The sequence below is a fragment of the Rhamphochromis longiceps genome, linkage group LG18 (genome assembly GCF_057381845.1).
Source record: "Rhamphochromis longiceps isolate RC_006_pf linkage group LG18, R_longiceps_female_GT1.1, whole genome shotgun sequence".
Taxonomy (NCBI): Eukaryota; Metazoa; Chordata; class Actinopteri; order Cichliformes; family Cichlidae; genus Rhamphochromis; species Rhamphochromis longiceps.
Window position 1 is genome coordinate 36,423,787 of NC_140574.1, and position 254,688 is coordinate 36,678,474.

Genomic DNA, 254,688 nt, shown 5'->3' on the forward strand with positions numbered 1-254,688 from the left:
ACCTTGTGTTTTATTTAATACGGTTGATGTTGTTCTAAACGTTCCTCTGAAGCATGTGGGAAAAATTTCTTTGTGGAAAAGGTGAATGATGCCAGGGCTCAGATGACACCACCTGCTCTTGACCCTTCAGTCCCTGTTCCTTGCTCTGCTACTTTCTACCAGTTTGAGTCTGTATTTTTCTCTTTATTGTACAAGTGTAATAGTGGATTAACAGATGTTATTCTAAGGAGGGAAACCCTCCAAAAAATGGACGGAGCAGTGGAGCAGCCAAGGGAATAGAACAGTATAAAAACTGTATCACTAAAATATAATTTATTACACAAAAACCGTTTAAAAGATTAAAAGCAATTAAAACAACCCTGGCCAGGGAGAACACACAATAAAAACCAATAAAACATAAACACACTAAAAGTCCAGTGGTGTCAGCCACGGAATTAAAATCCAGTCAATCGGAGCGGGGCAAGGAAAACCCGGCGGCGTCCTCGGCCGTCCTGTCAATCTCTCCGCTCCGAGGTGCTGTAAAGAGGAGGGGCAGCGACGGTCACCGCAGCGTCCTCTGGCCGCAAGCTATTCCAGAGCAGCACAGTTCTCACTGCCTCTCCACGTACTGGCCGTTGTATGTCCTCACCATGCACCAACAACGACGCCGCTGCCTGCCACCATCTACTCCGCCATCTCTGCTACTCCCCTTCTCCTTATATTGGGCCTCTGTGACCTCCCACGTGTGCCAAGTTAGAAATCAGGGAGGGGTGGAGTGTCTCCTGGACAAGTCTACAATAAATACAATAAAAGCATGCAGCATGCAATAAAACAAGAATAAAACACTATACTGTGGCAGACCACCAGGTGGCTCCACTCACACCCAAGTTGAAGGGAAGTGCTGGGGTGGAGATTTTGGTGCTTACTATATGTGAAGTTCTGAGAGTCAGTTAATAAAGTTGGAGTGAGACACAGAGACCTCTCCTGTCGTTATTACATACCTCCACATTGGTGACCCCTGTAGCGAACATGCTAAGGCTCGACGACGAAGCCAGCTCCGGCCTGGAAGCATCGGCTGCCGCCGGACTTTCACCTCCGCCGATGGCTGCGTTTGCTGTGGCGCTTAAATTGCCGGATTTTTGGCTTCACGATCCTCCTTCATGGTTCGTGCACGTAGAAGCTCAGTTTGCTCTTCGTGGAGTTTCAGCCGACGATACTAAATACCACCATGTGGTAGCCTCACTTGACCCCGCTGTCAACCCGCCGCGTGATGACTCTCCTCCGGGACCCCCCAGCCCGAGGCAAGTACGCTGCCCTCAAGGCGCTGCTGCTGCTGTGGCGTTACTCTCTCTCTGATGCTGAGCAGGCCGAGAAACTCCATTCCCTCGCGGGCCTGGGCGACGGCACCACTCTCGAGCTCATGGAGAGCATGCTATCCTTGCTGGGCGCGGATGACAGAGGATTTCTCTTCACCCACCTCTTTCTCCAACAGCTGCCGGCTCCAGTGCGCGCTGGCCTTGCCAACTCCCCGCTATTGGCCACGAAGGATGACCGCTCCCTTGCGGAAGAGGCGGATCGCATCCTCCTGGCTACCAGGAGTTTCGGCGTCCAGGCGATTGTTCAGGACTCACCAGCGTTTTCCCCCGCCCCCTCACCGATGCTCCAGGGGCCCTCCGACTCGTCCACGGTGGCTGGAATCGCTGCACGGCGGCACCGCGGCACCGCGGAAAAGGGCTTTGCTTTTATCACCAGCGTTTTGGAGCGAAGGCACGGCGCTGTCTCCCGCCTTGCAGTTTCCAGACCCAGGGAAACGGGCATGTCAGCGCTCTGTAGCAGCCGCGACCGCTGGCAACAAGGAAAGGCTGCTTTTCTTAGAAGACTCACGCTCGGGGAGGCGTTTCCTGGTGGACTCCGGCTCACAGAAGAGCCTTCTTCCCCCGGTTGGCTCGGACAGGCTAGCTGAGGGCTGCGGGCCATTGCTAACAGCGGCTAATGGCTCTCCCATCAAAACCTTCGGTGAAAGGTTGGTGACTGTTTGCTTTCATGACCGTGACTTTCAGTGGAACTTTGTTGTTGCTGCTAGCTCTGTGCCTATAATAGGCGCTGATTTTCTTTGTGCTCACGGACTGCTGGTTGATGTTGCTAACAGACGTTTAATTGATGCTGTGTCATTTTCCTCATTACCCTGTTTGACTCGGGATGCTCAGCCCGTGGTGCATGCTAACTCAGTAGATTCGGGTGACGTTTTTAAGTGTTTGCTTTCTGAGTTTCCCTCACTCACTGTCCCCACTTTCTCGAGCACGGTGACGAAGCATGGGGTAGAGCATTACATAACTACAGTAGGGCCCCCGGTGTTCGCGCGCGCGCGCCGCCTCGACCCTGCCAAACTGGCTGTCGCTCGGGAAGGATTTGCCACCATGGAGTGTCTGGGCATCGTGCAGCGTTCGAACAGTGCCTGGGCTTCACACATGGTGCCTAAATCTGATGGTCGGTGGCGACCTTGTGGGGATTTCCGCCGTCTTAATAATGTCACAGAGAACGATCGTTATCCCATTCCCCACATCTAAGATTTTTCTGCCCATCTTGCGGGGACCTCGGTTTTTTCGAAGATCGATTTGGTACGGGGATATCACCAGGTTCCCGTGCGCGCGGAGGATATCCCCAAAACCGCCGTAATTACACCTTTCGGCGTTTTTCACGTTTCTGCGCATGCCGTTTGGCCTGAAAGGTGCCGCCCAAACCTTCCAGCAGTTGATGGACTCGGTCTTGCGCGGGCTGCCCTTTGTTTTTGTATATCTTGATGATATACTGGTGGCCAGCAGCTCGAAGGAGCAGCACATGTTCCATCTGCATCAGGTTTTTCAGCATTTGGCGGAGCATGGACTGATTATTAATCCGTCTAAATGCCAGTTTGGGTTGCCCATTCTCGATTTTCTTGGGCACCGTATTTCCGCCGAGGGCGCGGTTCCGTTGCCTGTCAAAGTCTGAGCTGTTTCGGAATTTCCGCGTCCCACGAATGTTAAGGCACTGCAGGAATTTTTGGGGATGGTGAATTTTTACAACTGTTTTCTCCCCAGAGCGGCACATCTGCTGAAGCCCCTTTATGGGGAGTTAAAAGGTAAGAACGTTAATGACTCCGTTGACTGGTTTCCGGAAAGCATCCAAGCGTTTTCTGATGCTAAGTCAGCGTTAGCTAATGCTGCCCTTCTGGCCCACCCATCCCCCTCAGCGCCGATTGCATTGACCACCGATGCGTCGGACATAGCGGTGGGTGCGGTGCTGTAACAGCGAATCTCGGGTGTCTGGCAACCGCTCGCCTTTTTCAGCCGTACGCTGCGTGACAGCGAACGCAATTACAGCGTTTTTGACAGGGAGCTACTGGCACTCCACCTGACGACTCGTCATTTCCGTTTTTTTCTCGAGGGTCGTCACTTTATCGCATACGTGGACCACAAACCCTTGACGTTTGCCATGTCCAAGGTTTCTGATCCATGGAGTGCACGCCAGCAGCGCCAGTTGGCAGCCATTTCTGAGTTTACCACGGACATTCGGCACGTGGCTGGTAAATCCAATCATGTGGCTGACTGTTTGTCCCGTGCGCTGGTTTCTCCCATCTTTCTCGGCATAGACTACTCCGCCATGGCTGCCGATCAGAGCGGTGACCCGGACATCCACGCGCTTAAATCTACCCATGCATTCCCTGCCAGCGTGCGAAGGTTCATAAACACACCAAGGCGCCCCTGGAGCCATTCTTCATACCCGGCAAACGTTTCAATCATGTGCATGTCGATCTGGTGGGTCCTCTGCCGCAGTCACAAGGTTTTATGCACCTTTTGACTGTTGTTGACCGGACCACAGGTGGCCGGAGGCGGTCCCCCTGGCGTCCACTACCGCAGCAGTGGTGGCCAAGGCGTTTTTGTCAACCTGGGTCTCGCGTTTCGGCCCACCCACGGACATTACGTCAGACAGAGGCCCCCAGTTCATTTCCGAGCTTTGGTCGGCCATGGCTGATGGACTGGGGGCTAAAGTCCACCGCACAACCGCATACAACCCGCAAGCTAATGGGATGTGTGAACGGTTCCACCGGTCGCTGAAGGCTGCCTTTCGCGCCTCCTTAAAGGATGGCAATTGGGTTGACCGCCTCCCGTGGGTTTTGCTTGGGTTGCGCTCTGCGGTTAAGGAGGATCTCGGCGCTTCTCCAGCTGAGCTAGTGTTTGGTCAGCCCCTCCGCATGCCTGGAGAATTCTTGCCTGAAAATCCTCCTCCCTGCTTCGATCCATCGGTGCTATCTCTCAACCCGCTTTTGCACTCACTTCAGGTTCCTGGTCCGGTGCACCATTGCGTGCCTGACACTTTTGTTCCAAAGACTTTAGAGACTGCTAGTTTGTTTTTGTCAGGCACGATGCCCACAGGACACCGCTGCGGCCGCTGTATGACGGCCCATTCAGGGTTATCGAACCGGGCAAGAAACATTTTGTTTTGGATTTGGGGGGTCGAAGGGAGACTGTGTGTGTTGACAGACTTAAACCTGCACATGTTCTTCCGGACAGTAATGTAGTGCCGGCCCAGGCTCCTCGCCGTGGCCGCCCTCCTTCGATGGGGTTGACAGACTCTGGTTTTCCCCCCAGAACTACCCCCGGACCACCGGCGTTTGAGCCTCCTCCTGCCTTTGCTGCTCGCCTTCACCAGCCTCGTTCACAGGATGGACCTTCCTCTGCCTGTTCTCTCCCTCCCAGGTTCAGTCGTTCGGGTCGTTTGCTTAGGCCCAGGGTCCTGGACTGAATAGAGACCTGTGTGTTCGGGGGGGGGGGGGGGGGGGGGGGATGTGTGGCGGACCAGCAGGTGGCTCCACTCACACCCAAGTTGAAGGGAAGTGCTCGGGTGGAGATTTTGGCGCTTACTATATGTGAAGTTCTGAGAGTCAGTTAATAAAGTTGGAGTGAGACACTGAGACCTCTCCTGTCGTTATTACATACCTCCACAATACAATATTAAAATATTAACAATAATAAAACACAGCAACTCATGCGAGATAAAAACTTAGTTAACTTGTCCATTTCCACCCGGTGACACAAGGTTGTTTGTGATCTGAAGTACTCAGGATCCCCTAATGATGATGTTTTCACGGCTGCCGACGTGAGCCGTGTGGTGTTGGAGGGAGAAAGGACCCAAAATGCAGGCAGTAGACTGATGATACTAGTGACGTTTATTTACAAGGAGTGGAGTGACAGAACAGGCAGTGAGGTGTGATGAATGACTGAAAAAACCTAGACTGGGAAAACTAAATGACAAACCTGAGATCATAAGAAACGGGATGCGGGGCAGAGAGACGCTGACAGAGGAACATTATTTAGTTATATACTGTATTTAAGTGCAGCTTGGCTGTATCTTTACATTTATGATGCAATTTAGTTTCTAATAGGTTTGTTTTATTATCTTTTGTCTTCACACATGTACATGTAAGCACATTTTTCAGCTTTAAATATAAAGAATGACAACTTTATTTGTGAACTGTTTTCTGCTCTGACCCGACACTCTGGCGAGATTGCAGGCAGGTCAGATTTCATGAAACCTTGGAATCATTTGGAGCCGAATCTGAGCAACTGCTTTAGCCTTATATGTTCAGGATGGAAGCGAAAGACCCATACAAACAGTGTAACTGTCCACACTGATGTAGCTGCTGTCATACCTCCAGAACTGGTTGACTACCTTGCTAAGAACCACCTCCAACATGATGATCAGGTCAAACATTGCACTCATCCAAGATTATATAGGTATAAATATAAATATACATATAAATATAAAAGGACAAGTATGTGTGCAAATATAATGTGGTGTACAAAATTGACAGGGTCCATTTAGGTGTGATTAATTATGTTCCACATGTGTGGATCTGACCCAAGTGGATGAATTAAAAAGTAAAGCCAAAAAAGTACTGCCCATTCTGTGATATTGTGCAGCCTTACCTGAAACAGTGCAGTAACTTCAAACTCTTGTTGAATGAGAAGAACACAGAGTGGATCAAAGCCAATAAGAGGTGCTGGAGATGTACAGTACCTGTGATCATTAAGCCGCTAAGTGTAACCTTAAAGCCAAGTGTAAAACATGGACTACAATGCCTTGAAGTTCTTCGTGACGTTAATACCAGCCAAGATGCTACAGCTTCTGATTCCACGAGTGTGCTGCGGGAAAGCACCTGCTTAGTGAGCTCCATTCCTGAGACTCGCTATGTGGGCCAACCAATAGCAGTCAGGTGTTACTCAAGCTAAGTTATGTCATTATTAAGAGCACGACCAACATGATTGAGACCTATGCTATATCTGATGTGAAGCAGGTGATTGCTTGGAGCTTCATGGGACAGCCAAGGACCTTGCACTCCACACTGTCTGTCAAGACATCGGTACCATACATAGTACCGCTGTGCCATTCTCCATTTCTCCTGCCTCACAGCGTGACACGTCCTTCAAGATCCACTGAGCCTTCACTGCAAAGGAACTTGGCCTAGCATGCCATAGTTACCCAAGTGGAGTGTTGCAGGCGAGGTACCATCACCTTAATTAAGGACCTGCTGTCACGGACTGCCGGGGCAGACCATGTGGAGTGAGTTGAGGACCCAAGAGCAGACAAAAACTGGACTTAACAAAAAGCGAGCCTTTATTTAGGGCCGAAAACGCATGGAAGAAACAACAACAAAGTAACTGAGGGAAAACCTGAACATAGACTAGGAAACTATGACTCTTACTGAGAATTTAAGACTATGACTAAACAATATCCTGACTATGGCTGGGAAACTGTGACAAGGGGTAGGGGAGATAACACAGACGACGCGACACTGAACACAGCAAGGCTGAGGACTAAGTACACACGAGGTGATCAGGGGAAGTGGAGACACATGGGGACACAGCGGACTAGAATGAAACATAATGACAACACAGGGGAGAGTAAACTAAATGCAGTGAACAAAGAACAGACTCTTTCAAAATAAAACAGGAAACATGGAGACATAGGCATGAAACGAACTAGACAACAAGAGCCACACAGACATGACACATAACGGGTAGGCGCACGAACCAGGGAGACCGAGTACAGGGGAAGATGACAGAAGCGACAACATGAACTTGACAACATAAGACACACAAACATAAACACATGAAGGGTAAGGGAGACTTAACACAAGGGTAATGTAATAACAAATGAGCTAGAATAACTTAATGAACCTAAACAAACAAACAAACAATAAACATCAAAATAGACTAAAACTCAAAACACTGGGTCGCACGACCCAGGTCCATGACACCTGCCACTGCCACATGTAAGGAAGTATGCCCACTCAGCTAACTGGGTTAGATAACAGGAGAGGGAGGGAGAGAGAATGAGAGAAGAAGATGCAGCTTCACAATGTAAAGACACATCCGGCCTCCTTGCCTGTAATTGGTCCAGCCCAGAGTTGAACATGACCAATTGGCCAGTCCACCACTTTTTATTGTTTATACTGCCCCCCCCAAAAAAAAACAAACCAAAAAAAAAACATTGGCCCGTAAAAACAAAAAATCACCATCGACCCACCGGGCCTGATGGCCATTCAGGAACATTTTAATTATATCACTTAAAAAGATGATACAGGAAATTAGCCAAAATTAAGCAAAATAATCAGTAATGGAGAAGTATCATTATAAACTGTGGGATGCTCTAGATGCTCTAGATTCCACAACCAATCATGCTAATCCCATCACTGGTCCAGCCTGAATGTGGACAAATGTATGGATACCTGACTAATGAAAGCAAATCAGAAGCCCTGATTTTAGCGCGTGAACGTCTGACTGAATTGAAGGAAAAAAAATATTTCAGTAGGACTGGTAAATGATTCACATACCTGGGTATAATGGATACACCTATTATATCACATCTTTAGGACGCTAACTATAGAAAGCTAATAAGACACATAAAATCAGTGAAGACCTTCCCATATATTTTTTTATCAGGAAGAATAGAAACAGTGAGGATGAATGTACTGTTTATTTACAGTCATTGCCCATCCAATTCATTGTTGGGCATTGGATGAAAAAAATTACTGAAGTTCTTGTGGCAAAGCAAAATAACCCAGATTAATTTCAAAAAACTTCTATCCCCAAAATAAGAGGAAAGATTTGTTTTGCTCAATTTGGGAAACTATTACGGTAACACTTTATAATGCAACATGCGAATAAGGCGTAAATACCCTGTTATTATGGCAATAACGCAGGTTTTTGCAAGAAACAATGAAATAATTACACTATAAGGCACAAGTAGCCTGTATGTGCAAGTACCCTGTGTTACATATCATTATTAAAAATATTATTATAAAGATTTGTAATCCATCCATCCATCTTCATCCGCTTGGTCCGGGGCCGGGTCGCGGGGGCAGCAGCCTAAGCAAAGAGGCCCAGACCTCCCTCTCCCCAGCCACCTCCTCCAGCTTATTCGGGGGAATACCAAGGCGTTCCCAGGCCAGCTGAGAGATATAATCTCTCCAGCGTGTCCTGGGTCTGCCCCGGGGCCTCCTTCCGGTGGGACATGCCTGGAACACCTCACCCAGGAGGCGCCCAGGGGGCATCCTTGTCAGATGCCCGAACCACCTCAGCTGGCTCCTTTCGATGTGGAGCAGCAGCTGCTCTACTCTGAGCCCCTCCCGGATGGCCTAACTTCTCACCCTATCTCTAAGGGAGAGGCCAGCCACCCTTCGGAGGAAGCTCATTTCTGCCGCTTGTATCCGCGATCTCGTTCTTTCGGTCACTACCCACAGCTCGTGGCCATAGGTGAGGGTAGGGACGTAGATCGACCGGTAAATTGAGAGCTTCGCTTTTACACTCAGCTCCCTCTTCACCATGATGGACCGGTGCAGCGTCCGCATTACTGCAGCTGCAGCCCCAATCCGTCTGTCGATCTCCGGCTCCCTTCTCCCATCACTCGCGAACAAGACCCCGAGATACTTGAACTCCTCCACTTGGGGCAGGAACTCATCCCCGACCCGGAGTGGGCACTCCACCCTTTTCCGGCTGAGAACCATGGCCTCGGATTTGGAGGTGCTGATCCTCATTCCCGCTGCTTCACACTCGGCTGCGAACCGTTCCAGTGCGAGCTGGAGGCCCTCACCCGATGAAGCCAACAGAACCACATCATCTGCAAAAATCAGAGATGAGATTCTGAGGCCACCAAAGTGAAAGCCCTCCGCCACTTGGCTGCGCCTAGAAATCCTGTCCATAAAAATTATGAACAGAACCGGAGACAAAGGGCAGCCCTGGCGGAGCCCATCACCCACCAGGAACGAGTCCGACTTATTGCCGGCAATGCGAACCAAGCTCTTGCAACGGTTGTATAGGGATCGAATGGCCCGTAGCAATGGGCCAGACACCCCATATTCCCGCAACACCTCCCACAGGACACCCCGAGGGACACGGTCGAATGCCTTCTCCAAGTCCACAAAACACATGTAGACTGGCTGGGCAAACTCCCATGCACCCTCAAGTATCCTGGAGAGGATAAAGAGCTGGTCCAGTGTTCCGCGACCAGGACGAAAACTGCATTGTTCCTCCTGTATCCGAGGTTCGACTAACGGACGAACTCTCCTTTCCAGCACCCTGGCATAGACTTTCCCAGGGAGGCTGAGGAGTGTGATCCCCCTGTAGTTGGAACACACCCTCCGGTCCCCTTTCTTAAAGATGGGGACCACCACCCCGGTCTGCCAGTCCACAGGTACTGCCCCTGATTTCCACGCAACATTGCAGAGGCGTGTCAACCAGGACAGCCCTACAACGTCCAGAGCCTTCAGGAACTCGGGGCGGACCTCATCAACACCAGGGGCTCTGCCACCAAGGAGTTGTTTAACTGCCTCAGTGACCTCGCCCCCGGAAATTGGCGGGTCATTCCCCTCATCCCCAGACTCTGCTTCCTCCTCGGAAGACGTGTCAGTGGGATTAAGGAGGTCCTCGAAGTATTCCTTCCACCGCCTGACAATTTTCTCAGTCGACGTCAGCAGCGCTCCGCCAGCACTATACACAGTGCAGGTAGAGCACCGCTTTCCCCTCCTGAGACGTCTGACGGTTTGCCAGAATCTCTTCGAGGCAGTCCGAAAGTCTCTCCGAACTCCTCCCACACCCGAGTTTTTGCTTCAGCCACTGCCCGAGCCGCATTCCGCTTGGCCTGTCGATACCTGTCAGCTGCCTCCGGAGTCCCACAGGCTAACCAAGCCCAATAGGACTCCTTCTTCAGCCTGGTGGCTCCCTTCACCTCTGGTGTCCACCATTTGGTTCGGGGATTACCACCACGGCAGGCACCAACCACCTTGCGGCCGCAGCTCAATGCAGCAGCTTCGGCAATGGAGACGCTGAACATGGTCCATTCGGACTCAATGTCCCCAGTCTCCCTCGGAATGCTGTTGAAGCTCTGCCGGAGGTGTGCATTGAAGATCTCGCGGACTGGGGCCTCTGCTAGATGTTCCCAGCACACCCTCACTACGCGTTTAGGTGCACCAGGTCTGTCCAGCGTCCTCCCCCGCCACCTGATCCCACTCACCACCAGGTGGTGATCAGTTGACAGCTCAGCCCCTCTCTTTACCCGAGTGTCCAGAACATATGGTCGCAGATCTGCTGATACGATTACAAAATCGATCATCGACCTACGGCCTAGAGCGTCCTGGTGCCACGTGCACTTATGGACACTCTTATGTTCGAACAGGGTGTTCGTTATGGCCAAACTGTGATTAGCACAGAAGTCCAATAACAGAGCACCGCTCGGGTTCAGATCAGGGAGGCCGTTCCTCCCAATCACGCCCCTCCAGGTCTCGCTGTCGTTACCCACGTGAGCATTGAAGTCTCCCAGCAGGACAACAGAGTCTCCAGGTGGAGCACCCTCCAGCACCTCTCCCCCCAGGGACTCTAAGAAGGCTGGGTACTCTGAACTGCCACTCGGCGCATAAGCGCAGATGACAGTCAGGACCCGTTCCCCGACCCTAAGGCGCAGGGAACAAACCCTCTCGTCCACCGGGAAAAACCCCAACGTACCGGCAGCAAGCCGAGGGGATATTAGGATACCCAGCCCGCCGCCTCTCACCAGGGGCAACTCCAGACTGAGACAGAGTCCAGCCCCTCTCCAGGAGACTGGTTCCAGAGCCCAAGCCATGTGTAGAGGTGAGCCCGACTATATCTAGCCGGTACCTCTCAACCTCACGCACTAACTCAGGCTCCTTCCCCACCAGAGAGGTGACATTCCATGTCCCTATTGCCAGTCTTGGCAGCCGGGGGTCAGTCCTCCAGGGCCTCCGCTCCTGGCCGCCACCCGGCACACAATGCACCCGACCCCTATAGCGCCTCCTGCGGGTGGTGGGCCTGCGGGAGGATGGGCCCATGTCTCCTCTTCGGGCTGTACCCGGCCGGGCCCCATGGACTAAGGCCCGGCCACCAGACGCTCGCCCTCGGGCACCCTCCCCGGGCCTGGCTCCAGGGCGGGGCCCCGGTAACCCTATCCCGGGCAGGGTAAACTGTTCCCTCGGTGTCCTTTTCATAAGGGTCTTATGAATTGTAATGTTTTTATTAATAATAATAAACTGTAAATTTGGATTAACAATTTTAAAAAAGTGAACTAAAAATACTCCTTTAGCCTTAATGACCTGAAGCTCTATCTGTTATAGACAGTGTTGTTGTTAATGTATGTTTGGGGGCGTTGCGGAACCTTCAGAGGATTTTCAGGGTTCCCCCTGCCGGAATATTATGTGTGGGACAGTTTCCTGTATGTGTGCGACTAGCTGTGGTTGTTTCAAAAAGTGGTCAGTAAACGTCCTAAAACTGGCACTTGAGTTTCCGAGCATTTTTATCCTGAGGTTATAACACTAACGTTTAATTAAACCAAACACTTTGTATTGTGTTGTGATGTAGGGGTCAATGGAGTGGCTGTAGCTCAGGTAGAACAGGTCATGTACTAATCCGAATGTTGGTAGTTTGACCCCTGGCTGCTCCAGAATGGATGTCAAATATCCTCAATAACCCCAATTCAGTCTTTAATGCATCCACTGAAGTGTGAATGTTAAGCACAAATATGTTAAGCACAGTGGACATAGATGCTTCTTTCACTCCTCTTTCAAACCATCTGTCTTCTTTGTCCAAAATGTGAAGCTCCTTAGACTATGATGACCTGTATGACTGAGGACACTCAGAATAGAGGCACAAAAATAACAACATAAAATTGGCCATTTCTGACTATTTTTGATTTTACCTTCATATATCACCTTAAAAAACTGTTTGCCTGCCTGTGTTTGGTATCATTCTTACATGTCTTACTTTACAGGTATTTTTTCATTGATATACCGTATTACCACAATTGATCTAAAATCACACAAAAAACATAGACCCAAAATGAAGGCACTGGCATGGATGCAAGTGAGCTTTATTTACAGTGGGTGATAACAAAGAAAAGTGAGGGTGGCACGGACAGAACAGAGAAATAACTGGTAAACAAACCTGAAACCATAAAATTCAGGGAAAAAAACATGATGAGCGGAGGAACACAGACGGCCCGACAATGAACACAGGAGAACACACAATAAATATACACAGAGGGAAACAAGAAAACAGCACACAGGAGGGAGTCACGGCTGAACCTAATTAACGTAATGAGACAGGGATACACTGACGTCAGACAAGGACCTTCAAAGTAAAACAGGAAATACACTGACTGAACTCAGAGACACCATACTGACAGAGTACAGAGGGCACACGTGGGCAGGGATGACTAGACGCTAAACTAAACCTACACTAACATGATAATAATAATGATGATGATAATAACAATAATTAGAAAGCACAACTAAGAATCAGAACCAAAACCATAATATAACCATAACAGAAGATGCTGGGTCAAAAAGACCTAGGACCGTGACATACGGTTTAATGTTATTGATCAATAGCAGTAGGTATAGAAGAGTCCCTGTGTCTCTTGCTGTTCTGAAGTTATGAGAGAAAGATATAAGAAAAATTTCTGCATAATTTCTCAGTGCACATTTTGAGCACCTGCCACATATATTATCAGACCCTAGACTTGTATTAGTCTTAGTCAATTTAAAGAGATTTTCCACTCTTATTTCATCAAAGGACAAAGCTGGGGGAGTCCTGGTACCATCTTTTACCAAACTCAATTATCATCACACTGCACAGACGCTGTGTTCATGCTGTCATGAGTCTTTAAGGGGAACATACAGAAATGGCTGTAATAGGTAATAGTGTGTGTGTGTGTGTGTGTGTGTGTGTGTGTGTGTGTGTGTGTGTGTGTGTGTGTGTGTGTGTGTGTGTGTGTGTTTGAATCATTATTTCAACTTATTTTTGGTGACACAAACTCCATTGAGGCACATAACGCAGATGACATAGACAGGCACAGGCTCATGAAAACATTGCTGTGACCAATAAAAAAGTGAAATCAGTATCCTCAGGACACAAAAAGGAATGGGACAGAGGGTCAGAGGGAGTTAAAGCAGAATTCGGATGTCAATTTAAGGTGAATTAGAAATGGCACAGTGACGTGGTAGAGCAGAGGAGTATGAAAAAATCAGACTTGTCAGAGACTATCTAACAGATTGAACTGAGCCACATTACTAATACAAGGAAATAGGTCACATTCCCTAAGAACGAATCATTCACCCGAATATGTTCTCTATGATCTTACATCATCTATTTAGGTAATCCCTTAGCATATCAGTCATATGTGCAGTCATGCACACAGTTCTCAACTCTGACAAACTAACGTAACTAGGTGTGACAGTGACAAAATAACTGACCAACAATGCTACAGAGAATTATAGAACGTAGGAATGTCTGAGGTTCAATCTCATCTTCTCATCTTCCCTCAATCAATCAAGGCAGCTGACATGTGTGTGTGTGTGTGTGTGTGTGTGTGTGTGTGTGTGTGTTTGGATTGTGTACTTAGTGTGTAGTCAAAGGAGCTTGCAAAGAAAAGCGTCTGGACTTCCTGAAGTTACTTGAAGACGTTTCACCTCTCATCCGAGAAGCTTCTTCAGTTCTAAGGTCTAAGAACACCCTTCAACTGGTGCGGGAGTATGAAAGGGAATCAAGGAAAGGATCATCAGGGGGTCCTTTTGTCCCTCTGTGGGGGGACACTCCCACTAGGTTTATATCTGGGACTCTCCACCATTTGACCTTAGAACTGAAGAAGCTTCTTGGATGAGAGGTGAAACGTCTTCAATAACTTAAAGAAGTCCAGACGCTTTTCTTTGCAAGCTCCTTTGACTACGATGACCTGGATGACTGAGAACCTTCACAGACATACTTAGTGTGTAGTGTAGTCCTTTATTTTGTATATTGTCTGAAAACAATGACGACACAGTTGCTAGCCAAAAAGCCGCCATGTAGTTTTAAAAATTTACAATTTATATTTCCATTTCATGTTATGATCCTATATGATATGATTCGCTAAACGTATTTAGCGAATCAAACTATTTCCTACTGTGATTTTCTGATTTTAATACTATATTGTGTTAAAACAGTATGTCAAAGACCATTCTCATTCCAATCACGTAACATACTGATGATTTGTTACATGCCGAGGCGTCCCTCAGCAATGCGAAAGATAACCCGAGAGCCACACTGGGTTGTGGATGGAATCCAATAGCTTGACGCCCCCGGTGGTAACACACGTTCCAGCCGTGCATTCCAGCCCTAAACCTAACCCTAATTATAACCCTAACTATATTGTATTGGCGCTTACATACAGCCAATTTTGACTTTTGCAAATTAACCTTTTTGTGATATGTTCTCAACATGAGGAGAAAACAATCACCTCTTTCCTGGGGTGAAGAATTTGGCCACTGTGGTACAGGAATAAATCAATTTACACATATTCATATGAGTACGGTTTTATTAGCCCTCATAATGTACAGAAACTGTTATCTCCAGACGGTATTTCTCTTGTGTTCAGCTGTGAAAACTTCTGGATTTAGGGATTAACATAGTTGCCATGGTTTTCTCTCTTCTCTTATTTTTGTGTGTGACCAGGACAATTCTGGAGAAGAAAGTCACCCCCTTGCAGGCAAGAAAGAACTAGGATAACTTAAAGAAAAAATACAAAGTATGTATGTGTTATTAAAACGATAATTCTTAAGAACACAACTGAATAAATATACAATAACTAAGAGTTGTTGTGTTGTTTTTATTTGTCTACTGAGATTTCTGATTTCCTCTGCCTTTAGGATTGCATTTATCCAGAGTCAGTAGAGGGAGTCAGTGGGAAGCCCACTGCTGCTACTTGGCCCTGGTTTGCTCTCATGGATGAGGTGATAGGACAGAGGCCTTCCATTAGGCTTCCTGTCCTAATTTCCTCTCTCCCTGAGGACACTCCAGGGCAGTTTGTCTTTTCTGGTCGGCGAGTGGAGAATCACACGGAGTGGTCTAAAGAGAGCTTTTGGATGCTTCCTCCCACTGTCCACTGCATCGTCCATCCACAGGGTTTGCAGGGCTGGCTCAATCGATGGCTGTCACACCACTAAGATGTTTTCAGAAATATGCAAGCAGGAGATGGTGGATGCGATATTACTACTAGTATAATACTTGCAACTCTGTAGCAGACAACAGTTTGATAAAGTGCTGTGTAAAAGAAGAAACCAAAAGATTAGATTCTATGAGTTTCAAAGACATTTAGTTTATATATTTTATATAATACAGTAAATGTGTACAAATGACCGGCAATCATTCAGTCACTGAAATTATCCATGAAACTAGCTAAGTAATTCCTAAATTTATGTAGGTTAAAGGGAATTATTTTACCTAGATATGATTGTCTCTGATGAGCCTAAGGTACCAAACATGCCGGCGACGTTGATACAGGTTTTGTAGCTCCTCAAAATTAAAAGAGTACACAACACACGGAGCAACATTTCTTGGTCCATTTTTCAGTTTTTGCACTGTGGCGTTAGCGAGCGGAAAAACACGGAAGTAAGGGCAGACTTGAACGAAGGCTAGAAGGCTGTCCAATTTCACTTCCATTCTACCCGGCTGTTGGGATTGATATTTTTTATATTGCCATTTATGCTTAGAAACATATAATCATTTGTGCATGTGTGCAGCTCTGTGTGGACTCTGTGCACCATGCACCCTTGATGTTATAATGTTCCATTATAGATTTAGAAACCAGACTGTTCTATTAAAGTTCAAGACTTCAAACCTTTAAATGGTCATTTGAGATACGACCTATTGCAAGTTCCTGTTTTTATAGTTTAGCAAGACGCTTACTTCTGCTTTTCTGCATACCTCACACACACAGTTTAAGTTCACTGAAAGGTCGTATGTCTATGTATAGCATGGCTGGAAACACACACACACACACACACACACACACACACACACACACACACACACACACACAGAATACAGATGTTGGAGTCAAATTGTTAAATGTTGTCATTGTGTTACTTAAATCACTTAAATTTAAAGTCTTGGTTTAAGCTGTATGATCAAAGACATTCCTTTGTTTCTGACCACCTCTCCAGCCAGTCTGTTGGTGGGGGAGGCTGTAGTGTTTTATTATAGGCACATACTATGTGAAGATTTTTTCTTGTTTAGTAAGCTTCCTGCCTTTATGACCCTTTTGTGGTCAGAAGGTCACACAAACGCACCCCCAAACACACACACACACACACACTCTCGCACATGCATACACGTGCACACACATACACACATGGTACCTTATCCTTTAGAACCACAGGGGGATTTTACAATGTAACTGTTTTCAATAAAAGGCTGCAAGGAAGGCTGTTTTATTTGATGCTGGCTAGGAGGCGGGTGAGGAGCGTTCAGCTCCAAGAGCCTGGTTCCGACCAGCCTCCCTTGCTAGCAAGTAAAACCGGTTAAAGCTGTTCGTCTTGCTTCCTTGCTTTGTTAACGGAAATAAGTTTCTAAACCAGCGGGGCTGTTACCATCAGTTTTGGTCAAGTTACTTGAAAAAAGTCATTAGTAACTAATTACTGATTACTTCCCCAAAAAGTAATCCCGTTACTTTACTGATTACTTATTTTTAAAAGTAATTAATTACTTAGTTATTTAGTTACTTAGTTACTTTTTAAAAACACGATTTACAACCTGAAGAGGTGATAAAGCGATAGATCTTTCAGCCCAATTCTACTTTTTCTGCATAATCCATCATACAAAATGTAATCAAATGGAAAAGTCTCTTTTTAAAACTTGTTTTATTAGTTTTAATCTTTTAACTTTATGCATCAAGCAAAGATTTAATTATATGCAACATTCTCTGACTGGAAGAAATTAGTTTAACATTTAAACCTATTTTCTGCACATTCCAGCACATAAAATAAAATATTTTTTGTGTTTACACTCAATCTTTCAAATAGATGCAAGTAAAACACAGCAGAAAATAAATAAAGTCAAAGACTCAGCGGTCCTTTTGCTCTATTTTCACCTGTAAAGCCGGAGTTGGGCAGGCGGAGGGTTACCCTGGTGCAGGTGTGCCGCGGCGGTCAGTGGAAGAATCCGTGAGTTTCTCTGTGAGTTTCCCGTTACGTCGTAGCTACTCGGTGCTTGTTGGAAGTTTAGGGGTTTTTTCACTGTAAAAAGAAGTTTTCTTCCCACGCACAGCGGACACTAATGTTTTTGTCACTTTGTATGGAATCAAACTCAAAGTAAGGTCAGTACTTCCACGCTTTAGACGCTGCACGCTCATACTCTCTCCCGCACTCGATATATGATCCATTGTTGATCTGCACACAGCTGTTGTCACCAACGTCGCACTCGCTTACGTCACTGTTGTGAGACATTCTCGCAAAAAAATCATGGTTTTAGTAACGCAGCGGTCCTACGGGAAAGTAGCGGTAATCTAATTACTGTTTTTGCAATAGTAATCCCTTACTTTACTCGTTACTTGAAAAAAGTAATCGGATTAACGCGTTACTGCCCATCTCTGGTTACCATGCGGTTAACTTTAACACTGTAGTTAAATTGGTTGTGTTTGGAACTTCAAGTACTGCCCAACTCACCACTTAATTCCATAAATTTACACTTTGTGCTGAGGCCTGCAGCTTATGGCCATACCACCCTGAACAGGGCTGGTCTCGGAAGCTAAGAAGGATTGGGCTTGGTTAGTACTTGGATGGGAGACTGCCTGAGAATACCAGGTGCTGTAAGCTTTTCATGTCATTGAACTGCTTTTGATCCAGAGAAGGAGGGTGTTGAAAGACCCAAAGCAGCTACCCATTAATGAGGGCACTTAAACGACATTCCTTTTGGCTGTTTTCAGCAATGTCTTCTGCTGCCAGGTGAGGCCATCCGCACCTCACCGGGGCCTGTGCTGCTAACATAGGTCATCTAAATTATACCAGGGCGTGTGCATCTGGCTGAGAACCGGTGCTTCCGGCTGAGGCCATCTACAACACACCACGGCCTGTGGTACTGGCTGAAGCTGACTGCAACACACCAGGGCTTGCGCTTCTGGCTGAGGCCACCTCCACCAAACCAGGTCCTGTGCTGCTGGCTAAGGCCAACAACACCACACCAGGGCCTATGCTTCTGGCTGAGGCCATGTACACCACATCAGGACCTGTGGCTCTGGCTGAAGCCATATACCCCACAACAGGGCCTGTGTTGCTGGTTGAGGCCATTTTAATATATGTATGGGGTGGCTGTAGCTCAGGTGGCAGAGCAGGTCAGCCACTAATCAGAAGGTCGGTGGTTCGATCCCAGGCTACCTCCTGGCTGCATGCCAACTATCCCTGGGCAAGATACTAACCCCATGTTTGCCTACTGGTGGTGGTCAGAGGGCCCGGTGGCGCCAGTGTCCGGCAGCCTCGCCTCTGTCAGTGCGCCCCAGGGCAGCTGTGGCTACAATGTAGCTGCCATGATGTGTGTGTGAATGACTGGATGTAGTGTGAAGCGCTTAGAGTCCTTAGGGACTAGAAAAGCGCTATACAAATGCAGGCCATTTTACCATAATCACACCAGGGCCTGTGGCTCTGGCTGAGACCACCTACACCACACCAGGGCCTGTACTGCTGGTTAAAAGCTCAATTGAGTCCTTGGTTTAGGGTATTAGGCCACGACGCAGTTACCATTAACACTGTAGTTAAATTGGAGGGTTGTGTTTCGCAACTTCAAGTACTGCCCAACTCACCACTTGATTCCATAAATTGACACTTTGTGCTCAGGTCTGCAGGTTACGGCCATGCCACGCTGTGCACGCCCGATCTCGTCTGATCTTGGAAGCTAAGCAGGGTTGGGGTTGGTTAGTACTTGGATGGGAGACTGCCTGGGAATACCAGTTGATGTAAGCTTTTTATGTCATTGAACTGCTTTTGATCCAGAGAAGGAGGGTGTTGAAAGACCCAAAGCAGCTGCCCATTAATGAGGGCACATAAACGACATTCTTTTTGGCTGTTTTCAGCAATGTCTTCTGCTGCCGGGTGAGGCCATCCGCACCACACCGGGGCCTGTGCTTCTAACATAGGTCATCTAAATTACACGAGGGCGTGTGTCTCTAGCTGAGGACCTGTGCTTCCGGCTGAGGCCAACCACACCACACCAGGGCCTGAGTTGCAAGAAGAAGCCACCTCCACCTCACCAGGTCCTGTGCTGCTAGCTGAGGCCATCTACCACACACCACGGCCTGTGCTTCTGGCTGAGGCTGACTGATACACACCAGGACCTGTGCTGGCGGCTGAGGCCATCTACACCACACCAGGGCCTGTGGCTCTGGCTGAGGTCATATACACACCACACCAGGGCTTGCGCTGCTGAATGAGGCCATCTACATCACACGCGGGCTTGAGCTGCTGGTGGAGGCCATCTACACCACACCAGGGCCTGTGCTGCTGGTTAAATGCTAAATTGAGTCCTTGGGTTAGGGTATTAGGCAAGCATGCAGTTACCATTAACACTGTAATTTAATTGGAGGGATGTGTTCGTAACTTCAACTACTGCCCAACTCACCACTTGATTCCATAAATTGACTCTTTGTGGTAGGGCCTGCACCTTAGGGGCATACCACCCTGAGCTCGCCTGATCTCGTTTAATCTTGGAAGCTAAGCAGGGTTGGGGTTGGTTAGTACTTGGATGGGAGACTGCCTGGGAATACCAGTTGATGTAAGCTTTTTATGTCATTGAACTGCTTTTGATCCAGAGAAGGAGGGTGTTGAAAGACTCAAAGCAGCTGCCCATTAATGAGGGCACATAATCGACATTCTTTTTGGCTGTTTTCAGCAATGTCTTGTGCTGCCGGGTGAGGCCATCCGCACCTCACTGGGGCCTGTGCTGCTAACATAGGTCATCTAAATTACACCAGGGCGTGTGCATCTGGCTGAGGCCAACTACAATTCACCTGGGCCTGAGTTGTAGGATGAAGCCACCTCCACCTCACCAGGTCCTGTGCTGCAAGCTGAGACCATCTACAACACACCAGGTCTGTGCTCCTGGCTTTTGCCACCTACAGAACACCAGGTCATGTGCTGCTGGCTGAGGCTGAAAGCAACACACCAGGGCTTGCGCTTCTGGCTGAGGTCACCTCCACCACACCAGGGCCTGTGCTTCTGGCTTTGGCCACCTACACCTCACCAGGGCCTGTGGCTCTGGCTGAGGCCATCTACACCACATCAGGTCCTTTACTTCTGGCTTTGGCTACCTACACCTCACCAGGTCCTCTGCTGCTGGTTGAGGCCATCTACCCCACACCAGGGCCTGTGCTTCTGGCTGAGGCCATCTACCCCACACCAGGGCCTGTGGCTCTGGCTGAGGCCATCTACACCACACCAGGTCCTTTACTTCTGGCTTTGGCCACCTACCCCACACCAGGGCCTGTGCTGCTGGATGAGGCCATCTACATCACACGCGGGCTTGCGCTGCTGGGTGAGGCCAACTACCCCACACCAGGGCCTGTGCTTCTTGCTGAGGCCACCTACACCACACCAGGTCCTGTGCTGCTGGTTAAATGCTAAATTGAGTCCTTGAGTTAGGGTATTAGGCAAGCATGCAGTTACCGTTAAGACTGTAGTTAAATTGGAGGGTTGTGTTCGCAACTTCAAGTACTGCCCAACTCACCACTTGATTCCATAAATTGACACTTTGTGCTCAGGTCTGCAGGTTACGGCCATGCCACGCTGTGCACGCCCGATCTCGTCTGATCTCGGAAGCTAAGCAGGGTTGGACTTGGTTAGTAAATGGATGGGAGACTGCCTGGGGATACCAGGTGCTGTTAGCTTTTCATGTCATTGAACTGCTTTTGATCCAGAGAAGGAGGGTGTTGAAAGACCCAAAGCAGCTGCCCATTAATGAGGGCAAGCTTAAAACATTTGTAGAATATAAACAGAGCACTCTGCTTCTCTTTACAGCTCCTCACTCCACCAGGGCTGTTTGGCACTTTCTGATAGTGAGCAAATGTGATGTATGTACTGCAGCAGTCATACAGACAACTGGATGGTCCAAAAGTTGGCCGACCTATTACTGGCTGAGGTTTTAGTAGAGTTGTGGCTGAACCACATAAAAATATATCATTAATTTTAATCTCCCCAATCCATTATAATGTTATGTTGGAATGTTGTTAAAGAGGGTCAAAATGTTTCAACCCAGTTTGTTTCGCAGATTCTGTATAGCAGCTTTAATATAGAGAGAACACAACTTCCAGATTGTATGAATAAAATCAGTTTTTTTCTTTTTGTCAGTTTAACAGTTTCTGTTGTGCCTGCCACTGCTCCCTGTCTGTTTTCTTACCTGGTTCTTCCTGACCTTGTACTTTCTCCTTACGTTCTCCTCTTTCCTCTCTCCCTCTTTGGACTGACAATCATACACAAATAGAATTTATTCAATTAGATGAAAAATTACATTAATATGAAAAAAATACTATTAAGATCACTAACAAAAAGTCCTCTCTCAGTGTACTTTCAACCAAAAGGCAAATAACTAAACCACACGAACATCTAATAAAGGATATAAATATTGAAACACTGATCCAACATTATTCTTGATTTACAGATCATTTGATTTTACACTTTTACCTGAATGTGGCTCCTTTTTAAAAAAAAAAAACTTCCTTATATCCATTATGAACCTGGCTGTCTCTCTGTACACAAACACACACACAACAGGAGTAATGGGCATCCAGTCAGTTAGCTAGTAAGTATCCATTTCAAACAGGACAGTGGTAACAACAGCAGGCTACGAACAATTGTAAGTTTTAGCTTTTAAATAGGCTGTATACATTTCAATGGGAGCAACAGGACGGTCAAATGGCGCTGATTTTACTACAGAGTAGGACGGATTGTAGGGCAGCAAACATAATCGGAAAACACGTTTTCAACAATGCAGGTCACCTGGTGTAATGTTTTTCAGCTAAAAAGAAACATGCTCTGACTCCTACCTAACTATATAAAGAGTAACATGCAGCTGATATGTCCTGTCTTAAGCCAGGCACTCACACCTCCGCTCTGCTGCGTCTCAGCCACCATCGCTCTGGCACAAAGGGCACCAGAGCCAGAGCAGGGGAGAGCTGGAACAAACCATTTTGGGAGAGGGGATATCTATACTTTTGTTGTTAAAATATTACATCTCAACCAAGTACAGTACTGTATGCTTTTCATATTTTTAGTAGTGTGTCACACAAACAGCAAATATTGTCAAAAAAGTAATAAATCTTTGGGGGTGCTTTGCACAGCACGCCGAAGTTGTGTTTTTAAATCGTGCTCTATTTGGATTGGATTACACATTAAAAAAATGTGCAACCAAAAACTGTTTTTGTTCAGCTTTAGTACAATAAAAATAAAATATAACACAAACACAAAATGAAGGAGAGATGACAAAAACAACGGGAGAAAGAAAGGACAGGAAGGAGGAGAAAAAAGATTTCGGCACACTGGGCTAAACTATTCGTTTTAGGGAAACATTGCAATGAAAAATGTGAGTATTGATGAGACAATAGAGAATGTTATATTACACTGTATGAGGAAGAAGCAAGAAAACTGATTGAAAGCCTAAATGGATTTAATCTTAAACTAGATTTAATTGATTGACTTAGAAATAAATCAGGAAGCAAAAGTTATCAGGCCATATTTAATTATCTTGGACAAACGCATTTGTGTGACATGTGGATCCACACTCCATACCAGTTGGTGGCGGTATTTCACCAATTCGTTGTTTGTCAACAGCCAAGAAGAAGGAGCAGCAGGCGTCTCCTGCGCTGCTGGGAGCAGGAAGTTGAACAACGACAACAAAGGCTGTGTTAGTTGAAATAATAATATATTTAATACTGGTAGATATGGTTTTTGTCTCCCCTCTGGTTTTGCCTTAAGTGAGGTAAGTGTCCGGTTCTGAAGAACTAGCTTGTTGTATTGTCGCTGACACTGGGACGTTTTCGCCTGTTGTTAGCTTAGCATCCATTTACTACGTTGGATCATCTGTTTTCATTTCACCGTTAGTTGAATTGTGTACTTGATCCAGTCACGACTGTGTTCTGATGCGGTGTTATAGCTGTCAGTGCAAAAGCAACACTAGCTTTTGTTGTGTTGCATTAACGTTAGGCGGCGGCATTAGGACCACAGAAGCCATTTAACAGTGTCTGCCAATGAAGTACTGTCATTTGGAAATGGCTTTCTATCCCTGCGACAGAGCAGAGTTTAGTCCGCTTCTTGCTCTGTGACAGCTCCAGCGCCCCTTCGTCCGGATGGGATAACCGGAAGAAAATAATGGACGTGACATTCACGTGCATGTGATGTGTCAGGATTAGACTTTACCTTCAATAATTGCACAGCATTGTTGGTTTTATAAACAGGACCTTGAAATCTGTATGTGTCTTCACAAGTGGAATACCATCTTAGACCCGCAGCATACAGTCCCCAAAACCAGTGGCTAACTACCTTCCTTTTATCGCAAATTCTTGAAAAAGTAGTTGCTAAACAGCCAACTGATCATCTGCAGAGGAATCGCTTATTTGAAGCGTTTCAGTCAAGTTTCAGAGCTCATCACAGAAACAGAAACAGAGTTAGAGAAGGATACAGATGATCTTGTTATGGTCTACAGCGTTCAAAATGTTATTACAGTGATAAGAGCATCTGTAGATCAGATTGAATTAGGTTGAATTACTGGCACACGATGGTGCTAAACATGTTCAAAAAACTTACTTCTTAAATCCAGACAGTGTGAAAATTCCTGCCAGGTTTTAGATGCTTTATGGTGTAAATTAGCCTTTATACACGTAGTGTTTAATGTCCACAATAATCAAGGTATCTAAACCAGTCATGAGTGTTAAAGTTTGTAAAGCAAAGCATTGCTACATAAAGATCAGCCCTTTCGATATTTCTCTCTTTAAGCAGGTCCTCGTGTGGAAACCTTTGGACACACCTGACACCTTATTTGCTGAGCAGGACTATGGAGGAAACAAGCAGGGAGGCAGTTGCCACTGCAGTGCAGCGTGTGGCAGGGATGCTGCAGAGGTCAGATCAGCTGGATAAAGTGGAGCAATACAGAAGAAGAGAAGCCCGTAAAAAGGCGTCAGTGGAAGCGCGGCTCAAGGTGATGTTTCCTCTGTGTGTACTGTTGTTGTTATCTTAGCAATGTCTACTATTTAATTCAATAACAGCTAAGATAAAGGTATGCTTTTTTATAGAGAATGTATTCATTAGTAATCTACACAGTAGATGGATACACGTTAAACAAGAAAGCAAAGCATTTGTATATAGCACAAGGTTATTAAGTCCCAGTAATTCAACAATGATGCTGAACATGAATGTTTCCTGGTGGTCCTTGATGTTCTTCAGGCAGCCATTCAGTCCCAGTTGGATGGTGTTCGGACTGGACTGACCCAGCTGCACAGTGCTCTGCTAGATGTCAAAGATATCCAGAGTTCATTGGCTGATGTCAGTAAAGACTGGAGGCAGAGCATTAACACCATTGAAAACCTAAAAGATGTCAAGGATGCTGTAGTTCAGCACAGCCAGCTGGCTGCTGCTGTGGAAAACCTAAAAAATATCTTCTCTGGTAAGTTTAGCTGAACCTAAAAACTTCAATCTAAAAGATGCCAACAATATTCTGTTACTATAGAAACCTTATCTGCTCTTGGTTTTTACTGGCATGGGTGTCTTTTTCCTTTGCTTTGTGTCTAGTGCCAGAGATAGTGGGAGAGACACAGCAGCTGATAGAGCAGGCAGAGCTGCTGCAGGCCCACAGGAAGCTGATGGAGCTGGAGTGTTCACGTGATGACCTCATGTATGAGCAGTACCGTATGGACAGCAGGAACACCAGTGACATGCATCTCATTTCCATCTACTTTGAAGATGTAAGCGAACATAGCAAAGTCGATGCAGAGAGTTGGACCAGTGGCAGCCTTGCCCCTAAAAATATAGCTTGGAACAAAATCCATCACAAAATACAACAAACGTTACAAATAAGTTTGCTCAGACTACCTGTGTGGTTGCGCGCACGTGCCTGCTAGAATACATTTGGTGGTCAAACTCCATTACAGTGTGCTTAAAGTTCATGCAAATAATATGCATGTGGAATACATGCAAAGCCGAGTTCCAGTTGTCACTTGGAATTGTCCTCTTGGGTACAAGTTCGTGCATCCCGGTCAACTGGCAGTACCTGCCTTGTTTAAGAATTTGATTGGACAAGTCAGTGTCATTCACACACAGTGCGGGTGCTTTTGTCATTTGAAAACTCTGAATGTTGAAAGCATTGAAAAGGCATAAAAGAGCTACGTCTGAAAAAAGTGAATAAAAATCTCCGATAGTAAAAGTGTTTAAAAAAAATACAGTTTATGAGTAAAAAATCGTTTGACTGGCTTCATGAAGGGACACCAATGCCTTAAACTTGTGTTCATTCTTCTTTTTTTTTTAACCTTTATTTAACCAGACAAAAAAATCCTGTGATTAAAAATATGGCCTGGTTCAACACAGGTAGTTGTAGAGAAGCCGCTCAAAAAGCTTTCGCTCTCTCTGTTCTCTTCCAGGTTCAGGGACTGTCAGACGAGCTGGCTAAACAATTATGGATGGTACTGCAGCGGTCCATGGTAACAGTTCGTCGTGACCCCACCATGCTGGTGTCAGTAGTTCGTATCATTGAGCGGGAGGAGAAGATTGATCGGCGTATGGTTGACCGAAAAAAGCAGACTGGGTTCATCCCGCCTGGGCGGCCCAAAAAGTGGAAGGACAAGATGTTTGAGGTCAGAACAGGATAATACTTTGTAAATACTGAGAGAAAAAACAATTTCAAAGGGTCTGAAAACTCTCCACATCTTTTTAAGTACCTGCCAACTCTTCTTAAATCGTATCAGTCATTGTGTTTGTGAGTACTTATCCAAAACTTGTTTACATTTAATTTGCCTTTGCTAGGGCTGCTCAATTAATCGAATTTTAATCACGATTACGATCTGGGCTTTCAGCGATCATTAAAAATGACTGAGCCGATTATTAGCCCCTCCCTCATTTATCCGCGACACCTTAAAGGCCGTCTGTGAAAATATTGTCGGGCATAAACCGGTCCGTGGCGCAAAAAAGGGTGGAGACCGCTGATTAAGAGGACCCGAGGGAAGCTCGGAAAGCTAAGCAGAAGTTATTTGGAGAGTGACTGCCGTTGGTTGAAAAGAGAGTTTAAAAAAAAAAAACTTCAGTGGTGTTGCACACTATGTTATATTATTTTTTTAAAGTCATTGTTAACCCTTTAAAGCCGGTCAGAGCAGCACGCTCCGTTTTGCGTAACTATTGTTAAATCCCTGTAGAACCTGAACCGTGTAAGCTAGCGCAATAATTTGTTTTGCATATGAAACCAGAGGAGTTGTACTTACATCTGATGCCATCAGCTTGTCCTCGGTCACGGTTTCCTTCCACATATAGCTTTGCAAAAATTGCATAAAAAGCACTTGCAGGAACAAAAACATAATATTCCAGAAACACGCTTTGCCGTTCCTATCAGCTGTTCGTAACACTTCCCACAGTAAAATGATGCACCTGCTGTTTTCTTTGCAAATTTGCATCATAGGATTGTTTTTTGTTTTTCCTGCAGTATATAAAAATTGCTGTATCTCCAAAATAAAACTATGAAGACACTCAAAATAAATTTCCTGTTGTTGTAAACTATTTTTTGCAACTTTATTGTATTTAAAGTTTTGAGGGATAAACCTCTTAAATTTCTCCAAGTAGAAATATATGTAAACAAAACAAAAGCGATTTTCAATTTTTTTTGTAGTTTATTGCACTTTTTTGCAATTTATGTAATTACTATGGACTTAATGCATACATATTATTAAAATATGGGCTATAACAGTTGTATTGATGTATAGCAACTTGAAATGCTCCCACAAATGGCACTACAGCATGTAAAAAAAAAAAAATAATATAAGCTCTGGTGGACTTGGTTCTATGGTAGGTCTTAAAGGGTTAAATAAATATCGTCAAATAATCGTGATCTCAATTTCAGTGAAAATAATCGTGATTATCATTTTTGCCATAATCGAGCAGCCCTAGCCTTTGCTTTTATTTTCATTTTCTTCATAAAATATTTCAGTCTTTGTATTTCTGACCATGTCGTTAGTATTCTGTCAGCTGTAGGACTGGTGTATGTCTACAGTGATCTCCATCCACTTATGGAGACCCCTTTGACTCATTTAAACCTGTGTTTGCACTCATGGTTGACGCAGCCACAAAGCCAGTGAGCATTTATGAAGCCTTTGGTGGATTCTGTTGCAGGTGTTGGAGGGTACAGTCAGCACCCGCATTGAGGGCACACAAGCAGTCACAAGAGAGGCTGATAAAATGTGGCTGGTTCGTCTTCTAGAAATAACCAGGAAATATGTTCTGGATGATCTGATTGTTGTCAAAAATCTCATGGTGCAGTGTTTCCCTCCACACTACAACACATTCAACAGGTCAGACATATCATTTCTTGTAAGAGTGTGAAGTCGCAGTTATGTTAAATGTCTATAAATGTCTTTCAGTCCCAACAATCCTCAGCTTATTTGTACATCACTAAAAAACTGAAGATCTGCAGATCTATCAAACTGTTTCCATAGTGAGGTAAAGGGCTTTGTACATTTAGTAGCCCCCCGCCAGGACTACATGTGAAAATGAGTCTGGCTAAATCTGGTATATTTAAGTGCTCGTGTTCATTCGTATGCATTGTCCTTTTTAAATAAACACGAGTCAACGATATATTCTACATATATGCTTTTGTGTGTCGTATTCACAGACGTGCTCACCCACATGTGCACCCTGTATGCGTGTTTCAGGTTTTTCCGTCTTTACCATAATGCTGTGTCCATGCGTGTCAAAGAACTGGCCTCTGAGGACTTGGAGGCTAATGAGATTGTGTCTCTTCTGACGTGGGTCCTCAACACATATAAGAGGTACACACACAAAGCACACTTTGTGAGTCTTTGCTTGGAAGCATGTATGTAAACTGACCTAACCCTGGGGCATCTTACTACTGCTGAGCAAAACTCATGAGGAATCTGCAGGTGTGACAGATGTACTGTTATACAACGAGTGTGTGTGTTTGTCCCAGCGTGGAGATGATGGGCCATCCAGAGCTCTGTTCAGAGTGTGACATCCACCAGCTGGAGCCTTTGCTGCCGCGAGAGGTGGTGGACGACCTGCTCAGCAAATATGTGAAGACCTTTACAGTAAGTTGCTACCAGGAACTCTCTGGATTGTCTCATTCAAGTTATTGTGCCTGTAATTATTTATACAGTATATTGTGCAGTTTAAGTTCTCGTGCAATTAAAAACTGTGAGTGCTGCACTACAGTAGGCCGGCTCCTTGAACATCCAACTGCAAAAGAAACCAACTCCTCATGTCCTCATATCTGTAACTTGTAATGTCAGCATCTCATTAAAAATGACAAACAACAGAAATCAAGTCAATTCCTGTTTCTGTTTGACGTTCATGTCTTTAGTCTAATATAACAGGCTGGCTGCGCAAGGCCCTGGAAACGGATAAGAAAGACTGGCAAAAGGACACAGAGCCTGAGGCTGATCAAGACGGATACTATCAGACCACACTGCCGGCCATCGTCTTTCAGGTAACACGCAGCTCCCCCGTGAGGAGTGAGCCCGTACAGAGCTGTAAGATTTTCAGCCGTGTTGATAACACGCCTCGTGTGAATGTTCTCAGCCAGATGATGTCCGCACTGTTTTTTTTAACTTGGCGTCAACACTCATATTACAGACCACGCCTGTTTTTTCAATAGCATTACTAGCTACCTCTTTAAAATGTAACAAGCCAAGTAACTATTTTAATTAGTTTAACTACTAGAAACACACTGCACTTGATTATTTGTAAAAATGTTTCAACAGTAGCAGAGGATCCTTTACAGGTTCCACACGTTCTGTTAGGTTGGTGTCTTTTGATATTGCACCATTTTTATTCCTGTAAACATTTGTCTCTGCTTATTCACTGGCATGCTCACCCGCCTCAGCCTGGGTCACTGCTGCAGTAATGCACTTTGGTTGGCAGAGAAGAGGCAGAGCACAGAAAGGAGGAGATAGTTTTATACGACTGTAATTAAACTTGGTTATGTTTAACTAGTTACTCTCCAACACTGCTCATTGTTAAAAGCAGTTTATTTTCACTGCACTTGATGAAGAAAAAATGAGATCTAAAGCGTGGTGGGGGAAGTATCGGGGTCACACTGATCAGGTCATGGAGACTTTTCAGGCACAGTGTTAGACTGAAGCTGTCCCTCACTGACTGCAGTTTGAAGGATTTGCTGTGACATTCAGTGTACTGTGTGATGTCTGCTACGTTGTACTTGCTTCTTGAAAGTGCTCCTCTGATTCTGTCTCGACTCCTCAGATGTTTGAGCAGAACCTACAAGTTGCTGCACAGATTGATGGAGATTTCAAAGAAAAGGTTCTGAAGCTTTGCCTGAAACAAATGAACACTTTCCTCCTCAGGTATTTCTGTCATACGCTTTTTTAACTTTTCTTGTAACAGTTCAAGAAAAATGTCAGTGATTTTGAATTTTATGAAGGTGTCATTTAAACCACAGCTTTATGATAAGCTCCTCCTGGAGTAGTGAGTTGCAGGCCTTGATTTTCATGCTCAGACATATGCAAACCCTAGCGCTGTGCAAACAAACTTGTATTTTCCTGCAGCTATTTCCTTGTGTGCACCACTTTTTTCACGAGGACTTAATAGTTCCACTGAGGTGTACACTAAGGGACAACTCACTGCATGTAGTTACACTGACAAATACCTTTATTTCCATTCTGGTGCTGCAGGTAAAATCATTCACCAGCAACTTTAATGAACTGACGCTGCACAGCACTATATACTAATGGCCCTTTAGCACTCTTATTCCATCTGCTGTCTTTTTGCGCACCCTCACATCACAGTTTCACACAACATAACCATTGTTTAAAATGTGTGCGAGAATTATTAGTCTGCATTTCCTAGTGTTGACTTATTGTGAGACTGACAGATTGAAACAATTCACACAGTTCTCTGAAAAACTGTGGAGCAGTTAAAACCAGCGTGATGAGGCTTCGTCATTAATCATTGAATAGAAGCTGTTAAACATTTGAAAGAATCCGGATCATTGTGATGAATAAACCTGTTGTGATGTGAATCCGGTTCTAATTGTTTCTGTTCTCACTTCATTGGGAAGTGTGCTACAAGTGCATCTTGCAACATTGGGCCCAAAATGAACACCCTCAACGTGGTTCATAAAAGTCCCCGGTTCTCCAAATTAAAAGTAGCTAATAATCAATAGTAATTGCATCCATTTAGAGAGCAAGTAAGAGAACAAACTACGGGAACATCTTTACCAGTAACTATGTGTGTTTTGTTTGCAGGTACAGGGAGGAGGCGGTGAGCTACAAAGAAGAGCACCTGAGAGACAGGCAGCTGCCTCAGTGCTATGTGCAGTATATGATAGCCATCATTAACAACTGCCAGACATTTAAGTGAGTTGTAATTTCATTCATGAACTAGTGTTAACATATTATCCAAATAAGAGGTGGATTACTCTAATTCACCCCATCAGCCATAACAGACTGATGGGGTATTGTCATCAGCTCGCTGGGCGGGCAGGCGCTTGGCATGAACACCTAAGATTGTGACACCACAGGTGCATCTACGAATGATCTCAGACAAGTTCAAATCACACTGGCTGGCAGTGTGCTGGCAAAGATTGTTGAAGATTTCTGTTTTTACCTGTGCTTGATACAGTAAGAGCTCAGCGACACTGAGCTCAAGCTGTGCAAAGCTGTGATGTGCTGAGATCTTAATGAAGGCAAATCACTTTCATCAGCTGCTCCTGTTTGTTACACACATCCTGGTGCACAAGAGACAGCAGCGGCTAACAGAAGGGACAAAGTGTGTCAAGTTTTCAAAATAAAAGCCCTCAGTTTCCTAATAGAAGGAAAATGTGCTTCAGACACTTTTGGATTTTCAAAATATAAGCCCTTAGTGTTATACAGGAAGTTATTTTATTGACCACAGGTATGTGTTGATTTTCAAAATAAAAGCAATGGGACAGTCATTATAAGAATTTCACAGGATTGTCCCTTTTTCATAACAAAGGCCTCTGCTTATTGGTTGATGCTGTGAAATGTTCAGTATAAGCCACTGTCAGCAATGTGTGCTACTCAGTCCTTCGTAGAGTCCTCCGTCACTCTTTATGAACTGCAGTCAGCTGGAAGATGTTGCATCATGTTTTTTATTGTTGCACAGGTTTTACCCAAATTCATGCTTTACTGCTATTACATTTAGCAATGACTGTACTGTTTAAACAGTTATAAGGTTATATGTCCTTGTATTATTTATTATGTTTTAATTCGTTTTCAAAACTTTGATGCGAAAAAAAACAGCATGCACAAATTCAGAAGTGGTGTTCTGGAAGTTATGGTGAGAAAACATGCAAAAATATGCCAATATTAATATAAGCCACTAGGGTGTGATGTGTTCTGTAAACACAGGCTGGTGAAAGCGGCTCACCGCTGATGCTGTCTGTCAGTGAAACTGATTTATGGCTCAGTCATGTTATGAAGATTCATTTGTAAACAGTCCCATCTGTCACTCAGGGAGTCCATCAACAGTCTGAAGAGGAAGTACTCTCAGTCATCAGAGCCCACTGACAGTGATGCTGCCATAGAGAGGACGCTCAATGAGGTGGCAAAGGAGGGTTGTCAGTTCCTGTTAGATGAAGTTTTCCTTGATCTTGAGGTAAAAAAACAAAGTATATTTTTAATAATACTATAGTTACTACATGTTTATATCTTGTTTGTTGTATTTCTAGTTTCATTTTCTATTAAAAAAAACAAAACAAAACTCCGGTCTGATATTGTAATCAGATTTTTATTAAATATATTATAAAAGGATGCCAGTCGTGTTTATTGCACGGAGCCTGAAAGTAGTGTTTGACTGTTTGGGTGGTCCAGAAAACACGCCTGTCACGTTCAGTCCACGGCTTTCAGAGGAAGTACTTTCTCTAGTCTTGCAGCAAAGCATTTAGCTACTATTTTGGTGTCCACTTCAAAGGAATATAGGTGTTTATAATCACATTTAAATCCATTATATATTTCCTGTTGATCAATAAGAGACAAATGAATCTGCTGTATATTAGGTGTTGTTGCTTCGAGGGTCTTTGAGCGAGTAAATGAGCAGCCTGCTCTCCTTGCTCACACATTGTAACAATAACAACACAAAAACTTTACAGATTTATCAGCTGAAAGTGAGTCGAGGGTGCAGTTGAGTTCCTGTGAAACAGCTGGTGCAGCTGTTTCACAGGAACTTGTGAAACCTCTTAAACTGAGGATTTATTTTAGCATTACGAATGAATGATAAGAATTTCCTCTGATGTTTATATACTGATTACAAATTATTCTCTCATTGCATTTTCCAGAGTCACTTGAACGAACTGCTGACCAGGAAGTGGCTGACAGGCTCTCATGCTGTGGATACCATCTGTGTGACGGTGGAGGACTATTTCAATGACTTCAACAAGATTAAGAAACCTTTCAATCAGGTAGAAGTTTTGCAAACAGCCGTAGAGTCCAGTGAAATTGAATAACGATGTTTTCAGCATGTAGGTCTGAGCTGTTTGCGTAGCTTCCACAGCTGTAGTGTAACTCTACTCTGAGGACTAACCTGCTCTATGTGCTGTGTGCAGGAGATGACGAGTGAGGCCCTGCGCAGGGTGGTAGTCGAGTACATTAAAGCAGTGATGCAAAAGAGGATCACTTTTAAAAACCCTGACGAGAGAAAGGAGGGAGCTGAAAGGATGATGAAGGAAGCTGATCAGTTCAAGTTCCTCTTTAGAAAATTGGCTGCGGTAAGTTCACATGTGTGCAGTGCTCTTTGGTATGGAAATATGTGGACAGTGTGTGCTTCTTCTCTCATTTTGATAATTACGGCTTGTAGCTCATGAAAATCAAAAATCCAGGATCTCGAGTGACTACAATGTTTCAGATTAATCAAAACAATGAACTACAATAATGTCTGACTTCCTAAAATATATTTCAAATGTATATTAATTTAACATAATACCTCATTCATTTTTATATTGACCTAAATGAGCTCAGACTTGACTCTTTCAAGTTTTGTTTTCGTGTGGATTTTCTACCCTAACTCTAATTGATGTACTGTGAAGAGTTTAACAGCCAAGCAGATGATACACACGATCCTCACACAGCAGCACATGAAAATATTCTTGGTTCTCTTTTGTTTTTTAACCATGTAGGGTGAGGACACGGACTGGCTTTGTGGTGCCATCACTGCTATTGCAGAAGTGTTCAAGCTGACTGACCCCACATTGCTGTTCCTGGAGGTCTCCACGCTGGTGTCTAAATATCCTGATATCAGGTACACAGACACATGCTAACGCTGGCTAGCATTCCAGCTGTTGCCAGCATCATTCCCATATTTTCAGCATGGTACTTTAGACATACAGTGGGGCAAAAAAGTATTTAGTCAGCCACCGATTGTGCAAGTTCCCCCACTTAAAATGATGACAGAGGTCAGTAATTTGCACCAGAGGTACACTTCAACTGTGAGAGACAGAATGTGAAAAAAAAATCCATGAATCCACATGGTAGGATTTGTAAAGAATTTATTCGTAAATTAGGGTGGAAAATAAGTATTTGGTCACCTCAAACAAGGAAAATCTCTGGCTCTCACAGACCTGTAACGTCTCTGTAAGAAGCTTTTCTGTCCCCCACTCGTTACCTGTATGAATGGCACCTGTTTGAACTCATCATCTGTATAAAAGACACCTGTCCACAGCCTCAAACAGTCAGACTCCAAACTCCGCCATGGCCAAGACCAAAGAGCTTTCGAAGGACACCAGGAAAAGTATTGTAGACCTGCACCAGACTGGGAAGAGTGAATCTACAATAGGCAAGCAGCTTGGTGTGAAAAAATCAACTGTGGGAGCAATCATCAGAAAATGGAAGACATACAAGACCACTGATAATCTCCCTCCATCTGGGGCTCCACGCAAGATCTCATCCCGTGGGGTCAAAATGATCATGAGAACGGTGAGCAAAGATCCCAGAACCACACGGGGGGACCTGGTGAATGACCTGCAGAGAGCTGGGACCAAAGTAACAAAGGTCACCATCAGTAACACACTACAACGGCAGGGAATCAAATCCCGCAGTGCCAGACGTGTTCCGCTGCTGAAGCCAGTGCATGTCCAGGCCCGTCTGAAGTTTGCCAGAGAGCACATGGATGATACAGCAGAGGATTGGGAGAATGTCATGTGGTCAGATGAAACCAAAGTAGAACTTTTTGGTATAATCTCAACTCGTCGTGTTTGGAGGAAGAAGAATACTGAGTTGCATCCCAAGAACACCATACCTACTGTGAAGCATGGGGGTGGAAACATCATGCTATGGGGCTGTTTTTCTGCCAAGGGGACAGGACGACTGATCCGTGTTAAGGACAGAATGAATGGGGCCATGTATCGTGAGATTTTGAGCCAAAACCTCCTTCCATCAGTGAGAACTTTGAAGATGAAACGAGGCTGGGTCTTCCAACATGACAATGATCCAAAACACACCGCCCGGGCAACAAAGGAGTGGCTCCGTAAGAAGCATTTGAAAGTCCTGGAGTGGCCTAGCCAGTCTCCAGACCTCAACCCCATAGAAAATCTGTGGCGGGAGTTGAAAGTCCGTGTTGCTCGGCGACAGCCCCAAAACATCACTGCTCTCGAGAAGATCTGCATGGAGGAATGGGCCAAAATACCAGCTACTGTGTGTGCAAACCTGGTAAAGACCTATAGTAAACGTTTGACCTCTGTTATTGCCAACAAAGGTTATGTTACAAAGTATTGAGTTGTATTTTTGTTATTGACCAAATACTTATTTTCCACCCTGATTTACGAATAAATTCTTTACAAATCCTACCATGTGGATTCATGGATTTTTTTTTCACATTCTGTCTCTCACAGTTGAAGTGTACCTCTGGTGCAAATTACTGACCTCTGTCATCATTTTAAGTGGGGGAACTTGCACAATCGGTGGCTGACTAAATACTTTTTTTCCCCACTGTATACAAGAACTGAAATGATGGGATCGTTTTTTATATGGCACATTTACACTAAACATTTTTTTCTCTCACATTGCTGCTTTCATGGTCATTTGAGGAAATAGCATAAGCTTTAATTGCAGTAGTTACCCTGAAAAAACCTACACAAATAGTGTCACCAGTCAGATCTGAGTTTGAATAAAAGACATTAGGTTGCTTTTCCTTAAAATAAGGTTTTTACCCACCACAATACATTTCTACTGTAGCTGCACAGTGTCACATGACATTCGTGGCCAAGGAGTGGCTGACAATAATTAACAGTTAAAAAAAAAAAAGCTGTGAAGTCTGCTAGTAAAATGAAACGGGACAGTTTGCACAGAGAGTACTTCCTGCTCTCAGAGACTGATATAGATGTAACGCTGGATTTATCTGGAAGTATTGAACGTGTCATCAAAGTACTTATTGTTAGGTGTGTGTTTAGTGTAGGAGTAATGCAACATACTCACATTCATATAGTATTTATTCGTTTTTAAGCTTAACCAACACTTTATTCTATATATCTACCTCACATCCATGCATGCCTTTAGACTGAGGGAGGATGTAGTCAGAGGAAACCACACGCTCACAGGGAGAACATAGAAAGGCCCCAGCCAGGGTTCAAGACACTTTTGCTGCGACAGTGCAGCCATTAGACCACCACGAGTGATGACCCAAACACGGGCTGCAGGAAACAGACTTAAAAGAAAGACTCCGTGGCAGTTATAGGGAACCACAATGGAGATCCAGAACTGGTGCTGGGAACCAGGGCAAAGAAATCAAGCAGCTTCTAACAAACTTATAGTGGATTAAATATTCAAGTGTTTGCCTCTCGTGTGCAGGTATAGTTTTTTCATTTGATACATTTTAGTTATCAGTTTTATTGTTCCCAATGCTGTGTGTTTACTGATTTGGAGCTTTAAGTGCACATTAAGCACTAAGTGTATAAAGCTCATTTACTGAGCCCTGCTCTCCAAACCTGACAGAGCTGTAACAGTGTCTGTGTAGCTGGATTTAAGAAGTGCTTACATTTCTGAGTGTTTGGCGCCATCTTCTGTCAGTACACAAGGTTACATCACCAGGTTATAAACTTTTATTTATAAAAGTTTATAACCTTTATAAAATTTTATAAAGGTTATAAACTTTGTTTCTTAAACCCAGCTTCACAGACAGAATCACATCTTTGAGAGCAGAGCTCCATGGTGTAAGTTCGCCTTTGTACATGTAGTGCTTCATGTCCACTTTGAAATGCTTCTGGTTAAAGTGCTCTTTGGAAGGAAGACATACAAAGTTAAAACATGAACTGATTAATATTCCACTCTGACTCCAGGTGGGAACTTGCTCCTGACGTCGCAGCGTTAGAAACGAGAGTTTTTCATGCAATCTGTTTACACATCTTGATGAGGGCGTGCACGCTGAATCGTGTTGGTGTTCTTTCTGTTAAGCATGACCGTGCCATGAGAAAAAAGCTTTTCAGACTTAGTTTAAAAAGAGAGTGCCTCAACTAATGTTGAAGTGTGCCTGATCACCGAGTGAGCCGTGACAGTGCTACCAAGGCCATCAACACCACGCGGAATACAGCATGTGTCTATAATGAGTTTGCCTATACGTGGCTGAGGTTGTTTGTCCCTCCGGCTCTCTGTAGGGAGGAGCACATCCAGGCGCTGCTTGCTGTGCGTGGTGATGCCAGCAGGGAGATGCGGCAGATGATCATCGGAACGCTCAGCGAGAATAAAGTGTCACATTCTGGTGTCACACAGTCCATTTTTAAAGACGTCGCTGTGCCCACCATTGCCATGACGACCATGACTACAATGACCTCCATGGCAACCTCAAAGCTGCTAAAATAAAGCCTATTTCCATGTCCAGCTCCTTCGGTCACACTAGCATAACAAAGGATACTTTATTTTTCACTGGTTCTTGCAGCCTGTTTTCTGTATTCACTCATTTTGTTCCTTCTTTCCTGATCACATGCCTGCTTAAACAAATACAATTTGTATTGTATAAATGGACTGCATCACAAGACTTTATGTCCTCTCCTTTTACTGAACTTCCCTGTGTTACTCTGTTTCTTGTCAGTCATGTTTCTTTACCTTAGCTGTCCCCTGACTTGTGTACAGCATTCAGTTAACTTCGTTTCATTTTTAATAGCCGATACTTCACATTACCTGTATGGACTGAGCATGAAAAGAAATGGAACAAAAGCAGGATACCTTAAGAGAAAAATAACTCAAGAGGCCGTGGTATTCAAGTGTTTGTTTTTTAATATATTTCATAGAAAGTTCACATGAAAAACACCTGGATCAAAAAGTTCTGGTAATCACCAGAAGCTAGAACCAACCAGACAAAGGTTCCAGAGAATCAGCTGATGCTCTCCTAGTGTAATTCATTCACTGTCATATTTCGGCCGGACCCCATCCTAGATGTTGTGGGACAAGAGGTGGGGTTCACCATGGACAGGTCACCAATCTGTTGCTGAGAGACAACTGTGCACACCTACAGCCAATGAACCTAGCATGCATGTCTTTGTGGCATGCGTGTTCAAGAAGTTTCTGTATCCAGGTTCTGTACAGTGCTGGTGTTAGACACGGAACATGCTGTGAATACTGACAGTGGGTAAAAGTATACGACAGACGAATTCCCATACGTCTGTTTGGAAATGTTTAATGATTGTCCAAATCCTGGACACTTCAGCGAGTGGTCAGCAGCTATGCAGCCTGTGTCCGGTGGGCGGCGGTATAGAGACGCTAAGCTTGTTAAGCGTCGTAGCTAAAGAAGACGCGAGGCGGGGAAGAAGAAAGAAACAGGACGTTGTGTTAAATCTGAGAATGTGCAGATTGCTGAAGATGAATAAACCTCTTTAGTTTCTGTCACGTCCCAATTATCAGACCGTGTGTCTGCTCGACAAACCGACTGAGAGTGCAGGCTGCCGATCCTCCGCTGGGTAAGACTGATAGCCTTCACGATATGGCGACTTTTGTTTACTGCCGGCCAGAGCTAGCTTACTTTAGGTTCGCCAAGCAGCTACTGGTACGAGTAGTGTTTCAGTGAGGTCGCTTTCTGTTGAATATACTTATGTTTAGTCTTCTCGCTGTTACCATTAGCGGCTCTTTCAGCCCTTGTTAGCCGGGTAGCAGCAGCTACTCTGGGTTCCGCTCAGAGAAGTGAAGCCCAGTGAGTTTTCGTCCGGTTCAGATGGTAACTGAAAGGCATTCTTCCATTTTACGTTTAAATCTTCTCAGTCTGCCTGTTTTCAGACTATTTATGTAGCTGGCAGATAAAAGTCGAGACACAGCTGTTGGTCTTCATGTTCAGGCCACACGTCTGTGCACAGGAGGGGCTCACAGGGCTGAACTACATCTTTATGTTCAGAATACTGAAAGGTGGAGCTCGGAAGAGTCAAAGTCTTTCAGTTATTTTTAATTTGAAGAGTGGCGCTGCTTTCAAAAAGTTCTGTTTTTTGTTGTAATACCTGCACCGATTTTTCTGAATCACGGCATATGCCCTCCATACTTTAATAACGCTCATATATAAGACTAATACTAAGGTTGAAATTAAACTAAAGTAACTGAAACGAAACGTTTACAACCAATAAAACTGAAGCGAGCAAGCCCGCTCTCCAAATTAAACTGGATTAAAAAGTCCAAATGAAAACTAACTATAAAGTACAACATTATGACTGATCCACAGAATTATAACTCAAAATGATCAGAAGACCTCATAACCTGCCTACACTGAACCAGGGGGAGCCCTTTTCCACCTTATGACACAGCATCTGATTCAGTGTCCCACAGCCATCAACAGCATTCGCTCATGTTTGCTTTGTGATCCTCGCTGCCTCTCTAAAGGAAGAGTTCCACTTACTGGGCCAGTTTTAACCTGTTATTTTAACTAAATTCTCACCAGGTGGGACCTTAAAAATTACCACAAAGGTTCTTGTTGATAATGTCATTTTTATTTTTAATCCTTTTGTACCAGAGCAGGGATCGGGCTAAGGGCGGCAGTATAGCCTCTGTACTGCTCTATTGCTGCCCGTGGTTAAGGCGCAGGACGCCTCAGATAATACCACCACATGAGAGCTGATATTGGAAGAGAAGAAGTCGCAACTGGAAGCAAGGACTTTGCAAACTTTTTAAACTGTTCCCCTTTAACTCCTGAGCTGGAATATCATTAAAATGGTAATAAAAACCAACACGATCGTATCTTCAACCCGGCTGCAGTGGCCATGGCGCAACGTGCCAGGTTACAAAAGTCAAGAGGTCGAAGCACCAGCTGATGTCACGTCACGCTCTGTGTACAGTGAGCATAAAAACACCATATCACACAGTCCCACCCATTACCCCTGGAAACGCCCTGTGCCAGAGAAATGCATAAATGTTCATTTTAAAAAAGTTTTCAATTTCAGTTCAATTCTGTTTTATTTCTAAAACACCAAATCACAACAACAGCTTCGTGTTGTGGGTAAAGACCCAACAGTCACACAAAGGACGTAGTTGCCATCCTGGAAACCACGAGTGAGCCTGCAGCCTGAGAGCAAAGGGCTCTATCAGGCTCATACGGTACTGTCAGGTTTTCAAGTTGAGATCCGCTCTGATCATTCAAGACCTTGTATGTGAGGATCAGGATTTTAAATTCAGCACTGAATTTAACAGGAAGCCAGTATGAGAAGGGTGCGCTCCCTTTCTAGTCCCGGTCAGTACTCTTAGTACAGCTTTTTGGATCAGCTGAAGACTTTTCAGATAATAACAAATTACAGTACTCCACCCTGGAAGTAATTAAATCCTATGAGGCAGCATGGTGGTGCACTGTTGCCTCACAGAAGGAACATCCTGGGAACCAGCACCACCATTTCTGTGTGGAGTTTCACAGAATTCCTTTCAGCACCCAGCTGTTTATACTTCTGAAACCTGATTCATCTTGACTTTTATTAAAGCATTCGGTTTCTCTAGAAACTAATGCAACACGCGCTTCACGTTGGAAGTGCCTCTTTGCTGAATAAGGTAATGAAGGAGCCAGTGTAGTTTCGTATCTGTTGTTAAGAGAATCTGATCTAATCTTATTACAGCTGCCACGCAAACACATCTCAGGCACTCGGCTCGGTCTGGAACATTTCTTAACAAATTGATTGTTTGACTGCGATCCCACAAAAAGACTTCCTCAAATCCAAAGTCTTCCAGAGAGGCATGAATTCAACATTTCTGCAGACTTTCTCACTGCTAAGTCGATCAAGCTAATAAGCAGTGGCTGTCTTCACTGTTTCAGGTTCACCAGGCTCTCTGAAGTTTCTCCAGTCATCCACTCATCATGGTGGAGTACTACCAGGTTTTAGGAGTACGGAAGGATGCGTCTGCAGATGACATAAAGAAAGCGTGAGTTGAAGTTTTAAATGTGGTCCTAGCTGAGAACCTGCACAGAGATGCCATCGCCTGCAGTTTTCTCAGGCTGTGTCTGGTTATTTATTAATAAACTGCTGAAGGAGTTCAAGCTAACAGGTAAATGCTGCAGAGCTGCGTCACATCTGCACCACCTGGGAGCTGAATGAACTATCCTTTGTGAGAAGAGTCATAGTTTCCCCTCTGACATGTACATGAATAACGTGACGCGTAACATAGCGCTGTGCTGCGTGCTTCGAGGCTTCAGCTGGCACATGGCGGCACATTTCACTTTGAAATCTGGTCAGAAAATTCAGATCAGAAGTGCTCATGTTTTGCTCTTTTACGTCTGTACTTTTTCATTGATGGTAAAAGCCATGCTTTCATTGTTTTCACTGCAACAGCACCTTTTACTTCTGGTGTGCAGGTACAGAAAGCTGGCCCTGAGGTGGCACCCAGATAAAAACCCAGAGAACAAAGAGGAGGCTGAGAAGAAGTTCAAGGAGTTGTCGGAGGCTTATGAAGTCCTGTCTGATGGTTTGTATCACATCTGTGTGTGACGGTGTGTTTTCATTGAGGTCGACTCAGTGAAAACACACGACTGTCTCTTCGGTGATCCTTGTATTTCTGTATTGTATTTATTACTGTTCTCCCACAGTTTGTTTTCAGCTTTTGAAACTTGTCACTTTCCTGTTTTAGCAAACAAGAGGAGTATATATGATCGTTATGGCAAAGAGGGGCTGACAGGGAGCAACGGTGGAAGAGGTAAGCGTCTCTTTTTAAATGCACCTGTAACTTTGTTTGCTTGGTTTGAACACTGGCACGAGATCACATTTACAGCATTTTTACGATGTGATCGCGTTCACTTTAACATTTTCCATGGAGATTGTCAAATCGTGCACAGAGGGATGGAACTTCCAGTTCCCGTTATCAATTCCCTTCCACAGAATAATTCCATGCTGTGTTTCAAATGTTTGTGCATGTTGGAGGTGCTTCCCCTCTTTGTTGTGATCAGTGCTGGGCCCATCACTCAGTCATTACTGCACATATTACACACACTTTTCTTAAAAGTAATGCAGTACACTACTCATGCACTCTCATCCTTTTGTATAATAAAAATGAATGTCCACGCTGGAGACTGCGTCACTATTTCCCTCCAGCGACACACGAAATCAGCTGATCATAGTGAGAGTGCGAGACCTGATAAGCGGCATCGTTAGGCGGGCAGATTTAACGATTCCAAGGAATTGGAATTATTTTCCGGCTCCGGCCGGATGTACACTTTTAACATCACTTTTGACTGACTTGATGTTTCAGGGGCGCACTTCCACAATGGAGAGCATTTCCATGAACCTTTCACGTTCCGTAACCCAGAAGATGTTTTCAGGGAATTCTTTGGTGCCAGAGACCCGTTTGCAGACTTTTTTGGTAAGACCTCCGTTCAGCTGAACAAAGCTGCATCACTGAGTCTGTGACTGCGTCCAGCTTTGAGCTGCATGTTTGAAGACTTTGGGCCTCCTGCTGTGGTTCTCAGTTATTCTTGCGCTCTGACTCTTTCTCCTCTCAGGTGCAGATCCATTTAGTGATGACTCGTTTTTTGGTAGTGGCCGGCGGCACCAAAGCCGGGCAAGTCGTAGCCGGACAGGTGGCCCTTTTTTGGGGGGCTTTGGTTTCCCAGCCTTCGGTGCCGGCTTCTCCCCTTTTGACCCAGGTAAGCTGTTAGCCAGCGTAAAGCTCCCGCTGCTGCAGAGTGGCTCCAAAACTGTTGGCAACGTTGATCTTTTGCTTAAATGAATTAAACAGATCAACTTTTTACTTTTAGCCTTTGGTTCTTTTGGCTCCATGAGCGCCGTGGGTCATATCGGTCACATGGGTCACATGACAACAATGGGCAGTATGGGAGGAGGCGGCTTCACCTCTTTCTCATCAACCTCTTTTGGAGGAGGAGGTGGAGGAAGCATGGGCAACTTTCGATCTGTGTCTACCTCCACCAAGACCGTCAACGGCAGGAAGATCACTACTAAAAGGTACTGACCTGCCAGATAGCATGTGACAAAATCTTCACATAGCAGTGATGTGCATCGTACGGTTAACGTGTTCTTAGTTATCGTGCACAAATCTTTATTCCATCCTGTGGTGTCATCAGTGAGCTCAGCTTCCGTGTCGCCCAATTCTAAACCAAACAGTCGTGCGAACTTTAATGAGAGATGAACACAAATCACCGCGTCCTGGTGTAGCAACACAGTGAGGCCTTTCAATGCATCACTTGTCAGGGAAGCAGCTGTTTGAGCAGCTTTTCACAGGTTAAAAATGAAGCGAGAGCAGCTGGCCGACACCGATTCTCAGAGGAATTCTGAGGAATTTTAGGAACGTCCTCAGCTGGATGTACTGTATGAAAACTGAATGCTTTTTAATCACAGCTGAGATCAGTCAGATTAGGCTGAAGGTTTCCTGGTATCAGCTTTGCAGACGTTGGTTGAGGTTTAGTACAGCGGCGATCTTGTAGTAATAGTCTCATCACATGGCAGCCATCTTTGTAATGTCCATGTGTTCCTGGTCTGTGAGCGGGAAGAAGCCCACAATCTTTATACTTACAGTCACTTTGATGTAAACAAACCGTTCGCGTTCTGTAACCCAGAAGATTTCCAGTGTTTCCAGTGCATGTAACCTGTTGTGTGGATGTCCAACAACATAACTGGCTCTATGTTTTCTGAGTTCTGTTCTGGACCCCTTGAGTGGCACGTTTGTCACTGATAGTTGTGAACTGCTGTGGAAATCGTATCAATCAGAAAAAGGTCTAAGCTTTCTGCCACAGGTTTTTCCTGACTGCTATCAGCACCGTGTACGGATGTTTGCATCGCAAAAGCCAGATGATCGGAGATGATATGAATAAATGCTTCATGCTTTCTGCCAGTTTAAGGTCGCCTTATTACTTACCATTATTTAACATTTTTTGTTTCTTACCTTTCCACAGAGTCACAGTTTCATCAGACGTGGCTTATTGCATTTTGAATCCCTGATGTTTATAAAATGATCTAAACGTGGTCTGATAGATGATGGATAATGAATGTTTTTGGACAGTCTTACTGTGAATTTAAAATCGAGACTTGGACCAGTCCTGTACATTTGTGCCTTTAACTCTTCACGGTGTTCCTGTGTGCAGGTTACACTTTCCATACAGGTGCTCACATTCACACAGTTTCTTTTTTTATTGGTTTAAATCAATTCCAACTTCTGCCTGCAAACGACACATCAAATCAGTGCATAGGACAAATGGATGGTTTCATTTCAAACTGAACCAACATGAACATGGGGTGGCTGTAGCAGGCGGTAGAGCCGGTCATCCACATTCCTGGCAGTCTACATGCCAAATATCCTTGGGCAAGATACTAACCCCAAATGAATGTGTGTGAATGTTAGTTGTGTAAAGCGCTTTGAGTGCTCAGATGAGCAGAAAAGCGCTATATAAGAACCATTTACCATGAAACATTTGTCAAATTGCGACCTCGGAGTGGAAAAGATCCGTTGCTTGAATCGGTGTATAGAAGCAGCCAGAAGTGTTTCCGGTGTAATTTTCAGCACTTTGTTCAGTACAACAGCATCAAGAAGAAAGAGCCAAACACACTTTTGCCATTTAATTTGGAGGGAAGTTTCCAAAAAACCCAGTGTGCAAAAAAAACAGCTCTTTTTTTGAAGTGTAGGCAGGAGTTAAGGAGAGTAGGAAGGAAGTAGGAGGTGAGGCTTAGTTAGACTCATGTTTACACCGGCCTAATCATCATCTCAGCAACATCTCAGCAGACTAAACACTGCACCAGCAGACGAGCGGTACGAATGCTGCTCCCATTTACGTGTAAACGGATTTTCACGATTAAGATGGTGTAAATGCTCTCTGTTTCTGCAGAATTGTAGAGAACGGTCAGGAGAGAGTTGAGGTGGAAGAGGACGGCCGGCTACGCTCATTAACCATTAATGGCAAAGAGCAGCTGCTGCGACTGGAACACAAGTGAAGACACGCAAACATCCTCCACTGGAGACGTGTTACCTCAGTACCGAGATCCCAATAAAACTTGAGCTCACAGTGGAATAAACAAAGCAACAAAACAATGTAATAATAGCTGTGTTTCATTAGTTGGTTACTTACGTTGTGCTGTTCCATTCATGTCCTTCCCCTGCTGACTCTCATTTGTTAACCAACACTTTGACTCCAAGGGTTTTCTATGCATTTAGTTGTTGTCTATGAATCGAAGCCGTCCTTTATTTTTGCTCAGGGTGGTGTTATTTTAACGTTTGGGACCACAGTATTGTTTTGATGTTCTTCCCCATTTCAGTACTTTGAGCTTCGCGTCATCCACAACGAGGCGTGACTTTGCTCTTTCATCTGAATCGGAAAAAAAAAGATTCTCATTTCGAAACGTGGGTCAGAAGTTTCTATCCCAGCACCCCACGTTTATTGCGTGTCTAACCGATTCTTAATTTATTTATTTTTATTAAAAACACAATGCTGGTAGGATGTGTTTTGCAATTTTATATGTTCTAATACCTGTGTTTCTGTTTATTTAATGATGCATGTATACCTGTTGATGTCAAGTCTTAATGTCAAAGCTTTTGATGGAAGGCGTTCCATAAATGACAAATGAATATGGAAGGAATTTTGTGTACTTTGTAAACCAATAAATCTTGAGTTTCATCCTGTTTTCAGGATGTTGAAATATTCGCTGGCTCTGGCTTTAAGTTTTCAGGGATTTAGATGAACAGCTTCTGTTTCAGTGTCCATCGTGGTTAAAAACTCGTTGGTCTCTTTATTTATTCAGTCTGTGTTGAAATGAATAGTTTCTCAGGTGTATCGGTCAGCAGTATTATAACGATTGTACCACCATGAAATAGTTTACAGTAGTTTAATTCCTTGCTTGCAGATTTAGTGATTTACTCGTCGTTACACAGGCCTGGATTACATCACATCTTCGGCCTGAGAACCGAGGAAAAATGAATCTTCCCATTGAACTTTGTGGTTTCCTTCCTCTTTGGAGCTAAAACAGGCCACACATTTAGTCTTAAACCTTAAAGGGGTATTAGTGACCGCAGTGAAAACGTACATCAAGTATTTTAGTATATTCCTACCACATTCTCTCTCTGAGCTGCCTCAGAGTTGACTATTTATTTTATGTTAGAACAAAAATCAAAAACATGTTGGTTGTGCCAAATGACTCTAGTCCCCTAACGAAAGAAGCATACCTGTCTGCTGACGTGATCTGTTTGCACCAGCACCTTCAGGGGGATATCCTTTTCTTTTAACTGGCACAGCAGCAGCTGTCCAGAACTGTCTTCTTCATCGTGAACATCCTGTGCGACACTGAAAAACATTCAATGCGTTTGTCATTATGCATGCTCAATCCTCCAGGTAAGTAAATCCCAAGAGGTCGATTTTGTCCACCTGGACGTCTTCAGTGGGAGAAACATTTCGTCACTCATCCAGGTGGCTTCTTCGGTCTCAGCTGACTGCAGGTTTCCAACCTTATAACAGTACATTTGCACAACTGGTCCAGCCCACTGAATGAACAATGGGCTGTGAGGTCAGCTCCTGGATCATTAATATGCAATTTGTCATGACCACTGATCAAAGACGGTGAGTAGCATTCACACAGAGTTGGGGAATGGCTGCAATCACAGCATTGTAAGATGGTGACAGATGGACCCTCAGGTACATCTTCCTCGTTTCAGAGATGGTCTTTTCCTTTTCACGTAAATGGCCTCCTTGGTTCCTCACTCAAACCAGCGTTCCTCCCTGTCCAGGATTTGCATATTAATGATCAAGGAACTGACCTCACAGCCTCTTGTTCATTCAACATGCCACATTCACCCAAGCACTTTCTTCTATGGTTTTAAGTGTTTACTAACATTCGCAGACATTGATACTCTGTTGGATGTATCGCAGAGCAACTTACGGTCAGTATCTTCCCCAAGGATATTTGGCATGCAGACCAAGAGAGCCAGGGATGGAAACACCAACCCTCGGATCAGTAGATGAGCTGCTCTACCTCCTGAGCTACAGTTGTCACTGATGTCAGACAAGAAATTATTCTCTGGATCTGTGTCTTTTTCAAAGCCCAGTACGTTATGGTCTGTTTATCTAAATGATCCCATTTATCATATACAGAATTCCACTGAATGATATTGTTATTGTTGCCAGAGGTGGATGACGTTCTTTCAGACGGTGCCCTATGATTGTTGTGGTCACGTCAGTTCATCATTCCAGTATATGATGGACAACATTGTCCAGTTCCTCCATGCGGCTGATGGATCCATTGAGTTTAATGAATACTTTACAGTTTGTGGTTCAAGTGTGTTGAATTTTTCCCTGTGCTTCCCTGTTTCCTGTCCCCAAATTTTATTTTTATGTATTTGTAGCAAAAATGTACATAACTTTGTGTTTGTGGGTCTTTGTGTTCAGAGATCTGATTAGTATCGAGGAGTTTGTCAATATCAGCTGCATCACGTTGGCCGTGCTCTGCATTATTTACTGTTAGGACTAACTGGCTTAAGGGTAGATTGCAGAGAAGAGGGCAGCAGTGTGTCAGAGCTCAACCACAGATTGTTTGCTTTCCAGCTGCTCTCAGGTGAAAGAGAAACTCGCTACGCTTGCATCACACAACCAGTTCAACCACCAGTGCAGTGAGCTAACTAGGTAGCTCCTTGTGATCCTCCAGCTTCAGGAAATCACATCAACATCTTTTGAGGAAGAAGTTCATCTCTGTCTGCTGAGCTTCATCCTTTCTGTTACAAATGTGATGTTCAGTATGTTCAGTGCGTTCTGTGTGAGTATTGCAACATCATCCTACTGGTGGTGATCACATGTCACAGTCTTTTGCCATGAATGACCTGTTAATCCGAGTTACTGAAGGAAAGGCCACCACTGTGTAAGGGCACACACGCACACACACACGCACACACACGCGCGCACACACACGCACACACACACGCACACGCGCACACACACGCACACACACACACACAGTGCAGTCATAGAGAAGTTTTAGTTCTAGTTAATCTTTTGGAAATAAACAATAAAAGCGGAGTTTTTTAGTCCAAAGAAACTACAGGCCAGACTAAGATGCGACAGTGCTGACATTGCATAATTCATGACAGCTTAGACATGATTAGTTGTTGAATTAATGTTCTCGTGTTATGAGATATAGACGCACATGATTAACATTCATTCATTTACCATGACGTGTTTCTGTGATTTGTGTGTGTGTTGTGACTTGTGACGTATTTCGTGGACACGTTCCCTTCAGTTTGAGGTTCCTGTAGAAAAACTTGCACAGCCTTGTAAATGGTGCCGAATGAACGGACTGAACCAGGAGCTTCTCCGTAGCGTCTCCACGGGTCTGTCAAACACTGAGAGAAGAGCTCAGTGACGCTCCGAGCAGCAGTTCAGCTGCAAGCCGTTGATCTGGAGCTGTCCTTGGTGCTAAACACCTCAATCCAATTACCCCACCCCCAACCCCACCCCCCTCTGTTCCTCTATTTCTCCTCCTTCAGTCCGGCGAAGCTCCCAGACCCCGCCGCTTCGCGCTCGTATTTGATATTCCGTGAGCGCTCGGGTGTTCCCCTCCTGCTCTGACGGTGTGTTTTGGGGTAAAATGTGGCCACGGGCCGGTCTGCGTGTTCTCGACGGGATTCACGAATTAATGGCCGGCGGGGATATGAAGCAGCAGCTGGGGTAACTCACAGGGTACTATGGTGGGACCTCCTGGGAAGCCAAAAGTTGGACTTCTCCGCCATGTCAGCTTGCTCCACAGAGGTAAGCTCCACGAGCGTTTTTATGTGTCATCACTGACACGAGGAGAGCGCAGCAGTTGTGTCTTTCTTTCTGTACTTTGTAAACTTGGAGTGCATTCGCGCATAATCACGAGTTAAGCCTGAGTCTCTTGAATCGCTTGACAGAAAGGACCGTTCTCACTTTGGACTGCGGCTGGTGTCCGCAAGAAAAGGAAGAGAAGAAACACGCGGAAGCAGTTCAAAGTAGTTTACGTGATCATTAGTGAGCGCACAATCTCATAATTCTAATGAAGTCAGTGCTTGTTTGCAGACATCAGCTCTCCCGGACTCTGGGGGAAAAACGCGAAAGATGCTCTTCTAGTCGTGACGTAGCAGCTCTGTGTCCTATGAGTGTCCCAGGAGAAGATAGACGGTCTATAATTAACTAAGGTAGACTTGAGCCAGGGGAGACGAGGCCTTATGCCGCTACTGGGATTTGTGGAACTCCATTACACAATCAGATAAGAGTCAAAGGACTTCTAATGGCAGCATAAGCTCTAAGACTAACTGCATAATGGCTCCCTTTTCTAAAAAGCACTGTTTAGATTCCAGATATTCCCTGGAGGTGGATTCAAATTGCTCTTCCCTGTTTAGTGATTTCATCAGAGAACTCTTTGTAATTAAAATAGTAAAACTTCCTGGACTAGCAAATATTAGATTATGTGATGTGCTTTTCAAAATAACTATTCTGATATGACTTTAATTTGCTGTAAAACTCTGCGATCTATCTGCTTTAAAACAAAGCAAAATCATTTACTGGGAGCACATAAGCTGCAGTAAATTCTACAATCCCACATTACATATGTAACGCACATACGTGTGTTTTTAGCAATTTTAGATTCCAGCTGACCAGACATGAGATAAAAACAACAGCACGGGGAGCACAGGGAAGTGACAGCTCGGCAAAGTGTCCGAGAAACACCTTCAAACTTGGTGCTCCAATCGTTGAGTTCCTGAATGTATATGCACATAAAAAGCGTGTATTCAGTTTTATTTATACTGTGCCACTTCAGAATAATTCTGTATTTATTAATTTATTTAATCTATTCTCCTCGGTAGGAGATCTTCTATAGAATAACCTGGTCGTACTGGTGTAATGGCTCATGTCTCTTTTTCCAGCCATGGATCTTACCAGGACTTCTGCTGGCCTGAACACAGAGAGGTGGGCCTGGTGGGCCTGGGCAATCTTCCCCTGACCAGCCACCGCCATCATCTTATCGAGCTCCATACGCACATACGCACACACTGCAAAAGCCTGTGTTTGAGGTGACCCACCCCCACAGTAAGACAGCAGTCAAAGCAAACATGACAGACAAGGTGAGTTTTAGCACGCCCAAAGTCAACCCCCGACCCGCTGCAGCTCCTTTGCTCCCCCCTCAGCCAGTGGACATCATCCGCACTAAGGCCCGCTCACGGCGGGTCAGACTCAACGTCGGTGGGCTTACACATGAAGTGTTATGGAGAACACTTGACCGGTTGCCCCGAACTCGTCTGGGACAGCTAAGGGACTGCAACACCCACGAGTCACTGCTGGAGATCTGTGATGACTACACCCTCACTGAGAACGAATACTTCTTCGACCGGCACCCGGTGGCCTTCTCCTCCATCCTCAACTTCTACAGAACAGGAAAGCTTCACATGATGGAGGAGATGTGCGCTCTGTCTTTTGGACAGGAGCTGGACTATTGGGGCATTGATGAGATCTACTTGGAGTCCTGCTGCCAGGCACGCTACCATCAGAAGAAGGAGCAGATGAACGAGGAACTGAGGAGGGAGGCAGAGACACTGAGGGACAAGGAGGGAGAGGAGGAGGAGCAGGGCTGCTGTCCTGACAAGAGGCAGAAGCTGTGGGATCTGCTGGAGAAGCCCAGCTCCTCTATAGCTGCAAAGGTAACAAGAGCTAAACACAGCCGGCACACATGATTGATGCTAGAACGTGAATGAAACCTGTGATAATGTCTCAGGTCACATTCAGGTTTCCTAAAAGTGCACAAGATGATATGTGGGCAGATTAGGTCTGTTACAAAGAAGAGTTATTTGGATAATAGAGAGAAGACATAAGACAGAGGAAGCTGCACGCTACCCTTCAGTATCTACTGAATCTGTGATGACGCTAATGAGAAGCAAGCAGAAGCACAGTTATGAAAGAAATGCACATTTTCTTGATTTTGTTATGATTCTCAATACTTTCAACTGTCAGAGCTAATATCAAAGAGTTTTATTATAACCAGTAACCTCTGGATCTTATCTCTCCTTTACCACAGCTCTTTATTTCATTGGTGCATGAAAAGGTTGTGCGATATAATAAACCGTACTCCAGCTCGAGTTTTTTGTCATTTAGCTTCAAAGTTGCTGCACCATAGGTGTGCTTCATGTTTTGAGGGAAAGATTTATGTATAACCAGTGAGAGCAAAGTTTCTGCTTGTAATCGAGCAGATGTTTTTATTAATCTGATGAAAAGAGTCAATAATTTGTTTTCAGGAAGAAAGAAAGTGGATTTCCAGTGAGTGAGGTTCACAACTGTGTCTGCGCAGTTTCTGTTCAGTAATGTTCTTCACTGAGTTCGTGCCGGACACACTGCAGGTTTACCACAGCAGCCTTGCTGTGCCTATTTTATTGTCTGCAGCAGAGGAGACAGACAGCTCCTCCAAGCAGAGCATCAGTTCATTACTAACGATGTGACAGCAGTGTCTTCTGCTGAAAACTAGTCTCTTCTTCAGTTTAAGAAATACAACAAGAGTCCAACAGTTAGGTCCTTGTATATTAGGACACTGACACACGTTTCGTTTTTTAACCTGTTTACTGAAACATTTTCCAGTTATAGTTCTATAACAGACATGGACATGATGTGTAGACTCCCAGCTTTCATTTCGAGGGAATCCACGTTCAAATTGGATGAAGAGTTTAGACATTTCAGCTCCTTAACATGTGGTACCCTCTTTTTAAAAGGACCAAAAGCAATTGGACAGTTGGCTCAAAGGCTGTTTCAGGTAGGTGTGGGCAGTTCCTTCCTTATGTCCTTATCAAGTAAAAGACCTGGAGCTGATTTGAGGTGCGGTGCTTGCATTTGGAGATTTTGCTGTGAACAGACAACATGTGGTCAAAGGAGCTGTCCATGCAGGGGAAACAAGCCATCCTGAAGCTGCGAAAGCAGAAACAAACATCCATCGGAGAAATTGCTACAATAGTGGAGTAGGAAAATTTACAATTTGGTACATCCTGAGGAAGAAGGAAAGCTCCAAAACACAAAAGGACCTGGATGTCTGTGGAAGATAACAGTGCTGGAAGTAGAATAGAAGTAGAATATTCTTGAATGACCAAGTCAGTCACCTGATCTTAACCCAACTGAGCATTTCACATGTAGAAGACAGACGGCCCACAAACAAACAGCAACTGAAAGCTGCTGCGGTAAAGGCCTGGGAGAGTCAGGAGGAAACTCAGCATCTGCTGATGTTCAAGACTTCAGGCTGTCATTGTCAGCAAAGGGTTTTCATCCCAGTATTAGAAATGAACATTTTCTTTTCAGTTATTTAATTTGTCCAATTACTTTTGAGCCCCTGAAATGAAGGGTGATGTTAAATGAATGCTTTAGTTACTTATGTTTTCATACAGTCTGTTTGTTCAACCCGCTGAATGAAAGCTGAAAGTCTAAAGTTCGACTGCATCTGAGTTGTTTCATTTAAAATGTACTGTGGTAATGTGCAGAACCAAAATCAGGAAAAACATTGTCTCTGTCCTGATATCTATGGACCTAACTGTGTGTGAACCTGCGAGAAGAAGAGGCAAGAACACAACAGAAGAATTAAAAGAGATATTGTAATATAGCTCACAGTCACTGTAAGCTTAGGAAAACCCACTTAGTCCAAAATAAAGATATAAAGATAGTGACAGTGGTTCTGCAGCACAAATGAGCTGCTGTGGTAGGTAAGGTCCTTGGAGCAGGATCTCAGCTTGAACCCTTCTGGAAAGAGACTTCAGATGTTGTTCTGGAGCCACTCTTACAGCTCGGCCTCTATCAGTGAGTCCACGTCTCTCTGACTTCTGGTACACTTTAAAGTCATCCACACGGGAGGTGGCTGGTAGTTTGTCAAGACCTGTCTGAGGGTGTTAGGGTAGTGGGGAAAGGATGTTACCTTCACATATGGTGACATACCTCCAACTCTATATTATATATATATGATCTAACTGTAGGAAAATGTGAAGAACAAACGGCTATAAGTGAAGAGGAGCTCATACACAGAAGTCAGTGGGCAAGGGAGCCAAGAAATCGGGGGGTGGATTTTATTAGTGACTCCCAGTTTCTGTCTGACTGACCGAAGAGCTTTGCATGCCAAGAGTAAGCAAGCAGGACAAAGATAGACTTTTCGTAGATGCAGCTTCAACAAACTGGGCTTTATTTGCTTCCGTCAACATGAGCAAACCCAACGTGTAAGTGACAAATACAAGTATAGAGACAAGGCAGTGCTGGTTGGCATAGCTGATCAGAGTTCCCTGTGTTTAGATCGTGTCGAGCAGATGGAGGGAGATGGCTACTTCATAGTTAGACTCAGTGAGAACCTCTTTATCCTCCACAGCAGGAGGAGGTCATGATGGAGGCAGTGAGAAAGAAACAGCATCGTTATAATAGCTGTGAGCCGAGTCGCTGTGACACGTGCATTTTACCTGGGAAGACTTTTTTGTTTTGTTGTCATGTTTTTGTGCTCATTTTATAAACAGTCTTGTTACTTTTTAAACTGATTTCCATCAATCAGATAAAAGTAACACACTGTGGAAACCAGTTCGAGACATAGCGAGTTATAGCTGACATCACTGATGTGCTGATGCAGGACTGAGTAAAATTAGTTTCATTACATGGCGATCAAACAAACCAAGCTTTATGTCGCACATGTGTGTGCGGGTGCTAATGGCTGACTGTGCACAAAGCAGCAGCGTTAGTAGCAATCACACAGAGTATTTTAATCTGTGCTCCTCAGTGCTCTGGAAGCTCAAAGCACCGTCCTCTGTTATGTGGAACAAAAGTGCCTCTATATGACTGGGACTTGGAGCTGTAGCCTCCGTACTGCATGAACAAAGTTCAGCCTCAACAATTTGATGCTTAACCTTTAGGACTGGACCGAACTCTTGTTCTTTTTATTGCCTTCGGTGCAGATATTATATTCAGATCTCACTGCAACATCACAAACGTTTAGCTGATTCGTTTCTGAAGTATCAGACTTAGGAAGTATAAGGTTAGGAAACATTTATAGTGACCAAGATAATCTATGAACTGAATTCCAACAGTGACTGATTATTTATATTCAATTAAAAGAACAGAAACATTCAATTTAATATACTCGTATCATTTTCTACACAATATTTAAGGTGTCTTATATATGTCTATATAATCATTTCCTAATCACCTAACCAAGTTAGTGACAGCTAGTTCTTCCTTCTAAAAATATAACAGCACTGGCCTTTAGCAGAGCCATGTGACCCGGCTGGAACTGTAGTGTCAGCAGGAGGGAAGCCGCTTAGGCCACTCTGCAGTGACACCAGCCATGTGGCAGTGATGCAGCAGCACTTAACCAATAGGAGGGCCTCTTTCCGGTGATGTGAGCGGCTCAGTGCTGCTGCTTATTAGAAAAGAAGCATCACCTGGCTATTTGTAAACCACTGCGCACAGTTTGTCATGTCCAGATGGTCAGCTGTACATCCACCAGCAATAGTTGTACTTTTATTGGATAATATGAGTATTAAATCTTTCAATAATAGAGATTAGTTTCATAAACTTTACATAATCTGTATAATCTTCTTATTTTTGGCAGAGATGTTTTAGCATGTCCTCGTTGCATCCTTTGTTTGACGCACACTCAGGCTGTAGTGTTGGGCTGTTCGGGTTCACTTCTCATCTCTTCCACATGTATTTAAAGCTTTTTGTGCTCCATTGTTATATGATCACCTGTGCATGCACTTATCCTGCACACAGTTTTGTGATGTATTATTATCAGTCCTTTATTTATGCAGGTAAAATCTCATTGAGATTAAAAGACAGTTATGACAGCACACCTGTAATGCAACTGTCCATAGAGAACTATGAGTCTGACTTAGGAGTACGGCTTAATCTCCTTTGGAGCTTTTACCAGGACTGCTGCTGCTGCAAATAGACTAACTGTTGGCAGGTTGGATAGTCTGTCCTGTCCACTGTCTGACCTGCAGTGGGGAAGGTGGTGGGGTGGAGCTGGATAAAGTCACAGACTCAATCTGGCTGTGCAGTTTCAGCATTCGTCCATTTTCTTCTGCTTGTCCGTTCAGCATCACTGATGACGCTGAGCGGTACACGTTCGTTCAGACACGGGGAAGGCCTCAGCTAGCCCGTGGATTCAAATCCAAACCTCATCTGGTCTCCAGCCTGACTCAGAACTGGTTGGATGAAATCCAGTCTAGAAAAACTGATTGATAAGAAGAACGAGATCTTTTTTGGAGTGGAGAAAATGGTTTGCTCACTTTGTAGTCAGGACATTAGAGACACCGCATGCTGTTTAGGGTAGTATGTTAATGCTTTACATACTGGCTTCACCTGTTCACACAATACCTGTCTCTGATAAACCACGGGTCCACATCTCAGCACTTTTAAAATGTTACTGTACTTTATGACCTTTTGCATGCTTGCTGGACCACACAAGGGGAAAGTCTGTGATCTTAACAGTTTATGTTCAACAATGACTTCTCACAGTCAGAGGCCTACTGCAGGGAGCTTCAGTGGTCTCAGCTGTCCACTTTGACTTAAATGTGTTCTTTATTTAGCAAAAATGGGAATTTGTATTTCATGTAAAGCTAATAGGTTGCATGTTATATTTCAGCTTGAAGAGTTGCAGCGTTTCTGCTCAGGACTGATGTGCCTCACTAGCATATCAGCTGTGTATACGTTGTATTGTGTGCAGAGGAGGAAAACCCGTCGATGATATGACACAGAGGCTTTTTAAGCCGACGGGATCAGTCAGAGACAGAATTAAAAGACTGTCCATTAGATTTTTGACAGCTGCTTCCTGCCTCATCTTTGACATTGTACTTGCATTTTTCTATTTAAACCTTTAAACTGCGTTTGCTTACATTTAGGTCTCCATTAAGTAGATTATATAATAATACAAAATGATGGGATTAGTGTCTGATCCGCATGTCTCAAAGTGAGACGAAGGCTGTAAATCTGGTTCGCTAAAAAAGGATGCGTTCTGCTTTATGGGTTTGTTTGTGTCTTTTTGTGCACACAGTTTGTTAATGATGTGTGGACTCATGTAAAACACTGTGGAAGTGCAGGAATAATCCACAACAACCTGTGAGCTTAAAGAGAAACGAGTCATAACACACCCACAGCCACTTTACATGGAATACCTGTGTTCATGTAGCAGTTAGTAATCATTTCAACACTTGAATGAAATGTAATATTCCCAGTGAAATCCTGAGTGAAATGCAGGACAACACTGAGTCACTGCGTGTGTGTGTAAAGTGTCTGGTTCAGCTAAATAAGCTTGCCTGACAGCTATAAGCAGCTACTCAGAGGTCTATAGTTTACTGGCCTTGTGCCTTCACATAGGAGCGGTAGAGTGATTCACTAATGTACTGTAGCTTTCAGTTTGAAATGCTTCCATTCGGATGGGAATTTATGGCTGTGGCAGCACGAAGCCCAAAAGCCAAAGTGGTTTTTCTTCAGCCAAGTTCAGCCTGTCAGCTGTAAGTCTTTGGTTGGCGCACATCTCCACCGTGAGTGTGCAGAGCTAACGTGCTAGCAGCCTCTTTCTGCAACTGTAGTTTCATCAGTATACAAAAGCCACGAGGCATTACTAATCTTTCCTGCATCTCCTGTAGTAGTCAGATCTTTTATTTAGAAATATTTGGTTTCAAGTCAAAGTACTGCTTACAAAATGTTACTGCAGTACAGAAAAAATAAATCAAATTCACTCCTAAAAGTCAAAGTACTTCCAGAAGCTTGTTCTTCCACTTTATTCCACATAATTTATGGACTTTTTTAGATTCAGATTTCTTTGTATGTGTAGATTACTTGGGCCCATTAGACATCTTTATGTACAGTTTACTGAGAAAATGTTGATGTATTCAGTCCTTATGTTTCCTGCTGTAGAGTCGAGCAGTGAGTTCAGCCACAGCAGCCTGTTCTGAAACGTGGTTATTACCGTCTCTCATGATGGATATGATACGCTCCACCAGCTCAAAGTAAGATTTACAAATGTGTGCACCAAGGAGTACTTTACAAACCTCGAAACATACGCAGCTTATTAAGTTCACCTTCACACATCTGACCATTTTCTCTTTCAAAACACTTTCTGTGTGTACACGTCTAACACGACACATCCCTCTCAGTGCGTGACGCCAGAACTGGGCTAGGACTTTTTCAAAAAAATCATTATTTTATGTTAGCGTAGAACTTTTCATAATTCTGACCAAAATAGTGAAAATCAATAAATGAATCCTCTTACAGAAACATGTAGTTTCAAAATGTGGAAAAATGGGAGTTATTCCTCTTTCTTGTTACAAAGACAAAGCCGAGACATTTATTCAGCCTGAGCTTCATATCTGTGGTCTGGACTGGGCTACATTCACATCAGCATCACGGCCAGCCAATAAGTAATTATTCCAAAACAACTGAACTGACTTGAGTTCAGTTATGTTAAATGCATCGTGGGCAACAGTTGCTTTAAATGTAACTGGTTTGTGGCCCCAGATATTAGCCCACTGCACAGAGTTTCCCTAAGACGAAATGAAGCGTCACTTGTTTTACCGTTTGTTCACAAAATCACACGTGCAAATAGTTTTTATTTGTTTTTATGTCAGACTGAGAAGAATCAAACGAGGGCTGTGGAACATCTCGAGTAATGAATGTGGAAATAAGTGAAGCTCAGAATCAACTTCAGTGTAACAAGAGATAAAAACAATGTGACCCATGAAAGCAGCGTCTTCAAATAGAAACCATGTTGACCTCTGCAGAAACAGCCACTGTCCAACAGATCCTGCGCCTGTTGTTCCACAAATAACTCCACGTATTGATCACAGCTTGGATTTCTCTGCTCAATCGCTTTATCCAGTCTTTCATTGCAGCTCGTCTTCTTGTTCTATAAACTATCAGATTTCCATTTTGGTCACAATCTGAGAGACGTTTTTCCTCTCTTTGTCTCGCTCGTTTGTTGTCGACCCCGGCCGTGAACATTTTTCCCTCACACTCGGACAAGAATGAAGTAAAAAGCTATGCAGTATTATTGAACGTGTGTCAATGCTGCACCAGAATTTAGTGATGTCTTCTCATGAAACTGGTCTGGTAATTCTGTTAAAAAGACAATCAAACGGCAGTCAACACGGGCTCTCGCCTCGGTGACGAGTGGAGTCCATTTCTTTGTCAGCGACTCAAACTTTTATGTAAAAAAGTGTTGCTGAGCACCTGAATGTCAAACGTGGAGACTCACTATATGGCTTCTAAAGCAGCTTGTCTGTTCTTGGTACTGCTTAGAATCTTCCCTGAGTGTCAAGGTCACAGCATTTGGCAGCCACTAAGCCATTAAGACGCTGCAGGGTGGACACCGTTTGATATATCTGCCTTATACTCCCCTGTGCTTTGTCCCTCTTTGACTTTCTATTTATCTCCTCTTTCTTCTTTCTCAATGTTTCGTAGTTTATTCCCAGTTTTTACTTTTGTCTAAACTCTGTAATGATGTAATGCTCGGTGTCTTTTATCGTTACCGTGATTGGCCAGAAGCTCCCCCACTGAAAATAGCTCAGATAATCCATCACATGGTTTCACAGACACCAGGACAGTTGTGGTGGTGGAATAAGAACAAAACTACAGATACAGAGATTAATGATGTTCCTTTTTTAACTGATCATTTCCTGCTCATCAGTCACGCAGTGTTAGCTATCAGTAGAGCGCTCAGTCCATGTTCCAGTGTTTAAATAAATAACTCAGCACGTCTTTAATGTGGCCTACACACTTTTATAAAGTTTAAAACAACTGCACAAGCATAAAAACTGTTATATTTATTGGGGTTGGAGTGCTGCTGACCTCTTGTCATGCTTTGGGATTGTCAGGCCTTCCATAGAGGCTTCTCCAAGGTAGTTACAAAATGTGCCCTCGTCCAGGCCCCTGGCTGAATGAGGCTCGTCCTGACTCTGATAAAACTCTACATGTTGTAGCCTATTCTGGTTAACACACATCACACTGAAGTCGCAAACAGTGCAGGAGGATTAGGCTCTGCAGCCGTCCTGGGAATTCAAGCATCGTTGATAATCAGCATCATTTACACACACCGTCCAGCTGCAAGGCAAACAGTGCAAGAAGTTTTAAATGTTCCCAAGACAAAGTTTGGTCTTTGCAGAAGCTTGTCCACAAGGGCTGATCCTTTCAGCACTGTTGCAAGTGATGTTAAACACAAGCATGGATGACAAGCTTCTATTTAATGAATGTTGCTAATCTTGTTACCGAGCTCAGTCCACAGATTCAGTAACATTAGCAAGTGGTGGAGGCCAGCAGGTGCAGGTGGATGACGGAAAGGCAGGAGGAGCAGAGACCCGAGGCGGTGAACTGAAGAGGGGGTCAGATATAAACCAAGTTTAGGTGGAGTTTGTTTTCGTTGTGCTGACTTTTTACAGTCAGTTACAATAACTCGTACTGCTGCTAGCTAGCATGACGGAGTTTCTATACTGCTGGGCGGGTGCTTTTATCTTATTTTATTTGGAAGGTTAGTTAGTAGAGATGCCAACCGTCCCTTAAAATACGGAATCGTCCCGTATTTCGAAACAAAAGCACACGTCCCGTATTGAGCTAATAAGGGACGCACTTTGTCCCGTAATACAGTGAGAATCAAAAGTAGTCTATAAATGTTAATGGAATTAACACTTTGTTTGAAAACATAATTCCCAGCCCCTCTCCTGCTTTGTGACCAATGAGCTGACAGCACACTTATGACAATTCGAGTATGACAATTCAGATTACCACTCATCTCATTGGTCGAGGAAAGGTCGCTTACAGAGAAAATACCGGAAGACAACAGATGACCACAACAAGAAGCATGGCCAACAGGGAAACAAACGCCGACACTGCGGTGCAAGTCTCGGACGACAGTAAACCTAAAGCTGGGCAGACACTGTGCGATTTTTTCAGTCACGTTATTCAGCTCCTGCTCAAACTGCACGATTGACTCGCAGGGGTTAGAAGTTGGTAGGTCACGATGCAGGTCTCACACTATACCGCCCGATGCTCTGATGCGACCTGAGTGCTCACACTGTGCCTCCATAAAATGAAGGTTATAACAGAAAATCTGTCGCTCTCTCTGTCTCTCACTCACACAGACACACCACCACCATCAACTTTGCTAAATTGCTAATGAAAAACACTCATCAGGCAGCTGTGATTGAGCAGCAGTGTAAATCCAACTATTTTCACGGTTGTTGTGGTCGTGATAATTTTGTGATGCCACATCGAAAAGGCTCGGATGAGCTTTCCAAAGTTCTCCAAGTTGTGCCTCCATCGCTTGTGTCCAGATCACACGCTGCACAGCCGTGCTGCTCCATCTTTTTCACCGACGTTTGCGCGTGCGCAGTGTGAGCGCCTGTGGTGACACCCTCACGAGCGATTGATGATCGGGAGCTGCTCGAGGTGTTAATCGCTTCTCGTTACCCCACGTATACTACACGACGCACGATGAAGGCCAAAATCGGTCCGATCACCAAATCGGTCGCACAACTCAAAAATCGTCTCAAAATGGGCCAAAAATGGCACAGTGTAAGCCCAGCATTAGAGCAGCAATGTTTGTTGCTCAGAGAAAGAAAAAAAGGAGGAATGGGAAAAGGGAAACACCTGGCTGGAAAAGTGCACGATAACACCTTTAAAGCGCACTGCACTGTGTGCCGGCGCACTTTTTCCATAGGCATGCTTCTAATGGTGGGCACATGAAGAACATGAGGGGCGTGAAAGCTCGGGGAACCCTTAACCAATTTTTTGTCCACCAGGCCACGGCAGAAGCAGATATGGTATGTAAACACTGGTTTGTTGTTTTTAAACCCTCTGGTTAAGGTTAATATGGGCATGTGCAGTGAATATCAGCGCTATGTGGCCAGAAGTGTGATAATATAACTTATTTTGTGTAATAAACAACTGCAAGGATAGATGATTACAACAAATTGATGACTAATACATAAAAGTAATACATAGATGAATAATGATGATGAGTTAAGATGCGTAATCATGGGAACAAGCGGGTTTACAAACAGGAGCAGCTGATTAGCATTAGAAAAGCTGAAATAATACCTCAGCTGAAGCCAATTGTACTAAATGCACTAAATGTGCACAGTTACAAGAATGTTTTTGTTCTATTGTTTTCTATTAATTTATATAATTTTAAGTTAAGCAGGACAGAGTTCTTTTAAAGAAAGATTTACTTATATTCTCCAAAGTTAAGCATGACAGGCTTCTGTTTAAGAAAGAGACCTGTTTTACTGTGTTAATGTTGTCATTTTGAGCTAAAAATAAACGGCTAAATGATCATTTGTTTCCCATATGGTCATATCACAAAGAATAGAATATGCATCTACTTAAATCAAATTCAAGTCAAATGGTTAAAAAATAATTTCACACACAAAAAAAAAGAGCTACCACACTGGGAAGGGTGAAGACAACTGGGTCGCCCGGCCCTGGCCACGAGGTGTCCCTTATTTATTTTTCAGGGAGTTGGCAACCCTATGTTGAGCTGAAAAAGAACAGTTTGTCCCGGACTTCAGCTACAATGAAAAAGACACCAAGCTGGATTTATTCTGTCTTTATGCTGCACAGCTGCCTCTTCTTCTCTCATTCTCTCCCCTCTCTCTCCTGTTGCTACTTCAATCATGAAACTGATCAATGATCAGCTGATCGTCTCTCTTGTTTGTTTATCGTCCACTTTGCGCCAGAAAGAGGAAACCAGCGGATGTTGCGCTAAACAACAGCAGCACGTTTAAGCTTGATCAGCTGTTGTTAGAATGTATTTAATAATAATAATAATAATAATAATAATTTCTAGTATCAGCTGATGTTTGCTGGAGCCACAGCTGTAAAGCTGCTGGTCATGATATCGGTTTGGTTATCTGGTGAGAGGGAAACATGAAGATGAAACCAGGAGATGTCCTTACTGGATCATCAGAGCTGTGATGGAGAAACAGGTTTACCTTTTAGGTGACATGAATGAGTTGAAGTTATGAACTGTTTCTGAGAGACAAATAACACCAGGATCCTTTTTTAAGCAGCTGACAGCTGGTAACTGTGCAGGGGCGGGTCTAGCAAAGTGTTGCCAGGGGGCATGTAGGGCATTAACAGGGAAAGGTGGGGCACAAAGATATACTTTTCTTTCTTATTCTCATTTAAAATTTCTTGCTTTTAAAAAATAATTATGTGAATCTTACAACAAATGTTTTCATCTGATGTAAAATGTATAGAAATCATTATTGTACATAGTAATTTTTTTAGGGTCCCATCATAATTTCTTCAGAAGTAACTAAGTACTGTATATGGTGCCAGTATTTCCCACTTTTTCTAGATACTGCACCAGTACTGTGTGTAAAATGGCATCAAAAAGTCAGTTAAGTTTGATTCTTTCTCAGCTGTCTTTCTGTCTCCTTTCACTTTTTAAAGGTTGCCATGTTAGAAAAAATATTTTGCCCTGCCGTGCTGTTTATTGATGTGGCAAATGAATAGTTTATGAAAATATATCTAAATATGTCATCAGTAATGATCATGTCTCACCTCTAGCCTTCTCTGTCTTAATTTCAGGTTTTCACCATGTGTTGTAGATAGTTCAGGAGGTTAACTGACCAAGCAGTCTACTTTCGGGTACTGTTTAGAATACCAGAACAGGGAGGATGGTGTAGGTTTAAGTTTATTAGACTGATTTCCCGGGCGGCCACCTGAACTCACAACTCCTTGTCGCTTGGCCAGGGCCTGGGGGCGCCGACGGTCCGGGCTGATCCCCTCTCCTGCTCGCGGTGGGGGGAGTAGGTTCGGCCGGATGGCTCCCCAGCCTCAGTCGGGCGATGGGGGTATGTGGCGGGGCGTGGCCTGCGGTGCCGTGCAGGGAAGACGGACGCACCTGCACGGCATCTGCAATCACGCCCCGCCGAATATTGTAACGGGTGCTGTGTTTGAGGTTGTTGCGATAACGTTGAGCGGGCAGCGGGAGAGCTGCAGCTCTGTGAGCACTGTGAACAGCAACCGTGTGAGTCAATGAAGTATGCTGCAAAGCATGAACTCGCCCCCGGGTCTGCCGTGGCCATTTACAGTGGTCAACTCCACTTTTCTGTCACTGTTCTAACAGTTACCGTGTTTTATGCTGCATTTCTATTGTGTTCTGAGTTTGTATGGCTGCTATACTGGCAACACTGGTCTCCCTGTGAAAGAGATTTGGTCCCAGTAGAACTCCCTGGTTAAATAAAGGTCAGATAAATGCAGGGGGGGTGTGGGAGTTTGTCCAGTCGCTCTGTCTGATTTCATGGAGCAGTGCTTCAGGAGGATGGCTTCTTGGGCTTGTTATTACAGGCTGTTGGGTCCCAGTAAAGCCACAGTGAGGGCTGATTCTGATCTGGTTTTTTGGAAGACACAGTTTCCAGGTACAGTCGGAGGTATTGGGTTTGGTGGCTTTAGAATCACTTCCCAACTCTTCAAACACACTAACCCTGTCAGTAAATGGACTGGTTCTCATATAGCGCTTTTCTACTGGATCACTCAAAGTGCTTCATACAACATGGTTCATTCACTCGTTCATACAAGCACTTTTTTCTACACCTCAGTGCTTTCTGACAGTCACACACATTCGCACTCCAGTGGAGTATGAATTGGAGCACTCTTGGGTTTAGTGTCTTGCCTGTACTCAAACATGCTAGCTGCAGCAGCCATGGCTCTGCTGCTGACAAGCGTGGAATGAAATCTTTGTTTTGTTGTGTTTCATTTGGATAAGGATTCAAAGCTGATTTCACTTTTAGTCTTTTTAAGCAATTATGAAATGACAAAACATTCAGTTTGTAATCAGTTGCATCATAATGATCATTATAATTTTTCACCTGAAGAATGAACAATGATTTGCAATAATAACATGCAAATACTTTAAAAGTAATCAGTTTTTTCGTGTGACATTTGTACCTTTATCTACTCCACTGACACACAATACGTATTATGTGTTGAAGCCACTGAAATGTAAGCTAACAGGAAATTGAGTTGTCCCCAGAGAACAGTGCAGTGGTCTTTTGTCAGATATCACGTCAGATGTATTTAAAGACAAAAAAATAATCTTGCATCGTCTATTTCCGCCTGTTGCTTGATTCTTCCTGTTGGGGGAGGAAAGAATGAGTAACCAATTCTAACCTTCCTCTCTATCCTTTCTATGTATAGCAGCGCAATCCTATTACAATAAACCTGAAATGTCCTACCAAGGGCTACACTGAGAGGACTCAGAACACACATCCTTCAGCTTCGTTACTCTGCTTTCCCAGTTAGAGTTTTTAAATTGGCTATAAGTAATAGTTGAATCCCCTGGGCCCCTTTTTCCATTCAGTCATTCTCTGAGAAGAAGGTTTTATCTTTATTGAATTGAAAAGGCGACAAAAAGGACAAAATTGTTTCAAACCCTAGGAAACCAAGTGTGAAGCTAAACACGCAGGAGCAAAAACTAACTTTTGTTTCCATTTTCCTCCCCAAAAAAGAAAGAGACGAGTGTTTTTAGGTGTTACTCACTTTGTTTTGCACCGTGTATTGTAGTGCTTTGTCAGATTTTGGAATCATTTCCAGTTGCAGTTAATGTCAGAAGGTTTGTAGTCTTGTGTGTTTTTGTGTTCTCATTAAAATACAAATCTGACATCATGTGAGCACATCGCCGTGATTTTCTGAAGAGACACAGGAAACACTGTAAAATGTTTTTTTGCAGGTTGAATAAAAGCTGTTGTCTTATCACCGCTGCAGGTCTCCTCCTACATGACAAGTTCCACGTGAAAGTGTCCGTGCCAGAATTTTTCACAAAGCTGCTTAAAACATTAAAGTCAGCGTCTGTTTGCTGTAACCTGGCTTACAAAGACAAAAGCAGAAAATGCCCATATGTGGTGATGTGTGGATCGTAAGAGCTTTTCATTTCTGCTTGGACATAATGAACAGATGAAAGTTAAGGGCTGACTGTCACTGTGGATGCACAACTTCCAAAGCTAAATCTTCTTAAGGGCCTTAATCAAAAAGGCCTGACCTTTAGTAGCTTTTCAAATAGCACCACCTTCAGGACAAAGTTGGTACCACCATGAAGGGTAACAAAAAAGTCTCAAAAATGTCTCATGTAGTCTAAGAAACTTCTACTCTAGAATGTACACGTCAGTGATTAGTAGCAACAAACAGGGTTTGTCTTATTAAAGAACGTGTTACTGTTTACAGGCACAGAAACAGATGTAATAGAAGACATGTATGAAGCTAACACTATGCCCAGCTAATGTAATAACCTGCTTTTGTCTTGCAGATCCTGGCCATGATCTCCATCCTGTTCATCGTCATTTCCACAATTTCACTGTCCCTCAACACTCTGCCAGAGCTGCAGGTTGTAGATGAATTTGGCCAGTTCAGTGACAACCCCAGTTTAGCCCACGTTGAAGCCGTCTGTATTGCCTGGTTCACCATGGAATACATGTTACGGCTGCTCTCAGCACCCAATAAGTGGGTCTTCATGAAAGCACCACTGAACATTATTGATTTGCTGGCAATACTGCCTTACTATGTGACCCTCTGTCTAACTGAATCTAACAAGAGCGTGCTGCAGTTCCAGAATGTGCGGCGTGTGGTTCAAATCTTCCGTATTATGAGGATCTTGAGGATTCTGAAACTGGCCAGGCACTCGACAGGGCTCCAGTCTTTGGGCTTCACTTTACGAAGGAGCTACAACGAGTTGGGACTGCTGATCCTGTTTTTAGCCATGGGCATCATGATTTTCTCTAGCTTGGTATTCTTTGCTGAAAAGGATGAAGATGCTACAAAATTCACCAGCATCCCTGCTTCGTTTTGGTGGGCAACCATTACTATGACGACTGTCGGGTATGGTGACATTTACCCACAAACCCTGCTTGGTAAGATTGTAGGAGGGCTTTGCTGCATAGCAGGCGTGCTTGTCATTGCTCTTCCTATTCCAATCATTGTGAACAACTTCTCAGAGTTCTACCGAGAGCAGAAGAGGCAAGAGAAGGCCATCAAGAGGAGGGAAGCTCTAGAACGAGCAAAACGGAGTGGAAGCATTGTTTCTATTAACCTAAAGGATGCTTTTGCCCGCAGTATGGAATTAACAGATGTGTTGGTAGAAAAAAGAGAGGACAGTAAATGTCCCGTTGAAAATCACCTGTCACCCAGTCGCTGGAGCTACCACAAGCACTACCACAATGCAGAGGCAGGTAGCCCTGGCAGGTCTCAACAATACCAAGAAGTGGCCCGGCAGGGCTCCCCAGAGCGATTCAAGCCCACGTCGAATAAAACTACTCCTCAACACCTCAGTGCAAAGCGGCTAGAAGATACTTACAACAAGACAGCAGCCATTCAAGAGCAGCAGGAAAAAATTCGAGAAGAACAGATTGAGATGAAAGAGTTCTCATCCACTCTGGCCCAGCAAGCATCACCTAAAGTCAGTTGTTCCAGGGAATCTTCAACTGCAGCGGATAATTTTGCACTGGAAAGAGGGGAGCGAAGCTCACTGCTCCCCAGTGTTGAAGGAGGTCAAGCTGGTACTCAACATCAGTGTATTCCACCTCCCTTGGACCTAAGTCAGATCAGCAATATGGAGGTAAAGCAGGGCCCTGACAGCATTCAGCCAATGACATTCATCAAAGAGGGTTTGTATGAGTTCACATCTAACCCCAAAGGAAGGTTGACTGGGGATCTGAATTTGTTCTCACAGAGTGCAGAAAGCTCTGGGATGACCTATGATAGCACCGGCACAGCTTTGGAAGATCACGGCAGCCCTCAAAACACAAGAGCCCTGAAGCTTGACTTCATTGCATCGAAAGATGATGTCCTCGTGGCAGTGATGACACCTGTGGCGACACCCATCCCCACTGGCTCTGCAAAGTGTGCTCAACTACTTACTGACGAATTGGTTTCCAGGTTTTCTCCATCTCCCAGTTATACAACACAGGAAACTAAGTCTCCGCTGGCTATCCTGCAATCTCCATCCCTGGCTCAGCAATATATCAGTCCCAGCACCCCCAAGGGGGGAGGTGAAAGCTCAGCAGGCAGGAGCTTAGAAGGTGAAGGGCAGCTCACTGGCTTAAGCCACCTGGGCAGGAATAACATGGAGAGATCTACTGCTGCCTCGGGTGGTGGTGCTAGTCCATTGTCAAAAGCATGCTCACTCAACAGCACCCAAGACCTAGTAAGTAAGGAAGGAGTGGCCGATGGAGGATTAGAGGAAGCAGAACAGAGAGTAGAAAAACGAGAAAATCACATTGTTCTGGATGGAAGCCGAACGCCGCCCTGTGAAACGAGCATGTGAGCTTTAAAGAAAAATGCAGACAGGGCCAAGGCAAAGCAAAGGCTGATGGGATGCTTGACAGGAAGTACCAGGAATAACCTGTGACAGATGCTGTGTGTGTGAGCACTGGACTTTTTGACAAAGACATTAAACAAATCTATCATAAAAGCTGCAACTCTTCCGATCTCACGACACATTCGAACGGTCGTTCCTTTTTTGACCTTGGTTCTGCTGTCATGACTTTATTTCTGGAGGACATTCATAAGCACACGCATGCCTGACTGGGCACTGTTTGAACTTGAGTCTAAGTGACACCGTGTGGTGTCAGTGTTACTGACTGATTTTGTTTAAATGAGACATGAACAGTGGCAACCTGACCTGTGTTTTAGGCCTTGTCTGAATGATAATGTTCGGGACTATCCTGAAGAGTCAGATATTCAGTTTCCTAACACTTGCTCCCCAAGGCCGGATTTGAATGGACAGTTATACCAAGGAAAGACAGACCGTGAAAGGAAATTATATTTTTTATATTTACAAATTTTAAAAATCTATCTTTTGCAAGACTTGCAAGAAAAATCAATGATCAGTCATTATTCTGTGTTGTAGATCTTCCTTACTCATTATTACATTCTTGTAACGGGACAACCACAAGCACATGATACAAGACAAAAGTCCCACATAGTACTGCATTGTCCAAAAGAACATATGTATCTGCTGTTGAGCACTGTGATCTATGCTCTAACTTTAAGTATTTCTATATATTTCAGTTTTATGTTGTTGTTTTTGTTCTTGGTTACTTTTTGTTGTATTTTTCTTTTCATTTTTCTTGTTCCTAAATATGTGAAATGGAGATACAATCTCTACTATATTCACTGTTTGCACAAATTTCCATCCATCCATGTTCTACTGCTTGTCCCTTGTCGCGGGTGAGAGGTCGGGTATACCCTGGACAGGCCACCAGTCTGTCCCAGGGCTTCCACCAATGTCCAGCATGAAATATCCTAACAACGAACATTAGTCAAAAACAATACAAACCCATACTGAGACACACGATTTGAGACAGAAAGACAGAAAGGAAACCTCACACAGTTTCCATGATTACTCACTTGTGGTTCATCATACACTGCTTTAATTCCCAGTTCCCACACATACTGTGTGCGTGATAAAGGTTTGACGAACCTCAGATCTGACTTTGTTTTTGGATTCTTTATCAACACAGTGGCCAGGCGCATAGTGTATTCAGGAAAATGAGTTGTGGAAGTAGAGTTCATGAAAAGCAACCATTGTCTTCTTTCTTTATTTTTGTCTCTGTGAGACTAGTGTCTTATCATAACATCAGCCCTATCTAATCGTTTTAATCTTGCTAGTGTACTCACCAAGCTAAGAATGAGATCTGGTAACATGGAGACTTTCATAAAAAAATAAAAAGGCCAACCAGTCAGCCATCAGGAGTCATATTCAATTGCCCTTGTTTACTTAGCTAGTCTTAGCATGTTTCAAAGAATGTGTCTGATTTGAGTGCCGTACAGCAACAGGCTGTTTTTGGCCACGCTGTTAAAAATGTTCACTGAGACAGTAACAGCAAGCCGGAGTAAAAACGGCCAAAATGTGACTTAAAGTAAGAATTTAGAAAACTGGAAGCTGTTGGTTTACAGTGAGACGACTCAAATGGCTTGTCTGATAGAAAATACTGTGGCTATTAACCATTTGTCTTCCATGCTTTAAGCGTATAATAAATATGACACAAAAAAGTATGTTCCAATACATGGAACAGCATGTCAGAGATAACTAGATATCTTTCTGCAACAGGTCACATTTTGCAGCATGCAAGCTAGCATGCTATTTTGACCACACTTCTGAAAATCTCTTGCATCGATGTCAGCATGCTAGCAGAATTCAGCAGCTGTACTCGTCGTATCACAAGTTATACAACAGCTGCCAGAGTAAGACCATGTGGAAAGAGACAAACGAGGTCTTCTTAGTGAGAGGAGGTGCAGGCTCAAGCATCTGGACTTCAGTTATTGCAAAGACACATCGCTTTAAACCAAGAATAATTGTAATATGATGAGTGCAGAGAGATAAATAGAGGGAGTGTGTCTGTGTGACCTTTAGGTGCTGACTGTATTATAAAGGTAGAACAATAGTTCCCTTTGCAGGGAGTCACTTGAGTAAAAAGACCTGACGTCACTTTAAGCATTATCTTTGGGAACCTTTGACATTTTTCTTTTGTTTGTGTTTTTAAAGATCAGATTTGCATTCATGTGAATGAACCTGACGGATTCAAATGCACATTTAACTGTGTGAATAGAGCAGAGTGAGCAGGTGGTGATTAGGTCACATGCTAACAGGGGAATGGTACTGTCTTATCTGTGTTCCCTGATGAGCTTATCAGTTGTTTCACATTTTTGTTGTTGGTTAAAACTTTGAGCTGTGTGTTGTTCTTAACATCTCAGTACATGAAGTTTTTAAAAATATGTGCCTTTTCATAAATAGATAATTTATGAGAAGGTGAAAAAAACTGTTAGATGTGGCCCGACTTTTTCTTTGTCTTCTTTTCTCGTGCTGTCTCTTTGTCCTTGTGCAGTAGATGTAGTTAAATGAAAATCCTCACATTTTCTGGATTTGCGTACCTTTACAACTTTGTATTATTATCTCATCAATGTTATCGCACCCCATAGCTCATCGTTCCAACCTCACAGTGCCACACTGTCATTTGATTTCATCAGCTGAAAGCAGCACGTTCGGTGTGTGACTCGAGTGCAGCAGCAGATTACTGACAGCCAAACGGACATAACGTCTAAAAACACGGCTTTTTATGTCGTGCAACTGGACTCAGCTAGATTTATGTTATGATAAATTGCACAACATTAACTAAATGTTAATTCTTCCCAAGTATATATCCAGCCTAACGTAGATCAAGACAAACTCAGAGAAGTTTAAAAAGAGCACCGGTTCTAACAAACGTTGGTTTGTCGCTGCTGCAGGTCGGGAAGCATGAGAACAGTGTTATGGCTTTCACAACCTCATCTCCACTCATTTGTCGGAGAATTGTTATTTATATTTGTTCATTCAGATTGTGTACAGTAAACATACAACTGTAAAGCTTCTCGATCTGTCCTGCCAGCTCCACTTCTTTAATGCCCCACTCGTCCATCCTCATATACTTTATTGAATTGTAGCCTGTGCAATGATTAGTATGAGTTATTATATATAGCTCAGTGTAATGATAGTAAATGATAAAGAGTTTTGATTCAGTTATCAAAATGCAAGACAAATAAATGTGGTCATGTGACCTCATCTTGTTGTGTGTATTTTTGTGTCTGTATTTGTGCCACATCAGGTAGTTTTGCTAATATAACCACTACAAATTCTGCAAATCAAAACACTTCAACTTTATTTGCTCAAACATAGTACTTTACTTTTAGATTAATTAAATGTTTCTGCAGCATCACAGTAATTCTAACTCCTACGGTTTTCATGTGTTGGCTGAGTCTTTCTGAAACGATGAAATAATGTCCTCAAGTTTCTAATCTTTGAGTTTTTATTGTTTGGCAGAAACAGGCCAGCCTTCCACTCCCACTAATGTGATTGTTTTCATTACATAACAACAAGTAATTCAATATTCAAAAACAACAAACAAACAAAGGTCAGCGTTCATATATCCTGTACTTTCATTACATGTAAAATTGATGGTATTTATAATTTATTAAATACTACTAAACTAAAATGAATGTTTCAATAATTATATGAGATAATGATCATAATTAAGACAAAAAAGCGTGGAATAATATCAAATCAAAATTTATTTATATAGCACATATTAAAACAACAGTGTTGACCATAGTGCTTCACAGTCAATAAAAACATGAGACAGTTAAACAAACAATAAAAGAGGACAACAAACAATAGGTAACAACGCAACAAGCTAAAACAGCCAACTAGACAGAATCAAAAGCCAAAGTAAAAAAATAAGTTTTAAGACGTAATTTAAAAGACTGGATAGACTCGGCAGTGCGAATATGAACGGGGAGGTTATTCCAGAGTCTGGGTGCCACGGATGCAAAGGCCCGGTCGCCTCTCGACTTCATTCGAGTCCTAGGTTGTGCTAGGAGCCTGTGATTGGACGATCTAAGTGCTCTGTTGGGATTGTATGAATGGAGTAAATCAGAAAGATAACTGGGCGCTAAATTATTCAAAATATTAAAAGTGAACAAAAGAATTTTAAAATCTATGCGATATTTAACAGGGAGCCAATGTAATTTGGCTAAAATTGGACGGGGTGACCGTGGCTCAGGGGGTTGGGAAGCGTATCTGTAACCGGAAGGTCGCCGGTTCGATCCCTGGGCTCTCTGTCCTGGTCGTTGTGTCCTTGGGCAAGACACTTTACCCTACTGGTGTTGGCCAGAGGGGCCGATGGCGCGAAATGGCAGCCTCGCTTCTGTCAGTCTGTCCCAGGGCAGCTGTGGCTACAACCGTAGCTGCCTCCACCAGTGTATGAATGCTAGAGTGAATGAATAGTGGCATTGTAAAGCGCTTTGGGTGCCTTGAAAAGCGCTATATAAATCCAATCCATTATTATTATTATTATGTGTTCATGAATTCTCGTACCTGTTAAAAGACGCGCAGCTGCATTTTGAATTAACTGGAGCCGGCAAAGAGAGGAGTGTTGGAGGCCCGAGTAGAGGGAGTTACAGTCGTCCAATCTGGATGTAATAAATGCGTGGATAAGCGTTTCAAGGTCCTTTAAAGGAAGGAACGGCTTTGCTTTGGAAATCTGACGCAACTGGTAAAAGCTGTTTTTTACCACAGTGGACACCTGTTTCTCGAGTTTAAAAGAGCCATCCAGGAACACTCCGAGGTTTCTTACAGTGGACGAAAGATGGCTAGCGAGAGGGCCTAGGGCATCAGCTAACTGGTCTAGCGGAGTGTGACTACCAAAGACTATGATTTCAGTCTTATTCTCGTTCAATGTAAGAAAATTATGTGATAACCAAATTTTAACTTCATGCAAACAGTTGAACAGAGGTTGCAAAGAAGCAGTCACATCGGATTTCAAAGGTGAATAAATCTGGATATCATCGGCATAACAGTGAAAGGAGATGTTGTATTTACTAAAAATTAATCCCAAGGGCAACATGTACAAAGAGAAGAGAGCAGGACCGAGCACGGACCCTTGAGGCACACCACAATACATAGGGGCAGAAGCCGAGGAGTGTTGCCCCATAGCAACAGAGAACGACCTCTCTGAGAGATAGGATTTAAACCAAGATAAAACCTTTGAGACCAACAACATGTTCCAATCTTGACAGAAGAATGTTGTGGTTAACCGTGTCAAAAGCAGCAGACAAGTCAAGTAAAACTACGACCACAGAATATCCAGAATCTACAGTTAAAAGAAGATCATTAAAAACTCTAAGTAAGGCTGTCTCTGTGCTGGGGCGAGGTTTCAAACCAGACTGAAACTTGTCATTAATACCATTTGCATCTAAAAAGGCCTGAAGTTGTTTTAGAACTACCGTTTCCAATATTTTGGAAATAAAAGGGAGTTTGGAGATCGACCTGTAGTTGGTGAGACCAATTAGGTCAAGATTTTTCTTTTTCATAATAGGTTGCACAACAGCATGCTTAAAGACAGACGGTACACAACCTGATGACAATGATGCATTCAGCAGAGATAAGATACAAGGACCAATAATATGTAAAGCTTCCTTAAAGAAACGAGAAGGAAGAATATCATGCGGGGAACCAGAGATTTTTAGATGATCAATTATATGTTTTAAAGCAGAATAAGACACTGGCTCAAACTGTTGAAGGACAGTCAAGCATTCAGAAGCTGGAACTGGGTCTAAAACTGATGATGGATGAGATGGATGAGAAGCCCTTAGAGCTGAGATTTGTTCAGAGTAATACTTTAAGAATTTATCACAAAGAGCAGGGGAGGCATCCCTATAAGTGGTAGTGCAAGGGTTTATCACAGAATTAAAAGTATTAAAAAGTGCTCGGGGGTTGTGGCTATTAGTCATAATAATGCTAGACAAAAAGGCAGATTTGGCAGCTTTAACAGACTTTTGATACTTAGATAGTGAATATGTGGGACACTTTACCAAGAGGCCTGAAAAATGCATCATGACTCTTTTTCCATGTTGGACAAAAAACAAGAAGGAGCCTGAAGCTCTCTGTTTGAGGCCCATGCAGCATCAGAGCAAACAGAAGGAGCTGTTGGAGACAGGGCACTGGAATGATGGTGCTGTCATTTGGGAAAAACGGAAAGTTTAAAATAGATCCACTGCATTTTCCTGTTGAAAGGAGCCAGCTGAGGTGTTGGAGCACCTAAATGCCACCTAGAGATGCCAACCGTCCCTTAAAATACGGAATCGTCCCGTATTTCGAAACAAAAGTACACGTCCCGTATTGAGCTAATAAGGGACGCACTTTGTCCCGTAATACAGTGAGAATCAAAAGTAGTCTATAACTTTTAATGGAATTAACGCTTTGTTTGAAAACATAATTCCCAGCCCCTCTCCTGCTTTGTGACCAATGAGCTGACAGCACACTTATGACAATTCGAGTATGACAATTCAGATTACCGCTCATCTCATTGGTCGAGGAAAGGTCGCTTGCGGAGAAAATACCGGAAGACAACAGATGACCACAACAAGAAGCATGGCCAACAGGGGAACAAACGCCGACACTGCGGTGCAAGTCTCGGACGACAGTACACCTAAAGCTGGGCAGACACTGTGCGATTTTTTCAGTCACGTTATTCAGCTCCTGCTCAAACTGCACGATTGACTCGCAGGGGTTAGAAGTTGGTAGGTCACGATGCAGGTCTCACACTATACGGCCCGATGCTCTGATGCGACCTGAGAGCTCACACTGTGCCTCCATAACATGAAGGTTATAACAGAAAATCTGTCGCTCGCTCTCTCTGTCTCTCACTCACACAGACACACCACCACCATCAACTTTGCTAAATTGCTAATGAAAAACACTCATCAGGCAGCTGTGATTGAGCAGCAGTGTAAATCCAACTATTTTCACGGTTGTTGTGGTCGTGATAATTTTGTGATGCCACATCGAAAAGGCTCGGATGAGCTTTCCAAAGTTCTCCAAGTTGTGCCTCCATCGCTTGTGTCCAGATCACACGCTGCACAGCCGTGCTGCTCCATCTTTTTCACCGACGTTTGCGCGTGCGCAGTGTGAGCGCCTGTGGTGACACCCTCACGAGCGATTGATGATCGGGAGCTGCTCGAGGTGTTAATCGCGTCTCGTTACCCCACGTATACTACACGACGCACGATGAAGGCCAAAATCGGGCCGATCACCAAATCGGTCGCACAACTCAAAAATCGTCTCAAAATGGGCCAAAAATGGCACAGTGTAAGCCCAGCATTAGAGCAGCAATGTTTGTTGCTCAGAGAAAGAAAAAAAGGAGGAATGGGAAAAGGGAAACACCTGGCTGGAAAAGTGCACGATAACACCTTTAAAGCGCACTGCACTGTGTGCCGGCGCACTTTTTCCATAGGCATGCTTCTAATGGTGGGCACATGAAGAACATGAGGGGCGTGAAAGCTCGGGGAACCCTTAACCAATTTTTTGTCCACCAGGCCACGGCAGAAGCAGATATGGTATGTAAACACTGGTTTGTTTTTTAAACCCTCTGGTTAAGGTTAATATGGGCATGTGCAGTGAATATCAGCGCTATGTGGCCAGAAGTGTGATAATATAACTTATTTTGTGTAATAAACAACTGCAAGGATAGATGATTACAACAAATTGATGACTAATACATAAAAGTAATACATAGATGAATAATGATGATGAGTTATGATGCGTAATCATGGGAACAAGCGGGTTTACAAACAGGAGCAGCTGATTAGCATTAGAAAAGCTGAAATAATACCTCAGCTGAAGCCAATTGTACTAAATGCACTAAATGTGCACAGTTACAAGAATGTTTTTGTTCTATTGTTTTCTATTAATTTATATAAGTTTAAGTTAAGCAGGACAGAGTTCTTTTAAAGAAAGATTTACTTATATTCTCAAAAGTTAAGCATGACAGGCTTCTGTTTAAGAAAGAGACCTGTTTTACTGTGTTAATGTTGTCATTTTGAGCTAAAAATAAACGGCTAAATGATCATTTGTTTCCCATATGGTCATATCACAAAGAATAGAATATGCATCTACTTAAATCAAATTCAAGTCAAATGGTTAAAAAATAATTTCACACACAAAAAAAAGAGCTACCACACTGGGAAGGGTGAAGACAACTGGGTTGCCCGGCCCTGGCCACGAGGTGTCCCTTATTTATTTTTCAGGGAGTTGGCAACCCTAATGCCACCTGATACCTCCCTGAGGAAGTACTCCACGTGCATCCAACTGGGAGGAGTTGAAGAGACAGATGCACCTTCCTTCTGCTCTTTAGGAAGTGGCCAGTGTGAAAGAGAAAGACCAACTACTCAGAGAAAAAAGTAAATAAACGGAACACTGACCATCCATCGTCTCCGATTCCCATCAACAGGACTGAATATTTAATGCTACATTTTTGGCCTTCATGAAAACACTGTGCATGTTTACAGCCTGCTGCAACAAACACATTTGACTGTGCCTGACAGGATGGTCACTTAACATTTCCTTGTGCAATAATGCAATAACCTGGAGACATCAGGTGCAGCATCCTTAACGTGAATGTGAAAGCAGCTGGCGCTGCTGCGTTTGCGCCGCAGAGGGTCCACTGGTGACGTAATCTGCGCCGCTTCCACGTTTTGCCCGATGAGGGAGGGGGAGAGAGGGAGGCCCTGCCGCTGTGTCTCCAGTACAGCAGTTGCACACCGCGCTGTTGCGGGAGTGTTTTGCCGTTTCTGCGGGGCTTCCTTCGGCGGTACAAACAGACATTTGTGCCGTAACAGTGATTCCACCGCAGTGCAGCCGGACAGCAGCACAGGTAGGAGGCGGGCTCACCGTGCCGATCCTCGCTAATAACAGCTTTGCTGCTTTAATCATTAATAATGAATCGTTTACAGGACATTGTGCCGCTATGAGCTGATCATAGGCGCACCTGCTGCTTTGCACTGACTACTGGAAATAGCGCATCGTCCTTCTGCGTCTTTGTTTTGTAACCAGGAGGTCTGCAATCAGAGAACAAGCTCTTCGAGCAAAGTGCACTCAATTGTACTGCACGTGAAAACAGATTTAGCAGCTTTGCATGTTCAGCGACTTGTTCCAGCTCATCTCACGGATGGAGCCGGAGCTCAGGGATGCAGTGAACACCTGCAGACAGTCACCGGTCTGTGTTGTGGTCAAATACGTGTTAGCACCTGGAGTCTGATAACATCATGTGAAATATACTTTTATCATCAGGACTGTGTAAAACTCCCAATTTCTTTATATTTAATTGGGAAAATGTGGATACAGTGATTTACTGAAACATGTGCCAACACATAATGCAGCATATAAAGCAAAAAGTGAGTTTGTACAGTTTGAACCATATTAGCGGCTCATAGAAGTTTCTAGGCTTCTTAAACCATATTAACAGATGTGTCTGCCTTTTGTTCTGTTCTCTGTCGAGATGATCCCACATCGTTTCCACTGTGTGGGGTTTTTCAGTCCATGCATGCTATGAAAGCTGTTCCCAGTAAGAACCTTTCAAGAGGGCAGATTAAAAGTGGACAGTACGTTTCCTGCATTCATCATTCCATCACACATTTAGACCAGATCTCCAGCACAACTGGCTAAAATGCAGCGCCAAACCATGATGAAGCCTCCACCGTGTTTTACACTTGGCTCTTAGGCACTCACTGGTGTATTTGTATACTCGAGATGTGAACCAAACATTTGACATTTGGATTCATCATTCCAGTTTTTGTGTAAAAATTAATTCTCTTTCTCAAGAATGGTGTCTTGACAGCCACTCTTCCAGTTCAGAGGCTTTAAATAATACAAAAGTGAAAATGGTCAGGTACAAGGTTGGACTGCCATGACTGAAAAAGGCCAATGTCAAAGTCAAACTCTGAAAAAGGCCTGAAGAACTGTTGCTGAGCAAGTCTGTCTCTTTAGAAGTCAAATATAAAGAAGTCAGAGATGGTAGGAACAGCAACAGCACAGCAGAATGTTTGAATTGACATTTCAATGACAAATGTAACTTACTTGGAATAAAGAGTTTTTACTGCATTATCTAAACGACTAAATTGAAAAAGGACTTTTTAGGAACACTCGAGAAAATTACGTAATCTGATGTGGGCATGGCAGCACAACAGCATTTCAGTTACAGTCATTTGTGCCAACTTCCAGAGAAGAGCACTCCAAAAAAAGTTCACTTTAAACGAAACAAAAGTGCCAATTTGTGCAGTAATATGAGACCAAAGGAATTCATATTTCATGTTGAATACACTGATCTGAGATACTGTGCATGCATGTCGTCAGATTTATTTGTTGTTGTTTTAACTAAACGGCATGCATCAACCGTGTGTGTGTGCAGAATGGCGTCCCTCTCTGAGCAGCTGCAGGATGTGCGGAGTCAGGCTGAAGTGTGTCTGTATTCTGGGGGCAGAGTGGTGGATCTGCGGGCTGGGGTAGTGGCCATGGCTAATCTGCCCTTACCACCCTGCTCTAAATACCACCACATTGCTGCAGAAACGATGGTCATAGAGAACAGCTTTGGCAGAAACAGGAAGGAGGTGAGAAAGATCAACTGCATGTTTATTAGTCCCATCTGGAAATATGTCTAACCTCAATCCAGACTGAGACCAAGATTTTCAGGATTTGGCTACATCTCACACTCTGTTGTTTGGATCGTGACTTGATCCAAAGAATAGCAGGTAGACAACACAATGAATGAAAAAGAATGTAATCAAGATGTTGCAATGGCCCAGGCCTCAGCCTGATTGATATGCTGTGGTGGGAGCTTAATAAAAGTTTTGAAAACCTCAGCGAAGGTTGAGGGGGCCAGAGTTCCCCCGACATGCTGTGAGAGCCTGATAAAGGCATGCACTTCAAATGATTGCTTTCAAAGAGGTTTATACTAAATCATCAGGTTTACTTCTTCACAAGGCCAGAGTCCCAAAAATGAACGTGTCAAAGGTGTCCTGAGATTGTCTATGATTGTGTGATCCTGTTGGTTTAATGATGCTCCAGCTCAGGAGCTGAGAGACATACAGACAGCTGAGTTTATGACCTGAACACTCTGAACACTCGACAAAGGCTTCTGGTTTTGACTTCTACTACTCCTATAGCACTTATGTAGCAAAACTGTCCGAGTGACGACGCTCAGTAGTGGTGACGCTGAGTACTGCAACGGCTTCCTACGTGAGTATAAATGTGACTGCGGCGGGTACACCGCCCCCCACACACAGGCAGTTACAAATGTGATGTAAGGGTCGACAGGAAGATAGATGTTTGAATGTGTTCAGTGTTGTAGTATGTCACACCACTACAACCGAAACAGTGTGGGTTCAGCTTAACTGTATTCTTCTATGACTGGATGTGTAAAGCACTTTGGGGACGAGTAAAGCGCTGTACAAATACAGGCCACGTTTCAGATTAAAATTGATGCTAAAATGTGTCTGCTTCCTTTGCAGACTCTTGGATCTCTTCAGCGCTTATCTACAGCGCTTAACATCCTCGAAAAGTATGGCTGTAATCTGACAAATCCCAACAGGCCAAAGTACTGGAGGACTGTAAAACACAACAACCCAGTGTTCAGGGCCACAGTTGATGCTATCCAGGTAATGATAAAGTATTATCACTCACTGTCCCTCTTCCCCTCTGTTTTTCTGTTCCTTCATCTTTCTTTCTCCCTTTCCTATCCCATCTGTAATAACTGAAAATAAAATAAATAATAAAAACAAAGGCTGATCGAATGGACCCAAACGGCAAGGCTGTGCTGATCCACTTTGCAAAGTAAATCCGTTGGGTATCTTTGTTGGCTTTCAGACATTAATTCTGACGGCTAAGAAAGCAAACGGGACAGGGAAAAAAAAAAGGAAAGGAATGAAGGGAAAGAATACAAAGAGCTCATTGGCTGTCAGGCTGCTGTGTGAGACAGATACAGACATTTTTACCCCTCACATGTAAAAGGCTGACGGGGTGGCGAACGGTGTGGTTTCCCGAGTTTGTGAATTAGTTTCAAATCAATACCATCAACAACAAGGTTGAATTACAATGGCCTCAGTTGCCAGGTTGAAAGGTCAGAGGTCAAGTTTTACTGAAAAGAGGAGTGAAAATTGGCTGTGGTGAAAAGCTGACAGATCGGTGGAGTAGTCCAGGGAGCATGTGAGAATTAGATGCAAACAATGAAGTGGGAAAGTGGCAAAGAGGCAAAACAACATAAAATGTTGATTATTATGTGACCGACAAAGCTTTAGCTTCACTCGATGACAGGAAACTTGAATGGATGCAACAAGAAACTTGACAAAGTAGAGCACACACTCTCGGAGGGTCAAATAAGCGAGTATGAGACATATGAGTTACTCCAAAAGGAGAACGAAGAGTTAAGCGAAAATCTCCACAGATCAGCAAATAAACACAAACACAAGGAAGCAATTTCAACAATGACCAAGGAGATGAGAGTAATGAGCTTCTGAGGGCTGCAGGTGCACATTTTTCCTGCTAAGACATCAAAAGCCAGCCTTTACCTCTCCTAGTTTCTTGTTGGTGTGTGTGGAGGAGGTGGGTGGACCCACCCACACTGAAAGTCCACCACCACCAAAGATGATGGCAAAACAAGCATTTTTTTAAGGTACAAAACCTCGTCAGCAGGCGCAGTTCCTTCCCCAATCACAGATTAATGGCAGCATCTCTTTCCTTCACCCTCCATCTGTCCTTACTCTTCTTCAATGTAGTGACAGTTCCCGTGCCAACAGACTGCTATGCTAGCTGTAATCACTCAGCACGCTGTTCAGCTGTGTGTGTCTTAGTGTTCAAAATAATTTATGTTTCTATTATAATTGTGTGATGTTTGCCCGGTTGAGACTAATTAGTTGTGGACTCCTCTTTCTCTTGTTTTAATGTTTATGATTGATGTGATCATAGCTCTGTGTGAAAATGCCCGGTCCTACTGATGCAGACTAGTAGGAAGTGACAGAAATGTTCCAGTTACCACTGCTGGTACTAACCACTAACATTTCATTACCTTCTACCCTGTCTGTTATATTCCCAGGGAGGACGCGCTGTACTCTGTCTCTATGGTTACTCTAATCAGCAGCCAGATGGACTCAGTTTCCCTGATGATGTTACAGATCCTGATGTGGGCAGAGTTGCTGCGGTAACTCTGGAAGTGATGAGCCTGAGAATGGAACTAGAAATGCTTATCAAGGTTTGTGTAAACTTTCTGTATGCGTATTACTAGTTGTCCCTGTGCCGACGTGAGTTTGCTGCAGAACCAAAGAGAGTTTTAAAAGGTTGGCTTTGACCAGATCTGTCAGTTCAATGTAGATCAGGTCATCCAGTAATTGGAAGGTTAGCGTTTCGATTACTGGCTGCTCCAGTGCCAGCAGACATGTTAGCCCAAGCATCGACAATCCATTCGCAAATTGTGGCGTAACTCGCCCGGCGCTGCCTTCCACTCTTAGTGAAACAGTGGTCTCCATCGGTCATCCATCACTCCCACGCCGCTGGCAGCCTTACTTTGAACGGCCGGTTCACACCGATGTCCAGCGGTTGGAGTTCCTTGGTCAGGCCTCCTGAATAACAGCAAGCTCACAGTTCATTTGCTTCACTTGTTTTTTCACATCGGCTGTGAGATGCATAGAGTCATTGATCAACAGCGATGGTGATGTGTGGAAAAAACCACCTGGTCTCCTTACATACACCTCCCTCAGCCGCTCTTTCATCATTTCCTCATCCATCCAGCCCTTTTCATTTGCCTTAATGATGATTCTTGCTGGAAACTTCTCTTTAGGCAAAGTCTTTCTCTTAAAAATCACCATAGGCGGCAGTTTCTGTCCATTAGCATGGCAGCCAAGCACAACAGTAAAAGAAGACCATTGTGCGTATCGCTACCGTGCTGGTCCCCTGCTTCTCCACAGTGTGACTCACCGTCGAAAGTGAGCGGCACCTCGTCCATGTTTGTGATGTGGCTGGGCTGGATGTGTTTGGCGGCGATGTGTTTGCTGCAGTAGGAGCGGAAGATGGTCAGCTTTTCCTTATAATCCGCTGGAAGTTGCTGCGCTACCGTAGTCCTGGTCCGGATGGAAAAATGGCACCGTTTCATAAAACGAAAGCACCAAGACGGACCTCCTTGGAAATGTTCAATGTTCATCTCTTCAGCTAGTGAAACTGCTTTTAGCTGAATGGTGACCGTCGAAACGCTTCTCCCACTCGTTCTTTGCTCGATGATCCACCGCTCGAGTCTTTCCTCCAACTCGGGCCACCTCGCCTTATGTCCGCGGAAACCAGAGGTGTGGACTCGATTCACATGACTTGGACTCGAGTCAGACTCGAGTCATTAATTTTATGACTTTAGACTTGACTTGAAAAAATGTTCTAAGACTTGTGACTTGACTTGAAAAAATGTTCTAAGACTTGTGACTTGACTTGGACTTTTACACCAATGACTTGGGACTTGAATTGGACTTGAACCGGTTTACTTGAAAAGACTTGATATTTTACCCCAAATATAAAATTTAACATGCATATTATATAGAGATTGAAAATGTGACGTCATTCACGGGTAGAACCGCAAAGGATTCTGGGAACTCGTGGCAAGCGGTACTAGCGCACGCAGGCTTTCAATTAAAATCAGTTATACAGCGATAAAAAGAAACACAAAAATGTCAAGAAGCTGTTGTATTATTAACTGCAATAGCCGGTCGCATGACAGCCACGGGAAGCCGACGAGTAAAGAGATCGGTTGTTATCGGATTACGTCGTTGAAGAGAAATTGTTCAAGCCATGTTTCCGAAGTAACAAAGAGGTGACGGGTGGCCTGGATTGCAGCCATTCAAAGACCAAATATAACGTCCCAGAACCCTCCAGCTCACAGGTTAGTCTGCTCCAAGCATTTACACGAAGGTCAGTGTTTTTTAGTAGTTAATACGTCATTTTCATAACATAATTGGTGATATAGGTTACAAGCAAGTCTGGCGCTGAACAGAAATTGCCGCGCTATGCTCCTTTGTTTATTGTGCATAAATAGTGAATTGTCCTGACACAATATTGTGTTTCGCTTCTGTTATTATGGTACACTGACAAAAACATATACTTTTATTCACAGGATAAAACAGGTTTTTTGTATCACTAATTGCCCAGTACGATTACAGCATACAGTATTATTGTCACTGCTACATTTCTGTGATGGGTACCAGAAATTATTTCCACTACTAATTAATTACCGTTGAGCTCAAAGGTTATATTAATAAACGGTTAAGGAACGTGTATTTATGACGACGATTTGTGAGACTGGTAAACTTATGATACGTACGATGGTCTTTCGTTCTACACGGTGCATTTCAAGGTCCTGCACCCATCCGTCGGTAAACTGTACCTGGGCTTGTTGCAGTGACCTGAAGTTACTAAACTTCATGAGTGTATGCACTCACTCCAAGAACCGTGTAATTATAAATATGCATATAAATATGCTACGATGAGATAGCTGACTTCATCTAACTAGCAAATGTTGTCCAGGCTACGTTGGTGATACAGTTTTTTTTAATGTGTATGATATTTTTGTCATGCGATTTTAAAGCCAGTCCTACAACCGCATCCAAGAATAACATGCAGCTTATCTCAGAACTGTCGGTGAAAATTATTCTTGGAGCTAGGTTTAATTGAGCTGCATTTTAAAGAGGTGCAATTTCACAATTTGTGTATATTTTCTAAGTTCACTATTTTGTCATGTGTTGAGAAAAACACAGATTTTAAAATTACATGGTCTAATATTTACATTTAGCATAACTGCAACATTATTTTTTCGTTTGTTTTTTTTAAAGACTCGAAAGGACTTGAAATTCAAAGTTTCAGACTTGTGACTTGACTCGGACTTTTACACCAGTGACTTGAGACTCGACTCTGACTTGCCTGACATTACTTGAGACTTGACTTGAGACTTGAGGATAAAGACTTGAGACTTACTTGAGACTTGCAAAACAATGACTTGGTCCCACCTCTGGCGGAAACTCAGCTGCGTTTTCTTGACCTGTCGGAGCTTGTTTTCTAGCTTCCTCCACTTGTGAACCATCGATTCATTAATCTTAAATTCTCTCGCGGCTGCTCGATTTCCATGTTCCTCCGCGTAGCTGATGGCCTTCAGTTTAAACAGTGCTTCATAAGCGTGTCTATTTTCCATTTTCAGGGTTGTTAAAACAACGAGGTTCTGCATAACGCACATACCTGTTCTTTTATATACAATCAACGCCCACACTTCCCCCTTTAGCGTTCTCATGGTGTTCTCTACTACGTCCTCCTTACAACAACAACACACAGGGTGCACTGCACTTTTTGAAGAAAATCTAAGACTTTTATGTGCGCCTTATAGTCGTGAAAATCAGAATCAGAATCAGAATGGGGTTTATTGCCAAATGTTGAGCAGGTTTACAACATTAGGAAATTGCTGCGGTGCTTCAGTGCAAACATAGTGTCATAAATAGCACTTAAATAGACATGGAAAAAAATAAAAGTAGGGATAAGAATTAAAAGTGCTACGTGGAAAGATATGTGCATGAGATATACATGAGATATATACATGAGAATAAGAATTAAGAGTGCTACGTTGAAAGATATATACATGAGTGCAGGTGGTGATCAGTGCCAAACATAGAATGATGCAGTGACACAGCGTAGGGTCATGTGTTAGTGGTGGGAACAGTCATACGGTTATTGTTCATGTGTCCAACAGCAGAGGGGAAGAAACTGTTCTTATGGCGAGAGGTTCTGGTGCGAATGGACCGGAGCCTCCTGCCTGAGGGGAGCAGGTCAAACAGACTGTGTCCAGGGTGAGAAGGGTCAGCTGAGATCCGAGCTGCACGCCGCAATGTCCTGGAGGTGTACAGGTCCTGCAAAGATGGGAGTCTGCAGCCAATCACCTTCTCAGCAGAGCGCACAACACGCTGCAGTCTCTGTTTGTCCCTGATAGTGGCTCCAGCGTACCACACGGTGATGGAGGAGGTGAGGATGGACTCGATGATTGCAGTGTAGAACTGCATCATCGTCCGTGTTGGCAGGTTGAATTTCTTCAGCTGCCTCAGGAAGTACATCCTCTGCTGGGCTTTCTTGATGACATAGGTGATGGTGGGCTCCCACTTCAGGTCCTGAGTGATGGTGGTACCCAGGAAGCGGAATGAGTCCACAGAGGTGATGGGGGTGTCAGTCAGGATGATGGGGGGGAGTGGGGCTGTGTGCTTCCTGAAGTCCACAATAATCTCCACTGTCTTCTGGGCATTCAGCACCAGGTTGTTGTGGCTGCACCAGGACACCAGACGTTCAACCTCCCTCCTGTAGGCAGACTCATCCCCGTCAGAGATGAGTCCGATAACGGTGGTGTCATCTGCAAACTTGATTAGCTTGACAGACTGGTGGGTGGAGGTGCAGCAGTTGGTGTACAGGGAGAAGAGCAGAGGAGAAAGAACACAGCCCTGAGGGGAGCCGGTGCTGATGGTCCGGGAGTCCGAGACATTCTTTCCCAGCCTCACATGCTGCTTCCTGTCCGTCAGGAAGTCAGTGATCCACCGGCAGATGGGATCAGGCACATTCATCTGGGAAAGCTTGCCTCGGAGATGGTCTGGAAGGATGGTGTTGAAGGCAGAGCTGAAGTCCACAAACAGGATCCTGGTGTAGGTTCCTGGGGAGTCCAGATGCTGCAGGATGAAGTGTAGGGCCATGTTGATGGCGTCGGTATAAATACGGTATATATCATGTTTAACCTGAGTAGCGAAAGACGGCGGTGGGTTTGAAAACGATTTGCCGGGAGTCCGGTGTTCTCACGGCTCTAGTGAGCCTAGCCCCCGGCTAGCTATCGAGCTAGTGGGTAACAGACGTCTCTGAAAACGTCGGAGCGCTTTTGAAAGTATGCGGTGTCTTGATAAACTGAGCAGATATTTGAGGTTTACACAGCTACATTCTCGCCTGAAAATATGTTAAATGTTTATTTTGTGACCCAGAAAGAATAATAAGAGTAATATTAAAACTAACTAGCTGCCGCCATTGTTGGAAACTGAGCTGGGCTGCGCTATGAATTCTGGGACACAGCTTCTTCTTCTTCTTCGGGGTTTAACGGCAGCTGGAATCCTTGTACATGCAGTGCTGCCATCTTCTGTTTCAGTCCGTTATTACACTCTTAACTCCTGCTACTTATTCCTGCGTCTTTCAGGATCTTACAAAGCTTCAAACGATGCGTCGACTATTAAATCAGTCGTCGACAATCATCGTGACTATTCGACTAATCGTGGCAGCCCTAGTTTATATGTAACAAAGTCTCTTGTTGCATTTTCTTGTTTTTGGTCAGTGTGAACTCTTTGCTTTTTCCCTGAGGAAACAGTGAGTGTTCCTAAATATCGGGAAAAGTTGAATGTTGTATATGAATCTGTACTGGGTTTATAATAGGAAAACCTTTATAAATTCTACATTTATAAAACATTTATAAATTCTACATTTATAAAACATTTATAAATTCTACATTTATAAAACATTTATAAATTCTACATTTATAAAACATTTATAAATTCTGCATTAATTGCATGTAAAGTGAAGTATTTTAAGCCCTTTTCCCCAATTTTTTTCAAACCTCATACTCCACATGTGTAATAAGGGGGCCAATAATGGATCATAGAATCATGCTTACGTATCAAGTTTCTATGTGGATAAATAGTTTGTGGTGGTCAACAAATTCTAATGCAGTCAAATATTGTCATTGTGATAGAAAGTGGAAAAACTATGTTCATTATTTGAGGTAACAACAACAAAAACAAATTCCAGTTTTCATGTCCTGCAAGAATAATAATGTCACAAGACACTGAATAGAACTCAAACCAATGCCACTGCCAGCACTCTCCAAAATCACTCCATCATCAAAACCCTAAATCCTGGAAAGCAAGTCTTGTTCTGATGTTAAGTGATGCGTGACATATTCAAAGAGCTTTTTGATCTCGTACTGAGCTACTCCCACAAAAATATCATGCATTATATCAAATAAGTCGGAATTACAAACATTGAAATACTTAAGTGTGAATGTTTTTTCAAACCATATAAAAACTTGGGTTTTCCTGGAGAGACTGGCAATGCATTTCAAACACATCTTTTCCACGAAGGATCATCCTCACTGTATACGGTTTAAGAATCACTCTTCTCAATTAAACAAAGGCAACAGAAATGACGGCTCCTGAATGACTCGTTTAAGCCAAGACGTTTGTGTATCCCTAGATTATCTCCAGTGATTTGTGAGATTGTACCATAGAACTGCTCCCCAGATAATGGAAGACTTAGCCCTTAGCTGTCCAGTGTTTATATCATTGATCAACGGTTCCAGTATAACATAAAAACCGTACTTGTGGAGATCTCACCTCTGAAAAAGTGATCCCAAATGAATGTTATTCAAAACCAAATTAAATTTGAGGCAAGTGTCTTACAGCAGAATAAACTCGGCCAATTTTGTGAATTCCACGTCTGGAGCCGAGGGGATTGGCTCTTTCAAATGTTCAACTCTTAAATGTGAAGTTGACTTCTGACTGTTGGGATACAGACACATGAAACAGGTCACATACTTTTCACTCACTGCAGGGCTCGCAAAATTTCAAAATCCCTGGTAGCCTTTCGGGCAGGCACTCTTCAGCTTTTGGTAGCCAAAATAAATTTAAGTAGCCCGAATTTAAAAAAAAAGAGCAATTTTTTGATTGGTGTTTTGTTTCCTTTACAATGTTATACATTAAAGCAGCGGTCCCCAACCCCCGGGCCTCGGACCGGTACCGGTCCGTGAGTCGTTTGGTACCGGGCCGCGAGAGTTGAGGCTCAGGTGTGAAATGTATAGTTTTCAGGGTTTTTATCGGTTTTCAGCGTTATTTTGTTATCGTTTTTATCGTTAACTCGGTTTTCCTGGGTCTTTTCACGTCTGTTATGAATAAATCTTCTTTTTTCGGTACTGGTACTAGTTTTATTTTGTTGTATTTATCCGCGACACCTTAAAGGCCGGTCCATGAAAATATTGTCGGGCATAAACCGGTCCGTGGCGCAAAAAAGGTTGGGGACCGCTGCATTAAAGTATAATATTGTAAAGGAAACAAAACATCAATCAAAAAAAAGTTAAAACACAAATTACAACAACTGTATAAAAATTACAATCATCAACTCAAATACTTGGTTCTAATTGAACAGAAATTTCTATGAACTTGTAAGAACTGTAGAACATGAATCAGTCTGTGTTTATTGTTTATTGTTAGTATGTTTTTTGCAATTGTTTTTTGTTCTGGGAAAGATACTGCAGACTGAGCAATAATGCATTTCTTGCATTTCTCATGGGCTCTGATGGGGTCTTTCTTAAAATGACTGGTCCCAGTAACAAAGGCGCTTGTCGACTCAGAAATGGAGGGAAACTCATGACACACCTGGCAGAACATCATGTTATTTAGCTCATCATATTCCAACCACAGAAATTCTTTTGTCCATGAAACAAAAAAAGCTGCGCTTTCTTTTTGCCTCATTGTCTGATTTGTCATAAGTTTTCTGTTTTGTGATCAGCTTTTCTTTGCTGTCCCGTCTTCACCCTGACCTGTCTCATTTGGCTCTGCAGAACTAAAATACCTTCATAAATTCATCTGCTTTTACACACATACTTACATAACAGTCAGCGATTCTCTGCGAAATGAACCTCTATGACATGTTTAAGCTTGCTGCAGGAGATTTCACTTGTCACGTTTGAATAGTAATCTAACGATTGGTAAGACGATGCCAGAGGAATTGGTGCGCAATTGATCTGTCACTCACCAATCAGTGCTGCCGCTCTCTATATGTAGCCGCTAAACTGGTGGACCTAAATCTTCACCACCACGTCTGTATACATACAAGCAGAAAGGGGAGTGAGTGGGTCAGCGCTCAGAGCACAGAAACTTAGCTGGCTTCAAACACACCATTTATTTTCAGGATAAAACACAGTCAGAGCCCCGAATACAAGCTAAAATCCCCGTATACAATAAAAATAGTGTTTGCAACCTGCTAAAAACCCTGCCGGCAGGAATGATTAAACACTAAAAACACAAAGCTAAATGAATGTTTTTCCCTATGCTAAAAACTCCCCCCAGGGTCCTAATTCTCACAGTCCAGCAACACGCGGGCAAATTCTCCTGAGCTGAAAGAGACAGGAACTCCTCTTCCGGGATGGGGAATCTCGCCAGCAGAAGACCAGGGAGGAGGCTCCTATCTCCACCTGACTGTGCGCAATCGTGCAGTCCAGCCACTCTCCACCTCCTCGCACGGCCTCCCTCGTAGCTCCGCCCTGAAACAACAGACACGGGCCAGCAACGTTGTCGGCGCAGCCGCTGTTACCCTTCCCCGGCAAAGCTACGCCTAGCGCCCAACAGTGGGAAAGCAATACTCACAGATGCAGGCAGAAGCGTACCCCTGCCCTACTGTGGATTTCACGCGTCGCCTCCCACGGTTGCTATTCTGTCCGTCGGGACTGGATCGCCGGGTTATGCTGGCCGATCGCCGAATGTCTCGTGGCGCCCCACAGTCAGGCCGGAGGTCCTTCTGTTCATATGCTGGCTTGCACACGTTTTGTTTCCAGCTCTTCACTTTTCGTGTGTCTCTCTTTCAGTCTTTGCGCTCACTATCTCCCTTAAGTCAGTTTGGCGGCTGAAAGGCCACCTCGGGGAACGCCCCCACCTCACAGGTGCCTACAATTGTCCGCTTAATCCACAGTGGAATAAAAAAAGCATATTGTTCAATCAACACTAAACACACACTATAAATATGGGGATAAAATCATGCAATAGGAATATCAGTAAACAAACATGCAATATCACTATTACAATAAAATCATGCAAATAAAATCGACACTATGTACCAACACAGTCTGATCCAAAACAAACTATAAAAACACAATTTTCCACTGTGTGACATATACACAGTTTGCGTGATCGCAAAGTGAAAGTGAAAGCAAAAAACTAGCGTAAATTCAAACGCGATTTCAATATGTTGACAGTGGCTCATCAATGCCAATGACATAATTACCCAGCTACATTTGCGAAAGAATGCAAAAGCATTGACATATATTTTTCCTTCCTACGATAGCCTGACGGGCAGGGCTGAGATGGATTTTGGTAGCCCGACTGGAAAAATTGCTAGCCCCGGGACGTTGGGTTTGCGATTTTGCGAGCCCTGCACTGAGTATGAGTGCTGCTGGCTGCTTCAGCAGTCTGGCTCTAACCCTCAAACTCTGGTTGAAGTTCCTCCAAACTTCAACACAACTAGGGTTGTGATAAGGAAACTCTACGTCAGACATCAGAATAACCTGCAGCCAGAGTAAAGTATTTCATGTTATTATTTATATTTCAATTCAATTTTATTTATACAGCACCAAATCACAACACAGTAGTCGCCTCAAGGCCTTATATTGTAAGTTAGACCCTACAATATACACTGACTGGCCCCCAAAGAAGCTGCCACCTAGATTTAACTAAGCAAATAGGTATGAGCCTCTTACTTGAAAATTACTGCGTGGGTGATTATCTTTCAGTTGGCAACAAGTTATTTAACCCTAACTGATGCAATGAGTTGCTTCTCATTTCATAAACAACTATGTGGAAAGACACATCTTGTGGTCGTGGAAGAGATGATTGTGTGTTTAAAAAGGGTCAATCATTGGCATGCATCAAGCATAGAAAGCATCTAAGGAGATTGCAGAAACTACTAAAATTGGGTTAAGAACTGTCCAACGCATTATAAAAAAGTGGAAGGATAGTGGGGACCCATCGTCTTAGAAGAAGAAATGTGGCCGGAAAAAAATCCTGAATGATCATGATCACTTACACGTTGAAGTCAAATCAAAGAAAAAAACAACACTAGAACTCAGGGCTATGATTAATAGTGAAAGTAAGAACATTTCCACGCGCACAATGCAAAGGGAACTCAAGGGATTGGGACTGAACAGCTGTGTAGCTGTAGGAAAAGTACTAATCAGTGAGGCAAACCGGAAAAAAAGGCTTCCCTTTGCTAGGGGGCATAAAGGTTGGACTCTGGAGCAATGGAAGAAGGTCATATGGTCTGATGAGTCCAGATTTACCTTGTTTCAGAGTGATGGACACATCAGGGTAAGAAGAGAGGCAGATGAAGTGATGCACCCATCATGCCTGGTGCCTACTGTACAAGCCTGTGGGGGCAGTGCTATGATCGGGGTCTGGTTGGTCAGGTCGAGGTTCACCAACAGTATGTGGTAAATGGCCTGTATTTATATAGCGCTTTACTAGTCCCTAAGGACCCCAAAGCGCTTTACACTACGTTCAGTCATCCACCCATTCACACACTGGTGATGGCAGCTACATTGTAGCCACAGCCACCCTGGGGCGCACTGACAGAGGTGAGGCTGCTGGACACTGGCGCCACCGGGCCCTCTGACCACCACCAGTAGGCAACGGGTGAAGTGTCTTGCCCAAGGACACAACGACCGAGACTGTCCAAGCCGGGGCTCGAACCGGCAACCTTCCGATTACAATACGAACTCCCAACTCTTGAGCCACGATGTGCTCCAAAACAGGTCAGCTGACTACCTGAATATACTGACTATACTATACTCTTTCCTGATGGCACGGGCATATTCCAAGATGACAATGCCAGGATTCATCGGGCTCAAATTGTGAAAGATGGTTCTGGGAGCATGAGACATTATTTTCACACATGGATTGGCCACCACAGAATCCAGACCTTTACCCCATTGAGAATCTTTGGGATGTGCTGGAGAAGGCTTTCAGACTCTATCATCCTCAAAGCAAAGCAGTTCTTGGTGAAAAATTATAGATGGAAATAAATCTTGTAACAGTGCAGAAGCTTATGGAGACAATGCCATAGCGAATGCGTGCCGTAATCACAGCTAAAGACGATCCAACGAAATATTAGAGTTTGTGACCTTTTTTTGGTGGTGACAGTGTATATAGCTATGAAGATGACGTAACAAATTATTATAACCACCTTAATATTTGAATTACCTTATAAAAGAGCAGAAGTATATCCATCAATCTTGGCATCACATTTCCCAGCAACAGCAAGGAGGCTATTCTGTGGTCACTGGCTCATGACTAAGAGTGACGTGATTAACTGGAAACTCTTGTTATAGTTGTGCCAAAAGTCAGTTCAATCTTTCAGAGATGCACAAATCAAACAAATTAAATTGAGGGGAAAAAACAGTGTTCTCATTTCCTATTAATCATATAGTAAAAATCATGAATGAAGCAACCCAGAATTATGGCAAACGCTTCAAAACAAGAAAAAGAAACATAACTTAGTTGTTGACTCATCACCATCACTTCCTGGAGGACTTTATACTGACTGCATCAAGTGAAGCAACTCTGTGGATGAAATGAACCGCTCAACTCCTTTTATGATGTTTGGTTTGAGGAACACGAGTCAATTATGATGCAGCATGGAGAGTGGCTCGTCATCAGATAGGAGAATGACTGTTCCATCTTTGGGAGAGATATATTAACAGGACATACTTTCAAATGTCAAGCTATTGCAAACATATATATATATATGTATATATGTGTGTGTGTGTGTGTGTGTGTGTGTGTGTGTGTGTGTGTGTGTGTGTGTGTACACACACACACACACACACACACACACACACACACACACACACACACTACTGTACATGCACTGTAGTTTTTTCATTAATTATGACTTGTTTGGTTTGATCTCAGGAGGCTCATCCCCATCCTGAATTCTATGAGAGAATCATTCCTACACTCAGACACAAGGTGAGTCTCTTCTCTTACATTTAAGTGGTTAAACTGGTGGCTCTCAAACTGCAGGAAATAAAACCGGTGTCATCAAAAAGAGCTCGCTACTGTGCTGACCACAGTTACGCTGAAATGAAGCTTAATAATTCGGATTCAAGCAAGCAGTGATCAAAAATTATACACTGAACAAAAATCTAAACGCAACACTTTTGTTTTTGCTCCCATTCCCCATGGGATGGACGTAGAGACCTAAAATTCATTCCAGATACACAATATAACCATCCCTCCCAAACAGTGGTCACAAATCAGTCCAAATGTGTGGTAGTGGGCACATCTGCCATATTGAGATAATCCATCCCACCTCACAGGTGTGCCACATCAGGATGCTGATCTGACATCATGAGTAGTGCACAGGTGTACCTCAGACTGCCCACAACAAAAGGCCACCCTGGAATGTGCAGTTTTGTCTCACAGCAAAATGCCACAGATGCCACAAGCAATGAGGGAGCGTGCAATTGGCATGCTGACAGCAGGAATGTCAACCAGATCTGTCGCCCGTGCATTGAATGTTCATTTCTCAACCATAAGCCGTCTCCACAGGCGTTTCAGAGAATATGGCAGCACATCCAACCGGCCTCACAACCGCAGACCTCGTGTAACCACACCAGCCCAGGACCTCCACATCCAGCAGGTTCACCTCCAAGATCGTCTGAGACCAGCCACCCAGACAGCTGCTGGAACAATTGGTTTGCACAACCAAACAATTTCTGCACAAACTGTCAGAAACCGTCTGAGGGACGCTCAACTGCATGCCCGTCGTCCTCATCGGGGTCTTGACCTGACTCCAGCTCGTCGCCGTAACAGACTTGTGTGGGCAAATGCTCACATTCGATGGCGTCTGGCACGTTGGAGAGGTGTGCGCTTCACGGATGAATCATGGTTCACATTGTTCAGGGCAGATGGCAGCTGAGAATGTCCCAGTTCTTGCATGGCCAGCATACTCACCGGACATGTCACCCATTGAGCATGTTCGGGATGTGCTTGACCGGCGTATACGACAGCGTGTACCAGTTCCCACGAATATCCAACAACCTCGCACAGCCATTGAAGTGGAGTGGACCAACATTCCACAGGCCACAATTGACAATCTGATAGACTCCATGCGACGATGTGTTGCACTGCATGAGGCAAATGGTGGTCACACCAGATACTGACCGGTTCTGGGTCCCCAGACCCCCAATAGTGCAAAAAAACTGCACATTCCAGGGTGGCCTTTTGTTGTGGGCAGTCTGAGGTACACCTGTGCACTACTCATGATGTCAGATCAGCATCCTGATGTGGCACACCTATGAGGTGGGATGGATTATCTCAATATAGCAGATGTGCCCACTACCACACATTTGGACTGATTTGTGACCACTGTTTGGGAGGGATGGTTATATTGTGTATCTGGAATGAATTTTAGGTCTCTACGTCCATCCCATGGGGAATGGGAGCAGTAACAAAGGTGTTGCGTTTATATTTTTGTTGAGTGTATATGCCAAGAAAGCACGAGGCATGTCATTTGGAGCAGGTCAATACTGGGATCATACCATTATGTGAAAGAAGGAAGGTGTCAGGCTAGTGCTGTGTGTGGGCAGGATGTGGACTCACTCTTTGTTAGAAGTAAACTTTACAAAAAACAAATGAAGAACCTCAAACACAAACTAAAACTAACTAGACTCAGGAAACTAGAACTAGGAAGCATAGACTAGGAGAGCAGAACTGGGAACTAGAACTTCACCAGAACATGGAGGACGTTGACGATGTGGCACAGACAGAGAGAACCACATGGTTTAAATACAGACGGACAACAAGAGGATGGGGAACAGGTGATAACACAGCAGGTACAAATCAAAGCTAACGAGACACAGGAATCAACGCAGACTCAACTCAAGACACGTAAGACTAACGCAAAGACATCAGACATGGCAACAGGGAGGGAACACAGACGTGGGACCAGGGCAGGCACAGAGACACAGAACCAAAGGCGCTCAAAATACAAAACAGAAACCAAACCCTAAGAACAAGAAAGCCTTAAGAATTAACCTGAAACATAAGATAATAATAATCAAAACCACTGAGTCAACAGACTCAGGACTAAGATAGAAGGAAGGCAAAAGCCGTGATGATCCACTTGGGAAAAAACATTTTTCGGGCATTTTTCTTGGCCTTCACACAATATTTCTGATTGCTATAGATCATACATATATACAGCACAGGCACTCTCACAACTCTTAAAGCTGATGCACGGTCATTAGCTAAGAAGCTGTTTTCTAGCTTTTCACTGTAACTCCTTTAGTTACCCTGATCTCCTTGCTCAGCTTGTTTCTGGACCTCTGGTTTCTGGTCGTCCGTCCCCCCCCCCCCCCCCCCGGTTGCAGCTTCAGAAACACTCCAGGCTGTGTAGGCGTAGCAGGCTTGTAATTCCTCCTCGGTCCAGTCCTTACTACTTTAACCTGCGGTTTAGAAGTTTTTCCATTTGTCTGTATGTAGGTATGAGGTGTTTTAAAGAGGAATAAACTGGAGGAGAGGCTGCTCGTGACCTTTTAGTTAAGATTGTGCTGACCTACGCCACACTGTGCACTCCCTATAGAATAGATGACCCTCTATAAACATGATGACTTTCCATACTGGGAGCGCTTCATGCTGTGATAAGGAACCAGCTACTTCTTTTTAATCTCTTGAACTCCTCACATTTGCTAATACATCACTATATAACTTCCATAAACCACTTTCTCACATTAAAATAATAATAATCACAGTAGAGTAGTCACCAACAACAATAAGCACACCTCAGAGACCCTCTGCTCCCACACACATTAAACCCACCCTGTCTCCATCCACTAATGTTGAAATTACTTCCTGCAATTTCAACTTGCACTTCTTAATGTCATGCTTTTTATATACATTCTATCTATCCTTTGGTCTTTTGGGGGTCCTTTCCGAGAGGCCTGGGAGCTTGAGGGTCCTGAGCAGTATCTTTGCTGTTAATGGACTGTGCTCTTGTGGACAGAGATCTCAGATGTTGTTCCTGGGATCTGCTGGAGCCACTCGCCTAGCTTCAGGTGCATCTCTTTACTTTATCCCATCCCCACTAAACTGTTTAAATCTGTATTTCATCGTTTAATAAATCACTTATTTACTTAACCCCTGTGTTGTCCTTTTGTCCCTGAGGACCACAAGTGTATGGAAATCAGGAGGACATTGTGAGGGTTAAGGAAATGGGACCAAATGAAGCAGCAAACCGAGATTAAACAGTTATCTCCATAAAACAAACAGTCCAAAGACCACTGGATGACATCACAGTGGCTTCATCCATCTTTTACATACTAAACAAATTCACGTGTGGTGAATGTAACCCTCATAATGTCCTCCCGATTTCCTTACACCTCAGGGACAAAAATGTCCCAAGGACAACACAAGGGTTAAATTCAATTCTTGATGTAACAGGGAGCCATCGAAGAGAAGCCAGTATGGGTGAAATATGCTCCCTCTTTGTCTGTGAAGGTTCTCAGTCATCCAGGTCATTGTAGTCAAAGGAGCTTGCAAAGAAAAGCGTCTGGACTTCTTTAAGTTGCTTGAAGACGTTTCACCTCTCATCCGAGAAGCTTCTTCAGTTCTAAGGTCAAATGGTGGAGAGTCCCAGATATAAACCTAGTGGGAGTGACCCCCCACAGAGGGACAAAAGGACCCCCTGATGATCCTCTAATCGCCTGAGCCAAGGTGTGAAACTGGGTGTGGGTCCCAATCAGCCAGAGTTTCGGGTGTGTTCATTGTGAAACCTGGCCCCACCTTATCATGCGAATTCCTGAGGTCAGCTGGCCCAGGATGTGAGTGGGCGTTAAGGCGTCTGGGAAGGGATCTCAAAACTGGATTATAGATGGCAGAGAGTTGGTGTCGTAAACCCCCGCCTCTGTTCAAAGATGGTCGCTCACAGTGGACATAGATGGCTTCTTTCACTCCTCTTTCAAACCATCTGTCCTCTCTGTCCAAAATGGATTGAGGGCCACCACTCTACCTACTGAGCTATCCCTGCCCTGTGCTGATTAAAGAAAGCAGTCCTACATATTTGTTTAATGTTCACATTGAACGACATATCCTGGTCAAAACTACTCCAGGATTCCTCACAGTGTTACTAGAATCCAAGTTAATGCCATCCTGATTAGACACCATATTTGTCAGATTTTTAAGGCGTGGCTGTAACTCAGGAGGTAGATCAGGTCATCTACTAATCCTAAGGTTGGTACCTTACTAATCAAAACTAAAATTTCTGTAGTAGAAAATAGAAACAGGAAGGTTTCTGTTATTTTACTGTTTATTGCTTAATTACTTTGTGTAGTATGCATGGCTATAAGGGAAGTTTGTATCAGTAGGAAAAGCTGTAAGACTTGTGAAAAGTCCAAAATGTATGCCTGCGCTTGCTTGTGGTGAGCAGCAGCTCAAACAAGAATTGTAAATGGCTTCATGAACACATTGAAGTCGGAGTACTTAGATACTAGGACACTGAGCCATGGCTCTGTGGTACATGCACACATTTCTGCATCTCTGCCAATCAAAGACACTTTGTATGTAGTTTATGTAATATTGAATACTGAACTGTAAATTTTGATTTTTTTTCACGGAAGCAATTTTTATTCAGTGTTTTCATAAAAGCCTTGTTTTGATGCATTTCATACTAGTAGGGAGAACACACAGGAGGTTTAAGGCCCGGCAACTTTGAAACCTTTTTGTCCTCCACGGTGGAAATAAAAACATGTATTACTTAAGCCAGCTCCTAATTTTATAAATTCTGCACTCAGCTTTGTAGTCTCCAGTATCATTGAAATGCGGCCAGATGCTGCTCATTTTTCCCTGAGATGCTTGCATTCAAATCCCTCTCCCATGTCTCTCAGCGTACCCAGCCTGTACCGTTACACTTGCTGTCTCCAGGACGTCTGCCCACCTTCCTTCTTTCACATCGTGGTATGATCCCACTCAGTCTTTTTAATGTGATTGGCCGCATTGTGTGCTCATGAAAATGAAGTCTGACCCCGGCTACATAGATTCTCAGCAGGGCTGAAGATTCGGATGCCATATACCAACAGGCCATTAATAATTGACATTTGAAATTATTGAAATGATATAATATAATTATTCGGGCTGGGTGTAATTGTACTGTGGGTCGATGTGGCTATACGTTTGTCTAACAGGACAAGCACAGAGATGAGTCCTCTGTCAGATTAGTCATTAGTTTCACTCTTGCCTTTAAATGCTGACTTACACTCTTCAAATAAACCTTCAAATAAACTTTACCAATATTTTGACTGACTTGGGTATGTTGAACCTTAATACCTGCTCCTGTAACCAGGTTTTGATCAATTGTTAATTTTTTACAAATGGAAACAGAGTGACCTAATGTTTATAGTCCACAATTAATAATTATTTTGCTCTTTTGTGGTTTTGAAACAGTTGGCTTTTTTGGCTTTCTCAAGTGGAGATTTTCAGCTTCGATAGTGTTCGATATGAGAATTAGCATTAGAATTAGCCAGGGCAGGGACTTGCTGCCCCAAATGAGAGAGTTTAGGCATCTTGGGGTCTTGTCTGTGAAGGTTCTCAGTCATCCAGGTCATCGTGGTATGTTGGAAAGAAAAGCGTCTGGACTTCTTTAAGTTTCTTGAAGATGTTTCACCTCTCATCGAGAAGCTTCTTCAGTTCTAAGAGCATTTGGTGGAAAGTCCCAGATTTTTAAGACCTATTGGGAGTATCCCTAAGAGGGTCGAGGACCACCTCTGCCTAGGTGTGAAAATGGGTGTCTGTTAACTCCTGCATTTTAACTAAGGTTTCAGGTGAACCCATTGTGAGACCCTGCCCCACCCTATTGTGGTACTGAGATGAAATGGCCCAAGATGTGAGTGGGCTATAATCCAAAATGACAGACAGTTGGTGTCGTAAGCCTCTGTTCAAAGATGAACGACCATCATTAGGCAGAGGAACAATACGGGATCCACGGCCCTCTTACAGACACTCCCAGTAGGGCTAAAAATCTGTGACTCTCCGCCAACTCCTCTTAGAACTGAAGAAGCTTCTCGGATGAGAGCTGACACATCTTCAAGAAACTTCCAGACGCTTTTCTTCCCAAGCTCCCTAGACAAACTTGGGGTCTTGTTCACAAGTGAGGGGTGGAATTCTGTCCATACATCCACAGTTTAAATAGAGACTTTCAGATTTCCAGCTTTATTGGCATCCTCTTATTATCTACATACGTTGTCTTTATGATTGCATTTTTAATGAAGCCATGTTGATATTAATATACTATCAGACCATCAGTGAACCATCTCTAGTTTTAAAGCCAGCGTTCAGCCACTTTTCTCTTTTCTTAGGATGTGGGACTCAACACTGATGCTGTGATCTCGTCACGCCATGCAGACAGCCAGACCAAGTCTCTAGCTTTTTCCCTATACCGTCGATCCTCCAGGGAGAGCAACCGCAGCCACTCGCTCTCTGCCAACAACCAAAGCCTCAGGTCCATTCAGGTCTTTTCCACCTTCTCAAGCAAACATCCAGGTTAGCTGACAAATTGATGTCTGACTTCCTCAGTCTTGATGCTAAAGACACTCAACTTCCATCAATGTGTCATCATAATGTGGATGTGAGTGTGTGACATATGATTTGGAAATATAGCTTCAGTCTGTAGGCCTAGAAAAGCAGTCCATTTACCCTGAAGGCCAGGTGTGCGAATTGAGCCTCAACTTCTGGAAGGAAAGATTCCAGTTATTATGAATTTTTACGTTGTATTTTTACACTTTCTAAGTCTAGATTTAACAGCGTATCATGTGCTACATTGCAAAACAATGGTGAATCTTTGCTGTGAGTGGGTACAAATTATAGCAGAAAGCAGTGTTGTGTCATTGTTGTTTTGTTTCACAGAGAACTGCGCTATTTGCGGAATATTTCGCATCTCAGCCCACTGCCTCACCTGCCTCCAGGGGCTGTGCTCAGACTGTGACAGACTGTATCACTCCTACCCTGAGAGAGCCAACCACCATCGAACAGCTGTCACGTCATCAACTTCATCCAAAAACAGGAGCAATGAAGGGTCAGGATAAGCAGTTCTTGGCAAAATGTACTTTGTCTTACAAGGGTGCAGTAATCCTCAGAATTTACAACTATATATGTGTGTGTATATATATATATATATATATATATATATATATACAGTGGGGCAAAAAAGTATTTAGTCAGCCACCGATTGTGCAAGTTCCCCCACTTAAGATGATGACAGAGGTCAGTAATTTGCACCAGAGATACACTTCAACTGTGAGAGACAGAATGTGAAAAAAAAATCCATGAATCCACATGGTAGGATTTGTAAAGAATTTATTGGTAAATCAGGGTGGAAAATAAGTATTTGGTCAATAACAAAAATGTATATATGTATGTATATATGTATGTATGTATATATATATATATATATATATATATATATATATATATATATATATATATATATATATATATATATATATATATATATATATATATATATATATATATTGTCGCGGTTCGAATTTTGAGGAAGAGACATACGACTGAAAGTCCATAGTGGGTCAACACAAATTATTTTATTAAAACACATATATGTGGTGAAGATAGGCTCTGCAAAACATCAAGCTCCATCTCCCCTTACAATAGGTGGGTGTAATATTTATACTTGTGTCTGTGAAGGTTCTCAGTCATCCAGGTCATCGTAGTCAAAGGAGCTTGCAAAGAAAAGCGTCTGGACTTCTTTAAGTTGCTTAAGACGTTTCACCTCTCATCCGAGAAGCTTCTTCAGTTCTAAGGTCAAATGGTGGAGAGTCCCAGATATAAACCTAGTGGGAGTTTCCCCCCACAGAGGGACAAAAGGACCCCCTGATGATCCTCTAATCGCCTGAGCCAAGGTGTGAAACTGGGTGTGGGTCCCAATCAGCCAGAGTTTCGGGTGTGTTCATTGTGAAACCTGGCCCCACCTTATCATGCGAATTCCTGAGGTCAGATGGCCCAGGATGTGAGTGGGCGTTAAGGCGTCTGGGAAGGGATCTCAAAACTGGATTATAGATGGCAGAGAGTTGGTGTCGTAAACCCCCGCCTCTGTTCAAAGATGGTCGCTCACAGTGGACATAGATGCTTCTTTCACTCCTCTTCCAAACCATCTGTCCTCTCTGTCCAAAATGTGAACATTGGCATCCTCGAAAGAGTGTCCTTTATCCTTAAGATGCAGATGGACTGCTGAGTCTTGTCCTGTGGAGGTGATTTATACTTATGATGACCAGTACCTCGCGTCACTAAAACAGAACAGTTCCTCTTTCAGTTCCTCCAGATGCATCCTGTTATTCTACTTGTCCAGACTTAAACAACACTTGCAGTCAGTTTACCCAGACAGGCTATGTGTCTGTGTCGTCAATCTAAGTGCACGACCCCCCTCTACGTCATCTGTGACCAGGCAAACTCCAGTGCAGCCTGCTGAATGCACACAGGCAATATGTAGTAAATTATACTGTAAACATGTAGGCAACCTTTCAATAGCTGAACTTTGCTCCACTGATCGGCCAGACATTGCGCTGCCCGTAGCTTCAAACCATTAATTAACTTGACCGAGCTTCAACCCTTTAATTATGCAATATATGTATAACATGATTACAGTTGCCCCTGCAATGAAAGATTATTATGTGCTTATGCTAACACCTGAAATACAGACTTTACTATAACCTCACCAGTTTCAATAAATGTGTCCATGAAATGACAATAATGATAAATCATAAATGATGCAACAGCAATAATAAGGATTATGGATGTAAAATAATATTTCATCTCGACTATATATATATATATATATATATATATATATATATATATATATATATATATATATATATATATATATATATATATATATATATATATATATATATACATACACACATACATATATACGACTATTGCTGGTTTAACTTTTTTCATCTTAAACTAGATCTTTTTACTTTTCAAGTTCTTCCACCTGGCGTTGCCTTCACTGCACTAAAGTCAACTCTATCCAGGATGTGCTCTGTGACGAGTGTGAGCAGCCTCGCTTGGAACCCCTCGGCTCTAAAGAAGAGGAATGTCAGCCTGCTACTATCATCGGTCTGTTATCCTTTGGTGTATCTCAGGCTCTAGCAATAGCATGTTGTTATCTTTTATTTTTCTGGGTTTTTTTCCTCAACATAGAAACTGATGGCTGGCACAGTGCTGCACTGTTTCCAAATGACATGGAGCTTCTTGGTTTGAACCATAGCCCGGCCAATAGTCAATATATTAGTAACTGCATAGAGGAAACCTCCTTCAACCATGTTACCAGTGTTATTATAACATAGTTTTTGTCCACCAGGGTGCGCTCTGCAGCCTCCCTGCTGGCAGTTCTGATCCGAGTTGTCGGGCAGAACATAAACAAGTAATCTACGACTTGTTGAAGCAGGAAAACGCCATTATTATTATTATACTATGTTGTCATTATCTTAGTTAGTATTCATAAAGAACATAAAATATTCATAAAAACTACACATAAGATCTACATATAGATCTGTTTATGTTTAGTGTGTATTAAAAACCTCCATTATTTGTCGTGATCATTTTTTTCCTTTGTAACAGAGTAATTCTCACAAAGGCTTCTGTAAGAATTTTGTTGTAAAGCTCAGTTTGAGTAATAACGTTTGTCGCTGTTTTTTTAGAGTGGCAGTGTAAGAGCTGCACTATGGTGAATGCAGCCAGTAGTATTCTGTGTGAGGTTTGTGAACGACCTCGTTTGGCGACGCGACCTCCAGTGACCCCGTCGCACCCACCCATAACCCCACCCAGACCTCCAGCACCAGTATTGGGGATGCCCGGTGACCCTGACAGTCAGGTTAGGTGTGTGAGTGTGGTCACATTTCTGCGCTCATCCTGCTAGCTATCTGTTGCTAATAACATTTCATTACAGCGATTAGAGCATGCTGTAATTATTAAAGGTACTGCGCTGCAGTGGTTTAAGTCACATCTGTTTAAGGATTCATTTTTTTATAGTGCCAAATCACAACAGCAGTTGCCTAGAGGCTCTTTATGTTGGCCAAGACCCTACAATAATAGAAAGAAAGCCAGAAAATCACATGACATGATGAGGACTCCAATTTATTCATCAAATATCAAACCACCAACCTTGCGATCAGTAGATGACCTGCTGTACCTCCTGAGCTACAGCCACCCCAGTATGCCAGTATGAAGTGCCACATGCTCATACTGTAGACAGGAGCTTCCCTACAGGGGCCCCACCCAGGCCCCATAGTGGGGCTTCCAGGCAGGCCCCACATTTCATGCCTGTACCGAGACCTACACTACAGTACAATAATTTACATGTACAGAGGTGAGTGATCACTGTCAGGTTTACGGTTGTAATTTTGAGGCTTTAATAGTGTGAGTTAGATATGATTATCGTTCCTGATCATAACTCTTCATCAGCCGTTTAATGCTGTGGCTGTTCACCGCATACATGCCAACCCTCCCGATTTTTCTGGGAGAATCCTGAATATCAGTGCCCCTCCCAAAAATTTCCCCAAGCCACCATTCCTCCCGATTTTCCACTGGGACAACAAAATTAAAAAACCATATCCCAGATTTCATAGTGCGGTCCAGCCAATTCCAATTCCGATTTCCAACAATGGCAGCAGCGACTTAGTTTCAATATTACTCTTGTTACTCTTTCTGGGTCGTAAAATAAACTTTTAACATATTTTCAGGCGAGAATGTAGCTGAGTAAACTTCAAATATCTGAGCCGGAGAGAACAGCGAACTCCCAGCACATCGTTTTCAGACCCCCCGCGGTCTACTCAGGTTAAACATGATATATAAGTCACTTAAGATAACTTAAAATTATTTTTAACTTATTTAAGTTATTTTCTCCGTTAAATAAACACTGTAAAATTCATGTTTTTTATATATATATATACGCACCCCTCCCCAATGTCTCCCTAATTCTGAGGTCTCAAGGTTGGCAAGTATGGTTCACCGTGGTTAGTGACTCTCTTCCTGTAACTCTGCTCCAGTGGGTGTGTCAGTTCTGCACATATCTGAACTACTCTCCGGCTATGGTGTGTGAGATGTGTGACCTGGCTCGCCCAGAGCCTGCACCGCTGCCAGTGAAGCTCCGCCCTCCCTCTCCTGTTAGACGTGTCCCTGCTCTGCCGATCAAACCGAAGGAACCTGCTCCTGAAGATCTGGACTCCTGGAGGCAGAATTTGATAAAGGAGGAGGGGCTAAAGCTGATTCAACTAATCAGAGCAAGTCACCGTACTGTCATATCTGCATACAGAATTCTTTTCATGTCTTAACTAGAGATGGCACGATACCACTTTTTTATGTCCGATACCGATACCGATATCATAAATTTGAATATCTGCCGATATCGATATGAATCCGATATAGTGTATTTTTTAATCAATAAAACTGTTTTTTTAATATCTTGCTGCTTTTTGTATAAGTTCATACTCAAGTTAAAAAAAAAAACACACTAAAGCTATTCTGTTAAACCTGTATGTAAAAAATACACTGCACCCAAAATATTTCATAGTTCAGCAAAACTGATCAATCTAATAAACTTAAACCTGCTCCATCCTCCCTATTCTGGTATTTTGAAGAGTACTTAGCAGAAATATTAAGCAACCTAACTAATAGGGTTGCAAACTCCCAGCAAAAAAAAAAAAAAAAAAATAGGGAACCACCCCCCACCTCATAATGCTTAATTGGCGTAAACAACTATAATTTGATGCAGTTTAAAAAAAAAAATACACAGAAATCAATTATTTTTCAAGAACAATTAAATAGATTCAACATCTTTCTTTAACAGAACTGCAGACTGCACAGATGGTATCTTTCCAAAGGAAAAAGTACTATAGCTTACTAGGGTATATTAGACTTAATAGTTACTATATACAGTAATGGACTTCTATACATTTTACATCAGATTAAAACTTTGGGTGTAAGATTCGGATAATTATTTATTAAAAGCTCGACATTTTAAATGAGAATAAGAAAGAAAAGTATGTCTTTGTGCCCCCTTTTCCCTGTTCATGCCCTATCGGCCCCCCTGGCTAAACTTTGCTAGATCCGCCCCTGCACAGTTACCAGCCGTCAGCTGTAGAAAAAGATCCTGGTGTAGAAAGTAAATAAATTCTAACAACAGCTGATCAAGCTAAAACGTGCTGCTGTTGTTCAGCCGCTGGTTTCCTCTTTCTGGCGCAAAGTGAACAATAAACAAACAAGAGAGACGGACTCGCGACAGAAAAGCCGATCAGCTGATCATTGATTAGTTTCGATTGAAGTAGCAGCAGGAGAGAGAAGAGGCAGTCGCTCCATATATTGGTTGTTAAACTTAACGCTGGAATGCTTTACAAACACTCAGAGATGAACTTACACACTTGCTTTACTTCTCTCTGGGATCACTTCCTCGGAGATGAAATGCCGGATTGCTAGCGAGGCTGCAAATACACACAGCCGCTCTATCACGTGACCCGTTCTGCTGCGATGTGCTACGGTTATGAGCCGAGTTACGCCATGTCGCAAGTTTTGTGAGGTGCTTTTTTGATATTTAATGGATCGGATTACACTTTTTTATTTTTCTCCGATATCCGATCCAGTAATTGACGTCAGTATCGGACCGATACCGATACGTAATATCGGATCGGTCCATCTCTAGTCTTAACACAAGTTCGTTTGATCTTCATGTCTGTGTCAGCATGGAGAGAAGAAAGGAGTGAGTCCAGAGGAAGTATACACAAGCATGAGGGTAGCTGGGGACAGCAACATCCTGCCCTGCAAGTGGTTAAAGACTGAACTTCCCCTGCTTTTAGACCAGATCAGGATGTTGGTGGCGACATCGTCCTTTCAGTCATTTTCAGATAAGACCTCAACTGAAGACAAAGTCAGTAACCTCCTGTTAAACCTGACAAATCACTCTGACTATAGTTCTGTGTTTTCTGAAAGTGAAACTGTCCTGCTACACAGAATAACATAACACAGGATCTCACCAAGGAGGCTGGCAAAGTGGTAGATCTTGCAGAAACAGAAAGTGTGATCCAGCTTTCCAGAGCAGAAGCTAAACAAGCCTGGCTTACAGCAGGGGGTGACACAGAGAGAGCTGCCAGACAAGCTCTGAGAGACCGACTCGCCAAGGTGATGTTTGGTCAAACGTTTAGCATTGTTCCCTGATATTTCATGACTCCACCCTCTGTGTAGACATTCAATTATATTTCTTCATTCTATCCTATCAGGTAAAGGAGCTGTGTGCACTCGGCTTTAGTGATGAAAGTCACTGTCATGAGGTTTTACGGCAGAGTGGTGGTGAGGTAAGAGGAGCCTTGGCATTGCTACAACGACCACTTCTGGAGCCCTTCCACAAACGCATCTGGAGTGAGAAACCTGAGCCTCCTGTCGATATCCACCATCCTGACAAGCAGGTAAAACCACAGCCGTGTGATGTCACTCACTGGTTTACGCTGGGGCCAGTTTAAAGCCCAGATCTTTAGTTTATGGCCACACCGGGGATTTTTATTTTGGAATTTGTAGGTTTTTTTCAAATGGGTCATCCTCATTTCTTTATATTTTGCTTCCAAGGAGTCGGGATTTCTTGGCATTTTTTAAAGTGGTCATTGTCTTTCTGAAGGCCATTTAAAGGTTTTCTTTGGACATTGCTGTTATTTCGCTCATTTTCAGTCCTGTCCTTGTTCTTGACCATTTTCAGTGTTAAGGTCCAGTTCAGTTCACTTTCATTTATATAGCTCCAAATCACAACAACATTTGCCTCAAGGTGCTTTATATTGTTAGCCAAAGACCCTACAGTAATACAGAGAAAACCCTCTATGAGTAGTGCTTGGTGACAGTGGGAAGGAAAAACTCTACAGCGTTATTTTTGTGTCTCTATTGTGAGTGCATGTATAAAAAAAAAAATGCAAGTGCAAATGTTGTATTTTGAGGAGAAAATGATTTTCAGTGCAGAAAAGTCGATTCGAGTGAACAAAATTAATTTCTGTGTTTGCTATTATCCACACACACACAATAACAGCCCCTCTCGCTCAGATCTCTGCTCTGTGTGCTCACAGACATCTGCAGACCGGCTCTCGGTGTGTCACTCTCACTCTCAAATAGTGACGTGCGAATCATGAACGAATCGTTCAATACTTGAGAATCACTTTACTGACTCGTGAATCATGATTCACAAGCTCCTCCCGGTGGGACATGCCTGGAACACCTCACCCAGATGCCCGAACCACCTCAGCTGGCTCCTTTCGATGTGGAGCAGCAGCGGCTCTACTCTGAGCCCCTCCCGGATGGCCGAACTTCTCACCCTATCTCTAAGGGAGAGGCCAGCCACCCTTCGGAGGAAGCTCATTTCTGCCGCTTGTATCCACGATCTCGTTCTTTCGGTCACTGCCCACAGCTCGTGGCCATAGGTGAGGGTAGGGACGTAGATCGACCGGTAAATTGAGAGCTTCGCTTTTACACTCAGCTCCCTCTTCACCACGACGGACCGGTGCAGCGTCCGCATTACTGCAGCTGCAGCCCCAATCCGTCTGTCGATCTCCGGCTCCCTTCTCCCATCACTCGCAAACAAGACCCCGAGATACTTGAACTCCTCCACTTGGGGCAGAAACTCATCCCCGACCCGGAGTGGGCACTCCACCCTTTTCCGGCTGAGAACCATGGCCTCAGATTTGGAGGCGCTGATCCTCATTCCCGCTGCTTCACACTCGGCTGTGAACCGTTCCAGTGCGAGCTGGAGGCCCTCACCCGATGAAGCCAACAGAACCACATCATCCGCAAAAATCAGAGATGAGATTCTGAGGCCACCAAAGCGAAAGCCCTCCGCCACTTGGCTGCGCCTAGAAATCCTGTCCATAAAAATTATGAACAGAACCGGAGACAAAGGGCAGCCCTGGCGGAGCCCATCACCCACCGGGAACGAGTCCGACTTATTGCCGGCAATGCAAACCAAGCTCTTGTAACGGTTGTATAGGGATCGAATGGCCCGTAGCAATGGGCCAGACACCCCATACTCCCACAACACCTCACACAGGACACCCCGAGGGACACAGTCGAATGCCTTCTCCAAGTCCACAAAACACATGTAGACTGGTTGGGCAAACTCCCATGCACCCTCAAGTATCCTCGAGAGGATAAAGAGCTGGTCCAGTGTTCCGCGACCAGGGCGAAAACCGCATTGTTCCTCCTGTATCCGAGGTTCGACTAGCGGACGAACTCTCCTTTCCAGCACCCTGGCATAGACTTTCCCAGGGAGGCTGAGGAGTGTGATCCCCCTGTAGTTGGAACACACCCTCCGGTCCCCCTTCTTAAAGATGGGGACCACCACCCCAGTCTGCCAGTCCACAGGTACTGCCCCTGATCTCCACGCAACATTGCAGAGGCGTGTCAACCAGGACAGCCCTACAACGTCCAGAGCCTTCAGGAACTCGGGGCGGACCTCATCAACACCAGGGGCTCTGCCACCAAGGAGTTGTTTAACTGCCTCAGTGACCTCGCCCCCGGAAATTGGCGGGTCATTCCCCTCATCCCCAGACTCTGCTTCCTCTTCGGAAGACGTGTCAGTGGGATTAAGGAGGTCCTCGAAGTATTCCTTCCACCGCCTGACAATTTTCTCAGTCGACGTCAGCAGCGCTCCGCCAGCACTATACACAGTGCAGGTAGAGCACCGCTTTCCCCTCCTGAGACGTCTGACGGTTTGCCAGAATCTCTTCGAGGCAGTCCGAAAGTCTTTTTCCATGGCCTCTCCGAACTCCTCCCACACCCGAGTTTTTGCTTCAGCCACTGCCCGAGCCGCATTCCGCTTGGCCTGTCGATACCTGTCGGCTGCCTCCGGAGTCCCACAGGCTAACCAAGCCCGATAGGACTCCTTCTTCAGCCTGGTGGCTCCCTTCACCTCTGGTGTCCACCATTTGGTTCGGGGATTACCACCACGGCAGGCACCAACCACCTTGCGGCCGCAGCTCAATGCAGCAGCTTTGGCAATGGAGACGCTGAACATGGTCCATTCGGACTCAATGTCCCCAGTCTCCCTCGGAATGCTGTTGAAGCTCTGCCGGAGGTGTGCGTTGAAGATCTCGCGGACTGGGGCCTCTGCTAGACATTCCCAGCACACCCTCACTACGCGTTTAGGTGCACCAGGTCTGTCCAGCGTCCTCCCCCGCCACCTGATCCAACTCACCACCAGGTGGTGATCAGTTGACAGCTCAGCCCCTCTCTTTACCCGAGTGTCCAGAACATATGGTCGCAGGTCTGGTGATACGATTACAAAATCGATCATCGACCTACGGCCTAGAGCGTCCTGGTGCCACGTGCACTTATGGACACTCTTATGTTCGAACAGGGTGTTCGTTATGGCCAAACTGTGATTAGCACAGAAGTCCAATAACAAAGCACCGCTCGGGTTCAGATCAGGGAGGCCGTTCCTCCCAATCACGCCCCTCCAGGTCTCGCTGTCGTTACCCACGTGAGCATTGAAGTCTCCCAGCAGGACAACAGAGTCTCCAGGTGGAGCACCCTCCAGAAGCCTTCAGGCTTCTCTTCACAGAAATGAGGAGTGACTTGCAACTGTTACACAGTACTTTACAAAGACACTATGTTTGGCATTACTGGTAGAAAATGTGAAGTCTATTTTAACATGATTTTATTGTTTTTTCAGCGTGTATGTCGGTGGCTTCTAGCAGTCTACGATCTACCCAGCTGGGGTCGCTGTGAGCTGGCACTGTCGCTTCTTCTGGAGCACAGCGCCCCCTATTCCCTAGAAGATGTGGTGCAGGCAGTGCAAGAGTCCCACGACAGGGAATTTATCAAGCGAGTGCTCGCCAAAGAATGTCCCATCTGCCTCTCGGTTTTCCCTCACAGCAAAGTTAGGGTTACTTGACAGATGCTTTTGAGTCACTAAATAATTTTCTGAATGATTTCCATTTCTTGATTTTCTACTTCCTCCCACCTCCCCTTCTCAGATGCAGTCTCTCACGTCGTGTCAGTGCTCTGTGTGCTGTGGTTGTTTTCAGCAGCACTTTACCATCGCTGTAAGGGACAAACACATCAGAGACATGGTGTGTCCAGTCTGTTGGGAGCCTGACATCAATGACCCCGAACACCTCAACAGCTACTTCTCCACCCTGGACATCCAGGTAGGAAGCAAATAAACCGGGAAAGGAATGAGAATGTCTCTCCTCTCTCTGACTGCTACATTGTCATCTTGTCAACCACAACTATAAAGCCTGCCATCACTTACAGTTCAGTAAAACAATGAACTGCATTTTTTTGTTTTTTCTTTGCTCAGTTGTTGTTTCTCTGCAGAGCTTTTCTAAAATGGATTAAATGTCTTGATGTTATATTAATGAGCAGAACATTGGCTTCACTCTGTTAGCTGTTAGCTGAGCAGGGTACGATTTAGTGTCTCTACTTCTTTGAGTTTATTTCCAATCCAATATTTTGGACAATGTACAAAATATACAAGAGGTTAATGTACCAACATTCTTGTACACAAACGTTTGGTTGCCAGAAAATTCAGTTGACAAACAACATCTAACTTTGCTGTTTGGGTTGAAAATGAATTACAGGCTGCTGAGCAGCAGTTTCAAAATGCTGTTTCCTGCAAGTTTTGGAGGGACTGATTATGTTTTTTCTCCTGTTTAACAGTAAAACATATTTTCATTCCTTTCTCAGATTATTATTTATGTCATCGATTATAGTTCTGCCCATAAAATATCAAAAACCTGAACATGTACACGACATGTATCTTTAGTTATTGCAATATTGTTTTTCTAGGCTTACTAATTATACAGAACTTTAATTTTTATTCCGATTTTTTTACATTCATGAGAGTAATATTGTAAGAGAGGGGTAGTAATCACTTTCATTTTGGTCATATCATTATGTCCTAATGCAGTGCATGTCCAGGTCAGTCTGTGGAACACCTGTGTTAGAGTTAGTGCGTTACAATCAGTGTTGAGGTCTGGAATCTTTATATTTCTATTACTGGAGACAAAGGGTGAAATGAAGTATTAATATTATATTAATACCTGTGATTGTGACTGTCAGCACCAGTTTTTATTCACAGTGGTGTGAGAAGGTGTTTGCCTCATTCCTGAGGTCCTATTTTTTGTATGTTTGTCACACTGAAATATTTCAGATCATCATACAAATTTAAATATTAGACAAAGATGACACAAGTAAACACAAAATGAGGGTGTTAGTATTATTGTTATGATAATAATAATAATAATTATTATTATTATTATTGTGGCCCTGTGTGGAAAAAGTGATTAAAAATTAAAAGCACTTTAAGAAATCTCTTAAATAAGACTTAAACAGGACCAGACATCCTGCTGTGATCCAAGGAAATTCAGGAACAAATGAGAACATAAGTAATTGATATCTCTTGTATAAAAAATAAGTATAAAAACATAGAAATGGTGAAAACATGGAACAGTGGTGAACCTTTCCAGGAGTGGCCGGCTGACCAAAGTTACACCAGGACTGACTCAATAGGAACATAAAGGCTCGTCTCAGTTTTGCCAGAAAACATCTTGATGATTGATGAATATTCTCCGGACTGACAAGACAAAACTTTAACTTTTTGGAAAGTGTGATGTGCCATTTCATCTGGAGTGAAAGTAGCACAGCATTTCAGAAAAGGAACATTACACCAACAGTAAAATATGGTGGTGGTAGTGTGATGGTCTGGGGCTGCCTCAGGACCTGAAGACTTGTTGTGGTAAATGGAACCATGAACTCTGCTGTCTACCAAAACATCCTGGAGGAAAATGTCCAGCCATCTGTTCATGACCTCAAGCTGAAGTGCACTTCTGTTCTGCAGCAGGACAATGATCCGAAACACACCAGCAAGTCCACCTCAGAGTCGCTGAAGAAAAACAAAATGAAGACTTTGGAGTCACTGTTCTGATCTGAACATGATTGCGATGCCATGGCACGACCTTAAAAAGGTTCAATCTCAAAAACCTTCCAGTTTGGCTGAATTACAACAATTTTGCAAAGACAAGTGGGCCGAAATTCCTCCACAGCGCTGTTAACGACTCATGCCAGTTATGTTATGTGTGGCTGTGTTCAGACAGGAATAGGACCCAAGGTGCAGACTCCGGAGACAGTCGTGAACTCAAAACAGCTTTAATGTAAAACTCAAAATATAACATAACTGGAAAAAATCAAACTAAACTTAAACCAGAGGACTGACAGAACACACAGCAAAATAAACGGTAAATCGCGACACAGACACCGAGAAACACAGGGCTTAAATACACAGAGGGAGCAATCTGGGAATGAATAACAGGAGGGAAACACAGCTGGGGCAAATCAGGCCTAACGAGACAAGGGGAAGCAAAACCAGATACATTAACCTCAGACAAGGACCTTCAAAATAAAACAGGAAACATGACACAAACTGAACTAAAGACACAGACTCGCACGCACTGCAACAGAGGGAACAGAGACGTGGGACCAGGGCAGACACAGACACTGACTGGACACGGGGATATAGCCACTAAGGACACACAGAGACGCCAACTAGACAAGGGGATACAGCTGACAGGGGAGACAGAGCAACTAGAGAAGACAGACATAAACCATAAGACAGAACTCAAAGAAAGCAAGACTAGAAATAATAAATAATATAATAAACTCAAAAACCCTGGGACAACGACCCAGGCATCCTAACAACTTATTTGAAACTCCTGATTGCAGTTTTTGCCTCAACCAGTTATTAGGGGGCAAGAGTTTTTTCACCCACCGCCGTATGTCTGGATTTTTTTCCTCTTAATAAGAAACACGTCACTTAGAAACGGCATTTTGTCTTTACTTGTGTTATTTTATTAAAGGTGTTCATATTTAAGAGTGACAAACATACAACGCATTGTTTGCAGTATGAGTAAAACCTGGGAAAGAGTGACCGACACCATACTTGGTGAAGATCTTCCAGAGATCTTCTACTCTGTACAAATGTTTTTACAGGAAGAACAGGACTAGTCGTGACAGGTAAATCAGTCTTTACATGTACATTCTGTGAAGTTAACGTTCTAAAACTTGGTCTTCACAGCTGCGAGAGTGTCTAGAGCCAGAAGTCTACGAGCTTTTTCACAAGAAGCTGACAGAGCAGGCTTTAATCAAGGACCCCAAATTTCTCTGGTGCTGTCACGTGAGTACAGGATCAATATTTGCAACAAAATCTCAATGAACAAATTACTTAATGTAATTACTTAATTTCTATTTAAAAGTGATGCAAGTTTGAGTACACGTTTTTGGATTATTGATGCTTCACATGTGTTAAAGATTCAATTTTCTTTATATGAAACAATAGTGCAGTAAGTAGTTTTGCAAACTTTGAAATTGAATTGGTGACCAGTGAAGAGCTCACTTTTCCCAGATGGAAGCTATAGTCTTTAAGTCTGACGTCATTAGCCGTGCCTGGGCCCAAACTCTGCTGCAGGTTCATAGGTCAAACGATCACTGCGGCATCACTGAGAGTTGAAAAATTGTCTAAAGTCTTTCATCTTTAATAAAATGATCAGCGTTCTGCTCTACCAGGTGTAACAATTGAGTTTAACATCCAGGCATCCATGAAAACGGAATTTATGACATTTGACAGAGTTAGAAGTTAGCAGGAAGTTAGCTCGCTAGCTTCCATCTAAATACAATATAGCATGTCCTGACTGAGGGAGTTCAGAAACAAATTCAAACGTACAGCTCTGCTATCACTTCCAACATAAATGAAGACATTAAACTAAACAGCAGTGACGTTTGTAGGGTTACTGAAGTTTGGCTAGCTGGTACATGATGATGTGCTACGTGATCACTAGCGACACAGCTATTTTAGCATGACATAAACACAGTGAAGCTGGAGGACGAACACTAACTTCAGAGTCCGTGACACAGATGCAAAACAGACCCCAACACTCCCATCACAATGGCTCACAGGGAGAAGGTTCTATATGTAACTCCAGTGCTGGGAAAAATATTTACCTCTTCCCCAATTTCACTGCTGTACTAGACATGACAGGGTTAAAAATGAGAAGGAAAGCAGGTGAGAAACAAAGTCACTGATGTCTGTCAGTCTGGAACAGGGTACAGAACCATTTCAGAGGCACTGGGACTCCAGTAAACCATAATGAGAGCCAATGGACTATGTGCACGTTAGCATATGCTACTTCCGGTGCGGAAACTCCTGTGGGGAGCTTTGTTTCCGGTGTCCTATTCGCGCCTGGTTTACGGTCCAAAACAAGTTAAGCAAATGAATGAATCAAGCGGCGATTTACATTTCTATAGATGTCTCGGGCATTTACCCAATATATCTGTAAATGATGTTCATCGACTTGTTGATATTTTTTCCTGCGCCTCAGAGCAAAAGAGAAAAGGGATTCAAATGTTATATTTCTCAGCTGTCCCTCGTTTATCGCGGGTGTTATGTTCTAAAAATAACCAGGATAGGTGAAATCAAGTAGCCGATTTTATTTTTTGACGGTGCAAAACGTTTGGTGGACATCGTGGACATACAGCACTGCACTTCAGAGTCACATTGCTAGCGATCGATGCAGCGATTCTGTACTGTACAGGAGAGACGTCACGGAGGAGATCGTCTGCAGCGATCAGGACGCAGGACACAATGTGACGTAAAAAAAAACGTGCAAACTTGCACTAAAAAATCTGCGAAACAGCGAGGTGAAAGGTGAACCGCGTTATAGCGAGGGACCGCTGTAATTTTGAAGGCAAGTCACAACATACCCTTCGTACATACTAATGTATAGAAACCGTTACCAGCAGTCATTCATTTTTTGTGTGGCTTTTTTCACGGTTTGTTAACATGCTGTGCAGGTGTGTACTTGACGAGCTGATATCGACATAACGGGAAACATCTGGTTTGACTGTTCTTCACCTGTAGTTTGAATGCTGAACATTTGCCTGTTTAAATCATAAGACCAGTCACTATACAGAGATGTGCTTCTGCATGTGGACGATGTGTCTTCTGCTGCAGTGATGCAGTTCTGCTTGTGTTGAGTGATGTAAACAACTGATCGATCTAAACTCTTTAAACATCAAAACTGATCATTAGACTTTTTATGACACAACAGCGGTGAGTGTTCCCACCTTCTGCTCTTTGTAACTTAACGCAATCTTTCCGTTTTCGAGTTTTGGACATGGTTTTGGAGGATATCTTCGCAGTAGCGATTGACCGCAAAGTAAAGCTACCGGAAATATACAACCCCACATCCGGTCTCAAACCAGGAAGTTAGCATTTTCTCGTGCACAGGGTCAATATCTACAAATGAAGAAAAATGTTCCTATTTGGCATAACCTTTAAAAATGCTCACACACCCCAATGTGGCTGAATTAAAACAATTCTGCAAAGAGTGGGACAAAATTCTTCCTCAACAATATGACTGACTCATTGCCAGTTATTAGTTCAGCAATTTATTTTGAAAAGGCTGTAATGAATGAATTAATCTTACCCTGTGTTCTTGCTTGCAGAGTGCTTGGTAACTACATGAGAGTCTGTGCACTCTGTGTCATGGAGCTTTCAAGATCCATTGAAATGATTTAATTAAAAACACCTTTTTACTTAAACAACTCAACCGAATACAAGAAGTCATTTTCATGGACTATGATTGCGTTATAGTGTTATTGTACAATGAAATTTCTATCTTGTCCTCTCCTTTCCCTTCTCGTGTTTGTTCTCCTCAGTGCTCATATGGATTCATCTATGATGGAGACCAGTTGAAGGTCACCTGTTTTCAATGTCGAAACAGTTTCTGTGCTCACTGTAAAAAGCCTGTAAGTTTCTCTTTGTGTATTCTTGTTTTCTTACCACTTTATGTTTGGTTTCACTTTTTCTGCAGAGCTGCAGTCTTATCCATTTGTTAAGCCATAAAAATATGACATTCCAAGCACATCTGCTCTTCACAACTCTTTTAAGAACCTTAACATTAAAGTTATGTCCTAAATAGTCCAAAAATACGAAACTGAAGGAATCATTACATTTCCCCCTCACAGTGGGGAAAACATAATAACAGTGTGCGATGGGGGGGGGGGCTGGTATGAATAAAGAAAGAAAAAAGAATGCTTGGGCCTTGCTAGCATAATGGACGGGTTTTGACGGGGATGAAGCATCATCAAATTTGCTTCCAAGCCAAAGACTATAAAATATGATAAAGCATATCTCGCCTTTGGCTTCACCTGCACAGCGGTGGGTGATGAGGAGAGGCAGCAGTGTGTCGTCTGTCTTAAAGTGCAAGCTTGTGACAGTTTAAACCCTAACAAGCTAAGATGCCACTTGGAGACAAAACATCCAGAGCACAAAGACAAGTCAGCTGACCTTTTCAGACAAAAACTGCTCAACAGTGTCTCTTTACTAAAGCTGCATCTGTGCTGGCAATGCTCAGCTCAGCTCCTATAAAGTTGCCTACCGAGCACTGTGTGAAAAACCGCACACAGTTACGGAGGAATTAATACTGTTTGCTGATAACGTATGTCAGATTCATTGATGAAGATGCTGAGGGAGGAATTGCTTTTCTGCAAACAAGTTCCTGCCAGAGCCAGCGCAGAGAAACTGTTCAAAAACATCGAGGACTGTGTGGGGATCTGCACAGACGGCTGTGGCTGGGAAGCCAGGAGGGCTGCAAGTGTTAATCGAACACGTCTCCCCCAATGTGCAGCGGACGCACTGTAAGATACACCGCGAAGCACTAGTGTCTAAACAGCTGAGTCCTGAGCTGAATGACATAATGAGTGATGTCGTCGCCACAGTCAACTGCATCAAAACACGACCTGTGAAAGCCTGGATTTTCTCCTCACTGTGTGAAGAAACGGGCTCCGGCCACAGCTCTGCATCACAGTGAGTTCCACCTGCTGTTACGTGGGACGGTGCCGTCCACGCTCTTTGAACTTCGAGAGGAGGTCTGCATGTTTTTGAATGAAGAGGGCAGTGATCTTACCAACAGATTTAACTGTAACAACGTTTTCATGAAACGGGCATACCTCAGTGACATGTTCCTGAAACTCAATGAACTGAATGTGCAGATGCAGGGCACAAACGCTCAGCTCCCACATCTGGCAGATAAACTCACATCACTTGTCAGAAAACTTGAGATGTGGCAGCAGCGAGTGAAAGATGGAAATGTGGACTCATCTGAGAATTTGAAATCATTTACTGAGACAACAAGCTGCAGAGTGATCTCATGCACGACGTCTGATTCAAAGACCCTGGCTGTACCACTATACTTACTCCCCCCCTTCCTTCTTTCACCTAATGGTATGATCCCAGTCTGTCTAGGAATGTAATGGGCAGCACGGTGTGCCCATCAAAATAAAGTCTCACCCCTGCCTCCAGGCTGTTAATAAGTGACACGTGGTGGGATGTATATATAATTATATTATGGGCTAGATGGGGCTCATAAGTTTGACACCCCTGGGCTAATATTTTATTTTGTGAAGTAGTCCTCGTAGACTTGTGCTTGTGTGCAATCCAAGCCTTTATAAATATTATAAATGTTTCTAATTTAAAAGAAAATGAAATATTATGTGATTATAAATATCTTTCTATGTAACTGTTACAATAGTAATTCATTTTTATATGCTCTGTTCTGTACTCATTGGTAAACATTGTTTGTGTGCAGTGGGAGTCTCAGCATGCTGGTCTGTCCTGTGAACAGTTCCAGTCCTGGAAAAGAGAGAATGATCCAGAATATCAGAGACAGGGCCTGGCTGGATACCTCAGAGACAACGGCATCAGTAAGTACACACATATGAACACACACAAACTCTGATTAGTTGTGTAAACGTAACCCATGGAGTCCTCTTCACTAAAGTCCTGTGATGCATGGGCAGCCAAGTTTGTGAATGTGATAACTTGAAAATGAGGCAAGACAATCCTGGTTACCTCAACCTTAAGGTTAAGGGCAGAGGTCAAGTTTTCTAAAAATTTGCTGCTGGTTCACCTGACACGACACAACACGGGGGCGGTCAGCTTGTTGCGTTTGTGTTTCCAGTTATTTCAGCTGTCACTTCCAGTCCTCTGACTGGACTGTCCTTAACCTCTTAAGCATACATGCCTAACCCTAAATGCGATCTCCTCGCTTTTGCCCCCGTATCTGGGGGTGTTGGTACTTAAGAGGTCAAGATTAGGGGTGCAACGATACTCGTATCGATATTGAACTGTTCGATGCAGTGCTTTCGGTTCGGTACGCATATGTATCGAACAATACAAAATGTTTAATTTATTTTATCAACTTTTCTTCTGACGATGCTGTCTGTGTTGAGCGCTCAGTGGATCTGCGTTCGACTTATCCGCCTAGGCTGCACTGTCGAGCGCAGATCCACTGAGCACAGCGCAAGCTAGCAAGACAGAAGCTAAGCTCGTAGCAACATAGCAAACTGAACCTCCCCCACCCTCATTCAGATCTGGCGTTTGGAACTAATTTGGTCTTCATGTGAAGCATGACCCTGAAGGTCAAAAGTAAAACAGTATGTTGGATGTGCCACGCAATGCTCAATTACATTGGTGGGAACTAGTGTGTTAGCGCAGTTAGCTCGTTAACGTGTTGGCCGTCCAGCCCCACGCACGGGGCGATCCGCGGTAGCTCGTTAACGGAGATTTGCCGTGTTGTGGCGTTAAGGTCATTTCAGATTAACGCTGACAGCACTAGTGGGAACACAACGAATATGACTGCACATTTACTCCGACAGCATCCTAGTGCAAAGACAAGTGGAAGCAGACAAAAACAACAAGCACGCATGCTGCAAACTTTACCCGAGTCATTTAGACAGCCGTTAGCACCTGATTCTCCTTATGGGGACCTGATATGTTTAATATGCTGCTGAGAATATAGCCCAGAAGAAGCGTATAGTGTAGCTTTTATTTTGGAAAGAGCCATTTCTCTGTAATAAACTCTCTTTTCCAAAGATGAGTGATTTCTCGATCTTAGATTTATTTTTTTTATTACTTTGTTGTTTCAGCAACATTAAATTTAAAAACTGTACTTTTGAGTTAAAATATATATTTATAATTTTAATAAATTACAAATTAAAAAGGCATGAACATTTTTTTTTTGTATTGAAAAAAATATCGAACCATGACACCAAAGTATCGAACCGAACCGAACCGTGAAGTTTGTGTATCGTTGCACCCCTAGTTAAGATATGTAGTATGCTGGGACCACTGCATACTACATATCTTAAGGAAAGGGGAGGCATAATTAACCAACTGGCCAGAGCTGAGGCAGTCGAGGTGGTAGTGGCATCTGACAAGGATGACTCCTCGTGGCATGTCTCAGTGGGGCCCCAGGGCAAACTCAGGACACAATGGAGAGATTATATCTCTCGGGTGGCCTGGGAACACTTTGGTGTGTAAAATGGATGGATGGATGGATGGGAGCTACATTACCCAGCCTCCCACCCCTGAACCCACTGAACTAAGCCAGAAATCATAGCCCCCACCTCCCAAGATTCAGGCATGAGCTAACAGCAGGTTTGACTCCATGCTTTTTGCCCTTGTACCTAATTTCAACGGGCACTATGGCTGCACACACGGGATCTAAACCCACTCTTTCTCCAACAACGCCCAGAGTCAAACCAGAGTTTGGTAGACCAAGGTCTGCATGCAGCCTGAGTCCACCATAGCCTGGTGTACAGCCCTTTGGTGCCTTACGGGAACGTTGAACGTCACTCCCAGGCCAGGGGAAGGTGCTGGGAGGCCAGTGACACGGAAAACCTGTCCCACCTCCATCAGTGGGCACTCCGTGTGGATGCCCGCACCAGCACTCCTGCCCTGTCGTCTGTGTGACTTCCTGTGAGATGGGTCCAGTGCCTGTAGCTCCCAGGACCTGCAGAGGGGAAGCAGAGGAGAACAGGTCAGTAGGGAGTTTCTGTGGGGCGCAACAGTCGGTGGTGCTGGAGGAGAGCCGAGGATTCTTCTCCTCGGGGCCGGCACAGGCAGATTCCCCACCGACGACTGTATCCACCCAGGGTCCTCCATCCACCGTAGTAGTTGGTTGTCCACCAAAGTCACTGCTGCATCAAGGCTCCCTGGCCGATGGCCGAGGACCCATTCTGCTGTCTTCTCAATGAGTTGGTACTTGACGACAAACTCCAGCAGCCACCTTTTCCTCCTTCCCAGGGTTTGACTGCAGCTACCTGGCTGCCATGACACGGAGCCTCCAAGCGTAGGCAAACGTGTGATCCTTTGCCTCCATCTGACAGCCCTTGAACCGGCGGCGGTGATCTTGTGGAGCAGATGTTCCCAAACTCTCCCCACGAGGGCAACAGCAGGCTCAGCATTGCTGTCTGGGCCTCCCCAGAGGGCAGGGGAGAGACCCGCAGCCCTGACTCTGCCCTCAGTCACTGCCATGGCTCTACGTAGCTTTGACACACCTCACAGCGATGCCTGGACTGGCTGCACATGCTGTGGGTCCAACATCTCTCATCATGTAGTTGATAGCGCCACTATGGCAAGCTTTGTGCTGCTGGTTAACACAACACAACACAGGGGTGGTCACAAACACTTCTTTTGCTGTATCTTTTGTGTTTCCGGGCTGGCTGCAGTGCAGCCACAAACGAAACCCTGCTACCACACTCAGCTCAAGTCTTTCAAATTGATGCCATGTGTGAACTTCAGTGTTTAGTCCTGGCTTCTGCCAGTAATTTTTCTGATAAAAGTGGAAAACAAGAGCAAACTTTAACGTTTTATCATTAAAGCATCATAACTACTATATGATGACATGAGCCTGTCACGGTGGCGCATCATTGTGATGTCATAGGATGTTGTATTGAAAAAATAAAATGCAGTTTCATATGATATTCATTTGTTTTCACTCATCGTGAAGTTTGTTTCATCCATGGCCAAAAAAACCCACCATGAGAAGCTTTCTGTGGGACGTACAAATCTGAAACCAAACACTTACAGAGCTGAGCATATCTCTGTCTTAGCATTATGGTAAATGGTAAATGGCCTGTATTTATATAGCGCTTTACTAGTCCCTAAGGACCCCAAAGCGCTTTACATATCCAGTCATCCACCCATTCACACACACATTCACACACTGGTGATGGCAGCTACATTGTAGCCACAGCCACCCTGGGGCGCACTGACAGAGGCGAGGCTGCCGGACACTGGCGCCACCGGGCCCTCTGACCACCACCAGTAGGCAACGGGTGAGGTGTCTTGCCCAAGGACACAACGACCGAGACTGTCCAAGCCGGGGCTCGAACCGGCAACCTTCCGATTACAAGGCGAACTCCCAGCTCTTGAGCCACGATCGCCCCATGAACAGCCCATAATGCACTCTGTGTTGTGTTGCTGCTCTGCAAACTATGTCTCATGATGTCTATGTATGTTTCAGACAGGTCTGTGGTGTAAGTACACAAACATGCACATTTATGCATGCGTTGTTATCCTCCTGTCCATGCTGTGTAACCGAGTAAGGTTACAGTATATGAACAAAGGTATTGGGCCGCACCTCTGTTTGAATTCAGGTGTGCTCAGTCTGTTGCCACAGGTATATGACACCTAGACATGCAGTTTGCCTTTGTGTTATTCTAAAGAGCTCCCTGAATTTGAGTGTGATGCTGTAACATGATGCCACTGCTGAAACAAGTCAGCTGGTGAAAGTCTTCCCTCCTGAATATTCCACAATCAGCTTTAAGTGCTATTATTACAAAATGAAAGCGTTTAGGAGCCAAAGCAGCTCAGCCATATAAACTTACAGAGCAAGGTCATCGAGTGCTGAGATCCATGACATTAACTGTGTAACAAGTATATATAAGTAAAGTTAACTCATTTATGTCAGGAAAGGTGTTGAAAGTACGTCAGACTAAAATGGTTTTCTTGAATGTAATGCTACCTGTGTGTCCTCTCCTTCCTCCCTCCTTCTAGCTTGTCCTAACTGTCGCTTTCAGTATGCGCTGTCTAAAGGAGGCTGCATGCATTTCTGCTGCTCACAGTGTCGTTACCAGTTCTGCAGTGGCTGCAACAACCCTTTCCACACTGTAAGTCTGTCACATACAGTCCTCTTCATGGTGTCATTTTCCAAGGAGTCATTTGAGCCATGTGATACTCTACCTAGGATACATGTGTGACAGAGAGGTGTGGAGTAGTCATCTACTAATGCTCAGGCTGGTGGTTTAGTCCCTGGCTGCAACAGTCTGCATGCAAGTGCCCTTCTGCAAGGTACTAACCCCGCTGCTCTCCGATGTACACATTAGAGTGTAAGTGGGTGAATTAGGCCAGTTCTATAGAGCACTTTGAGTCCTCAGGTGAAGTAGAAAAAGAACCAGTCCACATCTGATTATTTCACACAGACTGTGGGTAGTGAAAACACGTGTACAACTTTGGCAATTTTCTCTTAGATTTATTTTTTATCCCTAAAAAAGGAGAGCAGCATGTGATCATTAAAACACTGTTTTTGATTTGTTTTGTGTGAAATCTTGAGTGACTGAAACAAAAGTAAGCACTTCATAACGCTGCAGACGAGGCACTGATCCTCATGTTTGATCTGGGCCACAGCATTTCTTGTTCTGAAGGTGCAACCTTTGACCTCAGCAGCTTTGGAAAAGGCTCTCCGACATAAATTCACTGATGACACGAATGCAGCACACAGATTTGTTTTCTTGTTTTTGGCTGTTTCACATGAGACATTCAAAACAGCTGTTGGCAGCTGCGGTGTTTGTTCAATTCATTGGTGTTTGGTGCAAAAGTTCATCAACATCTTTCCAGTAAACAGAAACCAGCATTGATGCATTCATTACAATTTAGTTTTGCGTGTATTTCATCTGGGAAAGTGGACGAAATGATGACACGTGTGAAGTTCAGTTGCACATTTTTATGTCCTGTCTTTTAAAAACACTATTAGTGTTTAGTGAAGGGTCACAGTTTCCTTTTGTTTTTTAATTTTTATTAATTTCAGTGTTACGTGAGCAGACTGAGGGGAAAAATAAAAATGGCTGTCGTTTTCTCTTTTGTTTCCCATCAGACCTGTGCAGTGGACCAGTGCACGGTGTCTGGACTGCATGCCCATCATCCTAGAGACTGTCTCTTCTATCTGAGAGACTGGGAACCATCCAGGCTGCAGGCTTTGCTCCAGGTAAACACACATACATGTAACTGTGGAATGACACACAAGGATGGGAAGAGAAGAGGGAAACAAGAGACAAGGACACACAAACACACATAAACACAGACACAGAGAGGACACAGAGGACAAAGACACAAGGGGAGCCTAAATGTGCAAAAAGCTAACACAGAATAAACTCAGGACTACAAAATGAACCTTAACCCTTTAGAGCTGGTCAGAGCGGGCACGCTCTGTTTTGCGTAATTACTTTTAAATCCTTGTAGCACTGCAACCACGTAAGCTAGCGCAATAATTTGTTTTGCATATGAAACCGGAGGAGTTGTACTTACATCTGATGCCATCAGCTTGTCCTCGGTCACGGTTTCCTTCCACATATAGCTTTGCAAAAACTGCATAAAAAGCACTTGCAGCAACAAAAACATAATATTCCAGAAACACGCTTTGCCGATCTGATCAGCTGTTCATAACACTTCCTACATTGGAATAGACGTCAGTGTGAACTATCACATGTCCGCCATGACCTGCCCGAAACCGGAAGTGATGTCATTTTGCAGAAATGTAGTTTTTTACCATCAGGGCCTCATGAGCTTATACTTGTGTTTTTAAAAGTTATGTTTGACTTCATGACTTTCTGTGTCGTTTCTGGGATGCTGACGACTCATATTGCACTGCTGGAAATAGTTTATTTTGATGCATATGCTGCTTTTTTGCAAATTTGCATCATAATATTTATTTTTGTTTTTCCTGCAGTGTATAAAAATTGGTGTATTTCAAAAATAAAACTATGAAGACACTCAAAATAAATTTCCTGTGGAAACTATTTTGTGCAACTTTTTTGTATTTACAGTTTTGAGGGATGAGCCTCTTAAATTTCTCTAACTAGAAATATATGTTAAAAAAACAAAAACGATTTTAAATTTTTTGTAGTTTATTGCACTTTTTTGCAATTTATGTAATTACTATGCACTTAATGAATACATATTATTAGAATTTTGGCTCTAATGGTTGTATTGATGTATAGCAACTTGAAATGCTCCCAAAAATGGCTCCACACCATGTAAAAATATAATATAAGCTCTGGCAGACTTGGTTCTATGGTAGGTCTTAAAGGGTTAAACCATAACACAAAATGACATAAAAACACAAGAAACTCAAAACACAGGGTCATGTGACCCAGGCCCATGACAGAGATGTTAGCGTGTTTAGAGCCGTTACTCGTTTCGTTTTGTCTCTTCTGTGTTTTTGCTGTCATCCTAAAGACCCTTCGTTCTTTTTCATGTGTTTATCTGGTCAGTGCCTGTTTTACGTCTCATCATATCTTATCTTCGTGACAGAATAACGGAGTTGCCTTCAACACTGAACCTCCTCCTGGAACTCAGACAGGTAGGCTGTTTCTTCCATCAAAGTTTTTGTTTCAATACTTTTGATGATGCTGTGGAGTTGTGCTCTTTCTAATATTTTCTCCATGGCATTCATATTAGTGAGGACACACTCAACGGCCCCACAAGTAAGTGGAAAACGGCACAGGGAAAGACACACTATAGGAGAGAGCCCAAGTTTAGTCATTACTGATGATTAAATACAGCAGAGGTGAAAGAGGTGCAGGCACAGGAGAATCAGAGAGTTGAGTCCACTGTCAGAGGCCACTGAAAGATCATTGTAACCTTCACGAGTGCTTTTCCTCTGCTCGAATGAATTCTGACTGAAACTCGTAAAATAAACCATGTGACTGCTGACAGAAGTAGCTGGATTAACTCTGTGTTTTAAACTACTCAGCTGTAAAAGGCTGATGCTGAGCAGGCGGCATGGACGCCCAACTAAGATTTCAAAATTCCTACCATGCGTCTACTAAAACGTCTGAATCCCAGTGTTTTCTGAAAACCTTGTAAGTGCTATAACTCAAGTAGAGAAGTGCATAACGTTTAATCTAAATAACTCTGCTTTTCATCTGGGAATTAAACAGAGTGCCTGAAACCTTGTATCTTTTCTAGGGTGTTCAATCAATGACAAACGTCCACCTTTGATTAGAATATTTGAACCAGGGATGCTTGATAATACTTAAACCAGTATCTCAAAATGCACATCATCCATCCATCCATCCATTTTCAATCACTTATTTGGGTTTGAGTCATGGGGACAGCAGACTGTGATAATGTAATCTTTCCAGCGAGTTCTCCAGAGGGGAACAGAGTCCAACCCCTCTCCAGGAAGCTTGTTCGAGGGCTCAAGCTATGCTTTGAGGTGAGCCCGACTATATCTAGTAAGTAGTTCCTAACCTCACCCACTAGCTAAGGCTCCGTCCCCACCAGCAAGGTGACATTCCAGTACCAGTGTCAGAAGCCTGGATCGGAGCGCCAGGACCAGTGCCTGTGACTGACACACAATCCACTCCCAGTAACTCTATCCCAGGCAGGGTGCGCTGGACCCTTGGGTCGTTATAGTAACTAAGGGTGAAATGCAAATAAGATGTTTTTGAAAAAGTCAAATCCAAGTAATCAGTGTTTTAAATACAGGCCATTTACCATTTGTATTTTAGGGAATTTGGTGGGCTCTGTAAATCCTTTCTTATTGCAAAGAAACTGGATTTGTTCCACTTCTGGCAAACTTACTCCACATTTGTCTGTTCCTCTTTGTACAGAAAGAGAAATGTGGTTCATCAAATGTCTTTTTCTTCTACCAGTTTAAAAAAGTTTGCAGCTGGGACGCTTTGGCCTATAGGTGACAGCTAAGACTTTAAATTTAATGAAATCACATGATTAGTTCGTTACCAGGCCTCTGGAGAACTTCAGGACATGTTGAGGAGCTAATTTAGCCATTTGAATCAGCTGTGTTGGATCATGGACACATCTAAAACCTGCAGGGACACCGGCCCTCGTGGACTGGGATTGCCCACCCCTGTTCTAGGCGCTGGGACATGCTTTCTGTAGGGTAATCTTTTTATATTTGCGTTCTTGAAAATGTAACCTGTTTCATTATACTGCGGTTATTAGGCACCTGGAGCCCTGGGACTGTACGGGGGTGGGTGGCCCGTAGCAGGGCTGGTTGCCGGTCACTTCTGGCCCTCTGGGACTGACAGCCTTTGGGCTCTCGCTCTTTCTCTCGTTCACACTCACGAACATTTGTATTTATGCTCCATCCTTTTATCAAACCCCCCCCCCCCTTTTTTTTCTGCCTGTCCTGCCTTAGATATCATACAGTATACCACTTATAATGTCACAACTGTAACTCTATTATGTCTTGATGAATAGAAATGAAGAAATAAACAGATAAACCCACAACAGTGCATTCAGATCAAAAAGCTGGCAGACAGGACAGGATTTAGCAAGTAAATAAATCTCTACTCTGTCCTGGCTAGCTTAGTCATTCTTTTAAAGAATGTAACACGTTGTTGTTGATTTGACACCATGACTGGCTATCTTAGGAAATGTTCATACAAATTAATACTAATACATCTGAATTCAGTTTTATTTATACAGCCCCAAATCAAATCAACGGTTGTTGTTTCAAGGCACTTTATATTGTAAGGTAAAGACCCTACAATAATACAAAGAAAACAAAACCCCAACAATCATATGATTCCAAATGAGCGAGCACTTGGTGACAGTGGGAAGGAAAAACTCCCTTTTAACAGGAAGAAACCTGGCTGAATTAATGGAGTTCTGAATATTATAATGAATTTTTCAATTAAGGAATTTTTTGTATTGATTTTCACAGATGTTTTTCTATATTTTTAAATGGGTACCTCTCTTCCTTTTAGATCTGTGTGGAGTAATAGAGCAAAAAGATGAGGGCGGGCAGCAGTCAGATGCAGCCTGTGGAGCTCAGACCCAACCTGGACATGCTGGACTCTGCGAGTATGGAGCTTTTAATGAGTAGTATTTGCTTTGCTTGTAATATGTTCCTTAGATCCCAGAGTCTCTGGCAGTCCATAAGGAGCACTTGTCTTTAATCTTGTGTGACCCTTGTTGGTTGCTTCAAATGGCTTCAAAACACTATAGTTTAAAAAAAAGTGTGCTAAAAACTTTTTGAACACAAACAGAAATAAGGGAATTGATAATTAAAGTAATTCACAGTTCTTTGTCCTCTGTCTGTGTCCCAGAATACTTGAACTGCTCTTGTTAAACCATGCATAAAAATGATTCAGTTAAGTTCCATTTTATTTTTATAGTGCTAAATCGTTTGCCTCAATGCGGTTTACATTGTAAGTTAAAGACCTTACAGTTAAAAAGAAATCCCAAAAATCACATAACCCCCAATGAGCAAGCACTTGATGACATCAAAACACCAGCTCCTGGTAGATAGAGCAGTCACCCAAGACTATAAGACTCGACTGACCAACCTCTGCACTGCCTGGAATGACCACAAGAAAGCCTGTTACTCAATGCATCACACATCGATCCTGAATCCCTGAATCAGGAATTTGTTGGGGATGTGTTAAACAACACTAGAGGCCAACTTCGAGCCGATTGCGCAGGTCACCATCAATTGTGGGATCTACCAAGGAGATGCCCTGTCCTCACTGCTATTCTGCATAGCCCTGAACCCCCTTGGTGAATTCCTCTACATAACATGCTAGGGAGACTGACTACGAAATGAGGCAATCGTCAGCAACCTCCTCTACATGGATGGCAACAAGCTGTATGCTAATAGTGAATGAAAAATAAAAAAGAATAAAAAAGAATAGATAGATGGAAGCCACTGACATCAAGACAATGATTTTACTACCAGAAGGCAACACTGCAGATACTGTGAACAGCTGCAAGTACCTAGAAATCTCACAGGCAGATTGGAACCATGAAGAGGCCACCAGGTAAGCTGCAACCACTGAATACCTGCAGAGAGTAGGGTGAGTCCTGAGGAGTCAGCGTAATGGGAAGAACAAGATCTGGGCAGTCAACACCTACGCCCTGCCTGTCATCACATACCCTGCTGGGATAATGCTGGTCAAAGGAGGAGATAGAAGCCACTGACATCAAAACAAGGAAGCCCTTATCATGCATGGAGGGTTTCACCCCAAGTCCCGCACCCTGAGACTGTATGCTAATCACAAGGAAGGAGCCCAAGGACTAGTGAGTGTCAGAATCCCTGTCCAGGATGAAACAACCAATAAGTACATCAGAGGAGCAACAAGAGTAACCATCATGGAAGTACAGGCCCTTGTATGGTATGTCCAGATAGAAGAAATGGCTGATATCCAGAAATCCTACCTGTGGCTGGACTGAAAGACAGCACAGAGGCACTAATCATGGCAGCACAAGAACAAGCTCTGAGCACAAGATCCATAGAGGCTGGGGTCTATCACACCAGGCAAGACCCCAGGTGCAGGCTGTGTAAAGATGCCCCAGAGACAATCCAGCACATAACAGCAGGGTGCAAGATGCTAGCAGGCAAGGCATACATGGAACGCCATAACCAAGTGGCCGGCATAGTGTACAGGAACATCTGTGCCGAGTATAACCTGGAAGTCCCGAGGTCAAAATGGGAGATGCCCCCAAGGGTGGTGGAGAATGACCGAGCTAAGATCCTGTGGGACTTCCAGATACAGACGGACAAAATGGTGGTGGCTAACCAACCGGACATAGTGGTGGTAGACAAACAGAAGCAGACGGCCGTAGTGATCGATGTAGCGGTTCCGAATGACAGCAATATCAGGAAGAAGGAACACGAGAAGCTGGAGAAATACCAAGGGCTCAGAGAAGAGCTCGAGAGGATGTGGAGGGTGAAGGTAACGGTGGTCCCCGTGGTAATCGGAGCACTAGGTGCGGTGACTCCCAAGCTAGGCGAGTGGCTCCAGCAGATCCCGGGAATAACATCGGAGATCTCTGTCCAGAAGAGCGCAGTCCTGGGAACAGCTAAGATACTGCGCAGGACCCTCAAGCTCCCAGGCCTCTGGTAGAGGACCCGAGCTTGAAGGATAAACTGCCCGCAGGGGCGAGAGGGGAATTTTTATATATGTATTCACACAAAATGAGCAACTCTGGTTGGCTTTGGCATATTTTTTTTAATCCCTATTTAAGACTCATTGATCATTGATATCACTTGATATATAAATAATTTTTTGGTGGTGTGCTGGTTTCTAGGAAGCATTACCGGGAGTACTTGGTGAGCCTGATCAATAGCCACTCCATTGACCCAGCACCGCTCTACAGCTCAAACGAGCTGCTGCTGGCCTGCAGGAGGTACAAGGTAGAGGACACCCACAGGGACGGGGAGGACACCTTCACCTACTACACCAGGCTTCTTGAGGTGAGGATCATTACCTATATACATTTCACTGCTGAACATAAGTTCATCATTTCATTTCATTGCTATGCTGGCCATCTTTAGTTCAGATGTGGATCGTTATTCTGCTATTGTTTAGGTCCATTGGTTTCTGGGAATGGTCACTGTAAATAACTTATCACCTTTACAATATAAAACATTTTTATCCTGACCGCAGCGGCCACGTTAACCATAAAGATGTAGAATTGGTTTCACAAAAAGCAAGTCTGCAAAGTTCATCCTAACCTAACTGAGCAACTTGGGACATGTAAGACTGCCCTGTTAGACTTCTACCACCAGCATGCAAACACCAACTGGTAGAATATTTTCATTAACCACCTCAGAGTTCAGGCAGAAATGGGGACCCTTCACAGTTAATGGTAAAATTTAATACCCAAAATTAAATGAAAAAATGAATGACATCGAGTTAATGAGGAAGTGGTTGTATAAGTAGCACAGTGAGCTTTCCCCTCTCCCTGTTCCCTGTTAACTGAGTGGTGGGTTCCAAAAGATGACACACCAGTTAGAAGTAGGCTGGGTGTTATTTGAAAGGTTTTGGTCTAAATATTCTGTTTTAGTTTTCATAAGCAGGCGTGAGCGTGGTTGGTTTTGTTGTGTTTTGTTTATATAGCCGTAACACTTGCATCCACACTCATCATATTATTGATGCTGCTGTACTTATGTCATCCGTGTGTATTGTATTGGTTTTTATACAGTATGTTTTTTTGTGTCTGGTACAGACGCTGGCCAGAGAATGAATCTTTAATTGGCTTATTGAGCTTTGTCTCACAGCAGCTGTAGCCCCAGAAATATGATTTTGTATTTTTATTACCTACATTGAATACTGGGGATGGGTATCGTTTAGGTTTTATCCGATACCGGTGCCAAACCGGCACTTTTGAAATGGTGCCGGTGCTCAAACGGTGCTCAAACCGGTGCTTAAAGAATAGAGAACACAAACTTTGTCCAAAAACCTCTCATGTTCAGCTGTTTTTTGTAAAAAGATAACAATGTTAGCCTTTTCTGCAGCTATGGGGCATATATGGTATCACTCTTGGCTGGAAGCAGTGCTTAAACAATGGAAAAAACACAAACTTTGTCCAAAAACCTCTCATGTTCAGCTGTTTTTTGTAAAAAGATAACAATGTTAGCCTTTTCTGCAGCTATGGGGCATATATGGTATCACTCTTGGCTGGAAGCAGTGCTTAAACAATGGAAAAAACACAAATTTTGTCCAAAACCTCTCATGTTTAACTGTTTTCCACTTTTTCTTTGGTCATTTTAGCCTTTTTGGCCAGGGTGAAGGGAGTATCTGCCATCAAACAAGAGGACAGCCGCATGTAGCTATGATGGTGTTTGCTAGTTCACCTTACATGCATTAATGTAATAACGTGGTTAGCCTACTCAACGTAAATTACACACGAACAACATTAAGCTACTCACACAGAGAAGAACGGCTGCTGCTGCATCATCATCCTCATCATTCCTGCTACACTGGCAGGGCTAGGGGCCAGGACTCTATTCTTCGTGTTTTTGGGGGATGTTGCTCCGGGTCCGATAACAGGCACCACACCCGCAGTAGATGTGCTCGGTGTGAGGTCTCGCAGCAAGCTATCAAATATCAAGACCAGACTTTGACCGCTTCGCCTTGGACATTTTTAATCTGTAGCTCTGCTCTAAAAGAACGTACGTACCTGGGCCCGCCTACTATCCTCGGAAACGTAAAATGATTGGCTAGAAGTGTATCACAGCTCAGGAAAAAAAGCACCAAAAAAAAGTACCGAAATGTGCGCTGCTTTTCGGTCTGGTTACTACCGTTTATGTCAGAACCGGTGCCATCGTAGCACCGGATACCGGTACCCATCCCTACTGAATACTGACTCTAAAGACATTTTGCGTGTTTCATAGAGCATCTTTGCTTCACCAGAATGTATTTTGTGTTTTGGCCATCTGCATGACTATAAGGTATGTTAAAATCACCGTTGTGGTGTCTTTTCAGAAACTGATGGATGAAGTACCGCTCGGTGATAAGGTGCCACGAAAGAAGTAGAGGATGCTCAGTTCCTGTTTTATATCATTTGTAACTACATTAACCGTTCAACTTAAAACTCAGCAACAAGACAAGATGATCCAGAAGATCCCTGTTTTTCAGGTGGACAATGTATTAGTGTTCACTTATACCTCTGTGATAGTGTAAATAAATAGTTTGACTTTGTCAGAAAACCACATTTCAAAATCAACGTATGTGAGCTGGAACATGAGACAAGCTCTGACTAAATCATTTAAATCAGCTGAATGTTCTTTTGTGTAAAACTGTTGAGCAACAACATTTCTTTACATTTTTCTTCCGCAGAGAGACTTTCTTGAGCAATAGTTCTTCAGGTTTTCTCAAGTTTTTTCGAAGTTTGGATGTTGCCTGCTTTTCACTTACAGTTATGTAACACTGACCTATAACTCATTCAAGCATAAAAAATGCTCCTAACTCAAGAGATGAACCAGTGATGTGTCCTCACATATCAAACTATGTCACAAAGAAATCAATTTTAAATCATATTTGTAGGCACACTTGCAGCCTTCCAAAAACACAGTGTGTTTCCCCTTCTTTAGGTATGTCTGTGAAAAATGCCAAAGATATCACATTTTGACAGGCATAGAATAATATTTCTGTACCAACAAGGTGATTGCTAAAGAACAGCATCATGGCCGAGGGAATTACAAAAAACTGTCTACAGCAGATAAACAACATCTACAAATCACGTCCTAAAAAAGGAAGAAAAATCTGTCAAAGCTCCGACACAGGAACTGAGTGATTTACGTGATTTGTTTCTCTTAAGGAAGGGAAACAGAGAAAAGGCCGAACTACACAAGAACCGGACTGAAATGAGTGGCAACAGATCTTAAATCATCATCAATATGAACGAATGATATCAGGGAGGTACAGTAGTGAATATCAACAGAGTTTAGTTCCAAAAGCTGCGTTTCAGCTTTTGGACTTTAGAATTGTACAGACGTTGTTTTTGGCTTCCATGTGTGTTTCAATACGTTTCAAAAATCACTGCACTTGCTCCCATTTTCCTCGCAAAATTCAAAGAAGTGAGAGTTGCTTTGAGACGTTTACACAGTACTGTACACTGAGGCTTTGCTTCTTTTTTCCTCAAATGAACAGCCAGTATTTCGGCTGGATCTTTTTATTGTGCCAACCAAATAAAACAAAACTTTCCTCTTTTCTCAAACTCGCTGTTTCACTCCCCAGCTGTGAGACGTAGCCTTACTTATATAATACACAGATGTGAATACAAGGGCAAATACTTTTATTTTCAATTGGCTTCAGCAGCAAATGAATCACTAAGGTAGCGATATATTTTTTTTGTTTTACTACGTTACCAAAGTTTATTGAAAGATGTATTGAAATCAGCTTGACTGTAACATTGGATTTGATTGGAGCAAATTAACATCTTATTGAAATTATAAGTGCTTGCATCACTACGTAAGCTCACATAAGAGCTTACTTAGTGATTAAGTAAGTTAACCTAATTAATCTTAAGTAAGTTAAGAGCCAAGAGAATAAAAGTTGTCCACTCTGCAGGGATGAAAACAAATGAAGGATTGTAAACTCAGAATCCACAGGTGACTGCATGTTTTGCAAAGGCTGTTACTGCAGAAAGTAAACAAGTTCTATTGATACATAAAAATTCATCTTTTATTTCCTTTCTTATAAAATGCTACATTTCCACAACTTTGTTTTTACTGGCCATTTGAGAGTGGTAGGTTGCATGTAAAAATCAGAATGCTTACACTTGACAGACAGATAATGGTTTGACCAAATGAATAACATACTGAGAGTTTAAAAGCTGCCGTTTGTAATAAGCAAGAACATAAGTCCCTGTGAAAGTGTATTCTGTGTCATGTACTGTGTCTAATAAAGCATTCATAACATGACTGATACCCTTTTTATACAGTTTGGTAATGTTTATGCTGATCATCTGGTTAATCTACACACGAAGCAGATGAACCATACAACATATACAATATGATGTGGTGCGTAGCAACAGTCACAGACATGACTCTAAACAGGACATTCGAGGAACCGTATTAAATATTGCCGTGAATGGAAATAAAATTTGACAATCTGCAAATTATGCAGAGCCTGTATTTATGTGATTTTACAACAAATCCAGTTCGGAAACAGTGATCAGAAGAATCGTTATCATTTTCATTCATGCTAAAAACATGTTCTGTAACATGTGTGTGTCGTATGTCATCAATACAATCCCATACCATTGAGAATATAGGGTACGAGCTCTGTGCTAGACCCAAGATGTAGCGTCCAGGACCGTTGAGTGGTTCTTTGTCCAAAGAAGGCTCCAGCATTTCTAGGTCTTGCATATATGATGTTAGGCTGGAGTACTAGCATTTGGCAGTCGTTCACTGAAACTCTCACTATGACATAGGACGCAGGGTTAAGAAAACTTTTCACAACATTTTGATGTGGAGGAGTGGAAGCTCTACTCTGAGCCCCTCCTTTATAACCGAGTTCCTCACCCCATCATTAAGGGAGAGCCTACTACCTCACCCGTCGAAAGAAGCTCATTTGCACCTCTTGTATTTCAGTCTCATTCTTTCAGTTACTACCCAGAGCTCCTAACCAACTTCATAACAGCCACGATTATTTCAGTTATGTTCCTACTCCACAGTTGAGGGTAGGAACATAGATCAACCAGTAAATTGACAGTTTCACTTTCATGCTCACAACAGCCTAGAACAGCATCCATCTCACTCCATCTGTCAATCTCATGCTCTGCTCTCACATCCCCAAGATACTTAAACTCTTCTGTTAGGTCTATACTTGTAGACCTCGCTGACTCAGAGACTTATTCCCGTGAACAAAGCAAGACAGAGCGCGATCCATTTTAACTTGCAAGGGGAGCCGATCGGACCAGGGTCTTGGAGCTGCGAGTTCCTCACCTGATCCCAGACAACTCCAAACTCCGGCCCCCTCTCGCAGCTCTTTTATTAACTCGGTGGTCACACAATCATCTCATTAATCATGCAACAGATAAAACACTCACATGTGAACATCTGTTGTGTGTGTGTCTATGAGCATGTGATGTGATGTGTGTGTGTGTAGGAAACAGGTGAGCATTCATGCTAAAGACCTAATCACCTTGCACGATGACAATCATATTGATCCACAATTCTCTAACATCTTCCACTCGGGGAAACAACTCATCAACAACCTGGAATGGGCAGCTGATAACAGTGGTTGGACCTCCTGATTCCCATCCTGGGTGCTTCACACGTGCCTGCAAACCAGTCTAGTGCAAGCTGGAGGTCACTGCCTGATAAGGCCACAACCAGAACAGAAACCACATCGCTCCTGCTGAATCTGAGGTGCAACTAACAAATGGAACCCTCTGCTGCACCCTGGCATAGCCCCTCCAAGAAGGCTGAAAAGTGAGAGCCCTCGGAAATCAGAGCACATGCTCCAGTCCCCTTTCTTGAGAAGGGGTACCACCACACTTATCTGCCAGTCCGGTCACAGGCATTGTGACCAACTTCCATGTGATACTGAAGAGACATCTGGCTTCATGGACACATAGAGCTGGGTGTCACCTGCATAGCAATGAAAATGTATGCTATGCCTTTTAATGATATTGCCTAAGGGAAGCATGTATAATGTAAATAGAGCAGGAAAACAATTTCTGTGATGATAAACAATCATAAACATAGAAAACATTTAATTTAATCTTTCAAAGCAGAAAAACAAATACTGCCGTTTTTAGCTCTTTCTACACCTTAAATTTCCAATCCTGGCTTGATAAACAGTCATGATTGTTTGAATGCTTCTACTCTCATATTAGTTAACAGTAACAATGTTTCATCAAACTAAAAGGATTATCTTCAACTTTTGATTTTGAAGTTAGCTCGTGGGTAACTTCCTGAAACTTGACGAGTCACTCAGAGGACTGAAGGCGGTGCTCTCTAGCACTGACCTGGAGCCAGTGGCAGTGATATCTAGTTTTATTGTAACTGAGGAGATTGTATATGTATTTTATTGTATTGTAAGCATACAATACTTTTTAAAACTACTACTGTGAATTGCATTTCTTATGACTATCCATCCATTTTCTTTCGCTTATCCGGGGGCGATTAGAGGAACGGCAGCCTAAGCACAGAAGCCCAGACCTCATGTCTGGGGGAACATCAAGCCGTTCTCTGACCCGAGGCCTCCTCCCATTGGGAACACCTCACCAAGGGGCCATCCTTATCAGATGCCCGGACCATCTCAGCTGCCACCTTTCAATTTGGAGGAGTAGCAGCTCTACTCTGAGCCCCTTTCAGATGGTTGAACTCCTCGCCCTAAGGGAGAGGCCAGCCACCCTTTGGAGAAAGCTCATTTACGCTGTTTGTGTCTGCAATTTCGTTCTTTCGGTCACTACCATAGGTGAGGGTAGGAACATAGCTCGACTGGTAAATCAAGAGCTATGCTTGTACGTTCAGCTCCCTCTTCATTACGATGGGCTGGTACAGGGTCTGCATCACTGCAGCTAAGCACCGATAAATCTGTCGATCTCCTGCTCCCCTCTCTCCTCACTCGTGAATAAGACCTCAAGATATTTAAACTCCTCCACTTGGAGCAGCAACTCATCCTTGACCTGGTGTGAGCACTCCACTCTGGATGAGGACCGTGGCCTCAAACTTGGAGGTGCTGATTCTCATTCCTGCCACTTCACATTTAGCTGTGAACCACTCCAGTGTGAGCTGGAGGCCACCACCTAATGAAGCCAACAGAAACACACGATCTGTGAAAAGCAGAGATGAGAATCTGAGATGATCCAAGTAGAAGCCTTTTCCCACTTGGCTAAAAGTACAAATTCTGTTCTCTTCAATAAAAATGAACTGCAATAGTGACAAAGGGCAGCCCTGATGGAGCGAAACTTATTGCTGACAATGTGAACCAAGCTCTTGCAACAGTTGAATAAAAATGCAATGGCTTGTAGCAACAGGCCGAACACCCCATACTGCTGAAGTACTTCCAGTAGAATTCTCTGACATGTAGACTGGTTGGGCAAACTCCCAAATATCTTAGAGTGGATAAAGAGCTGGTCCTGTGTTTCACAACCAGGACAAATACCACATTGTTTCTCCTGAATCCTAGGTTTGACCAACAGACAGCCTCACCCTCCTGTACCCTGCTATAGACTTTCCTGGAGAGGCTGAGGAATGTGATTCCCCTATAGTTGGAGCACACCCTTCAGTCCTCCTTCTTGAAGATGAGAACCACATCCCCAGTCTGCAAATCCAGAGGTACCACCCTAGATATCCATGCTACATTGTAGAGGAATGTCAACCAGCAACAGCCTGGTTTAACTGCCTCAGTGACAACACCCCCAGTGACGAATGAGCCGCCCCCTTATCCCCTCGTCCTGCTTCAGAAGATGTGTCAGTGGGATTAAGCAGGTCCTCAAAGTATTCCTTCCACCGCCCGACAACATCCTCAGCTGAGGTCAGCAGCACTACACCTGCACTATACACAGTGTAGCTATGACTGTCTACAAGGGCTAAGTGCATACTCTGTTCAATGTAAGCATGGTTAGCTTTAAAAAAAAAGAAAGAAGAAGATTTGAGTAAGATAAACATGATGTTTGATGTTTCATTGTAAAATATCACTCAGCAGTGACTCCATGACCCACAAGCACCTCCACTCAGTGACCATGGGATATTTCTTTTTAGATTGAGCACTGACACATATTTATTGTATTTTTAATTATGGTGTTTCATAGGAATTACCACACCAGACTTTGAATGTTGTATATGAAAATCAAGTGCCTTTTATGTGACACTGGCTCATTAGTCAAAGTGTACTTTAAGTCTTCCTTATATGCATTTTTTTTTTAGGCTACCTTTTTAACAACTGGTAAGGAGCAAGAGATTAAAAGATGAAATGTTGCCCTTACAGTGCTTTCTCCTTAGTAGGTCAGTGAGAACTCTCCATGTAAACGAAAACATTTGCTTTGCCCTGTCCATATTTCTCAGAGTAGTTAATGTCCTTGTGTTCTTCCCACTTTGTTGCCACAGTATGTGGAAGGTTTGAGTGGGAGGCAAACCTCCCGTAAGAGCATGGACCGCAACGTCCTGCAGATGCTGCTGAGTTAACAGCTGGATCTGTCCATGGTGCTGAAACCGTGTTCAGGCCTCCGGATGTTTCTATCCTGGTTCACATATCAGCTGCATGCTTTTAGTTACACTGAGAGGGACATGTTTGCTCTTCATGGCTGATTTAGGAGAGTCTTTGTATTGTAACAGCGCTCAAATGATAAGGAAACTGCCGAGAGACGGAAAACAGCAAAGAGAGGGAGAGTCGAGGGGGTTGGGGGAGATGATGTCATAGTTTTTAGTCTGTGCCAAGCAGATGGCTGCAGCCGTCCTCCTGTCGCTTAGCTCCTGCTTCCATCTCCATCCCAAACATCAGCCTCAGCTCCGGTGACTTACAAGCGCTGGAAACGGAAGCCGTTTAGAAGGACACAAAGCGGAAACGTCCTCGTGTGCGCTGTATGTGAGCGAATGATCCTCGAAGCATAGGGCCAGTCCAAATCTGATATGGACGAAAATACCGGACCAAGCACGGGGCTTCGATCGCTCTTCACTTTTGTCTTCATTCTGTATTATGACCAGACGACAGTGTGGACGAGCTAGTCCTGCCCAGAAAGGAGGAGGAGGAGTAGGAGACACACGCACAAGGGTGTCGACGGAGAGAGGCAGGAGCAGAGGAGCTAAGGCGGGGAGCAACCGGGGGAAATAGACTAGCTAATACATCAAGATACTGATAATGGCTGCTAAATCGGACGGGGTCCTGAAGATGAAGAAGAGCGACGTGGCCTTCACCCCTCTGCAAAACTCGGAGCACTCTGGCTCGGTGCAGGGACTCCACCCGGGCGGCCAGCTGGACTCTGCGGGCACCGGGGACGGGGATTTTGCCAACGGGGAGTCGCGGTGCTGCGGTGGGGGAGGCTCAAACTCGACGTGCCTTCGTCTGGGAAAAGGGCAGCAGAAATATACGGTGTGGGACTGCTTGTGGATCGTAGCCGCCGTGGCCGTTTATTTGGCCGATGTGGGCACCGACGTGTGGCTGTCGGTCGACTACTACCTCCGCCACGACTATTGGTGGTTCGGCCCGACGCTCTTTTTCGTTGTGTTGGGTTCCTTCTCGGTCCAGCTCTTTAGCTTCAGATGGTTCGTCCACGACTTCAGCACCGAGGACGGTGCCGATTCTGTCACCGATTGCTCCCTCATGGATGGGAATAAATTGCTTAGCGGCTCGGCCTCACACGGTGATGTTACTGCTCAACACCACCCGGCCACGCCGCAGAGGCAGGCGTCGACCGCCAGCAAGAACACCACCACTAACAGCACGGCGAGCACAGCGCTGGGAAACAGGAATAGGAAACGCTCGGCCTACTACTCCTTCTGTGTGTGGTTCGGCCAGTCCGTCATTCACATCATGCAGCTGGGCCAGATATGGAGGTAGGATGGAGGCCTTGGGCTGGCGTGCAAATGTATGTTTAAAATATTTAAATGACAGAGCAGAGGGCTGCTTTTAGGACCAGCTGCCATCTTTAGCCCCCCCCACACATGTTCCTGTGTTTACCTCTCCACCCTGTGTTAAAAACACGGGAAACTAGCCCAGGCCTCCCAGTCACAAAGGTAGTGGTGCCTTTGTGGTACAAATGTTGTGGCTCCTTTCTGTTGTCCTTTAAAACAAATGTAGATATATTGAGTCCAAGCTTAAGTCCTTTGCTGTGTGTCTTTCTCCCATTTCATCGTCCACTCTCCACTACTACACTATCTACTAAAGGCAAAAGGCTGAAAGAAAAGTTTCATTCATTAGTAGTAGACCATTGTAATATACGTTCACAGTTTGAACTAAACTGAATCTGTTGTACACGTTCTAAGGTTTGCACCTATAGACCTGAAGGAAGAAGGTGTTGTGGCACTTTAATCACCTCTGACAAACTTTATTTCCGTTAACATTAACATTTTTCCTCCTTTATTCCTCGAACAGCAGAGAGATTCAAACGATGCAGATTTACAAAATCTGCAACTTGTGAATTGGTTTATGCATTTTCAGCTCAGAGTGAAGTATGTGTATAAGTATATAGTTTGCAGCATAACTATGCTGCAATAGGCATAGGCTGCTGGGGGAATCCCATGATGCATTGAGTTTTTCCTTTCCAGTCACCTTTCTCACTCACTATGTGTTAACAGACCTCTCTGCATTGAATCAGTATTATTGTAGGGTCTACCTTACAATATAAAGCGCCTTGAGGCGACTGCTGTTGTGATTTGCTGCTGTATAAATAAAATTGAATTGAATATTTGTCGGTTTGTGAGGCTCTGCCTTCTTCCTGAAACCAGTCAGAGTAACACCTTAAAATCTGGACAAATCATTTGTCGAGGTTGTTTGGTGTTTGTTTATTCACAGTGGATTCTAAGTAACCTAAATAACAAATATCTCCAACGACAAAGGAAGAAAGATTTCTTTCTTTAAAATCGTGAAGTATTATACTGGCCTTGTCAGAAAAGGCCCTGTTCCATGGTGAGATTGCTTTCTCTGTGTTTGTGCAGAGCAGGGCGGAGCCCTTATTTACAGACCTTTGATGCACAGGTAGGCTAATGCATCTGTTTTGTATTGGAAAAGTAACCACAAAGGAAAGGTTGTATTTTGGACACATTTTTGGATATCAGTTCTCATTGTTTTGTTTTTTTCCACAATGTGTTTTGCAAGCCTTTACCCAAACTTTCTGGTTAAAATGAACATAAAGTTCCTTTTGAAAATGTCTGACTCTTTTATTTGAAAAAAATCATGCAGTCCGGTTTCTTTGAAGGCGGCTGTTTCTGTGCCGGACCCATAAAGGCGATTACCATTACAACGTATAATGTGGAAGGACAGACACAGGGCTGTAAAGCCAAATCTCAGACGGGGACTTTGTGTTGTTTGATATACAAACAGTTTGTGGGACTTTATCATTTTCAACATCTGTTGGAAAAGAACAAATTCCAAGAGAATTACTGTGACTTATATGAATCCTTATGTAGAGAGTATATTAGCCTGTCATTATAAACACAATGGTAACTTTAGATGGGAGGACCTAAGGTGTTATTCACCATCCAATAACTTTATAAATAGTGCACACTGAGGTCCTTAAGGTAAGATAGAGCCTGATTCTTCAAGACCTTTAAATGCAGAGATAATTCTGGATTTAACAGGGAGCCAATATAAGAGATATATGCTCTGTCTTTATAATCCCTGTTGGTTCTTACTGCAGCATTTTGAATCGGTCGAAGGCTTTCGGGGAGTTTTTATTTAATAATGAATTTCAATAGTCTAGCCTAGAAGTAATAAATGCGTAAATGAATTTTTCAGCTTCACTGTGAGAGGACACGTTTCTAATTTTAGTGAGCTTGAACAAATGCCAGAAAGCAGTCCTGCATATTTGTTTAACGTGTGCATTGAATGACAGAGTATCTAGTTAGACACCGAGTACAATAACCTGAGTTTTATCTGAATTTAGAAGCAGGAAATCAGAGGTCATCCAGGTCTTTATGTCTTAAGTTTAACTAATTGTGTTGTCCTGTGAAACACCCAGGACCATGACATATCTGACTTCACGGATCGATAAGATCGATATTATTTGCAAAGGAATTAAATGCTATGCTATGCCTTTTAATTAACACTGCCAAAGGGAAGCATATATATTGTAGATAAAACTGGTATTAGCATAGAACTCTGTGGAATGCCATAATAAAGCTGTATGTGTGAAGAAGACTCGCTGTTTACGTGAAAACATTTGAATGTATTATGTGGAGTTTAAAGCTCTACCACCTGAGCTACAACCAGCCGCAGCTCAGGTGGTAGAGCAGGTCACCTACTAATTGGAAGGTTGGTGATTCCCCATCTCATCCAGTCTGCATAACAAATATGCCTGAAAGAACTTACAGGGCAAAAAAACTGAAGGGCTGGTTGTGTAAAGCGCTTCGAGTGCTCAGATGAAGTAGAAGAATCAGTCCATTTAGATGAAATTCAGACCATTGCAGCACATTTAAAATCTTTGGCATGCTTTTATCTGCAGTTTTGAATGCTGCACTGAGGTCCAGCAGGACAGAGCTGAGTCTACTCGAGGAACCGTCACTAAAGCAGTTTCAATTCCACGATGAAACTTAACTGAAATTCTTTAAATAGACCATTCCTCTGCAGACGATCGGTTAAATCAGTAAAAGCTGGGTGAAGTGGTCACTTTTTAAGTAATTGTTTAATTACTGCCACCTTAAAGGCTTGTAATACGTATCCCATTCATAGAGACAGGTTCATCGTATTTAAAATTGAAGCATATGAAAAGTTACCACAATTAAAATGAAAATAAAATACCGTCTCTCACTGATCCCGTACAAACCCTCCACTGCCTGGTTTAAGTTACTAGACTCAAAGATCCGAAAATATTTATGGAAAAATAAACCATCACAAATAAGTTTGAAAAGTCTAAACACAGTGGTGGTCGAGAGCTACCAAGTTTTTATGTTTCAGAAAGATTAACTCAAGCTGCTTATACATCCCATGGCTGGGCCTAGAATAGAACAGAACAGTATCAAGCATCATAATTGATTTATGGCTTAACATAAACCCTCTGTTCTGTCTTCAGTTATCTCCTGTAAACCCATTTGGAACAATCCAAATATTTATGAGTAAAATGAATCAAAAAACATTCTGTCATGGCATCAGGAGTGGATAAAAGAAATCTAGAACATGTTATTCAACTTTATCAGGAACACATTTTAAAATATGGAATCGGCAACAACAGGTTTCTTGAATATCGACATTTTAAATCTTTTATGCAGGAAAGATTTAATCCCGATCAGCTGAACTTAGAAATATCTACAGATCAAAGCTTGTGGTCACAAATATGCTTTAATACCTTCAAAATGACTAAAAGTGTCATGGGCGTCTCACGCTGTTTCTTTTTGTTTGTTTGTTTGCTTTTTAATCCTGTCCTATATGACAGCTTTTGCAATCAGAATTATAGATCTGAATGCTTTTTATTGTCACTACACACGTACAATGAAATTCAGAGCAACTGTGGAAAAAACGGGGGTAAGGTGCACAGTTCTGTGGCACCATAAACATCTGAACAGCTTCAATATCAAATGTATACATATAAAACAATATTGTTATATATTTACAGTGTAGGTGATTGCACGTAAATTCACTCTTACAGAGTAGTGATGGTTGTTTGTGTAGTCTGTGTAGAGAGGAAGTCCTTTGATTGGGGGTGGAATGATCTGGATCCACTGTTGTGCCAAACACATTTTGTTTTGCCAAGAACAGCTCCTTAGATTCTCTACAGGCTCCTCTTGTTCAGGGCTTATCTGATTATTTTGTCATTTCTATCTGTGTTATTTCAGTCATTATACGTAGTACACAGTATGACCATGTCTAAGGCAGGACAGGCAGTAAAAGGATAGAGTAGAAGTAGAAATGCACAATGTCTCTTCAACTACGGCACCTGTAAGGAAAACAAACATGCAGCACCTGAAACACAGACATTTGAAAATGCACAGGTACATAAGTCAACAATCTTTTTGTTGTGTGTGTGTGTGTGTGGCTCACTAGGCCTTGGTCCCTGTGGGACACTCTTCTTGAGTGTGGGGAGGTTTCCATCTCCACTGGTTGTTGGATGTGGGTACTTGCTGGCCCTCAGGCCTGTGGTCTGAAGTGGTTTGACCTCTTTGTTGCATGCTGGGGTTCCCGCCAGGTGTCAGGCAGTTCTTGGGCACCTAGGGTCCTGTGGCCCTGTTCTCAGCTCGTGCTGGGAGGCCGACTTCGGCTGGAGTCTGCTGCCTCCTGCTCCTGGTTCTCTGGTGCTCCTGCCTTTTGGCTGTGGGCACTCCATCTGGGGCCTCCCTCTGCTCCTCTGGGGTAGATCCTCTTGGCAAAACTGTCAGACAGGTCAGGTTTCTTAAAACGGATATTGAAAGAATGAGTCTTTGACTAAAGGTAGGCCTTCTCTGACCTGCTCTAATAGACAGGAGGAAGAGATTACTGAAGTTAACCCAGAAATATCAACAGGAGAGAAAGAATATTACTCAATAACAAGAAATAATTAATAAATAATAGCGGGATGCAATGTTTCATCTGTGGGATGATTATGGATCATTTTCTCTAGTGTTTGAAATTTTACTTCTGAAGAATTTTATGAAGTCATTACTAGTTTGGGTTAAAGGGATGGTTGGCTCAACAGAGCTCTGAGTGTCAGCCTGGCTACACCCTGGGGTTGTTCTTATTGTCTTCAATCAGTGATGAATAGTAAGATGTTCTGGCTTTACAGAGGGCCTTTTTAAAATGCAACAGTTTTTCTAGGCTAAAAGATTTTCTACATTAGTGAGATGAGATGAGCCACAGTATCCAGACCTACATGCAGTGAGGATCTAAGACTATTAACAAGATAATCATCCTCAGTGGGAGGAGAGTTTAGGTAGCTGCTCTGCACTGTGCTGGCACATGGCATCAAGATAACAGTGGAGGAATTGACTTTTAGAAAGACACCAGCCACAGTGATGTGTTCCCCACTGCTGTGTAATCTGTTATTGTAAATTTAAATACGCAGCAGTGAACACAATTTCTTTGTTTAATTCAAGAGCACTTTGAAAAACAAACTGACCTGATACCAGCGTATCTAAATTAAGGCAGCATGTACAAACAATGAAAGATACAAACTAAATTCTAAACTCTAAACATCCCAAAGACGCCTTCCTGCATAAACCGTTTCAATGACGGACGCTTCATATTTGCTTTACCATTGTTTGACTTCTTGGCTAATCTTAATGATGTTATTTTTGTTAAAATACTGTATCGATGTTTTCAACCTACAAAACTGTCATACCATGAACCGTCATTGACTTGGCTTAAAGCTTAATCAGGTTCAGTTTAGGTTAGCTTCTGTGAAACCGTGTGTCTGTTGTGGGTTTCACATTCAAAGGCTTATTTATCGACTGCTTACATTATTCATGCTCCTCCTCCTGCAGGAGGGGGACTGCTCGTGTGGTTACAGAGTCGACTGTTTGTAACAGCAAAGCTACAGTCTGCACATGGACAGTGAGCCAGGCTGTAAAATAAACTGCTGGCCCCAGTTCTATGCTTTCATGAAAATAAGATCGCAGTTATATGAAATCTTTGACAGCAGTTTATCCATAAACTACCTAAAGTACATAACACCAGATATATATATATATATTTGTTATACTGCAGGATGACACTTCTCTATTACAACTATATGACTCCAGGGGTTGAAATAGCTGTTAGGGTTATTCTTGTGTTATTTGCTGATTTGTTTACTTTCTGAGGGCATAAATAAATAGATGTTTATTCATGCAGTCATTGCCGACACTGGATATAGCAACCTTTTAAAAATCATTTGAAACTGTAAAGCTTTGCACATTGACATACATTTTCAAATGGATACTATTGCAAATACAGAATGATTCAAATCAATTTAATGTTACACCTTCTTCACCCTGTTATGCAACAATTTAGATAAAGAAATATGTTTTTAGTGATGGTGCCCCCTGTGGACAGAAACATGCATAACTGCAGAGAACATCTGCTTTTTCTCCTACAATACAAATACAAAATAGTGGACACATTCACTGCATCGTGGCTGGTGGTTCGAAACGTTGCACCTTTGTAAGGGCCAATAGGCAGAGAGTAAGGTGGTGCTAAAAAGTGATGACGTCCTGTGATGGGCTGCGAGTTACCCATCTAACAATGTGACATCGAGTGTTTCAATGTTTGATTTAGTCGTTTTTTGGACCATGACACAATCTTTGGATTTTGCCTCTGTACTCTAACATAGTGTGTTTTTAATCAAGTAATGAAAATATGATTAAAATTCAGGTTTTAATTCGAGTTTTTAGCCAAAGTGTTGAATTAGCTGTGAAAAAGTGGTGACTGAAAAATGTCTTTCTCTTCAGAAACTCTTGGGTTGCTTTGTAGCGTACTTTGTGTCATTGTGGATTTGCACTGTCTTTACATCTTAGTTATAGACTCATACACCTGCCTGTTTAAGAGTATTCTTAACTGGCTCAGTGTTAGCAAGGCATTTCTCTTAACAAGCGAGAAATTCCTGCACTGTTCCTACCTTTTGTTGTTGAGTTTACCAGTGCATTCCTGCTTTTTAGGAGTATGATCACTGATTGATTGTTTGGCTTCGAATAAAGTTTATTCTGTCTTTCTGATTGATTTAGTTGGGTTTCTCATTCATTTGCGTCAACATTTTCCATAGTTGGTATATTTGGAATTTGGTACCTTTTCACTATGATGAAAGTGATGGACACCTTGGTTGTGTTCAGCATTTGGAATCAGCTCCAGATCTCTTATCAGCTTGATTTGTCAGTGAACAACAACATCAGTGTTGCAGCCAGGTGAAGTCGGATTACGCTTGAAAAGGAAAAAACGATAAAATTGGCTGTCATAACTCCCATTTTGACCTCGGGACTTCCAGGTTATACTCGGCACAGATGTTCCTGTACACTCCTCCCCCCTCCCTTTCCAAACGCCTTCGACGCTTATTCCCTTCCGATGCTGACGGCGGATCAAGGAGACCAGCGCACGCAGGCCCGGATGTGCTGTCTACACTGGCTGTCTCTCACCCTTTACCCCCCCTGTTGCTTGTCATGTGTTTCTTTGGTGTATTAAGAGTTTTTTCATGTGCAGAGGTGTTTTTTTCTGTCCTCAAACTGATCTCCCTGTTGGAGCTCAGTCTGAGGGGAGTTATTTTTTTCTCCTTATCTTTCCTCATGTGGTGCATTTTGCATTGTTATACCTCTCTGACCTGTCTTCCCCATGTGATGTTTTGTGTAATGTATGTATGGTTGGAGGGTAAGATGGTGCCGCCATTGCGTGCAATAGGTCGGCAGCCTTATGAAATTTCCCCTTGTGGGACTAATAAAGGTAAATCAAATCAAATCAAATATCAAATCAAATCAAAATGAATCAGAGGTTTTGACTGGAGCAGAGAGAAAGTTTTGCTAGCTGAGGTTACTGAGCAGGTTATGAACTGCAGTGTCATTTTGTTAGCTTACTTTCCCAGCAGTATTTGGTGGCATCTCTGTGGAAACCTGCTAAAGCTCAGTGGAATGGTTTGGAGAGGATCTGCAGGATCTGGGCTGGAAATATTTATAATTGATAGGCTGAGAGAAGGAGGTCCATGATAAGATGATTAAAGAAAAGCAGATAGACTATAAGACTTTAAAAAGTCTGGTTGGAAATGTACTGTGAGTGCCACATAATGTGGCAATGTATAAAACACAGATATGAGAACACAACAGACACAGACAGAGAGAATATGTTTGGGGTGTGGTCCCAATCCTGAACTTTAGATAAAGGTTCATCATTTAGGACCAAAGAAGTGAAAAGGTCACTAGTACACAACCGTTCAGTCTCCTCTGGAGCCACAGCTTCACCATGTGTCTGGTCCATCTGACCATGAATAGACTGCAGCTTAAATGCTATCAGCTCAGATTCAATTCTAAAATTCTTTACTGCAACTTAATTTCACAGTCCATTAGCATGCTGCTAAATGACTGTGTGTTTTGGTGGTAGTGGTAATGGGAAAGAGACAATGGAAATGAATGCTTCACAGACAGAGAGAGAATAAAATGTAGGCTGGAGGCAAGCTGAAAAGTAGTAATGATGCATTTCTTCAAAAGAGTGTTTGCTTCAGGTAAAGACAGGAAAGGTTGAGCTGCAGTGTGCGTGCTTCTGTCCATGCTGCAACCCAACACAATAGATTTTCACTCTCTTTTTTTGTAAAGTTAAATTGGATGTGTTATAATGCTTTATATCAAGAATTTATCAAATTCTAATTCAGAATTTCATATCTGCGGCTACAGCCACATTTACTGTTTGACATGTTTGGTGTCCTGCGACCGTACTTTTCTTTCCCTGGTGAACACGTGGGTAGATCCAGGTTGTGGTTTGTTCTGTCAGAGGTTTCTTGTGCTGTAGAAAAACTTTCCTCCCTCCTGTGGTGAGTATCAGGTATCATCAACATATATACACTAATAACCTATAAAAGATGACACATCTCATTTACCCTGGTCAGCCTGTTTCTAGTCTGTTGTTGGGACCCAACCAGCACTGATCAGCATGAGACTCAGGCTGTGTCCGGTCAGTAAAAAACAACTTAAATATAAATACAATCAGTGTTTATATTTAAGTCAGGGCAGCTATGGCTACAGTGTAGCTGCCATCACCAGTGTGTGAACGTGTGAATGACTGAATGTAGTGTAAAGTGCTTTGGGGTCCTTAGGGACTGAGTAAAGCGCTATACAAATACAGGCCATTTACAAAGAAAGAACAATACAGTATCCACATCTGCACCAAATCTTCAGCAGTCTTCCAACCAGCCTATTAATCAACCAAAGACCCAGACAGACTTTTAATTCATTTGAAAGCCTGATGCTTAGCCTCGTCCACCCCAGCTGTGAAACTCAGAAACCAGTCTTACTTGTTATCATCTATCGTCCACCTGGGCCTTACACAGAGTTTCTGTCTGATTTCTCAGACTTTTTATCTAATTTAGTTCTGAGCTCAGATAAAATAATTATTGTGGGTGATTTTAACATCCATGTAGATGCTGAAAATGACAGCCTCAACATGGCATTTAGTCTGTTATTAGACTCAATTGGCTTCTCTCAACATGTAAAAGAACCCACCCACCACTTTAATCACACTCTAGATCTTGTTTTAACATATGCATAGAAACTGAACATTTAACAGTGTTTCCTGAAAACCCTCTCCTGTCTGATCATTTCCTGATAACATTCACATTTACAATAATTGATTACACAGCGGTGGAGAGTAGACTTTATCACAGTAGATGTCTTTCTGAAAGCACTGTAACTAAGTTTAAGAATATAATCCACCCCCGTTATCATCTTCAATGCCCTGTACCAACACAGAGCAGAGCAGCTATCTGAACGCTACCCCAACAGAGGTCGATTATCTTGTTAATAATTTCACCTCCTCACTACGTACGACTCTGGATACTGTAGCTCCAGTGAAAACTAAGGCCTCAAATCAAGAAACCAAGTATTTGACTCCGTGGTATACAGTGGTCCCTTGTTTATGGCAGGAGTTACATCCTGCCATAAACATCGCGATAGCTGAAATCTGCAAAGTAGCCAACTTTATTTTTTACAGTTATTTCTGATGTTTTAAGGCTGTAAAAGCCCTCACTACAAACTTTATACACTTTTCTCAGACAGGCATGAACGCTTTCACACTTTTCTATCTTGTTTAAACACTCTCAAAGACCTTTGTAGAAAAGTAAGTCCAGTATTATAGAATGAAACCAAAGGCACCAGCAGGTGACGACATTTCGCCGACGTTGTTGTGTTTGTTGTGGAGAAAACTTACAAACATAAAGCACTTCAGAGTCACACTGCTAACGATCGAAGATTTATGTGAATTTGACAAGCTGAATGCATTCTGTACTGTACAGGAGACACGGCACGAGAATAATTGGCAATGGTCTACCTACAGCCAATCAGGATGCAGAGCACAATGCGCTGTAAAAAAGAAAAAAGAAAAAAACATGCACAATTGCACAACCAAAATAATCTGCGAAACAGCGAGGCCGCGAAAGGTGAACCACATTATAGCGAGGAACCACTGTACTTCTCAAACACGTAGCCTAAAGCAGATAATCTGTAAGCTGGAGAGGAAATGGCGTGTCACAAATTTAGAAGATCATCATTTAGCCTGGAGAAATAGTTTGTTGCTTTACTTAAAAAAAAGAAAAGGAAAAAAAAGCAATGCTGAACTACTGTAATTCATTATTATCAGGATGTCCTAAAAACTCCCTGAAAAGCCTTCAGCTAATCCAAAATGCTGCAGCAAGAGTCCTGACAGGGACTAGAAAGAGAGCAGATTTCTCCTGTTTTGGCTTCCTGTTAAATCCAGAATTCAAAATCCTGCTCCTCACATACAAGGTCTTAAATAATCAGGCCCCATCTTATCTTAATGACCTTGTAGTACCATATCACCCTATTAGAGCACTTCGCTCTCGATCTGCAGGCCTACTTGTTGTTCCTAGAGTATTTAAAAGTAGAATGGGAGGGAGAGCAGCATGTCTTTATCCTGTCTACCTCCACCAATCACAGCAGATGGCCCCGCCCCTCCCTGAGCCTGGTTCTCCCGGAGGTTTCTTCCTGTTAAAAGGGAGTTTTTCCTTCCCACTGTCGCCAAAGTGCTTGTTGGGGTTTTCTATGCATGTCAATACAATTACAATATAAAGCGCCCTGAGGTGACTGTTGTTGTGATTTGGCGCTGTATAAATATATTGAATTAAATAGCGTGGGTTGTCTATTGATTCAGTGCCTGGCTGTGTGAGTCTGTGTGTTGAGGTATTCTTGTGTAAGATACCGAATCCCAAGCTGCTTCATTGAGGGCAATTTGTATGAAAACATGGTGCTAAAGGATAAAAACAGAAGGTGCTTGGGTGTTTGAACAATAGTAGTAAAATTATTTTTAGTGCTCAGTTAGAGAAGAAAAGCACAATACAGTATATACACTGTGTGTGTGTGTGTGTGTGTGTGTGTGTGTGTGTGGTGAGAGAGATGTGCTTAAAAAGCTGTTAAGGGTCATGAAGGAACAGGTGATGCACATCAGAGCAAGCATCCAGGAAACATTAAAGGCCAAGTGAAAAGTCTAAACTGGGAGATTCTGTTAGTACAACAAAATAAAGCAAAAACACTGTGAAAAGTGTTTTGTGCGCTCTGCTGAGAAGGTGATTGTCTGCAGACTCCCATCTCTGCAGGACCTGTATACCTCCAGGACACTGGGGTGTGCAGCTGGGATGACAGCTGACCCTTCTCACCCTGGACAGTCTGTTTGACCTGCTCCCCTCAGGCAGGAGGTTCCTATCCGGTCGTTAAGTGATGACGTGACGAATCCTACTTCCGGGCCTAAAGTAGTCTGCGTTTAATATGGCTTTTGTGTTGTTAACATGTTTAATGTTTTGTATTTTCTTCTATTTAATCTCAAAAAGCTCCTAAAACAGTCAGTGATCACTGTTGACCTCCCTCGGCTTTTATTACCACTAATCATTTATTTAAGCTCAGTTTTTAAAACCTTAGGATGTAACTACAGCCCAGCCCATGCAGCAGTATATGAATGACTAACCTCGTATTGTGGATGGATTATCTCAGTTGTTCTCCTGGCTGAAGTTTGGTCCTTTTACAGCATCCTGCCATGCGATTACATTTGTTCCTGACCACCTAGAACACTCACGTTAACTTTTATCGAGTGGAAAAAAAGTTAGCTTGTTTATATTATGCTAACATAGCTGTGTCGCTAGCGGTCACGTAGCACATCATTATATACCAGCTAGCCCAACTTCAGTAACCCTACAAACGTCACTGCTGTTTAGTTTTCTGTCTTCATTTATGCTGGAAGTGATAACAGAGCTGTACGTTTTAATTTGTTTCCAAAACCCCGCAGTCAGGACATGCTATATTGTATTTAGATGGAAGCTAGCGAGCTAACTTCCTGCTAAATGTCATAACTTCCGTTTTCATGGATGCCTGGATGTTAAACTCAATTGTTACACCTGGTAGAGCAGAACGCTGATCATTTTATTAAAGATGAAAGACTTTAGACAGTTTTTCAACTCTCAGTAATGCCATAGTGATCGTTTGATATATGGACCTGCAGCGGAGTTTAGGCCCCGACACGGCTAGTGACGTCAGACTGAACAACCGGATAGGAACAGTTTCTTTCCCTCTGCTGTTGGACACATGAACAATACACCACAAACACATGACCCGATACTGTGTTCTGTGCATCTGTTCCATTTTTGCACTGATCATCACCTGCGCACATGTATATATTAATCTGCTTAGCACTTTTAATTTTTCTGTTTATTTAAGTGTAAACCTGCTCAACATTTGGCATTAAAACCCTTTCTGATTCGGATTCCCACAAAATCATTGAATGATCTGGATGAGACGTCTCAGTAATATTTTTGCCATGAAGTTTTATGCTATGGGACCAGAATAGATTATCAAAAGTAACCTTTAACTGTCTTCATATGTCAGTTAGCAGCAGCCTTGTGTTACAGATTATCAATGTTTCTATTGTTAGAAATTAATAACATTATTATATACATTTGTCCAAATTTCCTTCCATTTGGTACTTCCAAGAGAAGGTGAGTTATAAAGTTTGGATTTCAGAAGAGTTGATGTACTGTGCTTGAATGTTTGAGCATGCATGGTGGATGTTCAAGCACTGTATTTTTCCCCTCAGGTATTTCCACACCATCTACCTGGGTGTTCGGAGTCGCCAGGGTGCTGAGACGGAGCGCTGGCGTTACTACTGGAGGATGGTCTATGAGTTTGCAGATGTGAGCATGCTGCATCTACTGGCAACCTTTCTGGAGAGCGCTCCACAACTGGTGCTTCAGCTGTGCATTATCATCCAGACACACAAGCTCCAGGCTGTGCAAGGTAGTAGCCCCACACACATTCAAACAATGCTGCACAATTGTGTGACCATACTGATGCCAAACATTTTTATATATGGCTTGTATTTTTATAGCGCTTTACTTAGTCCCTAAGGACCCCAAAGTGCTTTACACTACATTCAGTCATCCACACATTCACACACTGGTGATGGCAGCTACATTGTAGCCACAGCCACCCTGGGGCGCACTGACAGAGGCGAGGCTGCCGGACACTGGCGCCACCGGGCCCTCTGACCACCACCAGTAGGCAACGGGTGAAGTGTCTTGCCCAAGGACACAACGACCGAGACTGTCAGAGCTGGGGCTCGAACCGGCAACCTTCCAGTTACAAGACTAACTCCCAACCCTTGAGCCACGATCGCCATGATTGTAGCTGAAGCTGGCAGAGCTATTTGTTTGTGTGTACATGCTATCTTATGGATAGAAATGATTCTTCAAAGTCACATGTGAATTGGAATTCTGTCTGTAATTCTGTGTATAGACAGAATTTCTAGGTGCAGCCAGCGAGCAGAGGGTTTGTGGTTCAGGTGACTTAAGATCACAACTGTGGTTTTTGCAGATTATTTGATTTTGTTGGCTTCATTTAGCCATTTATTTAGCCCTCATTTATGGTCTTGGTAGAAATGAGCTTCTCCAAATCAAAGAAAGCTAGCTGAGGTGGTTCAGACATCAGGCAAGGATGCCTCACAGGCACATCCAAGGTGTTATGGCCAAGTCTGACTGGGAACCTGCTTGTGAGTTTTACCAGTATTTCTGATTTGTTGCACTCTGAACTTTAATTCTCAATAATATAAATGAATAATTCTCTGATTCCGTTAGCTTTCAAACCTTTTCAGTCAAATGGCTGTAGTTAAACATCCAGTTCTCTCACCCGGTGCTTAGTTCATCATCCTGGATGTGCAAGACTTGCTGCAGTGTCATGGTCATGTAATGTCCATTTCCTAATTATGCAATAACCTGTGAAGCAGATGAAAGATCAGGAGGTTTTTTTTTAGTAGCTTTGCACTGAATCTGGAAATATGAGGCCCAAAGAAAAGTGTGTGCTAAAAAATAGCTAAAAAGAACAATCAAAGAACTTTTACTTGGTCAAGAAAAAAACATTTACGGCATCTACCCCATGACTAGAAAACTCTGGAGGAGAAAGTCTACAAATCAGGGTTTTTACAACAAGATGCACATGATGAAACGCTTACTGCAAAAACAACCAATGAGTTTCTCTAGACAAAGACGTTGGATATCTTGTTATGTTGTTGAACATGACAAGATGTGTTACAGTTCAATTTTATTTATATATATTTTATTTATATTGCACCAAATCATGAGAACAAAGGTTCTAATTATGCAAATGATTCAAGGTGGAATAAGAATGCCCTGGAGCAGTATCTGTACCTGCTGCATTCATCTTTCCAAGTGTGGTGTCAGGTTTATATTGTTGATTGTCATTTATGCTTAGAAAAATTTACTCATATATGCTTAGAGTTTTATAATGGAATGCGTAATGATAGAGGTCTGATCCGTAGCAGCCTGCAAAGACTGTGTGCCTCTATGACAAAGTGGAGGAGCAGTTGCAATGCTCTCCATTTGTCCCATATGTGTTTATCTTTTTTTGCACATTGTACACATTATTCTGTTTCTATGTATTTGCTATGATTTGCTATTTGTCAAGTAACATTGCTTCACTCACTATCCCGGGTTAGTTTGTGGAAGCGTTTTGTTGCCGGAAAATCAAACATGCTGCAAATTAAGGCAAATACTCAGTTACATGTTTCTTTATATTTTATTATCTTACAGATTAAGTCATTTGTTCATACTTACTTTGTTTGTCTTTTCAGTCTTCATGAGGGTCAGGTGTGGGGAAACGCCCGCCTGGCATTTCCTCATTTTAAAGTCCTGATGATGTCACACATGACATCAGCAGGTCAAACCAAGTGGAGGGGTTTGTTTTTCCATAGAGATGCTTCCTTTTGTTTGTGTTAAGGTTTAAAGGGATTTGTTGAATGTTTTCCCTTTCGTTAACACTGCCATTTAGTTGTGTAAATGTGCATGTTAGAAGTGTGAAGAGGTTTTGTGTTTTTAGATCATCTGTGTAGAGCTTTAGATCCCTCAGTTTGAGTGAGTGGTACTGGCTGGGCAATTGGAGGGAAATTGATGGCCCTATTTAAAGCCAGTCTCTACCAGCTGCAGCAGAGAGGAGAGGAGAGGAGAGGAGAGGAGAGGAGAGGAGAGGAGAGGAGAGGAGAGGAGAGGAGAGGAGAGGAGAGGAGAGGAGAGGAGAGGAGAGGAGAGGAGAGGAGAGGAGAGGAGAGGAGAGGAGAGGAGAGGAGAGGAGAGGAGAGGAGAGGAGAGGAGAGGAGAGGAGAGGAGAGGAGAGGAGAGGAGAGGAGAGGAGAGGAGAGGAGAGGAGAGTGTTAAGTTACACATTAAATTAAGTTCACTGTAAATAAATTGCTCACCTCTGGAAATCTGAAATGTCTGCGTAGTCGGCTTCCCACCACCTTCCTTGACGTTCGAGTCTGACTACTTCACAGCCTCCCAGAGTGCTCTGGCATACACATACATCTTGAGGTCGTACCTTCTCTTACTGATTTATGGTATAGGAGGACACCTGCTATGTATCTGCTTAAGTATAAGTGCCTTTTGTTTAGGTGGACCGCTGGACTCCTGGGACCAGCTTTGGGGAGTCATTCACAGGATCACATCTTGACACGCACACACACACATACCTACACGACACACAGACAAGGTACTCTTTGTTCTCATGTATGCCTATGTAAGACGTCATATGTTAATGAACCTATGCATATTCATATAACCACAATAGAGATCGACAGACCACAGATGACTTTCGTGCATTGCATTGTGGGTACGAGTGGCAGCAAAGTCAAAACACTGCATCAAGCGCTAGTATTTCCAGCACCGCTAATCATTAATTCTGTGGTTTTAATCCCTACTTGCATTTTATTTGCCCCCAAAAACAGCTCTGTACAAAACGACAGAAACACGGCAGCTCTGTACGAAGACAGAAAAGTAGGAGGAAAAACTGAAAGGAGTGGAAGGGTCAGACCCACACGAGCACAGAGTGGAGTAAGCACGTTAGCGTGCTGCACAACTTTCATCACGCACACATTATTATGTGGTCCTAAGTGTGAGCGCACACACTCAACATGTTTAGTAACTTCAGATCCTGCAACAAGCCCAGGGCCAGTTTACTTTGGTGATTTGGACGATTCCATCTCACAGCTGCTGTTACAGACCAACACCATGTATTTGTCCTTTCAGGTTGTAGTGTTACACAACATTTTCAGATCTAGTAGAAATAAAACGAGTGTTTCGTAATTCATTCAATTTGTTGTCTTTATTTATAACTGGCATTATTGTTTCGTTCTGTTACAGAATCTTACAGGAAAGAGGCAACGTTGTAAAAATCCATCAGCTTTATTAGCTGCTTCGGTGAAAAACAAATCAACAATGCAAAACAACATACTGAAACCGTTATTCATCACTTGATTGCTTCAATACAACACTTGGGCACATGTATGCAGACGTTTCGTGGCTGTTTTGATCTCGCGCTCTCTCTTCACCGATCAAATCTCGCTGTGTTAGCAGCTTTAAACTCGGTCTGACCCAGGCTGATGGAGGGGCCCAGTCTGGATCACATCCCAGCATTTTGTAGGCTGGTTTTCCTACAAAACACAACAAACGTTAGTCCACAAAACCACAGTGAACAAAGCAGCAAAGCAACGAATTCAATTCAAATCAATATAAGATTTATTTGTAACCTACATCAACAAAAAATGTTGAAATGCTTGGAGCAGACTAACCTGTGAGCTGCAGTGTTCTGGGACGTTATATTTGGTCTTCGAATGGCTGCAATCCAGGCCATCCGTCGCCTCTTTGGTACTTCGGAAACATGACTTGAACAATTTCTCTTCCACGATGGAATCCGATAAAAACGATCTCTTTACCCGTCGGCTTCCCCTGGCTGTCATTTGACTATTGCAGTTAATAATACAACCGCTTCTTGCCATTCTTTGTTTCTTTTTATCACTGTGTGACTGTTTTCATATGAAAGCCTGCGTGCACTAGTACCACTTGCCACTCGTACCTACAATCCTTTGCGGTTTTACCCCAGAAATGACGTCACATTTTCCATCTCTATAAAGAGCAGTGCTACGAGGGAGCTGACGAGAGCGACTGGGGTTCGAGCGGAAGGAACGGCGCCCGTCACAGTTCTCTCCCTCGTGCACGAGTGACTTGTGCGTTGCTTTAGCCATTGTAGTAGAATTGTCTCGTTCCAGCGGGGGCCTGTGCCAGACAGATCCATCATGTGGTGCTTCTGTAATCCATCCGTTATGTGGTTGTGAAAACGGTTGTTTTCTCTCTGTCTCTTTAGGAATGACAGCTGCAGCCTCCCTCGTCTCTATGGCCTGGGCCCTGGCCTCCTATCAGAAGGCCCTGCGAGAGTCTCGGGATGACAAGAAGCCCATCAGCTATCTGGCAGTGATTATCCAGTTCTGTTGGCACTTCTTCACCATAGCAGCCCGAGTTATCACCTTTGCTCTGTTTGCGTCTGTATTTCAACTCTACTTTGGCATCTTCATCGTCCTGCACTGGTGCATCATGACCTTTTGGATTGTCCACTGTGAGACAGACTTCTGCATCAGCAAGTGGGAAGAGATTGTGTTTGACATGGTGGTGGGCATAATCTACATCTTTTCCTGGTTCAACGTCAAGGAAGGACGGACAAGGTGAAGACGTTCTCCATCAGTGTGATGTGGTTCAATTTTTAAACAATGCTTTAACTCTTCTGTCATTTTTAAATTTATAAGCGCTTGGTTGCAGTAAGTGCAATAGTTGAAACTACCATGCAAAAGAAATTCAGCCATTCCTGTTTCTTGAGCTAGTTTCAACTTTAGCATTTAGTACTGACAACTCTGACTTACATGAAACAATCTGTGAGACCTTCAGCTTATTTTAGTGATAGTTGCTTGCAAATACTTGCATTTATTTGTTGTTATTATGTCTCATGTCTCTGTGCAGGTGTCGGCTTTTTATCTATTACCTGGTAATCTTGATGGAGAACACTGCTCTCAGTGCGTTGTGGTATCTCTACCGATTTCCTCAAAATACTGACGCCTTTGCAGTGCCAGCACTCTGCGTCATTTTCAGCAGTTTCCTCACCGGCATTGTTTTCATGCTCATGTACTATGCCTTTTTTCACCCGAACGGGCCACGCTTTGGACACTCACCAAGTGGCCAAGGCCTTGACCTGGACCCTACTGCTCAGTTCTCCACTCTGCCATCAGAAGGTGCCACCAATTCACTGCGTTCGAACCGAGGTGCTACCACAACTCTGGAACGACACGACAAGTATTCTGAGCGAGATGGCTGCATGCCAGTGTTTCAGGTCCGATCCACAGTGCCATCAACGCCATCTTCTCGTGCTCCACGCCTAGAGGAGAACGTCATCAAGATCGACCTTTGTAGGAACCGCTATCCAGCCTGGGAGCGTCATGTTCTGGACCGCAGCATTCGCAAAGCAATTTTGGCCATAGATTGCTCATTGACTCCTCCACGGCTGCAGTACAAAGATGATGCTCTGGTACAGGAGCGGTTGGAATATGAGACCACTCTATAGTCCGCTCGGCTTTCGGAAACCCTGCAGGGGCACAGCAACAGAGTGGTATCCTGTGATCACATAAACAGCAACAGGAACTGTGGCAATAAGAATTTGTTACTGGCATCAGTTTCAATATCTTCATCTCCCATTGCTGTCGTTCTTTTTCTATTTCCGGGTATCAGAAGTGTCGAGAAGCAGTCGGGACTGTTGGTAATGGCTGGATGACCAACTCAGTACAAGTTCAGTTAGTGTCACTGGTGGGATTGCTGCTGGTCAGATTGTTGCTATTATTTTTACTAACACTTATCTGGTAAATGCTGTCTTCTATGGACTAAATACTAAATGACACTCTGCTTAGAACAACAAGAAGCGAGTGTGTTAAGGGGTGTTAAGTTAAAGCTGTAAAATAATAAAAAGTGGAATTGTCCATTGTCCATACAGACAGCTTTTAAGTCACCAGATACTCCCATAAAACAAAGGAGACCTGAATTACAAACTCAAACTTGTCCAAATGTGTTGGTGTCCTACCATATCAGCCACAAGCAGGTGGGTACTCTGTCATTACTCTCTTTCTCTTAGTGCCAAAAAGGGTCATTGCGAACATCCTCTAGATTCCTGTACAAACAACTTAGGGGTGCCTGCATAATCCAGAAGGTTCTTCTTTGAGCTAGACCTTTCAGTGTTATTGGACATCTGTGATCAACACTGGAAGATGGCCAGAAAGTGACCTATGAGAAGACAGTGGTCAAAGTAGCATCTATGAGCAGTGATGGTGTTTTGTTTGGGCAAAACATACTAAATGATAAGGCTGAATGTTATAATAGGAAGCAAGAAAAGGGGGCAAAGGTCAAATACTAGCTAATAGTCTCGTTCTGAAAAGGAAGCATTCAAACTTACTCAATGCCAAGAAAAAAAATCTTCCTGGCAGCTCAACATAACTATTTGTAGTCCGGCCTCAGAAACACAGCTGCAGAATTATTCTGATCTTTGCTTGTATGTGGAGGGTGAAAGCATGTGCCAGACACCAATGAACCGAAGAGAGGAGAGAGGATGATACCGGAAATGGAAATGAGTTGAGGATCGAAACACAGACAAGCAGCCAACTCAGCCATTCCAACCAGGATGTACAGTACTCATGCAACATGCAGCATTTTTCTTTTAGAGATGAAGTAGAGGCTACTGAAGTCATGTGTGTGTGTGTGTGTGTGTGTGTGTGTGTGTAGTTTACACAAAACAAGCAAAGGAACGTGTGGTTAGTCTGTCTGAATAGAATCTTTGCTGTAGATATGCAGGTGACACACGTCACCTTTCGAGGAAAAATTGCCCTTTTTAAAAACACTTTTTACATTTTGACTCAACACATTTACCAACCAAACCACACAACACAGGTTAGCATAGTGCTGGAAGTGTCCACTGGCAAATGAGAAACCTAGACAGGAAAAAGCTTGATCCTGATCATACTGCATACCATGCTCTGGAAAATAAGCGATGGAATACAAACATTTTCCATACGTAACTTTTAATGTGGGTAACAAAGACAGTAAGTGTAAATAACAGAATGTAGGATTTACTCAATCAGAAATGCAATGCTGTGACAGGCGGTTATCCAAAAATGACTGTTGGTGGTGTTAAATGATGAAACTGTAAACATGTACAAGCTCCAACAGATGGCATTTAGGGCCAAAACATTTTTCAAAGTCCAATCTAAGTATTAAACATACATACATAGTGTTGTTATGTGGAAATTACATTTATGAAAATACCTCAAACATTTATTGTTTGAGGTATTGTTATTGTACAAAATGTTTATGCTGTACTTCCAGTAGCTTGTCATGGATGACCTGGATCAAGATGGTGCCTGTTTTTCCCAAAAGTTTGTTCCAACCTGGTAGCAAGTTTCAGGGGAGTCAGGGGGTCTTACAAAATTCAAAGGTTGATATAGTGCATTACGATGTTGTGCAGTGCACTATAAAAAAATATGAACAATACTGTGTAAGTCTGTGTTTGATGTTACCAGTTAAATTGTCCTGGCCCGGTTGGCGTAGTGTGTATTCCAAACCTTGGAACATCCCTGAAAGAGAGAACCAGAGACTGAAGGAGGTGCTGTGCCATCCCATTTGCACCATTCTGCTTACCCTCAAAACCCAAATAACTTTACTTCAAGAAACGCTGGGCAGCAACAGACAATATCACCTCACAGACTAGTTGTCTGTTAGTCAAGAATTTTAGCTCTCTCCCTGCTTTTCCTGTGCTAAGATAGTGTCCAGATAAAAGGAATTTTAGGTGGTCTTTTGTCCAAAGTCTTTGTTTTAAAGCATGGAAAGAGAAAAACACAAAGCGAGTCAATGATAATCAGGATATTCTGACCGGTCATTGCAGTTATTTGAAACCACAGCACAGTGGCCGTCATAATCTTGTTTAAACAAAGATATAAGTGAAAAAAGACTCTGTATTGTGCCCATTACATACAGACCACTTAGAGAATGTACGGTTACGTTGTAACCTTGGTTCTCTGAGTGAAAGACTATCTCTCCACTCCGTACATATGGAACATGTAACAGAGTTGAGAGATAGTCTCGATATGATAGAGAACCAGGATGATGTGTATGCAGAATATACTATGCTGGTAAGTGCTGGCATATTCCCACCATTTTTTGTGGTTTCTATTAGATAGAAGTTTCAATTACATACTGTATGTTAGGGTTTTTTAATAATTGTGTTTTCTTCGTGGTGACAAGTCAAAAATGTTTTCTGTAAAAAAAATAAAAATTCAAAGAAGCAATCTTGAATGATACAGAGATATTTTTGTGCTTACACCAAAGCCTCTGTGTTTTACCAGAGACATACTTTTAAAGGACTATAGCAGTGGTTTTGCACGTTTTAGAAAATCTTTTTGCAAAACCTTTCACTATAGTGAGTTTCACTATAGTCTTTGAACTTTTGTTGTTAGTTGTTATTATTATAATTATAAAGTAATGCATTGGAGACTTCCTAAGTATCCGGTTGTTCAGTCTGACGTCACTAGCCGTGTCTGGGCCTAAACTCCGCTGCAGGTCCATATATCAAACGATCACTATGGCATTACTGAGAGTTGAAAAACTGTCTAAAGTCTTTCATCTTTAATAAAATGATCAGCGTTCTGCTCTACCAGGTGTAACAACTGAGTTTAACATCCAGGCATCCATGAAAACCGAATTTATGACATTTAACGGAGTTAGAAGTTAGCAGGGAGTTAGCTCGCTAGCTTCTATCTAAATACAATATAGCATGTCCTGACTGCGGGGTTTTGGAAACAAATTAAAACGTACAGCTCTGCTATCACTTCCAACATAAATGAAGACAGAAAACTAAACAGCAGTGACGTTTGTAGGGTTACTGAAGTTGGGCTAGCTGGTATATAATGATGTGCTACGTGATCGCTAGCGACACAGCTATGTTAGCATAATATAAACAAGCTAACTTTTTTTCCACTCGATAAAAGTTACCGTGAGTGTTCTCGGTGGTCAGGAACAAATGTAATCGCATGGCAGGATGCTGTAAAAGGACCAAACTTCAGCCAGGAGAACAACTGAGATAATCCATCCACAATACGAGGTTAGTCATTCATATACTGCTGCATGGGCTGGGCTGTAGTTACATCCTAAGGTTTTAAAAACTGAGCCTAAATAAATGATTAGTGGTAATAAAAGCCGAGGGAGGTCAACAGTGATCACTGACTGTTTTAGGAGCTTTTTGAGATTAAATAGAAGAAAATACAAAACATTAAACATGTTAACAACACAAAAGCCATATTAAACGCAGACTACTTTAGACCCGGAAGTAGGATTCGTCACGTCATCACTTAACGACCGGATATCTTCATTTAAACAGTCATACACTGCACAATTTTAAACTGTACTGTAATGAACAAAAATCCACAAAGTAGATATAAATCCACAAATCTGGCATAAAAATCTGGCTGCAAAAATCTATTCAGACTGAGCAGTTGGACCGAAAAACATGCAAACAGTGTTACGGCTGAAGTTTGACAACAGATACTTTTATGTGTGTGTGTGTGTGTGTGTGTGTGCGCAGAGTTTCCATCAGATATTTTCAGGAGACCAATCTCTATCGTGGCATTAATGTCTCTTCATTATTTTTCGGTTACTTGTGTTTGGTGGAGGAATACACTTGTGCTTTAGTGAAAATGTTGTATACATAAAGCTTTTGTGGGTTCAGCAGAAGCTGCATAACATAAGACAGATGTCCTGAAGTAATACTACAGTAGCTGAATCAACATTAGTGACAACTAAAAAGACTAAACGCTTTAAAATATACTAAACCTGATGATTTTCCATTTAAAGAAGGGACTTTTCCAGACCTATTATCTGGGAACAAACTCGGTGATGTGATGTAGATGTAAAGCGTTTTTCTTTTGTCATTTTGTTTTTTTTCTTGGGATAAAGACACAAGTTTCATGATGGCACAATACTGTTGGAGAAAGGCATATACTGTACAAGGCTGTACATACTGCCTGTTCAGGAAACCAAGAGCAGGCTGTGGAAAGAACTTTCATGATCCCTTCAAATAAAAAAAAGTGAAATTACTGCTCGTCTTTTTTAATGAAAAAAGTGAATAAAATAAATCAGTAACTGGGCTGTCAGCGGATAAAGACAAAGTCTAAACATGTATATTTAATTAAAAATAGCACAGCATGTGTCAAACTAACAAAATGTGAGGTGGGAAATGTAGAAATGGTTCTCAACCACTGCACCATCCTGGTGCGCAGTTCAAAAGCCAGCAGATGTGGTGGTATGCGTTAATACGCATGCCATGCATAACTTGCACATCTCTGAAGACAGTTCGTCCACAGGTATTTGGATAGTGACGTAATTTTAGTAAATGTTGCTCCAGAACAGCTTTCAGCTACATTCATTGTTGTAGACATGGTTCCCTATTTGCAGACTTTTCATTGATGCTTTCTTCTGTACTGAGTTAAGCACCGAGGTTTCTCTGTTGTTTTGGAAACAGGGTTGCAAATGCAGCCTTGTATTTCTTAGACATCCAAGCAATTTATTTTAGTTTTCAGTTCAAAAATCAGCTGTAGCCTTAGTTTGCTCATCACCATCAACACACACAGTACAATGATATAAATATGTGTGGAACATGAAGCTACCTCAGTTTGTCTCATGCACAAACCCTTACAGATTGTCTGTCAGTTCATTTTCTTCTGTAGCACAGTTGACACTTCTGTTTAAATGAAAATATGTTTATCAAAATTAAAATGAATTCCAAATAACAATAAATATTAAACCCTATGAAAACCCTTCAAAGTATAACATTGGTAGCATGACAGTTATATGGCACTGCAAATGGGCTGATTGTTGGTTTTATGATATAAAGGTGACTGTTGTTGTGATTTGACTATATAAACATTTGACCTGAACAGAACTGAGGATTAGGGTTCAACTAAAAAAATATTACTTTAGACCTTGTTTGATTAGAACTAGAAAGAGAGAGCAGATTTCTCCTGTTTTGGCTTCCTGTTAAGTCCAGAATTCAAAATCCTGCTCCTCACATACAAGGTCTTAAATAATCAGGCCCCATCTTATCTTAATGACCTTGTAGTACCATATCACCCCATTAGAGCACTTCGCTCTCGCTCTGCAGGCCTACTTGTTGTTCCTAGAGTATTTAAAAGTAGAATGGGAGGCAGAGCCTTCAGTTTTCAGGCCCCTCTTCTGTGGAGCCAGCTTCCAGTTTGGATTCAGGAGACAGACACTATCTCTACTTTCAAGATCAGGCTTCAAACTTTCCTTTTTGCTAAAGCATATAGTTAGGGCTGGACCAGGTGACCCTGAATCCTCCCTTAGTTATGCTGCAATAGACGTATGCTGCCGGGGATTCCCATGATGCACTGGGTGTTTCTTCTTCACTCATCATGTGTTTATACACCTCTCTACATTTAATTATTAGTTATAACAATTAACCTCTGTCTCTCTTCCACAGCATGTCTTTAATCTTTCTTCCTTCTCTCACCCCAGCCAATCACAGCAGATGGCCCCGCCCCTCCCTGAGCCTGGTTCTGCTGGAGGTTTCTTCCTGTTAAAAGGGAGTTTTTCCTTCCCACTGTTGCCAAAGTGCTGATCATGGGGGTCATATGATTGTTGGGTTTTTCTCTGTATGTGTTATTGTAGGGTCGACCTTACAATATAAAGCGCTTTGAAGCGACTGTCGCTGTGATTTGGAATTTTATAAATCCCAGATGTGCTCCAGTGTTCATGACTTTGTTTTAGCTGCTTTCTGTGTTTAATTTGCTTTAAAATAAAATCTATTTTGATTTTTCCTTCATTTCGACATCATCACACAGGAGACAATGAGGCTGTACTTAGGGCACAGCTTAGTTTTCTAGTTAAACTGGAAAGCATGCGTGTGAGTCTGTGTGTGAAAGAGAGAGAGAGAGATGTTTTTACACTCGATAGCAGAATATGTGGCAGTTACTGTGCTTATACTAGTCTAGCAAAGAAGTTGTTCCTCAGTACTGCATCATCTAAACCCCTCAGACTGTGTTTATTTGTAACATCAGTTGCACAATACTGCTATAAAGGAATGAAGAAGCAATAGAAAATATAGAAAGCTTGCAGTTATATTGCAGTTTGTTTCTTGGTTTACTCTTCCTCCTTGTTTTCTTGCACTTTTATTGACTCTAAGAAAAACAATGTTCCATGTGTGAGTAAGATGTTCTCAGTAACGGTTATTTATTAATAGCACAAGATTTTTTTGACCAGTCTGTTCCATAGACAAAGTCTACAAACATCAGGGACACATGACACGTGTTAAATATGTAATATAACAATCATAGAGCCATTGCAAAAACTCAATTTAGTTTGACGATCCAACATGTTTTTGACACGAGACTTAACAGGATATTTGACCGGGAGCCAGATTTGGGGAGGTTGCTATTGGTGTGTAATGGGAAACAAGGCTACAAAGTCTCCATCCACTAAAGTAAAATGTTTGTAGTTGGCTAAATGTAACCAAAGCACAGACACAAGACTCTCATATCTGCATTTAGTCTTAAAGACTTGTTGGAGTGGTTCCACATGACGAGCACATATTCTACTATCACTATAAGATGAGATAAATAGATTGTGTTTTTCTGTTAGTATTGTGGTCCAGCGACTGTCTCTATTCATCATCTATAACAGATCAAAGCTTTGCTGCTGTGGTCCGGACATACCTGCCAAGCACAATACAGAATTTAGCTATTGAACCAGGCAAAAACGACACTATGAAGTTTGAATGGTCAGCATCATTTGTGCAGCAGCAGCAGCTCCAGGCGGGATCGTCCAGTCTTAGTACAAGCACAGTGACCAGCAGGTTAAAAACAATCCTGTATAATCATTCTGTACAGATGTCTGTTTAGAGTTGGTTAAACATGGAATACCACAGATAGTGAACTGAACAACTTAAATGCTTATCTGTAAATAAATGTATGCAATGTGTACATGTTAAAAAAGAACATTCCTCTCTTTTTGAGTTCTGACTGTGAAGCGTGTCTCTAGAGGTGCGATGCCACCATGATGGCTATAAATATGACAGTAAAACACAGAGGAAAAAAAGATAAATGTGGTGTATGTGGTGTATTTAACAAAAGAAAAAACATGTTTAAGACAAAGTAATATTGGTCTTATCAGTACGTTGCATTGTGTGATGAAAGCATTCAATGGGGGAAAAGTACATTTTATTGTAAAAATAATAATTCAAGAATAATAAAAAAAAATAATCAAAATGAGTTTTTTGTACATATGAGATTTTTGTAAATTTTTATTTGAATCTAATGCAACACAAACTACCAAAATTCAGTTAATAAAGTACACTGTGGTCATTTATCTGGCCTCACGTTTGTTCATTTCATTTTCGAGTCAAAACCTCATTGGTGGTAGATTCTCCAGGAGGAGCCACAAATCAAATCACCATCACAGGCTATCGGTGTTACACAACTAACCTCCTAACCCAAGGGGCTGGACAGCACAGGACGGGCTGCTGTGTGCAGAGTTGCTCGGATTCATTGCAACTAAGATATGGCAAAAGACATAATCAAAAATCTCCAACACTTCCACGTGTCTAAATGTATGTCTGGCTCATCTTTTGAGCCAACCTACCTTGAGAAGTGCTCGCACTGCAGCAGATGGATGCACAAAGTTATCAAAGTATTTCCAAGTGTGAAGAATCATCAAGAGATTCAAAGAGAGCCACACAGTACAGAACAAGCCCGGCAGAGGCAGGGAACCAAAGAGTCACTCGAAGCCTGCACAGAAAAGGTTGCACACAATGAAAATCAGCCAACCAGAGATGGATTATGCAGACAGGAAGCACGTCCTCTCAGATGAAACTAGCTCTCTTTGGCCATGTTTGCAGAAAGAACATCAGGGGGGCTGATGATATTGATCCTGGTAGTTTTTGTTGAAATTATTTTTTTGTTTGTAAAGTTAAAATAATGTAAGCATCAAAAACTCTGTTTACATTCCTGTATGTTTTCTTCTTTACAAGCACGGGTGCAGTAATTAGGCCTCGATGTTGTGTTATGAACTTGGATGTGGGGGTGGGGGATTCCTGGTGTGAGCAGTGACTGATGTGGGTTTCAAAGCCCTCTGTTGGAGCCACAGGAAAATGTTTTGCTTGTGATGCTAAAAGTTGTGTTTACCCTTTAGGAGAAAGCTTTGTGTCATTGCCGAGGGAAACCCGTGTGGACTGGATGCTCCCATCTGGAACTGCTGCTGCTCCTGCACAGATTATGCTGTGGACCTTTTTGTAGGACTCTAACCTAACAGGTAACTAAAAGCTGGGAGTAAAGTAGGAGGGATACTCCTGCTGAGGTGAGCAGCTCATTATGCTCATGCCTTGTTTTAAGTCACAGATCGCCGTGCTGATGCATGCACTGCTTTTCCCGCCACTCACTGTAGAGCAACAACTAGTTTCATAGTAATTTGCCTCTTTATTGATCTTGTAATAAAAAACATAAATCCATCGTCTGACTCTCTGTGCTATGAACTACTCATTCCTCAAATAACAAACAAAGCAACATCTCAGTAAAGACATTTATTAACAGGCTGGAGTAGCTCTCAGTATTTAAAAGTTTAACACATACTTTACACTGTCAAACATTAAAAATACATGTTAGACCTCAACACTAGTGACATGGAAAAAGGCAACCAGTGTGCAGACATTAATGCTCCAGTGAGACATGTCTCTGAGCTGGCAGTGACACCAGTGTGACAAAAGATCTGCTGAATCACAATATTCACATGTTTAGATATTGAAAAATACAGCAACCACAAACACACAAACTGTAACTGCATCTCCAAACCACAACCAAATTTGAATTTACGTTACAAATGATTAGTTAATAACAAAGCAGCTAAGAGCCCGGGGTAAAACTGATATCACCAAACTGACATGCAGTGTGCACACTGATATGACCAACAGAGGCTGTTTTTAGCAATGTTGCATTTGTTACAGCAACAATCAAACACAGTCATGTTCAACATCATCGTCTTTAAACACTTTGTTTTCTCATGATCAGTCATTGCTTTGGAACTTCAGCGCAGTTCTTCCAGTCCAACGCCTTTCTTACTCCATCTTTGGGAAGCCGTCAGTTTCACCTTCTGAGTCAGAATTCAAATGTCTACTTTTGTGCAATCAGAAGTCCCAGATAACATATTTGTTGTCTCAATACTAAACAGTGAAAATCAGCTGGTCACCATTGATCTCCAGTTTCAGAAAACCCTTTTTGCTCTTGTGTGTGAAGACAAAAATGAGCAACATAAAAATCCACACTGTGGCGTTTACATGTCATTTGTTAGGCCCCATAAATCCAGGCCTGGACATCGGGCGCTCGCCCTCCACACGGATCCCCGATTTGTCATTTCCTGTGAGGTCATCCAGCACCAAGACCTATTTTCCCATTAACGTTTTTGGGGAATTAAATCATTAGGGCTTTGTTTTTTTTAACTATTCTATTTAAAATTGAATAATAATAATAATACAAAGAAAATACTGTACCAGCCTTAGTAAGAAACTAAGAACTCTTTCCTTGCGTCCTTTCTTTGTATATCCAGACTCGCCTGTAGCTAGTAGTGTTCAGCTGTACTGAAACATAAAAAACAACACAGCTTTCCTCAAAGAGCTGCATGTTACTGTGGATCCTTTCCATCTCTATACGTTACAGCAGCGGTCCCCAACCCCCGGGCCTCGGACCGGTGCCGGTCCGTGAGTCATTTGGTACCGGGCCGCGAGAGTTGAGGCTCAGGTGTGAAATGTCTGGTTTTCAGGGTCTTTATCGGTTTTCAGCGTTATTTTGTTATCATTAACTGGGTTTTCCTGGGTCTTTTCACCTGTGTTATGAATAAATCTTCTTTTTTTCGGTACCGGTACCAGTTTTATTTTGTTGTATTTATCTGCGACACCTTAAAGGCCGGTCCGTGAAAATAGTGTTGGGCATAAACCGGTCCGTGGTGCAAAAAAGGTTGGAGACCGCTGCGTGACAGGACATCCTGCAGTACCTGAGTGTTTGAGAACGATACAGTACTTCAGTGGTTGGTGGACGTAGTGAAACATTAATGTTCAGCTTTTCTTGTCATCATAAAGCACCCACCCATACCTTTTCTATAAGAAATATTGATTGATTGGTCTAAACTAATCACTGATCAACTCAAAAGGCATCGACAACAAAACACATTTATTAAAAATCATTATGAATCACTTGTTGATGTAAATGCACTTTTAAATAAACACATTTGCCTTTTCTTCCACACAAACACAAAAACATTACGGTCACAATAATGTGTCTGAATTCAAATAAATATTTGCTTTTCTTTCCGTCCTTTGAGAGATATTATTATGAAACCTGACTGCATCTTATAAAGTCTTAATTTCAACAGATTCGTCTCGAATACGAATATATATAAAAGGGAGTCTATGTAAACAAAAATACATATGAGAGCTGTGCAATAAAAACATCGAGGACTTCAGATGCACATCAGCACCAAACCTGTGCAGACTGCAGCCACCTGATGCGTGGGTTTGGTCACATACTGGACAGTTTGTCTCTGTTGTAGTGTCACTGATGTTAGTGGGCTTTGTATTTGGTGTGGAATCTCTCCAACAAGGCTCTCAGGATGCTCCCTGGGATTTGCTGATGTGTGTCTATCAGAGACTGGACTGCTTGCTGCACCTTCAGAGTAAAAACGCAAACAGAGATAGCGGCAGTCAAAAGGTTGACAGGAAACATCTGAGATAATGTTCTTTTCAAACTGTGTTAAAAGTCATTGTGGTTTTGATTTGAGGTATGCATATATTGTATCTGATGACACATGAGGGGGCGTTAACCCAGATGGTATAAAATATCTGCTTATGCTTTGATTAGTCGGAGATCAGCGCTGTCTGCGTACGGCGCTGGTCCCCCCACGCGTGTATTTCATTAAATAATAATAACAATGGATTGGATCTACTGTATATAGCACTTTTCAAGGCACCCAAACATAGATTGTTTGAAGATTAACATTTGGTGGAAAAGCAAAACATCCTCCACCAGTTTAATCAGCTATTAAGTTATAACCAATGAGTTCTTTACACTCAAGGACACTGTTAAGTATCCTACCGGGGGGGGGGGGACGACACTGGACTGAGTGCCATTAAGCAGGCCTACAGAGCGACACCCCTGCCTGCTGCTCCTCAGAGTATTTATTCTTCTGACTACTTTTACTTCCTATATTTTTAAAAAGACATCTGTGCTTTTTTCTTCTTGCAGTTTCAAAACCAGCTCATTACTTTTGGTTTGACAGATTTGAGGGGAGTTTTTTTTACATCACTCCGAGCCTCCAAACATCAAAGCGATTTGAGCCTGAACAGTAACACAACAGCAGTGCTGATCGTTTATGAGCGACATAATGTCGCATAAAAAGAGACGTGTGTGTGTTGTCAGGGGCTGAAGTGGGCCGGTGTTGTTCTTTATTTCATTTCTTTCTTTTTTTGGAACAACACTGGAACGGCCACAGCTGTCCAGAAGTTGTGGCTGCGGTGTTTCGACATCTATCCAGTCAAGGTTCAGATGCTGGATTTCACAGGGAGAGAAAAGAACGAGACAACTTCACTCAGAGGTGGAGGAAGATGAGAAAGACGGGGCAGGAGAGGAAGAGGAGAGGCTAGATTTAAAGGTAAGGACTGCTCACTGAGGGTAAAGCTTACATGTACGTCCTCGTGTATTTCAAGCAGACATCATGTTTGTTCATATTGTGAAACCTGCTGCTGACGTAGACTAACTGTGTTATTTAAAGACCAACGAGCCAAGACAGCGGAGCGAAAGATTAACAAGATTAGTGGGCAGTAGATCAAGTTTACACGATGATGACTTTAACTTACTAACAACTGAAGACATTTGAATTATTATAGCAAGTTCAAAACCGAGACGATGACAGTTGAATATGAGAAAATCTGCTGGTGCAGTCTTCCCACGCCTGTCTCCATTTCTCCGCTTGGCTCGACCCAGAGTTAGTTAGCAGCTACAGGCCAAGCTGGGAACACTAAGCCTTATCCAGAGGTCTCTGTACGGAGCCGCGGACCTGCTGCTTTGGTGTTGAACAGGTGGACTCTGTCTCTACCTTCAGCTTTCTGAGCAGCCACATCTGCGCCCAGCAGCAGCTGCACTTCCTCCGTGTCCTGAGGAGGAAGAACCTGGACCAGGAGGTGGTCACATCCATACCTACATCCAAGTTTGAATGACCAACCGAGTACCCAGAGTAGATCACACAGGGAGAAATGGAAAGTCCACAGAGTAAGGCTCTGAGAAGGTCCAGGACCTTGCAGTGCAAACCAAAGCACTGCCATGCTGTTAGAGTGAAAGGAAGCAAACGCTTACTCACTTTCTGTGCTAGTTCAGCAGCATTTATGTTGGGGTCATATGGGATGGGATCCCCAAGGAAGGTTCGAAACTTCACAGGAAATCCACCATAAACAGGAGCTATAGGGAGACGAAATCTGTCATAGACCCAGCGGAAAAATCCTGGATAGACACATCAGAGAAAGAGCGTGTTCGATACGAGCTCAGACAGCAGTGCTTTGTTACAGAAACAAAATGTATGAAAATACATTATTACACAGGACAGTATCATTATTGTGATCAAGCCCCGCTGAGCTCCACAGTGTTGTTCTAGGTTAACGAAGGCTTTAACTCAGACGCTTCATTACAACAAACATTCACACCTGAACCTGAACTCTACAACAGAACACAGCAGCAAATCAAAAACTACGATAAACGACTTTCAGTCTTTTTCAATGATAGGTTGCAAATATGTGCTGTGCTCCCTTGAACATGTGTCCCCAACCCCGGGAACAGACTGGCTCACATCCTGAAACTGAAACACTCCTGGGGTGATGCGAGACACCAGCAGTTTTCCTGGAGTAATACTGTAAGTGTCAAAACTTACTGAGCGTTCCCAGAGATCTGAAGCCTTCCCGCACATTCTGAGTAAACATTGGAATTACTGGCTGAAAAACAGAGAGTGCAACACAAAGATGATCAGAGAGACGGTACTACCACAGAATCATTATCATTAAATGTTAGAAATGCAAAATATTTTATTAGAATTGATATATATATAGTTATAATGAGATGGCTGTTCATAAACACATTAATAACAGAAATCGATTTTTCTTTCTAAGCTACATGTTTATTGTACAAGAGCAAAGCAATCTGTCACTGTTAGCTGTACGATGAACAGTTCACAGATATGCATGTATTTGCAAACAAGAGTGTACAGAATTTAAAATCCCTCTCCTCACAATAATCAGCCCCCACCCCATCTTAATGACCTCATAGTACCGTATCACCCCGTTAGAGCACTTCACTCTCAGGCTGTTGGTTTACTTGTAGTTCCTAAAGTATTTAAAAGCAGCGTGGGAGGCAGAGCCTTCAGCTTCCAGTTTGTTAGTTTTGTTTGTCAGTGATAAAGTATTAAAATAATGTGACAGTCACATTTTGTAAGTTTAGTTTCACTTGTATCAAATAGGGCAGGAATGTACTGCTGTGGCCTGTTGATGGTTCAAAAACATTACTGTGCTGAAATGTGACTAAATTAGACTGAAACAACGCACCGCTCGAGAATCAATGGCGACCTGGGCAAAGCCTTTCCGTTCGCCCCAGAGGAGAGGGTAGGTCTCATCACTAAACAGAGCTTCCCGCACTCCTCCCGGAGAAATCGCCAACAGGTGACCGTTCTTCAGAGCTCGAACACACTCCTCCTGAGGACCATGGATCACACTGAACACCTCCAAGAGCAATTTGAAACCTACAGTAATGAGACAAGACGACAGAGTAAGGAACAGACGGTCGCAGGTAATCACCAATACTTTACCATACTGTGCCCATGTTTCCCCAGTGCATCCAATGAGTGGGAATGTTAGATAAAAATACAAATGTCACAGTATTTTTGTAGCTAGCGTGACCCAGAGTACTGAAAGTCTGAGGTATAAAAGGCCAACAGCAATGAAGATAGCAGTCTCTGTCTGTGGTGCTCCTGTGTTGCACATCAGCCAATCACAAAGGACCACCTAGTCCAGCGATGCAAACATCACATTTCCACCTGTGGTTCTGTGTGAGCCAACACACCTTCAATGCATGTCATGTAAGACTGACTAATAATCATTTGCTCGTGTTGACGTCTTTAGTGCAGGTTGTTATTTACGGAATCTTCTCCAGCTTCAGACCTCGGTTGGAAAAACACATATTTTATCTCCATCATTTCTTCCTCTTCTCGATCTGCAAAGATTCTGGTGATAGCTAACATAGTTTCTTTCTTTGTATGTTGAATGAAATTTTTCTATTAAGAAAATGATGTGATTTGGGTTGTTTGTTTGTTTTCAGCGAAAAAATAAAACCAAAACTGAGTGAATATCCTACAAGTGGTTTCGTGGTTTAAGAGCATCTGGAGAAGAATGATGACACAGTCGTTCTGGGAAAGTGTTTAGTGTGTGCTCCGTGTTAACGTTTGCACATGGGTCGGTGTGTACAGTACCTGGGATCTTAAAGAGGAAGTGGTCGGCTACGGAGTGGCAGGTCCGTCCCTTCTGAATGATAACGTGAGCGAGGAAGTAGTAGTAGTCGACTGGAATGGCTCCGTGATAGTACACGATCAGAGCTGGTCCTTCATCGGGAATCTTTTCCATACCATGAACCTCATACCCTAGTACACAGATAGCATTAGGGATCAATCAATTACGCATAGATGGTGCTGCATTAGACACTTAGAACTTTATTGTCATCTTCAGAGTTTTTGATTGGTGGAGAGGTTTCACCACTGCAAGGCGATTCTTCAGTCCTAAAACACCTGATGGAGTCTCTCAGGTGAGGGTTGGTGACCCACTATTAATCACACGAGTCATTGCGTGAGCCGAGGTATCGACCAGGGTGTGGTCTATTATGCCCCACCCTGCTATCATGTGAGTTATTGAGGTCATATGAGCCAAGGACAGGACTCATCCAGAAAGGGATCATCTGCAAAGCCACCGCGTGGCCTCAACATCGGCTGTTCACAGCGTCTCACAGCGATGGTGAGTCAACTGCTGTGTCTATATTCCAAAATTCAAACACTGGTAACCTGAACAGACTGTATGTGTACAGCTGTGCTTGTCCTGTTAAGATGGCTGAACATTTGCAGAGTGGTTGTTTGCTCTCGCTTCTACACACAGCGCATACACTACATCAGGGGTGGGCAACTCCAGGCCTCGAGTGCCGGTGTCCTGCAGGTTTTAGATCCCACCCTGGGTTAACACACCTGAATCACATGATTAGTTCATTAGCAGGCCTCTGGAGAACTTCAGAAATGCTGAGGAGCAGCTGTGATGGATCACGGACACATCTAAAACCTGCAGGACACCGGCACTCGAGGCCTGGAGTTGCCTAACCCTGCACTACATGGTTTAGCCTGTGTTTGGGTGTTTTGTTCTCGGGATTCACGAGGACAGAAAGCGAAACCTGCAGTTTGATGTCAAGTCCACGAGAGGCTACACGAAGCTCTCCATCAGCTGTTAGCACTGACTGTTGGATGAGGGGTGACAAACCAAACAAACTTTTCAAGCACGACTGAGAACTCATACACATGTACAGTGCTGGCTTTAACCAAATGGAGGCTGTTACTGATAGCAGTGGATGTAGAGCACTGTGTCATCGTAAATGAAGGACCTTGGTGTCCTACCATGCCAGATGGCTCCGTGTCCGTCCCACAGAGTAGCTAAGGTCTTCCTGGCTCCGTCCCACAGGTTGTTACAGTAAGCTTCTTTCAGCTGATTCTTCCTCTGGTAGAAGAAATAAGCAGAACTTTATCACCTGCTCACGCTTTCAGGAGATCATCAATATTCACTTTTTATAACGTGAGTTATAGGACTCTACCACCATGGCCTGTATGTATGCTCACCACACCCCACTGATAAAGACAAAGCATGCTGAAGTACATTTAAAATTTGCTGAACAACAGTCAGACAAGCCTGGGAAATGGTGGGAAAATGCTAATAGTTTCTCCATACAGGACGTGGTCTGAAGCTGTCATTATCAACTTTTATACAAAGTATTAAATAAATTTCCCTGTGGCATTTTCCATTATTACACATTACTTAATTTATAGACATCAATGGTTGGATTTATTTGCATGTGTGGATTGGATGGGTAGTTACTGACAACCCAGTCAAGACTTCCTGTTGGGAAGAATTTGATGCCAATTTGATGTAAATAGTTTTGGGTTTTTTAAGACCAGACCAGAAGTATTTATACTGTAAAAAGCTAGAAACCCATCCGGTAATTACAGGCAACCTATTACTTAACAAATTTCACCAAATGTTTTTCATGAAGTTCTTTTCTTTTCCCTATTTTGTCACCACTGACGCGTCTGGTGCAAATATCTCATAAATAGGAGGCATGCAGGTTCACTGAGTAAAACATCATGCCTCTGTCACATGACACAGGATCCACAGTGCCTATACGTAATAAAGGAAAGTGTCTTTGTGGTTCAGATGTTGCTCAGAAGAAGATGATTTAAAAGTGTATTAGTCCACAGGCATGAAAGGAACTGTTACGAATTAGCCCATAAAAAGTAACAAAGGTTTTTAGTTAACAGTCTTTTCGAATAAACAATTTTTTTTGAGTAAAAATAAAAAATAATGGCATGCCAGCTTTGTTTTTATAGGACAAACCTTACGGGATCAACTCCTAAAAGCTGAAAAGTGAACAAAACACTTCCAAACTTTGAGAAAACCAGTGTGGTTGTTACAATAAACACAGTATTTTTTTCTCAGGATGCTTTACTTTATAAATTCATTTCTGCTGAGCAGCTGAAACAGCTTCATGAGTGTTAAAGAACTTTTCTGAAGCACATTGCTCTTCACCATCACAGCTTGCTGTCTTTAAGAGTGTCAGTATTTTTCTTTTGATGTTTGTGGGGCAATTTCTCCACAACTTGTGTTGATCACAATTATTGACAGGCTGGTATAATAAGTGGGTCTGAAACTGTGCAGGGCTTCTCTGCATCAGCTCACTGCATAGCACTATCGACATGTGGGGATACCCAAGTTGGCCAGCAGGTGTCACTGTGGAGAGAGGTTTCAGATTGTTTCAAAACTTCGATACAATTTTGGCACAAATGCTTTGAATGTTTCACAAAGCCTTGCTTTCCCAACATTCCCCGTCCCCAGTCGGACTGGGAGTGACGTGTTTGGCCACATGGTCTCCTGATTGGCTGTCTGAGTGTCATTCAAAGACGATGTGCGTTTTACAGATCATTGGGAAAAAAACAGTAAGTAGAGTTTCAGTCTAACACGTCTCTCTGCAACAAAGACAAACGAAGAGACAGCAACATCACAAGTGTAACAACCTGCCTGACTGTCAGAAATGTGATGTCGGGTGAGCAGGCCAGCATATGCTGTGTGGCCCCAGAGCAGCGGCCCTTTGCTGCGTGTCTTCCCCTTATTACTTATCTAAAGTAGTGTTGATTCTAATTTGTGCATCCAATTTTTATTTTCTAAAGTAATGAAAGATGTATGCTGTACAATCTTTCCAAACCTGGAAAAAGAACAGTTCAAAGAAATCCTTACTTTTAAGCAAAGTGTGTAATATGTGCAATAATGACGTTTCTGGAGTAATGACCCCACCACTGATCACAACAAACACCTCCAGGGTGCACAAACATTTGACCATGCATGGATTTAATGTCTGTGACATACTGCTTAGAGATGATCTCAATGACAATTGATTATGGAACTGGATTTGCTAAATTCTTATCAATTCCCATCCCTACTTAGGCCTCATAGAATAGAATAGAATAGAATAGAATAGAATAGAATTCAACTTTATTGTCATTGCACATGCACAGGTACAGGGCAACGAAATGCAGTTTGCATCCATCCAGAAGTGCTTTAGTGATATAGATATATTACAATATATATTAGCAATAATATAGATATGTGAGTATATTACAGAAATGGGTCTATTATGGTATGTTATAATGTACACGGTATGAAGTATGTTGTGAATATTCTATAACTATAAGTATGTACAGGCTGCAGTGAGTACAAGCTATGTACAGGATATGAACAGGATATAAATATGAAAAACTATACAGAATATGAAATAAATAACTTTACAGAATCTGGGATATACAGCTATACAGAAATGGGAACTATGCAAGTTGTAAACAGCTGTAGGATTAAAGATTATCGAATGTACAGAATGATTATTTACACAGAGCTATACAGTAGTGCAGTTAAGATAAGTGAGGGTGTAGATAGTTTCTACAGAGGCTATATAAAGTGCTAGTGGTTGTGAGTGGTGGTTCAGTCCATGTTATTATTGTGTGTTTGAGGGTACAGTTGTCCATTGTGGGTGTGTGTATGTTCAGTCCATGAGTTTAACGTGGGTCAGATGTCAGGAGGCAGAGTTCAGGAGTCTGACAGCTGTGGGGAAGAAGCTGTTCCGGTACCTGGTGGTCTTAGTCCGGAGGCTCCTGTAGCGCCTCCCAGAGGGCAGGAGGGTGAAGAGTCCATGTGATGGGTGACTGGGGTCTTTGATGATTTTCCCAGCCCTTTTCAGACACCGCTTCCTGTAGATGTCTTTTATGGCAGGAAGTGGTGCTCCGGCGATGCGCTGGGCAGTTTTCACGACCCTCTGCAACGCCTTCCGGTCCGAGGCAGAGCAGTTCCCGTACCAGACTGTTATACAGTTGGTCAGGATGCTCTCGATGGTGCAGCGATAGAAGTTCACCAGGATGTCTGAGGACAGGTGGTTCTTCCTCAGAGTCCTCAAGAAGAAGAGGCGCTGGTGAGCCTTCTTGACCAGCTTGGAGCAGTTGGTCGTCCAGGTGAGATCCTCGGAGATGTGGACTCCCAGGAACTTGAAGCTGCTCACACGCTCCACAGCCGTCCCCTTAATGTGGATGGGTGGATGTGGGTCAGCATTCCTCCTGTAGTCCACGATGAGCTCCTTGGTCTTCTCAGTGTTAAGCAGCAGGTTGTTTGTGTCGCACCACTCAGCCAGACGATCCACCTCCTCCCTGTAGGCGGCCTCATCGTTGTCACTGATGAGGCCAATCACCGTGGTGTCATCTGCAAACTTAATGATGGTGTTGGAACCATCAGCAGGTCTGCAGTCGTGGGTGAAGAGGGAGTAGAGGAAAGGGCTCATCACACAGCCTTGTGGTACACCGGTGTTCATCGTGATGGTAGATGAGCAGCGGTTATCCAGCCGGACATGTTGGGGGCGGTTGGTCAGGAAGTCCAGTAACCATTTGCAGATGAGGGAACTGATGCCCAGGTCTGTCAGTTTCCTGATGAGTTGTGAGGGGTGGATTGTATTGAACGCTGAACTGAAGTCTATAAACAGCATTCTGGCGTAGGTGTTGTTGTTGTCCAGGTGTGAGAGGACAGAGTGCATTGCGATGGAGACTGCATCCTCTGTGCTCCTGTTCTGGCGGTATGCGAATTGGTGGGGGTCCAGGGTGGGGGGGAGACAGGATTTGAAGTGTGCTAGGACCAGCTGCTCTAAGCACTTAGTGATGATGGGGGTGAGTGCTACTGGGCGGTAATCATTGAGGCAAGATGGGTTGGAGTTTTTGGGTATCGGGACGATGGAGGTGGATTTGAAGCAGGCCGGTACCACAGCGTGGGCCAAGGACAGATTGAATATGTCTGTGAGCACTCCTGCAAGCTCCCCTGAACACGCTCTGAGAACACGCCCGGGGATGCCATCAGGGCCTGCAGCCTTGTGGACATTGATCCTGCTCAGCACCGCTCCTACATCGGTGGGGGAGAGAGTCATAGGTTGGTGGTCTGGCGTCACGTCTGCTTTGGTTGTGGTTGTGGGGTTCCCTCGCTCAAAACGAGCATAAAAGTTGTTGAGCTCGTTGAGGAAGGAGACATCAGAGGATGCGGGGGAGGGTTTGGTGGTCCTGTAGTCTGTGATGGTCATATATAAAACTATAAAATACAAACTCAATACTTTGAATCAACTTCAATCAATGCCTGGTTTATTTTTTATAAAATAACAAGTGAGCAGGCCTCACCTGTCCATGGAACTACTTGCCAGTCAACTGTCCTATTGATGTTGAACCTCTAAAACCAGGGAACTATGTAAAAAAATAGCTGTGAACTCCTTTATTTAAATCTGAAAGTTTCAATCAGACAGTCCTACAAACACTGCGCAGATGTCAGAAGCTACTAAAATGGTGTTTTTGTCCCAAACATTATGGAGGGAGCTGCAGATGATAACTAAACAGTGAAGGTCCTTTTATTTGTGTGACTGCGAGTGTAAGCATCATCATCATCATCATCATTTATTTATATAGCACTTTAAAAACACACCTGTTAGACCAAAGTGCTGTACAATACTAATATGCACATAGTAATAGACATAGCAATAAAGTTAAAAAACAATAAAAAAAAAAAAATAATGAAAAAAAATAAATAAAATAAAATAAAATAAAAATGTCAGTTACCCACAGAGTTAAAAGCCAGGGAATAAAAATAGGTTTTTAATAAAGACTTAAAAACTGGCACTGATGCAGCCTGTCTAATATGGAGAGGAAGGTTATTCCAAAGCATCGGCGCGGCAACAGAGAACGCTCGGTCTCCTCTAAGTTTCAGCCGTGACTTTGGGACCGAAAGCAGCAACTGCTCAGCTGACCGAAGGGAACGAGTGGGGACGTGGGGCTTCAACAAATCAGACAAATAAACAGGTGCCAGACCATTTAGAGATTTAAAAGCCAATAAAGCACTGTTTACTTACCTTGTAGACATGAAGGAAGAGTATAGAAAGGTAAAGGAAGATAACGATGAGGAAAGGCACGATGAAGACGATGGCTAGGGGTGTGAAGACCCACAACAGGTATTCCAAGACACTCAGATAGTCCTCTTGATCAAGACCCGCCCATTCCTCCCATGCATGAAACAAACACACCTGTCGACCAGGACCAGAATGTCAATACTAACATCCCTCACTTTGGTCCAGGTGAAAACATCTCAGTAATTACTGGATGGGTAACTTTAAAATACGTAACACATTCTTGTTTGTATCAGCAGTGGTTAACTGTGTTATGTAACATCACAGTTGGACATAAAATACCACTGTGGGAGAATCTAGAGTTTCTAAGCGACGGACACCATAGAAGCTCCTTTCAATGCTTAACATGTGACGCAGTGATAGTATAACACTCTTACTAATACCAGGTCAGATCGTAATAACAACTACGGTCCAGGACAAATGATCTACATTTAAATTTAGAACGGCGTGGGGCCCACAATCTGAACGCCTCCTCTGTGGAGGAGTGGGCCTCAAAGAGGGCTGGAGAGACATCCCATCATGCACACTGTGGGACTTATTATCCACTTGTTGCCAACATATTGTGAAAAATCCATCCATGCATCTTTTTCCGCTTCTCCTTGAGGCGGGCTGGAGCCTATCCCAGCTGTGTAAAGGCAAGAGGCAGGGTACACCTGGACAGGTCGCTAGTCTGTCGCAGGGCCAACACTATGGGCGATTTAGACTCACCAATCTCTTTGGACTGTGGGAGGAAGGTCCCGGAGAGAACATGCAAACAGAAAGATCTGATGGTGCAGCAGTGTTAACCCTCCGTTATGGACAGTGTTATTGTATTATGTGCATCTTCAAATAAAGTCATGCATGAACACCAAAGCTGATGTTAAATAAATAATACATTTCTTTCTAGGTGAGCTCGATTTCATTATCAAGTCCTTGGACAGGATGCATACCAAGACAGAGAGCGTGTCCTCCGCGCCTGTCAGACATGACTGGTTGCCTGACATAGTGCTCTGCTCTCAGCCACGAGAACTCCAGCTCAGCCGACTGACGCTCCGATCAGGTCTCAGGCAGACTGCATAGAGAACACCTGCTGCTACATAGAAAGGAGGTAAAGGAGGACGCAGTGGATTACGCAGACTCCAATTTCTAGTAAACACCAGCAGCTTTTTAAAACCAACTAAACTGACAGCAACTTTACATAGCATTAGTATCTAGAACAGCACCACAGTGTTACTGGAATAGGAAGAGGCTACATTTGATCAGCAAAATGACAACAGCGAGCTGGGGCTACGGTATAATAACTGACTGTGAGCTAAGTCTCATTGAAGGAGCTGGAAAATCTGACATTTCTCAAGAAACCTCTAATTCTAAGAGCCAACTCCCCGGTTACAGACATAAAAACGGTACCTACCGACTGCTTACTCGGTAAAGCGTGCCATTAAACTGTAGCACGACATTCAATATTACACTAGCAAAACCTATGCTTCTTAGAGCTACCAACTATCCTGTCCATCAACCCGGAACGTCGTCGGGCGAACACAGAGTCGCAGATTTCTATCCTAAAACTGCCGATGAAAGAGTTCTACTCGCGAACAAGGAAGAGTTTCCGGGTCGACTCGTTCGCTTCAAAATAAAAACAAAACTAATTGCACCTGCTTTCAAACAGTAACTATATACAGTCATAGTTTTGAGAATATAACCCTCAAAAGTAAAAGTGGAAAATGTCAAAATGGTAAATGGTAAATGGCCTGCATTTGTATAGCGCTTTTCTAGTCCCTAAGGACCCCAAAGCGCTTCACACTACATTCAGTCATTCACCCATTCACACACACATTCACACACTGGTGATGGCAGCTACAAAAGATGCCATTAAATTTAAAAAGCGCAATAAAATCAGTAAAAATAGATGCATTAATGTAGCTATAAAGCAATTAAAATGAAACAGTTGGTGTTCTAATGACCATGAGATTTAGTGATTTTAAAGGAAAAATTTTGTTAGAATTTTTTTCTATAAAAAACAAAACAAAACAAAAAAATTGCAACTTTTATTTTGAAAAACAGCGGAAATCCGCTGTTAGCTTATAGTGCGGAAATAATCAATAATAAAGGAAAGAATCCCATGCTGCTTAAAGACGCAAGCAGCTCGTCGGTAAATGAAAGTGTGTTTGTTGTTGCAGCGAGCTAACCGCCATGATGCTGGAAATGAGAAGAGTAGCCCTGGTGGCGGAAATCATCTTCACCAAGAAGGAGTCACTGCAGGAGGAAGAAACGATTCATTGTCGTTGCTCCAGAGCCTTCGTACAGTGAGCCTCCACCACCTTTCCTCTGTCCGCTACAACTCATACACGTAATTCATTAGCAGCACGTCGAACAACAGTCTGATCTAAACCGGTGTTTGTCTCAGCCGGGCTGACATGGCAACCAGCCAGTGTGGGTCATTAAAAGACGACGCAAGAAACGAAATCCAGTCAAATCTTTGAAATTCCGTGTAATAAATGTCGTTTTAATGAATAACTGACTTGAGTGAAGGCAACCACAAAGCAGCGTTTTAAAAAGCTATCATATCAATCACAGTTGAATGAATCGCAGTCATTACAAGGCTACTACTGTTGCTAGCACAATGCTGAACCCCAAAAGAAAAGGTTAGCAGCTGTGTGCTGGTGGCAGCGTGGTATGAGCTGCTGTCTTGCACACAGAGCGGTGGAATCAGACACTATAGTGCCAAACGTATTCACTCGTCTGCCTTCACACACACATGAACTTGAGTGACATCCCATGATACTGTCCCAGCCTTTGCAGCTATAACAGCTTCAACTCCTCTGGGGAGGCTTCCCACACGGGCTACGAGTATGTTTATGGAATCTTTGACACGGACGCTGGATGAGAACCTGGCTCACAGTCTCTGCTCGCATTCATTCATTTTCTGAACATTCCCATTAGGCTGTCAGAGAGGTGTTTGTGTTAAAAAAGGTATTTATGAGGAAAATATTGGTGGTTATCAAAACCTGGAGCTTATGAAAGACAGCAGATGTTTGCTTTTCCACAGAGTGCTTGTTCCAGGTCTAGTAATAGCAGCATGCTTTACATCGCTGCATTGGACGCTTTGTGCGGCGCCTGGTCATGTAAGGTTTGGATTCAGCTGCTCAGCTATGAAAACATGCAGCTGTCTGATCACTGTTCTTCAGCTAATCTGAAGGCCATGTGACGTTTGGAGTTCTGCAGCAATTGCAAAAGGTTGGTGACCTGTGCACTACGCTCGAGCACTTCGTGGCTGAGATGGTGTCATTCCCACTCACTTCCTCTTTGCTGTAACACCACGAACCACGACTGTGAAATATTTAGTTGCGAGGAAATTTCACGACTGCACAGGCGGCATCTTATCACAGTACCACGCTGGAATTCGCCGAGCTCCTAAGAGCAACCCGTTCTTTGACAAATGTTTGTAGAATCAGTCTGCATGTCCAGGTGCTGATTTATACACCTGGATGTGATTGGAACACCTGGATTTAACGATTTAATGAATACTATCGTGTGTCATGTCACTCGAATGCTTTGAGTGTTGAATAGGAGTAGAAATGCAAGTATATTACTTTATTTTTTCACAGTCGTTTAGATGTTGTTGTTCTCAGTACCCAAACACCTTGAGTTTTAGCGGATACGCTGATGTATACAGATGCATCTATGGATTTCCTACATCTGTCCTTTATGTCCATCGCCTCTTTACAGGGATCGAGAGTTGTATCGTTCTGATAACAGACTTCTGCCTGACCTGGAAAACACTGTACAAGGTACATCCTGTCATGATATTTAATAGTACCAGGGATTAAAATAATCACCTATGAAATGTATCAGGCATTGGGGTAGAAGAATGTGGCTCTCTTAACCTCGCTGTACTGTCTAGTTTTAGTTGCCATGATTTAAAAAATACATTTCTCAACTCATAGATGTAGATGATGGTGAAGAGGAGGAAGAGGAGACTGAGGTGGAGGAGCTGGATGAAGAAACTCAGATGATGGCCAGCATGGGCCTGCCTTTAGCCTTTGTGTGCTCCTCCGAGCAGAGGAGAGCAGTAAGTCACACAGTTTTGCAGTGCTGTGTTATTAAAGTCGCCGTTTTTTGAAATGAAAGCTAAAAAGCAGCTTTGGTTGTTATTTTCCGTCATGTCACAGGGGTGGAGGTCTAACAGGAGTTCCTCAAAATACTGTGAAGAAACAAGTGAAGAAGAGGAAAGTGAAGAAGATCCACAGGCTGATGAAAAAGGTGATGCGATTATCTTATTGCTTTTATTGTTTTTATTACGAGTAATATTACGAAGGTTTGTATGTGGTAGAGTATCCACTTTCTCCACGGTCTAACTCATCTCCTCCCATACCTGAGTTTTTGTGTCAGCTACTGCCACAGCTGCACTCGGCTTGTAGATGGTGGAGCTGACAGGTACCATCTGGTACTGGGATTACTGTGACAACATGCACTAGTGAGCTTTCAATGGCAGCATATTAATGATCAAGAAACTGATCAATATACTGACCTCACAGCCCATTGTTCCCTCAGTGCTGTTAGTTTCAGTCATTGTGCAGATGTCCTGTTTATAAGGTTAAACACCTGCAGCCAGCTGAGACTGAAGAAGTCAGCTGGAAGAGTGACGAAACGTTTCTCCCACTGAAAACGTCCAGATGAACAGAATCAACTTTTGGGAACACCATCCCACTGTTTGTAAATGGGGTTATATTCCACTGTTGGGAACATTTAACATTCAACATGCTAATTAAGGCCTGTTAAATGTTAACGGCATCTGCGACATAGCTCTTGCACAATCAGACCTTTGGGTCCACACAGCTGAATTTTCCAGACCAGCAAATTGCCAGAAGTTCTCCTTTTAGGCGGTCAGCTTACAGGCTTTTATCAGCAGCACATGTCTCCTTACCTTCTTAATTACAATGGAAGCAGTAACAGCGTATTCATTGTTTCAGAGTATTGCATGTGGTCCTTCTTTTTTTCATGTGACTGTGATGTCATGCATAGGGATGGGTATCGTTTAGGTTTTATCCGACACCGGTGCCAAACCGGTACTTTTGAAACGGTGCCGGTGCTTAAACGGTGCTTAAAGAATGGAGAACACAAACTTTGTCCAAAAACCTCTCATGTTCAGCTGGTTTTTTGTAAAAAGATAACAATGTTAGCCTTTTCTGCAGCTATGTGGCATATATGGTATCACTCTTGGCTGGAAGCAGTGCTTAAACAATGGAAAAAACACAAACTTTGTCCAAAAACCTCTCATGTTTAACTGTTTTCCACTTTTTCTTTGGTCATTTTAGCCTTTTTGGCCAGGGTGAAGGGAGTATCTGCCATCAAACAAGAGGACAGCCGCATGTAGCTATGATGATGTTTGCTAGTTCACCTTACATGCATTAATGTAATAACGTGGTTAGCCTACTCAACGTAAATTACACACGAACAACATTAAGCTACTCACGCAGAGAAGAACGGCTGCTGCTGCATCATCATCCTCATCATTCCTGCGACACTGGCAGGGCTAGGGGCCAGGACTCTCCTCTTCATGTTTTTGGGGGATGTTGCTAACTCCGGGTCGATAACAGGCACCACACCCGCAGTAGATGTGCTCGGTGTGAGGTCTCGCAGCAAGCTATCAAATACGGCGCATTTCTCGGCTTTTAACAAAACGCTATGCGTTGCCAGGTGTTTCATCGGATTCGAGGTGTTACCTCCTTTGCACAGTATCACAGTATCAGCTTAAAGCACTTGTTGCTGCTGAGTTTGCATCTTTTGCTGTGAAGTACAGCTAGACTTTTGACCGCTTCGCCTTGGACATTTTTAATCTGTAGCTCTGCTCTAAAAGAACGTACGTACCTGGGCCCGCCTACTATCCTGGGAAACGTAAAATGATTGGCTAGAATCTAAAGTGTATCACAGCTCAGGAAAAAAAGCACCGAAATGTGCGCTGCTTTTCGGTCTGGTTACTACCGTTTATGTCAGAACCGGTACCCATCCCTAGTCATGCATGATGTTTTTATGTCATAGTTGATGAGGAGGCGTTTGATCCACGAGTGGGAGTATCAGGAGGGATCCAAGATGCTGGCTGGGAAGCCTACTGGGGTAAGAATGGTCACATGACGTTTATAGTGAAATGTATGAAGACTGTTTTTTTCTAACACTGCACTGTGACACCGGGTTTGGTAGGAAGACATAGAGATATCATGTTGGGTCAGTGGATACTCGGGGTGGCTGTGGCTCAGGAGGCAGTGGGTCAACTACCAGTGGCCTCCTCCAGTCTGCTGGGCAAGACGTTCGTCTACTTCTTCATTCAGGAGTAGAAGTTGGCAGGTCATCCAGGTCTTTAGGTCTTGCAGACATGTCTCCTGATGTCGAATTCATTTGTGTCATCTGACTTCATAAATAATTATAACTGTTTATCGTGCTCCTCAGAACCTGCACAATTCATCCAAAATTCTGGCTTCACGCGTCTGTTTAGACCAACACAGACAGGAAAGCAGTATGGACTGATTACATTGTGCTTCTACTCTCCCGGAGTGCTCGAAGCGCCGTATACGACATGCCTCATTCACCCACTCATGCAAGTGCAAACTTAATCTACATTCACACACATTCACACTCTGATGAACACATCGGAGGGCAACTTGGGGTTAGTATCTTGCCCAAGGACACTTGGCATGCAGACTGGAGAAGCCTGGGATCGAACCACCAACCTTCCGATCAGGAGCTGAGCTGCTCTACCACCTGAGCCACAGCCGCCCCGAGTATCCACTGACCATTTAAAAAAAAGAAGTTCCACCATATCTTCTTCGTGTTCTTTTAATGCAACAATCCTACACATGAAATATTAACTAATGTTTTGACTCTTCTGCAGCACAACAGGGAGAAGCTCTGATGTGGAGCAGCTGGCTGGAGAAACATGAGCTGCCGTCTTCAGAAGATCCAGGACGGACTCCTTGGGACAACCCGGATACTAAAGCTCTCTGGGACAAACACGCTACAGAGACCTACTATTCTTATTGGGAACAGTACTCGTACTGGGCGGGACAGGGCTGGACCTTTGAGCAGTCTGCCTGTAATGGGAACGCTGGAGGGGAAGAAGAAACAGGAATCACGGACAGAGGTTTACAGAGCCAATCAGAGAAACAGAGCGACGGCCCTACTGAAGCTGAGAGTAAACACGAAGAAGATGATGCTGAAGTTTTGCATGTTCTGTTTGGACAGAGCTTCACAGTGGAGGCTGGTGGACAGTGTGTGGCTGGTTCAGTCATGGTCCAGTCAGAGGGAGTGTCCTGCAGCTCTGATGATGCTTCTGATGATGGGAATAACCGCAAGAGACCAGCTGACTCTGTACAGCATCACAGCGCTACTACAGGTAACAATTGTGTGTATGAGGTGTGGCCAAGGCTGCATGATCAGCAGACTATCTGTCTGCTGAGTCTCAGTCATAACATTTCTCATTGTTTTCTTTTTCAAGCATTTTGAGTGGAACCTGTTTCAAAGGACACCCGTAACATAAACTAAGGTTCTTCCACTTGGTGCTGGCAGTGAGAGACAAACGCTCAGCTCACTGGGACAACGAGACACTGACCTCAGTGTCGAATGTCTGTCCACCAACATGTTCTGTCCAGCAACGTGTCCAGGGGGACAAGAACAAAGTACGGGCGCCCACAGGAAACTAAATATTGAATCAAATAAAGTCAGTGTAGAAAACCCCCACAGCCTATACACAAGAGAAATCAGTTATGTTGAGAAACATTAGCTGTTCGATAGGCCGGGGTCGGCAACCTTTAACACACAGAGAGCCACGTGGACCCAGTTTCCACGGAAAAGGAAACACTGGCAGCCGCGAACACTTTGTGACTCTAAAATGACGATAAGACTGCATCCTGTTTTTTTACCTTCACGCTTCGTATAAACAACAATAATGTGTTGCTCATGAAATCTACAGAGAAAAAGACATTTGTGTAATAAACACATTTTGAACTCTTAAAAAAATATTAACAAAAACAAACACGATTAAAAAGCTGAACTTAAATGATCCACGGACCAAACAAAGCTGAGCGTGTAGCGGAGCCTGAATTTAAAAATAAATGTCACTAAACCATGATGAATACATTTTTGCAAAGTACCTGCATAGATATTTCTTTCACCTGCTTAATGGGACTTCTGCTCCTGAACGTCTGCGCACGGCGTCTGCAGATCGGGGCCGTGCGGCGTGAGCGGTGTGGAGAATAGCTGCTCACATACGTGTGTGGATCAGAAGCTCGACATCACTCCAGATGCATATGTCTTCATGTTTATGTGTCGGGATGGCGCTCCATGTTTCAAACACGAGTTGGATTTGGTTGGTCTCGACATCACTCCATCTGTGATCCTGAACAAGAGCGGCCTCGATGTCGAGTGTGGCGCTTACTTTGAGCGTCAAAAAATTAATGAAATATAATTTGATTTTAATGTTTCAAGATCACAGTCATCTTCCAATTTAGAACTAAAACGAATAGAATACACTTCAATTAAATACTTTAATTTACTTTCCCAGACCACGCGGGAGTATAAGGATGAAATGGCGCCTGTGGCTCTGGAGCCGCGGGTTGCCGACCGCTGGCGTAGGTCTTCACAACCACTGAAAACAAATGTCTTCAGAAAAGTGGAAGGAGCTCACATCCCGACAGCGTCAGTCAACCTTGGATCGCACAGGAACTTGTTACTTTGGTGACAATGACTTCAGTAACTCAGTGTCACAGAAAATGTGTTTGTGTTTACTGAGCTGTGTATGAAAATGAGTCAAAGACTGAATCTTAACTTGTTCAGTTATGTTTGGTTAATCATGTTCTTGTCCTGTGGTTTTCACCACAGTTTTTTCTCCTTTGTTCAGTAAATGGATGTGTGGTTGCTTTAATAAACACGTAGCGTTTTGCACGTCCTGACACAGGCTTCCAACTGGCTGCTGCCGGGAATAACGGACGGCACGGATCGAGGAATGAAACACCCGATGGAAACGATGATAATGACGATGACGACAAACCACCAGGAAAAGGATGCGCTAAAGTCAAACGGAGGTAAGTTTGATGTTCTATCATGGAGACCGTCATCTCTCCAACAAGCCCGGGAATAATGTTTCTGCTGTTTGTCCTTGTTGTCAGTCATGAGCTGGATGTGGACGAGTGCCCACGTCTGACACCCGAGGAAGCCTGGAGTCAGCTTGGCCTCAAACACAACCCAGAGCCTCAGTAAGTCTTCCTCTGCTCCTTTGGGAATCTCGTCTCGGTCACGTCTGCCGACTCCAACTCAGATACCTTGTGATTGGTCGTTTATGTTTATGATAGAAATATAAAACATGCAAAACAAAAACACTCAGATGAAAACATTTCAACTTGATTATTAGAAATGGGCTAAAGCTGAAGTTGTTATTCAGCACATGTCCTGCTTTGTTTGTGGTAGGTCACAAGTCCTCAGTGACTGCATCCACTTTACCTGCTAAAATACATAATGGTCTTCTAGGCAGAGACACGAAAATAAGAAATGAGATTAAAAATATAATATATTAGTTCCAAAAAGATAAGATTGGTGAAACAAAACACAGTCGGGGTAAAAAAGTATTAAAGGACAAAAAATATTCATCATTGAATTTTGCAGCCTTATGCTTTACATCACTGATTGGAACCCATCTCCTCATAAAACAGAAAGTTAACTGAAACAAACATATGAGCCAGTATGGATCCAACTTCACTGAACTATCACTAAATCAGATTAACTGTCGCCTCAAGGTTTACATTGTAAGACCCTGCAATGATACAAAGAAGACCCCAACAGTCAGGCAGACAGCGACGAGCAGCTCTGGGCAACAGTGGGAAGGAAAAACCATTTTAACAGGAAGAAACTCCCAGTATCTTCTGCGACTGGTTCAGGTTGAGGGGAGGAAGATGGGACCAAATGCACACTGTGGAAGTGTGGAACGACTTTTCCCAACGGACCTTTCACAGCAGGGAAAGCACAGGGCGAGTGATTGTGACTGTAGTGCACAGGAGATGTAATGTGGCATCGTGTGCTGACTTTTAACAGCACTGATTCTTCATTAACAGACAAACATGTGACATGAAAGCCGTTAACTTCAGCAAACCAACATCTAGAACACAAAAGGCCTGCAAGGCAGCGAATGCTGCAAATTGACAGTTTTTATGCTTGAAGTGTTGCAGGTGTCGGCTCTGGTGAAATGATTGAACCCAGCCTGCTTCTGAGCCGTTTCTCTGTGTTTTAGAAACACAAAGGTTTATGTGAGCGCGGCTGTTTGAGTGTAAACATGTTTTTAAATGTCTAAATTGTAACAATGTGTTCGTGTCTCAGGTTCAACAGTGTGTTCAGCTTCAAAGGAAGCTCAGCTTCAAAGTGTCAGAAGCAGCGATGGACCAAGAGGAAAATCAGCAGCACCAGGTTCTCAAAGACGGGCAGAGACAGCACACGTCCACAGATCAGCACCTCCCTTTGTAAGGTACGACCTGCAACGGGCTGAAGAGCGGACGTGTTCTGAAGCCTGTCCCTGATCAGCCAGGACAGATTAGATGTTTTCAGTTTTGTGAGCATGAAAGATGACCCCAGAATCTCAATAAGTCCTCAGACGTTAGGCTGGAGTAACAGCTGAAAGGAAGCATCACAGTGGAAATCACTGAAAGTCATGTCCTTTACCTGTTCTCCTGGCATGTCCGTGGACGTGGATTAAAAGCACGGAGGACTGGAACAGCTTAGATAGGAGGAAGTCGAGCAGAGCTTTGTTTGTTTGAACGTTACACAGAACGAAAAAAGTCTTTTTGTTTCACAGGTTCAAAGTTTCCTTGAACAGGTCCAGCGAGAGTGTGACCGGAGTGAGGTGGACAGAGAGAGACACCCTGAGGACAAGCCTCCATTTTTAAGAGAAGCTGAAGAAGAAAAAGACGGGAGGAAAAAGGAGGTGAAGAATTCTGCATCCAGTTTAGATGCAGAGGGCAGCAGTTACCCCAGCATCACCTCCAACTCTGTCACAGAGCCGGAGGAGAGTGAGGTGGAGGAGAGTGAGGAGCAGCCGGGCACACACTTACCCTGTCCTCAGATTCCTGACTTTCTCCTGCCTGACGAGCCTGAAGTTCACAGTAAATCTGCTGGTGAATCAGGTTGTTCATAGTAAGGCTGTGCTGTTTAAAAGAAATGAACAAAAAAGTAACTGCCTAATATTTATGTCTGTGTAGAATTAAGTGTGAAACACACAAAAACACCAAAGAAGAAGAAGAAGAAGAAGCAGGTCCCAGCAGAGATGGCAGCTGAACCACAGCTGGCTAAATACTGGGCTCAGCGCTACAGACTCTTCTCTCGCTTTGATGAAGGGATCAGACTGGACCGAGGTCAGTCTGCACACTGCAGTTATGTCACATTACTCCAGTGGAATCAACAACATGTGAGTCATAGTTAACCTCTAAATGACTGAGAGCCGGCTCTGCATCACAGTTCAGGTCATTTCAGTGTTCTCACCTGGATGGCTGAGCATCCAGGTGAGTAAAAGCTCCAAAGATCATTTTTATAAACCACGTTTAAAGAAGTGTTTGAATATTACTTTGTTAGGCCCTGAGGAGTGTCAGTGACTGGCAGCAACACTGATTGTCCTGCATTTTTATTTTTTAATGTCAGATTTAAACAAAACAAAAACCTGACACTCGTGACATCGCCTCCCAACAGCTGCTGTATAACTATTAGATATAATATTTCTTTTACACTTGACGATTCAGTGTTACTCATCGTTTACTGTCACTGGATTAGCTAATAACTAACTTATAACTAACTTATAACTAACTTATAACTAACTTATAACTTACTTATAACTTACTTATAACTTACTTATAACTTACTTATAACTTATAACTTACTTATAACTTATAACTTACTTATAACTCAGAGTGCACAGTACAGTAATAAGTTTATCTGCAGCAGTCTGAGCAGGAGACCAGACCTGCCGCTCCCCGCCCACCTCCTCCAGCGTGTCTGGAGAAATACCAACGACCAGTTTTACTGATGAGTGACGATAGCGACTGTTAGTCATCTAGTCGCACACATTACTACTACGAAGCTCGTTCAACCTTTGGTTCAGAACTAAAGAAGCTTCGTGGAAGAGACGTGAAACAAAGTCGCTTTCTAGCCAAGCTCCTCAGACATGAACAGTAACTGAGAGCAGCAAACTGAGGAATGTACAGAGAAAGAAATCAAGACACATGGCTTAGTAAGGAAGGAGAAAACTGAGGTTTTTAGAAAAACTCTCAAAATATAAAGACTTTGAAATTGAGAAGAGCATCAGCGTAACACAGATCCTCCTTCTGGGCTCTGCTCACGTACTGAGGAGAACCACCCTCATGGCAGCCTTATAATTTCCTTTGGGATTAATAAAGTTTTCTGATTCTGATGTTCAACAAGTACCTTGAACAGTAGTCGTGATTTGGCGCTATATAACTAACATTGTATTGAATTAAACTGAGAAGGAATGGGTGATGAATACAGCAGGAAGTTTGCTGGCGTCTCTTTGCAGGGTTTAGCTGCTCAGGTCGTCTCACACGTGCTCATCATGTGTTTCAGAGGGCTGGTTCTCTGTGACACCGGAGAGAATCGCTGAGCACATTGCCCTCAGGGTGGAGCACAGTTTCTCTGCGTCTCAGCTGGTCATAGACGCCTTCTGTGGTGTAGGAGGAAATGCCATCCAGTTTGCCCTCACTGGAAAGAGAGGTAAGTGTTTATAAGTTCATAAGGTGTTTTTAGAAATGCTGAACACGCTGAGCTCACAGTCTGTCCTCTGCGTCGTGTTTCTCTCTCAGTCTTAGCCGTTGACATCGATCCAGTGCGGCTGGACATGGCTCGGCACAATGCTGCGGTTTACAGTGTGGCCGACCGAATCGACTTCATACAAGGGGACTTCCTTCAGCTGGCCCCCCACCTCCACGCTGATGTGGTCTTCCTGTCGCCACCGTGGGGAGGACCTGACTACCTAACTGCTGAGGTGTTCGACATCAGGACCATGATGGAGCCTGATGGATATCCTTTGATGAGGAAGTGGAGGGATGTTAGTGACTGACAGGATTCGTTTGCAGGAGGGACCGAAAACTGAGAGGAGAAAATTACAGCTTAGCTTTGAAAAATGTTTTTGCGTTTTCAATTTTACAGAAGACGTCAGGAGTCATCTGTTCATCTGTTAGAATAATAACGTGCAAACGCCAGCCCTCACTTTTTATATTTTGTTTCCAATCAGTCAGACTTTCTTGTCATCTTTGAACAGTTTTCTAGCTTTCAGTTTCTGGATTGGCTGCTTCCACATCCAGTTGCAGTTCAGTCCTTATCTCAGCTGCAAACATCACACTGACAGGCACGTGGCACAGACACCCAAGTTTTTAACACAGTGGGGCAAAAAAGTATTTAGTCAGCCACCGATTGTGCAAGTTCCCCCACCTAAAATGATGACAGAGGTCAGTAATTTGCACCAGAGGTACACTTCAACTTCTTCTTACAGAAGACGTTACAGGTCTGTGAGAGCCAGAGATTTTCCTTGTTTGAGGTGACCAAATACTTATTTTCCACCCTGATTTACGAATAAATTCTTTACAAATCCTACCATGTGGATTCATGGATTTTTTTTCCACATTCTGTCTCTCACAGTTGAAGTGTACCTCTGGTGCAAATTACTGACCTCTGTCATCATTTTAAGTGGGGGAACTTGCACAATCGGTGGCTGACTAAATACTTTTTTGCCCCACTGTATTGTAAGACAGTCCCTACAGTTAAGCCCTGAAAGGTGAACTTTATTTCAGGCACTCTGCAGTTAACACAGTCAGTCTGTTCAATCTGAAAGTTTCTTTTTTTGAACATGCAGTTTTCATCCTTGACACTCGGCACATTTGAGATCTTCCGCCTGGCCAAACTGATATCAGACAACATTGTGTACTTTCTTCCGCGTAATGTTGACATGGATCAGGTCAGTGTGTTCAGGATTTCTCAAACATGTAATGTAATCTGTACTTTGACATATTTCGTGTGACCGTGGATGTCTGGATGTTCATGCTCCACTGGACTGGCAACGCCGCGGTGGCATCGTTCTTTATGTACCCAGACTCTTATACTTGTAATGAGTATTGTGTTGTAGTTGTGTTTGCTTTGCTCAGCTTGTGTTGGGACTGTCTTACTGAAATCTTGTCTCTACAGGTGGCGTCTTTAGCCGGCCCAGGAGGGAAGGTGGAGGTCGAGCAGAACTTCCTCAACAACAAGCTGAAGACAGTGACTGCTTACTTTGGCAGCTTGATAAGCCCGGGCTAAGCCAAGCACCAGTACGAGCGACGATGAAGGAGAACGGACCGAACATCATTTCTGCTGTTTGTCATCATTTCTGTTCCAGGTTACTGAACCACATCCACACAGGATTCACTCTGCAGATCAGCCTGGCCCAGCTTACCCACCTGCCATTTTCTGTATCTTTATAATATCTGTTTTTATTTTGTCCTTTTATTCTACATTTGAGCCTAATAAAATGTTTTTCTCATTGTTTTTATGCAATGTTTTGGTACATTTTAGTTTAAGACTGGCAGATGACAAAGACATTAACTACATCAGCAACAGAGTTATTGACATCTGCACAGCAGAACCGTCTTTTAAAAAGCTGTTTATGTGTTTGCTAAAGAGGTGCAGTGTGGGGGGCAAAGCTTTGATAGCTGCCACTAGGATGGTAACCGGACTGGTTCTGATATAGCACCTTTCTACTCCACCTCTCCACATTCTGATGATGGGGTCACCGGCCCAGGCAGGCGGGCAGGTCTTGCAGATCGAGGTTTGTGAATGCGATATCTTGAAAACGAGGCAGTGTAGGGGCTTCAGTCTGATGCCACAGGTGCATCTGTTACTAATCTCCGATCAAACGTCAGGTTTATTTGAAAATCTTGTGAATGCGATAACTCGTGAACAAGGTGGCGTAGAATTTTGAAATTGATACCATGAGTGTGTCTACTGCAAATCTCAGACGACTTCAAATCCTGGAGATAAAGTTTTTGACATCTCGCTGTGATGTAGGATTTAGTTTGATACAGTAGGTGTGTCTGCTAGGAGGCAGGGGGGTAGCACTAGCAGCTGCTGGCATTCACGCTCCAACCTTCCAGTTAGTAGACGACCTTCTCTACATCCTGAGCTACGGCTTTGGAGTGAGGGACACACGATCCATACTACAATATGTTTATCTTACAGTGACCTGATGCAATTAAAATTGCAATTATGTATCCATGTAACTATTTTCACAAGTATTCAATTTCATTCAGTTTTTTATAGTGCTAAAGCACAAGAGTCATTTCCAGGGCCTTTATAGAGTCATCGTCATCGTGATGAAAGTGCGTTTCCTAAAAACTGAAATATCACTGAGGTATGAGTCATACTTGTATTTCACAGGCTGCTCCAGGAGCCGTTAGTTTCAAGCACAAAGAATGAGAAATCAGCTATAAATGATAATCATTTATACACAGAACAATGAAGAAAAAGCCATGTGATGCTACAGTGGTTCATCAACAGAAACGTGTCATCAGTGACAAATGGCATGCCAATACATCTCAATGCAGTCAAACGAATACAAATGCAGTACAATCAAATGTCAAGTGTAAGCCGTTAGCGTGTGACGGACAAACATTCCTTTGTAGAAACATATTTCCAGATACAAGAAACAAAAACACTCTTATCACCAGCTTGAATCCGGTCAGCGTAGCTGCTCTACAGGAAGGAGCAGCTCTCAGCATGATCGGACCCGTTATTCTAGTTTCAGGGACACCGAGGAGAAAACAACACCTCTGAAAGACTGTGCTAAATGAAAACAAGGATTTCTCTGAGTGTGGAAAATGTCCTGCTGCCAAAATATGACCAGCTGCTTGTTTGATGATGAGTATCTTCGTCATGTCACATTCATCTACAGAGATGGTGTTTAAATGTGTTTCACCTTGGAGTCGAATGAAACCGACTCTGCAGCCTAGTTCAGTCACAGCAAGTCTCCACGAGGCGTTTGTTCTCAGCTGCTGTTCACCTGAACTTGTGTGAGCATGAGGAAACCGTTCTGCTGTCAGCCCACTCTGTCTTATATTACAGGGAGGGCTCGTTGATATAATAACACTGTGCAAAATTGAATATTATCCAAGATAAGAGTTCTTTCCTGATCCATAAGCCCAGTGCAGTGTTATGAGGCTGCTGCTTTTTCCTACTTTTGTCTTTATTTGACCTCAGATTCAATGTGGACACGTCGCAGATCTGCCACCAGCTTTGTGTCAAACATATTACCTTCAGCATGTGAAGGTAGTGACGGGGGTGCTGTTAGAGGCACAGTTTAGTCTGGATTGTGGAGTTTGCGGCACTCAGCAGCTGACAGTGAAAACATCTGCCAGCTCTGGGAGCTGTTGGAAGGAATTTGGTTCACTTTAGGGAAGTTAGAGTATTTGTTTGCTACAGTGCTGTGCTTTACTCGTCCCTCACCAGCCTTGGTAGTGGAATCACTAACTTAATGCTGCCTCACTGTGGATTTGAAGGTAAAGTTTAATAAAGTTATTTGTTCTGTTTTTGTAGTCTGGCCCTGGACAAACGGCAGCTTAAGACAAGCTGAGTGTGTTTCCTGAACTCACGGAAAAAAGTATCAAGAAGTCTTTGAAAGACACATTCAGATGCAGAAATCAAAAGAAGCTCTGAGTTCAGATGATGCAAACAATGTCATGGCTACATCTCCTTTACAGACAAGCAAGCCAGCTATGCATGCACGTGCGTGTGTCGCGCACACACACACACACAACATAGTTTTTAGTCTGAGAACCAAAATTAAACTACCAACATACAGAATAAATCATTTTATAAAAATAAGGCAAATTATAACGTATCACACTTAATATACAAAAACACTCTAGAATTGTTTACTGTCGCTATATGCACAAAGGCTTATTGGGACTAATTCATAATTATTTTAATTCATGCCAAAGTTCTTAAAGTCAAAGTACCAGAAGTAAAGCACAAACACATGAAATAAAAACACAAAGAAAATTAAGAATAAATAATATCAACATTTGAAAAAATATAATATCAATAAATAAATACATTACATACTGAAATCAAAGTCAGAGCGATATATATAAAAATATAAGATAAAAGCAAATGAACATACTGACTGATCCAAGGCCTGAAACTTTATGGCACCGTACACTGAAGGCTGTCCTTCCATCATATGAATCACTCCACACTGTCGCTGCCAGGCACTTCTGCGCCCTGTGCTTTAATACCCAAGCTAAAATACCAATGGTTTCCTCTGTCTCTAAAGTCCTCAGCTCCTCCAGGGTTAGTAGGTCGTCACCTCCAGCTACTCCCTAAGCTTGCAAAACTACATCCTAACGTGTGTCCGTATCGACGAGGGTTCAGATGAACCACTCTTTCTTGCTCTCATCAATGGTTTCGGTGAAGGCCGGATCGTTGACAATGATCGCTGCGTCGGCACAGTCTGCTGACTCGGCTCCCTTTGCCTCGTTAGTGTGGTAGGAGCCTTTGTGACGAAACATGTGACGGATCACGAACACCATGATGCACAGGACGCTGAAGATCACCATGGAGATGATTCCTGGAAGAAAGCATGAGCAACGCAGTGAGCACTTTCTCTAACACAGTGAACTTCAAGTATATTTGATGCAGCATTTGAAGAACGGACTGAAGACAGCATTGTTGAGCATGTTGAGCTAGTCATTTTTAATGGCATGCTAACATTGCCAGAAATGACTAAACTGGTAAGCAATGATCATTTTGGAAAATGGCTCACTGAGGACTGAGATGGAATTAAGGTTAAGAGATCCATTGACTTCCACTTATCCTTCTCAGGGTTGTGGAGGGGGGTTGCCCTATGGTTCATACCATAGGGCAAGATGCGGGGGACACCCTGGACAGGTCGCCAATCTGTCTCCGGGCTAACACGCAGAGACATACAACCATTCACGCTCACATTTACCTACAGGCGATTTAGAATCGCCATAACTGGTGAATATTTTGCAGCTCTGTTTCCTGCTTATTACAGAAAACTACCACAGCTGTTTCCTGATGATAATCACTTTTTAAATTAGCTTCAATAGCTTAATAATGTGTTATTAAATGGAAACAGGCAGCTCTCTTTCCTGCTTATTACACAGATGCTACCACGGGTAACAGTGGTAATAACTTAGAAGTTACCACATTATTACAATCCTCTTCCTTCCTCGTTACCCTACTATTACCACTTTATTACTGAGCTGTATTTCCATATTATTACCCCAGTTTTTGGGCTCTTATTAGCCTATAACATATATTTCAGAGTAATATTTCTCAGCTTTAACCACTGTTACTACCGTTATATTACTTGGCTATTTAGTGGCTATTACTTTGGTAATTGCATAGTAATAACTTAGACACATTATACTCGTTTCCCCCTTGTTACCCTACTATTACCACTTTATTACAGAGAAAGTGTAGAAAGTGCTACCCTTTATTCTTAATTCTTAATCAAAGACATATAAAAATAAAATGAAACTGAATTGAATAGATAAAATCAAAGATAAGTCTAATTAATACGTTGAAATACAGAATATTGAAGTATATATATGAGAAATACAGTTTGAGTAATGGAGATTTTTCTAATGTCTAAATTATGTGTAGACACGATGAAGTGTTTGTGTGGCTGCAGGAAAGTGGAAAGATAAGAAATGTGACTCTGGATAAGAGAAAAGTATGTTGTAAACAGAATCATAGCTGATATGATAGTTAATCAAGCTTAATACTGATGGGAATCAGGTATAAGTTCAACCACTACAATGAGTATGAAAACATTATAATGATTCAGGCGTCTCACTGAGTGTAGAGGCGGCCTGTGAGGCTGTGTGATCACATGTATGTAAGCAGGATGGGGAGTGAGGGCGATACTAAGGAACCACTAATCGAAAGTAATGTCTGACTTTGATATTATGGAGTCATCTTCATGTTCTGAAAAGAAGATTTCACATCTCACCAAAACTGTCCATGTTTGGTTCAACCACAGAACTTTCTGACTTCCCCATAAAAATGAGACATCCTGGCCCTTACACAGCTAAAGGGATTCTGCTAAGACACTGCTGGGAAAGCCGCCGGCCTCGCTATGACGAATGGTTAATGGTTAAAATAGCATCGTACAAAAAAGTGACTTGTGGCCTATTAGACAAACTGTATTTGGTCTCCTTTTAGTAGCTGGCTCTCTGCCACCTGAGGTGCAGAGGTGTGTAATGGGGGGAGTGGGAGGTGAGTGTAAAACAGAGTATGATAAAACTTATTTCTCTTGTTTTGTTTATGTCTAAAGTTTAATAAAAAAAAGTTGAAAACAAGAATGTCTGACTTTGAAATGCATGACTTCATAAAAGGAATCGTATGTTGTCGTTGACCAACACAGACTGATAAAAAAAGTATCCCTGTGTTTTTGAATTAAAAAGAGATTATGTAGAAATGCACAGTCACGTTTGAATGAGCTAATGATCCATCTAATTAACGTAAAAGTGCACAGATGCCAGATGTCATCTCAGAAGATGTAACATCAAGCAAGAAAGGCGGGAGAAAGGTCACCGAGGTGTAAACGTTGTGTTCTGAAGAGTTTCCCTTTGATTAGCAGTTCACACGATTTGAACTGAGAGTTACACCAGAGACCAGAGGGATCAACCGCAGCTCAAACTGTGAACTTACAAACTGGGTTGATGTCTTTTGGCTTTTGCTCTGCTCATTTTTGCCATGTTAGATTATAAAGAGGATTTGAATTCTCACTGTTTCCTACAGAGAATATGTGGATCACCTCATGCAGTGAAAACAATGACTTGGATGTTTCTAACCTCTTTCCTCTCAAACATCAGAACAACGCCAACATTAGCTCAGAGCAAGATATAATTTTATTATTATACACGACCAGTCAGAGGTTTGGACAAACCTTCTCATTTAGTGTTTTTCCTTTATTTTTACTACATGTATCTACAGTATTATGTAGAAAGAAAAAGAAAAAAAGGAAAAATAGCTCTAAATATGTTTTATATTTTAGACTCCTCAAAGTAGCCACCCTTTGGTGCAAACACTCGGCCTTCTCTCAGTGAGCTCCATGATGTAGTCTCACCTCACAGGTGAGCCTGTCAATTCAGTTTTATTCATATAGCGCCAAATCACAACAACAGTCGCCTCAAGGCACTTTATATTGTACAGTAGATCGTACAATAATAGATACAGAGAAAAACCCAACAATCATATGACCCCCTATGAACAAGCACTTTGGCGACAGTGGGAAGGAAAAACTCCCTTTTAACAGGAAGAAACCTGTAAAAAAACTTGGCAGAACCAAGCTCAGCGTCAGTCTGTCAGGGTTCGTTTGTGGAATTTCGTGCTTTCTTAGTGGGGTTGGGACCATCAGTTGTGTGCAACCCACTGGACGCCACGGCTGCGCTTTAAAGATATCTTTAAAAGAGACATGAAACTGTGCAGCATAAACTCCACCACATGGGAAATCAGCGCAACTCTACTCAGTCACTCACATCAATGCCTGAAAGATGTTTCCACAGCGGTGTGGACGCTACACCATTGCGCATAAGTGCAAACTACATTCAGGACCCGTTCAGGGATACAAGAAAATCCATCCCTGGCCACCACCTCTCACCGAGGGCAATAGCAGCCTGGAACAGAGTCTAGCCTCTCTCTAGGAGATTGGTTCCAGAGCCCAAATGTTGCATTGAGGTGAGCCCCACCATATAAAAGACTCCTTTCCCTACCAGAGAGGTGACCTTCCGTGTCCTGATAGCCAGCCTTGGTAGCCGGGGATTGGACCCCTGTCTGCTTCCCAACACACATTGCACCCGGACCTAATGGTGCCTCCTGTGGGTGGTGGGCCTACAGCAGGGCAGGCCCATGTCGCTGCTTCAAGCTGTGCCCGGCCAGGTCCCATGGGCTAAGGCCCAGCTCCCAGACACGCTCCCTCCAGCTCCATCCTCAGGCCTGGCTCCAGGGTGGGGTCCCAGCAATCCTATTCCAGACAGGGTACACTCGTCCGTTGGTCTTCTTTTATCCATAGCAGTCGACTGAATTGCTCTTCGTCTGGCCTCTCACACAGGGCCAATTTGCCTTGGGAGACCCTACCAGGGAGCAACAAAGCCCCCAACAACACAGGCCCTGGGATCACTGGGACACACAAACCCCTCCACCACGGTAAGGCAGCGTTTCATGGAAGGACTTTTACTTCTCTCATTCCAAATTAATATTCCTGGTATCAAATATCACACACATATCGGGTGCAAAATAAGACACTTTTTCATGAAATTTAGTGTAATGCACAGTAAACTCAGGTGTGTGTTTCACATTGTGCTGGAACAGACAAGTTGCACTTATCAGTGCTGACTGATTCTAATGTGTTGCAACGGTTAACAATCTGTATTAATAAATTAGATGGTGATTATTTGCAGATGGCAGTCGCTTTGAGTCACAATGAGACAGGTTAGGTTCCACCAGGTGACCTCTGGGCAACCTTCAACTTGTCCCAGACAGCATAAAAATTCAATGTGACCGAAAAACTGAAAAATACCAGCGGCTCCGGGCGTTCCCCCTCAGCCTCCTGAGGCAGTTTTCAGAAAAGTTGACCTGTGACCTCGACCTTGAAGACAACATCACTGAGATTCAAACTGCTCAGAGATTTTTAATAGATACACCTATGGTATCAGTTTTAAAATCATACATCACCTCGTTTTATGTACATCAATCTGTGCATTTTCCAATTATATCGACAAAAACAGCAGCTCAGAATCCTGGTATACTTAAAACTAAACATACCTCCTATGACAGCCGAGTTGCGATCCACACCATCACCACTGAACTTGTCCTCATTGAGGTTGAAAACAGCTCCAGCTGTGAACAAAGCAAACATCTGTTATCTATCTGAATCCTGAGAAACTTTAGAATTTTACAGTGGCATGCCCCTATGTATGCTGAAACCTATGTCAGGGGTGTCCAACGCCAGGCATCAGGGCCGGTGTCCTGCAGGTTTTAGATCTCACCCTGGGTCAACACACCTGAATCACATGATTAGTTCATTACCAGGCCTCTGGAGAACTTCAAGACATGTTGAGGAGGTCGTTTAGCCATTTAAATCAGCTGTGATGGATCAAGGACACATCTAAAACCTGCAGGACACCGGCCCCCGAGGCCTGGAGTTGGACACCCCTTTCCTATGTTCTATGTGTTTCTACCACCTTCTATGTGCCAGGGGTCTCTGGCTGAAGCCATGGGGGAGATGGTCAGGGGGGAGGCTCCACAGTTTGAAGGAACCAGTATCCCATGGGTGCTGACAGGTGCTGCTATGCTGGAGCGCAGGGCAGCTTTCAGCGGTGCTACACTGTTAAACTGAACTCTTGACAGGCAGCCCATGAAACCCGGTGTGTTGTAGCGCTCGATCAGGATGGGGTCAATCTGGCCTGTTTCTAAAAGAAAGAGAAAGCAGCTTTAATAGTTTTTTTCTGGAAGCAATGCAAGTAAGCAAAATTTATTTATATAGCACTTTTTAAGACAAGAAGCTATAACAAAGTGCTTCACATGGGAATATAAAAGCATATCAAACAAAACAACATATTACACACAAACATCACCCAAACGTGTTTTAAGCTGTTTTTTAAAAGAAGCCACAGAGTCGATGGAGCGTAGCGGGGGAGGTAAACAGTTCCACAGTACTGGAGGTAGGGTTTGAAAAGCGCAATCCCGCTTTGTTTTTAAATGTCTCCGTGGAATAGTCAGGAGACCACTATCATTGGAGTTGGAGAGTAGGGTTGAAGAAGCTCAGTGATACAGGCGGGGGCCTCGCCCAATGCAACTACGACTGAAACTCTTTTTTGGGCCTAAAAGCATGTTAGTCTTTAAAATATTCACTGTGAATAAATATTTAAATATTTTAAATAACAAAAATAATATAATAGCAATATTTTAAATGTGTTTATTGTTCACAATCCAATAAACTTACCTTTTAAGGTTAGGTTTTTAAAGTTAAACCCTCTGACTTCTAGGCCACCCTTACATCATCAGAGCCCTGTACTACTAAGTGAGATTGTCCTTTTTTTGATATATAGGGTGGACCATTTATATGGATACACCGTAATAACATGGGAATGGTTGGTGATATTAAAGTCCTGTTTGTGGCACATTAGTATATGTGAGGGGGCAAACTCCTCAAGATGATCGGTGACCATGGTGGCCATTTACAAGTCGGCCATCTTGGATACAACTTTTGTTTTTTTCAATAGGAAGAGGGCCATGTGACACATCAGACTTATTGGTAATGTCACAAGAAAAAAATGGTGTGCTTGGTTTCAACGTAACTTTATTCTTTCATGAGTTATTTACAAGTTTCTCTTTGTTCACAGCCATTGACATGTCGAAGAGGTTAACACGTGAGGAGCGGATGGAAATTGTGTTGATATCTGGTGAACGCAGTAACCGGGTCATTGCAGCAGATTTCAATGCAAGACACCCTACGAGACCACCCATCTCCCATGCTACAGTTAGCAAACTGCTTGCTAAGTTTCGTGAAACTGGTTCAGTGTTGGATTTGCCAAAATGTGGACGCAAGAAAACTGTCACTAATGAAGAAACATCAGTGGCTGTCCCAGCTTCATTCAGCAAGAGCCCACAGCGTAGCACTCGCCGCATGTCACTGGAGAGTGGCATTAGTTGAACATCCCTTCGGCGGATATTAGCTACTCACAAATGGCACCCTTACAAACTCCAGCTACTGCAGCATCTCAACGAGGATGACCCAGATCGGCCACAGAATTTGCAGAATGGGCAAAACAAAAATTGGAACAGGACCCTCAGTTCACGCAGAAGATTTTGTTCAGTGAGGCAAACCTTTATGTGAATGGTGAAGTTAACAAACAAAACCACCGCTATTGGTCTGACACTAACCCACATTGGATGGATCCCTCCAAGACTGTTGGACCAACAAAAGTGATGGTTTGGTGTGGTATATGGGGTACAACGATAGTGGGTCCATTCTTCATCAATGGAAACCTCAAGGCCACTGGATATTTGAAATTGCTACATGATGATGTGTTTCCTCTTTATGCACTGAAGCTGGCACGTTCCCTGAGTTTTTCCAGCAAGATGGTGCACCACCACATTATGGGTGCAGGTCCGAGCATTCCTAGATGAACAGTTTCCTGGAAAGTGGATTGGTCGTCGTGGGCCAGTTGAATGGCCCCCAAGGTCTCCCGATCTGCCCCCTTAGACTTTTATCTTTGGGGTCATCTGAAGGCAACTGTCTATGGTGTGAAGATACGAGATGTGCAGCACCTAAACTACGGATACTGGATGCCTGTGCTGGCATTTCTCCTGCGGTGTTGCTATCAGTGTGTGAAGAGTGGGAGAAGAGGGTTGCATTGACAATCCAACACAATGGGCAGCACATTGAACATGTTTTACAAGTGGTCAGAAACTTGTAAATAACTCATGAAAGAATAAAGTTACGTTGAAACCAAGCACACCATTGTCTTTCTTGTGACATTACCAATAAGTCTGATGTGTCACATGGCCCTCTTCCTACTGAAAAAACAAAAGTTGTATCCAAGATGGCCGACTTGTAAATGGCCACCATGGTCACCACCCATCTTGAGGAGTTTGCCCCCTCACATATACTAATGTGCCACAAACAGGACTTTAATATCACCAACCATTCCCATGTTATTACGGTGTATCCACATAAATGGCCCACCCTGTAGTGTTGCTCTAATGATATTAGAAACAGTAAAAGCTAAATGCCATTTCTACTTTTTACTTCATTTTTATTTTATTTTTTTCAACACAAAACATATTTGGATTCTAAGAAGTAGAAGCTCATCATTTCAGGTAGGAAAAAAGGCACACAAAAAAGTTAATAAGTGACTGGTACAAGAATAAATAGGACAATATTCAGATCATAGAACATCACTCAGCATCCCTTCATGGAGTCAGTCATGCAAAAACAGGAGCCATATAAACACACACACACACACACACACACACACACACACACACACACACACACACACACACACACACACACACACACACACAAATCTCTAGACTCACCAAAGACTTTGCCAAGAAAGATACTTTTGACCAAAGTGAACTGGGTGTCAGAGGCCTCAGGCAGCGTATATGTGGACACTGGATAATGGTCCAGCTGGATAATGTGGACAGAGAAAAGCAACAGTCAAGTTTAACTGATAAACTGAATCTTCTTTAAACTTTGGCAAGTTTTAAGACTCCTGTCCTTGATTTGGTGAAAAGAAGTTTGTTTAAGCTAAAAACTAGTTTTTTAATATAATTTGATGTACTTGATGTACTTTTTATAAAGAACGCCCTAAATGGGCGTTCTTAAAGTCAGCAAAGAGGCACAGAAAAGAAGATCAGACACCAGCGAGGGAGGATAAGAAGGACAGACGCAACAACATTGTCATCCCCTATGTAGCCGGTGTATCAGAGAAACTCAGGAGAGTTTTCTCCAAGCATGACATCCCAGTGTATTTCAGACCCAGCAACACGCTCAGACAGAAACTGGTTCACCCGAAAGACAAAACGCCAAAACACAGACTTAACAATGTGGTGTATGCTGTACAGTGCAGCGAGGAATGCCCAGACCTCTACATTGGAGAGACCAAACAGCCACTTCACAAGCGCATGGCACAACACAGAAGAGCCACCTCCACAGGACAAGACTCAGCAGTCCATCTGCATCTAAAGGTCAAAGGTCACTCTTTCGAGGATGCCAATGTTCACATTTTGGACAGAGAGGACAGATGGTTTGAAAGAGGAGTGAAAGAAGCATCTATGTCCACTGTGAGCGACCATCTTTGAACAGAGGCGGGGCTTACGACACCAACTCTCTGCCATCTATAATCCAGTTTTGAGATCCTTCCCAGACGCCTTAACGCCCACTCACATCCTGGGCCATCTGACCTCAGGAATTCGCATGATAAGGTGGGGCCAGGTTTCACAATGAACCCACCCGAAACTCTGGCTGATTGGGACCCACGCCCAGTTTCCCACCTTGGCTCAGGCGATTAGAGGATCATCAAGGGTCCTTTTGTCCCTCTGTGGGGGGAAACTCCCACTAGGTTTATATCTGGGACTCTCCACCATTTGACCTTAGAACTGAAGAAGCTTCTCGGATGAGAGGTGAAACGTCTTCAAGCAACTTAAAGAAGTCCAGACGCTTTTCTTTGCAAGCTCCTTAGACTACGATGACCTGGATGACTGAGAACCTTCACAGACATACTTTTTATAATAGAATTATTCTTTCAGCAGATGTAATTTACAATTGCAACTAATTACAATTTGCAATTCAGGTGAACTCAGGGTTTAAATACATTTTTCTACTCTGACTATCAATATATCAAACTAGCACCTTTAGCAGCTTATCTCAAAGTAGTGACTTTAAGAAATATATACACTACCAGTCAAGGGTTTGGACACACATTCCTATTTAATGATTTTCCTTAATTTTACTACTTTCTTTTTTATTATCATGATAATAATAATAATAATTATGATAAGATATAAGAGTTGGAAGAAAATAATACAAGTGTGATTGTGAGTAGTGAGAGTGAAGTGAGCGTGACGTGTTAATGTATTCAGTCCAGGATTAATGTAATTTAGGAGACAATTATAACAATAATGATAATAATAGTTAAAGCAACATTAACTCAGTATTATCACCATCAATCATAATAATGACGATAATAATAGCCATAAGTATGACCAATGACCAGCTATGAACAATAACAGTCATGACCATGACAACAGTAACATCGTTATAAGAAGAATATAATAGCTCACAGCGGTATTCTGCTAAAATAAGCTGGAGGGATGATTCAGAGGCTTTGCCTGCAGGGTAGGAAAGGTCTTTTTCTCTTTCCTTTCATACGCCCCCCTCCTTTTTGGTAAATGGACTAGTTCGTATATAGCTCTTTTCTAAACACTCAAAGTGCTTTACTTAACTTGGTTCATTCACCCACTCACACCAGTGTTGAAGTCTTGAATGACTGGTAATAATACGACTGGTATGGAGCAGAATTCGAACCACCAGCCCTCTGTTTATTGGACAATCTGCTCTACATCCCAAGCCACTGGCACCCACTGCTCTCTTCCTTTTTGGAGTTAGGACCATAGAGCTCTGGGCTGCCCCCAGACCTGATTGGAGGGAACCCTGTGTATGGCCCCCTTTAGATTAGCCCCCAGAGCCAAAGGAGAAAGCCTGTTTATAAGTGGATCGGTGATCAGGTTAAACGGTTTTGCGTTTTTGTTTTTTGTTTGTGTACAAGGGGGAATCAAAGGTGGTTAGAGGTGATTAGGATGTGAAATGGGAGACGAGGAGAGAGGGAAAAAATAATTAAGATATATCAGGCAGTAGCATACATTATTTTAGTGATGATAATGGACCAGTTTTTATTGAACTCAGCTGATTTCTGTTTGAGAGCAGGTGACTTTTTTTCTTAGGATATATAATCTAATAAAAGGTTCTTTCCCTGTGAAATGGACGGATGGACGGACGGATGGATGGACGGACGGATGGATGGATGGATGGACAGATGGATGGACGGATGGATGGACGGACAGATGGATGGATGATTCTTTTGAACCAATTTAAGCAAGGGGGTGAAATTCATGCTGAACAGGATTTGGTCAGCTTGGAGGAAACATTAATATTTAATATTTAAGATCTGCCCGGTCCTCCTCATCCATACAGAGTGGCAAAATAGTGGATTTCGACCAGGTTATAGAGAAGCTGAGACTTCTGAAAGCAAATCTATAACCCAAATGTTTGCTGCAAAGAGTGGGGATCCTGAAGGAGCAATAAAACATCTACATAAAGAAGAATTTTGTTGTATATTAGACATTGAAATACCTTTAATATTGCCATTTTGTCTTATAGTAGCAGCTAGACATATTTGCCTGGCACCAGTGTGAAGAGTAACGCTTTGTGTAATTAACCCATTGGTGGTGACTGTGGCCACTGGCGATGTGTAAAACGCTCTTATCCAACTGATAAATGATTCTCCAAATCCAAATTTCTTAAATATTGCAAACAGAAATTTCCAGCTTACTTTGTCAAATGCTGCATTGAGTGATACGATTAGTGCCAGTGTTACTTTTTTGATACTGTGAAAGCTGCGTTAACTTGAACATAAGCCATACTAAATATGTCTTATATTTTAGATTCCTGTAAGTAGCCACCCAGCTGCAAACCCTCGGCCTTCTCTCAGCTTCATGATGTCGTCACCTGAGATGGTTTCACCTCACAGGTGAGCCTGTCAGGGTTCATTGGTGGAGTTTCTTGCCTTCTTAATGGGGTTGGGACCATCAGTCGTGTTGTGCAGCAGTCAGGTTGGTGCACAGCTGACAGCCATGTTTGACAGCTGTTAGAGTTCATATTATGGCAACAACCAATGAGCTAAGTAAAGAGAAACAACAGCCCATCATTACTGTAAGAACTGAAGGTCAGTCAGTCCAGAAAACTGCTAAAACTTTGAATGTGTCCCCAAGTGCAGTCAGAAAAACCATCAACACTACGATGAAACTGTCTGACATGAGGACGCCCCAGGAAAGGAAGACCAGGAGTCCCTCTGCTGCTGAGGATACAATCATCCGAGTCACCAGCCTCAGAAATCACAAGTTAACAGCAGCTCAGATTAGAGCCCAGATAGATGCCACACAGAGCTCCAGTAGCAGACACATCTCTACATGTTCAGAGCAGACTGTGGGAATCAGGCCTTTATGGTCAAATAGCTGCTGAGAAACCACGACTAAGGAAAAGCAACAAGCAGAGATTTGTTTGGGCCAAGAAACACAAGATGAGTCCAAATTGGAGAACTTTGATTCCACCCGCCGTGTCTTTGTGAACGATGGTCTCTACATGCATGGTTCCCACCATGAAGCATGGAGTTGATGGTTTGCTGGTGTGGGGGGCTTTACTGGTGACACTGTTGGGGATTTATTCAAAACTGAAGGCACACTGACCCAGCATGGCTACCACAGCATCCTGCAGCAACATGCCATCCCATCATGTATTGTTCAACAGGACAATGACCCCAAACACACCTGCAGGCTGTGTGAGGGCTGTTTGACCAAGAAGGAGAGTGATGGAGTGCTGCACCAGATGGTCTGGCCTCCACAGTCACCTGACATAAACCCAGTGGAGATGGTTTGGGATGAGATGGAGCGCAGAGTGAAGGCAAAGGACCAACAAGTGCTCAGCACCTCTGAACTCCTTCAAGACTGTTGGAAACTATTTGAGGTGACATGAAGCTCATGGAGAGAACGCCAAGAGTGAGCAAAGCAGGAATCAAAGCAAAGGGCGGCTGTTAGGAAGGATCTAACATATAAAACATGTTTTGAGTTGTTTCACACTTTTGTTTACTACATAATTTCATGTGTTCATTCATAGTTTTGATGCCTTCACTGAGAATCTAAAATGTAAAAAGTCATGAAAATAAAGAAAAACCGTTAAATGAGAAGCTGTGTCCAAACGTTTGATAGTGGTTAGTGTATATTTTCTAATACTAAGTTTTGAAGCAGCGTGTATCGCCAGCTAAAGAAAAATTCCTAGCTTCTGTTATTTCTATTTACACATGGAAAAAAATTTGTGAAAGCGACAAAGAACTTACACATACATATCTCAGTAACACAGGGGTAACAGCATGTAAATAATTATTCTATATAATAAGTCTTTGTTATAAATTGTGTCTTTGATGACATTCCAGCAAAAAGTGCTGCATTAAATCACTCCTAATACAAACTTAATACTCACTATTAAATATTTGCTACAGCTTCAAACTAAAAGAATTTTCAGCTGAAGACTTTTATTATTAACTTGACTGCATTTTGCAATTCATCGCGTATTGTAGTGGCAGGATTCACTAACCTGTAGCCGTATCTCCCTTAAGTTCCTAGTTATGTTGACAGAATGTGGCTGACCGTTGGCCATGTTACGATGGTCAACATCTATGGTATACGGTTCTGTGAGTCTTCCAAGGCTGTAGCGGATCTGGAGAGTGCCTGAAAACACAAAGAAATACGTACATTTCTTACAGTTCATAAATGGTAAAGGGACTGGTTCTTACATAGTGCTTTTCTACTCTGAGCATTCAAAGTGTTTTCTACAACTTGCCTCATTCATCCATTCACACAAGCACTTTTTTTCAATTGTTCTTCTACAAAGGTGCTTGCTATCTAACATTTACACCGACACTCCGATGCATCAGAGTGCCACTTGGGCTGAGTATCTCTCCCAAGTATATTTGGCATGGAGACCACCCTAGATAAAGTTTACAAAGATGAGAACACATTAAATGTATCAGATACGACACTAATAAGCCTACCATTGTGTCTGAGAACCACAGCCAAGTAGTCCTGAGTTCTGGAACTGATGTAGACAAGAATGCTGGGAGCACTGTAGGTGCTGAAGCTGAACACAAGCTCCTCCTGAGTCAGGTTGGCCTCACTTGAAACACCAACACCTGACAGACTCTTCACGTCCCTCAATGCAAAAGGTCCCCCCTCTGGCAGCAAGTCGTAACGCACCAATGTCCCCGTCTCAAAGTAGCCGCCTACATCTAAGGTATAATTAAAGAATAAAGAACATTAAAACATAGCGGAAATTCTTATTGATTATTAAATCTGAACCCATCTAATCTCAAACAGGGTGTTGGTCATACCATCAGTGCAGAAGGGTCCATCGTAAGCAGTAAGGGAACAGTCACAGGAGTAACCATTGTAATGCTCTACACACTTTCCTCCATTTCTGCAGTGCATCCTGTAGCTGTTGCAGTGGCCCTGGCAGCCTGGATTCACACCTGGAGTCCCTTTTGCCCATTCCTCCAGGTCAAAGGTCACACCATTAATCTTCAGAGCTCGCATGCAGCCCAGAAAACCCCTTTGACCACTTGAAGCACCTGGTATAGATGTAAGGCAGAATAATCCAGAACAGCATTAAGAACACCTTCAAATAACGAGTAATTCAATGTGATATGCAGATTAGCACATTACTGTTGAATGAGTTTCTTGTTTTTCGTGTGCTCCAGTCTGCAGTGGCTTCCAGCTAACGGTACAGAAATCAGAAAATAATGACATCTCATGCCCCACTTAGACTGGAGGTGCCAGGGATCGAACCTAGACAACCTACTCTACCTCCTGAGCTACAGCCACCCCAATTGAAGTCAGCAGCGAAGTCAGCACACTATACACAGTGCAGGTAGAGCACCACTTTTCCTTTCTGAGTCGCCTGACAGTTTGCCAGAATCTCTTCAAGGCAGTTTGGAAGTTTTTTTCCATTGTCTTTCCTCCCACACCCGAGTTTTTGCTTCAGCCACTGCCGTCACCACATTCCACTTGGCCTGTTAGTACCTATTGGCTGCCTCCAAAGTCCCACAGGCTAACCAAGCCCGATAGGACTCCATCTAAAGCCTGGTGGTTCCCTTCACCCCTAGTGTCCACCTCTGGTGTTCAGGGTATACCATCACAACAGGTACCAACAACCTTGTAGCTGCAGCTCAGTGCAGCAGTTTCAGCAATGCAGGTCCATTTAGACTCAGTGTCTCGTGTCTCAGAATGCTGTAGATCAGGGGTGTCCAACTCCAGGCCTCGAGGGCCGGTGTCCTGCTGGAGGGCCTGGGTCAGCACACCTGAATCAAATGATTACTTCATTACCAGGCCTCTGGAGAACTTCAAGACATGTTGCGGAGATAATTTAGCCATTTAAATCAGCTGTGTTGGTTCAAGGACATATCTAAAACCTGCAGGACACCGGCCCTCGAGACCTGGAGCTGGACACCTGTGTTGTAGATGCTCTGCTGGAGGTGGGAGCTGAAGATCTTGTGGCGTCTGCCAGGCATTCCCAGCGCACCCTCGCTATACATTTAGGTCTAGCATCCTCTCCCATCACCTGATCCAACTCACCACCCTAATATTAGCATTAGAGTAGGGTAATTAGTATAAGTACATAAGCATAATTCTGGTGATTTGATTATTATTTTGTCCATCCATCCATCCATCCATCCATCTTCATCCGCTTTATCCGAGGCTGGGTCACGGGGGCAGCAGCCTAAGCAGAGAGGCCCAGACCTCCCTCGCCCCAGCCACCTCCTGCAGCTTATCCGGGGGAACACCAAGGTGTTGGGACATGCCCAGAACACCTCACCCAGGAGGCGCCCAGGAGGCATCTTTGTCAGATGCCCGAACCACCTCAGCTGGCTGATTTCAATGTGGAGCAGCAGCTGCTCTACTCTGAGCCCCTCCCGGATGGCCAAACTTCTCACCCTATCTCTAAGGGAGAGGCCAGCCACCCTTCGGAGGAAGCTCATTTCTGCCGCTTGTATCCGCGATCTCGTTCTTTCGGTCACTACCCACAGCTCGTGGCCATAAGTGAGGGTAGGGACATAGATCGACCGGTAAATTGAGAGCTTCGCTTTTACACTCAGCTCCCTCTTCACCACGACGGACCGGTGCAGCGTCCGCATTACTGCAGCCGCAGCCCCAATCCGTCTGTCGATCTCCGGCTCCCTTCTCCCATCACTCGCGAACAAGACCCCGAGATACTTGAACTCCTCCGCTTGGGGCAGGAACTCATCCCCGACCCGGAGTGGGCACTCCACCCTTTTCCGGCTGAGAACCATGGCCTCAGATTTGGAGGTGCTGATCCTCATTCCCGCTGCTTCACACTCGGCTGCGAACTGTTCCAGTGCGAGCTGGAGGCCCTCACCCGATGAAGCCAACAGAACCACATCATCTGCAAAAAGCAGAGATGAGATTCTGAGGCCACCAAAGTGAAATCCCTCCGCCATTTGGCTGCGCCTAGAAATTCTGTCCATAAAAATTATGAACAGAACCGGTGACAAAGGGCAGCCCTGGCAGAGCCCATCACCCACCGGGAACGAGTCCGACTTATTGCCGGCAATGCGAACCAAGCTCTTGCAACGGTTGTATAGGGATCGAATGGCCCGTAGCAATGGGCCAGACACCCCATACTCCCGCAACACCTCCCACAGGACACCCCGAGGGACACGGTCGAATGCCTTCTCCAAGTCCACAAAACACATGTAGACTGGTTGGACAAACTCCCATGCACCCTCAAGTATCCTTGAGAGGATAAAGAGCTGGTCCAGTGTTCCGCGACCAGGACGAAAACCGCATTGTTCCTCCTGTATCCGAGGTTCGACTAGCGGACGAACTCTCCTTTCCAGCACCCTGGCATAGACTTTCCCAAGGAAGGCAGAGGAGTGTGATTCTTCAGCCTGGTGGCTCCCTTCACCTCTGGTGTCCACCATTTGGTTCGGGGATTACCACCACGGCAGGCACCAACCACCTTGCAGCCGCAGCTCAATGCAGCAGCTTCGGCAATGGAGACGCTGAACACGGTCCATTTGGACTCAATGTCCCCAGTCTCCCTCGGAATGCTGTTGAAGCTCTGCCGGAGGTGTGCGTTGAAGATCTCGCGGACTGGGGCCTCTGCTAGACGTTCCCAGCACACCCTCACTACGCGTTTAGGTGCACCGGGTCTGTCCAGCGTCCTCCCCCGCCACCTGATCCAACTCACCACCAGGTGGTGATCAATTGACAGCTCAGCCCCTCTCTTTACCCGAGTGTCCAGAACATATGGTCGCAGGTCTGGTGATACAATTACAAAATCGATCATCGACCTGCGGCCTAGCGCGTCCTGGTGCCACGTGCACTTATGGACACTCTTATGTTCGAACAAGGTGTTCGTTATGGCCAAACTGTGATTTGCACAGAAGTCCAATAACAAAACACCACTCGGGTTCAGATCAGGGAGGCAGTTCCTCCCAATCACGCCCCTCCAGGTCTCGCTGCCGTTACCCACGTGAGCATTGAAGTCTCCCAGCAGGACAACAGAGCACCTTCCAGCACCCCCCCCCCAGGGACTCTAAGAAGGCTGGGTACTCTGAACTGCCACTCGGCGCATAAGCGCAGATGACAGTCAGAGCCTGTTCCCCGACCCTAAGGCACAGGGAACAAACCCTCTCATCCACCGGGAAAAACCCCAACATACCGGCAGCAAGCCGAGGGGATATTAGAATACCCACCCCAGCCCACCGCCTCTCACCAGGGGCAACTCCAGACTGAGACAGAGTCAAACCCCTCTCCAGGAGGCTGGTTTCAGAGCCCAAGCCATGCGTAGAGGTGAGCCCGACTATATCTAGCCGGTACCTCTCAACCTCACGCACTAACTCAGGCTCGTTCCCCACCAGAGCGGTGATAATAATAATAATAATGGATTGGATTTATATAGCGCTTTTCAAAGCACCCAAAGCGCTTTACAATGCCACTATTCATTCACTCTCACATTCACTCACTGGTGGAGGCAAGCTACGGTTGTAGCCACAGCTGCCCTGGGGCAGACTGACAGAAGCGAGGCTGCCATATCGCGCCATCGGCCCCTCTGGCCAACACCAGTAGGCGGTAGGGTAAAGTGTCTTGCCCAAGGACACAACGACCAGGACAGAGAGCCCGGGGATCGAACCGGCGACCTTCCGGTTACAGATACGCTTCCCAACCCCCTGAGCCACGGTGCTATCGGGCACGGTCGCCCCATGCCCGATAGCACCTTCTCACCCTTTGGGAAATTTGTCGTCAAAGTCAGGACCATTAACATTTTTTTTATATTTGGATGATCTGCAGCCATTAATAAATTCAGACAAAAACTTAAAAGATTTTTTATAGTTCAGACTCTGATGATCACAACATAACATTTTAAAACATAAAAAAAAAAAGACCAAATATACTGAATGAAGCACACATGCTTGTTCATTGCGGTTTGAAGACATATATGAAGAAGAGTAACATACTCCTCATGAGTCCAAATGGGACCATAAACATATGTGGCACACAAGTCTTACCAACATAGAGATCACTGTAGAGCTCTGGTTTTGCATGGCCCTGTAAGGTGGTGGGCCTGACCATTCTGTGCTGTCCATTAAGTTGCAGCACTGCCTCCTTGATGTTTTTTTCAGCCTCCACACGATGCCACTGGTCATTATTTAACGGCACTGGTGAGCGGACACTGAGCTCCATCTTCTCAGTGCCAATGCCAAAAGAGAATAAAACCACTGAGTCGGCTGTGGAGTCAAACATGTCAAACATTGGAAATAGTTAAAATTTTCATCTCCTAGAGACAGATAGTAATAAACACTGATGATTAAGTTATCTCCGTTTACAGGCTACATACCACAGGCTTTTAAATCCTTATTCAAAAAGCTCTTACTTGATCCAAATGTTTTAGCTAAATATAGACCCACTTTCCTTTCATTTCAAAATGTTTTGAAAGAGACGTCACCAAACACTGACCATTTGCATTTGCAAAGGAACGGTTTATTTAATGGTTTACTTAAAGTGCATCGTAGCACAGGAGCAGCACTAGTGAAGGTTATGAATTATCTACTTATGGGTTCTAATAGCAGACTCCTCTCCATGGTTGTCCTGACAGACCTCAGTGCACAATGTTTTACTACAGAGATTAGAACTCACCACTGTGCTGGTTTGAATCATATCTATCTGATAGACTCCAATTTATCCATATAAACGGGAGTCTTCTTCACACACTTCTCCCTTAAGGCCAAAACAGAGAGAATGAGGAGGAGCTTCTTCCCCCAGGCTAGGTTTCATTTGACGTAGACGTGACGTCGACGTAAAGCGCGAAATTTGACTGGCGGTCGGAAGTGAAAAAGATAAGCGCAAAATCACAGACAGACAGTACGCAAAATGCCTATGTCCTGTTGTGTTTACGGATGCTCCAGTAGGTCGACCAGAGAAACTGATAAACGGTATTTTAGGGTACCAAAAATAGCCCAACAAAGAGGAGAAAAATGGAAAATTCTAACCGAAAAACGTAGGAAAAAATGGATTTTAAATTTACGTTTACAGTCGGGAGGAGCAGAGTCTGCCAATGCCCGTGTCTGCAGCGACCACTTCGTCAGAGGTAATGTTATGTTTGCAAACGAACTTATTAGCATTAGGTTGTCGTTAAATTCTCGTTTACTTAGTGCTTTTAAGTTAGTAGTCTAATATTGACTTGATTGGGACTATAGGCTGCCCAAGTGCTTTGGATGACGAAGAGTCGGAGGACTGGGCTCCGACGGTCAATCTCGGCTACGAACGAAAACCCAGATCGGAATCAGTTCTCAAACGAGAGAAAAGAATGAAGCTTAAGGCAGAACAGCATCGATGTGCAGAGGCGATTTTGGATATGCAACAGACGGCTGAGAATGGTTTACCTTGAAACAAACAACTGTCACTCTAACGAAGTCCTAAGGATGTGGCATGTTTGTTGACGTTAAAGCCGCTACCGCTAACTGTTAGCGTGTTTAAGATAAAGCAATATAAGAACAAACACTCACCCTTGCAAACACCAAACTGTATCCATCACGGAGACGTTTTGTTCCAAGGTTGTGGACCCACCCGCTGACAAAAAAATTGTACGCCTCCAGACTCTTGAAAGCTTTCATTTGCTGCCTAGTGTAGTAAGAAGTCTGGAGGACCAAGTAGTTGGTGATATCCACAGCCTCGATAGTAGGCAAATCCTTTACTTCTGTGGTGTATTCGGACATTTTCAAAGAATACGGATCACGTCCGATATATTTTTTAACTATCTGTTTATATCTCTCCCGAGAAACGGGGTCTAAAGTTGCACAATAGCTGCTCTCCTGACTCTCCACAGTGTCCTCCATGTTTACTTCCGCCCTCCACTCAAAAATCGCGCTGCCTCCGCACGTCATCAGAACCACGTGACCGCAACCCAACTATTCGGGCCCTGAACCAGGTGTAGGACTGGACTCTCACACACGTCACCACACGCACCACCACACATTTCCTATAATCCTATAATTCCTATAATTTATAATCCTTATCTTTATAATCTCTTCTGCTATTTGCACATTCTTTACTGTAATTTCCTAAGTTAATTTGTAAACTTTTGTAGTAAATTGTAAATATTGTAAAACTTTTCTTCTGTCATTTAATGGTCAGGCATTGTACAGCTACAAGCATTTCACCCCCATGTCATACTGTGTATGGTTGTGTGTGTGTGACAAATAAAATTTGAATTTGAATTTGAATTTAAAAGTTATGAATGGAGTTCCACAGGGCTCCATGCTGGGACCAATATTTTTTACATTATACATGTTTCACTTAAGGAATATTATTATAAAACAACAGATATTTTAAAACGACGTTTTCAGTGGGAGAAACGTGTCGTCACTCATCAGCTGACTTCTTCAGTCTCAGCTGATCAATGAACTGACCTCACAGCCCATTGTTCATTCAGTCAGCTGGTTTCAGTCATTATGCAAATGCAATGTTTATAAGGTTGAAACCTGCAGTCAGCTGAGACTGAAGAAGTCAGCTGATGAGTCACGACACGTTTCTCCCACTGAAAACGTCCAGATGAACAGAATCAACCTTTGGGGATTATATCTTTAAAAAGGACCTAATATCTCAACTGCACATGTGCAAAGGTCTCAACAGTATTACAGTAGTACACACACACTGACCCACCTCTGAGCTCAATGTGAAGGAAGCTGGTGCTTCCCAGGATTTCTAGAAAGACTCCATGAGTAGAGGACGTCTTAAAGTAGAAAGAGATGTCAGTGCTGGTTTCATCTCTCAAAGAAGGATAGTGGAGGTAAGAGGCGGGGCTTGTAAAGGAGGCCGCATTCCGGAAGCTTGCTATAGAAAATAACCACAAGATATAAAATATATTTGTCTATGAAACAACATGAAATACGTGTGTGTGTGTGTGTGTGTGTGTGTGTGTGTGTGTGTGTGTGTGTGTGTGTGTGTGTGTGTGTGTGTGTGTGTGTGTGTGTGTGTGTGTGTGTGTGAGACTCACAGTCCCCTCGGCATCTGAGTGGCCCTATGGTTAGTTTGGCCTCAGATCCAGCTCTGCTTGTATCACCAACCACAACCTGACTGACTGGCAAGTGGTCTTTGTAGACCAACAGGCCTGAGTCCTCCTTCCTACATACACGGACACACACAGAAAGAAGACATGACAGTCAGCTCAGGATTATGTCAGCTAAAAATATTTCCTTTACTTTAGATTTGATTTTTTAAATCAATTTTGTCTAATTTGTGTTATTACATCATTCACATATACATTTAAGAAAGTACTGAAGGGCTGATCAGGGTTTGGCACAAGCTTTCATTCAAACACTGAGTGAGGATTATGAGGATTATAATCTATAGCAGGGGTCAGCAACCCTGTGGCACGCGAAGGGTTAACTGATGGCACGACCATAGCTGGGCTGGCCATGTGATTTTTCGTTTTTATGGGCCGATGGTTTTCTGTTGTTTTTTTGCTTGTTGTTTTGGGGGTTTTGTAACGTTATAAACAAGGAAAGGTGGTGAATTGGCCAGATGCTGGAAGATGTGTAAAAATAACTCAGTTATTTAGAGCTTCCACAGAGGCAGCAGGTGGATGAGGGAAAGGGGAGGCAGGAGGAGGAGAGACCCGAGGTGGCCACCGGTCCGAGTGTCAGGTGAACTGAACTCCAGGTAAGAAGTTATGACCTGCAGTCTATCTGGGTCAGATATAAACCAAGTTTAGGTAGAGTTTATTTTCGTTGTGCTGACTTTTTACAGTCAGTTACAATAACTCGTACTGCGTGCTAGCTAGGATGACGGAGTTTCTATACAGCTGGGTGGGTGCTATGATGTTACTGATGGTGAACTTTATTTAATTCATAAGGTTAGTTAGTAGAGTTGCCAAATATTCTGCAAAAAGACGTTATCGTCTCGTATTCATAGAAAATATTACGCGTTTCATGTTGAGCTGAAAAAGAACAGTTTGTCCCGGACTTCAGCTACAATGAAAAAGACACCAAGCTGGAGTTATTCTGTGTTTATGCTGCACAGCTGCCTCTTCTTCTCCCCCTCCCTCTCCTGTTGCTACTTCAGTCATGAAACTGATCAATGATCAGCTGATCGTCTCTCTTGTTTGTTTATCGTCCACTTTGCGCCAGAAAGAGGAAACCAGCGGATGTCGCGCTAAACAACAGCAGCACGTTTAAGCTTGATCAGCTGTTGTTAAAATTTATTTAATATTAATTTCTAGTATCAGCTGATGTTTGCTGGAGCCACAGCTGTAAAGCTGCTGGTCAGGATGTCGGTTTGGATATGTGGTGAGAGGGAAACATGAAGATGAAACCAGGAGATGTCCTTACTGAACCATCAGAGCTGTGATGGAGAAACAGGTTTACCTTTTAGGTGACATGAATGAGTTGAAGTTATGAGCTGTTTCTGAGAGACAAATAACACCAGGATCCTTTTCTAAGGGGCGGGTCTAGCAAAGTTTTGCCAGGGGGGCAGGTAGGGCATTAACAGGGAGAGGGGGGCACAAAGATATACTTTCTTATTCTTGTTTAAATAATTATCTGAATTTTACAACCAAAGTTTTTGTCTGATGTAAAATGTATAGAAATCATACATATACCAACAAGACTGTGCATCACTGTCACAACAGCGTCTGTTAACATTGTTGTGAGGATAAACAGCATTTGCATTTTCTGTTGTTCAGTTCATTTGCTGTTATGGATAAAAAGTCTTTTTTTGTTTCCAAACAGCTGATAACTATTCGCTGACAGCTGCCAACATCTGTGAACAAATATAATTCTGTAAAGTTTTTCTATATAGTGTGTAACTGTTAATATAGAGCGTTATTAAATGTATTGCTAATGCAGTCATATGGCACACTGACTTCTGAGGAAACTTTAGATGCACTCATCATCAGAAAGGTTGCCGACCCCTGACCTACAGGATGAAACTATAAACTCTAGTTTGTAACACGATACAGCTCAGCTGAGCGGCTGAGTGAGGGTACACTCACCAGGCACGCAGGTCTGCATCACAGTTGCAGTAGTGTTTGGAATCAGTACAGTTGTGTTCAATACCACAGGCACACTTCTGGATCCCTGGTCCTGAACCCCCCCAATAAGAATGCTTTTCATTGGCTCTTCCGAACCACCAAGTGAAAGGGACGCCATCTGGAGGTCGAACCAAACAGCTACAGTGTACTGCTACTTAAACACTTCTGAACACACGCACCATTCAAAAATATCACTTTAATGTTTACAGTATGTGTTATGATAATAATGATGGGTGTGATGAACAGAGTAAACACATTCTTTATAGTGAGTGAAAAGGTCGATAATAGGCATCATCACCTGGACCGCTGAGCAGGCGGGACATTCGGCAAGCGTAGGCGACGTACTGCTCACAGTACTCTGCACTGCTGGTTACTGACAACATCTGGACACACGAGACAGACACGAGTATGCTGATTTGTCATTTGTCTGCTAAGAACATTTCTTAGTCTGTGATATTTACGGTCTGTGACGTGTGTTGGAATGAAAACCAACCGAACAGCTGGGTTCTTCTTTATTGTTTAGAGCACTGTGGACTGATTAAAGCCATCTAGTCCTGAACTGTTTAACATGACTATAAAAACCTGTGACTCAAGCAGCCAGCCCCGTACGACCAACACGATTCTGCTTATGAACCCATCGAATCGTTGGACTTCTCCCCAAAATATCTGTAACGCTGAACAGTCGATTAACAATGCTTAGAAGATGAACTTTGTTTCTACTTCAGTTTTGTGTCTGCATGTTTATTGTTAGCAAACTGTTTTGTTAAAAAAGAAAAAGTGCAGTGCATGTAGGAAACGGAGTGTGTAACATTAAGTGTGTACCTGTTCCTCAGTCATATTGTAAGAAATCTGCAGCACTGCGTTGCCCTTGTCTGCACTGGATACTGACGTCTGAGGAGACAGGTCGTTCCTCAGCGTGGTCCAAACCACATCCTCTAAGAAAAACAACCGACATGTAAATATTCTCTGCTCCTTCTACATCACAGATTTACCTAAATACAATCAGTCACATGATAAACCTGAAGTAATTTGTGCTGGAATATATTCTTCATGCTGGTTTAAATAAAGATTGAATATCTTACCTGTCATGTCACAGTGGACTCTGAAGGGGGTTATAGAGCCGCTGCCATCTGGGTCTATCCAGTAGCTCCCCGAACTCTTGCCTTGGTGCTTATACTCCTCACATGATTGCTGATACAGTGCTATCAGGGGAAGCAAGGTATAGTCTGTCTGTGTGCATCCATTTTCACCATAGAGTCAGACGCAAAAGCCAAAAAGTTGGCACCAATATGACACAAGTCAGCAGCCCGTCCCAGAGCTGGAAACGTCTAGAAAAGTAACCCTGGGCACTCAGTTCAGTCACAGGAATTTACTCTACTGGCAGCCTCAACGACTGCTGCTGGTACCTTTCAGTATTGTGACTTGTGTCTGCAGCCATGTAAGGTTGCATGGAAAATATTGGTAGTAATAATAATGGTACAGTATTTGAATAAAGGGAGGAACAGTGTATTTGATGGATAAATGCAGAATGAAAGCCTTAGAACTAGATGCTAACAGGATCTGGGCGGTTGCCCTGACTGTACCACTGAGTGGGCAGAGATTAAAAAACAAAAACACTGATGTTCACAGCTACCTTCAGCCTAAAAGAATGAACTTGATAAAGAATCCGAGCATCTTTAAAAAATCGAACATTTTTCAGGGAACCTGAGCAAATAGATCATGAAATAACCAACTAACTAAAAACCAGTCTTATGATTAACATAACATTAGGATTACCATTAATTAAACAAATGCCAGAGTATAACTGCACTTACAGGTATGGCAAGTAGCTCCAGTGTAGCCAGTGCCACTGCAGTTGCAGGTGAATGCGTCCCACGTCTGAGAGCAGCGGCCGCTGTGCTCACAGTAGTTTGGAACACACCTGACATGTGTCGAGATGAAATATTATTTTACATCCATAATCCTTATTATTACTGTTGCATCATTTATGATTTATCATTATTGTCATTTCATTGACACATTTATTGAAACTGGTGAGGTTACAGTAAAGTCTGTATTTCAGGTGTAAGCACATAATCTTTCATTGCAGGGGCAACTGTAATCATGTTACACACATATTGCATAATTAAAGGGTTGAAGCTACGGGCAGCGCGATGTCTGGCCGATCAATGGAGCAAAGTTCAAGCTGGAAGGATTGCTTATATATATACAATTTAACATATATTTTCTATGATTGTTTAAGAAAGGAAATAAAGGCCGTGTGCCCTGTGCTGTGGATGTTTGCCTGGTAACAGATGACTTAGAGGGGGGTCATGCACTTAGATTAACGACACAGACACATAGCCTGTCTGGGTAAACTGATTGCAAATGTTGTGTAAGTCTAGAAAAGTGTAATAACAGGAAGCATCTGGAGGAACAGAGGAAGTAGCGGTTCCTTTTTAGAATATGTCCTCGCTGGAGTTACTGGTCATCATAAGTATAAATATCACACCCACCTATTGTCAGGGGGAGATGGAGCCTGATGTTTCGCAGAGCCCATTTTCACCACATATATGTGTTTTAATAAAATAATTTGTGTTGACCCACTATGGACTTTCAGTCGTATGTCTCTTCCTCAAAATTCGAACCGCGACACATGAAACAGCAGGAAACTCAGTGAGAACACGACTTCAACCCCTCTCCACCCTCCAGCCTGATGGAGGTCCCAACAACAATCCACTGTGCTTTTAATTCTTTATTACAATCTTAGCTTTGGACTTCTGGGATAAATACCTGTCTATAATGGCACACATATCTAGGCTGACATTTTCAAAAGTTCCAATGAGGCCCTGCTCCACCGCCTTGAGGTCCACCAGGTGATCATCTATGTGGATCATCTGCATGCAGCCCTGGAAGGAGCGCTGATGTGATCTGGTGTTAGTTTGCAGAAAATAACCTAGACAAAGACGGAGAGCAGCAAAGGCATTATTATCACCAGCAGAAGTATACTGGAATGAAGCTGGTGAGGACGGCACGGTTTAATCTCATTTAAGCAGGATTCAAAACATGCAATTATTTCAGGCACCAAAAATCGGGTCTTGAAGGTCGATGCGAGCTTCTGTGAAAATAAAGTCATTGTGCTTCAGGACAAAACAAACATCTACTTTCATTTTGTTTGATAATCAAGAAACTTGGACTAATTTTACCCACGCGGATGTAGCACGCAGTCATAGCCTGTTATTGCACGTTTTAAATTCACACTTGCATCAGTGCTGCTTTCTCACACTGTGTTTTTAGGAGAGAAGAGAAAACTTGGACACACTTGATAAAACATCAAATTACTCTGGATCATGTTTACTCCCATTTTTCAGTAATCACCTTGTTGAGTCTGTGTTTCCACAGGCGCCGCTAGTTTAGAGACGTATTCCTCATGAAGAACACAAGACAAGACAGAACATCTTCAGCCGCTAACGAGGGAAGCTTTGGTCAGAACCAGGCGGTGGAGCTTAGTGCTCATCAGCTGTCTGTAGCCCAAATCCTTCAAAGAGCAGCTTCCTCACAGCTGTTTATTCCCACGACAGTTACAGTTTACACAACACAAGCACCTCCCCATGTAAAAGCCCCCAATGGTTCTAAGACAAGGCACTGTGTGTGTGTGTGTGTGTGTGTGTGTGTGTGTGTGTGTGTGTGTGTGTGTGTGTGTGTGTGTGTGTGTGTGACCTCCTCCTGACCAAAAGGGTCATAGAAGCAGGAAGCAACAACACAAGAAGCAGATCTGTCAGAGAGGATGTGTCTACAATAAAACCTCCCCCAGCACAGAGAGGCTGCAGAGGTGCTCAGGATCACAGGGATCTCTTTGCTACTGCTTGAACTAAGACTTTACAAATTTAAGAAACACAATGACAACATTCAACAATTAGACTTAACACACCTCCAAAGTAATATGTTCCTCCAGTCTGGATCTGGATGGGGATAGCTGTTCTAACTGTGGAGGCCTCATCTCCATCAACTGTCAGCATTGCATAGTTTTCCAGTGCATTCAGGTGGACACTATGCCACTGTCCATCATTCAGACCTGAACCTATGAGGAAAAACACATGAAGAAAAGTTTAACAGGAAAACACAACAGCGATCGAAGTGAAGACAAAGAGACCAAAAAGGACCTCGAGATAATAATTAAACAACCGAAAACCAACGAGCTGAGCTCACTTGATGAAATGTCTATACGTGTGTTCTTCTTCTGTGTCACATTCATATAGACGGTGATTTTTGCCTCCGTCAGGCCCAGCTCCACCCAGCCATCCGCCAGGGCGGTGAACATCAGAAGGCCGTTGGGATTCCACGTCCTGAAAGACAGACTGACTGACAGGGTGTCGCTGTCAGTCTGACCCGGCAGCCGCAGGAAGGATGTGGAGTTGAAGAAAACTGGGGAGGTGTTGGATTCGGAGCAGGAAAATGTCAGGTTACGCTACAGTGGAAGAAAGAAACCGATAAAGAGATTTATGGAGACAGTACCTAACAGACTTTTATTTTGAAACTTCATTTTATTTGGCGATTCTAAATTGAAAACGGTTGTCAGGCAGTTTAGGTGCTCAGAGTGTGTGGAATAAAGACATGATGCTATAATTTCCACTTCTGCGAGTCCTCTAGGGCCAGCGTAGGTCTGAGTAACATGAACGTCATCAAATGTTGGGCGCGTGGATCCACGTGCATGTCTGTTTTTTACATTTCGGACATTTTCACAGTGAATACGTTACTAAAAGCCAGTCTAGTCACAGACTAGGAAGTCCACTCAGTTTGAACTTCTGAGCTAAAAACACAGTGGTTACTATGGAGTGGAAAAAAGAACCGGCAATCAAAATGAGCTCTAACGAGTTAGACAAGTTTCAGACAAGAAATGTGCCACCTGAGGAAGGAGAGATTCAAAATCCATTCTTAGAGGACAACCACAGTCTTAGTGTGGGAGGCTACAGTATTCTGGTTTTAGTTTCAGATAGCAACACCCATGGGTGCTGCCAACGAATCACAGATTCACTGTGGTTAACTGGCAGCCTGTGATTACACTGCACTGTTCAATGCACCATCACTGGGGTGGTTTATTTAGAACTGTAAAGTAAAGAGATTTATTGCAAGACGAAGGTTATGTAGGCTTGTTCATGACATTTGAAAGAGCAGACCATCAGAGACGTTCTTCAGTTTATTGTTGAGCGAGCAGCTTGGTGGGGTGGCTTCTGGGAAAAGCCTGAGAACTCTGTGAAAACAAATCTAAGGAGTGTCCTGGGAGGGCTTCGCTGAATTTTGAGGAGCTCACTAGTATACTGACAGAAGTAGAGGCGATATTGAGGCCTCTGTCCTCTTTGCACAGTTCCAGAGCTGTGAGCACTTGGAGGTAGCTGTAGCTCAGGTGGCAGAGCAGGTCGGCCACTAACCAGAAGGTCGGTGGCTTTTACCAGTAAAAACACCCAGTGTGATGAACGTGGGCGATGTTGTCCTGGTTGGAGAGAATAACTCGCCCAGACAAACGCATTTCCTCAGACACAGCTGTTCCTGCATTGTTCACAGTTTAAAGCTTGCTGCACAGACCTGCTCAGTTACTGCATCCACTCGAGATGAGTAAACGCACTGAAGCAGCTGGACACGGATGAACAGCTGTTAATCAGCTGGGAGGATGTTGTGATTTATTGATCTTTTACGTGTTACTACTTGGACATGCAGGAAACACTAAAACATGCTCTGCTTCTCATTACTGCAGTGAATGTGTAGAAAATGTGTTCAAACAGTTAATGGTAATTATTTATTTTATTGTAAACGCTTGTTACAGGAAGTGTTTTACTTTGAAGAGCACTTGATACTGTTGACCATAATATTGTATAACAGTGACTGTTGTTGTGACGAACAGAGATGGGCAGTACGCGTTACTGTAATCTGATTACTTTTTTCAAGTAACGAGTAAAGTAAGGGATTACTATTGCAAAAACAGTAATTAGATTACCGTTACTTTCCCGTAGGAACGCTGCGTTACTGCGTTACTAAAACCGTGATTTTTTGCGAGAATGTCTCAGGACAGTGACGTAAGCAAGAGCGCCATTGGTGACAACAGCTGTGTGCAGATCAACAATGGATCATATATCAAGTGTGGGAGAGAGTATGAGCGTGCAGCGTTTAAAGCGTGGAAGTACTGACCTTACTTTGAGTTTGATTCCATAAAAAGTGACAAAAACATTAGTGTCCGCTGTGCGTGGGAAGAAAACTTCTTTTTACAGCGAAAAAAACCCCTAAACTTCCAACAAGCACCGAGTAGCTACGACGTAATGGGAAACTCACAGAGAAACTGCCGTATCCTTCCACTGACCGCGGCACACCTGCACCAGGGTAACCCTCCGCCTGCCCCACTCCTGCTTTACAGGTGAAAATAGAGCAACAGGACCGCTGAGTCTTTGACTTTATTTATTTTCTGCTGTGTTTTACTTGCATCTATTTGAAAGACTGAGTGTAAACACAAAAAGTATTTTATTTTATGTGCTGGAATGTGCAGAAAATAGGTTTAAATATTAAAAAAATTTCTTCCAGTCAGAGAATGTTGCAGATAATTAAATCTTTGCTTGATGCATAAAGTTAAAAGATTAAAACTAATAAAACAAGTTTTAAAAAGAGACTTTTCCATTTGATTACATTTTGGATGGATTATGCAGAAAAAGTAGAATTGGGCTGAAAGATCTATCGCTTTATCACCTCTTCAGGTTGTAAATCGTGTTTTTAAAAAGTAACTAAGTAACTAAGTAATTAATTACTTTTGAAAATCAGTAATCAGTAAAGTAATGGGATTAGTTTCTTGGGGGAGTAATCGGTAATTAGTTACTGATTACTTTTTTCAAGTAATTTGACCAACACTGCTCAGGAGTTTGAGCAACAGTGAAGAAACTACCGGAGCTCCTTTTAATGTTCTGACAGGTCGAAAGTGTTCAGGTTAGAGACTGTTTGGGACAAATCCACAGGAGCAACAAACACTCAATTAACTTTGTTATTTAAGAAGATCCCAATAAAGAAGAAAAAATATTTTACATTGTCTGGCAGAGGTTAACACAAACAACAGTAATATATGGTTTAAAAAGTACGTTTAGAGCTGTTTGGGTCACGACGAATCGAGGCATGTTACTGAAGCTGAAGAAGAGTTTTCCTCCACAGACGAGTGGCCATGACATATTTAGTTTAGGAAAAGATGCAAACTGCCAAATAACAGAAAAACTGCAAAAGGGTTTTTAAGATCATTGCAGCATTCGAGTCTACATTTACACAAGGCTGGGCACATGAACTCAAAGAGAAGACACTTCTTACAAAGCTGGTGGTGTCAACCTTCTTCCTGCGCACCAGACTAGTGATGTTTTCCCCGTTGTAGGTAATTCCCTCCATGCAGCCAACAAAGTTCTCTTTGCCTCCTGAGGTTGGCTTCACAGACACAGGAAGTCCTCCAAAGCTGATCTGAGGAACACAACACAAAGCAACACTGGGGGATTCTGCATCTCTGCAACCACACAGAGTCAAACGATTCGCTTTTTAAGGTCTGCTAATAACAGCAGACAACAACCACTTCACTCAACTGTGAAGAGTAAATGAACATTTCAGGCGTTACACAGATGAACCGCAGTAATGTTGTAAACTGTAGGAACACCAGCAGGAATAAACGGACTATCAAATATACACAGTGAGATAAGCTCCGTACAGTGTTGTTACAAACTGTTTGCCTCCTTCCTGACTTCAGATTTTTTTGCATGTTAAACAAACAACAAAGACTTGACTGCAGTTGTTGCTGACAAGCGTGGCCCAACCAGTCATTGGGTTTAGGGTCAATCATGCAGGTTTGGATTTCTTTTAGTAAGAAACACCTTCATTTAGAAACTGCATTTTGTGTTCACTTGCACTCTTGCTGCAATCCTTCTGTTACAAAGACACTCGTCTCGACCCTCGCTGCCTCTCTGCACACTCTTCTTCATGCTTTGCGTGCACCGTCTGTCCTTGGATGGTCGACCAGGTATTTAAGCTCACTTACCTCTGTTGCTTCCAGCCTCAACTTTGTACCTGTCTCACTCTCACACTAGAGTATCAGAAGTACCAAAGAAACAAACAAAAAAAACACTGGATAATAATGTAAATAAGACCAGTAAACAAAGTAAACACGGGGCAAAAACGCTTAATTTTAACAAGTATTCTGATTTAAAAACATGAACACAAATGTTGGCTGTCAGTAGCTCTTAGATGTGATCCTGAGGTCACGCTACGATGTCCACCACAAAGTATTCTATTTTTAAATCCGCCCTGAGCTCCCAAACAGCCATTCAGTAATGTTTTTGAAACGATGAAGTGATGTGAATTTATGTAGCCTAAATGATTAAATGGTCAAATTCTTTTGAAAGACAATATCTTAAATATTGAGCTGATCTTTCACAAAATAATTGAGCCCCAGGCATTTGAACTAAGTGACCTAATTATTTGTGAAAGCTTTATCATGACAGTGTTGTGTTGTTGCTGTGCCAAAGCAGGAACTGTGTGTGAAACATGACGAGTGGGTTCATTTCTGCCAGAATCTTTACTTTTCCTGTCAAAGGTAAGTTTCTTCCTCCAGCTTCACCAACAATCTGTTCAAGCAGTGACTGCAGAGTTACTCTTAATGGTGTACTGTGCACAGTGCCCTGAATATAACTGAACGATGGAACCTGTGCTCCGGCTGACAGGGCTGATGGATAACTAGGACATACATTAGCAGCAGATATGCGTACCTGTGCACACATGTCCTCTAAACACTGAAGCCTCAGTTAAAGTCATTAAAAGGAAGTAGCAGATTTCACTGCATGCCTAATATAACCATAAACATCAGCAGAACCTAAATCATGCTGGAGACGAGGAGCTGAAAGTCAGACTACCTCCATATAATACGGTTTATATGTGAACAAACATTGTGTGTCTTCCTTTCGAGGTGACATCCAAACTAAGAAGATATTTTCCTCTTCAATTAAGACTTTGGAGAGGATTCTTAGAACCTAGCAAGTACTTCATTAAATAAGTACATCATAGGATCCAAACCCCCACAACCCTGACAAGGATAAGCAGAAGAGAGCGGATGGCTGGAAGCACGTTTTATTTCTATAGCACATTTAAAACCAAAGTGATTACACATGAATAAACAGGTTCCTGCTAAATGAGAACACACACATTCACAGTTTAAGTCAAATGTATGATTCACTGAGCCGTGTGGAGGGTGTACCTCGTAGTCCAGGTCCAGGTGATCAAATTCTCCATTGGTTCTGAACTGCTGAGTGTGGCGGTCTAAAGTAAAATTGACATTCCTGCGGTAACGCTCGATGACAACAGAGTGCCAGTGGTCATCATCCAGCAAGCTTCCACTGGTCACAGCCGTGTGACCCTGAATAGAACCGTTCTGGTTGCTGCCTGGACAGACACATCACATCAGTCATGAAATCAGTGGTTAATAAAGTTTAACAGAACTCGCTCTGATACAAACACCAGGAAGATTAGAAAGCTACCTAAGTTGATGCTGAGCAGCAGTCTCGCTCTGTGAAGCTCGAGGGAAATGTAGTCCCCCTGCTGCCCCTCTCCGTGAAGCAGCACCCCGTTTCCTGCTGTGGTGCGAAACTTCAGAGAGATGACGTCCTTCACAATTTTTAACTTTTTACTCCTGAAGCGGTAGGAGATGACCCCGTGCCCATCGAAACCAATCACATCGGCCCCTGAAAGATGCAAAAGCAAAAGTATGAACTCATTGAAACGTATTAAATGAAAGTTAAACACTAACATATAATTCAAAATATAGTGTATTTGTGACTTTCATCAATACATAGACATCAGCGATAGGAATACAAAGGTGTTGTATTCTGCTGGCCCTCAGACTTTGTAACACAACAACATACATTTGCTAGCAGACAGATTTGTAACTATAGGAACATATTAGCAGACGTCCGGCTGCATTCTCAGCCATCAGCAGCTTTCAGGAAAGATCTTTTCCTGCGACTTTCAGTCGCTCTAAATCTCGCCCTTAACAAATGTACTGGGGACACTTTCCACCAAGTGCAACTTCTTCTGCACAGAGATGGTTTTCTGCTTGCAGTGTGAGCTTGTTGTGTGTCACAGAACCTGTTACTGCACAGACTTTGCAGCTGAGCGTAATGTGCCAGTAGCATGCAATAGTCATTTGTGGCCTGAGAAGCTGATCTGATGAGCAAAGCCTCTTACATCAACTTACTCTCAGCTACACTTGCATGACTGAGAGATCCAAAAAAATCCTAAACTTAACTATCTACAATCTGCAGTTAGAACAACAGTTTGCAGCTGAAAGTCCAACTGCTGCATCTCACATGGAAAGAAAAGAAAGAGAGCGAACTTCACTCAGAGATGGAGAAAGATGAGAAAGACAGGAGAGGAAGAAGAGAGCGTAGATTTAAAGGGAAGGACTGCTGTTAAACCGGAAGATTAAAGCTAACATGTAAGTCCTCGTGTTTTTAGATCACACATCTGTACACGTGACATTGTTTTGTATAGAAATATCCTTGTTTTAAACATGAACAAGGCTGAGACCATGATCACAGCTCCTCCTCAACCACATTCTGCTTTTCTGTCCTCCTGCTGAGCCAAACATTCGAAATAATACTGGATTCTTCTCTGGGCCTTAACCCACATGTAAAATCTGTTCACCAGCTTGGACAAATCCTCTCTTTTTTTTTCTGCCTGTCCCGTTTGGTTCTTTTGCATCAGAATTATTGTCTAAAGGTGAAGAAAGATGCCCAACGGATTTACTTTACCAAATGGACCATCCCAGCCCTATTGTTTATTTTATTTTATTATCACTTGCTAAATACGGGACAGACTTGACTGGGGAAGAGAAAGGGGAGAAAGTGTGTGAGCACCGGTGTGTACACCTGTGAGCATGGACGCGCTTGTATTTAAAGGTTCCTTCATCTAACGATCTGCAAATCGTCTCTTTCTGCCTCCAAGCCAAACAAAATGCCGCAGCCAGACTACTGACACGTTCCAGCAAACATGCTCACATTACTCCTGTTTTATATTCTTTACATTGGCTTCTAATAGATTTTAGAATTAGTTAAAAATTCTCGTTTTAACATACAGAGCACTAAATGGCCCCAGATTATTTATCCCAGCGTCTTACACGCTGCTGCTGCTGGTTGTCTGCGCTCACAGAGTTTGTTGGTTGTTCCCTGAACACGGCTGCAGAGTAACGAGGACCGTCTACCACCACGTCTGGTGATTCTTTTAAAAAGCAGTAAAAACCTTTCTGTTTAAACAAGCTTTCTGCTGCTACCTGTTAATCTGACTGCGTTTCACTGACTTGTCTATATCGTCTATTTTGGTACCAAACGTTCAGTTTATTTTAGCCTTTGTGTGCGGTGCAAAAGATCTAAATAGTTCAGACAGATGCAAAAACTTGGCAAACTGTGTGGTGCACCGGTCAGCAGCACCAGAACATCGTTGGTCCACAGCGATGTCCATGCAGTCTGACTCCTGCAAAGGATTTTCATCCAGGTATTAAAATCCTCATTGGGTTTTAAATCCACTGTCGTGCTGCACAGAGGCACAACTGCAAGAAGTGTATATTTGTCCAACAAAGGATGAACTTGTACTTTCCAGTTTTCAAGAACTGCCTATCCTGTAGTGGCCAGACGCAGGTGCCCACAGGTCATGTACTGTAAATCTACATCCACATCACATGCATGGTGTTTCAATCAGGTATCTTCAGCTTGCACTTACAGTATGAGCAGCCATACAGCTCCAGGCGCACCCCGATGCGACCCGCCCTGCTCCAGTCCACTGGGATGAAACGGATGTAGCGAGCCAGGATGGCATACTGCAGCTCGTGGCGAACTACACCCTCGCTGTTCACATTCCCTTCAAATGTCTGAAACAACATTTGTTTTAAAGAGAAAATCAGATCTAAATGTAGTTTTTATTCATTAGAAAATGAATCAAATAACATTAAACCCCATGTTTTTTTTTCATTGGTTAATTAGAAAAGTGAAAAACACCTTCAGGCAGCTGTTGATGTGATTTGGTGTTACATTTAAAAAAAACAGAAGTCAAATCGGAGGTTTTGTCCTGATAATAACATGGTTAGTACCCATTAATCCATAAATACTGGAGACTCTAAACGGAGCAAATACGCACCACAGGTCCACACCTGTGAAACTGACTCACACTGCAACATTAAACACAGGCTTACGTTACAGTGTGAGAACGAGGAGCAAAAGAAGAAGACTAGAAGGAAGAGGAGTAATAGTTTCAGTAATAGCACCGTGCCACAGATCTAAATTTAAAATATTCCACCTGTCAGGGTTTAGTCTTCCTAAACCCTGACAGGTGGAATATTTTAACATCAGCGTCGACTTGAAATGATATTTGTGTCGATAAGTCGGTCCGACTGATTTCCTTACCCAAATGTTTCCATCCTGTAGATAAGGTCTCCAGTTTTTCTGTGTGTCACTGTAAAGTAGCCGATACTTTGTGGTCCAATCAGAGCTACTATAGCAACCCTGTGTTGCTATGGCAACCACCTGCTTCTTAGAACCAAGGTCTACTTGTAGCCACGGGTAACGGTCTGTATCCAATGGCGACCACCCTCCAGAACCTAGATTTTGGGATGTTGTAAGTTTGGGAAGGGTTAAAGATGTCAGAGAAAAAAGTGAGTAGATGAAGAAAAAACGACATTTAGAGCCTAATCGTCTTCAGTGTCTGCACTACTTTATCTGGAGAATTATTCTGAGGCTTTGCCCACACGAACTTTAAGCCAAAAACACTGCACACATGAGCTCACATGCCAAATGCGATTTTTAAAACAGTGAAAAAATGCCCACAGATGATGTATCTAAAGAATAAATATATCAATTCTCATTTATGTCTAATCTAATCATCTCTTAAATTAAATGGTCATTATTATTTTATACTGTTAACATTTACATATGCTCTACAGGCAGCCAGATGTTTATAGTCAGGTGAGGTAAAACTTCACATGGGAACCAGTAAACCCACGAATCATGGTTATGTTTACAGTCACATAAAAAAGAAAAACGTTGATACCTGAGACGTTACTGAGCATTAGAACAGCTTGTTCAGTGTTCAGTGTTCGTTTATGACAAGATCAACACTTTATGTTGATGTTGAGTCCAAGTCAAAGTTCAATAAACATGTTCAGCTGAGGGGCCGAGCTGCATCTCAGCAGGAGTCTGCAAACCGCTTTCTTCTTCGACATAATTATTTAGTCACAATTATACAACTAATACATGTCGGCACTGTGAGCTAGAGCCTTAACAGAAGCTGACATTTAACACCAAAGCTGTGGAAATGCAGCCATGAATGGACCCAGAAACCGGTTTAATATTAACCCCTCCACAACCCAGAAATACAAACAACCTCATCCTCAAGATTCCCGAGGCATACCTTGTTTCCGGCTGAGTTTGGCATAACCGGCTCCGTTTCCTCGGCTGTATAGAGACGACCCGGTGAAGGAGCTGTAAGGAAGAGGAGTGGCCAAGCTGTCCTCACACTTCCCTGAACCTGAAACAGAAGCCCACAGATGTTTCCTTCAATGCTACCAACAGGCCAACGTTTTACCGTGTGCTGCACTTCTACATCGCATCCTCATCCAAGACACGAAAACAGCAGCACGAACTCACAGCAGTCGTTTGCAGCTGCTCACCTGCGTTTTCAGGTAAATATTCATAACTCCACGTAATCCGCTCTTCATGTTGATAACAAAGTTGGCTTTGAGGACATTATTTTACACTCTAATGAGAACTGATTGATGTGTCTTAATACCCAGCAGACAAACACCAAAATCCATCATTTGGACATTTTGTTCCACTTGTACAAAGAACCAATGTTCTCGTCTGTTTATCAAACAATTGAAAGCTGACTGAACCCACTCGTTTGTTCGAGCCAAGGTTAACACGACATCACCGACATTAACTCATCTGTATAACTGACACTGGGAGGTTAGGAGGAGTGTGAGGCTGATGCTGCTGATCTCAGCTCTGTGAACATTTGGATGGAAACTGATGAAACTGGGTGTGATGACACGGTAACAACAAAAAGATGTTTAATGACTGCGTCTGAGATTCTCTGATTAGAGTTTAGAGAGTTTAGAGTTCCAAGCTCCAACGTGTCCAGAACTCTGCTGCCCGTATTATTACTAGGACTTCTTCTACCCACCACATCTCCCCAATCCTGAAGCAACTTCACTGGCTCCCGGTCAAATTTCGCATCCATTTTAAAATAATTCTGTATACATTCAAGGCTATTCACTCTCTCTCTCCACCGTACCTCTCTGACTTATTACAGATGAAGCTCCCATCCCGCTGCCTCAGATCTTCATCTTCTCTTTCTCTCTCTGTTCCCTCTGCTCGTCTGATCACAATGGGAGGGAGGGCCTTTAGTTGCTCTGCCCCTCGACTTTGGAATTCCCTACCCCCGGACCTCAGAAATATTAGCTCATTCTCTCTTTTTAAGTCCACCCTTAAAACTCATTTGTTTAAAATTGCCTATTCTTAAATTTCTGTATGTTTTAACTTTTATCTTCTATTCTTATCATTGTGTATATTTCCAGTTTTTATCTGTTGTACAGTGTCCTTGGGTGCTTTGAAAGGCGCTATTTAAATAAAATGTATTATTATTATTATTATCTGCTGAAACTACACACTATCTGCTATCAGAGGAAGAGAGCAGAAACACTCAGCACAGCAACATAACCGATGTATAACACGTGTGTGTGAGAGAGAAAGAGGGAGACAGGTGCTGAGCATAGTGATGAGCTTGCTCATATGCATTACAAAACAAGCCTCGCATGCATTCAGCAGCATAAAGAAAGGAGACAAACACGACGTCGTCAGCAGACGACCTGAAATCAGCGTCTCCACCTGATCTTTCTGACAGCAGTACGTCTGAGCTCCTGCTGCAAAACCACAATGATGATATTCCTACAAATCCAGTCTAACTGCTTTTTTAATCACATCGAAAAATAAACTGAGTGGTGCAGAGTTGATCTAGGCTCTAATTTAGTTTCCCGTGTGATGACAGCGCTGCTGCTTCTGGAAGCTGACCAGCCTGCAGTTTAGGGCTGCTCAATTAATCGAATTTTAATCTCGATTACAATCTGGGCTTTCAACGATCATTAAAAATGACTGAGCCGATTATTAGCCCCTCCCTCGTGCTTTACTCTCGCGCTGCTCCGTGTGGCAAATCGAGCGCACCTCTCTGCATTTCGAACACGTGTCAACAATTAAGAGCAGCGGTCCCCAACCTTTTTTGCGCCACGGACCGGTTTATGCCCGACAATATTTTCACGGCCTTTAAGGTGTCGCGGCAGTGGCGTGTCTAGAAAATTTTTGTTGGGGGGGCCAGGTAGGGGCACAGATTTGGAGAAGGGTGGCAGATGTAATTGGCAGATAATGTTTAAAAAAAAAAATTCTACCAACCATTAACCATAATTCAATAATCCTATAAACCTAATAACCAAATGCACTTTTAACTCTTATTAGAATGAGATTTTAACCACTACGGTGCAAAGTTTTTAGATACTGCGTTGATAAAGTACAAGAGATACAATCAGTGCTTTGTCAGTGCTTACTCAGCATTCAAGGACAACAATATTTGCATAGCATTTTTACTGACATGTAGTGCACATATGTTTTGGGCAAAAACATTTTTGAAAATTAAAATACGAACATTTGTAACAAACAATTGACAAATTAGCCAATGCAAAACTTTATCTGCCTGTTAAAAAAAGAAGATAATCTTCTCACAAACTGGTGTTTGATTTTGAAACAGGAAAAAAGTGGGGAAACAAATGAAAAGACTAACATTTGAATAAAACCTGAAAGCAAGTAAATACTTTCTATGCTGCCTTATGGTAAACTTTGGTAATATTGATAAAGAACAACACTGGCTGATGATGAAATACAGTCAGCTGGCATGGTGACACTGCCAGTATTAACCTGCAGGGCTGGACTGGGACAAAAAAATTGGGCATTTTTACTACAGACCGACCCACCAGGTATTAAAGCCATAAAGACTTTGAATGAAAACAAACGCTGTTGTGACAGTGATGTACAGTCTTTTTGGTATATGTATGATTTCTATACATTTTACGTCAGATAAAAACTTTGGTTGTAAGATTTAGATAATTATTTAATAAAAACTAGGTATTTTAAATGAGAATAAGAAAGAAAAGTATTTCTTTGTGCCCCCCTTTCCCTGTTAATGCCCTACCTGGCCCCCTGGCAAAACTTTGCTAGACCCGCCCCTGCACAGTTACCAGCTGTCAGCTACTTAGAAAAGGATCCTGGTGTTATTTGTCTCTCAGAAACAGTTCATAACTTCAACTGATTCATGTCACCTAAAAGGTAAACCTGTTTCTCCATCACCTGTTCAGCTCTGATGGTTCAGTAAGGACATCTCCTGGTTTCATCTTCATGTTTCCCTCTCACCACATATCTAAACAGACATCATGACCAGCAGCTTTACAGCTGTGGCTCCAGCAAACATCAGCTGATACTAGAAATTAATATTAAATAAATTCTAACAACAGCTGATCAAGCTTAAACGTGCTGCTGTTGTTTAGCGCGACATCCGCTGGTTTCCTCTTTCTGGCGCAAAGTGGGCGATAAATAAACAAGAGAGAAAAGCCGATCAGCTGATCATTGATCAGTTTCATGATTGAAGTAGCAACAGGAGAGGGACGGGGAGAGAATGAGAGAAGAAGAGGCAGCTGTGCAGCATAAAGACAGAATAAATCCAGCTTTGTGTCTTTTTTCCATTCTAGCTAAAGTTCGGGACAAACTGCATCTCTTCTCAGCTCAATACGAAACGTGTAATATTTTCTCTGATTGAGGGACCATTCCATTTTTTTAAGGAGCCGTTGGCAACTCTACTAACCTTATGAATAAAATAAAGTTCACTATCAGTAACATCATAGCACCCACCCAGCTGTATAAAAACTCCGTCAAACTGGCTAGAACGCAGTATGAGTTATTGCAACTGACAGTAAAAAGTCAGCAACATGAAAATAAACTCCACCTAAACTTGGTTTATATCTGACCCAGATAGACTGCAGGTCATAACTTCTTACCTGAAGTTCAGTTCACCTGACACTCGGACTGGCGGCTGCCTCGGGGCTCTCCTCCTGCCTCCCCTTCCCTCATCCACCTGCTGGCCTCTGTGGAAGCCCCGTCATAGCCACCACCAAACAACGGAGTTATTTCTACACATCGACCTGCATCTGGCCAATCCACCACCTCTCATTGTTCATGCCCTTACAAAAAAAATAAAAAATAAGTCACTGGGGATATGCCCGGTATGCCCGATGGCCAGTCCAGCTATGTTAACCTGCAACCAAATCTGCAGCTCCATACAGCAATGTTACGACTTAGATTATATCTTATAACTCATAACTCTTATGTTAGCTCCCCTCTGTAGCATACTGTCTGAAATATTCGACGGCTGCAATAATTCTTTAAGTGTTATTTTTTCCTTGGTATTCTAATTTCACCGAAGTTTACTAAACTCAACAAACTTGATATTACTTACCGGGACATTTATTCTGTCCTCATTTTCTTTCACCGAAAAATTGTTTCCTGCAGTGCCTCTTTCGCGCTTGGCTCTCCTACCTTTGCTAACGTGATGCACATAGCGCAGAAGCCGATGCTGCATTCACTTACACTCGGATATCTGAGCGTCACCGTGAAAACATAATCGGACATTTGATATTTGATTGAATTTTATTGTTTTGCCTTTGGGGTGGCACCTGGGGTGGCCAGTCTGGTTTGGGGGGTGGCCTGTGCCCCCCCAGGCCACCCCGCTGGACACGCCATTGTGTCGCGGATAAATACAACAAAATAAAACTAGTACCGGTACCGAAAAAAAGAAAATTTATTCATAACACAGGTGAAAAGACCCAGGAAAACCGAGTAAACGATAAAAACGATAACAAAATAACGCTGAAAACCGATAAAAACCCTGAAAACTATACATTTCACACCTGAGCCTCAACTCTTGCGGCCCGGTACCAAACGACTCACGGACCGGTACCGGTCCGAGGCCCGGGGGTTGGGGACCGCTGATTAAGAGGACCCGAGGGAAGCTCGGAAAGCTGAGCAGAAGTTATTTGGAGAGGAGAGTGACTGCTGTTGGTTGAAAAGAGGTAAAAAACCTTCAGTGGTGTGGAAACATTATGGGTTCAGTCAGACGTGGATCAAGTGGACACAGTGTGTAAACTTTGCTACGGTGTCGTAGCTGCACCACAGAGCAACACTGCAAAGTTCACTAAACATAGATGTTTACATTTTTCATTTCTTATATTGCAAACATTTGCACTGTTATCAGTATTTGCACTATTTTATATTATTTTTTGACAATCTTTAAAGTCATTATTCAATACATTGTTATTGTTAAATAAATATCGCCAAAGAATCGAGATCTCAATTTCAGTGAAAATAATCGTGATCATCATTTTTGCCATAATCGAGCAGCCCTACTGCTGTTCACCCGACCACTGAACAACCTCCATCCATGCTTTTGTTCTTCATCATCATTTTTAATATGCAAATGCAAGAAAACTGTGAATGATTTCTGATGTTTTTGCTGTTTCTGCACTGAACTGAAGTCTAAACCAAAACTGCTGCTTTGTTGTAGTTTTACATGAGGGATAAAGAATGAAACCAGACGACTGTACTGGGCCATTTCCCCTTGAATCAGCACAATTTGTCAACCGACGTCATCAAGGCAGACATTTGGTTCACTTTAGATCAAACATTCTTCACCAACTTTTGACCATATCCTTTTTAACCAGCTGTTGTGAAGTGATGAACATCGATGCTCCAATCACGGCTGACAAGGTCAAAGATGTTGACTCAGCTGACTTTTTTCAAATGGAAACAAAACTAAATGCATGAACTTCAACAGTTATTTGAGCACAGGCAGGAAAACCCAGCAACCTCAGCAATGACCTAAAACACAGTTTTAAAAATAACATGTAGGGGAAATTAGCCAAAAAAAGCAACAGAAATATTTGCTGAAAGGCCGTCAGCCAATTTATTTTGACATGATTATAAAGGCTGAAACAGTCGGAGTGTTTCACTGGCGCCAGAAATGACAAACGGATACAAACATATATTTAGGAATGCATGTACGTACAAAGAAACATATTAGAGGTCAGAATCAGCAAACACCCCACGGTACTGTGTTATCACCACACAATATTATTGTATTCTTTACATTTTCAATACGCTGAGTTTCAGATTACGTCCTCTAAGTTAAACTGTTAGTTTTCTTGCTGCAAAATCAGACTATCGATCACAGAAACACTGTGACTGAAAGCCAACATAACTGTTGCCATAATACAGAGTCAAGCTGCTACTTCTGCTCCAAGTTTGTGATTAACTGGGGTAAAGTTGGCAATTACAGGCAATCAGTTTCTGATAAAACACCAATAAACTGTGATAAGTCATCAAAAATCACGTGTTACTGTCTGCTTAGACATAAATTCACATTTAACTATTACATCTGCACTCAGCGAATGTCCTGATTTATACAAATACCAAATAAAGTAACATGTTACCAACCAAAATACAACCAGCTGGTAGCAAGCTGAGCGCACTCTTGTAGAGAACCAGACTCGTTAGTCTGGTGGTATCGATTCTACTTACCAGTTCCAGCTGCACTTGCACTACAATCAGATGATTTTAGTTCACGGTGGTGGGAAACAGTCTACAGCATGGATGTGGCCGTTACTTTTATTTTTGTTGGGCAAAAATGCAAAAGTGCGAGTACAGGGGAAAATGCATCCAGAACAGAAACAGCTGTATTATGGTGATAACACGACTTCAGTTCTTTGCAAAGCAGACACGATGGAGCTAATGAAGACAACCTGGCCAACGCACAGAGCAGGAGAGCTAATGTTACGATTGTTAATATCCCAGAGAAGTCTGAGGGTGATGATGTATTTGGCTACATCATCCCAGGCTTTATGGGGAGGAACACTTCCAAGCAACGGTCATCATAGAGAGAGCACACTGCTTGGGAAGAGCGGTGGATGGGGTCCAGCTTATCCTTATTAAGTTTCTCAACTACAGGGATGAGGACAAAGTGCTCCGCTCGGCCAGAGACAAAGGGACTGTACCTGGATACTAGCCGAGCCTCCTTTTACCTGCACTACACCATCGAGATGATCACTTTCAACAAGGTGAAGAAAAAACTTTGAGAGAAGAACCTTGAGTACAGCAGCACCTATCCCACCAAACTGTGGCTCTGACATGAAGTTTTTCCTCCATCTGAGGTGGAACCTTTCCTGTCCAGTGTGGAAGAGGCCTACAGTAAACCACTGTTACACATGATGATGTAAACGTTGAAATGAGAAACTATCAGCTGCACCTTAAATGTCTAAACACTGTTTTGTTATATGCAACAACTGGTTATCATGCGTGCTACTTTGTACTATTTTCTGTGAACTGGTTTGGTTGTTCCTTTATGAAGCTATGACAGTACTTCTGAACGCTCCGCTGAGGCGCTCAAGGTTAGAGATGGAGTCCTACCTGCCCGCGTTTTTGTCATGGGGAGATTACAGGATGGCTTTTTCTTTTTTTTCCTCTCCACTCTCTCTGTACCACGTTTGACTCTGTAAGTGTTGGAAATCGTAAACATCTGGCAACAAGTCGCAGGCTTAGTCAGACTCTGAGCTGCTCTCCTAACCAGGGAAAGATTCATTTGCAGTGTGTAAACTGAACAGGACGGTTAGACTGTGTTTGATGTAGAGGGAGTAACTCCCCCATCAAAAAGAAGAAAGCATTAACATATCTTAAAAAACTCACCTCACTAATAGAGAACATTTAAAATCGTGCAGAGACTGGGTCGGCCATGTTTTTTATTCGTTATCCAAAGCTAAAGGTGTGGCTTATTAATAAAAACCATAGATGTTAAATTCAACAGAGAAAGACAAACATGGCAGGTTCATTTTGATAGACTGTGTAATGGACATGAACAGAATAGTACTGGTATCCTTGTATGGCCCACATTTAGATGACCCACAATTTTTTAATAGTTTAATACAGCAGGCAAAGTCCAAAGTGTTTGGGCGGTGATTGAACCCGTCAATGGATCGCTCCATGGAAAACTAGTTTCTATATCTCCGACCCGGGGCCTGACAGAATTGGGCCTAAGTGATGTTGAGCAGAGAATATTCATTTTATTCAACTGTTCCTAATACTCACTGAAGAACTGACATGTCTTTGGCCTCACAGACACTCCTCTACCATTTCAGATCACAGTCCTATAAAAATGGAATTGAAGCTTCACCAACCTGAGCCTCTTTCTCCTCCTTCTGGGTGGAGATTTACAGGATATTTGCTAGAAGACCTCAAAATTATTACTTGTATGAATACTAAACCAGACGTGTATCCAGAGGTAAACCTAAACACCTCCTCACATTCAAACATATGAGAAGCACTTAAAGCTTATATGAGAGGTCACATTATTTCACATGTCTCATATAAAAACAAACATAAATGCTTTGGAGTTCCAGGCTTACTGGAACGCTGTGATCACAATGACCCTAACCCTAACCCTAGCTGTGTGGATTTCAGTTCTGGATACTTGGAGATGTTGCGTCTCTAACACTGCACCCTAGTCGGAGACACTTTGTGTTGCTTACATCGACTGCAGCAAAAAAGTGTGCACTTAAAAACTGGAAATCAACAGAGCCTCAGAAACACTGGATAAACGAGCTGTCATCATACTGCACTCCCCAAAAAATCCTCCATTCAGTCCGGAGGAAATTAACAGAGTTTGAGTGGACGTGGATCCCTCTCTGAATTTTCTAACACGACTGGACTTGAGGGACCGATCAGTGCTACTCTTCACTGGTTTGTCTACAGCACAGGTGTCGAACTCCAGGCCTCGAGGGCCGCTGTCCTGCTCGTTTTCCAACTAACCTGCCCTTGAAGCTTCATATTGGCAAAGCACACCTGATCCAGGTAATCAGCAGCCAGTAGGGCAGGGATATCTCAACAACAAGCAGGATGCTGGCGCTCGAGGAGCTTGACACCCCGGGTCTATGCTTTTACTTATTTATTTTATTCTATTTTGTCTCTGTGTCTTATTTATTATCTTTTAAAACAAAAAACAGAATGTCCTGCTGTAAAGCATACTCGATGCAAACCTTTGTTAATTATTGTATGTACTTAATTAAAAAACACGCCTAGAAAGCAGGGACGTCACAATACCAGAAGATTAGTAGTGGGAACAGTCCCAGTACAATTATGTGATTCCCATTTTGATAGCAAATTAAAATGACTGTCCCAGCTATGTAACCACAATCGTCTTTAAAATCAGTGACACGGTGGTGATAGACCACGAGAGGACACGACACAGCCTGATGTTAGCGTGGCTGCTGTAGCCTGTTAATGCTACTGTGAGCTAAAACAGCAGTTATGTTAGCTTAAGCATTTCTACAATGGCCTCAGAGAACACTTGTGTGTCTTTCACAGTAACAGAAGGGCAACACTGGAGGCTGCTTGATGTTGAATTGAAACCTGTAATTCTTTGAACAGATGCCAGACGTTCAGGTGCTCTGGTAAACTGGGAGCATTTTCTCTCCCAGTATAAAAAGCATGATAGCACTGGTTGCATATTATCCATTGTTAACCTTTGGTCACTGACTTTGAATAAAACAAACTTTCATACCCGACTCTGCCCTTCTTATCACTGAGCTGGAGCAGCGCTGCCTAGCTGTAGTTTTCAGTGTGTATGCTAGGTCCTTATTCTTCTTCGTCACCACCAGCTGCATGCATGTGCTGCCCCCTTCAGTTCCAGCAGAACTGGAGCCTCGGTAAATATGCTGCTCACAGTACCTTATACTAAATTATCCATCCGTTCATTTCTTCCATGTGTCCACTTCAGAGTAACTATCGTCATGTTATCAGAATTTCTGTGTCAAAATCAATACGGGCTCTGGTCACAGCCCAATAAAAGATCACAGTTCTGTCATATTCAGTTACTCTTATTGGCTCCTTATTAAATCCAGAGTCAAATTTTAAAAAGCTCTGATGCCCATGGTTTTTGGGTTGGGTCTGCTACTGGTCTCAAGTGTAGATAAATGGGAAGGTTGTATGAGGAAGAGTGTTTGGCTGAAAAACCTGTGCCAAACCAAACATTTGACTGATTACGTCACATGAATACGTTAAACAGATTAATAAGATTATCCAAGTTACCAGAACCAGTCAAAAACAAGACAAAAGTCAAAAAGCCCGTGGATCATGTTGGCATTTAGAGTTTTCTCAACTTTTTCTTTATTGTCCTGTGTGCATTCATGATGCCTTTCTTCCCTCCTCCATATGTGCTTATATGTCCCTAATACATGTGATTAGTTCTACCTGCTTTATACTGTGTGGTCTTTGGGGGTCTCCCGATGCTCCTCTTTTCCCTTTCCCATCACTGCCCAGCCAGTCACCGGCCGCAGCAGATGGCTGCCCTTCCCTCAGCCTCATTCTGTCGGAGATCTCTTCCTGTTGAAGGGCTCTATGTGACTGCTGGGGCTCTTACCTTTTGCATCAGCAGCTCCATGAACAGAACAGCTGCTGTGATCTAAATAAATACAAGCTACACTGAGACTCCTGCTATTTATAGCTCCATCTGTGGAGCATGCATGGATATATTACACAGTCACAGATGGTGTGTATTGGTCATGCTATTATTCTGATGTGTTGTTGAGATTCTGTCTAGAAGTCCACGGTGGACCGAGACACGAGTGTGTCTCCACGCAGAGCTGCTATTTCTACTGAAGCCCAATCCTTTTACACGTTAGACAGAAATATTGGTACGAGCGTAATTTTCATATGAATGAATGTTTCCAAATTAACCTCGGTTGCTACGGTAGTGTGTGTGTGTGCGTGCGTGCGTGCGCGCGCGCGCGCGACAGCCTACTTACGGGATGCTGAGGATGCAGCGCTGGAGTTGCTGATGATGTTACAAAAGACGGGCAGCAGTAACAAAGCGCTCCGATGAAACATGTTATCCGCACGGTGAACGAGACGAGCACAGACAACAAAGCAGGTGCAGGCGGGATCCCGTGCCGCGTTCCCTCCGCTGGGCTGTCTGTTGTTCCAGCGACACACAGCCGAGACGCGGTTTTCCTTTATTAGCAGCCAGGAGCAATGGTTGTCCGCCCACTGCGTCGTGTACGTCTTTGCTTTCTCTCCTGTCCCATCAATCTGCCCAGCGGCACCCCAGCTGACTTCAAACGACACCCTCCGGTACCAGCCTGTGAGCGGGACGCGACTGTGCTGCGGGCCGGGCCTCGAGCTCCAGGTGCGTGGTCAGACAGTGCGATGGAGGAGCAATCAATACACCGCAGGAGCAATCGATACACCCCCACTCTCCACAATACTTGGTACGGTCTGATATGTACAACAATACAGGGTTCTTTGAAAGGAGGGGGGACAGAGGGGTAACAGAAGGGTCCGCACGCGTCCCGGAGGGAAAACACAAGAGAGGTGGCACAAAGCACAGAAAGGCCTGGAACAAAATATCATCTTCAGTTTATTTTTAACATAAAAACATGGAAATCAGCCTCCACGACAGACTCACACCACAAATTCAGACTAAAAGATACATTAAACACACAAAAACAAAAGGCCTGAATTAATATATAGAAATGGTTCGGAGTAAAAACAGGCCAGTTTACACCATAGCATACTAAAGACAGTGCGCTCACACCACAGATGTGTCCCTGCTCCTGTAAAGAGCAAAGAAATAAACATAATGAAATATTCTTTAGAAATGATCACAAAGCAGCTCTTAATGAGGCTTCAAGGATAAATGAATGATGACAACTTCTTTGTCTTATAGTCAAATTTCAGGACTTCATGAAATCCTTTTTACAATGTAAGCGCATTTTTGGGTGACTTCACTTCATGATCAAAATCAATAAACAAACAAAAAACAGTGTAAAAAGTATTTACACTCAGGTTACTCTCACAAAAACAAGATTTAGACGGAGCTTAATGATGGTACACTTTAAGACACTGTAATCCTTGGCAATGTAACTAAATGACACATTTTCAGGTGTAATGTAGTTATTTTTATGTAACATTATTAACATTGTAACTATTTATATATAATTAAATAAATAATAATTAAACATAAATAGTTACTAAACCCACTTCTGTTAGTGTTTGTTTCTTTAAGGAAGAACAGGAGAGTGATTATCTTTTAAAAGATTTCATTTGTTTCAGCAGTTGAAGTTTCAGCGCTGGATCAACGGTCTGCTCTACACAAAGGATGACCCTGCAATACACTTTTATACCACAACAAGAACAAGTCTGATTATGACTGTGTTCTTCTACGATGTGGCCGGTCGTGCCATCCTGCGAGTGGATCTTCTCCTGCACTTCATCCTCGTCTGACCTCGTCTGCATCTGCTCCTTTTTTGGAAAAAAATAGACAAAGAAAAAACACCTCCCTAACCTAACCTCGCTATATTAATATTATATAGCAATTCTCAGCCTGTTGTTCTCTGCTTATTATCCAAGTCCGGGACATTCTGTTCGGACTCTCTTGGCACAGAGAAATATCGCCCTGACTTTAACTAGTTATGAAGTTTAAGCATGTTTGCAATTCCCTCTGCAGCTCAACATGTCAGTCTCAATATTCAACTCAATCATTGTGCTGAATTGATGCTGAATTGATGACACAGAGTTAATAAGCAAAGTTCCAATGTGTATATAAAAATCACAAAAAAAACTTTGCTAAATCATTTCATTCCTAACACACCGTCAGTCAGTTTCTATTCAGTGTGAAATCCAAACATAAGCCATCTTGAAGTATTTTACATAGTAAGGTTATATATTAATCTAAGGTTGCTATAGAGAGAAACCTAATGATTACATTCAAACAAGCGCTTAGCAACAGTGGGAAGGAAAAGCCCCTTCTCTGTTCCTCATGTTCCTTTTTATTCCCCTTTTTCGGTGGATTTCACAGTTTTTGTGTCTCTAACACTTCACAAAATGCTTGTTACCACTTTAATTTCACTTCCCATTGTCTCCCCAGCTGTGACCTGCTGAAAAGAAAACATGGCACCTGAAGACGGCACACTGAAGGAAACGTGGTGAACCAGTCACAGGGCCATGGGCAGTAAATGGTAAATGGCCTGTATTTATATAGCGTCTTACTAGTCCCTAAGGACCCCAAAGCGCTTTACATATCCAGTCATCCACCCATTCACGCACACATTCACACACTGGTGATGGCAAGCTACTTTGTAGCCACAGCCACCCTGGGGCGCACTGACAGAGGCGAGGCTGCCGGACACTGGCGCCACCGGGCCCTCTGAAGTGTCTTGCCCAAGGACACAACGACCGAGACTGTCCAAGCCGGGGCTCGAACCGGCAACCTTCCGATTACAAGGCGAACGCCCAACTCTTAAGCCACGATCGTAAAGGCTCATTGATGCATGCGAGGAGCGAGGGCTGGCCTGTGTGGTTTGAGCCAACAAACGAGCTACTATAGCTCAAATTGCCAAAAAGTTAAAGCTGGTTCTTATAGAAAGGTGTCCCAGCACACCGTGCACTGCAGAGCTGCTCCAGACCAACCAGGTTGACTATGTTGACCTCTGTCCACCACCAAAAGCACCAACAATGTAAAAGTGAGCATCAGAACTGGACCTCAGAGCAATGAAAGAAGTCGGTCTGGTCGGATTGCTTTTTACACTGCATCGATGGCCAGGTGTGTGTATGTCGCTTACCTGGGAACAACTGGCACCAGGATTCACTATGGGAAGAAGGCACGCTGGCAGAGGCAGTGTGATGCTTTTGGCAAACCTTGGGCCCGTCCCTGGGGTAAATGGTAAATGGACCGGCTCTTATATGCACTACTCTACCTGAGCACTCAAAGCACTTTATGCCTCATTCACTCATTCATACAAGCTCCTTTTTCCATAGTTTTTTCCTAGGTATTCTCACATTCATACTGCATTGGAGATTAACTTGAAGTTAGTATCTTGCCCAAAGATATTTGGCACGCACGCTGGGATCGACTCACCATCCTCTGGTTAGTAGATGACCTGCTTTACCTCCTGAGCTACAGCCATCCCCCTGGTGGCTGGGTCTAACTGAGTCCATGCATCAACGGGTCAGGGCTGTTTTTTGGGAGGAGACCAACACAATATAAGGCAGGTGATGATAATGTTATGCCTGATTGGTGTATATTTACTGTATAGTTAGCAGAAAGGTCAGGTGATGCATTAAATAATGATATCATCATCATCTGTGAACTGACATAATGATCACTTCCTTTGCTAGCTACTCTTGACCAACTATAAGCGACTGAGCAGCCCAAAACATAACTAAATCCACCTGCTGAAACCAACCAATAAACAAACCTCAACAAGGGACCCCAGACCAAAACATGAGCAAAACGAGTCAAAAAAGCCTAACTTTGAAGGTCCAACGTAACAAAACAGTTCTAGAGGTCAACCTGGAGGTTGGCAGCACAAAAGCCGGTAATCTAACTGTTCGGGAGATCAACCTGAAGGTCGGCCACACAGCCATTAAATATTCCTTATTTCAGGAGGTCGACCCCTGAGGAGTCCATGGCAGAACAGTTCAGGGCGCCAACCTCTGAGCCAGCGGCGACAATGGAGCAGTTGAGGATGTGGAAGATGGCGGTGACAGAGTTCAAGAGGCCATCCATGACACTGAAGATGCCCAGCCGCTGGCCTGGAAAGTGGCCGGTGACGGTGAGGTACTAGATGTGGATGTGCGGGCTGAGCAGGACCAGACGAGGCAGGATCAGACGGTGGTGTGGCAACCACAGGCGAGGTAGCTGGACCAGATGGCAGCGTGGCAGTTGCAAGCGATGGAGCAGGTGGTGGTACTGCAGGTGACACTGATGGCTGGATGGACTCCTCGGAACCTACAACAGAGACAGACGGCTGAAGCGACCCCTCAGGACCTCCAGCGGAGACAGAAGATGGTTGGACGGGCACCTCGGATCCTCTAGCTGGAACGGATGGCTGGAGTGTTTCTCCAGAACCTCCAGTGGAAACATGAGGAGGCTGGATGAGCTCAGCTGATTTCATAACTGACGCAAGTAGTTGCTGGCTGGCTCCTCGTCTGTTCTTTCTATCTAAAATATAACAGCACACTGGAGTAAACTCTCTATCATCTCACACTTCTGTTTTATCAGTTTTCTGTTTGACGTTTATTCAGCTGTGTAAAAACTATAACTTTAATCTCAGCCAAACCGATTTACTGACGAACAAATAAAACACTGAAAAAAGCCAAACGATAACATTTTTAAGTTATCTAAGTGACTTATATATCATGTTTAACCTGAGTAGCGAAAGATCACGGGGGTTTGAAAATGATGTGTCGGGAGTTTGCTGTTCTCGCCGGCTCTAGTGAGCCTTGAACTACCGGTCAGCTATCGAGCTGGTGGGTAACAGACGTCTCCGAAAACATCGGAGCGCTTTTGCAAATATGTGATGTCTTGATAAACCGACCAGATATTTGAAGTTTACACAGCTACTTTCTATAGTTGCAAACAGAGTTGCAGAATGGTACTGAGAAAGTCACTGTCCATCGGGGGTAGCCCCTCCCACAACCAGGGAAAGACTGACACACATCTGGTGTACTAACCCTTCCCATTCCTCCTTTCCGGAGCTATGCAGTCGATAGTGATTCCACAGCTTGAATAATTTCTCTTTCCTGTGTCACTGGGTCCGGCATGGTCAGGTCCTACTGGCACGATCTGAACTGGCAGACTGTGTGGAGGGAGGAAGGGGACCCAAAAGCAAACACTGAGGAAGACTGTGCTAAGGTTGCAAAACAAAAGCGAGCCTTATTTGGGCTGATTCATGAACTACAAAACCAAAAAGTGAGAACTAAGACCAGACTATGACTTTATAACTTTGACTGTGATTCTAACTGTGACTTAAACTGAGAAGTAAACTATGATTTTAACTGTGACTATGACACTAACTATGACTGTGACTGCATGGGGGGAGCGTAAGTAGGCAACCTGACAACTAACAGTAAGAGACACAAGACTTAAATACCCAGGAGGGTGATGGAGGGAAGTGAACACACATGGGGAATCAGCTGACACAATTGACCATAATGACACCACAGGGCAAGTGTAAACAAAGCACATAGAACATGGAAACAAGACTTTTGAAACAAACAGGAAACATGTCGAGACGCAGACATGCCATGAACTTGACAACAAGAACCACACAGGCATCAAACATGAACCAGGGAGACTTAGTACAGGGGGAGATGATATATAAGGATCTAAAAACCAAAGGACTAAAACGCCAACCTGGACATCGTAGAGATTTACTAGATAAGCTAAACTGAAACTAGAACACAAATGAATAACAAAATACAGTGAAACTCAAAAACGCTGCGGTCCCAGTACTGTGACACTCTGCTGGTTTGAGATCAGCTGACTGACCTGCCTTGAGAAACTCTTTCAGTTTTGCTTTGTGATTTGGGTTATTATTCATTTGCACTGTAACATGCTGTCTGATCAGATTTGCAGCATTTGGTGTGCACCTCAGAATTCAGTAGGCTGGTTTCACTGGCAGCTATACATGCCCGTGCCATAACACTGCCTCTAAACTCGTTGACAGATGATGAGATATGCTTTGGCCATTTCCAGTCATCGGGATACAACTTCATTTTGGTTTCATCTGTGCAGTTTGCAGATGTTTCCTAAGTCTAATCTGGCCTTCCTGTTCTTGAGTGTAACCGGTGGGTCACACCATGCTGTAAACCTTTTCTATTTCCATCTGGTGCCTCTTCATTGTAGGCTCTTACATGATATACAAACCTCTTGTTCTTGACTTGGTTAGATGTTGTGCAGAGGTTTTATTTAATGAATGGAAAATTCTGGAGTCATCCATTGTAGCTGTCCTCCATGGTCATTCAGGGTTTCTGAAGTCGCCGGGTTAGCCAGTGCATAGCTTCCCTGCATCCATGACTTGGTAAACAAGTCATAGTTTAGTATCTTATATGTGAGGTTGGAACTCACTGCAGACCAAGTCTACCTACATACCTGCTCAAAAGCATAGCTCAGGGGCTTGTGGCAGTTTACAGTTTTTATTTACAAAGAATCTGTTTAGTACATCTAACTGTTCTTCTTATAACCATTATGAACTACAGTCATAATGGTTATAATTGACAATAGATTATTGACAATAGAGCATATTAAACATATCCAATATTTCAGAAAAACCATTTTTGAATTTGATGGCAGGAACACAACTCGAATGTTATACCCTTCATCTAACATCCATGGCCAATTTGGAATTACTAATGAATTGCTGCTGCACAGGGAGAACGTTCAAATGTGGCGGGGCGTGGTCCGTGGCGTGGCTGTGGGGGAGGTTGGCGCACCTGAGCGGAATCAGCACGTCACTCCTCCCCTGCACATAAATGAACTAGGGCCTGTTGTTGTGTTGTTGCTGATGTGGATGTCGAGCTGTGAGCGGAGAGCTGCAGCTGTGGTTTGTACAGCAACCGTGTGTAAAGATGTCCTGAATGGTGAATCGTGGTCGTGTCCTGCCCCCTACCTGTCACACCATCCCAGTATCAATGGGCCCCAGCTGGGTTTTTAGCTACGAACCTTCTTGCTGTAAGTGCTGGAGCATACCAGACCCAACCCAGCTCAGTAGATACGGCGTGCTCAGGGTGATGGCCATCCAGATCCTCAGGCCAGTGTTTATGAAAATGACGAACAATATTTGTAACAACACTGACTCACACTGTACAGATAACCAAGCCTATTTCATCATTTCAGCATGTTGCTGCAATACATAGTTATTTTGTCCTGTTGCATGAGGTGATTCACTAGAAAATGCGTATGTGACAGGAAGCAACAACCAGATGTTCTGTCAGAAAAGGGAACTAATCTGGTCGTTTGCTAAGACTCCCAAAGTGGTAATAAATGTTTCCATAAAAGGACAGACGGCAGTGAGGAAAAGTTTAAATCATCCATACAGTTTATTTAAAAGATACAGATGCATTGCAAACATATACATTATGTTACAATACAAGAACAGTCAATATAAAAACCATCAAATCATAAAGCAGAATACAGAAATATGCAGTAGGTGCAGAAGTAGCCAAAACGTCATCATTCAGTAGCTTTAAACTGTTGAAATGAAACCCCAGTTCCAAAAAGCCTGTGTCAAATCAAATAGTTCATTTTGAATTTGATGTCTCAGTTTAAATGTGCAATGTTTTCTGTATTGTGAATAACATATGGGTTTATAACATAACTACATATCAGCCTGGTAATAATACATGTTTCCAGAAGCATCCTGGGTTGATCTTTTCATTCAGCTTTTTGGCTACATCCACATAACACCTACAAACGATTAATACCAACATCACTTTATCCAGCAAACATAGAGCTGTTAGCTCGCACTTTCTCAAATATATGATCCCACTCTGCTCTGCTGCCTGAAAATCACAAACCAGAGACTGACCAGACAATCAGTTGTTTCATTTCGGCAACACATAATCATAATTCTACAGCATGACTATAGTAGATATAGCTGTAACGTAACACATGAAGTATGCATACCAAAAGTAATTTCATAGCTGTTCTTGTGTATGAGTCTAATACATGTTAACACAAATAGAACATTATTGGATGATTTCAGTTAGGCACTCTTGATTTAAACACGTGACAAACATGAAGCAGGTTTAAAACTTAATCTGACAGAGCGGCGCAGCAGGAGACGAGTGAAGTCAACTAAAGATTGCTTATTATCAGGGAAAACTGATAATAACAAAAACTGATCATCTGTTGAGAGCCGTGTGGAGTGAAGAGTATTAGATTAAAACGTTAGATTGTCCAGTTAAAAAACTTTTCCTTAAACAAAGATTCAGAATATCAAACTTTCACATGCATTATTATAATTATATAATTCAAGGCAACGTGTTTTTAAGTAGCCTAATAATTGTATCAGTGTCTGTAGGTATCAAATAAAAGTACACTTCAATAGTATTTCTACAATGTTTATGTTTAATAAGAGAAGGATTCGTTGCATATTAGGCTACCTATATGATTTCTTTCTAGTATTTACATATGAACACAAAAATGACAACAAAGCAAAGATGGAACCAGCCTTCAAAGCGGTCGCCACAGCACACTGGAAGTTTGACTGCTAATCACGTTTTGGTACCTGTTGCAGTTCAAGTTCTGTCTGCTGAGCTTGGGTTGGCAAAGACTCAGCTTTAAAATCTCTCTGGGTTCTCAGCTAGCGTTGCATTAGCATGCTGTCTGAGCCGATGATTGAGCCAAAGTTGTGTTAGCAGTATAAAGAGTTTTTTTCTGCCCTGGATGCAGTTTGCACTGTGCTACCACGCTGTTATACAAGAAAAATAAATGTTCACATCTCCCAAAGCGCCAGCATTTTCCTCCACTTGCACATGAACTGAAATCAGTTGTTCAAGTAGTAGGAAGAAAAAAAACCATATAAACATGAAACAGATTTTGTTTTTGTATCTGCTTGGTGCACAGATGCCTCTCTGACATCTGTCTGTGAAATGTGCTGTAAAAACCAACTTGTACTTAGACAACTGAAGAACCTTTGTAAGTAACAACATAATTGTAACTAATGTAATTACTGAATTTGCTACAGTAAAATGTTACATTACTGCATCACTGAAAAATGTAATGTAATTACTTTGTAACGCAACACAACGAAGACGGGGCCAGACTGGTTTGGTGCTGCAGGGATATAACAAAATGATTGTGGCCATCATCTCTGACCTTTGCCAGTTACATTGGTGACAGATGGCCTAAAGAATGCATCAGTGAGAGACGTTACAACAGTAGACCAACACACATGTGGGTGTTTAGTACTCGTATAAAGAGTGTGGTGTCCGCTGTGACGTTGTCCTGGTGCTCTGGCTATTGAAGCTAATGTGTCTCTTCAAACAAGGAATCTTCTTACCCACCAGCCTCTTGAAGTGGCTCTGAAACTTCTTTCCTAGAAAGGTGTAAAACACAGGACTAATGCAACAATACAAATAGGCAACGTTTCGGGTCACATAAAGTGCATAGTCCAAGCTTTCTGCGCTAGAACACGATTCTTCAATGGAACTGGAGATCTGTATTGCTCGAAGAAGTATGACGATATTATATGGAGTCCAGCAGGCGAAGAATGTGAAGATGATGACAAATATGAGCTTTATGGCACGGCACTTTTCTTTCATGCGGGTGGACATGATGCGTATGGTGATGCTGATGTAGCAGTACATCACCATGAACAGGGGGAGAAGAAAGAAGAGCAGAAATTGCTGGTAGTAACTGAAAAGACGCCAGCGCTTCATGGTGTCCTCTGTGAATCCGGACTCCTCGCACATCAGTCCAGTAACAGCATGCTTCCAGACATTTCGAAGAACCAGCTCTTTCACACTCGCTGCAATACTGATGCACCAAACGATCACAGATGCAATGATAGCATATAGCTTTTTCCTGCTCTTGGCAGCTGCCACTGCATGCACCACTGCTAGGTATCTGTCAAATGTCATAAGTGTAAGGAAGAGGATGGAACTGTAGAAACCAATAAAGTAGGCACTGCTGACCATCTTACATAGGGCATTTCCAAACATCCACTCAGATAGATGGTACGTGGCCCAGAAGGGGAGGCTGGCGGCAAAGAGGATATTGGACAGGACCAAATTCAGGAGGAAGATGTTTGTCACTGTGCTGAGCTTCTCATACTTGTAGATGATGAAGAGGACAAGCCCGTTGCCAAGGTAACTCAAGAGGAAATTGACATAGTAGAAAACTGGGATGAATTTTGCACCAAATTCATTGACACCTTTCTTGTCACAGAGCTGGACAGTTTCACTGACCACGTAGCTTTGGTCAGTCGTCTCTGTGTCGTTAAACAGAGTCATAAAGATACTAAATTGGTCATCTCCATCGTCCATGGCTGCGGTTTACCCTGTGGCACAAGAAACATTAAAGACTCGTTTTAGTCAGGAAAAAAATGCTCATAAAACACAAGAAGGAACATCTGATGAGTTTAGGCACCTTGTCCCTTAGTGTGAGACTGCCAGACAGGGTTCTGCTAAAACATCTCAAAGGATCTCAGGGACAGCATGATATGCCATTATTCCCATAGCTATATAACTAGCTATGACACTATATTTGTGCACTAATGTAAATCAGCGCACAAGTAATCATTCCAATGTAAAATTCACAACAATAATTGGTTTCTCAGGAGCAATGGGCTCCAAAGAAGTTTATTCCAACTTCTCACAGGTTGATGAGATTAGCAAATTACTGCATTCTGCTTTTATTCCTATTTCACAGAGCATCCCAACTTCATGCTATATATTATCAGACACAGTTTGATGGGTACAAAAATGGCCAGGACTATTGAAGATCAATATAAGGCACTCCTTTCAAAGATATAAGGACAGAGTAGCATTATGAAATAACTAACCCAATCTGTCACGGTTCTGGGTCCGTTGGACCCAGCAATTGAGTTTATGTTTTGGTTTACTTTTGCATCATGGATTATTCTTTGTTTCTCTGGTACTTTGTGTTTCAGTTATCTTGGTGTTTTGGATTGTTTTCTCATTCTCTTGTTGTAGTGATGTTTATTATTAGTGTTTCATGTTTTATTGTGAAAGTCTGTGTCTTATGTTAGTGTGTGCAGCTTTGTTTCCCCTGTCTCGTTAGCCCTGATCTCCCCCAGCTGTGTCTCCCTTCTGTTGCCCATTCCCTCATTACTACCCTGTGTATTTAAGCCCTGTGTTTTCCCATGCTCGGTGTCGCGTTGTACCCTCAGATTATGCCTGTGTGTTTCTTTGGTTTCTGTAGTCACGTCACTTCACGTTTGGTTTTCATGCCAGCAATAAAGCTGAGGTTCTGATTTACAATTCTGTGTTCGAGTCCTGCACTTGGATCCTCCTCTCCGCCTACCCGCACACAGAGCCCTGACACAATCATTGCATACTCCATCCTGTTGGGTTCATTTGTTTCAAAACGGAGAAGAGAAACTGCTGACTTAAACAAGCCCTGATCCTCTCCACTGGTGTGTAATAGAAATGACTCATTTTCAGCAAAACAGGCTCATTTACATTTGAACTTTAGAGTAGGCTGTTGTATTTGCAATGTAACAATCTGGAATAATGTTACATTAACCAGGCTCATCCCAACACAACGTGATTATTAAAAGTGCTCTTTTGCAAAAACAATAAAATATTTATAAATACCTCACATGTTTAACTTGCCACTGCAGTCCCATCAGATTGCAAACTGAAACTACATTTCTTCCTCTGAATTTTTCTGAATTGGCCATTTGTAACTACTTTTGATTTTCCCTCCACATTTAAAAACTGTTTATTTGCCTTGTTTGGAATCATCAGCACAACCTCACCTGTCTGAATCTACAGTTCAGACACAAATCAGACAAAAAACATAAAATCCGAGTAGAAAAAGTGATATTTTTACTGTAACAACCACAAACATGTTTATTGAATCATATTTCATAACTTTAAATGCAAATATAAATGGTCAATTTTAAAATCCTACGCACAAGTTTTGCAAACAAAGTTATTTGCAGCCATTTACCTTTTTTTAATGACCATTTCAAACTATTTACAGAACAATCAGCTGTTTTTCAATAAGATGCCACAAATTATTTGTGCCACTACAAAACAATAATTTCTGTCCACTATAAAGGAAACATCACAGCCTGATACCTGCAGGTCTGACAGCAGCAGGTGTGTCACCGCTGTTTCTACCTGGAGACAGCAGCCGCCTCATTGTTCTGACACACAACACAAAACTATCCACAACACCACACACTAACTACACAAGACAACACATTAACTACACGCTCCAAACACGCTAAACGTCACAAATCTCTCACATCTCAAAGCTCGCTCTCTCTCTTTTTCTGCTCTCTCTCTCTCTCTCTCTCTCTCTCTCTCTCTCGCCGTCACTCCTCTCCCTAAACAACCAAATGTCATGTCGCCATATCATATTTGATTGGTCGACACGGTGCATTTTTCCACCAACACGAAAGGGCTGGGCTTTTTGCTCATAAGCTGTCGCGGCTCGTAGGATGAGCTGTGTGGAATTGTTAAAGGACCCAAAACGCAGGCACTTCAGATGTGAGGAAGCTTTATAAAGAAGGTGGAAAATACACAAGGCGAGGATGGCGAAAAACAGAACTGGGTAAACCTAAACTGGGAAAACTAAAGAGCAAACCTGAAATGATAACCAAACGGGGAGAATGACACAGAGACACAGACAGACGCAGGGAAACCACTCAGGATGACGGAGGAGATTGACGCAGACCAGAGAACAAAACACCATATAAGGCAGATGAACCAGCAACAGGCAGGAGAACACAGGGCTTAAATACACACAGCAGTAATCAGGGGAGACAGGAGGGGAACACACCTGGGAGAAATCACAGCTGACGAGGCAGGGGAAACGTAAGCTGAACACACTCACATGAGACAAGGACCTTCAGAATAAAACAGGAAACTAACAGACACAGAGGACTCTGTGTCTGTTAGAGGACCAGGCTCATTGTTAGACACTGACCTTAACAGAGACTCACGAGCAGACACAGTGACACCATGGA

At 43.2% G+C, this 254,688-nt stretch overlaps 9 protein-coding genes, 1 long non-coding RNA gene and 2 pseudogenes across 16 annotated transcripts in view; 9 read left to right on the top strand and 3 right to left on the bottom strand.

Moving 5' to 3' along the window:
• The first annotated feature begins 19,175 nt into the window (after nt 1–19,175).
• On the top strand, nt 19,176–19,294 carry LOC146648771 (5S ribosomal RNA; annotated as a pseudogene).
• Nucleotides 19,295–21,094: 1,800 nt separating this feature from the next.
• On the top strand, nt 21,095–21,213 carry LOC146648772 (5S ribosomal RNA; annotated as a pseudogene).
• A 1,943-nt stretch (nt 21,214–23,156) lies between these two features.
• exoc3 (exocyst complex component 3) lies at nt 23,157–37,734 on the top strand. 2 transcript variants are annotated; one of them, XM_085388571.1, is made up of 16 exons: nt 23,157–23,300; nt 24,314–24,515; nt 24,761–24,980; nt 25,106–25,278; nt 25,951–26,163; nt 27,686–27,864; nt 28,225–28,341; nt 28,500–28,617; nt 28,890–29,015; nt 29,789–29,889; nt 30,790–30,900; nt 32,020–32,161; nt 32,841–32,963; nt 33,108–33,269; nt 33,678–33,799; nt 37,146–37,734. In XM_085388571.1, exons 2-16 carry the CDS (start codon nt 24,372–24,374, stop codon nt 37,348–37,350), a joined length of 2,256 nt encoding a protein of 751 aa, XP_085244697.1. In that variant the 5' UTR covers nt 23,157–23,300; nt 24,314–24,371; the 3' UTR covers nt 37,351–37,734. The 2 variants fall into 2 exon arrangements, with proteins under 2 accessions (XP_085244697.1, XP_085244698.1); XM_085388572.1 differs by having other exon boundaries at nt 24,317–24,515.
• A 502-nt stretch (nt 37,735–38,236) lies between these two features.
• dnajb6a (DnaJ heat shock protein family (Hsp40) member B6a) lies at nt 38,237–45,583 on the top strand. Its single transcript, XM_085388573.1, has 8 exons — nt 38,237–38,444; nt 40,763–40,869; nt 41,300–41,409; nt 41,572–41,637; nt 42,190–42,300; nt 42,440–42,583; nt 42,695–42,899; nt 44,774–45,583. The coding sequence occupies exons 2-8, from the start codon at nt 40,805–40,807 to the stop codon at nt 44,877–44,879; spliced, it is 807 nt and encodes a 268-aa protein (XP_085244699.1). The 5' UTR covers nt 38,237–38,444; nt 40,763–40,804; the 3' UTR covers nt 44,880–45,583.
• A 2,891-nt stretch (nt 45,584–48,474) lies between these two features.
• Nucleotides 48,475–70,442, top strand: LOC146648775 (potassium voltage-gated channel subfamily B member 2-like). Of its 2 annotated transcripts, XM_085389806.1 has the most exons (3): nt 48,475–48,673; nt 49,810–50,580; nt 65,187–70,442. In XM_085389806.1, the coding sequence occupies exons 2-3, from the start codon at nt 49,996–49,998 to the stop codon at nt 67,197–67,199; spliced, it is 2,598 nt and encodes an 865-aa protein (XP_085245932.1). In that variant the 5' UTR covers nt 48,475–48,673; nt 49,810–49,995; the 3' UTR covers nt 67,200–70,442. The 2 variants fall into 2 exon arrangements, with proteins under 2 accessions (XP_085245932.1, XP_085245935.1); XM_085389809.1 differs by lacking the exon at nt 48,475–48,673 and having other exon boundaries at nt 49,661–50,580.
• A 5,546-nt stretch (nt 70,443–75,988) lies between these two features.
• rnf31 (ring finger protein 31) lies at nt 75,989–132,416 on the top strand. The gene is made up of 24 exons (XM_085389402.1): nt 75,989–76,122; nt 77,656–77,854; nt 78,755–78,901; nt 80,335–80,490; nt 92,012–92,068; nt 98,452–98,635; nt 98,999–99,167; nt 101,100–101,233; nt 101,818–101,990; nt 103,165–103,398; nt 104,853–105,038; nt 105,122–105,289; nt 105,388–105,573; nt 108,813–109,019; nt 109,117–109,290; nt 112,215–112,313; nt 114,854–114,943; nt 116,785–116,899; nt 121,038–121,150; nt 122,134–122,244; nt 123,570–123,618; nt 125,993–126,089; nt 128,316–128,481; nt 130,496–132,416. Exons 2-24 carry the CDS (start codon nt 77,657–77,659, stop codon nt 130,544–130,546), a joined length of 3,264 nt encoding a protein of 1,087 aa, XP_085245528.1. The 5' UTR covers nt 75,989–76,122; nt 77,656; the 3' UTR covers nt 130,547–132,416.
• Nucleotides 132,417–136,793: 4,377 nt separating this feature from the next.
• Nucleotides 136,794–164,523, top strand: xkr4 (XK related 4). The gene is made up of 4 exons (XM_085389431.1): nt 136,794–138,021; nt 150,857–151,056; nt 155,467–155,821; nt 156,114–164,523. Exons 1-4 carry the CDS (start codon nt 137,327–137,329, stop codon nt 156,709–156,711), a joined length of 1,848 nt encoding a protein of 615 aa, XP_085245557.1. The 5' UTR covers nt 136,794–137,326; the 3' UTR covers nt 156,712–164,523.
• A 1,180-nt stretch (nt 164,524–165,703) lies between these two features.
• On the bottom strand, nt 165,704–179,624 carry tmem68 (transmembrane protein 68). Of its 2 annotated transcripts, none has more exons than XM_085388392.1 (9): nt 179,442–179,624; nt 178,981–179,120; nt 177,998–178,168; nt 172,926–173,025; nt 171,747–171,914; nt 170,827–171,020; nt 170,160–170,220; nt 169,596–169,735; nt 165,704–167,908 (listed from the first exon to the last, which is right to left on the bottom strand). In XM_085388392.1, exons 2-9 carry the CDS (start codon nt 179,032–179,034, stop codon nt 167,804–167,806), a joined length of 993 nt encoding a protein of 330 aa, XP_085244518.1. In that variant the 5' UTR covers nt 179,035–179,120; nt 179,442–179,624; the 3' UTR covers nt 165,704–167,803. The 2 variants fall into 2 exon arrangements, with proteins under 2 accessions (XP_085244518.1, XP_085244517.1); XM_085388391.1 differs by having other exon boundaries at nt 165,705–167,908; nt 178,981–179,123.
• Nucleotides 179,625–180,123: 499 nt separating this feature from the next.
• tgs1 (trimethylguanosine synthase 1) lies at nt 180,124–192,591 on the top strand. 4 transcript variants are annotated; one of them, XM_085388386.1, is made up of 15 exons: nt 180,124–180,377; nt 181,757–181,818; nt 181,975–182,099; nt 182,200–182,290; nt 184,070–184,144; nt 184,917–185,417; nt 186,978–187,104; nt 187,189–187,275; nt 188,390–188,534; nt 188,862–189,189; nt 189,265–189,417; nt 190,637–190,783; nt 190,873–191,089; nt 191,945–192,023; nt 192,251–192,591. In XM_085388386.1, the coding sequence occupies exons 1-15, from the start codon at nt 180,184–180,186 to the stop codon at nt 192,359–192,361; spliced, it is 2,442 nt and encodes an 813-aa protein (XP_085244512.1). In that variant the 5' UTR covers nt 180,124–180,183; the 3' UTR covers nt 192,362–192,591. The 4 variants fall into 4 exon arrangements, with proteins under 4 accessions (XP_085244512.1, XP_085244513.1, XP_085244514.1 ...); XM_085388387.1 differs by having other exon boundaries at nt 188,862–189,180; XM_085388388.1 differs by having other exon boundaries at nt 180,124–180,333.
• LOC146648780 (uncharacterized) lies at nt 180,384–181,719 on the top strand. Its single transcript, XR_014908405.1, has 2 exons — nt 180,384–181,000; nt 181,077–181,719. It is a non-coding gene; the product is annotated as an uncharacterized LOC146648780 (long non-coding RNA).
• A 1,371-nt stretch (nt 192,592–193,962) lies between the features above and the next one.
• cntnap2b (contactin associated protein 2b) lies at nt 193,963–242,388 on the bottom strand. The gene is made up of 25 exons (XM_085388040.1): nt 241,990–242,388; nt 231,456–231,572; nt 230,453–230,646; nt 229,773–229,920; nt 227,537–227,740; nt 227,257–227,441; nt 225,333–225,476; nt 222,207–222,465; nt 221,929–222,078; nt 220,791–220,953; nt 219,833–219,939; nt 219,101–219,220; nt 218,841–218,953; nt 218,317–218,401; nt 217,980–218,136; nt 215,985–216,112; nt 215,651–215,821; nt 212,998–213,216; nt 208,801–209,037; nt 208,465–208,698; nt 208,008–208,141; nt 203,174–203,267; nt 200,311–200,538; nt 199,892–199,966; nt 193,963–195,665 (listed from the first exon to the last, which is right to left on the bottom strand). The coding sequence occupies exons 1-25, from the start codon at nt 242,069–242,071 to the stop codon at nt 195,466–195,468; spliced, it is 3,948 nt and encodes a 1,315-aa protein (XP_085244166.1). The 5' UTR covers nt 242,072–242,388; the 3' UTR covers nt 193,963–195,465.
• Nucleotides 242,389–249,059: 6,671 nt separating this feature from the next.
• ccr12a (chemokine (C-C motif) receptor 12a) overlaps nt 249,060–254,688 on the bottom strand; it is a 7,786-nt gene continuing 2,157 nt past the window's right edge. The window contains exon 2 of the mRNA XM_085390160.1: nt 249,060–252,027. Within this exon, the coding sequence (XP_085246286.1) occupies nt 250,931–252,013 (1,083 nt within the window). The 5' untranslated portion in view covers nt 252,014–252,027 and the 3' untranslated portion in view covers nt 249,060–250,930. The remainder of the gene's footprint in view (nt 252,028–254,688) is intronic.

Coding starts and splice junctions, on each gene's coding strand:
- exoc3 (XM_085388571.1), top strand. CDS start 24,372: ATGGAGGAAACAAGCAGGGAGGCAGTTGCCACTGCAGTGCAGCGTGTG. Junction 26,164..27,685: donor GGAAGGACAAGATGTTTGAG/GTCAGAACAGGA, acceptor ATTCTGTTGCAG/GTGTTGGAGGGTACAGTCAG. Junction 27,865..28,224: donor CACTACAACACATTCAACAG/GTCAGACATATC, acceptor TGCGTGTTTCAG/GTTTTTCCGTCTTTACCATA.
- dnajb6a (XM_085388573.1), top strand. CDS start 40,805: ATGGTGGAGTACTACCAGGTTTTAGGAGTACGGAAGGATGCGTCTGCA. Junction 40,870..41,299: donor GCAGATGACATAAAGAAAGC/GTGAGTTGAAGT, acceptor TCTGGTGTGCAG/GTACAGAAAGCTGGCCCTGA. Junction 41,638..42,189: donor AGGGAGCAACGGTGGAAGAG/GTAAGCGTCTCT, acceptor TTGATGTTTCAG/GGGCGCACTTCCACAATGGA.
- LOC146648775 (XM_085389806.1), top strand. CDS start 49,996: ATGACAGACAAGGTGAGTTTTAGCACGCCCAAAGTCAACCCCCGACCC. Junction 50,581..65,186: donor GCTCCTCTATAGCTGCAAAG/GTAACAAGAGCT, acceptor TTTGTCTTGCAG/ATCCTGGCCATGATCTCCAT.
- rnf31 (XM_085389402.1), top strand. CDS start 77,657: ATGGCGTCCCTCTCTGAGCAGCTGCAGGATGTGCGGAGTCAGGCTGAA. Junction 101,991..103,164: donor CCGGTGACCCTGACAGTCAG/GTTAGGTGTGTG, acceptor ACTCTGCTCCAG/TGGGTGTGTCAGTTCTGCAC. Junction 126,090..128,315: donor GGACATGCTGGACTCTGCGA/GTATGGAGCTTT, acceptor GCTGGTTTCTAG/GAAGCATTACCGGGAGTACT.
- xkr4 (XM_085389431.1), top strand. CDS start 137,327: ATGGCTGCTAAATCGGACGGGGTCCTGAAGATGAAGAAGAGCGACGTG. Junction 151,057..155,466: donor CAAGCTCCAGGCTGTGCAAG/GTAGTAGCCCCA, acceptor CTGTCTCTTTAG/GAATGACAGCTGCAGCCTCC. Junction 155,822..156,113: donor GTCAAGGAAGGACGGACAAG/GTGAAGACGTTC, acceptor GTCTCTGTGCAG/GTGTCGGCTTTTTATCTATT.
- tmem68 (XM_085388392.1), bottom strand. CDS start 179,034: ATGTCAGGCAACCAGTCATGTCTGACAGGCGCGGAGGACACGCTCTCT. Junction 173,026..177,997: donor TCTTCCTTCATGTCTACAAG/GTAAGTAAACAG, acceptor TTCTTCTACCAG/AGGAAGAATCAGCTGAAAGA. Junction 169,736..170,159: donor CAGATCTCTGGGAACGCTCA/GTAAGTTTTGAC, acceptor GTGTCTATCCAG/GATTTTTCCGCTGGGTCTAT.
- tgs1 (XM_085388386.1), top strand. CDS start 180,184: ATGAAAGTGTGTTTGTTGTTGCAGCGAGCTAACCGCCATGATGCTGGA. Junction 188,535..188,861: donor TCAGCACCTCCCTTTGTAAG/GTACGACCTGCA, acceptor TTTGTTTCACAG/GTTCAAAGTTTCCTTGAACA. Junction 189,418..190,636: donor AGGGATCAGACTGGACCGAG/GTCAGTCTGCAC, acceptor CATGTGTTTCAG/AGGGCTGGTTCTCTGTGACA.
- cntnap2b (XM_085388040.1), bottom strand. CDS start 242,071: ATGTTTCATCGGAGCGCTTTGTTACTGCTGCCCGTCTTTTGTAACATC. Junction 213,217..215,650: donor CCTTCACATTGAGCTCAGAG/GTGGGTCAGTGT, acceptor TTGACTCCACAG/CCGACTCAGTGGTTTTATTC. Junction 200,539..203,173: donor CTTTCTTGGCAAAGTCTTTG/GTGAGTCTAGAG, acceptor TCTTTCTTTTAG/AAACAGGCCAGATTGACCCC.